The sequence below is a fragment of the Fusarium keratoplasticum genome, chromosome 6 (assembly GCF_025433545.1).
Source record: "Fusarium keratoplasticum isolate Fu6.1 chromosome 6, whole genome shotgun sequence".
Lineage (NCBI taxonomy): Eukaryota > Fungi > Ascomycota > Sordariomycetes > Hypocreales > Nectriaceae > Fusarium > Fusarium keratoplasticum.
The window spans coordinates 3,572,272-3,779,889 of NC_070534.1; the positions used below are offsets into that span (position 1 = coordinate 3,572,272).

The 207,618-nt window shown below is 50.4% G+C and overlaps 54 protein-coding genes and 1 pseudogene across 55 annotated transcripts, besides 1 other annotated feature; 30 read left to right on the forward strand and 25 right to left on the reverse strand.

The window, feature by feature from the left end:
- Window positions 1-1,376: 1,376 nt before the first annotated feature.
- Window positions 1,377-3,162, reverse strand: NCS57_00909200 (uncharacterized protein; the record flags this gene model as incomplete). Its single annotated transcript, XM_053058879.1, has 5 exons — window positions 1,377-1,483; window positions 1,545-2,056; window positions 2,111-2,438; window positions 2,511-3,095; window positions 3,153-3,162. The coding sequence occupies 5 exons, from the start codon at window positions 3,160-3,162 to the stop codon at window positions 1,377-1,379; spliced, it is 1,542 nt and encodes a 513-aa protein (XP_052912710.1).
- Window positions 3,163-4,418: 1,256 nt separating this feature from the next.
- NCS57_00909300 (Urea amidolyase) lies at window positions 4,419-8,415 on the forward strand (the record flags this gene model as incomplete). Its single annotated transcript, XM_053058880.1, has 7 exons — window positions 4,419-4,865; window positions 4,912-5,767; window positions 5,903-5,995; window positions 6,054-7,154; window positions 7,228-7,978; window positions 8,042-8,127; window positions 8,183-8,415. The coding sequence occupies 7 exons, from the start codon at window positions 4,419-4,421 to the stop codon at window positions 8,413-8,415; spliced, it is 3,567 nt and encodes a 1,188-aa protein (XP_052912711.1).
- A 6,720-nt stretch (window positions 8,416-15,135) lies between these two features.
- Window positions 15,136-16,941, reverse strand: NCS57_00909400 (MFS domain-containing protein; the record flags this gene model as incomplete). The annotated part of the gene is made up of 5 exons (XM_053058881.1): window positions 15,136-15,484; window positions 15,535-15,739; window positions 15,797-15,859; window positions 15,916-16,521; window positions 16,572-16,941. The coding sequence occupies 5 exons, from the start codon at window positions 16,939-16,941 to the stop codon at window positions 15,136-15,138; spliced, it is 1,593 nt and encodes a 530-aa protein (XP_052912712.1).
- A 533-nt stretch (window positions 16,942-17,474) lies between these two features.
- On the forward strand, window positions 17,475-19,177 carry NCS57_00909500 (MFS domain-containing protein; the record flags this gene model as incomplete). Its single annotated transcript, XM_053058882.1, has 2 exons — window positions 17,475-18,028; window positions 18,085-19,177. 2 exons carry the CDS (start codon window positions 17,475-17,477, stop codon window positions 19,175-19,177), a joined length of 1,647 nt encoding a protein of 548 aa, XP_052912713.1.
- Window positions 19,178-19,964: 787 nt separating this feature from the next.
- NCS57_00909600 (uncharacterized protein) lies at window positions 19,965-22,370 on the reverse strand (the record flags this gene model as incomplete). The annotated part of the gene is made up of 4 exons (XM_053058883.1): window positions 19,965-21,159; window positions 21,218-21,653; window positions 21,705-21,823; window positions 21,874-22,370. 4 exons carry the CDS (start codon window positions 22,368-22,370, stop codon window positions 19,965-19,967), a joined length of 2,247 nt encoding a protein of 748 aa, XP_052912714.1.
- A 520-nt stretch (window positions 22,371-22,890) lies between these two features.
- NCS57_00909700 (uncharacterized protein) lies at window positions 22,891-23,865 on the forward strand (the record flags this gene model as incomplete). The annotated part of the gene is made up of 2 exons (XM_053058884.1): window positions 22,891-23,574; window positions 23,632-23,865. 2 exons carry the CDS (start codon window positions 22,891-22,893, stop codon window positions 23,863-23,865), a joined length of 918 nt encoding a protein of 305 aa, XP_052912715.1.
- A 2,623-nt stretch (window positions 23,866-26,488) lies between these two features.
- Window positions 26,489-28,957, forward strand: NCS57_00909800 (Glycoside hydrolase, family 31; the record flags this gene model as incomplete). The annotated part of the gene is made up of 1 exon (XM_053058885.1): window positions 26,489-28,957. The coding sequence occupies one exon, from the start codon at window positions 26,489-26,491 to the stop codon at window positions 28,955-28,957; it is 2,469 nt and encodes an 822-aa protein (XP_052912716.1).
- Window positions 28,958-29,397: 440 nt separating this feature from the next.
- Window positions 29,398-29,921, forward strand: NCS57_00909900 (Stress-response A/B barrel domain-containing protein; the record flags this gene model as incomplete). Its single annotated transcript, XM_053058886.1, has 3 exons — window positions 29,398-29,506; window positions 29,565-29,787; window positions 29,849-29,921. Exons 1-3 carry the CDS (start codon window positions 29,488-29,490, stop codon window positions 29,919-29,921), a joined length of 315 nt encoding a protein of 104 aa, XP_052912717.1. The 5' UTR covers window positions 29,398-29,487.
- A 1,198-nt stretch (window positions 29,922-31,119) lies between these two features.
- On the forward strand, window positions 31,120-32,643 carry NCS57_00910000 (uncharacterized protein; the record flags this gene model as incomplete). The annotated part of the gene is made up of 2 exons (XM_053058887.1): window positions 31,120-31,443; window positions 31,504-32,643. 2 exons carry the CDS (start codon window positions 31,120-31,122, stop codon window positions 32,641-32,643), a joined length of 1,464 nt encoding a protein of 487 aa, XP_052912718.1.
- Window positions 32,644-32,672: 29 nt separating this feature from the next.
- NCS57_00910100 (uncharacterized protein) lies at window positions 32,673-34,441 on the reverse strand (the record flags this gene model as incomplete). Its single annotated transcript, XM_053058888.1, has 4 exons — window positions 32,673-33,918; window positions 33,993-34,106; window positions 34,170-34,240; window positions 34,304-34,441. The coding sequence occupies 4 exons, from the start codon at window positions 34,439-34,441 to the stop codon at window positions 32,673-32,675; spliced, it is 1,569 nt and encodes a 522-aa protein (XP_052912719.1).
- A 1,044-nt stretch (window positions 34,442-35,485) lies between these two features.
- Window positions 35,486-36,859, forward strand: NCS57_00910200 (uncharacterized protein; the record flags this gene model as incomplete). The annotated part of the gene is made up of 4 exons (XM_053058889.1): window positions 35,486-35,677; window positions 35,742-35,846; window positions 35,902-36,135; window positions 36,200-36,859. The coding sequence occupies 4 exons, from the start codon at window positions 35,486-35,488 to the stop codon at window positions 36,857-36,859; spliced, it is 1,191 nt and encodes a 396-aa protein (XP_052912720.1).
- Window positions 36,860-37,436: 577 nt separating this feature from the next.
- NCS57_00910300 (N-acetyltransferase domain-containing protein) lies at window positions 37,437-38,203 on the forward strand (the record flags this gene model as incomplete). Its single annotated transcript, XM_053058890.1, has 2 exons — window positions 37,437-37,743; window positions 37,800-38,203. 2 exons carry the CDS (start codon window positions 37,437-37,439, stop codon window positions 38,201-38,203), a joined length of 711 nt encoding a protein of 236 aa, XP_052912721.1.
- Window positions 38,204-39,571: 1,368 nt separating this feature from the next.
- On the reverse strand, window positions 39,572-41,167 carry NCS57_00910400 (uncharacterized protein; the record flags this gene model as incomplete). The annotated part of the gene is made up of 1 exon (XM_053058891.1): window positions 39,572-41,167. The coding sequence occupies one exon, from the start codon at window positions 41,165-41,167 to the stop codon at window positions 39,572-39,574; it is 1,596 nt and encodes a 531-aa protein (XP_052912722.1).
- Window positions 41,168-42,884: 1,717 nt separating this feature from the next.
- NCS57_00910500 (uncharacterized protein) lies at window positions 42,885-43,733 on the forward strand (the record flags this gene model as incomplete). Its single annotated transcript, XM_053058892.1, has 1 exon — window positions 42,885-43,733. One exon carries the CDS (start codon window positions 42,885-42,887, stop codon window positions 43,731-43,733), a length of 849 nt encoding a protein of 282 aa, XP_052912723.1.
- Window positions 43,734-45,144: 1,411 nt separating this feature from the next.
- NCS57_00910600 (uncharacterized protein) lies at window positions 45,145-46,500 on the forward strand (the record flags this gene model as incomplete). Its single annotated transcript, XM_053058893.1, has 4 exons — window positions 45,145-45,429; window positions 45,485-45,596; window positions 45,655-45,756; window positions 45,830-46,500. The coding sequence occupies 4 exons, from the start codon at window positions 45,145-45,147 to the stop codon at window positions 46,498-46,500; spliced, it is 1,170 nt and encodes a 389-aa protein (XP_052912724.1).
- A 132-nt stretch (window positions 46,501-46,632) lies between these two features.
- NCS57_00910700 (Fungal-trans domain-containing protein) lies at window positions 46,633-50,170 on the reverse strand (the record flags this gene model as incomplete). Its single annotated transcript, XM_053058894.1, has 17 exons — window positions 46,633-46,689; window positions 46,780-46,845; window positions 46,898-47,434; window positions 47,488-47,559; window positions 47,612-47,749; window positions 47,799-47,940; window positions 47,994-48,062; window positions 48,119-48,232; window positions 48,296-48,417; window positions 48,470-48,542; window positions 48,590-48,612; window positions 48,666-48,924; window positions 48,972-49,207; window positions 49,256-49,683; window positions 49,806-49,907; window positions 49,978-50,013; window positions 50,077-50,170. 17 exons carry the CDS (start codon window positions 50,168-50,170, stop codon window positions 46,633-46,635), a joined length of 2,568 nt encoding a protein of 855 aa, XP_052912725.1.
- A 360-nt stretch (window positions 50,171-50,530) lies between these two features.
- NCS57_00910800 (uncharacterized protein) lies at window positions 50,531-52,564 on the forward strand (the record flags this gene model as incomplete). The annotated part of the gene is made up of 3 exons (XM_053058895.1): window positions 50,531-50,831; window positions 50,883-51,291; window positions 51,343-52,564. 3 exons carry the CDS (start codon window positions 50,531-50,533, stop codon window positions 52,562-52,564), a joined length of 1,932 nt encoding a protein of 643 aa, XP_052912726.1.
- A 499-nt stretch (window positions 52,565-53,063) lies between these two features.
- On the reverse strand, window positions 53,064-54,342 carry NCS57_00910900 (annotated as a pseudogene). Its single transcript has 5 exons — window positions 54,119-54,342; window positions 53,891-54,056; window positions 53,796-53,825; window positions 53,437-53,734; window positions 53,064-53,353 (listed from the first exon to the last, which is right to left on the reverse strand).
- Window positions 53,064-54,342: a sequence feature.
- Window positions 54,343-54,872: 530 nt separating this feature from the next.
- Window positions 54,873-56,193, forward strand: NCS57_00911000 (uncharacterized protein; the record flags this gene model as incomplete). The annotated part of the gene is made up of 4 exons (XM_053058896.1): window positions 54,873-55,146; window positions 55,197-55,237; window positions 55,291-55,603; window positions 55,667-56,193. The coding sequence occupies 4 exons, from the start codon at window positions 54,873-54,875 to the stop codon at window positions 56,191-56,193; spliced, it is 1,155 nt and encodes a 384-aa protein (XP_052912727.1).
- A 540-nt stretch (window positions 56,194-56,733) lies between these two features.
- Window positions 56,734-58,455, reverse strand: NCS57_00911100 (MFS domain-containing protein; the record flags this gene model as incomplete). The annotated part of the gene is made up of 3 exons (XM_053058897.1): window positions 56,734-57,068; window positions 57,115-57,393; window positions 57,450-58,455. The coding sequence occupies 3 exons, from the start codon at window positions 58,453-58,455 to the stop codon at window positions 56,734-56,736; spliced, it is 1,620 nt and encodes a 539-aa protein (XP_052912728.1).
- Window positions 58,456-59,566: 1,111 nt separating this feature from the next.
- On the reverse strand, window positions 59,567-59,986 carry NCS57_00911200 (uncharacterized protein; the record flags this gene model as incomplete). The annotated part of the gene is made up of 2 exons (XM_053058898.1): window positions 59,567-59,838; window positions 59,941-59,986. 2 exons carry the CDS (start codon window positions 59,984-59,986, stop codon window positions 59,567-59,569), a joined length of 318 nt encoding a protein of 105 aa, XP_052912729.1.
- A 601-nt stretch (window positions 59,987-60,587) lies between these two features.
- Window positions 60,588-62,598, reverse strand: NCS57_00911300 (uncharacterized protein; the record flags this gene model as incomplete). The annotated part of the gene is made up of 7 exons (XM_053058899.1): window positions 60,588-60,875; window positions 60,956-61,169; window positions 61,235-61,381; window positions 61,437-61,676; window positions 61,737-62,196; window positions 62,246-62,256; window positions 62,318-62,598. The coding sequence occupies 7 exons, from the start codon at window positions 62,596-62,598 to the stop codon at window positions 60,588-60,590; spliced, it is 1,641 nt and encodes a 546-aa protein (XP_052912730.1).
- A 695-nt stretch (window positions 62,599-63,293) lies between these two features.
- On the forward strand, window positions 63,294-65,027 carry NCS57_00911400 (uncharacterized protein; the record flags this gene model as incomplete). Its single annotated transcript, XM_053058900.1, has 1 exon — window positions 63,294-65,027. One exon carries the CDS (start codon window positions 63,294-63,296, stop codon window positions 65,025-65,027), a length of 1,734 nt encoding a protein of 577 aa, XP_052912731.1.
- A 549-nt stretch (window positions 65,028-65,576) lies between these two features.
- On the forward strand, window positions 65,577-66,875 carry NCS57_00911500 (GFO-IDH-MocA domain-containing protein; the record flags this gene model as incomplete). Its single annotated transcript, XM_053058901.1, has 3 exons — window positions 65,577-65,638; window positions 65,687-66,308; window positions 66,360-66,875. 3 exons carry the CDS (start codon window positions 65,577-65,579, stop codon window positions 66,873-66,875), a joined length of 1,200 nt encoding a protein of 399 aa, XP_052912732.1.
- Window positions 66,876-66,995: 120 nt separating this feature from the next.
- On the reverse strand, window positions 66,996-68,817 carry NCS57_00911600 (uncharacterized protein; the record flags this gene model as incomplete). Its single annotated transcript, XM_053058902.1, has 3 exons — window positions 66,996-67,290; window positions 67,351-68,474; window positions 68,530-68,817. 3 exons carry the CDS (start codon window positions 68,815-68,817, stop codon window positions 66,996-66,998), a joined length of 1,707 nt encoding a protein of 568 aa, XP_052912733.1.
- Window positions 68,818-70,143: 1,326 nt separating this feature from the next.
- On the forward strand, window positions 70,144-72,333 carry NCS57_00911700 (Zn(2)-C6 fungal-type domain-containing protein; the record flags this gene model as incomplete). Its single annotated transcript, XM_053058903.1, has 2 exons — window positions 70,144-71,520; window positions 71,566-72,333. The coding sequence occupies 2 exons, from the start codon at window positions 70,144-70,146 to the stop codon at window positions 72,331-72,333; spliced, it is 2,145 nt and encodes a 714-aa protein (XP_052912734.1).
- Window positions 72,334-72,613: 280 nt separating this feature from the next.
- Window positions 72,614-73,584, reverse strand: NCS57_00911800 (Abhydrolase-3 domain-containing protein; the record flags this gene model as incomplete). The annotated part of the gene is made up of 2 exons (XM_053058904.1): window positions 72,614-73,186; window positions 73,255-73,584. 2 exons carry the CDS (start codon window positions 73,582-73,584, stop codon window positions 72,614-72,616), a joined length of 903 nt encoding a protein of 300 aa, XP_052912735.1.
- Window positions 73,585-82,763: 9,179 nt separating this feature from the next.
- Window positions 82,764-84,294, forward strand: NCS57_00911900 (Bicyclomycin resistance; the record flags this gene model as incomplete). Its single annotated transcript, XM_053058905.1, has 5 exons — window positions 82,764-83,015; window positions 83,088-83,605; window positions 83,853-83,889; window positions 83,999-84,068; window positions 84,122-84,294. The coding sequence occupies 5 exons, from the start codon at window positions 82,764-82,766 to the stop codon at window positions 84,292-84,294; spliced, it is 1,050 nt and encodes a 349-aa protein (XP_052912736.1).
- A 388-nt stretch (window positions 84,295-84,682) lies between these two features.
- Window positions 84,683-85,774, reverse strand: NCS57_00912000 (PKS-ER domain-containing protein; the record flags this gene model as incomplete). Its single annotated transcript, XM_053058906.1, has 2 exons — window positions 84,683-85,680; window positions 85,729-85,774. The coding sequence occupies 2 exons, from the start codon at window positions 85,772-85,774 to the stop codon at window positions 84,683-84,685; spliced, it is 1,044 nt and encodes a 347-aa protein (XP_052912737.1).
- A 346-nt stretch (window positions 85,775-86,120) lies between these two features.
- On the reverse strand, window positions 86,121-88,235 carry NCS57_00912100 (FAD-binding PCMH-type domain-containing protein; the record flags this gene model as incomplete). The annotated part of the gene is made up of 8 exons (XM_053058907.1): window positions 86,121-86,336; window positions 86,391-86,479; window positions 86,551-86,827; window positions 86,882-87,199; window positions 87,259-87,347; window positions 87,406-87,576; window positions 87,636-87,827; window positions 87,896-88,235. 8 exons carry the CDS (start codon window positions 88,233-88,235, stop codon window positions 86,121-86,123), a joined length of 1,692 nt encoding a protein of 563 aa, XP_052912738.1.
- Window positions 88,236-89,801: 1,566 nt separating this feature from the next.
- Window positions 89,802-93,083, forward strand: NCS57_00912200 (Fungal-trans domain-containing protein; the record flags this gene model as incomplete). Its single annotated transcript, XM_053058908.1, has 7 exons — window positions 89,802-89,845; window positions 90,008-91,156; window positions 91,370-91,460; window positions 91,541-91,660; window positions 91,719-91,769; window positions 91,832-91,953; window positions 92,054-93,083. The coding sequence occupies 7 exons, from the start codon at window positions 89,802-89,804 to the stop codon at window positions 93,081-93,083; spliced, it is 2,607 nt and encodes an 868-aa protein (XP_052912739.1).
- A 1,406-nt stretch (window positions 93,084-94,489) lies between these two features.
- Window positions 94,490-97,660, forward strand: NCS57_00912300 (MaoC-like domain-containing protein; the record flags this gene model as incomplete). Its single annotated transcript, XM_053058909.1, has 9 exons — window positions 94,490-94,499; window positions 94,599-94,636; window positions 94,810-95,040; window positions 95,140-95,212; window positions 95,276-95,365; window positions 95,430-95,778; window positions 95,838-96,246; window positions 96,310-96,714; window positions 96,773-97,660. 9 exons carry the CDS (start codon window positions 94,490-94,492, stop codon window positions 97,658-97,660), a joined length of 2,493 nt encoding a protein of 830 aa, XP_052912740.1.
- A 371-nt stretch (window positions 97,661-98,031) lies between these two features.
- NCS57_00912400 (Aldedh domain-containing protein) lies at window positions 98,032-99,604 on the reverse strand (the record flags this gene model as incomplete). Its single annotated transcript, XM_053058910.1, has 3 exons — window positions 98,032-98,336; window positions 98,399-99,199; window positions 99,259-99,604. The coding sequence occupies 3 exons, from the start codon at window positions 99,602-99,604 to the stop codon at window positions 98,032-98,034; spliced, it is 1,452 nt and encodes a 483-aa protein (XP_052912741.1).
- Window positions 99,605-100,234: 630 nt separating this feature from the next.
- Window positions 100,235-102,508, reverse strand: NCS57_00912500 (Fungal-trans domain-containing protein; the record flags this gene model as incomplete). Its single annotated transcript, XM_053058911.1, has 4 exons — window positions 100,235-100,967; window positions 101,025-101,207; window positions 101,271-102,405; window positions 102,463-102,508. 4 exons carry the CDS (start codon window positions 102,506-102,508, stop codon window positions 100,235-100,237), a joined length of 2,097 nt encoding a protein of 698 aa, XP_052912742.1.
- Window positions 102,509-103,954: 1,446 nt separating this feature from the next.
- On the reverse strand, window positions 103,955-105,693 carry NCS57_00912600 (uncharacterized protein; the record flags this gene model as incomplete). Its single annotated transcript, XM_053058912.1, has 3 exons — window positions 103,955-104,146; window positions 104,205-105,188; window positions 105,247-105,693. 3 exons carry the CDS (start codon window positions 105,691-105,693, stop codon window positions 103,955-103,957), a joined length of 1,623 nt encoding a protein of 540 aa, XP_052912743.1.
- A 1,424-nt stretch (window positions 105,694-107,117) lies between these two features.
- NCS57_00912700 (putative Bifunctional fatty acid transporter/acyl-CoA synthetase) lies at window positions 107,118-108,212 on the reverse strand (the record flags this gene model as incomplete). The annotated part of the gene is made up of 2 exons (XM_053058913.1): window positions 107,118-107,524; window positions 107,735-108,212. The coding sequence occupies 2 exons, from the start codon at window positions 108,210-108,212 to the stop codon at window positions 107,118-107,120; spliced, it is 885 nt and encodes a 294-aa protein (XP_052912744.1).
- A 905-nt stretch (window positions 108,213-109,117) lies between these two features.
- NCS57_00912800 (Acetyl-CoA C-acetyltransferase) lies at window positions 109,118-110,328 on the forward strand (the record flags this gene model as incomplete). Its single annotated transcript, XM_053058914.1, has 7 exons — window positions 109,118-109,133; window positions 109,183-109,241; window positions 109,308-109,743; window positions 109,836-109,924; window positions 109,983-110,047; window positions 110,124-110,235; window positions 110,290-110,328. 7 exons carry the CDS (start codon window positions 109,118-109,120, stop codon window positions 110,326-110,328), a joined length of 816 nt encoding a protein of 271 aa, XP_052912745.1.
- Window positions 110,329-111,503: 1,175 nt separating this feature from the next.
- NCS57_00912900 (SGNH-hydro domain-containing protein) lies at window positions 111,504-118,276 on the forward strand (the record flags this gene model as incomplete). Its single annotated transcript, XM_053058915.1, has 18 exons — window positions 111,504-111,625; window positions 111,676-112,386; window positions 112,463-112,720; window positions 112,780-112,952; window positions 113,036-113,485; window positions 113,539-113,881; window positions 113,950-114,265; window positions 114,328-114,462; window positions 114,524-115,036; window positions 115,081-115,215; window positions 115,275-115,345; window positions 115,408-115,494; window positions 115,545-116,001; window positions 116,060-116,455; window positions 116,527-116,878; window positions 116,941-117,240; window positions 117,295-117,947; window positions 118,007-118,276. The coding sequence occupies 18 exons, from the start codon at window positions 111,504-111,506 to the stop codon at window positions 118,274-118,276; spliced, it is 5,742 nt and encodes a 1,913-aa protein (XP_052912746.1).
- Window positions 118,277-124,484: 6,208 nt separating this feature from the next.
- Window positions 124,485-125,872, forward strand: NCS57_00913000 (Helo-like-N domain-containing protein; the record flags this gene model as incomplete). Its single annotated transcript, XM_053058916.1, has 2 exons — window positions 124,485-124,900; window positions 124,954-125,872. 2 exons carry the CDS (start codon window positions 124,485-124,487, stop codon window positions 125,870-125,872), a joined length of 1,335 nt encoding a protein of 444 aa, XP_052912747.1.
- Window positions 125,873-127,170: 1,298 nt separating this feature from the next.
- On the forward strand, window positions 127,171-128,375 carry NCS57_00913100 (uncharacterized protein; the record flags this gene model as incomplete). The annotated part of the gene is made up of 2 exons (XM_053058917.1): window positions 127,171-127,586; window positions 127,637-128,375. The coding sequence occupies 2 exons, from the start codon at window positions 127,171-127,173 to the stop codon at window positions 128,373-128,375; spliced, it is 1,155 nt and encodes a 384-aa protein (XP_052912748.1).
- Window positions 128,376-129,146: 771 nt separating this feature from the next.
- NCS57_00913200 (Zn(2)-C6 fungal-type domain-containing protein) lies at window positions 129,147-130,741 on the forward strand (the record flags this gene model as incomplete). Its single annotated transcript, XM_053058918.1, has 5 exons — window positions 129,147-129,290; window positions 129,349-129,714; window positions 129,769-130,019; window positions 130,072-130,301; window positions 130,362-130,741. The coding sequence occupies 5 exons, from the start codon at window positions 129,147-129,149 to the stop codon at window positions 130,739-130,741; spliced, it is 1,371 nt and encodes a 456-aa protein (XP_052912749.1).
- Window positions 130,742-132,238: 1,497 nt separating this feature from the next.
- On the reverse strand, window positions 132,239-133,773 carry NCS57_00913300 (Peptidase-S9 domain-containing protein; the record flags this gene model as incomplete). Its single annotated transcript, XM_053058919.1, has 2 exons — window positions 132,239-133,657; window positions 133,726-133,773. The coding sequence occupies 2 exons, from the start codon at window positions 133,771-133,773 to the stop codon at window positions 132,239-132,241; spliced, it is 1,467 nt and encodes a 488-aa protein (XP_052912750.1).
- Window positions 133,774-134,325: 552 nt separating this feature from the next.
- Window positions 134,326-135,780, forward strand: NCS57_00913400 (Magnesium transporter; the record flags this gene model as incomplete). Its single annotated transcript, XM_053058920.1, has 3 exons — window positions 134,326-134,739; window positions 134,794-135,425; window positions 135,492-135,780. The coding sequence occupies 3 exons, from the start codon at window positions 134,326-134,328 to the stop codon at window positions 135,778-135,780; spliced, it is 1,335 nt and encodes a 444-aa protein (XP_052912751.1).
- A 2,866-nt stretch (window positions 135,781-138,646) lies between these two features.
- Window positions 138,647-139,150, reverse strand: NCS57_00913500 (PKS-ER domain-containing protein; the record flags this gene model as incomplete). The annotated part of the gene is made up of 4 exons (XM_053058921.1): window positions 138,647-138,743; window positions 138,851-138,943; window positions 138,999-139,027; window positions 139,076-139,150. 4 exons carry the CDS (start codon window positions 139,148-139,150, stop codon window positions 138,647-138,649), a joined length of 294 nt encoding a protein of 97 aa, XP_052912752.1.
- A 2,934-nt stretch (window positions 139,151-142,084) lies between these two features.
- On the reverse strand, window positions 142,085-145,642 carry NCS57_00913600 (Calcium-transporting ATPase; the record flags this gene model as incomplete). Its single annotated transcript, XM_053058922.1, has 7 exons — window positions 142,085-142,693; window positions 142,745-142,858; window positions 142,914-143,015; window positions 143,066-143,184; window positions 143,258-144,179; window positions 144,227-144,657; window positions 144,709-145,642. 7 exons carry the CDS (start codon window positions 145,640-145,642, stop codon window positions 142,085-142,087), a joined length of 3,231 nt encoding a protein of 1,076 aa, XP_052912753.1.
- A 1,399-nt stretch (window positions 145,643-147,041) lies between these two features.
- NCS57_00913700 (Fungal-trans domain-containing protein) lies at window positions 147,042-149,180 on the forward strand (the record flags this gene model as incomplete). Its single annotated transcript, XM_053058923.1, has 4 exons — window positions 147,042-147,098; window positions 147,169-147,272; window positions 147,344-148,127; window positions 148,188-149,180. 4 exons carry the CDS (start codon window positions 147,042-147,044, stop codon window positions 149,178-149,180), a joined length of 1,938 nt encoding a protein of 645 aa, XP_052912754.1.
- Window positions 149,181-151,363: 2,183 nt separating this feature from the next.
- NCS57_00913800 (Glycos-transf-1 domain-containing protein) lies at window positions 151,364-154,143 on the reverse strand (the record flags this gene model as incomplete). The annotated part of the gene is made up of 6 exons (XM_053058924.1): window positions 151,364-152,138; window positions 152,202-152,545; window positions 152,681-152,883; window positions 152,955-153,235; window positions 153,291-153,676; window positions 153,808-154,143. The coding sequence occupies 6 exons, from the start codon at window positions 154,141-154,143 to the stop codon at window positions 151,364-151,366; spliced, it is 2,325 nt and encodes a 774-aa protein (XP_052912755.1).
- Window positions 154,144-158,561: 4,418 nt separating this feature from the next.
- NCS57_00913900 (uncharacterized protein) lies at window positions 158,562-160,290 on the reverse strand (the record flags this gene model as incomplete). Its single annotated transcript, XM_053058925.1, has 3 exons — window positions 158,562-159,575; window positions 160,122-160,170; window positions 160,226-160,290. The coding sequence occupies 3 exons, from the start codon at window positions 160,288-160,290 to the stop codon at window positions 158,562-158,564; spliced, it is 1,128 nt and encodes a 375-aa protein (XP_052912756.1).
- A 1,901-nt stretch (window positions 160,291-162,191) lies between these two features.
- NCS57_00914000 (uncharacterized protein) lies at window positions 162,192-163,079 on the forward strand (the record flags this gene model as incomplete). The annotated part of the gene is made up of 1 exon (XM_053058926.1): window positions 162,192-163,079. One exon carries the CDS (start codon window positions 162,192-162,194, stop codon window positions 163,077-163,079), a length of 888 nt encoding a protein of 295 aa, XP_052912757.1.
- A 6,686-nt stretch (window positions 163,080-169,765) lies between these two features.
- Window positions 169,766-172,348, reverse strand: NCS57_00914100 (uncharacterized protein; the record flags this gene model as incomplete). Its single annotated transcript, XM_053058927.1, has 5 exons — window positions 169,766-170,615; window positions 170,673-171,285; window positions 171,357-171,631; window positions 171,690-171,858; window positions 171,919-172,348. 5 exons carry the CDS (start codon window positions 172,346-172,348, stop codon window positions 169,766-169,768), a joined length of 2,337 nt encoding a protein of 778 aa, XP_052912758.1.
- Window positions 172,349-173,238: 890 nt separating this feature from the next.
- Window positions 173,239-177,587, forward strand: NCS57_00914200 (Chitinase; the record flags this gene model as incomplete). The annotated part of the gene is made up of 2 exons (XM_053058928.1): window positions 173,239-175,148; window positions 175,205-177,587. The coding sequence occupies 2 exons, from the start codon at window positions 173,239-173,241 to the stop codon at window positions 177,585-177,587; spliced, it is 4,293 nt and encodes a 1,430-aa protein (XP_052912759.1).
- A 1,323-nt stretch (window positions 177,588-178,910) lies between these two features.
- Window positions 178,911-179,858, reverse strand: NCS57_00914300 (uncharacterized protein; the record flags this gene model as incomplete). The annotated part of the gene is made up of 1 exon (XM_053058929.1): window positions 178,911-179,858. The coding sequence occupies exon 1, from the start codon at window positions 179,811-179,813 to the stop codon at window positions 178,911-178,913; it is 903 nt and encodes a 300-aa protein (XP_052912760.1). The 5' UTR covers window positions 179,814-179,858.
- A 5,827-nt stretch (window positions 179,859-185,685) lies between these two features.
- Window positions 185,686-188,335, forward strand: NCS57_00914400 (uncharacterized protein; the record flags this gene model as incomplete). Its single annotated transcript, XM_053058930.1, has 2 exons — window positions 185,686-188,232; window positions 188,327-188,335. The coding sequence occupies 2 exons, from the start codon at window positions 185,686-185,688 to the stop codon at window positions 188,333-188,335; spliced, it is 2,556 nt and encodes an 851-aa protein (XP_052912761.1).
- Window positions 188,336-195,600: 7,265 nt separating this feature from the next.
- Window positions 195,601-195,942, forward strand: NCS57_00914500 (uncharacterized protein; the record flags this gene model as incomplete). Its single annotated transcript, XM_053058931.1, has 1 exon — window positions 195,601-195,942. One exon carries the CDS (start codon window positions 195,601-195,603, stop codon window positions 195,940-195,942), a length of 342 nt encoding a protein of 113 aa, XP_052912762.1.
- Window positions 195,943-201,171: 5,229 nt separating this feature from the next.
- On the forward strand, window positions 201,172-203,700 carry NCS57_00914600 (uncharacterized protein; the record flags this gene model as incomplete). The annotated part of the gene is made up of 3 exons (XM_053058932.1): window positions 201,172-202,254; window positions 202,331-203,240; window positions 203,294-203,700. 3 exons carry the CDS (start codon window positions 201,172-201,174, stop codon window positions 203,698-203,700), a joined length of 2,400 nt encoding a protein of 799 aa, XP_052912763.1.
- Window positions 203,701-207,618: the final 3,918 nt, after the last annotated feature.

The window sequence follows — 207,618 nt, forward strand, 5'->3', positions numbered from 1 at the left end:
TAAGGATTGGCGTTAGATTTTGTATCGAAGACGATGAGGATGGTGGCGACGTCGGTTAGAAAGTGGTTATAGTATACAGCTTGCTGCGGTATGAGGCTTGTTGCTGTGGGGGAAGGCATGGAAAATATGTCGCTGAACGAAGGCGACTGAGGCTCCCAGAGATGGAGCATGTCGTCCAACCAGGCCAGGTTGTCAGGTCCGACAACCAAACTAGAGTCAACTTCTCCTTCGGTATTTGGGGGATCATCGTGTTGCCGAGATGTGCTGACGGGAGTAGTTGGGCCGGACGGAGTCTCGTCGCCGAATCTTGAGGCGCCTTGATCAAGATTATTGTCGGACGAGGCCCTACGAGGGGTTCGCGCATACTGAGATTCTTCAGTGGATGGCAAAGAAGGCCGAGCCACGGGTTGCCTGCAGTCCCTTGGCGGCCCAACAACCCTAAACACGAATTTGCCAAAGCGATTGTCGCTGTCGTAGGCACAGGACAGGGACAAGCGGCTGCAGCTGGCGCAGGAAGGGGTCTGCTCGTCACATCTGACATGCCGCCTACGGCAATTCAAACACCCCGTGAAAACGCGGGAGTGCCACTTCCTTTGCCGTTTCCGCGTTCCTGGCTGTGTCTGCGACGCAGTCTGCGGTGCTTTTACAAGCGGCGATATCGTATCTGGTGGTGCTTCCGGTGGTCTTTCAACCGACAACATGGCTGTAGAGGAAGGGTCGTCACCCATTCTGCCGAGTATAATCGATTGCACGTAGTCAGCGTGGCCCCAGCCCCTGATTGCGCTTAAAGGAAGAGTTGAGCGGGAGGCCTGGAAAGAAAAGGGATGGATGATGGTTGGACGGCTCCCCCGCATTCACCATCATTGGTCCTTTCCAAGGGTCTTATCTCGATTCCTCGCCACGGACGCCGCTAGTTAGTCATCACCTCTTGGACGGGCTCTGGAGCCGAGGTGTGGAGCACAATAAACCACTATGCCAACGGTAAAAGTGAAAGATACCTTTCTACAGGTACCAAGGCAATATAGCTATTTATGCTGCTCAACACGAGGCATTTGGTAATTGTTGAGACTGGCACAGCTGTTCGTGACGATGTGCTCGATATTATTATTTGCTGCAGATCTTCTCTCTTATTCGGAATAACTCTCAAGCCCGATATCCCTGGGCACCTGCCTGGGGAGTTGGCGCTGGTATATCAGGCGATGTTTAGCATTCATTCAGAGAAGGGCTCTTCATCAGATTATCCTCTTTCCCGTATACATAGCTGTAAAAATGATAAATACATGTAGGAAGGGGAAAAGAGCCACACATGAGAGTAAATAGTATAACACAGCTAACAAATGCGTTGCCACCATTCAGTCATCCGCACTTTGCACCGCTCAAAGAGAAAGCTCCACTCTTGGTCCTTGGTAATGTTTTCTTGCGTGCGCAAACCAGTTAATTGCAGCCAAGATGGCAATCACAGCGAGGACAGCCACAGCGTAGTCTACAGTAGTTGGTCAGCCTATAGTTTTGCAAGTTAGGTCTCTCGTCTGGGCCTGTCTTACTCATTGTTCCCGCTGAAACAGGTAAAGCGGTGGGGAAGGAGAAGAAAACAGTCTCGACGGTCGCTGCCACCACGGTGCCAATGTTGCAAAACCACCCCACGGCTTCAGGCACTCTAAATGGTCGATTCCGAGGGAGCAGCCGGGAATCGCGCTTCTGATATATAAGTAGAGCGGCTGGAAGAGCGAACGATATCATCTGCATGAGAAGAAGCGAGTTGACCAGGGCATTGAAGGCGGTGGTTGAGCCCAGGTACAGACAGCCACAGATGAAAACAAGAATCGAGTTGAACATCAGGGCATTTGCTGGGATGCTGCCAAGAGACGGCGATAGTGACGACAGCTGCTTAGACATGAAGACGCCGCGGTCACAGGCAAACGACCAGAGCAGTCTGGATGACGTTTGTTGTACAGCGATGAGGATAAAGACTATGATAATTGTCACTGCAACGAGAAACACCGTGCCGGCGGTATCAGACTTCATGGCAACGCGCCAGAGCGGGTAGATGGGCACGCTTTTAGCCACGTTAAAAACGCCATTTTAGGTCGGGGTTGGGGCTGAAACTTACGTCTCACCGAGGAGGCTGTCCAAGTCAACGATGCAGTATGCCATGACCACTGAGAAGACGAAGCCAGTGAGGAAGCCGATGCCGATGGTAGCCATGAGAGCCCTGGGCACCGCATACGATGCGTTTAGGGTCTCCTCGGCAAGGTGCAGGGCAGCGTCCAGGCCGCCATACATGTAGCACGGCGTTGTAAGCCCGGTCAAGAATGATACGCCGGCGGACCAGCCTGTGTTGGCCTCAAACTTGGTCCAGACCCAGGAAGACGGTTGCTTCTCGCTCCGGGCCAGGCATGTAATGCATGAGACGACAAACGTCACCAAAGTTAATATGACTACGCGGGTTGGTGAGTTAGCAGGGGGCTGCAGGGTCTAACGTAGCACTTGTAAGAAATGCAGATACTTACACGCAGCATCATGAATCCGGTTGGTGCGCTTGAGCAGAAACAAGTTGTACAACAGGGCGAATAGGTTAAGGGCCTGGCTTAGAAGGAATAGATGCCACTGTTTAGCGATATAGCCGTTGTAGAATTGTGGGAAGGCCGTGATGAGCTGGCTGCCGATCAGGGTAATACCTGCTGCGTTGATTGTCCATGAAAGATTGGACAGGATACCGCAGACGTATGCAAGTGGACGATTCGCTTTCTCCGGGGCCAAGATACTGGTAAAATGGTATTGCCCTCCCGCAGTCGGGTAGACACTAGCCAGCTCGGCGAGGGTGACGGCGGCGCAGGCGTAGAAGGCGCAGGAGACAAAAGTGCCGTAGATGAGACTGACCGGGCCTCCAGCAGCGATGGCGATGGAGAAGCTCGCAAGAATGGCCACCCAACTGTTTGGGACATTGAAGCCGATGGCAATGATGCCCAAAAGTCCAATGTCGCGGCGAGCAGTTTGGTGGCCGAGTTGAACGAGCTGTACCTGACCGGTCGCCAAGTCTTTGGAAGATACGTCGTCGACTGGGGCCAGTTTGGCGAGATCGAGTTCGGTCGGCTCTAGAACGGGCGGGACTATGTCAGCACTGCTGGCTGGAGTCTTTGATATCGTCTTACGCTGCGCCATGGCCAAGCAGGTGGGCCTGTGAAGCTGTTCCTCGGTCGCTTGTTGAGAAGAAAGGCTGAGTTTTTGAGACGGCGGTTGTCAAGGTTTTCGTCCTGGGCCAGTTTCGACGAGAGGGACGTTATGAGGGCGGCAAGTTAGAGTCAAGCCGAAAAATAGGTATGCAGAATGTGATGCTACTCTTGCATTATGCGGTCAACCAGGATGTTATATTGTGGCAGGTTGCAAAGAGACTGCGTACAATAGTGACCGGTAGGATGGAGGACTATCATGAATCGCGTCCAATCGTCTAGATGTCTCAATAGGGTCTAGCTTGCTTGAATCATTGCATTATTCACGTCCCTTGCACCGATAACGAAAAAAAAAACCGAGTTAATGATATACTTTCGTAGTAAGACTAGCTCGGTTTAGGGCCTCAGCAAGAGGGCCAGCCCGGGATCAGGGGTGGAGTGAGCTGACGATGAGGTCGTGGAGATTTCCTATTTCGGATAGCCCTGTTCAACCCAAGTTCGGTTTGTTAAAGCCCCACTCGGGACAGTCTATGATTATCAAGACTGGACAGAACCTTCACCAGTCCCGTCACAGGGAAGTAATCGGGAAAGAGGAGGGTGCCCCATGTCCTGGAGAGAGGCGCCAACAAAGCATGGGTGGGCACAGGTTGGACCGTAGACGCGAGAAAGCCCTTTGCATTTCTGCAGCAAGTAGACGGCGGCTGACGAGGTCGCGAAGGGAATTGGAACATTACCTACAAGCCGATGCACTCCAAGCTTCAATGAGAGGGAAGTTGTGGCATACCCCTCCCTATGAATGTCTTCAACGCCCCTTTCCCACTCAGTGGGCCCGGAAGGTCGATTGAGAGACCAAATCCTCGGTCTTCAAGCAGTAAAGCCTCTGGTGCCACCCTCTAAAATGTGCTCGGCTCTGCTGAGATCATTGGGAAACCTGGACCTTACCTCGTGGAATTCATCAAATGGGTCTAAAAGTGGACTCGCTCGTGGAGATTGCCGTACTCGGTTTAATCCAAGTAGAACGTTCCTCTTCCCCATATTCAGGTTACTCCATTGTCAGTGGAGAGGAGTCTGCTATACCCTAGCGGCGTCACCGAGACTTCATATCCCAGTCTCACCCTCTACTTTCCAGCCCCAACAACGTCCCTTGCCTCCTTTTTACCCCCTACTTCTCCTGCTCACTGGCTTCGGAGCGACACGAGCACAGACTGCCAGTCTCGTTTCCCACACAATTAACCTGGTTTGCCCACCATGACTGCCGCAAAGCGCCTCCTCATCGCCAACCGTGGCGAGATTGCATGTCGTATCTTGCGCACGGCACGAAAGATTGGATACTTCATCGTTGCCATTTACACCAGCGAAGATTCCGCAAGTCCTCACGTGTCTGAAGCAGATGCGGCGGCCCTGGTTTCATCATACATCTCCATCAAGGAAATCACGGCTGTCATCGAATCCTTCAAGATACAATACGTCATTCCAGGCTACGGCTTCTTATCGGAGAACGCAGAGTTTGCCTCCCATGTCGAACAGCACGGCGCTCGCTTCGTGGGGCCTTCTGACGAGCATATCCGTGCATTCGGCCTCAAGGACCAGGCAAGGATTCTGGCCGCAAAAGCTGGGGTGCCGATTGTCCCAGGATCGGATCTTGTCGAGTCGATCGAAGAGGCCGAGGCCGAAGCAGACAGAATTGGGTACCCGGTAAGTTCACTATACCTTTGAGTCCAAATACTCGACAAGAGCTCAGCTAACTACCTACCGCGGCCAGATCATGATGAAAGCAACGGCCGGGGGTGGAGGCATGGGTTTGCAAATTTGCCACGACCGCTTGCAGCTACAGTCCGCCTACGACGCAGTGGTCAGCAGAGGGCAGACCCTGTTTTCCAACGCCGGCGTATTTCTCGAGAGATACTTCCCAGTCTCCAGACACATCGAAGCCCAGGTGTTTGGCGACGGCCGAGGCGACTGCGTCGTCTTTGGTGAACGAGAGTGCTCGATTCAGAGAAGACACCAGAAGGTCATCGAGGAGTCGCCGAGCCCTTTTGTCGATGGCAAGCCAGGCCTGAGGGAGAGGTTGCTCAAGACTGCCCACTCGTTAGCGTGCAATGTCAAGTACCGTTCGGCCGGTACAGTCGAGTACCTGGTAGACGACGCCACTGGAGATTTCTTTTTCCTCGAGATGAACACCAGGCTTCAGGTCGAGCACGGCGTCACCGAGCTTCGGTTCGACATTGACCTGGTCAAGATGATGCTCAGGCAGGCCGAAGCTCCACTCGACCTGTCTCTGTACCGCGATATCAGACCTCATGGCGCCGCTATTGAGGCCAGATTGTATTCCGAGAACCCCATCAAGAATTTTACTCCCTCTCCAGGCTTGCTTCAGCAAGTGAGATTTCCCGATGGGGATAATATCAGAGTCGATACATGGGTCATGTCTGGGACAAAGGTATCGCCGCTATATGATCCGCTTCTCGCCAAGGTCATGTCCTACGGTGCCGAAAGGTCCTCGGCAGCCGATGTCCTTACTAAAGCACTTGAGAAGACCCAATTGCAGGGAGTCGCTAGCAATCTTCTCTATTGCAAGGCCATCTTGGACTCGGACGGTAAGTTTGCTTTCCCGTGGTAGGATGAGGGGCTGACAGGGCCACGGCATCAAGACTTTCGAACGGGAAATACCACCACGTCATTTCTCAACTCGTTCTCATTTACCCATCCGGCAATTGAAATCCTCTCGCCAGGCTCTTACACCACTATTCAAGATTACCCAGCGAGAAAGGGTGTTGGGTTCGGTATTCCGCCCTCGGGCCCCGCCGATTCTCTCCATGCCAGACGTGAGCTGCCGCCTCAAACTTGTGCCCAAGGCTGCGGGACTGTACTGACTCTGGATAGTGGCGAATCTTATTGTCGGCAATGAGGAGGGCACTGAAATGCTAGAGCTTGTGTTCAATGGGCCCACTATCAAATTCCACGATGCGGCCGTGGTCGCTATAGCCGGTGCTGACATTGAGATTTCACTCGATCAGAAGGCACAACCTATGTGGACCAGGCTACAGGTCCCATCAGGTTCAGTCTTGAAGCTTGGTGGCGTCACCTCTGGAGCATGTTCATATCTCGCCATCAAGGGCGGATTTCCCGGCATTGCTCCACGACTGGGCTCCAAATCAACGAGCCCTGTCATCGGGATGGGTGGGCAGAACGGCCGACCGCTGGCGATTGGTGACTTTATCGACATTGTGGCCTCAACCAAGCTGTCACGCTTCGTTCCATTCCAGCTTCCTCGCTACCTTGTACCGCAATACGACATGTCTGTTCTTTATTGCCTCCGAGGTCCCCACGGGTCCGCAGACATAATCACCGAGAATGACTGGAGGACTATCACGTCAAGCGAATGGACTGTGTCGCATCAATCTTCCCGTGTCGGCATCCGCCTCATTGGCCCAAAGCTGGAGTGGTCCAGGACGTCTGGTGGTCAAGGTGGCTCCCATCCGTCCAACACGGTCGACTACCCTTACCCGGTTGGCGGCGTCATCTGGACCGGAGACGAGGCCGCCATCCTCCCCGCCGATTGCCCTTCCCTTGGCGGCTTTGTAACGTCTCACGTTGTACCAAAGGGAGAGATATTCAAGCTTGGACAGCTCAAGCCAGGGAGCAAGTTTTGCTTTGTCGAGGTTGACTATCAACAGGCCGTTGAGCTCGACAAGTGTCAAGAGGCCCTATTACAGCACGTTGCTAAAGTTTCTCGCTCAGAATCGGTACAGGGGATGCCAGTGACCGATCTTTCTCTGACGGAAAGTACCAGCAGTGGCTCCACAACAGGGATTCTGGCACGTTTTCAAGATGCCACTATTCGCCAGGGAGGTGACCAGTTCCTCTTGGTGGACTACCCCCAGACCCTCGATCTCGGTGTACGGTGCAAGGTCCAGGCACTAGTCGAAGTGGTGAGCGCTGCCCAGGTGCCGGGTATTGTTTTGGTACAACCCATGGGATGTGGTGAGTCAACCTGGCCCTTGTCGCAGCTAGCCCTAGCAGAAGCGCCCATACTGACACCTCTCCCTCTTATCAGCCTGGCTGGTGCAGTACGACAGCCTCGTCATCCCACAAGCGGAACTGGTCCAGCGACTTCTACGGTTCCTGCAGTTCAACGACAGCGGAAAGCGACTGCTACCCAGCCGTGTTATTCGGCTGCCCATGGTCTTTGATGACCGGGCCAATCGGGAAGCGATTGAAAAGTACATCAAACTACAGCGGCCGTATGCTTCGTATCTCCCAGACCCCATCGAGTTCATTGCCAAGGCCAACGGCCTCGAGTCCCGAGATGATGTCTTGCGCATCGTCCTGGAGACCCGATTCCTGGTAGTTGGCGTCGGCTTCTTCAGCGGCACACCCTTGGCAGTCCCGCTAGACCCTCGCTCGCAGCTTACAGTACCCAAGTTCAACCCCTCGCGTACCTCATCACCGGCCGGCGGCTTGGGATTTGGCGGCTCGTACCTGTGCTGCGACCCAGTTGACGCGCCCGGCGGTTATGTCAACTTTGCCAGAACCATTCCGGGCTGGGACCAGTTCTGCCGGAACAGGGCCAGCTTCGGCGATCAACCTTGGATCTTCCGCAACTTCGACCAGCTGTCCTTCTACCAAGTCACCGAAGACGAGTTCGATGACATGTACGCCAAGTTTCAGGCTGGGCAGTTCGTTTTCGACATCCAAGAAGCCACCTTCGATATCGAGGAATACCAGAAGTTCTGCCTGGATATCAATGACGAGGTTGCAATTTTCAAGTCTAAGCAGCATGAGGCCAGTGAACGCGAGGCGAACAGGTATCCATATACTAGTCCTTCTCATGATGTGAGGAGATGTCGGTGACTAACAATGTGCACTAGAGAAAAGGAACTGGTCAGACAATGGGAAGAAGAACAGCTGGCAAGACGTCAGAATCAGTTAGCCTCGCAAGATGAGGAAGAGCAGGGCAAGTAACAAGACTATTCCAACCTTTGACAACGTTTCTAAGACACTCTTTCTAGGCGACTCAGCAGCTAAACAGGTGGAGTCTCCGATGCATGCAAGCGTGTACAAGGTCCTCGTTGAGAAGGGCCAGATTCTTGTTGAGGGTGAGACATTGCTCATTCTGGAGGCGATGAAGATGGAGGTCAAGATTTGCACTCCGCCAGGCTATGAGGGTCTCAAGGTCAATGCAGCCACCGTTCTGCCTGGCGATATTGTTGCGCCTGGAGATTGTCTAGTCCTTGCCTATTAGGGTTAAGCCACGGCAGACAGTTTAGTCTACACATTGGTCGCACTTCTAATGTCCATCAATTGGGAAGGGAGGTAGTCTTGTTGTGAACGAATGAACGGCACATGTGAGATATGTTCACCCGCTAGGGAGCGGACTTCAGCGATAACAGAGAACACAAAATTAACACATAACAGCATTATATCGCGAGTAAGATACAGGGGGCCACTGCTGTTCGCAAGTGATAAGCCTCTCGATCAATAGTATACTTGAAATGGCTGAATCTCAGTAACTCATTTAGAGAATTTAAGAAACTATCCCGTAACCATCACCTAAACGCACAGTTCCTCATTGAAGGCATCCACAATCTCTCTCGTTGCAGCAGCAACTTCCAACGCCCCCGGAGTATCGCTATGAATGCACAGACTCAACGGCGCGGCGCTCAGTTTTAGATCAACAAAGCCGTCCGTTTCCTTGCACTCGATAGCCCCGGTGCGCAAAGCATAACCCAGCCGCGACCGTAGTGCGGCCAGGTCCGGACGCTCGTGGGAGCGTGAAATGATGCAGTCACCATGCTTGTTGTACTCCAGGTCCCCAATGATCTCCTGCACAAAGGGGATGCCCATCTCGGCGCATGTGCTCTCCATGATGGTGTTGGGTGCTCCAATGATAGGAACTGGCAGTCCAGTCGAGTCAGTAAAATGAATGCTGGCCCGACAAACAGCCTCGCAGATTGACTTGTCCTTGCACATGACACCATAGAGAGAGCCATGAGGCTGCAGAGCGTGAGGGTTAGCTGATGTTCAGAGAATTCATAGCATGTGTATCATCTATACAGACAAGGAACAAGGCCTGGATCAGACCATGATACGTACACTGACGTGCGACAATGGGAGACCTTCGATATCGAGGAATGCTTTCAAGGCGCCAATTTGGTAGATGACCATTTTCTCGCACTCAATGGCATCCATCTTCATCTCTCGGCGGCCGAAGCCTTGCAGGTCGGGGAACGATGGGTGCGCGCCAACTTTGATGTTGTGTTTTTTGGCCGCTTTCACCGTCTTGTACATAACCAGAGGGTCGCCAGCGTGGAAACCACAGGCAATAGAGCAGGCCGAGATGTACGGCATGATTGCCTCGTCATCTCCCTGTCGGATGCGAGAAAATGTTAGCTGATACAGCCCAAATCATGGTGTGTCAAGTATGATGTGAGGGAGACATGCCATTGCCCAGTTTCCAAACGCTTCACCCATATCGCAATGGATTCCAATGGATTTGGAGGCCCATTTTAGGGATGTTTTTGACATGGTGAGGATTGGTTGTGGTATACGGAAAGTAACAGGAGGTGAATAGTTGCCACTTGTTGACCGGGGACACACTGAGGGAAGAGTGGGCTTATCAAGACAAGGAGTACTTGAACAGATGAACTTGATAGCTCGTTCCTTTGCCAGCTTCCGCTATGCCGACTTGCACGTCTGTCGTGTAATTATCCCTTTTGGAATATGGTCGCCTTGATTAACCTGCACACTCCAACAACCTTTGGCTAACCGAATACGGCAATCTCCACGATGAAGTTCCCGTCCGCGTGTTTATGCCTAAATAAGGCAATTTGCCATGTGCGCTTAGGTACTTGTAAAATGTACTAAAAGTCTGCCTACCTCTAAAGTCCGACTTGCACCGGTGTGTTGACAGCTCCAATTACTGAACGGGTGGTTCATTACGAGGTCTCTCCTTCTAAATGCCCATGTCTAATTGTGTCCACCAAACAACTTGAAGTGCCACGGGGAGCGCGTAGACTCATCTGGGACTCGGCTTCTCAACACCATGATAGGTCTTGAACAGTTTTATGAAGAAGATAGATATTTAAAGTCAGTGCGTTAACGAAAGTATACATGTGAAATCCAAATCCCGCCTCCGTGCGGGTTAATGAGCGTGCAATACTGTAGCCTCCAAACAAAGCAACACCATTTCGTTTCCACCGTTTCTAGCTGGTAAATTAACCAAGCCATTGCGGATAGTCTCGGGTATCCCATTTTTTGAAACACAGTACTTTTTTTTTTATTCGTCGAACCTGCGATGGTGTCTTGGAGTCATAGTGACGCATCAATAACACCATGGCGGTAGCATATCAATCTAATAGAGATGCCTATGTTGACCATTGGCAGAACCATAACCTCTGAGATTGGCTACTCATGTCGAATCGAATGAAGAAAAGAGTATCCGAGTGTTTTGGTCAAGACCTCAACGAACATCTCGCTGGATATTCGGCGTCTATGTGCTGGCAACACAACATGGGCTCTCTTCCTATCTCCATTGGCAGTAATGCTTAGAGATAGCAAGGTGAACACATGTGTGTGACAGATCGAAGATTCTTCCATGAAGATTCTTACGTGAGTATTTCCGGTTGCGCGGCGGGGACGCTCTCAGGAGGACTCTTTTTGCAACCATGTTTAGACAGGTTGAGCTCCTTCAAACTTTCAGGATCTAGCTGGCGCAGCTGACCTCGCAATAACTTAAAATCGCTAGGTTCAAAAGGCCCGCGTTCCTCAAGTTCGAAGTAAGTCTGAAAGGGCATTGGGGGGCCTTTGATGATAAGGTCGGGCTGTCTCGGCCTTGGAATGTTCTTTGTGACGAACGGTTTCATCCTTTTCCCCCCAACGTAAGAGAAATGTGTCTTCCTCTCCCCTTGGTTTGGTTTCCCGTATTGTTCTTTAAATTTCTTAAATTTGGGACGACTGGTGCCGAGACGTGCCATAATGAATGGTTCGGCCTGGGTAATGAGATAAGGATGCTCAAGCTGATCCATGCTTGGTTCCGCTTGGAGAATCACCCCCGGAAAGATATAGGATGGCAGCTTAGCCGAAGAAGAAGGCTGTGACTGCGTGTCGGGACTCTCAGTTTCAGAAGCGTTGTGGCTTGCTGAACACCCGGCCTTGGAGTCTCCCGAGCCAGCCGTATCCTCTTGTGATGAAGGGACAACAACGGGGGCGATGATGGAGGCTGTCCTGAGCTTCTCCGGACTCGCCTTAAGTGCGCTGGAATATCCCTCATCGTGGCCAAGGCCATCGTCGTCGACGTCTTCCTCATTCTCAGAGGAGATGTCAGTTGAACCATGACTGTCGCCTGTCGCCAGATCCTTATCTTCGGAGGTGGAAGAAGTGTCGTCAATATCCGCGTCTGCACTTTGTTGCGGGCGGATAACGGCATTGGGGGTGTCCTCCACCTGGTGGCCTTCACCTAGGTCTAGCGGGCTGGCACTGCGACGAGCATCCCAGTTCTCGTCCGATGGGATCGCATCGCCGAGGTCTGTCTTTGCAACTTGCGACAGACTGGGTGAGGCTTGGCAGCCACCCTCTTCCTGGTCCCCAGCCGAGTCGGATGACCAGGACTCGGCATCACTGCTTTCGCCTTGGTCTTGATCCGATGTCTCATCCGAAGAGGAAAGGGTACCATGTTGATCCTCAGGGTAGTCTGAGTCTGAGTCGGCCGTAGTGTCCTTATGGTCCGGGTCCAATATGGCATGCAAGGAGTGTGAAGCATCACAGCGATCCTTGGCGCTGTCCGTGTTTGGAACGGTGGACGTATCCCTCAGGGCTGTGGTCAGAAGCCCTGGCGAACGGGGTCGAGGGTTACGGAGACTCGGGGTCTTCTCTTCGTCCGGATCAGACAGGGTAGCAACGTCAAGGTCCTCATCGCGATCTGTTTCTAGACCGCAGAGGGCTTTGCTGAGATGGCTACCATGGCTTCCGTCTGAGTCAGATGGACTAGAAGAGCCATCTGCGGGGAGGCCATCGTAGTCGTCATCACCGTCATGCAGGGTACCGACATTGATGGCCGTAGGGGGAAGCTCTTGCGAATGGCGTGGAGCGTTGCGGAGACCCGCGGTCAACTCTCCATCCAAATCAGATGGGGTGCCGACGTTGAGGTCCTTATTGTCATCTAGTTCTAGACGAGAGAGGGGTTTGTTGACATGGCTATTGCGACCACCACCTGAGTTAAATGGGGTGGCAATATCGATGTCCTTTTTTTGTTTGATGTCTAAACCCGAGAGGGCTTCACTGACATCTCTCTCATAGCTAGCGCCCAAACTAGATGGGTCATATTTGACGTCTCCGCAGCGGCCATGGTAATCGTCGTCCGAGTAGCCCAGGGTGTCAATATGGTCGGGGCCTGTGTGCCGGACGTGATATGCATCGACTCGATCATCGCAGAGGTCTTCATCGCTCTCGACAGCGGTGTGGGAGCTTGCCAGGGAGCGTGACGACCCGGACCCCGTGGGCCTTAAGGTGCCGAAAGGGTGTGCGTGTGTCCGTGGATCGTTCCGCTCTCGTCGAGATTTATGGGGGCTCTTATGACATCCCTTTGGCGGCGTGTTCGTTTCGCGACGGGCCCGGCGTCTAGCGGATTCAAGACGGTCTTTGCGATCGCGCAAAGGGGATCGTGATCGTGGTGACCAGAGCGGCTCTTGGAGAGCGGCTCTTGGAGAGCGGCTTTTCGGACAAAGTTGAGTGCGAATTGCTCGGCTTTCCTCTTCCACTTTCCTTTACGTGCTTCTGCATTCTGGGTCAGTTATTCCATCAAGAACCGGGCTTCAACTATATAAAAAAAGCGATACCTTCATCCTTCGTAATCCTCCTCGGTTCCCTCCTTTCGCTTGCGATGTGCCCTTTGCCCCGCTCATCCCGTTGCCGACTTGGATGGCAATGACTGTCCGACATGGGGGACTCTTTGGTTGCGGCAGCGAAGGCGAAGGAATGATGTATTGTTGAGATGAAATACAATGAGCGAGTTCATGCCTGGATTCAGTTGACACAAATGCGAAAGAAGCGTGTTGTTTGTCTGTTTCAAGGCGGCACGCCGTTGGGTTTAAATGATCAAACCGCCCGGAAAGAAAGACGATGCCCAGGCTAGAGGGGATGAAAATAGCCCAGAATACGAGTTGCTGCAGCTTCAGCTGAGAGATATTCCAGAGCTTTCCCGGTTACCACACACAGCGGCGGCAGTGCAGTGTGATTCAACCCCCCGGCCATCCGTATCGACTCAACAGATTCGGTGGTGTCAATGGGTCCAGAACCCTTGCTAGCCTCTCTTCTGCAGAACCTGATTCGCCTTCTTTCGCTTGCATTCAATGACAGGGCTCTAAACGTATCCACCAGCACCACCCAATCTATTGAGTCGATACGGTCTGGTATGTGATGTGGCTGGATCGTTTGGTTACCGTTGTGCCAACGGCTTGCAGTCCTGAAGCGAAGCAGAAAGTGGAGGCCGCTGCGACTACTGGAACTGCAGTACTACACAACCCCAGAGCGAACAAGCAACTGGAAACTATGGTACGTACATTATCGCCACGAACGCCTCTGCAAAGGCCTCTGTCTGACATCATTGTTGCTGACGCCGTCAATCTCATGCTCTGTCAAATTCTGAGCCGTAAAGCAGATCCTGGCTTCGCACTCAGGGACGTAGGTGTCTTGACTTCATCATTCTCAGCCTGATGGCTGCTAAAACCCACCCGCTTTCAGCTGGCCACGGAGTGTCGTGAAATTTAAGTTATCTAGTGGTGGACTAACGGCGGCGCTGCCTTCGTTCCCCGAGAAGGAGGGGCGCCGCCAGTTCCCAAAGCCGCTGACATGTTCAGGCTTCCCGAAAAGTTGTGTCTGCCTCCAGGGAAAGCTTAACAGCTTGAAGAGTAGGCATGACCAGGCTGAGAAGGCTACAAATTTGGTAGCGAAAGCTGGCAGTGCATATCTATTAAGGTGATGGAGAGTTGTCGCTTTTTTCTCTCTCTTTGTTAATGTTCATGAAATCACCCAGCTTTCATGGCGAATTCATCGTACTGCACCTCGTATCCAAATATAGGACTGGTTCAAAGACTGGCTATCATCACTCCCTCAATCCCAAGACTCTCCACAAGCTTCTGCCAATACGCCCAGCATTGATGCATGGCTTCGTAATAATATCTGATTTCTTTTTTTTTTTCCTTTTTTTTAAGCAAACTAAACTGTGTCGTCCACGTTTTCCATCCTACAAGCGTCAACTAAGCAGTAGAATGGTAGATAACAGGGACACCCAAATAACAAGAAAAGTCTGCATTTCCTAAGAGACGCCTAGCATTCGAGCATTTCTCTTCACAACCCATGCCGTCAATTGTGTTTCAATCGTCGGACCCCTCTGCGTGGGGAAGCTGAGAGACATCAAGGACAGGCACCCTTTTTACCATGGTTGGAAACTAACTCTACGCCAACGCAGGCACTTGTCACAGAAGATCTGACCCCTGACTTTCAAGAGCGTGCAAAGAATAGCTTGACGACGTATAGAGATCTTGCCTCATTAAGGGAGTGAGTATCGAGTTGGGTAATGTTTAGTCCGACAGTTGATTAGGTTGCATCACCATGACCGCACTAGGGAGGCGAGTACGGTTGTATAATTTAGGGTTAATGAAACATAGTTCTAAGGTTTCGAGATGGGTTTCAGGCCAAAATTAATAGTATTAATGTAACTCAGGTCCAAAGACAGCGCTACTTATGATTATCCCGGATGCAAGCTCAAGTGGCATCACTATTCAGGCCAATAGACTAGCAGGAGGGTCAAGTATAGTAGCTACTGATGCTTTGGTAAATTGCTTTTGAAACCAAAGGTTGGATTCTGCTCCCTCGTTTGATGAAACTATGCAACAGGAGACATGTGGTTATACTTTCCAGATCCAAGCTACACAGAGTGTCTCCAGAACACCATCCGCACCCCCCTTTAGCCATTGTTTCCAGTTGCAATGCCCCAGAAGTAGCCGCACCAACTTCCCAGGATCAAGAGAATAAGGGAAGCAAAACAAAAGAGAGAGATTTTCTTGTTCCTACCTCCATTCTCCTCATAGAACCTCTGCTTTCGGGAGTTGAGAATGTGTCCTCGGGCAATGCGCATCTTCCTTGTCCACTGCAAGTGTCCTAGGTCTACAGATCGCCAGGCCACGATGCCCAGGATCAAGGAAACAGCAACTGAGCATCCAGCAAGAATGACATAGACGATGGTAACTCTATCGTACGAGTTGTTGTCGGCATCCTGGATTCTTCCAGTGATGACTCGCACGATGATGTTCATTCTAAGATACGAGTTAGTAAATTCATATGCCATGACCGTCACTTCTCTTACGCATTGTTCAGTGTGATCTTGATAGAGTAGGCCGAGCCAAATACTGTGCTATCCCACATAGATGTGCGAGTGCTGTCGATGATGGTGGTAGGTCCAAAACAATACGCAAAGGCAAAGACGCCAAAGGATGCTGCGGTTCCTTTGACGGCACCAGAAAAGTTGACGAGAAGCATGGAGGTGAAGACTCCGAGGCCGCAGAAAACCACTTGGCGATTTGGTTAGCAAGGAGTTGTTCATGTAATGATCTCGGCTTAGTACTCACAGATTGAAATTCGGTGTCCATAAAGGTCAATGAAGATACCCAGTAGGGGAACAACAAAGAAGCCTGCAGGGAGAAATTAGCATCCAATGTGATTTGTTGCGACCATTCTCGCCTCTTACCGGCATACTGCAAGACCGAGCTATACCAGCCAGCCGCAATGGAATCAGTTCCAAATCGCTGTTCAGCAAGTTCAGTGGCGTTCTGGAGGAAAACGATAGCAGTGCTTGTTTCGAAGAGAGAAAAGGCCATGACGGCCCAAAAAGACCATGGCAACTCGAGCACCTTGCGGATCTCAAACTTCTTGCTCTTCTCACTCAACTTCTCGCCTGTTGCTGGATCGTTGATGCCATGGAACTTGCGATTGGCCACCTTAGTGAACCAATAGAAAACGACAGTCATGACATTGGTAAAGATGTTCATGAAGACGGCGACCCAGAATACCCAGGCAAAGTTCCCCGTCTTTTTGGCAATGATATTGGCGGATGACTTGCCGGCAAACGCACCCATCTTTCCGACGCCCAGCTCGAAGCCTAGGGTCGATCCAAAGCCATTTCCGGGTGCGAACCAGGATGAGAATACCTTGTACTGGGCGATCTGGGTTGCGATGTCCCCCAAAGCTCGAACAACTCTGCCAGCTATCATGAACTTGTAGGAACGAGTTTGAGCTGCGCCTGCAACCAAAATTGAGCCGACAGAGTAGATCAAGTTTCCATACAGCATAGCACCTAAGATAAGGCATCAAAGAATGTTACTTCAATGCCAAGAGAACTCTTACCGGCGCCTCCAATCCTATCAGTGACGATGCCGCTCACAAGCATGAGGGCTGTAACCATGAAGTCCTCACTAGCCTCCAAGAGTGAGAACTGCGTATTCGTGATGCCCATTTCTTTCTTGATGGTGCTTTTCATGGCAGCAGTGATGCCTGAGCTCCATTGAGACCCGAAGCCGATCGCCGTCACGAGGACAACGGATGCAATCTTCCAAGACAGCGGCACCGGTTGACGGCCATCGGAGCTGGAGTCATCTGACTCCCCAGATGCCTCAACTACTTCTCCTGCGGTCTTCTCTCCAAAGGGTTGCGCCAGGCCATTCTCAGGCTCTATGTTTGAGCTGGAAGACCTGGGAGATGGAGGTTGAGCCATCATGGCCAGAGTGGGAGGAAAAGACAAAGACAAGAGTAGGGATGAGTAACGAAGAGCAATAAGATGGCGAGAATGTGCCCAGTGTCGGGAGCGGTGTTGTTCAGAGGCAGAATGTCGATCATGTCGAGGAAAAAACACTGCTTTTGAACCAAACGAAGAAATCCTAACTAACAAGTTTTGATCCACTAAGTCAGAGGTGGATAAGGCTAATCAGATGAGATTGATAAGAGCCAACGGGGCAATACCACCGACACTAGCCCTATACGAGGCACACAGCGAACCTAAGCCTCCACCAGAGAGATCTGATAAGTTTGCAAAGACAGGGATTCTGACTAGGGGTCATTCTCTCACTGTGAGAAGCCTGCCTCCCCTGCATGTCCGATGTCGCTAGTGGTTGCCGGTCCGATGGGCCCAGGGCGATCCTGTCAGCTCGAGCTTTGCGAAAAGTTTGGTTCGTGGCTTAGTCCTTCTTGCATCTTCATCGCCGCTTCTCTCCTTAACATCACCAGAGCCTATCGTTTCTACCTTACATCACAATGCATGGCAATCAGCCATCCAGATCCATGCCTGACGAAGAGACGCCACTCATTCTCAATGAAGGGCGATCAGATTCCGAGCATGGAATTACCCAGCAGCCGACGACACAGTCTACGGATGAGGCAAAAGTGTCATCATCTGGTTCCTGGGTATCCATGCCTAACAAAGGCCAGCTAGCTGTCATAATGCTTGTCCGCCTCGCAGAGCCAATCAGCGAACGGTCTCTTACGGCATACCTTTTCTACCAGCTACAATGGTTCGACAAGTCCCTAGATGCGTCGTCGATCGCGAAGCAGGCCGGGCATCTGACTGCAGCCTTTGCCGCTTCTCAATGCGTAACATCGATGTGGTGGGGACGGGCAGCCGATAGCCCGGTGCTCGGTAGGAAGGGCGTTCTCGTCATTGGCCTCCTAGGTTCAGCGGTTTCAGCACTTGGCATGGGGTTCTCAACTACATATCGGTCTGCCATGTTATTTAGGATGCTAGCCGGTGCACTGAATGGCAACGTTGCCGTTCTCAGGACAATGGTGTCAGAGGTTGTTGTCGACAACAGGTAAGCCAGTTCCCACGAGCTCAGTTCCTTGAGATTCACATTTTTTAACTCCGCAGATACCGCTCTCGTGCATTCCTTCTTCTACCAATGTGTTTTAACGTTGGCAACATTGTAGGACCACTGATGAGCGGCGTCTTAGCCAACCCTATCGACTCGCTGCCAAGCTTATTCGGGCCAGGCTCCTTTTTCGGCGGCCGTGACGGCGTTCAGTGGATGAGCAGATTCCCCTATGCACTCCCCAACGTTGTCTGCGCTCTTCTCTTGGTCACATCAGCATTTGGTGTTATCTTTGCTTTGGGCGAGACTCATCCTCTGCTTCGGCACGACAAGCCAGGCCAGCGACGACGGCTTGGAGAGGGTCTCCTTGGGGGCATTCTCAAGAGACGCAACGCCAAGCCCTCCTACCAATCTATTGCTACAGATGATGACCCTGAACAGATCCGTGAGACAACGGCTATGGATTCGGAATCAGCCAGTACAAAGCCAGCCCGATTTACCTCGATTTTGTCCAGGAACGTTTGCTTGACACTGTTACAACATTTTCTTCAAGCTCTTCACGTCGCGACTTTCAACTCGGCCTTGATTGTTCTCCTGCCAACTCCTAGGGGAGATCCTTCCAAAATCCACTTACCCTTTCAATTTGCTGGAGGCCTTGGGTTATCTACCAAGAAAGTAGCCATGGCGACGAGCACAATCGGAACTATCGGTATTCCCCTGCAGCTATTCTTATTTCCAAAACTGAGTGTCCGACTTGGCCTTTTGAGGTCGTACCGGATCTTCCTGCCACTCAGCATTGTGGTTTACTGCATATTGCCCTACCTGACTCTACTACCGGATGACTATGTCATTGTCTGGGCTTGCATGACGGCTGTACTATCGTTGCATGTGGTATCTCGAGTCTTTGTTACACCAGCAACAATGATGCTGGTTGACGGGTCATGCCCCGACCCATCTTTATTGGGCACAATCCATGGTTTTGCTTCAAGCACATCAAGTGCTGCGCGCATTCTGGGCCCAACGGTCGGGGGCACTGTTTTGGGATGGGGTTTGGCAAACAATCTCGTTGGAATTCCGTTCTGGGGAATGGCTTTCATTGCTTCGATAAACTTTGGGCTTCTGTTGTTGGTGAAGGATTCGAATGCCTCATGAGTGGGTTGTTAGGTATTCTAGTCAACACTCAATAGATCCTATGAAGCTTTTTGCTCTATGTCCTCCTCTAAGCTCTATCTACCTGTATTCTTGGTTTCAATTCTTAATGCCGAAATCACCACCCACTCTAAACTCCGACATCGCCGAAGCCTGTTATTGATATGGTCCGATCAAAGCTCGTTACTCGATGACTCGCAACACATGGCTTGCAAGTCCACGTGCGTGGAGAGAAAAAGCACCGGCGTGAGTTCATGCCCAGCCACCAAAGCAAGCTAGCCGAAAGCCATCCTGCTGACAGGGATCTGAGGCACATTTGTTTTCTCACGGTGAGAAGCTAACCCCTCCGGGCCCACTCTTCGCTCGTTCATCCTACCAGTCACGATGCTTTGTGGAATGGGGGCATCGGGGGTCAGGTGGGAAGATGAGGAACTCTGGACTTCATTGCCGCGTAATCCACACCGACGGGAAGAGAATCATGTCATGTTTACACCCTTGAAGATCAATAATGACTAGTGTGGATCGCATGAGGTTAATTTTGGGAATTCTAGAATATCATACTACAGATCGGCATGACTGGAAAATCACATTCAAGTTATGGCCTTTTTGGATACCTAACCTCTTGAGTGAATGCTTCGAACGAGATACAAGCTGCAGAATTTCTTTTTCGTTGTCAAAATTCCATCAATACTTCACATTAGATATTCACTATATGTCTATCGCAATGAGCTAGTTCCTAGGTAGTTCATTGCTTCTCAAACGAAGCAGTCTGGTGTGCTCCCTTACTACCCTACACCCATGTGAGATCAGGTTTGTTGCCAGGCAGCATCACCCTCAACGGCCATCCCTTTAATTGGTGGATTGCTCCAGCAACGTTCTTCAGCCAACTCGTAGCCACTATGGGAATCCCGTATTCACACCGCTGGCTTTTGAGCATGTCTGCCGCGATATCCCATGACCTCTTGCCATCTTCCACCTCACCCAACTCGATTTGGGCATGGGCGATAGAAAGATGGATTACCACCGCGATGAAGCCGTACTTGGCATAGAATGCGGTGAACTGTTCCATTTCCTGCAGCGTGGATTTCCATAGATGAAGAGCGTCTTGGAAATGACCCTTTTGGTGAGCCACGCGAGAGGTGGCCATAAGTCTTCGCATACGCAGCAACTGGTCGTTCATTTCTTCTAGCCCCGCTGGTTCGATGACAGCTAGGTCTTGGATAGTCGACTCAGCAATGTCTGTTCTGCCTTGTCCAATGTTGGCTTCCACTGATGCCAACAGCAGTCTTCGGCAGGGCCGGCTTTTTTTGTCAGGTTCTCGCATATTCTCCAACTCTGCTTCGAGAAGTTCATTTGCTTTGTCGTACCAGCCGATCTCACAATAAATGTCTGCTAGCCTGGCGACTATGAGACGCCGTGTCGTCATTCGGATGGGCTGGACAGTGCCAAGATTTAAATACTGCTCCAGTGATTCTCTTGCATTGTCAAAATCACCCATGGACTGAAAGAAACTCGCCGCGACACCCTGGAGGCGACGTGTGACCTCAAGCTCAAGGCTGGAAGGCGGGTGTTCCGCCTTCCATTCGTAGATGCGTAAAGCTGTATCGCTGTCGTGGCGTTGGATCTTATTCTCGATCACAACGAGGTGAAGTCTGCCTTTCAATGCGTGGTCCCTGCGGGTTGTAAGGCGGCGAGTTTGGCAGAGGAAATGGCGTATGTGAGCATCTGACTCTATAAAATCCCCTTCAAGGCGGTACAAGATACTCTGGAACAATGTCACCGAAGCATGCAAGTAATACGGCATCGAGGGCCGCAAAAAGGCCCTGCTAACATGGGTAGCTAGGCAACGGATCGAGAAAGAGTCCCGCTCGGAGAAGTAGAGTAGGGCATCGACAAATTGATCTTTGAGTGAGATGGCGATCTTGTTGTTTTCTTGGATCAGTGTATGCATCAAGTCCCATACTAGACTCTTGGTTTGTGGGGACCTACGCAGCAGGTGTTAGTAACTGAGGGTTAATGTTCTTATTGATAAGGGTCTCTTACCAAGCGGTATTGCCTTCGTAGCAAGGTGGACAAGCAAAGCACAAGAGTTTAAGGGCAACACTCCTCAAAGCTTCCGCTACCTCGGTTAGAAGAGTGGAAAAGAGCCGGGGGTTAGACACAGGGTCAATGGACCATGTTACAGTCCCATCGTCGAGTGTGTGCTTGATGTATACAGAAGTGAGAGACTGGGCAAGCCGGGCATTATCCGACAACACATCTACCAACTCAGATGGTAGACCAAATTGATTGGCATCGGTAGTTTGTATCTCGCCGGCTGCATTCCACCGCCTTTGAGGAGAAGTCACGCTCCGTAGAAGAGTATCGGGGACGTTGTGACCACCAAGAGCTTCTAGAAGAAGGAGCAGTATGTCCGTGTCCGCCAGAAAGTCGGCATAGTTGACAAAGAGATTGTGATATGATAATGGCAGAGAGGGATCTATTCTTGGATATGAGTTAGAGGACCAGTGAAGGGGATCAGCGAGCATACCCTTGAGTTGGCCGAGAATCAGGTTCCGCACAAATTCATCACGGTTTGGAGCCCCTGAGCAGATAGACTTGAGGTGGGAAAAGATCTCTTCGTCGTTGATATTGACGTATCTCTCGTATCTAAGTTTGTTAACTAGGCTCCCAACCTCGGACGGTGGTTGTTTACTCACGTAGAAAACGGGACATCCAGGGGCAACCACAAGACCGATCCGATATTGCCAAGTCGACGTGCCATCTTGATATACTTCCTCCCGGCATGCCGGAGTTCTGAATCTTTCTGGCCCTCGAAGAAGCGAGCGATGCGCCGTGGCACCAAGACTGGAGCGTTCAACTCGGATCTGAGGAATATGACGATGCAAGCCAGCCGACGATGTAATTCGGCGTGGGCCAAGGTATCGGAGGGCGTCCAGAAGCCTTCCAAGTCGAACCTGAATCTTTCATAGACATCATTGACACAGTCCGAGTTGAACGATTGTATGGACAGAATCTTGGCTGTTCGTTGATTTGTGGGTGTGACGTGATAGTGAGTGGTACGAGCAAGCAATTTCGACTTGGATAAGATCGATCGAACGGCTGATAAATGGTGATTGAGTTCAGAAGCTATGCTTTCGGCTTTGGTCTCGTCATATTCTCTTGCCAGTTGGCGGACCGTATTACAGAGACACATGGTTCAAGCCCCAAGGTGATGTTGGAATAAAGCTCATGGGCCGATTCTCGGAATTGCATCCCAGGCCAAGGAAAAATTATGTGAGGTCCATGCAGAGCGCTAAGCTCGCTTCGGATCGGAGGTGTTGCCCCCATTGCTCGGTCTGTTGTAAAGGTGCCATAAAGCTCAAGCTGGAAAATCTACAATTCTTGACAGCTGGATATTTTCTCTTCAAGATATGCGTCTAGTTGTTCCATCCTTATTATTTCCTGACGATTATGATAATCAAGGGACCGGAGCCAACTTTTGTTCTTGTGCTCTTGTTCTTCCAAGAGGTTAGCCCATCTTGGCAGGCCAAGACTGAAGTGTCTCACAGACGTGGTATACCCCTGTCAGCTAACCATCCAATTTCCCACTTAACGCGCTTGAAAAGGGGCTGATATTTCGTGATTTTCTGGCTGAGGCGTCATTTACCTTTTTACGCGACCCATCGACTATACTTTGTTGCTCACCCCATGACTAGAAATAGGGCTCTGTCAACATGCCCTCACCGACAGGCCTCGTCGCCCCACTGCTCGGCTTCATACTAGCCTCTCAGGTGCTTTCTCAGGAACTAGACGATATCATTGTCGGCTGCGACGCGGTCCAATGCCCTGTGGTCAATGATGAACATCAGTGCCAGGTTGGGAACGACACATTCCTCGACATCGGGCTGACCCGCATTCCGGATGTCCCAGATGGCCTAGAGGATTTCTCCATCGTCAAAGGAGTCAATATTTCCACCACCAAGAAGGGCGATGAGTTGTTCACTAGCGTCTACTATCTCGGGTACCCCCAGAACGTCTCGCTGGATGAAGTCCACGGTTGCGCTGTCTTCTTCGACCCTCCTGGGAAAACATTTCCAGAGAACACCACAGGCACCTGCTCTGATATTATCGATCCGGAATGCATTGACGGCATCCAAGAGGTCGCGGCGTCCGCACTTACTTACAAATACGTTGATGGTATCTGTCGAGATTTACAGAGGGAGCTTGAGGACAGCAATATCAGCGCATGCAATAACTACACTGGCACGGGCGAAGGCATCAGAAGGAGCGTCTTTGCCATAAGCCTCTCTAACCTCACCAATATTGAGGGCGAGAAAAATGCCACGAGCGACTGCTGGCCTATGCTGCCCAAATCTGCCAACCTGGCACCACTTTTCTATTCATTCAAATCTTGGGATGTGAGAAATATCTGCCTTGGCTCGAAGTGCACCTACTAACTCTTGATCTTGCAATAGGGGGGTCCGTTTCCTCAATCCGCGTACGATGAAGTGCACAAGATTACCCCGGTACTCACCCTCTTCATGGCCAAATCCAACAGCAAAAATGTAGTCAACAAAACCGTTGGACGAATGAGCTGTATTCAGATCGAAAGTACTTGGACTCCCGAGTCCAGTGTTGCTGCGCCACGAAGCCTTGTTAGTATGTTGGCGATTGTTTGGGCACTTGTTGCGTGGGCTGTGATGTTGTAAGAAAGCTAGATGAAACAAAGGAATGTCACTGGGGTGCACGTTTACCAACCGAATGCCTAAGGCCCCTGGACCTCTAATTGAGAACTTGCGCGCGGTACTAAGCCGCTCCTATAAAGAAGTAGGATGGGCCTGAAACCATAATTTGCGCGAAAGGCAACCTGGCCAGCCCTTTGGTAGTTACATAGGTGCCCCGTTGGACACACACCTGCTGTGTAACCAACATGTATGGGGAGTTGGCCAGTAAGCAACCACTTGGCATCTATTCTGTGAGACTTCCAATAGCTGTGAACATCATACCGATGGCTCCAAGCCCGAACTCTGCATCCCTAGAGATGTATACTTCTGCGTAATGATCTTCCTTTGGATATGATCGATCCGACCAAATGAGAATAGGAAATGAACCAAGAACTCAAAGTCTTGACGTAACTGACTCCCGACTTGCTTGCTTCCGAATTCCACATCTCCACTACTTGGCCCAGTCTCGTTTCCGTGGTAAAACCAATCCAACTGGTCTCTGGGCACCAATAGCAGGACGTCAGCTATGGAGTTGGTAATCTCGAATAATTTGTCCAGGATGCCGGAACCATGGGGACTGAAGCTAGTCTTGCTCCCCAATCGATCAACATGATCCCGCAGCTGGATGACCACGTCTCGTGCAGGAAATGTCAAAGACATGGCCTGGTGGGCTGTTGAGAGCAGGCTGCTGCTCAGGAGCATGCGTGAAGCAGCCAATTGCCATAGGAGTGTGCGGATCCATAGTCTTGTTACCTGCAGATCAATATTTTGCAACTCAGAAACGCTTGTGGACCAGCTGGGCCCGGTGTCTTCAGGACTTGCGCTGCTATAACTGTCTCGGTCATTCTCGACGCTATGCAAGATGTCGACATCATTTAGATGCTGGCTGCGCTCATGTGCATCAAGCTCTTGGTGCTTCCGCTCAATCCATGACGCCGTTATCTCGCCATGGCGGGGCTCAGGGTTCCAGAACATGATGCCCATCTTCTCGGAGCTGCCTTGGTACTGTGTCCAGTAGTGCATGAAGTCGTTATCCAGGATGCTGAACAGCCGACATAGCGATCCAAATCCCGTCTGAATATATGTCGGAAGGGTCACGTCAGGCTGTGGATATCCACATGTCGTGAGTACAGGAGGTAAACCAAGGGCAATAGCAGCAAAACGCTCGTGGATGAACAGTTGCCAGTACAGTCGCTGCTTTCGTGGGAGATCTTGGCCTCCTTCTTCATAGGGCAAGAGCTGCATCATGTTGATTGCCTCTCGAAGGGATGTAAAGGCCTGTTCTTTGCGCCGAAGACCCATCAGGCACACAGCCAAGAAGACGCAGGTCATGATTTTGCGTACTGTCACATCTTGCGCAGCAAGATGATCCATAGCATCCTTGCTCTGGCCTTGAAAGCGTGCAGCAAAGCTCTTATTAACCATGTCCCTTAGCTGGTTATACCTGCTAGCTTCCGTACGGCACTCAAAGGCACAACGACCAGGTGACGTTTGCGGGGAGTCTTGATCCGATGTAAGCGGTGTAGAATGTATGGTAACAGCCGCGGCAGCGTATACGAAAGCTCCATGTTCTTCAGGCTCAACATGTATCCGATCAATGGACTCGCGCAACTCGGCACATGTTATGACTGGGTTCATAACATATACCAATTGTTCGTACAAGGGCAGTAGCGACAGAAGCCATATTCTCTCTCTGGCCCTATCCTGAATCACTGTTCCAGGTGACAGATCAGATGCTCCCACCTTAGAGCCAGCCAAGGATGGAACCACAATAGAAGCACGCAAATCGCGAAGCCTTGGTCGGCCACCTGCTTGTGTACTCCTCAGGTGCGCGAGAACCCGATTTCGCCTAGGCGCCGGTCGTGCCTTGCTGCCGCCACCGCTGTCTCGTTGCCCCGAGAACTTGCAATGCAAGTTCAAATGTTCGCACGGTGGACAAGGCTGCTGACCGTTGCACTTGACCTTGCGAGCTCGGCAAGCATCGCAGGCCTGTTGAACTCGGATCGGCATCTTGGGTTGCATGGGGCTTATGCGGGGCATTTGTGTTCGGCCCGCAGTTGAGGGGTATCACCGAAGAAAGAGAGGAGTTGATGGTGAATTGCCAAAGGCTCATTGGGCTTTAGTCGATCCGAAATTGAAACGTCCCAAGAACTGATGGGGAAGTTTGAGATTGACTGCCACGAGCGTCAGATGTAGGATGCTGCACGTGCAGTAAGAGACGAGACCAGACACTTAAATAAATCCGCATGCGCAACATCTGAGTTTCCGATCCGACAACGAACCAATGAAGTGTCTGCCGGCACCACCATGTGCACAGACGATCCGACAGCAGTCCAATGAAGCTTCTTGCCGGCCAGCGGCCAACACAAGCGGGTCCAGTTGGAGAAATCATGCATCGCTAGTTCATTGTCTCTTTGATCCCAAGTAAGAACGCTCATCGACAACTCTGCGGATTATGCCAAAATGTAAAGCGAGATGATCACGTCACTCGGGCCGGCCAGGCGTTTTCAGTCATGATGGCAAGGTATAATAGAATGGCGGCTATCGTTCCCTAGGCCTCTCGCAAAGTCGCAACATCTTGGTCTTAAAAATAGGCCTTCACTTCATCATGAGCCCAAGCCAGACAGACTACAACCCGGTCGCGCGCCCCGAGTCGATTGTCCAAGGGCCACAATGGCGATTCACGGTCATCAGTGATGGTGTTCTGCGATACGAGTGGGCGGCAGACGGCGTCTTCGAAGACCGCGCTTCGACGTTGGCTGTCAACCGTAACCTGCCCACCCCCAAGTTCCGCGTCGTCGAGTCCGACAATAAGCTCGACATCATCTCCTCCGCTTTCCATCTCTCCTACGACAAGAAAAAGTTCAGCACAAATGGTCTCAGCGCCAGCATTGTGGGCAAAGTAACCCTGTGGGGTTCTTACTGGCGCTATGGACAAGACCAGGGAGGCAACCTCGGCGGTACGTCCAGAACCTTGGATCTTGTTGACGGACGATGCGACATGGGCCGTGGCATTTTGTCGCGTCAGGGTTACTCGGCACTTGATGACAGCGACTCCATGCTCTTTGAGAATGATGGCTTTGTGAGCCCCCGTCGTGAAGGAGACCGCGTCGACGGCTACCTGTTCTGCTACGGCCCAGACTATCGCGGTGCGATGGCTTCCTTCTACGCCATTTCTGGTCGTCAACCGCTCGTGCCTCGCTACTCCCTGGGCTGCTGGTTTAGTCGATACTATGCATACACCGCATCGGAATATCTCGGACTCATGGACCGGTTCCAGCAGGAAGAAATCCCGCTGTCAGTCGCCGTCATCGACATGGATTGGCACTTGGTCCATGGCGACGAGGTCCCTCATGCTGGCTGGACCGGCTACACATGGGACAAGAAGCTATTTCCCGACCCTGTTGGCTTCGCTGCCGAGCTGCGCAAGAGGGGTCTGCGCATGACCCTCAACGACCATCCCCACGAAGGCATTCATCACCACGAGGAAATCTACTGTCAGATGGCCGCTGTTTTGGGCCACGATACCTCTGAGAACGCCCCCATTCTCTTCGACCCCACAGACCCTGACTTCATGCGCGCATTCCTCCAAGTGCTTCACCGTAACCTTGAGGACATGGGTTGTGACTTCTGGTGGATTGATTGGCAACAAGGTCCACACTCCAAGGTGCCAGGTCTCGACCCTCTGTGGCTGCTCAACCACTTCAACTATGTCGATCACCTAAAGACCACCAAGGAAACTCAGCCGTTGATTTTCTCACGATACGCTGGCCCGGGTAGTCACAGATATCCCGTGGGCTTCTCCGGCGACACTATCATCACCTGGAACTCCCTCCGCTTCCAGCCCGAATTTACAGCAACTGCCTCCAACATTGGCTACGGGTGGTGGAGTCATGATATCGGCGGTCATATGTTCGGCTATCGCGATGACGAGCTGTCTGCGAGATGGGTTCAGTTGGGAGTCTGGTCCCCGTTGCTCCGCCTTCACTCTTCTGACAGTAGGTGGTCGGGCAAGGAGCCGTGGAAGTATCGTGGAGAAGCTCGTGAGGCCATGCGTTCGGCAATGCAGCTGCGTCATAGGCTTGTTCCTTATATTTATTCTCACAATGTGGCCAATTCGCTCCTCGACCCGCAGCCCCTCGTCCAGCCTATGTACTGGGACCACCCGATGGAAGATGAGGCTTATCAGCATTTGAACCAGTACAAGTTCGGCTCTGAGCTGATTGTATGCCCTATCGTGGATCCCGTTGACCCTAAAACGAATCTTGCCAAGGTCACAGCTTGGTTGCCTGAGAAACACGGCCGTTTCGTCGACATCTTTTCTGGCAGAGTTTACAGCTCAGGACGTGTCATTGATCTGTACCGAGCCCTCACCACTTACCCTGTCCTGGCTAAAGAAGGAGCTATTATCCCCCTCGACCACGCTCGGGTACCCGAGAACGGCTGCAAGAACCCGGAGAGCCTCGAAGTCCTTGTCGTGGTTGGTGCTGATGGGAAGTTCGACATTTGGGAGGATCCTCGAGATGATGCCGCTAGTATTATGAAGAAAGTGGAAGATTCTGAAAGCCTTGTTCTTGGGCATCGTCAAATGCATGTTCAGTACGAGCAAGCCGCTGGGCGAGTTACTACCAAGGGCTGGGGTAAGCTGTGGGCATTTCGCTTCCCTGGTATATACGATATTCGACCGGAGGACGTTCGCGTCTTCGTCAACAATGCTCCCTACGAGAGTGCCTCTGTTCGCGTTGAAAGAAACACTGGTGCTGCCGCCTCATCTCAAGATGGCTCATTCAAGAGTGGTCTACTGGTTCAGCTCGCTGACACATCCCAATATGATGATGATATTAGGATCGAGCTGGGATCTGATCCCCAAATTAGCGTGGTCTCGCCTCATGATGAGATCGAAGCACTTCTTCTAGACTCGCAAGTCGAGTTCGCTGTCAAGGATGCGGTATGGAAGGTTGTTACGTCCAAGCAGAGCAACACGTCCAAGCTAGCACACTTGCAAAGCATGGCTTTGGACAAGAGTCTGGCTGGGCCCTTGTTCGAGCTTTTGTCTGCCGACACTAGACTAGCATAAGGGTTAAATTCAAGGACAATCATTATCTTTGCTTTTCAGGTCTTGGGGTTCGTTCTGTTAATTTGCCTCTCACACCATGTAGCACCAGACCTCAGAAGTAATATTCCATTCTCCTTGTTATCAATGACTTCTCTAAAACGAGCCTATCAACTACAACCACAAAGAACACAGCTGCCAACATATGACGACAACAGGACATAATGTCACACACATTTGGACAGATTAGTGTCGGGACATCAGTAGAGGTTCAACTCGCCTGCAAGTATGAGACCCCCCGATTGTGATACTCGAACCTCGAGATGGCCCAATGAATCACCAGTCTCCCCAATAGAATTCCGGGAAGATGGCGGAATCAGTCGGGGACGTGGACCCCTCACTCGGCCTCCCTCTGACCAATGATAGATGCGTTATTTTTCCTCTACCCATCACAAACCATCCTCACATTGTCTACCTCGGTACCTCCCTATCAAACCGTCAATGCGCACGAGACCTCTCTAATACTACCAAGATCAAAATTATTGTTCAGAAACATGGCCATTTATCACGTTGGTAGGTTTCTTTCCTCGCGGCCACCCATAACCCCAAAGTCCAGTGTTGACTCTCGCAGTCCTCTTCAAGCTGAAGCCCAATGTGCCTCAGCAAAGCATCGACGAGATGCGCGCTGCCGGCAAAGCCATGCTTGGCGTCGTGCCAGGTCTGAGGTCCTTCGAGTTCGGTCCTCCGCTCGCGAGCACTGCGCACCGCGCTCAGGGCTTCGATCTCGGCTTGATCGCTGTGTTGGATACCGAAGCGGATGTCCTCGCTTACGGTCCACACCCAGCTCATCAGGTGTAAGTTCTCCTTATCTTCTTGTAATTCTTGACTAGGTAGGCACTGATCCTGGGTAAATAGGGTCAACAAGATTCGGGAAGCTATCGCTGCAGAGACGTTGGCCTATGACTTGGAGGTACCTGATGTCGCTTAGGTTGGTAGGCGGATGGCACGTATTGAATATGTGGAAATGGGATAAACGGAGTGTAAAATTTGCATATGCAGTCTAACCAAAGCATTGCATCCCGATATTGTATACTTCCATGCGTAATGCTCGTGCTCAAAGAAATTCCCTGTGCCGCATCATGTTGGATTTCAGACATGAGTGACATCATGATTCCTTACACTGACTTTAGTGTCGTCATGCCGCTTACTTCTATGGCAGCAACCTTTGCGGCAAGAACATGACGTGCAAAATTCTCTCTAGAGATGCAAGGTGAAGGTTTCTCAGGCCAAGATTTGAGGCCGTTTAGAGGCCACCGGAGTTGATTGAGTCTATAATAGGACTAATATCTTGGGATCCAGCTAAATGGGTATTCTTACTGAGGTTGCAGTAGGGACTCAATCGTAGTAAAACTTGTTGTCTGGTGGCACCAGATTGCGCCGCTGTCTTGGGTTTCAAGTCGGCCCCCTTGACCACAGCATATGGCCTAGCGAGGATTTCTGGTTTTTGTCGACTTTACTCCCATAGGTTAGGATTGTCACCTGTCAGTTTGTGTTTGTTGCATCCTGTGGTTCATTGGCGTTACCCTGTCTCCTTGTCACCCGTCACCTGACAGGAAAGTCCAGTGAGACCTACAGGCTACAGGTTATGACAAGCCTGGTTAACATCTCATGCAAGCTCAATAGGAATAAGAGGTGGTATTGTAGAGGAGGGGAAGTGTCCAATTGTCGATTTTACGGAAGCCTGCAAGCCCTTTCCCGAGGCTAGTGTCAGCTGATGGATGTGTTTGAGATTCATTAGGCTAAATCTACTACCAATACTGATTGTTTCTCGGATGTCTGCCTTGGCTAAAACAAGCAAGAATAGCCCTGGCGCTATACGCGGACTTGTGACAAGGTTTTGGTACCTTAGAGGAGGAGCTGAGTTCAGAAAATAGTAGCCTCAGACGTTCAAGAGAAGAACATACTACCAGTTTCCATATGAGGTAAATCTAAGCGAGTTTGTATCCCCGCACTGATGAAGGGGAATAGGATCAAACTGCATTTCATTACGTGTCCTTGCTCGTGTCATGCCTGCAGAACTTAAAAGGGTCCTCCTCAGCCTGCTTTGTATCTCCACATCCCGCTTCATTCTCCTATGGAAAATACCTCTCAGGCTTGACCAATTCTCTTTGCCAACTCTTCGCATAATGGCGGCAACAAACAGTACTGGCACCATGGCCGCCGAACCAGCGTTCTATAAACCGCGAACCTTTATGATTTCCGACATTCTGAATGAACCAGATGATGAGATGTCACTCGTCCGATTCCTTCTTTACTCTAACCACTTTGACGTCCGTGGGCTCTGTGCTAGCACCTCGATCAGCCTGCAGAATGAAACTCATCCCGAGGCCATGGAAAGAATCATTCGAGCATACGGCAAAGTTGCTGATAACTTGAATTCCCATGTCAGTCCCAACTGCCAGTTTCCCCCGGCTGATAAGCTGCTGGCGATGGTGTCTTCCGGCCCAAAAGTGAGTATCTGCCCCGATGTGACTACGCTAGGAAGTCTTGATCCCTGACATTTGAAATAGGTTTATGGCAGGAAGTTTCTCTCAGAACCACTGAGCGAGGGTGCTAGAAGGCTTATTCAGAGTCTCGAGGAGTCTGAGGAGCCACTATACGTTGGCCTTTGGGGTGGCGCGAATGTCGTTGCGCAAGCTATGCACCACATCGATCAGATAAAGCCAAAAGCTGAGGCTGCTCGGCTACGAGCAAGACTTCGGGTTTATTCCATCTCTGATCAAGATGACACCGGGCTCTGGATCCGCCAACGTTGGCCCAACATTGCATACATTGTCAGCATACATGGGTTTGGAGAGTTTCTCGCTGCGACGTGGGTCGGAATCAACGCAGAAGACAATGGCATACCCGACATGACCAAGGTCCAGGACGACTGGCTTACGCCCAACATCCGTGTTGGCCCTCTTGGGGCTGAGTACCCCGTCATCAAGTTTGGCATGGAGGGCGACTCGCCTAGCTTCATGGGGCTCATTCCTAATGGTCTATCAAATCCCGAGAAACCCGAATGGGGTGGCTGGGGTGGTCGATATAACCGGATTACTTGGGCCTATGACCTGAGTGCTGAGTATGGAGTCTCTCCCGACACGGTGGTAGCTCCCAACGGGAAGCCATACATGAGTGTGCAATCAACCGTCTGGCGCTGGAGAGACGCCTCGCAGGACGATTTTGCAGCTCGAATGCAATGGACGCTTCATCAGGACTTCAGTGCAGCGACACATCCACCCGTGATCGACGTTAACGGGTCTGTTGGTCCAGAGGCACTGCACATCTTGGTCCCTCCCAAGGCATCCATCACTCTCGATGCAAGCAACACTGTGGACTTGGATCATCCTGGGGATATTGGGCAACTTGAATTCGAGTGGTTTTTCTATCTTGAGCCAGGATTCCCACAGGCCACTGGAGACAAGAAGATGGGTGAATACATCAGTCTTGAGCCGTTGTCACCCCCGACAGGAACAGATGGAAGGCTTTCCAGAAACGAAGCTGGCTTTGGCAAGGTGATCCTGGGCCCAAGAGTTTCTGTCATGAATCTTGTGCCGGAAGAACGGGATTTACGCTCGCGAGAGTGGCACATCATCCTGCAGGTTAAGACTAAGAAGGGCCCGTATCTGATCACGAGGTACAAGAGAGTGGTCTTTAAGTCAGAGTAAATATATTGTCACGACTCTATTATAAGTAATTACTGAAGTTTTCTCACGTAAGCAACCGGACCCTCATAACGTTCGGTTCCACGGAAGAAGTAGTAGATCAAAGAGAAAACAACAACAGCGCCGTAAATCAGGATGTTCCAGTTCATCTCTGCAGGCGTTGGGTTAGGGTTGCCAGGCATGAAGGCCAAGACAAAAATAACTACCAGGAAGGCCTCAGAGGCGATGTTGATGGCCAGACCCCATTGACCGAGGGAGAACTTTCCGCGGAGAAGGGGGTTGTTGGTCCATCGTCGCCAGATCATGCAGCCAATGGAGACGATGTAGCTGGAGAGAAGTGATGTTGTCGCCAAGGATGTGATTGAGTTCAGTGCGACAGCTGAGCCGATGTTGATGAGGGAAAGAAGACTCGAGATGAGGAAGGTCGTCAGGATGGCATTGAGAGGCACGTCCCATCCTGGTTGGACCTTGGAGAACCAGGGGCTGAATGGAACAGCATGGTCTCGTGCGAATGCGAAGAGCTGGCGTGACGACGTGGCCACCATGGTCAGGTTGGAGAAGCCGGTCATGGCAACGATGAAGGATGACATGGCGGTAGCACTGCTCGCCGACTTGGTCGAGTTGTAGAAGACCTGCATGAAGGGATAGCCGGTCGGTGACATGATGACCTCCTCGAGGTTGCCAATGCAAAAGCAATAGGTGATGACCATGATCCATCCGAAAGCTCCATTGAAGACTGTGGTCATGATCATGGAACGCGGCAGTGTGCGACTGGCATCGCGCAGCTCTTCAGACATGTGGACGGCAGCATCTGCGCCCAGCAGTGGCAGAATGCCCGCAAGAATACCAACGAGGGTCGATCCTCCCAGGCTGCCCCAGCCTCCGCCATCAGTGAACTCAGTGAATACAGCTTTGGCATCGGCTGTCGGGGAAAGGACCCAGAGAGTGACAAGGATGCCAAAGAAGGCAAAGATGTGAATGATGAGGACCAGGGCCTCGATCAAGGGTAGCTTCCTGGCCAGGAAAGTATTGAAGAGGACCGAGAAGGCAGCAACAGCAATGGTGAGGAGGGTGCCGTGCCAGGGCTCGGGGACGTAGTTCAGGTAGTTCAGGACGACAAGGCCTTGGATCTGGGTGCCAGCGATGAAGGACGAAGAGGCACACGAAGTCTGCCAGCCGAGCACACACATCCATCCCATGAGATAGCTAATGAACTTTTGGTGTTGGGGCGGCGCGAATTCTGAGATCCAATGATACTGTCCTCCGGTCGTTGGGGCCCTGCAGGAAGGTTTGCGTCAGTAATGCCGCCATGGGTGTGTCGAGGGGTGTCTCAGAGATTGGGCGCGACTCACATTGAAGCCATCTCGGCCATGGACGTGTTCACCAGCAGGAAGCCTACCCAGCAGACGAAGAACATCCAGATCAATCCAGCGGTGCCACCGTTGACAAGTCCGATGGTAGAAACACTTTGAGCAGCAAGCTTGGTCAGTTGACGAACGGCCCATAGCGCCTTTGGGAGTACGGCTTACCTCAGAGAAAACTCCCACGACGCCATCAGAATCATGGAAAAGCCAAAGATGGACAAGAAGCGAAAGTTTCTCTATGCAATGTCGCGTCAACTCAGTTACAGCGGAAAGAAACACCAAGAGCTGCGTGTACGAACCCTCATTTCTTGGACCTTGCCCATACGGTACATGTCGGCGCGATCGGCCGCGTTTCCTCTTTTCTCGTCAACATGGTCTTCGTTGAGGCCAATGGCAGCATCGTGGGCGCCTGGGGATTCTTTGTCGCCAATTGACATCTTGGAGATGTTTCCCAGTGACTTGTGACAGCACCAAGTTTTACCAGAAAAAACTGAAGAAAAGAAAGAAAAGGAAGAGAACGAACGAGGTGAATATGAAGCTGCAACCGGCTTTGCGCGGGAAAATCATGCAAGAACGGGGGATCGCACGGTAGTCATGCATGACCAGACAGCCACAACGAGAGTAACTGCAATGATCAGGTAGGGATCACGGCACCTTCACCCGGACGCGAATCTGACCCATCAGCTCGAGTCCTCCCACATTGCCTGGTGCACGGCGTGTTCATCCTGGTCCCTGTGCTGTGCCACAGGCAGTTGTGGGACCATGGTGTAGCATCATGCAGGTGGTAAGGGGGCATCCTTCAGGGTAAAAAAGCAAGTCAAAGCTGTCGGGAGAGTTCCAGATGCCGGTGGTTGGGTCGCCCTGGACGGCCCGGAGCTATGACCAGATGGGGGATCGCCATGCCCTCAGTGATTAGCACGGCTATTCCCCACGACTTTCGGGTGTCCTGTACGGGGTATCTAAGCGAAGGAACACTCGGAGGTGTTGGTTCATGTCTTATTAAAGTTCCGTAAGGACTCGGGCGAATCCATGCAGCAGGACAGCCGACACGATGGATCTTGTTGCTTTTGTTTGGCGCAGCATGGTGCAACGCACCCACGCACCCCCGTTTCCATCACGAACTAGAAAATCCTTCACACCCTGGACTCGTATGAAAAAGGCAAACTCTGCATTTTACCAGGACGAGGACAGGCCGCTGTCTGACCTGATTCCAGGGGCCTGGATACCAGTGGCGTCGTCCTGCAGCATTAGTTCGAACCTTTGAACATTCGTTAACGGGCGTCGGAGTTTTCACGACCTGTCAAGCCGGTGTTGTTTGTACCGGCCTGCCTGGATGAGCCACGTCGCAATGATGAAAGTAAAAAAACAAATTAAGACTCTTGCGTTGTTGCTTGAGGAGGTCTGCTCCACGTCTTTCTCGATTGTGAAATGCCGTCAACTCGTCGCCTCTCTCCAACCCGACCAACAGCTCTCCCCCAGCCATGAATCCAGAAATAGGAATACCGGAGGACGGCTCGCATCGGTTCTCGCCTGTTACGTTCAACGACCATGCCGGACAGCTGTGGATCGTGACGATCTTGTCGCTGATCTACAGCGCGCTTGTGGCGACTGCAAGGGCATACATCAAGTACCAGATGTTCGGGTTCGATGACATTTTGATTGCTTTAGCAACGGTAAGGGACTGACTCCATCTGGAGCGCATTTGATGACGATACTAAACAAATGGTGGTCACCTAGGTCTTACAATTAGCTCAATCGATTGCCATATTTGTTGGCTTGAGTCATGGCCTTGCCAAGTACAACTCCATCACCTCGCCGGAACAATGGGCGACATCTTCAAAAGTGAGGCTCTCCGTGCCTTGCTACTACTCTCGCCAGCTAACCCATCCACCACCAGTCCACTCTCGCATCCGTTATTCTCTGCGTTTTATCTCTGAGCCTCGCCAAATGCTCTGTCCTCGCCCTCGTCCTTCGCATCATCGGCACCAAGACTGGGAAGAATAGAATATTTTGTATCGGACTGATGGTGACCAGTGCAGTATGGGGCGTAGGGTCCTCTGTGGCATTTCTAGTCAACTGCCGCGCCGATACTTTGTTGACTCCTGACAACGTCAAGCAATGCCCCAACCAGGTACGCAAGATACATGTTGTAACTCACCTCGATATCAGACACCTAACCACAGTATCAACTTTAGGTTACGCGTTGGGCCGTGGTCACTACGATCGATATCTTGACCGAGATCTTTACCTGGCTCCTCGTTGTGCAACTGTCTTGGTCTGTCAGCATGTCGTTTGCCCGCAAGTGTCAGGTCGCCATGGCCTTCTCATTCCGCATACCGCTTATCGCCCTTTCAGCAATTCATTTGGCATATTTCAGCAAGTACCCAGATGCGACTGAGCCTCAATTCGCCGTCACGAACAGTCTACTATTCCAGCAAACGATGATCGCTTGGTCCCTAATTTCTGCTACTGTGCCGAACTTGAAGAACTTCTTGAAATCATTCTCTATAGGTATGGGCTTTCCACTCGCCTTCGACCTCAGCATATACGGATCAAGCAATGTGTACGCACTTCAGTCACTGGGAAACGATCATTCCCAGGCTACCACGTCTGCAGCGGCAGCCGGGGTTACATCGACCTCCGTTAGGGTCCACCACTCCGATGGCGAGCCCCGTGGTCGACCGCACAACTGGAGGCCGGACCAAGTCTCGACGCAAACAACGGCGACGAATAACTATGGGAATGCTATTCGAGACAACGTATCAGAAGAAGAGGAAATCTCCAGGACTGGTAGTCAGGAGATGATTATCAACAAGGAGGTTGCGTGGCAGGTCACGTATGAGGGTCACACATAAATCGTAAAGTATTGCTGGTCAACAGGTAACGCACTGGATGGGACGAAGGTTTACAGGGACTGGAAAAGCATGTGTTCATAGAAGAGATTTCCATTTCATCACCTTCCATGTCACCAGCTGCAGCGTCTTCTAGCGCCAACAGCCATTGTCGAAGGGCTCCGCTAACTAGCATGGGAGAAAAGTAAAAGTCGATGGATGAGCCGGGCCATGGGCGTGGCCAGACTCGCGGAAACACCTCCGACGTTGGCAACTTCGCTTGCAGGATCTATCACCAGGGTCGGCAGCGGCCGGGTGACCAGGGCATAAACGCCCCGGTCCAGTCAGATGCAGTGACACGACGGGTGATCCCTGAAATCGCGCACTGCCACCACTTCAGGTCAGGGGAGTGGAATTTTGTCAAGTAACTGGCCAATTCTTGAAGAGGGTATAAATCCCCTAAAACTTATATTGCGGTGGATTTTCAAGATGCATGTGAAAATAAAAGGTCATCATCAGGAGAACGACACGCTCCCCAGCCGCACCATTCCACCATCGATCCTTCAACAACACTCACCTGGTACGGATACTCGTGCAAGACATGTCTGAGATTGTTTTACGCGATGCACGCTACTCGGAACTTCCGGAGATTGCCCACGTGATGGCACAGGCATTTTGGGAGGATAACCTGTTTGGCGAGCTTATACATCCTCATCGCAACGAGCATCCTGACGATGTAGACCTATACTGGCTGCGGCGGGCACGCGTCAACTTTTGGGACTACCGATGGCGATGGCTCGTCGCCGTGACTAAAGACGATAGTGGTCGGGACGTTATTGCTGGGATTGCGCAATGGGCGAGATTGGGAGACGGTGGCCGGAAGCTGGAATGTTGGGCTTTGGATCCTCGTGAGTTCTTGTTTCCCATGGTGCATTTAGTTAATCCAAGCTAAGTCATTGTCCAGGAAACTTGCTCAAGCCTCTGTCTTCTGCTGCCATGAAGCTTCATGCTTGGATCTGGCCTAACCGTGCAAGCGACCCCAAGGAAGAGGACATCATAGAGCGGGCGTACCCTTACTTCGAAGATATATGGAGCGGCAAGCGCGCTGAAACGTGGTACCTCGAAGGATTAGCAGTGCGCCCAGACTTGCAGGGGAAGAAAGTAGGACAGAAGCTTGTGCAGTGGGGACTCGAACAGGCCGAGGCCGAAGGGATCTGCGCTTCCGTGGTTAGCGCCTTGGGCAAGGACGAATTCTACACCAAGTGTGGGTTTAACGAGCAATATGGCTGCGCTAGACAGGGCGAGGGAAATCCTCTAGCAGACACCGAAGGTGCTAATATGTTCTGGAAATGGCCCAAGTCTAAATAGGAAGTCTACGAAGACATTCTTTTCAGACCCTTGAAGAGGCTCAAAACCATGAACGGAGCGCCTTGCGACAGGTTTGGATGAAACATGTGAGGTCTGGAGACGAGGCCCAGCTTACGCAATGGGCAGCCCGTGTTAACCGACCTTCCATTTCGGTTTTAACTCGTCTTAGGTAGACACTAATGACAGATTTTGAAAGATCTAATAATTATATAATAACCAGCTTCATGATTGGCTCTGGTTGTCGCTTCAGGATTCACCTCACACCAACTAACCTGTTTGGCAATGTCGCCTGCGGCTTCATACTTGCGGCCCCTGGGCTTCAGCCAGCCACAAGTTAGATATGCATCGATCATATGTATTTTGAAATAATCTACGGTAACTTTTGACTTGTTTAGAAAAACTCCAAAGCTCAAGTACCTCAACCATAGCTATCATCCCCTGTACTACCCTACTACATGTCATCTGTCTCATCTCGGTTTGTGGTTATATGATTTGTTACCAGCGAAGCGACCTTATGCCAGGGGTACTGTTGCTGTCAAGGTACGGCTAGCCTCAGACTATCCGGTCGCTTGCTGTCATCGGATGGACACTCGACGGCGAACTGGAAGCATGTTGAGTTCACCATTAACTCCCGCATCAGGGATTTCGATCCCTTAACGCAAGCCTTTATCAAATCAGGGATTCTCTCTTCGCCACCGGAAACGCCTCTTCCGCCGTTGTTCCCGTCAAAGTGGTAGCGGCACCTGGCATAGCCCCTGATGAGGACACTACGTCATCTGAGAAGACTGCGATTCCGTTCGAGTTGACACCCCCAAGCTAACGCACCACTTCTGTCGCTTAGTACGCGAGGTAACACTGATGGAGACGCTTCCAGGAATGACAGTGCAACCGCTATCTCGTCCCTGGCCGGGAAGCAAAACGTTAACTGTGCCGTTCAAGCTGCCCGAAGAGGATATTGTCCGAGGTCATACATCAGATTCTTTTTAATACCCTTATCTGGATCCCTGAATTCGTAATTAGGATAATGAGGCGTTAGATGCGACTCTGTGAACTCTGCAGCGTACAGAGCTATATGCGTAAAGCAGGTACATGTGTTTTGGGATAGACATACAAAGTAATGAAGTATTGGTGTTTTCGGAGGCCGTGGTGTCCTGCTGTAACGCTGTATGAAGTAGGCCAGTAACTCTGCTGCGACTTCACTATCTACTGGCGCAGTTATCCCATCAAGGGCTGGGCTTTGACTATACCAAAGAACCCAATAGCTGCGCCTTCACAATGTTTGACATTGTTTTATTTCTCAGAATCTCCCTTGGCTACATCCAATAGTTCCATGCTCGACTTTATAACCCTGGAGCCAACCACCAGTCATCAAAAAGGCTGAACACTAGAGCCCTCATCGCCGACATCATTCCCTTCGGAGTCCGAGTCTTCGCCAGACTCAGAAACCTCTTCGGGCGTAGAGACTTTGGTTTCATTGTCAGTAAGGGTTTGTTGTACCCAACCATCTACAGCGGCAATAGCCCCATGGGGATCTTCTTGATGGGTCAAGAGGAATCCTTGAATAGCAGCAGGGCTAAGAGCAAGATCGGGAATCTTCTTTCCAAACTCCTGTGCCTGGGATCTCAAAGACGTGCTCGCAGCCATTTCGTCTCCGCTGATAGCCTTCTTCTCTGCCCCGGGATCGTCACCTTCCAAGTCCGGGGCATCGTACATTTGAGTGAAGAGAGTGATAGCCGTCTCCGAAGTAGCAAGCCCAAACCTGATGGTAAAGTCAATTCTCCCCGGACGGAGAAGCGCCGGATCGATATTCTCGGTGTGGTTCGAAGTCATGACCAATATGCGGCCCTCTTGAGCCGCGACACCATCAATGGTGTTGAGCAGGCCCGAAAGTGAGATGCGTTCTCGATCCCGCTTCTTCCGCCTTTGGAAACCCGTGTTCGTCGTCTCCACGCCGCGTTTCTGAGCCAATCCCGTGGCATCAATATCCTCCAGTAACACGACACATGAGTAGGGTAGCGACTGAAAGAGCGAGGCGAGGTTGTCTTCATCCAGGCGGGGGGAGTTCAAATTAACCATGTAAATATCCAAGCCCATTAGTCCAGCCGCAGCAAGAGTGAGACTTGTCTTGCCGGTACCCGGAGGGCCAGAGAAGAGATAGCCGCGGCGATAAGGGATGCCCCTATTGGCATACCAATGCTTCGTCTGGGGGTCGAGGTATCGGCGAAGGTCCTTGATGAGACCCTGTTTGAGAGATTCTTCAAGTGCGATGGTAGACATCGGCCTTGTCGCTTTCGACATGCACCGCGTCCATGTCATCTCATCGTCGTCGCTGAACTTGGTCGCTCTGAAAATACTCGTTCTACCCTTTTGCTTCTCCAGAAAGTCAATGCGGGCATTATAGAGCAGTCGCTTGAGCACCGTGGCGTCTCGCCCAAGACACGATATGGCAAGCTTTTCAGGCTGTCGCGGCATTGACGTATAGTTTCCGCTCTCGAGAGACCTCGTGAAAGCCAAGATGCGGTTCTCATAGCGGAAGAAGTGCGTCCCAAATGCCGGCGTCCAGTGCAGTGGCTTGGCATTATACATCGATACCTTGGGTCGCAGGTCACTGACTTGTCTCGCCACAGGGTCGCCCTCATCGTCATTGTCAACATCCCGCTTTTCTTGCCCCTCATCACCCCAGTTGAAACATTCGTTGGTGAGGGTGGTGGAGGCATGCAGGCGGTAGTTGTTTTGCGAGAGGCTGTTTCGGGAAACCCAGTTCATGAGGAAGTTGTAGGTCTCGTCTTGGGCGCGTATCTCAATGGTTGAGATGAAACGGGCGGTAATGGATTCGGACCAGGACTCGAGGATGTACTTGATGAGGAAGCTGAAGGCGGCAAGGTACGGAAGGTATGTCAGGCCTGGGAAGAGCATCTCCAACAGCCCGATAAAGAGGCTCTGGCCCATGACGCCGTCTTCCATGTTGGGTGAGGAATGAGAGTCCATCATGTCAAACTTAGTAGGTTGAAGAAGGCGAAAAAGAGAGGAGATGAACATGAGCCTGGGAGCTTGTTTTATACCTTCCACGCAGACCACTTAAGCCATCGCTGCCTGGTTGCACGGCTGACATGAAGCACGATTGCATTACCGACGATCTTGTGAAAAGCCCGATTAGGAAATCCTCGTAAGCCCCTGGCCAATGGGGCGCAGGGCACATGAGTCAGGCCGGGGCGGTGAATACGAAAAAGCCAATCACATGGCGTCTTCAGAGCCGCGGATTAGAGCTCCAAGATTGAAAGGGGTTCCATGGATTGGCTTGTGTGGTTTTGCTTCTAAGTTGTGGTAGTTTTTGGTATTGGGTTTAAGCGCCAACGGGTATCAATAAGCCCCGTTCTTTATCGTTGTGGCTAATGGGTTCTCTTGGAAGCCTTACCATTGACGTTTACGAGTTCACAAATTCGCAAAAAAGAAAAGTTGGTTTTGTGAATTAGCAAGAGCGACTAATAAGTGAAATTTTGTTATCAACTACAAGAAATCTACCTAACTTTCAATCCGCTTATATAGCTATCTCAGCGATCTATCCAACAAGCCTCCGGCACACACCCCTGCTTCCTGAGCAAATGAGGCAAGGGTAACAAGGCTGTTCATTAAACAGTTCATCTTTCAGTGTCACAGCCAGAAATCTTGTGACGAATATCGCGCCAAGATACTTGACTAACGATGGTGGTGTAGCTCTGTTTCAGCTGGTGGATAGGCATTCTTATCTGCTGGCCTGCCGTGCAGCCATTCCGACAATGGAGTAGACTGACGATAATGCGTCGACTGCCACCATCATTATAACTTGGACTAGGAAGAGTCACTCAAGGTCTACAGACTATCAAGTACCTTGTCCTGGGTTCCACAGCGACATGCCCTGTTGACATTCCGAAAATAGGTGGCCGCATCTGGTGGTACTTAGGCTATGATCTGTTACAAAACTTTCGACGTGATGTAGAAGTAATCCAACTGCGACCACAGCCTGAGAAAGACTAGACCATCACATTGTATTAAGTGATACCTGGACAGTTACTTGGTTAGCGGAATGGAGGTTTAGATAACTGGCAAGCTCAGCAGTAAGGTCTGATCTAGTCTGAATATGCCTACCCAAGGAAAGGTGGATCTAGCGAACGTGGTATCTTTTACTGCAAGATTCATCACGTCTGCTTTTGAATTCTTATAGCAACAGTCATACGGAGCCGATATATCCAGGTTACGTTTGATACAGTCACATATTGGCAGTAGAGCCCTTTGCTATTGCGACCGATGCCCTCTTCCGCACCTGCCATTGGCGATGCCTAAGCAGAAGTGTTCTTTTTAGAGAATGCTCAATCGTACGTAGTTGACCGTTTTGTGAGACAGTGCCAGGTTGAAGCGAGGAGAGCTTGAGGTGGAAACTAGAAACGAAACAGCACTTCACAACCCCGCTCAGATTCCTCCGACGTCACCGGTCTTCTGCATCGGACTTAAAACCACCCCCGCCAACATCTTTCTTCGGCCGAGTAGCCGTACTAGTCCGGCTCGAATGGGAGGGGATGGGTTCATAAAAGCCTGTTTTGAACCTCGTTCATTAAACGTGCATGTTGGCTTTCTAGCACACTTTGACAAGCCGCTATCACGGTCAATTCAGGCCGTGTCTCATGCCACAACCCTCGAACGCAAGATGACAGACCATCAGAGCCCGCCATCTCTTGATCAACGGCAAGATCTCGCAGGGAAAGTGGCTATTGTTACAGGAGCGAGTAGAGGCATCGGCTATGCAATTGCGTTGCATCTTGCCAAACGCGGTGCAGGGATCCTGGCCACATCTACAAGTGCCAGTAAGCATATCGATGAATTGCGTGCTGAGATCGAGTCTGGCTATGCCCACTTGAACATCCAACCTCCAAATATCGCTCACCAAATCGTCTCCTTGGAAGATCCGGAAGCGCACACCAAGGTGGCCGACGCAATCAAGAGGGAATTTCATGGCAACTTGGACATCTTAATCAACAATGCCGCGATAACGGACCGCACGTTCCCTGGCGAGCTGGAGCCTACGACACTGGACAAACTGTTGACCTGCAACATTCGGACGCCGGCACTGGTGGTAGATGAGTTGGTCAAGAGACGGTACTTCAGAAAAGAGAGCAGAATCATCTTCCTCAGTAGCGCCGAGAGCGTCAACTGCGAGCCAGCCGTTGCCATCTACGCCTCAACCAAAGCAGCCAACGAGGCTATGGCTCGCTCATATGCCAATGCCTTTGGCGGAAAGAATGCCGCCTTCGACTTCATGGCTGGCACCACGGCCAACAGCGTGCTCACGGGTTTGACAGAGACGGGAGGAGTCCAGCAGTATGGACAACAAGTGTGGGAAGAATTGCAAGAGTTTTGGGTAGGAAAGCAAGTCATACCACGCCTGGGCAAGCCCGAGGATGTGGCTGACGTGGTGGGATTTCTTTGCAGTATAGAAGGTAGATGGGTTACTGGAAGTAAGATCAGCGCGAATGGAGGAAGTATCGCGGTCATTTAACATAGGTAGTTGGTCCACCAGACGTGTATTAGACTTGAATTACTACCGCCTCATGTCTTTTTGTGCTAATGCAGTATTGTCCGGACCCGATTCAAAACATCTTTGCAGACCGTTGCCGGGTCTCTTTGCACATCAAACGTGATTGCATCAACTTCGTCGCCGGCAGGCTCTTCGAGATCCTCCAACTGACTGCGTATCATGGTCTCCTTCATATAGTGGCCTCCACGTGCTCTGACCCTTGCTTGTAGATGTTCCTCGCCAACTTTAAGGTAGATGAAACATAGTTGCACTGCTGGGTCATGATAAGGTACCACTCTGAAGACATCACGATATTTGCGTCGCAACGAAGAGCAGGTCAAAATCACAGCGTTTGAACTTTTTAGCTGTTCAGTAGCCGCGTTGCGTAATGTGACTAGCCAGTCCCATCGGTCGCCATCAGTCAATGGTATCCCGCTGCCCATCTTAGCGATGTTGGCCGGGGGGTGGAACTGCATAAGGTACGTCAGTGCAATTCTTGAGAAATAGACGTCTAGTCAAGAGAGAAGGGAAGGTGTACATCATCCCCTTCAAGATACGGGATTACGGATTGCTGAGAGACGTAGGTTGCGACTGTCGACTTGCCGGAGCCAGCTGGGCCGCTGACAACGAATATTGTTTTGTTTGGGATCGTTTGCACCGTCATGGCTTGTTGTAGAATTCTGTTGCAATTCACGGAGTTTGGCTCAGAGAGTGACAGAGGGGCAGGAAAACAGTGTGCCATAGTTGCGCGTATCATGAAAGTCTGGACACCACTGGACTGCGATAGATCCGAGATACAAGCCAACACACTCTTGCAACCAAGCTCCCGCTCTTGGTCATTCAAGTAGTCTTGAAAGCCAGCTTCTGGACAATGCAAGTCCTCCGCATAGTAGATCGGACATAACAATCTTCAGGTGGATTTGATGTGGTTGTCTTGTGTTCAACAAGGTTAGTGCGAGTGGATTTAGTGTGGGTGCCAAGATCGGACATAGCAGACTCCAGCTTCAGCCGTCGGATGAAACCCGATGGAAAGGAGGAGTCGGACATCCATGATTGAGGGGAATATGAGGGGTAAAGATGTTCTAGATGCTCCGGCTGACCTCCAGAGGCCCAAGATGGTTGGATACTCCCCACAAACGAGCGGAGATGCCGCTCGCCTTTCGCCGGGATTAGGAAACAGACCGGGGGAAACAGACCGGGGGAAACAGAGCGGAACCCCGGATTTGTTTGATCTACCCGATGGCTTTGTCGACAGAGAACATCGACCGACAATAATAAAAGAGATTCTGGGGTATTTGAATCGTTCGAGAATTTGCCTGAATCATACCATAAGCACCCTCCCTCTATCCCTTTTCTCGTGCTTCCCTCACTTACGTACACACACATACGCAAGATGACCTCGCAACCTCGTCTCAAGATTGCATTGATTGGTCTCGGCCGTCTCGGTGCCATACGCGCTCGTATTCTGGCCTTCCAACAACCTCGCATTGAGCTAGTTGCGGCCTGTGACACAAAGCCGGGTAGCGACAAGTGGGTGGCTGAGAACTTACCTCCCACTGTCAAGTACTATGCCGATCCTGAGGATTGTATGAAGAACAGCGGTGCTCAGGCTGTCCTCATCTCTACAGCAACCGCTACACACGCTCCCTTGATCATTTTGGGTCTTGATCTCGGTCTAGTCAGTATTTCTTTTTTAAACGATTGAGTTCAATGGAAACCTAACAGTCTCCTAGCATGTCATGTGCGAGAAACCCATCTCTGTCGATGTCATCACTACCGAAGAGGTCCTTTCCAAGGCAAAGTCCAAGCCTGAGCTCAAGTTCCTTGTTCCTTTCTGCCGACGATGTGAGTTGTATCAATATCTATGATCGGGTGTCAACTCGTGTTGCTAACTTGCATCGAGATGATGATTCATACCGTGCCGCCAAAGAGTTGGTCGAAAGTGGCTCACTAGGCGAGATTCACGCCGTCGAAACCAATTGCCTCGACCAGCAGGATCCTACAGGTAAGCTTTCTAGCAAGCCCTGCTTCACATTTTCCTTCCTTTCATGCAACAGCCAGACTGACAGTGCTTTCAGGATTCTTTGTCACCTTCTCCGCTCAATCTGGAGGCATCTTTGTCGACATGGGTGTCCATGATGTAAGTCTTCTCAACTACATAGCTTTTGGCTGGGACAGCATTGCTGACGGCGACGTGACTCAACAGATCGATATCGGCCGGTACTACCTCGACGTCAAGTCAGGACTCTCAAACCCCAAGAAACAGGTCAACCGCGTCGTTGCGATGGGACAACAGGCTGTGTATGGCAAGCTTGCTGAGTATGGAGACTGTGATAACGGGTGGGCGTTGGTTGAATTCGCCAACGGCAAAGTTCTCACCTCCCACTTGGGGCGCACCCTCACGAACGGTTTCGAAAGCACCACTCGCGTGTGCGGTACAAAGGCACACTCTGTCATCAACGGAAACTCGACCATTAACCGCGTCGAGGTTCGTGATGCCCACGGTGTACGAACAGCCACTACTCCCGATGCGTTTGTTCTCTACGACAAGTCCTTCTTGAACGATCTTGCCGAGTTCGCAACTGCTGTCCTCGACGACAAACCTCTTACTTGCACACCCGAAGACGCATACGAGGCTGCTAAGATCGCAACTGCTCTGCAGTATTCTTTCCGAAATGGTGTCCCCGTTTACTTTGACGACGAAGGCCGACCCATCTTGGAGACACCCAAGGTGAATGGGGCACATTAGGATAGGTAATGAACAGTGTTGGACCATTGGCCAGTTTCGACCCTGGATTTTTTTATCATCAAAAGCAGAATTCCAAGGCAAATGAATATTATTTTTGCACCCTTTCATATCGATATCATCTTCGGTCTATGATTATCCCCGTGATTGAGATGGATTGGGCATATTGTCCCACCATGTATTCATCAAGGACTGCAAAGCGTGTAAGCGACCTGAGAAACCAGTGTCCAAAGCAGATTGGAACAAATGACAAGTGTCATAAGCGGAAAGGGCTTGACTTACGGTTTGGTGATCTTGAGAAGGGCCAAAGACATCTTGCAAAAGCACGGGATCCCAAAAGTCGTGTAGCTGTGAAGCATGTTAGCCCGGGACGCTTGAAGCCTCAAAGGATTGATCTTACAAGTTCATTTGTCGAATCAAGATTCACTGCAGGCAGAGATGGGTTCGAGTTGGCCATATCGGAGATTCCCATCTGACCTTGAGGATTGAAACTATTCACAGACGTACTCGTGACGTTCATGTTTGGTGACACGGATGGGGTCTCAGAAAGGCGAATGGTCCTGATCGTCTTTTGGTGTCCTTGACCCATACGCTCAATGAGCCTGGTACGCCAACCGAGCAACTCGACATCCTCATCGTCCTCTCTATCACGGTCGCCGTCCTCACCATCATTCTGTCCAGCCGCATTGGTGTCTCGCCGCGAATTGCCCCTCTGCAAAGCGGATACGGACGAGATTTTTGATAAAGCACGAGTGCGCAAATTCAAAAGCCACTGCAAATTACGCTTGTAGCGCAGAGGGTGGGCGCCATGCTGGAGGAGTGAGGTGAATAGGCTAATGGCGGCATCGATTTGCGTAAGAGCGAAACTAGCCATGACGTTGGCCGGGTCGCGCAGGACCAACGTACCAAGGCATAAGGCTGAACCAAAGACATGATACTGGTGTAAATGTAAGCATTATTAGCACATGGCAAAGATATACAATTTCTCACCCAGAAGTTCCACTGCCTAGTGGTGACCGCCGGGAAGCGGGTGTGGATGTCGGTGACAATACTGATAATTATCTGCTCATTATTAGCTCGTCATCGGTAGACGGTGCTTGACACATGTTCTTACGGCACAGCGCTCTATTACAATGTAGAACGACGGTTTGTATACTGACTCGCCGTGGTTGGCGTCGTGGAGAACTCTCGCATAGTAGGGTCGGTGAAGGTTGATGATGGTCTCGGAGACATTCAAAGCGAGGTTTGTTTGCTATTTATGTCAGGTGAGTGCTGCATCTTTTATGGAAAAAGCTACTGACCTGGAAAGAAATGGTAAGCGACATGCGAGATGGTTCTGGAGAGGCGCTGATCGCGGTTTCAAGTTGAGGGTAGCGGGACGGAGTAGCCAAGAGTGCTGCTCTACAGCGGAGAGAATAGGGGATGTTGTGCTCAAACTCGGAACTGCGGTCATTCAGCTTTAGGAAACATGTCATTGTAGAGCACCTAGTACTTACAGTCTGAGGTCTAGATCGGTAACTTCGGAATATGCTGGCCTCCGCACCTTCATGGCCATATTGAGAATCCTGAGGTCTAGTGAGCTTCCGTTGTAACCCAAGGATGATCCAAGATGCAGACTCACTCTGAGGAAATTTGAGACAGTTCAAACCGGAGGATCGAGTAGCTCTTTTCTCCGTTGGGTCTGACTGGCTCGGATGGGAAAGCTGTATCGCAATGCTCGGGATTGATGGCGGACCTGTATCTAGTCTTAGCCTTGGAACAGGTTTGAAGTATAGATATACAGATATTATAGACATACGGTCGTGAGAAGCAGTGCGCCTGAAATATGTCGGCAGAATTACACTCCCAGAATACTTTACGTCTTTCCTCGACAACGTCTTGAGGCAGATTCCAGCGATCACCGTCCCTATGCATACCCATCTGTCCAATCTTGTCAGTTTTAGGCAGGGCCCGAAGTGAAAGCAATGCATACCGCTTGGATCAAACGCATGACCAAACCCCATAGCGGCCAAGCACTATCACCGCGTCGGCCTTCATCAAGTTGCCTGCTCACAAGTCAGTACTGTAAGAGTGATCAGAGGATTCTACGCACAATCGTAGGTGCGCCATTAGATGCTACACCATTAGCCGTGGATCAAAAGCCAGCCATAGGTTCAACACAAGCTTACCAGAGTTTGCAGTCCAGCGACGGTATTATTTGATAGAAACTCTCCTTTCACTAACGATCTTTCCGAAAGGTGTAGCCATTCTTCAGCAGACGAATCACAATTGGGCATCTCGATGTTGAACATGGTTCCTTGGGCCATGATGATGAAGACAAGTGCGATCTCCTGGGCATTAATGGGTGGAGAAGAGCAGCCGCTTTCTGCACGCTTAAAGACTCGATCGAATGTCTTCTCGAACGATGGTTTGGGAGCTACATTGTGACTGCGCTTGTTAGCCACGAACTAGGTCTTCGATTCTGCAACACTCACTGCCAGGCGCAATAGCGATAGTATGACTCTACCAGGGTCCATGCCTCGTCTCTCGACGGCAGGCAAGCTAACAGCTCCCGAGTACTGATATGAGCCGGCGACGCGTTGAAGGGAAATCCAACGGTAGTAGTGCCAATACTTAAGACGCTGGGCTGGGTGGCAAGCAAGCCTTGGGGGAGCGCCGGGGAAGGGGCACGCGTCATGCATGGTGTGTCTGGTACATCTTGTGTTTCCGACTACGACAAGTAAGCTTGCTTGAACTAATCAAACAGAAGGGATATTACCTCTTTCAACCACTCACTCCCTGCTGTTGGGCCAAGATACTTTGATCGCCCTCTCTTTCCCAGCATCAAAGTGCCGTAAGAGCCGTTTTCCCGGTCATCCTCGACAGCATAGCGGGCAGGGTTGCTGGAAGCACTGGTTCCAGTATTGATGCTATGTGCAGATTTCTCCAGCCTACCAGAAGGCGCCGAAGCCGGAGTGTGAGGAGAGGGAGCCTGAACAGAGTATGGTTCGAGCGCGTGGGCAAGAAGAGTAAGAGGGTTGACTTGGTTGGGAACGCCGGCGTTGGAGTGCGAAGGGACGTGATGCGAACGGTTTATGGTATGTTGATTTAAGTTCGGGTCAAACGGCTGAGCATTTTCGTGGCGAGTTGTGTTCGTCTCGGGAGGCCCTTGGTAGCCTTGCTGCTGATCCTGGAGACCAGCGCGACCTTGAGGTTCGGGTTATTGGGCCTCCTGGAATTGATCATTCTGAGAATCCTTCTGGTGCCCCGGCTGTGCGGCAGGATCTTGGCTACTGTACTTTCATTTAGCTCAATGACATCTGATTTACACAAGAGGATGGAGGGTAGAGCTGACTTGGAGGTCCCTGGGTTATTCGTAGCGGCAACGCAAAATTCAACTCGGTGTCGACGAAGGCAATTGGAGCACGGCACTGTAGCACGATTCTAGCCTCTGGATAATCTCACAAAATGCACGGTACAGTGATAGGCAATGTTCCTCACCTTGTCGATCACACTTCATCTTGAGTCTCCGACATTCTAGGTTCCCCAGATTAGCCAGCCTCCCATGCCCGGCCCGGACACCACCAAAGCTCGTCTCACCTGCGCAACTGAAACACGGGCGCTGTTTGCGCTGCTTCCGGGCTCTGAATCCCTCTTCGGACCTATCGTCATCGTCTTCGCGGAGGCGTCGCATGTTGCGTCCGATGCAATGGGCTGATTCACAGTTTCTCCGGTCGTCGGTGTCGGCCGTGTTGAGATGATGAGTTGCTAAAATGGACGGACCGGAGATGATGGGCGGGGGTAAACGAATTGGGTCACGGGTCTGGGCTGGGGCAAATCAACGCCATGGCCACCAGTTGTGGGCGCTTTTCCAAATTCGATTATGTCCGGTGGTACCTCTACGCCATCGGATTTGACAAGACTTGGGCATGTCAAGTGGCCATCAAGCAATCCAATGGATTTGAACATGAAGAGAAGATTGGGATTTATTATAGGTATGCTCAGTCCAGTTTGAATTCTCTGAACCATCATCTTCTTTCGCAAAGTATCAGCCATGGCACCCTACATCAACACCCCCCAGTCTGGCATTGACACCAAGACCGACATCGCCAACCTCAAGGACAAGGTTGGCGTTGCCGGGGTCAAGCTTGAGGTCAATGACAAGCCCCCTGTCGCCGATGATTACATGTACGATTTTAAGTACAACCATGCGCTCCCCACTACCGATGTCCTCGGCATCGACATCCCCGCCGATGCCGATCCGCAGAAGGAAGCCCAAGGCATTGTTGACAGCCTTTCCAGTGTCCTGGCCAAGGGTGATGCTCAAGGCTTTGCCGAATTGTTCCTAGACTATGGTATGTTATGAGACCGCAATAATTTGATCACTGGTTAACTTGGCTGTGTAGGTGTTTGGCGAGACAAGCTTTCCTTCACTTGGGATTATCGCACCTTCAACTTTAAGCCCGCCATCCTCAAGGCCGCCACCGACCTTTTCCCTACAACTAAAGCAAGCAACTTCAAGTTCCTTGCGCCTGCTCCCAAGGTCGACCGACCGTACCCCGATTACGCACAGTTGCAGTTTATCGTCTCCTTCGAGACCGAGGTTGTCAATGCTTCGGCTGTTGCTAACGCCGTTCTGACAAAGGATGGCTGGAAGCTCTACACTTTGCACACCGTCGCGGAGAAGCTCAAGCAATTCCCCGAGATTCCTCCCGCTGACGGACACATGACTGGAGCCATCAGCTGGGAGAATCAGAGGGCTCAGGATGTCGACTCCGTCGAGCCTGAAGTGTTGATCATTGGAGGTGGTCAGAAGTATGTACCCCCATTACGCAAGCCCGTCCTACATCACTAACGCTTGCTCAGTGGACTGGCTTTGGCAGCTCGACTCAACGCCGTGGGGATGAAGAACCTCATTATTGACCACGCCGAAGAGATTGGCGATGTCTGGAAGAAGCGATACGAATACCTGTCTCTTCACTTTCCTCACTGGGCTGACGACTTGCCCTACTTCCCTTACCCAAAGCACTGGCCCACCTACACCCCTTCCCAGAAGCAGGGCATCTATATGCAGTGGTACGCTTCGGCTCTGGAACTCAACGTCTGGACCAAGTCATCAGTCGCCAAGGCAGAACAGGATGAACAGGGCAACTGGACTGTTGTGATCGACAAGGAGGGCAAAGAGGCTCGCACACTGCATCCCAGACAGGTCGTCATGGCCACCTCGCTCTGCGGAACTCCCATGCTTCCTGATGTCCCTGGCATGTCCGACTTCAAGGGCACTATCCGACACTCGACTGCCCACGACAGCTCTCGCGATTTCGTCGGCAAGAAGGTCTGCGTCGTTGGAACCTCCTCTTCGGGCTTTGACACCGCCTATGATTGCGCTCGACGGGGTATCGACGTCACTCTTCTTCAGCGGTCCCCCACTTACATCATGTCGTTGACTCACTCTGTCCCACGTATCATTGGCAACTACGGCCCTGACGCTGAGCAAAACCGTCCTGATCTAGAGGAGCAGGATCGTCTGTTCTTTGCCACACCCACTGGTCCAGGTGAGGAGTTTTCTAGGCGCAACGCAAAGATTCTTGAAGACCTTGACCGCCCCCTGCTCGATGCTTTGCATGCTCGTGGCTTGCGCACATGGCGTGGCCAACGCAATACTGGCAATTCCACCCTGGGCCAGACTCGAAACGGTGGTTTCTACTTCGATGCTGGCGCATGCGAGCACATCATCAACGGCAACATCAAGGTTGAGCCTGGATACATCGAGCGCTTCACTGAGAACAAGGTTGTCCTGAGCGGCGGACGTGAGCGCGACTTTGACCTGGTCGTCTTTGCAACTGGCTTCACCAACACAATTGACTCGGTCCGTTCCACACTGGGCGATAAGATTGCTGATCAAGTCACCCCTATCTGGGGCATTGACGATGAGGGCGAGTTCAAGACCGCGTACAGGGAGACAGGCGTGCCTAATCTCTGGATCTTTGTGGGCTACCTTCCCTACACTCGATTCCATTCCAAGTTGCTTGCGATGCGGTTGAAGGCTCTGAAGGAAGGCATTACTCAAGCTCCTTATACTGCATAGATATGCTTTGCTCCATGGTTCTGAGTATCTAGTCAAAAGCGATAATGATAAGAAGACGCTAGCTATCTAGCATGTTGTGATTACGAACTTGCATATATCTTGCCTTGTCTCAAGTGAACTTTGTTTGGTTCCCTACCCTCAGATACTCCTGACCGCTGATAACTCCTCTGGAGCGATCATCAGGTATAGCATTGCGGAAGTGTTCTATTCAGTTATTTATAACTTTATGCTAGCTGTAATTAATGAATTTTCCTGATACGCGTTCCAAAAGATGTTTCAATCTTACTAATAATTACACTTACAGTGACCACCTTCACGTGAGAACAGCATATCTTGTCTCAAGATGGGTGAATGAAAGACACATACATCATAAAGTTCAATCAAATATTAAATTATAGTTACAGATGATATCGCATTTCACAAAAGTACGGTAAATGAGTTGAAGCATAGGTAGTCGATTCTCTTTTTATGTTCCTATTGCTACGCCTCCACGCCCAGTTCATTCTGACTTCACAGGGCCATACCAGTCAGCGAAGCCCAGGTCGAATCCCCAGAGAGGAGTGTTAATACGCTTGGCCTTGCTTTTACTGGCCAAGCTGTCGAGCGCAGCCAAATCCTCCTCCGACAGTGAGATGACCTCCTTGTTAGAAGAGATGCGCTTCTCCGTTACCGACTTGGGAAGAACCACAACACCCTTATTGACATGGTAGCTGATGAGAATTGTGGCAGCTGATACACCGTTCTTGTCCGCGATCTTTTGGATTTCGTCATCCAACATGATAGGTGCACCTACAAAGTTCAGTCCATTAGTCTCGGTCAACAATGTATAATCACTAGTGTCATCAGTTGTGCCGCAAAATTAGGGGACTCACCAGTGGAGCCAAGAGGAGAGTAAGCCTCAAGAAGGATGCCCAGCTTCTCGCAATATTCTCGGAGTTCGTGCTGGGGGAGAAAGGGGTGTAGCTCAACCTGGTTCACGGCTGGAACAACCTTCCACGTCTTGCGAAGCTCCTCAAGATAAGGAATGGACCAGTTAGCAACACCGATGGCCTTGACCTTGCCGGACTTGTAGACTTCTTCCATTTGGCGCCAGGTCTCGCTCTGGTTCCAGGATCGATCAACTGATCGAGTGCCATCGGGGTTCACGGGGAGGAGGTCGCTTGTCTCGTTCTATCGATGTCGTTACAATTAGAGCCTAGGTAGCTTGAAAGCCGGAAGATAAGGTGCTTACGGGGACCAGTCGAACAGGCCAGTGGATGAGCTTGTGAGCAAGTTGTTAGCCTGGTTTGGAGCAATCTGACGGTTTCCAGGAACAATCCAACTTACGTAGAGATCGAGGTAGTCCACACCCAGAGCATCAAGGGATTTTTGTAGTCCTTCAGCAACGTTGGGCTGGTGGGTGTTCCAAAGCTTGCTGGTAAGGAAAATCTCCTCACGTGGCACTCCACTATCCTTGATGCCCTGGCCGACTTCGTTCTCGTTACCATAGATGCTGTATCGTGTCAACTTGAGTGAAGTGGATTGACCTGGCCATTAGAGGAAATTTGAACGTACAGTGCTGCGTCGATATGACGGTACCCATCCTTGAGGGCGTAAGCCACAGCTTTACGAACCTCACCAGGCTTCGATTGCCATGTTCCTATCAACGCGCGCGAAATGTCAGGGGCTGAAGAAAGTGCATCATTGTTGAGACAAGCGTGAACTACCACATACCGAGACCAACAGCGGGAATCTTGGCGCCCGTGTTGAGCGTGAAATGAGTAGAAGGGGCCATTGTACTAGGTGTGATTGTTGTTTCTCTGCCGTGGTCAACCGAAGCTGGAAACAGAGCCAATATGAAAGATGTGGAAGTCTCGACCTTGGTTGTTTCGTCAAAGAGGGTGTCGTTTTAGGTAAAAACGACATGGGTAAACCCAATTGTCGGACATATGTCATCGGGCATGCGCCGGGTGAACAGGTGGACTCGATCGGACATCTGCTTCCTTGTCGGCCGATTTCTGGGGCCCAAGAATTATGTCCGATGTGGGTACTCCGTACTGTGGGCAGCATTGCCTTGGTGCTAGAATTGTCATTCCGCAGGTGGGTCTAGACACTGGTTTGGTCCGGTAGGGGACGGTGTGTGATGTCCATGACATTCAGCTAGTTAAACTGGTTTCAACAAGAGGCATGAATATGATTGACTCCGGGCCACTTTCACATCTATTTTGCTGATTCGGTTAGTTCAGCTTTGACACGCACCACTTCTTACCCTAGACTCCGACAGACACCACTTAGCCCAGTTCTCTGTAAGCGAACCGCTTTGTTCACCATGAAGCCCATGCTTCTGCTCTCGGGCGACAGGGCCAACTTTACCACAGTTGCCGTTGACTTTGAGAAGGACGAGTTGAAGGTTCTCGCCAATTATCCAGCACCGTACAATGTTTCCTGGGCAGAGCCTGTATCTTCACACGGAAACATTGATCGTTTGGTTGGGCTGTCAGAAGGCGAAGAATCTGGTCTCTTGTTTACTTTCGAAGTCGACCATGCAAAAGAAACTTGTCGTATCACGAGTCAACAGCCGACCCTAGGTGCACCTGCACACAGTAAGTGAACTTGAGTCTGTTGCGTTTGGCTAGCCATGCTCATTCTTTAGTTATTACGCTGCAAGACAAGTCCGCCCTGGCGATAGGCACTGTGAGTAATGACTAGAGATCATTTCTTTTGCCTTTCATGCTTATACTCTATAGTATCTTGGAGGGTCTGCTGCTCTCTATCCCGTATCCATCACCGAAAGCGACGGACTTAGGCTTAAGGATGTATCTCGAACGGAGCTCCTACTCAACTTTCCCTATAAAGCGGCTGGGCACGGCCCTAAAGGTCGCCAACGGCAATGCCATTTACATCAAGTGCTTGAAGACAAGAGAGGACTGCTGTATGCACCTGATTTAGGTGCTGATCGCGTATGGATTTTGGCTCGGAACAACCTGGAACTGGAAGTATGCGGCTGGCTCCAATGCCCCCCTGGAACGGGTGCTCGACACGCTGTTTTCACACCTGATGGTACGTCAACAGATTCTCTTCTATTTGACTTACCAAAGGATACAACCAACTAACGTCTGATAGAGAAAATCATGTATGTCCTGGGCGAGCTCTCACATAACGTTGTCGCCTTCGATTTGTCGACCTGCCCTGCCAACGACGTCCAGCCTATCGACGGCTTTTCAGTTAACATCATCCCGCCGACTGTTCACAGCGATCATCAGTTCATGATGGACTCCGCTGAACTCTCTCACCATCCCAAGATCCCAAATGTCTTGTATGCAAGCAACAGATGGGAAAGACATATCGCGAAGCGCGAACCGCATCTGAAAAACGTCCCCATAGAACTGCCGCAAGGTGATACGATTGCCATAATTCTTCTCTCGGGCGATGGCAAAAGAGTCCAAGAGACCAAACACGTACGGACCAATCTCGATACGATCCGCGGGTTCCGGCTTAGTGATGATGGGAATTACGTTGTAGTAGCGGGACAAGAGGGAGGTGGGATTGAGATGTACCGTATCGGAGGCTTACGAGGCGACGAATGGGCTCTTACAGCCAGTCTGAGGGAGGGGCTAGACAGCGGTATCAAGCACGTAGTGTGGATTTAATTAAGATTCATGATTCCATCACTGGAACATACATGATCTACGCCTACCTCAGTTTGACTGATTATCATGGTTTCAGGTCAATCCCCCTTTGCCCTCTGCTACGTAGGATTGCGCCAAGTGACAAAATGTCTGCTGGACTTGACTGGCTCCGAAAGGCCTGCCGAACTGTTTCGACGCCTGGTTGTATTGGCCTTGATGTTGGTATTGTGAGCGCAAAAGGACGCAAAATGTTTCTTACGTAGGTAGAAGGGAATAAGGATGTTGAATGGCTCCATGACCGAAGAATGGCTAACAGGATTCTACCCCCCGCCATTCGAACCATGCCCAGCGGCTCTTGGTTACTCACGCCACATCTTCCATGTGACCGCCTGGGGACTGCTTTCTCGACAGAAAACACATCTAGGGTTGGAATATTCAAGCTAGCTACACTACTCGTACAAAAGGGTTTGGTATCCTTCTAACTTCGCCAGCTGAAGCACTTGTCTTATTTGCACGTTGCAATGAGCACACCCCGAAAAGGTCCTCCGTACATCAACAACTCTAGTGAGCCCGTGATTCCAACTCGCCTTCCTCATCCTCGAGTCTATCGCCAAAAGCACCCGCAATCTGCTCCAGACTCTTGCCCGCAGTCTCGGGAACGAGGAAGAAAGAGAAGACAGAAGCCGCAAAACAAAAGCAGCCAAAGAAAAGGTAAGTTCCCCAACCAAGCTTGATCTGCATCTCGGGGACGACCACGCCGATGATGAAATTTGCAAGCCACACCATGGCCGTGGCAGCTCCGACACCCTTTGCTCGCTTGGAGCTGGGGAAAACTTCTGCAGGCAGAGTCCACGCCAGAGGTCCATAAGACGAAGCGTAAGCAAGAACATAGATATCTAGATGATCAGTAAAGAGTAAAAACAATATGTGAGATGTACTTACAGATGAGAGCTACGCCAAACCAGCCCATACCTGGGTGGTCGACCCACTTGTTGTTGTACTTGTTGACGATGCCGGCCATGATGATGTGCGGGATACCCATCGCGATGCCTCCAAAGATGGCAAGCTTGCGACGGCCAACCTTGTCAAGGAACAGAAAAGTAGGAATACCCGCCACAAATTGACAAATATTGACCATACCGCTCAGGATGAGAGACATTTCGTAATCCTGCCCGAGCGCAGCGAAGAAGATGGGTGCGTAGTATACAAAAGCGTTGATACCTATGCATAAGTTAGCCAAAGGACAAAAGAGAAACTCTAGGGCTGTTCATAATTACCAGAAAACTGTTGGAAGAACGGAATTGCAAGCGCAACAGTCGTACGTCGAATGTATTTGGGCTTGAAGAGATCACCCCACTGCTGGAACTCGAGCAAGACAGGGTTAGTCCCGGCACCATGCTCACGCTCCAGCAGGAGTTCGTGTATTTCAACCTCACGGATAATACCCTTCCATTCTTGTTGAATACGAGCATCAGTTCCAGGGAGGCGACGAAGCTTGGACAGGGAATCCAAGGCGTCCTGGTTGCGGTGACGCATGGCCAGCCATCTCGGAGAAAAAGGGAAGAACTGAATGCCGATGCCAACCGCGAGTGCTGGGGCCATCTGCAGAAGGAAAGGCAATCTGAAAGCCCAGTCGCCCGAGATATCACGGCTGCCGTATGTAATCCAATAGGCAATGATAGCCCCAATGACGATCGAGATGGCTTCGAGTACAAGGAGAGAGCCTCTCAGGTTGGGAGGTGCAATCTCAGAGATATACAAAGGTGCTCCCATGGCGAGTGTACCAACACCAACGCCACCAATAGTACGCCCAGCCACAAGGGTGCCATAGTTGTTCGCAGCCGTCTGGATGATAGCACCGACGCAGAAGAATGCCGTAGCTACAGCAAGACCCAGTTTGCGGGAGTATCGATCGGCAAGAATAGGGAAGAACAGACAGCCAACGAATGCCCCGAATTCCAACATCCCCGTCATAAAACCAGTGTTGAATCCGTATCGAGAGTGGCCTGGGGCGATTTCGGGGAAGGTTTGTTGGAATTGAGGCATCGTGAGGATAATGGAGATGACCCCCTGATCGTACCCAAAGGAGAAACCACCGAAGGAGGCGAGAAGGGCAGCGCCAAAAACATAGGGAGATTGAATGATCCCGGCTATTCCGTTGTTGTCATAGCTGATTTGGGCGTTGGAGAAGCCATCTTCGACGTGTTCGGGAGTATCGGACGTGGTTGTTTTGCCATTGCTGTCATCAATGCCAGCTTGGTTGAGACTCTTGTCATCCGACATGGTGACCACTGTCAAACAGACTTGAAAGATATGAGGATAGCAATAGAAGTGCTTTCGAATAAGAGTCCTTGATGGAGGTCAATGAGAATGATGGCAAGAAAAGCAAGTAGATGATAGGGGGTTTCAGCCAGACTTATCTACGCACCCAGATTGATAAATCGCGTGAGCATGGCCCCCCCACGGGGAATGCTGTCGAATCTTGTTGTTTGACTGATTAGTCCCCCATGGGGTTGTTCGGCAAGGCTGGGGAAATTGGAGTACGTCGTACAGAGGCGCCAGATCGGACATAAACAAGCGGATCCGCTAACAGATCGGCTTTATGACAAGTCAGAGCGTCGGACATAATGTAGTACTCCCTTGGCGAACTGGTTTGTGACGTGCGCCTGCATTGGCGTTGAACCATTTTCGGGCCATGGACCAGAGGCCATCCGCCCTCGCTTCCTCGAGCTGGCCAATGAGCCAATGGTAGCTCCAGAAAGTACCCCAACTCAGACCAGCCCGGATCACCCAATCCGACAATCGGCTCTGGTCCGTCGGTCTGATGCTTTAGCGTCGCCGGTCGGCCGGTCTGCAAGTTGAACATGGCCTGTTAGTCGGTCTGACAAAGGACAACCTCGGGAGCCCGCTCCACTACATGTCTTCTGGGATCATTGGTAATTCCCTTGACACAAAGTACCTCTATTAAGATCTAGGCCAGCAGGGTGCCATGAGTCATGAGATGGTCGATCATCTCAGCCTCAGACTCTGTAATAGGTGTTCTGGGAGAGCTGCCCGGTAACGGTCGACATTCTATTAACCATCTGAGTCTTTTTGATGGCTCTGGAAGCCTTCATATCTCGCTCCAGACCATCCGATTCAGAACTCGATGCGGAATCCCTTCATCATAGCTTGGTTGGCATATCACTTGTTACATAGTTGGAGAAAGGGACTGCTTATGGAATTAACTGTTGGCGCCCCCGTAGACTCGACTCCAGCAAAGGATTGTGGTATTACGCCTATCACTCACTTAGCTACTGGGTCATCAGAGAATATTGACCGAACGTCTTATTCGCCTTTGGCCTTTAAATCTCTCCTTGACATGCCATACTCATGTTCTGTGGAACTCAATTCTTCAGTCCATATTTCCAGCAGCAATTACTCCCTGGATAACCACTGGCTTCTCGGTGCTAAAGTTTTTAAGATCGCCCATGAGCTCGGCGCCCGCCTCCTGCATTGCCTTGCTGAGGCTTTGCGGGCTATCCCAAAGCATGATGGTCTGTAGCGCATAGCCGGTATCGGGGGTCAGCTTTACGACCGACCATTTTGTCAAGCCGTACTTGGACCATGCGTCTCGGGCAAGAGGTATGTGTTTGTTGAGGTAGTAGTCGACGTCAAATGCGGTAGCTAGAGACTGCTCAGTCAAACTCTCCTCGTGCATATGTCGGTGAAGGTTGGAAAGTCCCAAAAGCACCAAGCTTCACGGTGACTGGGGAATGCGAGACGTACCACCAGCGGCCGGGAGTGGGTAGAGAAGCGTGAGCAAGGTTGCCATTTTAAGGGGTTTATAGAAGTGACTGGAAAGATTCCGACTCTGTTTTCAGGACTGTCTTAGAGAATGTACATAGCAAGAGAGAAAGATAGATTTCGTGTTCTATATTAATGAGAGACCGGAAACTTTTCATATGAGTGCGACGCATTTCAATTTCCAGGCGGGATAACATCATACCGATAATATCTAACAAAGAGCTTCCGATATCTCTCCGATATGTCGCGTGTCAGCGCGAACTAAATTGGCGTTTGTGATTGGCCAGAGCCCGGGGGCTTGCGCATAAGCCTCCCAATTGACCGAAAGCGAGGGCCGGGAGTTGCACTGGGCAAGATTTTGAGAAGGAGGGACTAGAATGGCAGCTTGGAGTCGATCAATCGGTTCTCATCACGGGAAAGGAGAGAGCTTGAGGCATTCGAGGCCTAGCCATTGAATATTCATGTTTCCATCTTCAGGGACATCGAAAGTGAAGCAAAGACGCCCCCACATCGGAATCATGCCACAAGAACCGCGTGCTAACCCGGACATTAAAGGCACTACTAATTAGCTAACCACTTAATTCAAGCCGAGATCAAGGCAATATTCCAGATACCAGTGATTAAACCTCTTATCTTAGCTCCTTGTCCTTCTCCTTCTCTTCAAGGTGGGTGGATTCTGCCTGAACCTGTTCGACCTTCTCATTGAGAATCTCCTCGTTCTCCTCCTCTTCGATGGCATGCTTGTACAGGCCCCTCTTGATATCACGCTGCCACAGCACGTAGCCAGTCAGAAACAAGGAGACCCAGATGACGCAAAGACAGATGCTAGCAGTAAAACCCCTCGTCCACTGGGGCCCCTCAGTGACAGGGAACACGACGACGTTGTACCAGGTGAAGAAAGACCAGCCGACAGTCATCTATTGAAAAAAAAAAGTCGGATGGTTAGCTTACGAGTTCCCACTTCCCCCGGGGATGTAAAGCAAAGAGGCCAACTCACCATGGCGCCAGTCGTAAAGCTCTTAGCTTCATTATCGTCCTTCATGATAAGATGGACGAACGGGAAGAGCATCGGAGTGACGCAAGAATTGAACCCCATAAGAAACCAGGCAGCGAACTTCATACCAACGGGAATATACCAGATCCTGAGGCAGATATTTGAAAAGATGAGGACGGTGCCGGTGAAGAGGACCGGCATCCAAATGGGGTACACCCTGCAGGAGTCGGGGTTAGCACTGTCTCCCAGAACCCAGCACAGGTAAGTTGAACTGGAACTCACATGACGAACTGTGGAACAAGAATGCCAACAACAATGGCCATAAGTTGGGTGCCGGTGGGCAGGATGTTAATCAACTCGATCGAGTATTGACCAGTAGACTTGACCCAAATACCCATCTGACCAGCAACCCAGGTCGTGAGCTGGTAGCTGCCAGTCAATATGATTAGCAGTGCATCTCCATGACGCATGGATGGCAACTTACCAGACGTAGGTAACTACAGCGAAGTAGAAGTGCCAGTGAGTGAAGACACGCTTGAGCATGCGCTTACCAATCTTGGAACTCTTCCTGACACCGTCGTCCTGCATGCGTGCTTGGGCGAGCTTCTGCTCCTCCTCCTTGAGCCACCAGATGCGAGGGCTAGTAGGCAGACCAGGGAAGAGAAAGAAGCCAGCGATGGCAATGGGGAGACTGATGACTCCATCCACGATGAAGACCCAGCGCCTACGAGAAGGGGAAAACATTAGATTGGTACGCATGAGCAGAAGGGGAACGGGTACCGACCATCCTTGCATTCCAAGCTTTCCGTCAAGTCCAGCATGCGCAGCAGCTTGCATATATCCAGCAAAGGCGGCGCCAATGTTGCTAGACACATACCAGACGCCTGCGCGCTTAAATACCTCGTCTGAGCGATACCACGACGCCAGAAGGTAGAGCGAGCCAGTGGCGGCGGGCGTCTCGAAAAGACCCATGAGGAACCGCATGCCATAAATCATCTCGACGCTGTTGTTGCGGGATTGTATGAAGGTGACGATAGACCAGAGTGTCTCGCAGATAGGGAGGTACCACCGTGCTAGCTTAGGACGGGAGATGATCATCATGGAGGGGATTTCGAGGACAAGGTAGCCGATGTTGTAGAAGGTGCTGAACAGGTTGTACTGGATTCCCTGGATGTTGAGGTCCTCCTTCATTCCCGAATTGTAAGCATTAGTGATGTTGGATTGGTCAAGCCACTTGATGAAGACTAGAACTGGTTAGATTGTGAGGTTGAGAATATTGTTGGGAAAGCCTACATAGCAAGCAACTACTGCGGTTAGCATGCTGGGTCCAAGTGGAGCGGGCTGGCGTGCACAACGTAGACTTACATGAGAGGAAGAATGATGCGGTCCTGCTTCTTGACAAGAGCAATCTCCTCCTTGCTGTAGTGGCTAGGGTACCAGTCAAAGATGTAGAGCCAGGCAAGTCGGAGATCCCTCTTTGGAGGCTTTGTGGCGGAGCTCACCACAACGCCGTTCTTGATCACCTGCTTCGGGCCGACATTCGCATCGTCCGCCGGAGGAGGTGGCTGCTGGTGGTTCTCCTGCTCTGGCGCCGGGGCAGGCTGGATGGCGATGTCATCGTTGGCCTTGTGCGGTTGAGTCGCCATCTTTGACGAGCCGTGTTACTTTCTTGTTCTGAGGTGAACAGGGGAGCTGAATAGAAAGGAGGCCCAGGGTTTTGGGCTGCGGGATGCTGGTGATCGTCCAAGAATCTGTGGCAGTAGTGGGACTAGATGGAGTTTTAATATCCCATCACCAAGACCCCTCTACTCGCGCCTGCGGGGCCCCGCTGTTGTCGTCCGGGGTTATGGGGCAGCGACGGCGGTCACACGGCGACCTTCCCCGGCTTCCCCGCAGAGTCCAACCCTTGCCTTGCCCGGTGCAGAGCTGGACCACCATCCCAGAGATGCGAATACCACCCTGAACTGCAGGTGGGTGCTTCTCAGGGTAATGACCACGGAGGAATTGTCGCGGAGAAATCGTCGTAGGATGCTTGGCGTCGGCGGTTGGACCATGGATGGCGGAGCAATGGCGCCGGACCCCGGAGCATGTCGATTCCGGAGGAGTGGGGGCATAGGGGGCGGGGAGACTCGATAGGGAAGCCGAATTGCTCTTGTTTTGAATAAGAGCCACTGGACAGGAAGCATCAAGTAGCCGGCCCCCCAGCTTCCGCGTGCTCCTTTATTTCGCCGGCTTCGTTGACTTGGCAAGCCCCAAATATCTTCCCCCAAAGCTATTATAGCTATCTCCTTTCTAGTTGCATTATTTTCTTACAAGCTTAATCTCTGCAGAAGACAGCAAGATGTCCGAAGGGGAGAGTAACGGTGTTGCCCAGGAGCCTCCGTTGCCAGAGGTTGCGCTGCAACAAGAGCCGGCTCAACAAGTCGCTATTGTCCATCAAGAATCATTTGAGGATCCTATTCCCTTCTCATCTCAAGTGCCCCCAATATTACAGCCTGAGACACCACAGCTTCCCCAGCTTCCACATGAGAAGCCTCCTGGAGAGCAATCTCCTTTGATCCAATCCCCGCAAACGCAACCAGCCAGCGACGAGGACTCCTTGGTAGGGAATTCTACTCCGATCAGCTCTCCAACGGAACCAGATGGACCAATCCAGGACGGTCCTACGTTGACCGAAGGCGCAAGCATCGGCGATGAACTTGCCGGTCTCTATGACGAGAATATCCTCGCCAAGGTCTACCGGACGGCGACGAAGTCTCTGATCGGGGAAAAGCGCTTCCCGGACTACTTCCCCGAGTACGTGCCGCAGGAGGGAGAAGATTCCGGCAACTACACGCTACGCGAGGCCGAATTTTGGACCTGCGGCTTCTTCCCAGGCACGCTATTCCTACTGCTCGAGCGCACCATCAGGTTTCCTCGCAAGATCTGCATCTCCAACGAGGGCGCATCAAAGGCGGATAATATCAGTATCAAGACAATCCGGCTGCAACTCCAAACCCTCTGTGACACCTGGACTAGGCCACTCCACTGCATGGCTAGCCGTACCGACACCCATGACATCGGGTTTATCGTCATGCCGTCCTTGAGGCTGGACTGGGAGATCAACGGGAATGTCCAGAGTCTCAGCTCCATTATCCGCGCTGCACGGAGCCTAGCCACGAGATACGTCCCTACCGCGGGGGCGATCCGTAGTTGGGACTTGCTGCTAAAGAAAAATCTTGAGATTCGCGACCGCACAGAGAATATGATCATCATCATTGATAGCCTATGCAATCTGGATCTGCTCTATTATGCTGCTGAACATTGTCCTGACGGGCAGGAACTCTACGATATAGCCACTTCGCATGCATACGTTCTGCTCCGGTCGCATCTTCGCGAAGAGAAGCCTGTTCCTTTGTCTAAGAGATGCTACACCGGGCCATGGTACTCTACCTGTCACGTCGCCAACATCGACCCTCGAACCGGCGAACTAAAGGCTCGCCTCACGCACCAGGGCTACGACAACGAATCTACATGGGCACGAGGCCAGGCATGGGCCATCCTAGGCTATGCACAGACGTTCATATCAACCAAGGATAGGATATTCTTACGAGCAGCATGCGGTCTCGCCGAGTACTTCCTATACCGGTTAGAGACGGCCCCCGAATGCCTGCCCATGGGAAGTCGCTACGTGCCACTTTGGGACTTTGACGCGCCCATTGACGACAGCGAGAGTCCCCTTCGCGACTCTTCGGCCGGTTCCATCGCTGCCAACGGGTTGTTAGTGCTCTCTCAGGCGATGGCGTCACTGGGCCAGGACGACCTCGCCGGGCGGTACCGCCGGGCGGCTATTGACATCGTCAGGGAGTTGCTAGGCTTTGCACAGGCACCCGAGAAGGCGCGTTTGGTCAAGGGATCCGTCAATGCCATCGAGGTGGAAGACGAGACCCTCCGGACATTTGATGGCATCTTGAAATATGGCACGGCTAATAACAATCAGTACTCTAAGAGGCGGTATGCCAACCATGGATTGGTATATGGGGACTATTATCTAGTTGCGTTTGGGAACCGGCTGCTGCAAATGGGGCTTGCGTGACAAAGGAATGGCCTTAGTTCGTAGCTAGAAATATGTAGGTGAATGGCGTTCACGGCTAGAGTTTAGATTTAGATCCTGGAAGAGAAGAGATTTCGATGATTTATTAACCATGAGTCACACCGAACTCTTATCTTTCCCTAAATTCGCCCAGGCTTTCTCTGCTTTGGATGGTTGAATTTAGCCGGCCGGTTACAATGAGCTGTTGACGTCATCGGGAATTGAGGTTCCCTCGCACCATTGTTCGCGGAGTGTCGGAGATACTGGCATTAGTTCTCGCGGACTCTCGGCCGGTTACTCTATCCCCACAACTCTATGCAAACTGATTTGACAACGGCAAAATCGGTTCAATCTCGGGAGTGAGGGGCTGGTCAGCGGGCTCGACGAAGCGATGGGGGGCTTCCAAGCAACCTTGGGAGTGAGGGGCTTCGTCTTTTAAAAAGGGCGACAACGCGCCTTTTCAGAAGAAAGATCCTTTGACAACAGAATGTCCCCTGACACTGTTTAGCTACTGCTCCTCTGTCGTCCCATATATCTGAAAACTTAGACAAAATGGCAGCTCCACGTGAAATCCGCTGGGGAATCCTTGCCACCGGTGCAATCTCAATTACATTGTATACTCACCTCAACTAAAAATGAAGCCATTTACTAACAAGCCCTAGCACAAAGGATCTCCTAGTTGATCCCAAGACTCGAGACGTCAGCAACATCAAGCACACCGTCGTCGCAGCAGCTTCATCCAGCTCAGCCGCACGCGCCGAATCCTTCCTCGAAGATGTTGGAGCCCCTTCGACTGCAAAGGCCTACGGCTCGTACGATGAACTCGTCAAGGACCCCAACGTTGAAATCATCTACGTTGCTACCCCCCACTCACACCACTACCAGAATGTCAGGCTTTGCTTAGAAGCCGGCAAGCATGTGCTGTGCGAAAAGGCTTTCACAGTGAATGCCAAGCAGGCGCGTATTCTGGTAGAGATCGCAAAGGAGAAGGGCCTATTGCTTATGGAAGCGTTCTGGACGAGATACTTTCCCTTGACGAACTATGTCAGAGAGGCTATCAGCTCGGGCAAGCTGGGGACGATCTACAGGGTATTTTCAGATGCCAGTGCCAGGCTATCGCCCGAGGCCAACTTTAGCGATGGAAAGCACAGAATGGTGAATGCGGATCTTGCCGGCGGTGCGTTGTTGGATCTTGGAGTTTACAGCCTTACTTGGCCGTTCCTGGTGTTCTGGCAGACCCAGGCTAAGAAGACTCCCCCAACGGTCGCTGCTGCTATTACCAAGGTAAGTTCTTGAGCCATATACCTTCAAGGCCTCGCGTTCTAATAGCAATAGTATGAGCAAACATCTGCGGACGAGAGCACCACCATTCTTCTGACTTTTCCCCGAGACGTTGTCTCTGGTGGCGACGCCCACGCCATCGCTACAACGTCCATCCGGATTGGAAGTGTTCGTAGCGATCCCAAGCCCCAACCCTGCGTGCGGATCCAAGGAGAGCTAGGCGAGCTGCAGCTCTTCGACGTCCCACAGTGCCCCAACACTACAAGGATCGTACTCAACGATGGGAGTGTCGAAGAAAAGAAGTGGACGCAGCCCGGTCCCGGCAAGGGCAGTGGCTGGTTCAATGGATTCTTGACTTTCATGAACCCGGAGGGTGAGGGCCAGGGTATGTTCTGGGAGGCTGATGAGGCGGCGTTTGCCATTGTTGAAGGGAGGAAGGAGGGAAGGCAGATGGATTTGAGTGAAACTATTGCTGTCATGGATGTCATGGATGAGGTGCGTCGTCAGGGTGGTTTGGTCTACCCGGAGAAGATTGAGACGACAGACTACCCTGTGTCTATCGGTCGATGAGAGTCGGGAGTAGAGTTACTGGGGTTCTGGCTATAGAACTGCCTCCGCAGTAGAATGTCCACATTCGCAACCATGCATCAAGAGCATAACTCCCAAGTTTCACTATACGTAACGTTCTTTCTACTTGACATAAAACCCGAGATGCTCCCCCTTCTCTTCAAGGACTGTGAGTCCATTGCCCATGAACCTGAATCTGTTCCGGCTGTTGTACTCGAAGTGGAAGTCCTCGGTCCTGAAGCTCTCCAAAATTTCCTTGTAGTGAATGATGCTCCCTGCATACATGGCGGTTACCTTGCCGTCTACCTTGTTGTTCTTGTACCAGGATCTGCAGCCACTTGTCCAGACGGTTCGCTTCAAGAACTCGTGGGTGTAGGTGTTGTAGTCAGCCGTTGCATCAGTATCGACTGTGACAGACCTATTTGAAACTTAGTATGAGCATCGCCGTATGAGTAGAGGTAAGAGTGAGGGTACATACTTGATATCGCCCGTTGAGATCTTCTTGATCCACCTCATAATGTAGTCGGCTGTCCAATCCATAACCGACAGCAAACTCCCATGGCCGATCGGGCAGTTGGGCCCGTTGAAAATGAAGTAGTTTGGCATGTTGGGAGCGCAGATACCAAAGTAGGCTGCTGGGTCGTCCCGCCACTGGTCTGCAAGCTTAACACCATTCTTACCAACGACTTCCCAGAATGGGGTGAAGCTGACATCGAAGCCGGTAGCGCAAACAATGATATCAAACTCCTCCTCGGAACCATTTGCCGCCAAAATTCCAGTCTCGGTGACCTTCTTGATACCCGAGAACTCTATGGCCACATTTGGCTCCTGGAGTGCTTCAAGATAGCCTTCGCCAGGAGTAAGTCGGCGGCAGCCCACCTTCCAGTCAGGGATCAGCTTGGCGCAGAGGTCGGAGTCGTGGTTGAGTCTTCTTTCCATTTCGTCCTGAAACACCTTGGCCGCGGCTTTCTGCTGAGGAGTATCGACGACAAGGGCGTAGAAAAACTGGTTGAAGTGATGCTCGATGAGCTTGCGCATCTCGCGCAGCTCTTCGGGATTCTCCCGGAACTCCTTCTTCTGCTCTTCAGTGTACTGAAAGTTCTTTCCTTCAGGAGTGAGCTCTGCCGCGAAGTTGGACGAAATCCAAGTGGGCGATCTGATATAGTTGACAATCTTGGCCGCCGCTGGTTGCATCTTGGGCAAGATCTGGATTGCCGAGGAACCATTGCCGATAATGGCGACACGCTTGCCGGTCCAATCAAGAGATGTGTCCCAGGCAGCACTGTGTAGCCGTCTGCCCTTGAAAGAGTCCAGCCCTTTGATCTCCGGCCAACGCCATTTATGGAGGATGCCGGATCCATTGACCAACACATCCGCCTCATCCTTGATGACGGTTCCGTTCTGGTTGACCTCAATCTTCCACTTCCCCGAAGCCTCATCCCAGATGGTTGAAGTAACCTTGCTGTTCAGCTGGACACGCTCATCAAGTTGATATTTGTCCGTAGTCCTCTTGATGTACTCCCAAATTTCTGGGCCCGCGGCATAAAAGCTGGTCCAATCGGGATTCGGTTCGAAGGGGAAGGTGTAAATGTGAGCTGGAACCTGGATGGTATGTCAATTGGCATGATCCAGTTTTGATTTGCTGGGTAGCACCTACGTCGCACGCCACACCTGGGTATCTGTTTTCCAGCCATGTTCCACCTATGTCGGAGTTCTTTTCGTAAATAACCAGATCCATGTGCTCTTTCATTTCCAGTTGGTGCTTGTACTTGTACGCCATCATCAAGCCAGAGTAGCCAGCCCCGACACAAACAACTCGGAGCTTGCGAGGTTTGTAAACCGGCTTTTCCAAGACGGGAACCCAGTTGGAGGGATTATCAAGACCTGATTCCCGTTGCGTGCCAGCGGCAGTGGCTTCGTAAGTCGCTTCAAGGCTCGGAGTCATCTTTGAGAATGGGGTTCTGAATTGAGAATTTCGAGCGCAGCAGTGAAGTGACGATTGAATGAAGGTTTGGTTGGAGGTTGGGAAGAAGAGCAATTCGAAGAAACCACATTACATATATACATGTAAACTGTCATGTAGACGTGTGTCCGAGACCATGATTCTAGCACGCCGATTCATCGGCTCAGCAGTCTCAGCTGCATCACTGGAGAAGGTCGAAACTAACACGCCGAGTCTAGATTTCACTGCAGTTATGGCCTCGCTGAACTGGATCCGAAACGCTTTTTGGGGGGGGGTGTTTGCTTGTTCGGGCCAGCCCGCAAAGTACGTCGACATTCTTCCCGATGCACTTTTCGGAAATGTAAACCCACAAAGGAGACAGATCCAAAGCAGGGAAAGGACGAGCAAGTCGACAATAAACGCAGGGCAACACACAAACCCAATGGTCATGGCGGTGCTGCCCTTCGGAGCGATGCACTTGCCAGAACCCCGGATCGGAAGCCGGGTCTCGTCGGGACCCCTTCATTGGTGAATCCGGGATCGGAATACCCCTCAGCTTCTCATCTGCGAGACCAAGGGCCTCCCTAGGTACTTGACTTTACCGGCTTGGGCGTGCTGGCCAAGAACCCCGCCCCCAGAGGGCGGTCCCCAGACCCCAGACCCCAGACTGGAGAGGATCCTAGCCATTTCCGGGGTAGCGTACCAGAAAGTTGAGTGGTCCAGCCAGTGGCGATAAAGGTGATTGATTTCTTGATTTCTTCAAGTTCACTACAGTACCCGCCCCCTCATCTCTCATGTGGCTCAGTCAACTACATCACCCGTGGTGTCTACAGTAGCCCGCAGAGTATGCCATAGCATTTCGTGGCATTGTGTCGTCCAGACGCATGTGTCCTACTTGATCGCGGGAAATCAGTCAGATCTCATCGTAAAATGCAGCTCCCACGATGCTTGGTAATGCCAAGCAAGAGAGTGCAGCGCAGGAGTGTTACCAGGACTCAGGGCTTGTGGGACTGAATCCCTGTCGAGTTACTTGCGCGGGGACTTCCATCTCACTGCTAGAATGCTATCAAAAGGTCAGCATACTGTTATGGCAAGCAGTTTGTGCACTATTGCTACTACAGAGGGCTGGTCGAGAGACTAACAGTAATTGGCTTAGATCCATGCCAGTAAGTGAGTGCTAGTGAGCCCCATGTCCCCCACAAGCTCCTTGAACCGATTCCTTCGGCTCTCGGGCGTCCCATAAACGCCACGCTGGACTCGCCTTTGCCCCGTCTCCAGCATCCAACAGTTGTTACGCTGTTTCCCATCGCAAACGTCAATATCCGAACTATGAACACTGCCATGCCCACGCGGAAAGTCAAAAGAAGCGAGCGTCGCCGGTGCGCAAAGGCCTGTGACAACTGCAAACGCCGCAAGGAACGCTGTGATGGCTGCCACCCGTGCGGACGCTGTCGCAGTCGCCATGTCTCCGATGACTGCACATTCACTTCTTCGCCGCGGCTTTCAAGCATCAACCCGATCATCAGCAGACCGGAGGCTCTTCCCGAAGGCCATGACATCCCCGCTCAGGACAATTTGTCTGGTTTGGGGTGGACAGCCAGCCACGAGGAGCCTTCTGCTGCAGCCCACTCAAGTAGCAGTCCTCTTTTGCACGGCTTCAACGGCCTCGACATCACCCACATCCCACAGGTATCAAGGCTGATCCAAGATGACCATGGAAAAGTCATGTTCATCGGTGATTCCGCCAATCTTGCCTTCCTACAAATCATCCGTCGCTTGGTCCGCGAGTCCCTAGGGCCCTGCCAATTTGCAGAGGATCCATTGGGCCACCTCTTGATTGAGACGACACCCCCCAACCAGTCAGACTGGATCCTAGAGATGGTGAGCCGGCCACCAACCACACCTGAGCCAGCCGACGCCCAGTATCTCATCACCTGGTATTTACGCGCCACCAACTGTTTGCTCAATCTATATGACGAACGGGAACTGTACCAAGTCTGGTCTCGATGGATACAAGCCATAGATGACGGACGGGAGCCAAAGGCAGTGAGCGCCATCTTATTCCTCATATTCGCCATCGGAGCCCAGGCCTGTCCAGACGATCGAGACGACGATGCCGAGCGATACTTCAACTACGGGCGATTCTTGACTATCTCGGGCATCATGGAAGAACCAGGTCTCTCGACTGTTCGGGCCAATATCCTCATAACCATGTACCTTCTGGCGGCCTCGCGGAGGAACGCAGCTTTTATGTACTTGGGGACTGCGGTGCGTGCTGCTTACGCACTGGGTATCCATCGACGTGACATCAACGCCCTTTTCGACCTGGCCGATTATACGGCACGCGAGAGGCTTTGGAAAGCCTTACGCACACTTGACTTGTTCATGAGTGCGTCTCTTGGTCGCCCGCCCTCGACGCACGAGACACGAGATACGTCTGCCAAGGCCAACTACTCTGCCAGCAATGACCTATGCGCCATCTTCGAGGAGATTCTCACCGATGTATACTCGAAGCGCATGGTCTCTACGGATATCCTAGAGAGGATAACCGAACACCACCGGCAATGGACCAACAAATTTCTTACAGGCTTGGCGGTTGATGATATCCAACCGACTCAATTTATCGAGGTGGACGGAGGGAAGACGATTCCCAACATTGGCCTCTTTCACCTAAAAGAGGCTTACTACTGGACGATAATGCTCCTCGCATGACCTTTCTTGATTGAGAACGTATCTAGACACCTGTCAAAGGTGGCTGCAGACGATCCACTCGAAGCTGAGAATGGAGTAGCCGACTCTTCCTCCGACTTGGTTGTGACCCGCGCCTGCGTTGACTCCGCCATCCGCACCGTAGACCTTCTTCGAGTGCTCCAGACGAGTGAGGAAGTTCCAAAACGGTTGCCAGTTGTGGTCAACTCGCTGTTCATGGCAGCCTTGGTTATTGGGTTAGCGCAGCTCGGCGACATGAGCCGCCTGTTCCCCCTTGAGAAGAGCCTATCATGCGCAAGGGCATTGCTCGCCATTTTCGGCCGCCATGATGCTGTGGCGAGCAGGAACTTGGCCATCGTCGATAATCTCCAGACAGCATGCAGCCTGTATCTCGAGAAGATGGAATCTCGCAGGATGGAACGGCAGAGCATCCTCGTTGGAGGGCTTTTCGGTGTTGTCCATGATGATACAAAGACGGACTGCCCCGTCGCGGTAGAAAGGGAGGAGGCCCACGAGGAGCAGCAGGACTGTACCAGGCTACCCGAACTGGACCATGCGTCCTTCATAAACCCGGTAGGGTTGCCTAGTTGCAGTAACGGCAACTCTCTATCGTCCATCGGCTCCGGAACCGAGCCGATGATTGGCTTGAGCACCGATCTCCAAGGCATGGATGATCTGATACTGCCCATGTACCCGAGGACACTGATGTTTGAGACATTCGATAAAGATATTCCTCTCTTCCCCACCGTAGATGCGAGACACCCTGCATGGGATTTAGGGCAGGAAAATGAAGGAGAACTTCTTATTTAATCTAAGAAGTCAACTTCAATTATCTACTCGACATCCGGTCCCAAGACGATTCCCTGCCCCAAAGCTAGAGTTAGAGCCATGCACCTTGATTATCGGAAGTGGCGACGTTTGGGTGTTTGAGACCCAGAGACATCGTATCTCAGGGTTGAAATTTCCCAGAATCACGTTATGCGAGACGGATGGTCAGTAGCAGAGACATCACACATTTTCAAAGAGATCTTGAAATGCAAGATGAAAACGATGTTTGTTCCAGTCTCGCTCTTGTCCGCTATTCTTATGATCACATCAGTCTCTTACATGTTCTCAATAACCCACTTAACACCGAAAAGACTTTTCGCAGGAACTCTCTAGTCTCAGGTAGGGTAGGGAACATCCAAAAACAATGCGGCAGACCGTCATAATGGTCAGTTCTGACATGGACGCCTTGGCTCTTCATTGAACCGGCCACGATCTTCCCATCGTCTCTCAAAGGGTCCAAACCACACGTCACTATATACGTCGTGGGTAAAAGGCCGTGACTGGCTTGATCGAGGCCAACAAAGTAGTCGGCGTCATCTGCTTTCGCATTGCATGTATTGAAGAAGGACATCAGGGATGCCACGTCGATGATCGGGGTGTCTTTCTCGTTATCCTTGAATGCTGTATGCTGTGAGTGATATCTCTCCGGCACATTATCAGGGTGGAACATGACCGGGCTGAAGGCAGCGATGCCTTTCACGGCGTCCTTGGGCAGTTCCGTAGAGCCAAGTGCGACTTTGCGTGCCACTGCAAAGGCAAGGGCGCCACCAGCCGAGGTACCAATGGTATAGAGTTTGTTTGGTTCACCACCCAAAGCCGTCGCATTGTGGTATGCCTTTTTGGTGTTGGTGTTGTTAGCGTTTACATTTCGGCCGCTCATGGGATAAGATCAGAGCAACACACCCATTGGAACATTTTGAGAGCGTCCTGCAGCTGTGCTGGTGATTTGTGGGCTGGCGCTTTTCTGTAGTTCACGCTGATGATCAAAGTGTTTGCATTCTGAGCAATTGCTCGGCAAAGCGCATCCTCAGTCTCAAGATCTCCCAAGACGAAGCCACCGCCATGGAAGAAAACGCCAATGGGAAGCCAGTCTTGGGCGTTGGTTTCGCGGTGTGGGGTATAGATGCGATACTTGGTGCCTTCGTAAGTGTTGTCTTGAGTCGATACTGTGCTGTACGGCTGGGGATCGGCTGGGGCCAGGAGAGCCTGGAGACCGGCGAACTGAGAAGTCATCTCCTCCGCGTCTCCTCTAAGCACGGGACGGGTGCCGCCCAGCCCTTCCTCCACCTTCAAACTGTTAGACCCATGCTGACTACTCTTTCCGGGGCGAAAAAACTTGCCTTGAGCCACGAAGGAGAGAAGTTCATGTTGACGTAAGGTAACGGTAATTGAGGTGGAATATTAAAGGCGTAGTTTTAGACTGAGTAGGCTGTAATTTCGAGTAGGCTAATATGGGACTTTGCCTGCTCTTGAGAAGGAATAGAAAGTTGAATATGTATGGCACGAGGAAGGACCAAGACTATCTCTTCTAACGCTAGGACAGGGCCAAGAGACCTCTTAATTGCAGCTTTTCGGGAAGCCCTTAGCCGAAGTTGAAACTCTTTATGTCTTCGGGTATCACGCAGCCATGGTGTGGTACAAGGGTAGCAACGGGCCGCGCTGCTTCAAGAGGATCGCCAACTCCACCCAGTATGCAAATGTCACCGTTAGAAGTGGTATCCTCGCTAATAAGGCATAGTAAAAGATTAACCAGTAACAAGAGATACAAAGAGAGCTACGATATATCGGCATATTAATATTAGTCTATTTCCTTTTGAAGCCCATGTTATCTAAAGAAATCTGCGAGGCTTCGCTCCATGCTTCTGTGCTGTAGGAAATCTCCAAATAGCTTCAGGGAGTTAATAACCAAAGAGATTTGAGTCAAAGTATCACAGGTACCGTAAGGGATTAACGGCTACGGTAAATTTTTGGAAAGCTGCCTCCGTGACTAATGAATTGCGCACCCGAGCTACAAGACTTGAAACTTCAATCCGGGAGGCCGGATCGAAACCGGCGTTGGCTTCAGACTAGTTCCATAAATCAAGACGGATCGGATCGGCTTCTCCCCCGGCTTCCGATCCGATACACCCCCACTTCGGAATCATAGAGCGCCATTTCAGCATCATGCAACGCCATCACGCCGGAATATCCCATTATAATGGGTATAAATAGTATTGAATGTTCAGAGCGTACTTATGTTTTCCGGAATGTTGTGTTTTTCATTTTTCTATCAATTTTTGGCATTGTCTAATGCACATTCATCTATTTATGGTTCCGTAGGTAACTAACGGTCCATATGACAAGGAACACGATATTCAGGAACGATATTTACTCAGACAAAACGCGTTACATCCGATTCCCATCCTGAAAGCTCTATAATAATACACAAAAAGAACATGTATCTCAAGCTCTTGATCGCCACTGATACTCAGGCTAGAAGCAAGGCGCTCAGCAGCGACGTCCACCCATACGTCGCCCTCCTCCCATCATTCCTCCACCCATGTGAGGGCCGCCCATCCGTGGACCTCCCATACCCATACGTCCTCCGCCCATGCCCATATGGCCTCCGTGATGATGGTGGTGAACCACAGTGACTGGACGAGGGCCCACCATGACGCCGCGGGGCTGTCTTCGTGGAACGGGGAGGCACATTGTGAATATTGAAGTGGTTTTCAGCGTTTGTTTTGTGTGGTTGATTGAGAGTTGCTTGTCGGGATTGGGTAGAAGTGGATCTTTATGGTTGTTCTGGCAGAATATCCTGTTGAAGAGGTCTAATTGTAATGAATTGTTTCAGGTTGTATTTCGGGGGTGATTGGTGGTTGTGATGATTATGAAAGAATGAAGAGGGGGGATTGTAGATCATATATAGTTTTCCAGATATCTTGCTTTGTCCATAACAAGCAGGACGAATGACGCCAAAGCAGAATGAACCAGCTTCGGAAAGCGTTCGATAATGACGCCACACAATCGCGCAACGCCGATGTCCCTCAACCGCATCTTCCAGGCTCAGCTTTGGCTGGATAGAAATAGAGTTGTGGCTGGCGTTAGATGGAAACTTTGTCTCAGCGCTGAGGCTCAGCTCATCATGCATTCCTCTGGGTAACAAAAAAACAGGAGACAGACGCTACCAAATCACCGCTATTGTGTTGACATTGGTCACTGATTTAACCAATTTTCCACAAAGAATATTACTTGAAATCTAAATATTTACCAAGAATAGATCTTAAAGTATTATCTGGTCAATATTCAAATGAATTCAGACATTGTTAAAGGTCTTTTGGCTATCCTGAAGCTGATGGGCCAGTTTCGTGTTTTTTGTTACCCCTAGGCATTGCAACGTCACTGAGCCGGTAGCTCCGACTACAAGGTTGCCAAGCACATCCAAGACGGCTCAGCTCTGGCTTGGCACACCATTATGACGACGATCCCAAACTTAGACGGACGTTCCGTATTCTTTGTCCTCGGCTAAATCACCTCACTCAATATCCACTTTTTGCCTCTCCTGAATTGAGATAGTAATGCCAGTGCTAAGAAGAAGTGCCCTCCTGGAGTTACGCCTGTGTTATTTCCTCTGGGTTGCTCGGAAGCCCACCCCCCACCGCTTGTTCGAGCCCTTGACCTGTCTTCTGTCTTCTAGCTCAGTTATTCCATCAAGGGTCGGACTTCAACTATAATAAAGAACACATTCAGCAGAAACTACGTTGGCTCCAACGATATCGTGTACGCTGTCGAGCCAGCCCCCCTGGCTTACCGTGAGACGCGTTACCTCTGAGTCAAACTCGGTTCTTTGCCAGAATGTCTGCAGCTGCCTATGATGCTATGATGTGTTGATAGTGTGTTTTTATATAGCTGGAGCCCAGCTCTTTATGGGATAACTGCGCCAGAAGATAGATAGATAGTGGCCATCTGGCCGGTAGACCTAGATCTCGTTGTTACCAGACCGACCCAACACGGATACAATCGACACCCACACCAATACTTTGGTACCCTATCCTCAGTCGAATTACAGAACGACCTTCATACCTATAGATCTGACGGGACTGTAGACTTGCCCAAGGATGGCATTCTCGTGAGCGAGGAATTTATAAAGGCACTCCTCATTTTCGCTAGTCCCATAACTCTAGACGACCTCATCCCGCCAAAGATATCGCTAGACACACAGGTGATAAGATCCAGTAGCCGAACATAATAGAGCCTTAACTAAAAGCCTACACTACACTTAGAGACTAAAATCTACTGGATAGAGAAGGATGGCATCCTCGGCAAGGACCACATCAAGCCTCACCCAAATAGAATTATGTCTACTTCGAGCCTAGATCATATATCAAAGCCGTTTTTAGATACGCTACTCACTAAAAAAAGAGGGGTAAAAGCATTAAGGGGGAGTACGCGGGATGTTTTTTATTAATTTTAAAAATGATTTCTTATATAAAATTTTTATTATCTCTTAAGAAATAAGACATTATTTCTTAATATATATCCGGCGCCAGTTATGACAACCGCCGAGGCCACGTGCGACCTATAAGAGCCCCCTAATCAACTATTGACTTATGGTTCGGACGAGTACATACCGTGAGCCTCACGATAGGACTCACGATACGTCTCACGACTCACCATGAGCCCGCTCAAGTATATAGAACACGCTTACTTATACTTTCTTATGTACCAGCTACCTCAGCTATTAATACAACTTAGTTATACTTAATGCCTTTGAGCATATCACCAGACGTGACTTACACCCTTTGCCTTAGAATACGCAATCTGATCTTCTGCTAATATAAACCCGACATGACCGGTTTATCTCTTGGGAATACCACGATCGTCACAAGCTGGTTACAGTAAATAATATTTGATCTTTGACATGCGTTGCGAGCCAGCTTGACGATGTGATGCTTATCGAAGAACCGGCAGATTCGCCGCGCACCTTGAAAGCTAAGATTATAGTATAGTACACACAACTTGCAATAGTTGGATCAGCTCAACAACTCCAGTACCTAAGCTTTAAACATTCTTGGCATAAGGTAGTCAAATATGACCTGGTGCAGCCTTGACGAGGTTCCCTGGTGGCAGTGCGTGCTTCCACCCTCGACTCTTGTAATTTGGGCCAGGGTTTTTTCACACCTCAACTTGTCGAACAGGATCTGTGGTTGCCCCTTTAGAAAATGGTCATCTGGGGCATCCAAAATCAGCATCGGAGTCGTAATGTTCTCGACCAGGCCCTTCACGGTGTACTTGGTGACCTCACGGAACACCTCGGCAGCCGAGTCCACCCCCAGGGTCCATTTTGCATTCAGGATCCCCCATCTCAAGCCTGTCGAGAGGCTCATCATGATTTTTACCAGAAGCTCGATCGGGAAGTCCCAGTGCCGGTTGAGCATCCAGCGGGCCGGGCCCGGCAGTTCTTGGTGGAAGGCGCTTCCGAAATCGAAAACGCCGTCGTCGAGAACGATGGCGGCCGCGCGGTGCTCAGCGGCAGCGGCTCGCGCAACAAGGTAGCCGCCCATGCTCCAGCCGAAGATGACGATCTTGTCCGGTGCCGTCTCGGGCCGGCTGAGAGCGTAGTCCACGACGGGGGACAACACGCATTCCCAGTCTGGCAGGAAAACCAAGCCCTGACGTCTCAAGGCTTCGCCTTGCCCTGGACCGTCAAACGCGAGGACATTGAACCCGCGCTCCAAAGCCGGCGCTGCGAGGGCGAACCATGCTTCCTCTTTGACCGAGTCGAACCCGCCGTTGAAGATGATGGTGGGGCGCGGGACGGGAGGTCCAGGCGGACTGACGAAAAAGCCAGGCAGTGTCGTCTTCTCGTATGGTATCCGGATCTCGTCAAAGTTGTGCGCTGTCAGCTTCATGGCTGAGGTGAAACTCTCGGTGGACAGCCGGGTCAGCTCTTCGGCTACCTCGTCGTTCTTCGGATCCCGTCGTCGGTAGAACTCGGCCGTCCGGTAGTAGTTAGAGGCGCGTAGGAAGGCCTCCTGCGCGCTCATGTTGTTGCCCGCGGACAGACTCGCCTCGGCACCGCGAACGGCGCGGTCGGCTGCCACTCTCCATTCGCGCATCCAGCTCTCTTCGTCGCCGGGAGAGATGAGAGAGCATATGGCGATGACCTCTGCCACGTCGGCGCCTCCGTAGTTGCTGTAGGCGGCTGCCCTCAGGGCTTCGTAACCAAAGGAGCTATCACGCGGAAAGAAATGTTTCATCAGGAAGGCCATGGCGGGCAAACACTGCCAAGTGTCGAGTATGGAGATGAAAGGGGTGAGTGAGATAAGTGAAGAGGAGACGTGCGTGTCGAGTCAGGATCGCGAGCCAAGACCAAGTGTGGAGGTGACGTGAATGTGGAGGAGAGCTCACGCGAACAACCCATTTATATCCAACTTTTGCGTGTCGAGTCAAGACCGTTCGGAACAGCGATGTACTAGCAAACGCTCTCTATTTCGGGCCGAGCACCATTCGGTCGGGGTTAGAGCTCGGGATTTTGGGTTGGAGATGGGGTTAATTACCATAGCGGGAAAATATCGGACATGGCACGTCTTGTTGGGCCTCACATGCCAACGCTCCACCCCTTCGCGACAACTTCGTCGTTTCCCAAGATATCAACAAGCCAGAGGAAAGAACAAGCAGTTAGACTTCCAAATGTAGATAGCCAAGTAGTTAGTACGAATGATTCTTCTTTCGCGCGTGCCCTGTTCAATTCGTGACCGCGCAATGATTTTCTCTGCCGCCCTCGCCTTCTAAGCCTAGCAATTGGACTCAAGTAATAGGCGCTGAACCTGGGGAGCTTCGGGGGCCCTTCAGGGCCATCCTCTTTTCACAGGCCTTGTGTATACACAGTACTACTAGCATTGTATTGTACTGTAAATCCTAACCAACCAGTGCAACGATTAGCTACTAAAGTGGATACAAAATGGCAATGTGTGTTGAAATGGCAAGGCATGTTGCAGGGGCATGCAAGACGTCGTTTGCACCGAATATCAACGCCAACATCGCATGCCACCCACTGCGGTACAGTCGGTATTTGGGTCAAAGCCGGGTCTGCTATGGAATTGTGCCTTCACCGCCCCAAAAAAAACCACTCAAGGGCTCCAGCCCTTCGAAATGCACAAATCCAGCCTCTGCGAAAGTCAAGTTCCACCACTCCAGTCCCTGTTGGTCCAGATTCAGGTCCTCCATTGAATCTTTAGGTTGATCGATATCTTGCCCCCTGAGATCGGTTGAGATCGGAGTAAAGCCTGCAAGGCCTTCTTGGGCCCCGACTCCCGCCCTATCAATCGTTGCCAAAGGCTGCAGCGGCATTCCACCTTGGTGAAGTACGGAAAGATCGGATCCGACCAGGGCTTGATTCCTGACATGATCCGTGACAATATTTTCTGGTATGTTTGTTGCCCCAGCCATCGGCGCGCTTTGACATGCGGCTTCAGTTGGGATTTGTGCCAGAGCTGCACGAAGCCTTTCCCTCTAGATGCAACGTAGAAATCAGAATTAGCATAAAGGTCGAGCGAGGACAGACATTAGACAAGTTGATAGACTTACAGGACTTTGCAAAACTCTCCAATACACATAGAGCGCGCCCAAAAGGTCAAGAATGGCTCGCACAGTCGATAGACCATCCCCCCCTGAAGTTGCAGAGCACCGGAATGAATCTCCGCTAGAACAGCTGTTCCGAATTGCCATCCCGTGAGCGATGATGACCCCTCCTGTAATAAATGCACCATAGTTAACGAGAGGGCTGATGTAGGAAACATCAAGTGGAGCTCGGAGATAGGAGTCGAGCAATCTCGCGAATCGTTGTGCGTAGGTGAGAACCTTCCTTGCACTGTTTCGCACTTCCTCAGGCCTTGCCCCTAGATCGAGGGATGAGCCAGAAAACAGAGGGACAACAGTGGAGTGCAAAGCCATTTGGCACATGTAGCACAGTGCGTCCAACATGTGGAAAAGGTGGGTGTCTGTGAAGGTGGTGTTTGCCGACGTTGGGTGATCCTGGCGAGGCAACTCCTGGTAGATAGCCGAGGCAAGTGACAACAGATCGGACAATCTCCCTAACTTCGTTGCGGCTGTCAGTCTTTTGGATTCGACAACGAATCGCTGGATCTTTGCCCTAAACTCAAAGTTAGCCTGGGTACTTGACCGGCTATAACCAGAGCCTACCACACTCCCACCACCTTCACCAAGGACGTAGAGAATGGTAGGCACCTTGTGGCGTCTTAGCTCTAGCCCAACACAAAGGGCCTCCACTCCGTGGTCATGACTACGCCGAGAACAACTCTCCAATCGACTGACGTGTTGTCAATCCGTCCTGGCAGTGGGATTCCTTCCGTCTCCAGCCAGGCCGATCTGAGATACGGCTCTGGCTGTGCAATAATGCACATGGAGGCCCAGCATGACCAGAAGCACCGTCGTTCCAGCTCTGCATGTAGCGGAGGCGAAGAGTTGGCGCTGCGATCCTTATTTCTCTGGCCGTATGCTAAAGCGCGGCAGCTGCGATACGCCAGGGCTAGGAAACAAGACGATTAGCTAGTGTGTGTGCCAAGAAGGCTCGAGGGGATCATACCGTGACACATATCCCCCTTCCACGCGTCTCCACGCCCGAACCAGTACAGAGTGAGACATTCCAGCGCTTGAACCATGTGCAATGTCGGTTCATGCATGATCAGTCCCATAACATCCCTCATGGAGTCCTCTGCCCATGGCATGCTGCACACGTGGAAAACACTCAGGGCTCTGAGCTCGGAAAACTCGGTCATGTCACCTCGAGCATCGCCGGCATTTTGGGGGCTAGGAATCTATCCCAGTCGTTGAGTTAGCCTCCTGGTCATGTCAAGTAGCAAGGAGGACCTACAGCGAAGCCAGCGCAAATATCCCCTTCAGCAGGTAGTTTGGCAATTTCCCTTCAATGTATTCTTGGAAGAGCATCGGCTTGCAAAAGAGAAGTAGATTCTGGCGAAGTAGATTTCGAGCAAAGAAAGCCCCACAGCCCGTGAAGGGAGCGGCGAACAGTCTCTTTGGAAACCAGACGAGACAGCTTACCGATTATTCTCCTCCATCGAATAGCTCATCCAGATAAGCGTCTATTTGAAGGAAGACTTCTTGGGGACGCCAAGCTCCATGTTCGAGAGCCTTGATGGAGACGGAATGTTGTTGATTGAACGGTGCGTGCAAGCGTAGGGCACGATGGGTTCGGTCTCAAGTTGATGGAGTTGTGGTTTTTTTGTTTTGGTTGATTCAACCGGTCTTGCAGGGAGCCCCTACTTCTGGGCACCCCTCCAAACCTTTCAGCTGACCCCACTGCCTTTTCCTCCCACCAGAACTGGCTGAACCTCGCTGGAACTAACCCACTTCGCCGGCTTGGCGGTCCGAAGCCATCATAAACCTGAGGAGGAATCCGCCGTTCAAATAATTCACAAAGGAACATTGACAAAGGCTATATCGTACAGAGGCGTAAATGGTATTAGCGTCCTACATTGTACAGACATGCCTTCCTCCGAGGTCTGCAACCCCCTTTTCGAATTGGGCTCGAGCCGCCCCGTCTCACATACTGGAGATTCATAGGCGACCGAACAACGAAAACCTACTTTTAAATCTACCCTTGACTTCCTATGACAATAAAGAACGGTTTCCCCGCTCCCTTCTTTCGGTGTGCTGGGAGCGGTACCCTGTCATCGATCGATACCTCAGTAACTCCGAAACGTGGTCCTTCGATGTCAAGTTCGGGCCGAGTCCCACGTTCGTTCGGCGCCACAGGCCGGACCACAAGCGAAGCCCGGAAATTTGCAGGGTCGTCGGCGGAGCGAGCACCAAGCACAGTATCCCGTACCTCAGTGGTAAATGAACAGCTGAACAGGTATGAATTGTCTGGAGCACACGACCTGAGAGGCTTTCGGTTTGTTCGGACCGATAAATTATGCGGGTCCATCAAAAAGCAATGAACTTCGCAGCCCTTATAAGATCGGTATCTGTAGGAAGATTATTCGAGCTTGAGGGCCACAAACCACAACACTTGGGTCACCACCTCGTGGCCAAGCCTGATTTCTCTTTCCTCCTTGCTTTCCCTTGTTTTCAGTATCGTTGAGAAGAACACTCATCACTTGGTTCTAAGCACAAAGCCCATGACCCAAACCTGGGCTTGAACACCTTGATATTACATCATGACGGCAGCCGAGGCCGATGGCGAAAGGGGGTCAAGCGACAGGGCACCACCGAGACCGACGCTAGTTCCAATACGGAGCAGAAACCGGAGGACCTTGCCTTCGAGCTTACCAGGGCCCCGAAAAAGCGCCCATATCGGGCCCTCCACGGCTCCCGCCGTCTTTTACCCAGTGTCCTAGAACGGATACCGATGCGACAGTTACCCCGGTGAGAACAACAACATCGCCACCATGGTCGTCGCCCGCCTCTTCGACGGGCTGGCAGGCAGCGCCTTCCTCGCCGTTTCCGGCGGCACCGTCAGCGACCTCTTCCACCGCGATGAACTACAGGCCCCCATGCTGTTCTACTCCTTGGTCCAGTTTCTCGGGCCCGCCCTAGGCCCGGTCTTGGGTGGCTTCATCAACTCTCACGTCAACTGGCGGTGGACGTACTACATCCTACTCATCTGGGCGTTTATCCAGCTCGTTCTGGTCGTCTTCCTGGTGCCAGAGACGTATCAGGAGTGCCAATTAATCCTTCAGTTGCTGCTGGATTGCTGATATCAATGGCCGCAGACCCCGTCATTCTCCGTGACATGGCTAGGGCGAGGAGAAAGAAAACTGGTGACGACCCGTTGGAAAGCCCCTATGGAAAAAGTCAACAAGTCCATTGCCAGGACTATCAGCCTCTCTCTCTTTCGGCCCTTCTTTGAGTTCATGGTCCTCAACTTGTGCGTCTTCTCCGCCATCCTCCTCGGCATTCTCTACCTCTTCTTCGGCGCCTTCCCCCTCGTCTTCCGCAACGCCCACGACTTCAACCTGTGGCAGTTCAGCCTCAGCTTCCTGGGTATCCTAGTTGGCACGCTCATGGCCGGGGCTGCGGACCCGATGTTTCATGGCATTCGCTGCTGCCTTGTCGCTCGCCTCGAGAAAAAGACGGGTATTCAGGTGTCCAGCGAGCCCGAATTTCGGCTCCCACCCGCCATCTGCGGCTCATTCCTTGTTCCCATTGGGTTATTCACCTTCGGATGGACAACTTTCCCTCATGTTCACTGGATCGTGCCCATCATCGGGTCAAGCATATTTGGTGCAGTGTGAGTGCTGGCACCCACTCCAATTGCCCTCTGTCGTTCAATTACACGCCAGTCCGCCAGCATGGCAGCGATGGGGATATAGGGTGGGCGCCTATTTCCCGGTCTAACAAAGACGTCTGTACACTGAATTTGACGGCAGCTCGCCACAACTCGGTTATCAGCACCGATGGGGTTCGGAAGGGTGGTGATCTTGGACTTCTACCATGGACACTGCACGAGTTATGCCACTAACTGTGCATTCTTGCAGAAATCTGCTGGTTTGTACCGGTATCTTTACCTTCCTGGTAAGCAGTGTCGTCGAGCCAAGAGCTTTACAACAGCCCAGTGCCTTGAGTTGTGCTGTGCGGACCGTGTGGGGGCGGACGAAGGGTTGGGGGTGACGACGAGGCACAGGTCGACGCGTATCCCCTCTATGCGGCGAGCGCACTTGCGGCCAATGCTTTTGTGCGCTGTCTGTTCGCAGGTGAGTCCATCGCAGACACCGGCCAGTCGGCTGAGAACCTATTAACCAGGAAGTCGCCGCTTTAGCCACATTCCCCTTGTTCGGGAACCAGATGTCCGACAAGCTTGGATATCAGTGGGCCTCATCTCTCCTTGGCTTCCTGACGCTTGCCATGCTGCCGTTCCTATATCTGTTCTTTAGGTACGGCAAGAGGATCAGGGGCAACAGCAGATTTGCCACGGATTGAGATGGATGGCATGCCATAGATAAAATTACATAATGAGATTGCTTTTCACGCAACGGGTCGATGCAGGTGGTGTGATAATCGTGGGATTCCCGAGGGATAAACCGGTGGTGCTGGGTTTATATTAGTAGAGGGGATAGTCGTGTATATATATATATTACTTCCTAACAGTCATAGCTTAAACAAGACCTATGTGGTCGTAGCAGTTGTACAGTACACCACATTATGGCATGTTTCCGCCTGACACAACCTCTCGATGCAGGCGGTTAACGTTCGCAGGGACTAGAAGAGTTTTCAAATTTAATAACCGCTTTACCATTATACTGAAAAGAAAATTGTTAGCCAGAGTTGCTTCAAGCTTAATTTTGCAAAATGGACACGAGTTAGAACCTCAACTCACCTCTCCAAACCGTGAGGCCAGCCCAGGCAGGTCTTCTAGGCGTTGAATATTCACAACGGGCTTGACTAGACCCCTCTGAACAAACCCAATGGCTTCCAGGATGTCCTCCTTTGTTCCGACCGCAGATCCCACAATTTTGATGCCCATGTCGATAAGAAGCAGTGGATGGAAAGAAACCAGTTGGTCAGGGGGCGGTATTCCAACACTAACCAGGGTGCCAAAGGCCGCGACAATGCCCAGCGCTGCATTATATGCGCCGCCTGAAGCTGCACAGACGAGCACCAGGTCAGCACCCGTCTGTCCCATGGCAGCTTTAACGTCCCGCCGTAAATCCTGGCTCTGGGCCGCATCGACAAAGCAATCTGCCCCGCACGAGAGGCACATATCCCGCTTTGCATCGCCCACATCGATCCCCAGGACGCGATAGCCCATGGCCTTGGCGTACTGAACCGCCAGCGCGCCCACGCCGCCGCCAGCCCCTGAGACAGCAACCCACTTTCCGCCAACAACGCCGGCATTCTTGATCGCGGCGTAGGCAGTGACGCCGCCGCACAGGATCGGGGCGATCACCTCGTCGGGCACGGTGATGTGGGCGGGGATGCGCAACAGGTAGCGGCTCGGCACAAGGGCGTACTCGGCGAAGGTGCCATCCCTCTTGCGGCCCGAGTTGAGCTGCTCCTTGCATCGCGTCTCGCCGCCCGCGTGGAGGCAGAACTCGCATACGTCGCAGACGTCGCGGAGCCAGGCGATGCCGATCCTGTCGCCGACCTTGACCTGCGCCGGCAGCACGGTGCTTCCCAGCTGCACGACGTAGCCGACGCCCTCGTGGCCCAGGATGTCTCGCGTGGGGCCCAGCTCGCCGGTCGCCAGACCCATATCTGTGCCGCAGACACCGCTGACGGAGAGGCGGACGAGCACATCCGTCGGACCCGGCTCCGGCCGTTGTACATTGGTGATCTCGAACTTGAAGCTGCCCTTGGAGCGCTGTTCTTGCTCGAGTCAGATTGGAGTGGATATAATCCCGGGAGGGGGGAAACTTGCCACAACCACTGCAGCTCGCATTGACGTCGGGAGAGAAGACATCTTCACGACGGATTGTTTCACTTTTCCTTGCTCTGCAGACTAAGAAGATCAAGGCTAAGACGGGAACTTGAATTCGCACAGGAAAAGACAGAGCTGAGCTAACTTGAGGAGATGGAGGAGAGCCTTTGGATAGCCCAGGTACTTAAGGCTGGGTCATGCTCTAGGTAGATGTATTTGTCAACGAGTCTAGCACAATGTACCTTGCCTGCTCTGTGGGCGACCCCACGATATCTGATTTCCCCACATCCCTAAGTAGGTCCCACATCCCACACCTCATCTCGCCCAGCGGCACTCATGATCCCGAGTCGGGTGTCCGAATCTGGGTCTCCACCGCGGCAGCCCAAAGCTATAGCCTGCCAGGCTCGATACTCCTCTTCAGCTCGAATCCCCTCCCCCGCAGGCGGGCTGGCCAGATGCCGCTCTTCCCTGGAGCCAGGATGCCATTGGGGTCCAACGTGTCCTTGAGCTGCTGGTTGAATTTGAGTGCGGCATTTCCGTTCCAATTGTACACGCTAGCGATCTGATCCATGTAGCAGAGATGAGTTCGATACTCGCCGTAGCCCTGCGGGCCTGTGTCAGCTGGTGCTCAGTCCGGCCACGTCTCAAAGAAGCTCACCTCAGCTGCAGCGTCGTCGATCAGGAGCTCAATGCATCGGTGAGCCTTCTTGCGCTGCTTGGGGTCGGTCTTGTCAAATGTCAGGCAGACTTTTTTCATTTTTGACGCGTTAGCTCCGATCCAACTTCAATGGTAGAGATGGTGACCCTGTCAAACATACCAATGTGGTGTAGCTCTCGCCACCCAACGACGAATGTTCCAATATAGTCGAAACCAAACTCCTTGAACCGACGCTTGACCATCTCGCACTGCTTGTTTGCGTCAAAGCCCGTCGCGGGCGAGATGGGAGAGAAGCCAAGCAGAGACCCCCTCTCGCACGACCAATTGAGCCAGCCCAGCTCGTAAGTGTTGGGCAAACCCCTGAGGGTTTCCTCCCGCATGTGGAGAACGGTCCGTTTTTCGCCCTCTGCCCTGGGCTTGGGGAACTCGTATCTGGCCTAAAGCAAGGTTCAGAGGGTGAAGTTGTGAAGCAGAATGTCAAGAACACGTACCCCGGGAATCTGCATAAAGGACGCCTTCAAAGCTTCCCACTGCACATCTCGCATAGGCTTCGGTCCATACATGGCGCCGTAGATGTTCCACCGGCCTACGTTGATCTTCCTGGCAATTTCGTCGATCTCAGAGCTGGAAAGCACGTCCATGTTGCTGGTGTAGTCACTCTTCGGACCATACACGGCAGCGTCGATGAGGGTGTTTCTGATGGTAGGAGCATTCTGGATGACACCAGAGATGCGAAGAGCACGAACACGCTCTACGATCTCAGGCAGGTCTGTCTCTTTGGGGAACGAGAAGAGGTATGCTTGATAGCCCTGGACGATGCCGTCAGCACGTGCTGTGTTTGAGAAATCGGGCACAAGTGACAACTCACACCAGGATCAGGCATGAGCCAGACACCCATCTTGGTAACAATTCCAAAGTTAGACTGAGTGAAGATGCCGTCCGGGTAGGGACCGTAACCTGCGATTCTCTCATGTGAGTGACACGAATGTGAAGAAGAGATGAGAAAAATACTGACCGTACTGGAACGTTTGCCAGGTGTTGTTGCCAGGCAGGGCGCCCATGCCTGTACGCATCACCTCGCCAGAGGGCAGGACAACCTCCATGCCACAGTGAAAGGAGAAGTGCTCCCCGTAAGGCGTGTATCCGGCGCCGCGCTCGAGGGCGTTACCAACGACGGAGCCCCCACCTGCACACTCGGTCAGCGGATTGTGGGGAAGCCGAAGGGGTTTGTCTCAAATAGCTCACCGAGATCGGGATTGTCAATCCACAGATTTTGAAACCCATTCTTCTGGAGATGTTCATACAAGGCAAAATACGTGACACCGGGCTCAAGGAGGCAGGTACAATCTCGGCTGCTGACGTCAATGACCTTGTTCATGCGGGCTCCGAGATCAAGGACAATGCTCCCGCGAAGGCGAGGGGCTGCACCGCCGTATCCTTGCCACAGATATGTCAGTATCCACTGCTGAGTTGAGGCTAGCCATGGGAGCCAATGGCTGACTTACCGAGATTGCGGCCTATCGACACTGGCCACAGTGGCGCGAGGTACTTGTTGGCGAGCTTGACAACAGCACTCACTTCCTCGGTGCTTCCAGGGCACACAACGGCTCCAGCGAGAAAATGTTCCTTCTCCAAGATGTAGAACAAGTCATGTTCCTTGGGAAGGTTGTAGTAGTGACCCTCCTCGTCCGGCTTCATGGACTGGCGTGTGTGAACGGTCACATTGTCGTTCCCGACAACTTTGGCCATCTCCAGCAGCACCTCACGGAAAGCACTGGCTGACACATCCGGTGGCAGGACCAGGACGCTGTCCTCAATGGAGCCAATGTCGTTGATGGAGGCCATCGAAACTAGTGTGGTAGGTTTTTTGATATAGTTGAAGTCCAGCCCTTGATGGGACAACTGAGCCAGAAGACCGAAACTGGTGTGGTAGAAAGTGATGCGTAGACAAGACGGGAATGATTCAGTGTCTATTTGAGACAGATGGCAAAAAAAGAGACGGGTCCTGAGGGTCTTTGAGTCTGCCATTTGCCTCCTGGCAGAGCCGTCATGCCCCATATCCTGGCCCGAGCACGAAGCCGAATCCTCTCGGGAGTCCGGTGGTGAATGTGGGTCCGTGGGACCCTCCAGACTAGGCCCCACAAAGCCACCAACCCCAGACTTGAACCCCCACCGAATTAAAAGGGGCTAGCCTGAAGTGGAACTTCCCCACGATTTGACACTGTCAGCTTCAAGATGGTCAGGCAACGGGGCAGAGGTCAAATATCAGGGGTGATGAGGCTCCCACGTCGGGCCTTGGTGTTCGTCACCTTGGCTTCAACTACACAGTCTGAGCCTTCCGCCTCGAACCACTCGAGAACTTCTTTTCGATCGGAACTTCTGACCCTTCACCTCTCAAAGGCAAAATAACTCTCTGCATCTTTCCAAATGGGTTTCCTAGGTAGTCTTCTGGCTCAGTTATTACATCAACAGCCGGGCTTCAATTAATATCAACAGAACACAATGTCAACGCATCATAGCATCATATACCAAGGCTAACAGGGTGATTTCTCGGGTAGATCGCCATCGTTGACACACAATGTGCCCCGTGTACCTACCCTAGAGATCATCATCGTTGGCTTCGTGAGCGCATGCCGTTTAGGGTGACAACGCCGACAGGACTCCGCAGTGCAGGTGAGATTGCAAACTTGTCGAGCGGATGACCAAATAGATGCTGGACCTTCCAGGCGTCGGTGGCTTGGCCGCGACAGTTACTCTTAGGTTATTAGGACACAAAATCACGGGAGAACTCATTCATCACTAGACGGAGACGCGACCAACTGCTCGGTACAACAGCGAATCAGAAATGCGCGTGAGTGGAGTGCTAGCGAGACGCTGATTGGAAGCAGATGGGGACTCGACAGCCAATCGCAGGTTGTTCTAGTTTTGGGCGCGTTGAGCTAGACCAAAACGGGATAGTCAGTAGGTGACTTGATCCAACAACGGTGCCTCAGATTCAGCTCCGCTCTACCCCGCACTTCCCCAGAAAAAGTAGGAAACGGATAGCGCGGGGGGAGCACTTGACCTACCTTAGTCAGTGGTGCAGATGGTCGTGTTTATGAACGTCAGTTCTGGGCTTTCCCCTCTTCACTGCTTCCTTTTCTTCTTGCTTCTTGTTCTTCATACAAAATAAAACAAAAACAAAAATAGGACCCTTGTGTTCTATAGTCATCATCTTGAGGTCTCTCGCTGCCACTTATCCTCCCCCCCCCTGTTTTCCCCGTTCGCTCTTCTTCATCCCTCATCTCGTGTGAAAGAGTCGATTCAGCTGGGTCTTCTCAAAACACAGACGGACTGCCGCTGTATCCATGCCACCCAGAACTTGTTCCTACTGTGACAGCAGCTTTTCAAAGATTGAACATCTCAAGCGTCATGAGCGCTCGCGTGAGTAGCATGTGTCTTGCTCAACCCTCCCGGTCCGTGGCTGCATTTGCAGCAAGTCGCTGATGAGTCTGCCAGACACGGGTGAGAAGCCCTTTGAATGTCGGAAATGCCACAAGAGATTCTCGCGAGGGTATGTTGTGACAACCTGACCTTGCCTGCGGGCGCCGACGCTGACTGCTGTGGGCGACGTGTAGAGACGTTCTGAGTCGGCATCTGAAAGGACACGGCGACAACGACAAGGGCCACAAGAACATCTCCAAATCAACCCGGGTGCGGTTGCAAGAGAGGCAACACGACCCCGAATCTCCAACTGGCAACACTGTCGTTGTGTGGCCCTTGGGCTCCGCGTCTTCGCCCTCACGCTCGTCCCGTCACAGCCCTCAGCAGCCCGGGGTAGATGAGGCCCCCAGTGGCACCAACAGTGCCCCGAACAATGCCACCGTCTCCAGCATCGGCGCTTTGGACCCCGACATCGTCATCCCGAATGCCCGGGAGATCCCTGTTGCTCCGAATCCCGAACCTTCCGCCCAGGCTGAGCTCGGCTCGCTGGACCAACAGACCGCGTCTCCGACTCCCTCCCACGGTGCCCGGCGATCCGAGAAGCACCCCTTGAGCCATGAGATTCAGAACCGGATCACGCTTGGTCGCTCCAAGCCGACCCCGAGAGTTGGCCAGGAAGATGACGAGATGCAAGCTCTCTTCTCTTTTTCATACAGCATGCCACCCATCTCGGAAAATTCCATCGCCGATCATGAGCTCTCCAATACCATGGCTCACAGCCAAGCCGAACCCGATCTGCTCATGAGAAACAGTGTAGATTCCACGGCCCACCTGAGCATCCCCGACGAGACGCAACCCGCAACCACTTTTCGACGTGACAGTCTGCACGGCCACGACACCAGTGCTCTATCAGATCAGGACCTGGGTCATCTCCTGGGGCAGTATGCCGACAGATCATGGCCGCCCGCTGAACCAGACTGGCTCCCCGGCTTGGACACAGAGTTGACGATTCCGGATCTCGACTGGCGTAGCTGGGGAAACAACCCTTTACTCAGCTTCGATGTCACTGCCCCTTTGGATCATCCCATAAAGAGGAGGAGGAAGACCGCGAGCTTCACATCTGAGATTCCCGACGAGCGCTTTGCTGAGATGGCCCAGCTGTGGCCCAAGAGGGGTGACCAGCCCTGGCAGCTTATGCAGACGTTGTGGTCAGATTCTGTCACTCACAGAGGCAGCAATCTCTTCTCTGATACCAAGCATGCCGACGACTCTTATGTTGCGACTGGTCCCAAGTCAGCTGAAGGTAGGCTCGACGACCAGCGACGGATGAGCATGAGTCAAGAGTACGGGGTGGAGTGTCCTTCAGTGGTAATACCTGCACAGAAACATGAGTGATTTGTTGCGGTGTGCTGATACTTCTCACAACAGGCACGATTATCTCAAGAGATACGTTTTCCCACGCTCGACATGTTGGAAATCTGCATCGAAATCTACTTTCACAGGTTCCACCCGCTCATGCCGTTTGTCCATAAACCGACCTTTTCCCCTAAACACAGCCCCAATATGATCGTGTTTCCTATATGCCTGATTGGCCTTTTTCACTTGGACCCGGCAAGGACTCGTGGCTTCGTTGCTAGACACTTATCAGTGAGTTCATGACCAAGACTGCTCTTTCCATCTCGCCCACTCGACACCCGAGACTGCAGCACATTAACACTCTGCCTCAGAAAGTGATGGGAAACTGTAGCACTCTTCTCTCCAAGCCATGGTCGAGATCCGATTCTAGGTCATTGCTTGTCGTCCTGGCATCATCTACGTTGGCGCTGTCATGCGCAGCTGCCATGGAGGTCTGTACACGATCGCGGTGGCCGACTTGGGGCGCAGAGTGCGCTAACATAGGAGTAGGAACGTGTCCATTCTGAGCAGACTCACGCGCTTTACTCCAAAGTTCTCTCGGTACGTTGGTTTTGCTCGCCTGTCCAGTGCGCTGCTGTCTAATCATGGACGACTTGAAACAGGTTGCACAGCAGAACGGTCTCTTTGAGGCTGGCAAAGGACAGCCGCTTGCTTCGGTGCTCCCCCAAGGAAGGTCAGACGACTCAGCCTGGAAGGCTTGGGCAAGAGTTGAGTCAACAAAGAGGTAAGCCCACTTGCCGGGCTAACGCAGAGACTGCCCTATCATGTACTGTGATGTGATGGAGGTGTTCAATCAGAGCAGTGCTGATATGGTGATCTCTCAGACTGATCGCCTGCCTCATCATGGTGGACTCGTTCTTCTCCTCTGGTATGAGAATCCACCCCATAATCCGCCTAGACACGATGCGCTTCTACACCCCGTGCTCGACAGCGCTCTTCGAAGCCCCAGACGCGACTCGGTGGGCGCAGCTAGACTCGGCCGGCCAGTGCATGAAGCCCAGCATGCTGAACCTTCGACCCAACCAGACCTTCCTACCGGCAGACGTCCCGTCGAGCTCGATCGGGCTGTACTCACTCCTGTCGGCCGTGTGGCTGCGGCTTACTGACGTGAAATATCGACTTTTCCTGCAGGACCCAACACCGACCCCTCTCATTCCAGGAGAGCTGTACCAGAAAGATGAAGCCGGGGCGTTGCTGGTGCCACTGCTGAGAGACATCTACACAACATACAAGGCTGACCTGGTGCGGAGCAATCCAAACAACGTCTCGTTTTGGCATGTCATGTGCATCAGCATTACGACCAACATGGACATTTTGGAGATTGCTGCTGGGCGCGAGGGTATCCATGCTGGGAAAGAGGCACTCGAGGGTATCGCAGGCTGGGCGCAGAGTCCCTCGGCAAGGCGGGCGTGTTTGCACGCAGCCCACATATACGCAGCCATGTCAAGGAGAAAAGTCAGCGATGGGACCACGTTCCTGTCAGAGGATGCAATCTTCAACGCCGCGCTCGTGCTTGGCCTCTACCTCCTGGTAGGTCCGGACTCGCTGCAGGAGGGCGGCGAAACAGAGTCGTTTGAACTGCTGGACGACGTCGACTGGAGCGAGCTTGCCGAGGAGGGCTTTGCTGGCTACGTGTCCTCGCCCTCCAACGCAGCCAAGAGCTCGCCCGCTGTCCGGTTCGTGTCTATGGGCGGGCCGGTTTCTTTCAGCAGCATGGTGCTTCCGGGAGGCCTTAACTCAGCCAGGAGAGTGTTGGTCGACTTCGTGAGTCTTCTAGAGGAGGTGGGGAAGTGGAAGGCGGGAAAGTTGTGTCACATACTCCGCCTCATGAGCGACAGCGTGACTGATCTCTGATTTTGAAAACCACCTGGATCCAGCTGCTCGTTTATACACCCAGAGAATCATAGGGCCGGACCCTGGGCCTGTTGATTCAATCCAACTTAAAAAATGACAACGGTGCGAATTCTGCCATTTGTTTATAAGACACTTCAGATTTCTAGGAATGGCCATCAGCCGGGACGGGTCTCTTCCTTTGTTATATTCTTCGCTTCTCGGAAGGGTGGCAGTGGCTCCTCAGTCCGCGTCTCTGAAGCCTCGTTGTTATGGTCATTGGCATGGCTTCTAGCACTCATGTCAAGACTGTGGTAATAGTCCAATCTGTCGCTGTCTGCCTCCTTTTCCTCGCTCAGGTGCTGCAGGAGAGCAGGGACCTTAGGGAGAATCGATCCTGAATGCACCCAGTTAGGAGATTTGAAGTGATAGCTCCAGTGATTCATGCGTGCGTCATGTACACTGACCGATAGCTTGTTCACACAATCAGCCCGTTCTGACTGTGCAGTTGCCCATACGCAAGGAGCAGACCCAAGGTGCGGGACAAGAAAGTCCTGCTGGCCTCGACTTCGTAGCTGTCGGCACCGGGGTAGAAGTCATCGGAGCGGCCAAGTCCACTGCCGTAGAGGTAGGCTCGGAACTCGGAGGCTGAGTTATGGTGGAAGTAGGGCAGACGGAAGGAGCAAAACGTTATATCCTAGTGAGGTCCAAATCAGAGGATGTCTGCAAAGGGCACATTAGAGTCTCTCAACTTAGCCATCAAGACGTTATCAATAGAGGGGTCGATGTGCTCCACTAACAGGTTCTGCGAAGCGAACTTGGTCAAGTTATATCATCTTGCGGATCAGTCGTTAGGGCGCGTCCTTGGGTTATCTTGAGGGCAGACAGAGCACGCAGTGGTCCTGGATGCTGGTTTTATGTGCATGAGACTATGGATCGGCCGAGATAGAGAGGGTGGAGCACATTTGAGGTTCCGCAGCAAAGAATATGGACGTGAAAATCAGGGCAGGTCATGTTTCTTTCTCAAGACGTTTGGACACGGGGCCGCCATCTTTTAATCTTAATAGAGCATGTACAGACACAGCTACTCTACACGGTTCGCCCTCAACTAGCAGTCCCAGCTCCCCAGGCAACGACCGGTGGACCACTTCAACACTCCGTACATGCCGGAGGGGCAAAGTTACGGGGCGTCGTACCCAAGGCAGCATCTAGCGTCAACTTTGACTTTGCGGGGCAGGTCAAGCTCCCCTGAGAACGGCCCCACGTCCGTACCACATGCACGTGGGGCCCCTTTTCTTCTCCCACAAACACCGCCACAGAAACACCATAACTACTTCCAGCTGGGGCTCGTGTTTTACTCCAGACGTATATTTTTATGCCGAGCAAGTGTGTATACTAAGATATACTGAAATAATAAAATATTCTGCAACATGTCTCGTCGTGAGTTTCAGGGAAAAGTTGCCGTCGTTACAGGAGGAGGCAGCGGGTAAGGCCCATCGTCGTCCTTTCACCTTTGCCCTGATTATTGACGAGATGTAGGCTTGGTAAAGCTTGTGCAGAGCTCCTGGGTTCACAGGGTAAGGTCCAGACATATGTTAGGCATCTAACCCCTCCAACTAACCGGAGATCTTGATAGGAGCCTCGGTTTTTGTAAACGATGAACGCAATGGGGGCAAGGTAGGAACCGTTCCTAGCCTTTTATTCTTTATTTTTTCGCGGTTACTACTATAGTCGCTAACAGTATGGATAGGATGCTCTGGCGGTCGTCGAGTCGATTCGAAGCCGTGGTGGCACTGCGGTAGCGAACGGGAACAGTGTCCTGGCTGGTGATGCCATCATCGAAACTGCCATTGCCGCCTTTGGGTCGATTGACATCTTGATCAACGCAACCGTTTATACTCCACCAACGGGAAGCATTGTCGATGTAAACAGCCTTGACTGGGAGGTGTCAAAAGACGTTCAAATCAAGGGAAGCTACAAGGTAATCAAGAGATCGGCATCATCAAACAAGAAGGTTCCGGGGAGCTGACTGTAAGACACGAAGACCACCAACGCAGCCTGGAAGTACTTTCGAGCGCAGGGATATGGCCGCGTTGTAAACATGTCGTCCCTTGCTGCTCTTCATGGCCTCCCACAACAGACTGTTGAATGTAGTGAGTTGACCCCTCACATTCACTTGGTCGGTTCAAACAGCCTCTAACCTCAAGGGTCAAAAGCGGCCAACCATTCGCAAATTGGCTATAGTTTCACTCTCGCCAAAGAAGGCGCCAAAAAGAACATCTTTGCCAACGTCGTGTTCCCTGTCGGTATGAAACGTCCTGTGCTTTTCCCAGAGCCGAGAAAAAAGATGACTGACATACCATCTCCCAGGTGGAACTACTGACAACGAGGCATCTGCTGCTGCCTTCGTCTCGTTCCTGGTCCACGAGCGAAACAAGACAGAGAACGGAGGCGCTTATGAACTTGGGGGCGGTCGGGTTGCTAAGCTGTGCTGGCAGAGATCAGGCGGTCTGTTGCTGCGCGCAGACGATTCCCTAGGACCTGAGGCTGTCATCAAGGGGTGGTCGAGAGTGGTTGATTTTGAGAGACCAGAGTATCCATCGGGTCCAAACAAGTTTCTGGATCTTCTCAACGTTGGTCTGAAACTGCCCGTCGAAAAGTATCCAGCATCCATTTCTTTCAAGGACAGAGCCGTCCTGATAACAGGTGCTGGCTCAGGGTGAGCTCTCCACCCCCCAACGTCTCCTAGCTCCCCAGATTGTCTAATGAACTACTCAGCCTCGGACGTGCGTATGCACTACATTTTGCTCGACTTGGCGCGTCCGTCATGGTCAACGATATCGCGGACCCCTCGAGCGTCGTCGACGAAATCCACCAAATGGGCGGCATCGCCGCTGGGACGGTGGGCTCTGCAGAAGAGGGCCAGAAGCACGTCCAGGCTACCATCGAAGCCTTTAGGAGAATCGATGTGGTCGTCAACAACGCTGGCATCTTGCGGGATAAGGCGTTCCACAACATGAGTGAATCCATGTGGGACCCCGTTCTCTCTGTCCATCTTCAAGGAACCTACAACACGTGTCGCGCTGCGTGGCCGTACTTTGTCAAGCAGAAACATGGGCGCATCGTAAACACCACCAGCGTGACCGGCATCTACGGCTCGTTTGGCCAAGCTAACTACGCTGCGGCTGTAAGTACCAGCCGGCCCTATACATCTCTGCAGGAGGCACTGTTGACACGTTTGACCTCTTAGAAATCAGCCATCATAGGCCTCACACGGGCACTGGCTCGTGAGGGCGCTCAGTACAATATTCTAGCAAACGTTATTGCCCCTAACGCTGGGACAAACATGACCAAGAGCATCCTCAGTGACGAAGTGTCCAAGGCACTCAAGCCGGACCATGTGGCACCTCTTGTGTCTGCTCTCTCTGGCGACGCAGCCCCTTCTGACCTAACAGGGGGAGTCTACGAGGTGGGCAGCGGCTGGTTCGGCAAGACGCGGTGGGAGAGACAACCTGGCTGGTCTCTTGTGACCGATGGCACAAGTCTCGATGACATTCTGGCCAAGTTGTCAAGCTTTGCCGCCTCTCAGCCTACGTATCCTACCAGTGTAGAAGAGCATATGCGTATTCTATCCCGTGAGGCGTCTAATTCCCAGGTAAGTCTATATCTCTACCCCTTTTCGGAGCACAAGGAGCTCAACTGAAGCGTGACAGTCCGCCTCTGCCGAGAAGGTCCTTGCCAACATCCGACGAGCTAAAGAAGCAAAGCCCCAAGGATCCATTTACACTTACACTGAACGCGACCTGATCCTTTATGCCCTTTCTATTGGTGCCCATCACAGCAACCTCCCGCTCGTCTGGGAAGGCCACAAGGACTTCACGGCTCTGCCAGTGTTCGGACTCATCCCCTTCTTCAACGCAAAGCTCCCATACAAGATGGAAGACCTCATGCTCGGCTACGACCAACGCATGCTCCTCCACGTGGATCAGTACCTGGAGATTCGCTCGCCCATCCCCCCCTCGGGAGAGCTGCGCACGTTCCCCAAGCTCATCCAAGTCGTCGATAAGGGCAGAGATGCCATGGTGGTCCAGGGCTTCACGACCGTTACGGACAAGAACCAAGAAGTCTTCTTCAACGAGACTACTGTGCTTGTCCGTGGGTCAGGCGGATTCGGCGGCGACAGTGTGCTCGCAGACCGCGGAGCCGCAACGGCAAGGAACAACCCGCCCTCGCGAGCGCCGGATGTCATGGTTGAGGAGAAGACTCGTGAAGGACAGGCCGCGCTGTACCGGCTCAACGGAGATCTGAATCCCTTGCATATTGATCCCGAGTTCAGTCAGAAGGGTGGCTTCAAGATGCCCATTCTGCATGGGCTCTGCTCCCTCGGCATTGCTGGGAAGCATATCTTCCAGGCCTACGGGTCATACAGGAGTGTGAAGGCCAGATTTACAAGCGTAGTTCTTCCTGGGCAGACCCTACAGACCGAAATGTGGAAGGAGAATAACAAGGTCGTCTTTCAAGTCCTGGTGAAGGAGACGGGTAAGAAGGCTATTAGTGGAGGCGCAGTAGAGCTTGATTTGCGAGGGGCTTCCTTTTTGTAGATTTGAACGGCAATTAGAAAGGGCTCCTGGTGATTTTGATACTGCAAAGTTGGGATGAATAGATTTTTAGAGTCATATCTGGAGTTTCTACTATACTCGATGATGGATCCAAGTAATGGGACTACAAAGAGAGAGAGGTTTAGTCTTGCTATCTTGACTTAGTTAAGACTTTTGCCACTCCTAACGGCCTGGACTATTGTCATGCCCATGATGCTGATCATGCCACACGGTGACTTTAGTCTGAGACCTCTAACGAAGAGTACAGATGAGGACAGGGATAGCTACAGCCTGACATTGGCTTGCAAAAATTGGTTGCATAAATGCTCTAAGGGGTACTATTTGTAACTCTCCTAGATTTACAATGGCCAGTGTTACAGCTTAGATGCCACAGGACTTTTGTAGTAGTGAAAGATTTGGGGGTTGCAAAAAGACAGGAGGCCGTGCCTCCCCCATTCACCACCGACGCCCGACTCCTTGTGGCCCGCCAGATAAGCTTGAGGAAGAGGTTTTTCAAAACTGTTGATCCAAACAGTCCCGGCGTGGATGCGAGAGGCGATTCGGCGTGCTCGGTCAATGTCGGACGACCAGACAGCTCCTCCAAGGCCGGTCGTCGTGTCATTCACTCGAGAGAGCAACTCGTCTTCGTCTGACCAGGACAGAACCGGAACGATAGGTCCTGAGAAAGGGCAATTAGAACTTCTGAGTGGCCGAGTTTCAACATAGATGTATCAAACGTACCAAATGCCTCGGCTTTGACAACGAGAGAATCGTCCGGGGGGTTGTCAACGATGGATGGGGAGATAATGAAGCTTGAAGCGTCGGCTGGGAGCTGCCCGCCTAGAGCAAACCTGTATCCCTTGTCTATAGAATCTCTCAGAATGGATCTCACCACGTTGTATTGCATCTCATTCTGCACAGGCCCCAGCATCACGCCACCAGGCGTAGATGGAGACCCTACTTTCCACGACTTAACCACCTCAACCATCTTTCTGAGGAAAGCATCATATATATCCTTATGGACATAGACCCGCTTACTAGCAACGCATAGCTGGCCAGAGTTAAAGAATGACCCAAGAGCCACCTGGGGCGCGACAATATCTATATCGACATCTGGAAAAATGATACTTGCGCTGTTACCTCCTAGCTCAAGAGTGATGTTCTTTAGGCCAGAGCTCGCGCTAGCCATAATCTTCTTACCGGTGGCTGTTGACCCAGTGAAGCTGATCTTCTGGATGGCCGGATGGTTACACATCCTCGGCCCCAGATCATCGCCTCCGTGCATGGCCTGGATCACGCCCGCGGGGAAAATGTGGCGGATTATCTCGGTAAACTTGATGATGCTGTAGGGGGTATATGGCGACGGCTTCGTGATGACGCAGTTGCCCGCGAGCAAGGCGGGGACAATCTTGCCGACTGCGAGAACGAGAGGGTAGTTCCATGGGCAGATAGCTCCCACGACGCCGATGGGGCCATAGGTCAACGTGAGGCGAAGATCAGCGTCGTCCTGGATGATTTCTGGCTGCGGTTGCGGCAACGTGGCTACCAGATGAACTCATGTTAAGATACGGCGTACGGCAAATTCATTCAGGAGTTCATACAGTAAAAGTTGAAAAAGTCGAGAGCGTGCTGGACTTCGAGATCTCCAAATTGCGGTGGTTTTCCGCCTTCAAGAGACAGCAACTGAGCAATGCTCGCCCTATGCTGCTCGAGCAAGACTTTTGCCCGGCCTAGACAATCCTGTCTCTTTTCCCACGGAGTCGAAGACCACTTTGTCGAGGCCTCTTGGGCTGCAGAGACAGCATCCTCCAGGTCCTGGGCTGTAGCGATGGGGACGTTCCAGAGGGGCTCGCGGGTTGAGGGATTGATCCCGTGGCCTAGGTGGGCAGACGATCGGAGAGCTCCCGCAATCACATTGCTGAAGGCGTGGAAGTCGACGGTACTCATCTTGAAGGGAGACGGTGGGTAGCGTTGCGCGTGGGTGGCGTTGCTCGTGGGTGATCAGTGTATCGCCCTGATGAGGCTCATCTACGATTAATGAAGTGCTCGCCCAGGCTCTGGTGGGAAGATGCCAAGTCAACAGACTACGCCCCACGGATCCTGGGGGTGAGCTTGAGAAGTGGGACTTGGGAGAGGTCTTGGTGTGGGGAGCTGGGAGTCCCACATTGAAATGTGGACTGAACATGAAATCCTTCTACGATTTTTAAGCATGGGTTTTACGTCCTGTCAGCCTCTACCCTTGAACGGAATACGAGTCCCGGGTTTGTCAAGGGTGCTAGTCAGAATTCGTACTACTTCTCAATCTTCCCACGTCCTCTGAGTATTGCACGCAGTAGCTGGGTGACCTAGGATAAGCAAAGCGTTGTTGATTAAAGCAAGCAATCGTAAAATCTCTCATTGATTCAAAGGCAAGGTTAGTCTGACCTTTGAAATGACACCAAGTGCTGCTGGTGTCAACACCCTGATATCATCTCGCTTATGGGGTGTCAGGGACTTGCTCGACAATAACTACGCGTGATAGCCCATACCAAGAGCATAATAGCAAGAGTTTAATACAAGAAGAATGATGCCAAGCATTCAAAACCAATCAGACTTATCCAACATCTCGGCACTCAATGTCTCGTCGCCCACGTTCTCCATTAGTCCTTCATTGGCATGAGGAATTAAGAAGGGATCCAGCGCCATCTCGTCACATGTGGACAAACACATGTCTGGAAAATCGAGACTCTGCTCCATCACTACATCCGCCCCCTCTAGGTTCAGTAGATCATCCATAGAGTCACCCTCATTCGGCGCCTTCGTAAGATCGCTCTCCGGGACTAGGTCAAGGGGGCTCGCCAACGTAGTCTCTAGCGTGGCGGTTTTAGCAGCTAGAGGGTCTCGGGCTGGACATTCTGGTTGAAAAGATGTGACTGCCAAATTTCCTTTCAACAAAGTCGCTGGAATTGGCTTCTCCTCGACATCTCGAAGTCTGGCGGGGAAGTCCTTCTCTTCAGGTAAGCGGCCTTGACTAAAGCTGAGGTCCATCGTCACAGCGACTCTGAGATAGCCCGTCGGATTCGAAGCAAGGAAGCTGTCCCAAGATTCACTGACCAAGGAAGTTCTTGATAGTGCAGACTCCAGCAGGTGGGCCAGTTGCTTTTGTCCCATGATCAGCTTGATGGTCTCGGCAACCCACTCCACGCCGTCGTATAGGTACTCGTACGTCCGCATGGCCTGAAACAGGACGGCTAGCCTGGAGTCTTGGAACGATCCGTTGAGCTTGCCGTTGATCATGTGGAGGGCGAGTGGCAAGGCGGAGCAAGCGATTCTGTGGTGGATGTGAGCTGCGCAGTAGTTACGGTGGCCATTTTGTGAAATGACTTACGCGCTTACCGGGAGAAACCTTATGAGCTGCTGATCAGCCAGTGTCTTTATGCACCAGCTGATTCCAGTTTGTGCGTCCTGGATATCTTCTCTATGCGTGTGGGTATCAGGAAGTTTGCCATGAGGAGTTTGTGTATCTGCAAAAGCCAGCAGCTGGCGGTTGGCCAACGCAATTCTCAGGGAGCTTTTCGACAAAGTCAGCTGTCAGGGTCTGTCTGCACTTTCCCGAGCTGTAGGATCAACATACTAATAGTAAATGTACATCAAGTTGGTAAAGAGTGCGACTGAAGAATGCGACAACTCACTATTCACCAGCTTGGGATTATCACCCGGATCGGGGCACTGAAGCCACAACTTGGCCGTGTCGCACCACCCCGACAAAAAATATTTGAACGTTCCTATTGTTTGATTATCATCCGTCGTAGCGGCGAGAATGGTGTCTTCAGGAGCGCCATTCTCAAATGGGAACAGCAGCTTGGAAACATGCGCCATCCTGCGGCACAACTCGGCTAGGTGGAGGAAGGCCATGATAAGATACTTCTTGGTGGGCGCATCGTACACTTCAGACCGGGACAATTCCCCCTCAAGATCCGCATACTTGAGGACGAACTTGACCTCGGCGTTGCGGTCTGCTGCTGTGATCTGGCAGCTTCGCCTCAGCGCGATGGACAAGGTACTGTCTCGAACGATGCAGCAACCCCAGAGACGCTTCAGTGAGCAGCACCTCTGCTCCTGGGACTCATCATTTACGACGGCAGACTCGAGCCCGGACAGGTGGGCCTTGACAGACTTTGCGTTTTCGATGGCAATGCTGAGCCACGTGGTGTTTGGCCTGCTGGCTGCCTTTGCGAACGATGGAGACCAGTAGGATATGAGCAGTGCTGCCTGCGCGATGTGGAGACGTGATGACTCGGTCTCGAGATCGTAGAGGGCCTTAGCTCGCTGGTACATGATACGCCGGGCGATACGGATGCTCGAGAAGCCCAGGCTCTCGAGGGTCTCGGAGGAAACGTGGGCGCTGGCCGCGAATATCATGGACTGGAGAACCAGCAGTGGCATCTTGGGGCTCAATCCTTGGCTGGATCCGGAGTACATCTTCCAAAAGACGGCCTCGTTGATGAGGGGCAGGAAAGGGTGGACGTATCGAAAGTACTGCTTGACGAATTCGTCAAGATGCTTCCGCGCAGGGATCCGTAGACATCCCTTGAGTTCGAGGTAGTTGATATCTTCTGGCAGCATGTCTGGTAGGTTCGATGCAACCACGAAGGAGTATGCTGAGTACGGAACTTCGGCGGCAAATACCCTCCTTTGAAGGGTACTCTGTCCAAATGAATCAGGGCCGTCAAATTGACGTGGAGGTGGTGTGTAGACGTACGAATCGCCTGCGTGACATGTTGGATACCGTAACAGAGCGATGAGTATATCTGAGCGGGTCCTACCTTGAATGGGCGCCTTACGCTTGACATTGTCTTCGTAGGAAGCCATGATCGAGCTGTCATCCCTATCCTGGGACGTGCTTGCAGCCTGAGGATCGCGATTTGAGTTGGCTTCACAGTCATGTGGATGACCATTACTTGACTGACTTCCAAGGTCCTTGTGTTCTTGAATAATCTTGAAGGTTGCGCGTTCGCTCGTCTTAGGAACATGCCTTTTTGGGGGGTGCAAAACGGTCCATCAGCTTTCAGCCCGACAGCATGCCTGTGAAACATACCGGTAAGGTTCCTTTTCTGGAATATGGCAGGTCTCGTTGTCTAAGGCACAATTCAGGCAGGGCTTTCCGACGATCGAGACGTTGCATCTGACTTTGCGTCGTCGACAGACGAGACATGCCTTGGAGGCTCGACTGCGTGTCTTTCTCCCACGGGTGGACTTTTCTGATTGGTCTTGGTCTTGACAAGACATGTTGATAAACCTCATGGTGTACATGTGAGAAGCAAGACCGAGTGATTCTCTTCGGTGGTGAGGAGGGTTGATATCAAAGCCTCTAATCACACCTTCCTGTCCTGCCTGACCAGGTGCATCGTACATGAAACTGCACCGAGCTAACTTATCTGGTTAGTTAATAGGCGCTGTTTGGAAACTGTCCCACATCCACGGCGCACTCGGACAAGATCCATCTTGCGGGGCCCCACGATTCCCCACACGCATGACTACATCCATTGCCCATGTGCCGGCACGAGCACAGCGCTTGCCAAGCTCGACACTAGGCGCAGCCAGGTGTTGTTGAGGCGATGCGTGCTGTGTCTTGTGGGGTTCCCCTCGGTGCCAGACATGCCAAAGGCCATCAGCTTGGACCGCTTGGTGCCCCCCACGGCGAGACCAGCTGCATCTTTCTGCCAGCTGTCTCTATTCGACGCCTCTGTCAAGGCTGGTCAAGAGAAACAAGCAACGCTGGCAGCGTCGTCGAGTAGGAGTCCTCCTCACAATTCCATCTGAAGGGATGACAGGGAGCGAAACAGCCGTCAAGGAGTTACCAGAAAATTTGGACTCCCTCAATGTGTTCTTTGTGATAGTTGAAGTCCGACCCTCCATGGGATAACTGAACCAGAAGACCGTCTGGCAAATAGCCTACACGGGTGGTGCAAAGTTTATATATGGTACTCATTGAAGGGTTTTTCATCTCTTCCCAAGCCTTTATCTACCTATACAGCCAATACGGATGCAACTTCTGTAAGTATGCAAGATTCCAAGACTTCAGGCCGTAAGATTACATTACATCCTCAGCATCGAATGTTGATCATTGTAATCTGGAAATAGTTCTCTACCATGCTATTGGGGCCTGGGTTCTGTGGATCTAGGCTTGACTGAGAAAGTAGGAGAATCAAAACCGAAAATCCCGGCATTCCATCAACCATCATCTCGTCTCATGGCATCCCTCTCAGCGTCACTCCTGTCAAGGAAGCGAAGCACGTTTGAAACAACCCACACCTCTCAGGCAACGCTCGCCATGGTTATTGCTGTCTCGCCATCAAGCGGCCTCAACAGCTCTCGTGCTTCAGCAGCCTCGCGAAGGATCAAGTCCTTGATTTGTTGCGTTCTCGGGGTGAAGCGGGCCTTGAACTTCTCAGGGCGCATATTCTCACAGTCCGAGTAGGCAAAGATGTCGAGCTTCGCTGGTCGATTCTGAAACCTCGTTAGTGTGGCTATAGACCCATGAGCGATATTTCTTGAGCAAACTTGCGTTCTCGTCCAAGCCAGGTTGCATATTGAATGCCCAAATCATGCGGGCAATGGTAATGAACAGTCCCTGCTCGGCCAGCGGCTGGCCGCTGCACTGGCGCCGTCCCCACCCAAAGGCATTGTGTCCCTTCTTGTTAGGATATGGCCTCTCTAGCCCATCGAGGAACCTCTCTGGTCTGAAGACGTCTGGCTCTGGGAACTCCCGCGGGTTTCTGTGTATAGCCCACAGGTTGCCAGTGATGGCGGTGTCCTTTGGAATGAAGTAGCCGTTGTATTCATCATCGCGGATGGGCGCGTGGGGGATGCCGCCGAGAATGGTGACAGTACGCCAGCGGAGCGTCTCGCTCACCACAGCACGGATATAAGGTAGGTGCTCCTCATCCGCCCATTCGGGGTAGCGGTCTTGGCCCACGACGCGATCTAGCTCCTCTTGCGCTTTGCGCTGCACTTCGGGAAACACACACATGGCCAGAATCAGGGTTAGCGTGGAGCTTGTAGTGGTATCAACGCCACCGCCGATCATGTTGGCTGTGAGAGAGCTGATGTCCTCGTCGGTGATGCCATGCTCCCGTTGAGCATCCAGCAGACTCTTTGAGAAGTTGTTCTGGGTGGAGTTGGCAGCTGCCTCCTTGGCTAAGGCTGCAAAGTACCTCTGCATATGCTTGGAGTTCTTGAGGATGATGGAAGGCAGAGGGTACAGCCACCCTGGCAGCTTGGCGAGCCAGGGAACTGCTTCCATGATGTAGAGGCCGGGGACGACAAAGTTTACGCCCTCCATGAAGCTCAGAGCTACCTGTGCAACCGCGTCGTTCATGCGATCGATGCGACGACCCCATCCGAGGATGGAAACGACTGAGCACGAGTATCGCTCGATGGACATGTCAAAGTCGTCTGGGCTGAGAAGTAGGTCTCGAAGCAACACCTTGGACTCGTTGGACTGATGGGAGCGATAGTTTCGCACTGATTGGGACCCGACAATGGTATGCTATACGAGGCTTAGAAGGCAAAGAGGAGGCATGAGGGCGATCGAGGGAGAAACGTACCATGAGGCGTCTGTGAAGCCTCCATGCATCACCGTATTTCTGGCAGACCTGGTTCGTCTCCGACATGTTCATCATGTCACCCATGACGACATGATGTGGCCTGGAAGAGTAGATGGCCGCACGCTTGTCCAGCAACTCTGAGATTGACCAGATGTCATTGCAGATGATGACAGGTCGACGGCCGTTCCAGATTGTGATCATGGAGCTCTTGTAGGTATCCGACCATGCCTCCCACTCGATCCATGGTTGGCGCTTTGGAAGCTGGAAGAAGTTGCCTACCAGAGGCAGCGGAAAGGGTCCCGGTGGCATCTTCCGCCTCAGACGAAGAATGCGTACATAGTCTGCTGCGAGCCAGATGAGAAGGGATGCCAGTAGGGCTAGCAGACCATAGAGATAAAGAGAATCTCTGGATACGTCGGTCTGCTTCAGGTAGCTGGAGAGGGCCATTGTGAGCCGTAGATGATAAGGGCAAAAAAAAAAAAGGAAACGATGTGAACGTGACTGGACTGGTTTGTCTGGGTTTGTACGAGAACGAGAACATAAGTCAGTCTTATATCTCATTCTACATCCCGCCAAGCAAACAACGGCCGACTCACGTCAATCCCAAATGCTGCTTGCGGGGCCCTGCGGGGAGATCCCACGGAGGGCGTCGAGCAACTCTAGTCTATTAACGAGGCTGTGGGGACCGCTACATCGGGGATTTTCTCACTAGCCAGTTAGCCATCGTTGATTAGCAGTAGGTGATGTGGGAGTCTGGGGAATGATGGAGGGAGCCAGTGGCGGTTCTGGGTGGTGGATTGCTTGGTTGGGCATCAAAGTGGCGGGCACAGCGAGTACCTACGTACAGGCCACAAGGGCAGTGTTATGAATGTTAAGAGAGGAGAATTCTTCGCCACCACTTGCGTGGAATAACCTGATCGGTTGAGAGCTCTCTTCATGTGAGATGATGCGATGAAATGAATGATGTGTTGAGTAGATCCAAGCGCATGCTCGTGTCCTATAATAATCTATAGGTTAGATATATAAATGTAACATTTATCGACCGTTCAAATTTTACAGTATTAGCATTGAGGGCGGTAAGCACTTTTGTCCTGCTGTTGGGTGTTCTTGTTGCGAGACATTGGTAACTATTAAATAGCCAGTGTCAAGGAAATCAAGATTAACATTGGAGCCAGACATTTGACGAAATGACGGCAACATCTAAATCTAAACAAGCAGAAATAAGTACACTAGACAATGCAGTGACACATCTCCTCTTCGCCAAGCATCAACTACAGCCGTGCCTTGCCTGACTTAATCTGCGTCCAAGAATCCGTATCGATTCTCTTGTTCTGCTCGCCGTTGAGCCAAAAAAGGCTATCCTGCTAATTATCGGCGTCGGGGCTCCAAGGGAGGCTTTACAGGATTACCTTTGACTGCTTGAAGGTGGCAGTGGTCTCGATACTTTTGGGAAACAGTTAGCGACCATCATATAACGGAGGGGGAGGCAGCAACTTGACTTACGCTGGTCTGAAGCAAACCAGCTTGCGTAGTTGGTGCAAAGCCAAACCGCTGGAACGGAGAGATGGATAGAGCTGCTGAGCAAACTCCGTCTCAGGCTGGAAATCCGCGAGCGTGATGGTAGCAGCGCCTGCTTGGCCGTCGTATCCAAGATTCCATTGGTCTTGTCCAAGATGTGAGAAAACGGAGGAATGACGTCGGCATCTTACGCTGGGAGTATGACAGCATAGACAGAACAGTCCAGCACGCCTGGAAGCTTGCTGATGCGGTCTTGAACCTCGCTGACACTGACGTTCTCTCCGCGCCACCTGAAAGTATCTCCAGACCGATCATGAAAGCGAATCCATGCCGACTTTTAGCGCACCAACAAATCACCAGTTCGCTGAAAATAAATCTCCCTTCTCAAAGAGGTCAGATACCAGCTTGAGCTGCGTAGCAGCAGGATCGTTATAGTACTCGTTGTAAAAATCCATGGACCGAACACGGCCGATTGCCTCTCCTGGTCCTCCGGCCTTGGAGAGCACGCAGAATTCAGTCTTAGGGTTCTGGTATAGCGACTGCGTCGAAGGATCGTACTTGACCAGGAAGACATCTTTCTCGGAGTAGAGCTTGACCGGTCTAGCAAAGCCGACCATGTCTGCTCCCACTTTGCGGTGGGTGAAGTTGTCGAACTTGGCGACGCCCTCGGTGGAGCGGTAGACCTCGCGGATCTCAGGGATACGGGACCTCTTCTGGAACTTGATCCACACGTCGCGGTGAAGACCGTTCCCGAGCGCCACTACGCATCGATGGGTTTGGTCGTATGGCGACGAGATATCTGCACAGCTCTCCTACGTAGAGCATTCGCGTGACATCGCTATCAACCAGCTGCGCGGTGAAGCGCGAAGCAGAGAACTTAGGGGCTAGGCAGAATGAGCCCGAAAGACCTGTGGAGCAGTACAGGCCGGTGAACAGACAAGTGGCGCGGAAGAGAGGCAGGAGAATGTACGAAGGGGCAGATATCTCGCTGCATTCTCCGCGTCGACAGTAAATGGCGTTGAGACGACAACCAGGAGGAAATTCTTGACCGCGACAGCTTTTGGTTTCCCGCTGGTCCCCGAGGTGAATATCAGAGTTCCGACGTCTTTGAGGAGACGAGAAGCCCGAGGCCCTGCGTCGTAGGCAGCAGCGTAGAGATCTTCACGGCGTAGCTGAACGTTTGGGCTGCGAGGGGTCAGTTGTGCAGTCGTGGCGTGGCGTCTCAAGGTGAGGAAGGATGCGGAGGTGGAGGGAGGTGGGTGCGTGAACGTGGGGATGTGGAGATGTGGGACTGTCTTCTTGTCTTGAGTCTTGGGAAACTTGGGAACAATGGGAAAGCGGGACAGGGTCAGCGGCCGTGCCTGTGGTTGATACTTAACTCGAAGTGCCGAGTTGATGAGCGCCGGTACAGCCCCGAGCTTGGAGGTGGCGGCAATGGCAATCACCATCCCGGGGGAGTTGACGGCAAAGACGGCCACAGCATCTCCAGCGACCACTCCTTTCTGACGGACTATCGTAGCGAGCTTGTTGGATTCTTTGCATCATCCATGTCAACATATCCGTCTCGTCGGTACCGTCATGGCTTCTCAGATATGCACACACTCACCGAGGATAAACTCAGAATACCTCCATCTTCGTCTTCGATTCTATCCTGCAGTCGCTTGCCAAACTCCTCCTCCTGGTGGAGCTGGTTGAGATCAATTGAGATTCCATAGCGTTTGTCAGCAAAGAAAGCTCCAGCGAGTGCAGCGGTTGCAGCGAGGGCCACTTTGCTTGCTGTCACGGGACCTGGACGGGCAGGTTGGATGGCATGATGATGGGTTTCCTATCCTTTCCTTTTTGAGACTTGTTTCTCTCTGTAAAATAATCGGACAAAAAAAGTGTCTTGGTCGAAGGGTGGGAGTAAAATGCAATACGTGTAGCCTATTAGAGAGCGAGTAAGGTCATTTTCAATATTAAGACCTCACCTACTAAAAGGCGGGCTGGATTCCATGTGGGGCTGTTGTTCTTTTGAAAAAAAAAAAATAAAAAAAAAATAAAAAAAATCTCCGCCTCCCCCAAGTAAATAGACTGCTAGGACCCTTAGACTAGCCCTGGTTCACTATCGCTCGGACATCCTTCTCGTTTACTTCAAGGGAAGTTTCAACGCTGATCAACGTCCTCAGTCTCGTTTACCGTGGCCGCAAAAATGTCTTCCGCAAACCAACGACTCAGCCTGATATTTCACTAACTCCATGCCGAAGATGGTGGCAAGTCTTTGCCAGCTCACATCTTTGACAAGGGCCCAAATGATGTGGTTAGTATTGGTGACACTGCCACCTTGTGCTCATGAACTATTCATGCGCTTCTAAACATGGGTGCTGACACTTGTGCGCCGCAAGGTGATAACATAAGCGATCCGTACACCCTTGACCAAAGCCAAGAAAGGGTTCCTTAAAGACACCCAACTCGAGGGGCTTTTGGTTCCCTTGCTACAGGTGAGATATCTTTCGACAAGACATTCAGATTGTCGTTTGCATTTAGGCGCTAACTAACCAAAAAAGCATGTCCGACAAGCTTCCGCAATCAAGCCCAATCTGGTGGAGGAGATCGTCGTGGGCAACGTCCTTCACAAAGACGCAGCTTTCGTCACGCGCGCATCTGTCCTGGCAGCCGGCTACCCTACCACTACCATAATCTCAACTGTCAGCCGCTGGTGCTCCTCGGGTCTCTTAGCCGTCGAGGCTGTGGCGCAGAAAGTCGCGGTAGGCAGCATCGACATTGGCATCGCCGTCGGCGCCGAAAGTATGAGCTGCAACCCAGATAACGGGGCCCCTGTCTTTCCATGGAGGTTCATGGAAGACCCTACCATACAAGACGTCACGCAGCCCATGCCCTGGACGGCTGAAAACGTTGCGCGGGACTTTGACATCACGCGTGAGAGACAGGACGAGCAGGCTGCGGCATCCTTCTGCAAGGCAGAGGCGACGCAGAAGGCAGGTTTTTTTTGCAGATGAGATCGTGCCTATCGCCACGAGTTGGATAGATCCTAAGAGCGGCAACGTGCGCAACGTGCTCGCTGAATATACCAGTCCATGCTACCCCTAAGCTCTTGGCAAAGGTGGGAATCCGAAAGGATGATGTTGATATCTTTGAGATTAATGAAGCTTTCGCGTCCATGGTAGGACACTTGACCCCGTCCCCCCTTTTCCCCATCTGTGAGCTGATTGAAACTCCAGCTGGTCTACTGCATGGACACGCTTGAACTGGACCCACGCAAAGTCAACCCGCGAGGCGGGGCCATGTAAGCCATGTAAGCCACTATTGTTGGAGCTGCTGCAGATCACGATGTTGGGATGCTAATATGTTCCCATTGCCAGAGCATTCGGGCATCTGCTGGGCTGCACAGGCGCGCGTCAGATTGTCACAGCCTTGGCTAAGTTGAAGCGCACTGAGGGCAGGGTTGCGGCGACGTCTATGTGTGTGGGAACAGTAAGTCTTGTATTATTAACCGAATTAATCGAGATGTTAATCTCGCTTTTCTAGACCATGGGAATGGCTAGCTTGATTGTGTCAGAGCAGTGAATCTTATTATTAGTGACGAGAAAAATGGGATATGAAGGAGCCGGGGGATATAATGCGGTTGTAAGATGCGCAGAGGGCTCAACCTTCGTTTCAAGCAGTTGAGCCAGCGACGGAGGACCGCCGAGTTAATATTGAGAGCATTATACCCGTCGATCCTAGCAATTTAAGTCAAGGTGACGTCTTTGCTAGAGACATAGGTATTGTCGGATTGGACCCTGTACAATAGCTCTGAGGGTGGTCACGTGCCTTCAATGTCCGGCCGAGTGATATCCGGCTCGTCGGATAGACGAGGCCCAATTAGGAAGGCCTTGTCACGGTCCGAAAAGGGAAAGAGGGAATCGGAGCAAAAGAGCTGTCCGACAAAGAAGACGAGGGGTGAGAATCCTCAAGAAAGGATCCCAGACGGTGAGAAACCGACAGCCTGGGGAACCGGGATCCTGTTAGATGCCGACGATAAGCCTACCAGGCAAACCAAAAACAACCCTAACATTCCGAAACGGGTATGGAGAGCGAGAAATCCCACGAAGGCCGGCCAGGGGGTTGCTGAAATGATGCTGATTTGACCAGAGTTGAGGGTCTTCCCCACCATGATGCCACAAGTTGTGAGGTTGCAGTGCATTAGACCCTAGGGGGCCCTGGGATAGTCTAAATTAGCTGTATAGACCCAGAACCAACACAAACCTTGAGCGAGTCCTTATTTTTTAGTAAAAATACATAGGATCGAAGCTGAGTGGAGGATTAACATGTGCTCATGATCTGACCGAGGCTGAACACTCTGTACCGGCCCGCTTTCAGGGGCGCGTTGTCCCATCCATAACGGTTAGCATGCTCCGAAGGTCCCGGAAGCGCCTTCAAAAATGGGAAGTGACTTGAAAAGGCCTGCAGAAAGCCCTGCCAAAAGGATCCGGCTCATGTTATACTACAGCTGCTGAGGAACGGGCCGTTGTGACCTGCCGGCGTAAAGGCCCCTGCTGTCAGCCGACGTCTGAGCAGTTGCTTGGCCCGTGGATAATAAAAGGGGATGTCTCACCTGTGCCAAGTATCGTGAACTTGAAGCCAGAAACTCCAAGATTGATAGCGTTCTAGTGCAGTCGCAGAACATGGCGCTGACTACGCTTGGTCAACTCCACGCTGCCCATCGGCGGCGGGATGCGTGGATATCTTTGACAACCCTCATGCTGGTTCTATCCAGCTTTTGGATACCCATTTCAGATGCAGCCCCTCCAACCGCACGAGACTTACAGCCCAGGGCACAAATCGCGAACGGTGCTGAGTTGAGGGTTCTTCCTATAGGAGAGTATGAATCCCCTCGAATTACCAACTGGTGCTGCGCTGACTGTTGAAAAGTTCCATCACCTGGGGCGCCCAGAGTTCAGATGAGAATGGATATCGCAAGAGACTCTTCGGCTTGCTGGAAGGTCGGGGAAACGCAGTCGACTTTGTAGGGAACGTCACTTCTGGAGACATGGCTGATGATGAACACGAGGGACATCGCGGCTATGTCATCAATGACATTCACCTCTACAGTCAGCTCGGCATTCACTCAGGTGCGAACGTTGTCCTGCTTCACGCTGGAACCAACGACTTCGTACACGTCAAGATCTATGGCAACCCTGAAGGCGCCCCAAAACGCCTCGAATACCTGATCGATGACATTATTAAGTACTCACCCGAGACGGTCGTCATTGTCTGCCAGATCATCAATGCGGATCCGAAAAGATATGCGACGGCGGCGCCGCTCATTGAGACGTTCAACAAGGCCATTCCTGACTTGGTGGACAAATATGTCGCAGCTGGGAAGAAGATGCTCATGGTCGAGATGAACAAAGTGCTTTCCCTCTCTGACTTGGCTGATGGTCTTCATCCCAATGACGGCGGGTATCGTAAAATGGCTGATGCGTACTACGACGCGATTCTGTTAGCGGACAAGAAGGGTTGGATCAAGGAGCCTGGAGAGCGTACCAATGTCCCTCACCTGCCAGATGCAACAGGCCCGGAGAACTGCAAGTCCACGCCGTCTTGGTACCGAGTTGGCGAGATCGCCACCGGTGCAAAAGTGTAAGTCGCTGCCTTCCTTGACCCCCCTCGATGATTCTCCTTGATGAGGGAACCCACTGACACGAAATTCTCCCAGGGCAACCTCTGATGGCCCCTTCAACCCCGTATGGGTTAAGCGTGGCGTGGTCGCCGAGGGTGCTTGTCCCCGTGCTCGTCTTCACTTTATGGATCTGGACGGCGACGGGCTGAAGGATTATGCCTGCGTCGACCCCAAGACGGGTGGTGTTAAGGTTCATATCAACATTCCTGACGCCGACGGCAAGACTTCTGGATACTGGAAGACGCCAAAGACTGTTGTGACGCCGATGGAAGCCCGTGATGGATATGGAGTTATGTTTGCCGAGGAAGTATTTCTCCCAACGCTGAGTTCCTTTTCTGCTAACACTCACCTAGTCTGAATGGAGATGGCAGAGATGACTATATCTATCTTGATCCCAAAACAGGAGACGTCTCTGGCTGGATTAACCGACTTGAGAAAGATGGCGTTTGGCAGTGGCAGGCACTTGGTCGAATTGCCGGAGGAGTCGGCGCCACGAACGATACCCTTCAGATGGTTGACATTGACGGTAAGCATCCAGAAGATGATCATCCTAATTTCTTCCAGACATGTCCCATCATGTTGAATTATTCACTGACGTGCAACGGGTAGGTGATGGACGAGATGACTTCTGTCTCGTCAGCAAAAAGACAGGTGAGGTGACGGCTTGGTTGAACACGGGTGCATCCATCATGCCAGACTATCATAAGATCGGCATTATCGCTACCGGAGCTTCTCAGTCCGATGGTGATACAGTTATCTTGGGTGATCTGACAGGCGAGGGTCGAGCCGATTACATGATGGTCGGCGTTGGCGGCAAGGTGAATGGACTCATCAACCGTCGGCAAGAGACATCGATGGTTCCCCGATGGTCGCAACTCTTCAACGTCGCCGAGGGCCCTGATGGCGCAAGATCAGACCAAGTAAGGTTAGTCGATATGACAGGCGACGGCAAGGTGGACTACCTACTTGTTGATGAGAAGACCGGCAAAGTCACGCTCTGGGAAAACCGTGGCACCGGAGGAAAGTATCAACCAGGAGACGGCGTGTTTCTTTGCGACTGTAAGTTGTCTTCTTGCTGTGTGCTTTGGCGTCTCCTAATTCTTCGTACTCAGTGGATGGTGATGGCACCAGCGACTACTTCTGGATCGACCACACCGGCAAGGGCTGGGGCTATCTGAACACGGGAAAGGGTGAGAATAAATGGAACGACCTAGGCCTCACGGCCAAGGGGGATCACCCGAGGGACCAAATCCGGATGGCAGTGTTGACTAAGAGCGGCCGTGCCGACTATGTTGTCGTGGATGAAGACACGGGAAGAGCCGACTGGTTCGAGAACCTGGGTAAAGAGGGTGGTTGGGCATGGAGGGCTCGTGGAGAGTTTGCTGCAGGACCTAAGAACACCGTTGAGACCAAGTTCGGCATGACTTTCAAAGGGAAGAATGTCCGGTTTGCAGAGTAAGTTGAGCCTCTCCTTGAGTCTTGAACTGCTTGAGTCTTGAACCGACTGACAAAGTATTGCACAGCCTGGACGGCGATGGCTTGGACGACTACCTCTACGTCAGCGACACGGGATCTGTTGTCATGTGGCGACATCTAGGAACTAACCCTCCATCCTGGGGTATCCCCTATCTGGTCGCTGATGGAGTGGATGTCCTAGCTCAGGATGTTCAGTTTGCTGACACTAACGGTGACGGTCGCTTGGACTACGTGGTTGTCGGCCGCACGACCGGCCGCACCCGGTCCTGGCACCATCTCGGCTTTCGAGACGACGGATCCATTCGCTGGAACACTCCCCTAAGCTTTGCCGATGGAGTGGGTTCTGTTGGGTCTGCTATCAGAGTCACTGAGGCAAGTCAAGCTTGTTTCATATTCTCTTGGATCTGTGTCTGACTTGACTGCAGATGACTGGCGATCGCCGTGCAGACTATGTTTCTATCGACCCTGACACCGGAAGACTGAACCTCTGGCATAATCGCTGCTGGCCAAATGGTTCGGGTGGTGGCGGTGATGACAATGATGATGGGGACAGTGAGCCTGTAAGTAAAAAGCCCCCTTTCCCCCAGCACGAGCCGACATATGCTGATCCTTCTCTTCAAGGGCAGCACCACTGTCAAGTCAGCAACCGCTGTGTACCTCGACCCCAAGGTCTGGCAGACTCCACAGGTCAAGTGCGAGCCGCCATGCATCCTAGTGTTCCCTCCCAGCTCCTTATCTTCGGCGACGACCATCAGCATCGGGGAGTACACCACCTCATTAGAGTACGGAGCCATGGGCAAGACGACCGTCAGTGGCAAAGAAGTGACTGCATTCATCAGGACGACAACCAAGATCACCGTCACCATCCCACCCATCACTGTCAGCTCCATGACATACTCAAACATCGAAATTACCAGAACCCAGCAAACCTCCAAGCTTACAGTCAACCCCAGCATAACCCTCAAGCCTATTCCAGTCAAGGTTCCGGATGGCAATGGGAAGACGACGACACGTACGATTACGCCTCCGCCGTGGCCTGCCATCACAGGAAAGGGCTCATCAGATTATGATGATGACGATGACTTACCTAGCTTACCTCCTGATGAGTATACCACGACTGAGAAGGCGCGTTTCGTTCAGATTTTGACATTCACTGGAAGGCTAATAGTTGGGACAAGCAGACCACAAAGACAGACCTGCCTACGTGGACGACGTGGCCGCCGCGTGTTATTACACCCATTCCTGAGCACGTCGACAAGATGGAGCCCGGCGACAAGGGGACAAAGACGCCCTGCAACCTCTGGTTCTTCTCCGTGAGTTTCCTTTGTGGTTAAATACCGCTAGCGAGCTGCATATTAACTCATCACCACAGATTTGTATCAACCGGGGCAACACCAAGATCGGAGGTCTCCGCTGGGTCCTCCCCCCTGGGGTCTATCCACCGTAAGTTATGCCACCTTAAATCCTGTTGTTCTTATATGGCTGATCCGTCCTCTCGTGTCAAGTGGCCCGCCTCCTCGGCACATCATTGAACAGCTGCCTGACCCAGGATGGAAGATCAAGCCCCCATTGCCACCTTGGCCGCCGATCACGTAAGTCAACAACTGAGGTGTCATGGAAACTGTCTTACGGTGCGATATAGTGTTAGTCACGACGGCAAGATCACTTACCCGGAAGAGCCTGAATGCGAAGCAGAGTCGGCCTCACTGTGCTCGACCACGACGTTCCGCTCCGAGACCATACAAGGACCCTCCACTTCAACAGTCACTAGGGTGTCTTCGGACTGCGAGACCATCTACGGCTGTTCCGCAACCGACTGGGAGACGGTCACGCAGACATACGCCTCGGTCTGTCCGCTGCCGACCAAGAAATCCAAGCGTGACCCGGATGAACCCAAACTGCAAGCGCGCGATTCAAGGTCTCCAGGCTGCCCTGACAATGCCATCGTCTATCCCAAAGATCCCAAGAATGTTGGCGAAGTCCCTAAACTGTTGAAAGAGTATGATTACAAAACTATCAAGTCGACTACGCACAACTTTGTGGCCTTTTACTGGGTGCCCATGCTCGACAACGTCACTATGGCTGCTCTTGAAGACTCGGTGAGTGCCGCTACAGATAGCAACTTTGTTCTTGAAGCGATATTAACAGGTGAAAAAGGATGACGTGGCGGATGCTTTCTACTATAAAGATTGGATTGACGAGGTCGGATCCTTGGACGATGATCAAGCATCCCTTGAAGCTCACGAATCTGATGATGATGTTATTGAGGATGATGATTTTGATTCCACATCAGATGGCAATGATTCAACTTCAGAGCAGGGTTTTGTGACCAGGGGACAGCTGGAAAAGAGAGCACGAATTAAGCAGAGGTCCAGGTACAGCTGGCACCTATCCCAGGACTCTCTCCCGTACGGCATGACGTGGAAGTCCCCTGAGAGCGACTCTTTCGATGGATCCCGAAACGAACCCTTCAACTACCACTACGACGACTTTCTCGCATTCGATCGATATGTTTACATCATCTTCGAGGTCGGATACTGGGAAAGACACCCCGTAAGTCCCCCCATCTCGTGTCCCCAAGACCCGGCTTCTCCTTGCGCACTTATCGCTCACACGTTGAACAGGAATTCACCAACGCACAAACTATCGTCGAGCACATCGATAAACGCGAGATCATCGAAGACGGCATTACCCCCGAAGGAATTATCAGGGTTGACCATGGCACTTCAGTCGGTGCTATGGTTATGGGCGAAGAACTTGGTGTTTGCAAGAGCTGCACTCCTGTCTTTGTCACCTCGGTCGTCCCCGGCGCAAGCATAGACGACCAGACGTTTCTGTTAGCAGAAAAGGTCATAGTTCAGTTGACGAGATCATTAGATGACATTACCGACAAAGGCCGGGAGGGTAAGGCTTCCATCAACATGAGCTTCCGTTTCCAGCCGCACAAGATCAGACCAGCCCAGAGACAAAGAATGTGTAAGTGGACCGACACCATGTGGATTGCACAGTGTTACCTCTAACCATTCCTGCCAAATTAGTCAAGATTCTGGAATTACTCGAGACTGAAGGAAAGGCTCTCCTGGTCGCCGGGGCTGGTAATGATGGTTCCAATACCCCCATCGACGGCTACCCCACTTCGTTCGCAGGGACTGACACCACCTACGGACTTTTGAACAACATGATTGTGGTCGGGGCAAGCGATAAAAACAACCAGCACGCCGTGTTCAGTCAGAGAGCCGACTTTGTGCGTGTCTATGCGCCAGGACAAAAAGTCGTCGTCACAAAGCACCCTGACTCGAAAAGATCAGGGTATAAATATGGTAACGGGACTTCGTTCGGTGAGTGACCAAGTACATGACTTTAATCGAGCACCACGACTGATTCGAGCCCAGCCGCTCCTCAGGTGGCAGCATTGGCGGCGTACTTCAGAGCCCTGCCTTCGCCCTGGCAGGATCAGCTGAGGGAGCCTGCCAATGTCAAGAAGCTGATCATGATCTTCCAGCGGACTATTGCCGTCCCCGATCAAGAAAATTCAGGCCAGTTGTTGACGATTTGGAATGGCCAGGTCGGTCCAAAGTCATGCTTGCGTGACTACGACACCAGAAAGGAATGGGATACGGACGGGAGATGCCCGACCATCAGCGAGAACCTCGACCAGATCACCGAAGACCCATGTAGGGATGACGCTGGAGGGGTCACATGGTGGGGAAGACTATGTGCCATTCTGGGGCCAGACTCAGGAGATGGCAATGGTGATAGTGATGGGTTCAGCAAGGCCGTTGACTGGACCCCTGGGGAGGATTCGCCCAAGTGTCCTAGCGGCACCTGTGGTGGCAAGCTGTGCAAGGGATACTACTGCACGCCCGAGCCAAAGGGGAACCCGCCAGACTTTTACGATCCCAAGAATCCAGACGCCCCGAATCCCGGCACGTTGGATCCCAATAACCCCAGCCCAGAGCCCGGGTGGGACAATGACGACGATGACGATGATGAAGAACCAGCCGAGCCATCTTCAGTCAAATACAAATTTATGTGGTCCGCAAATGTAAGTACGCGACGGACATGTCAACCCACCTATCTCGAATGAAATCTAACGTATCCAAGGGCTGCAAACAAGAAGCCAGCTCGGTTTCTGGCTTCACAACAAGTTCATGCAAACGCCCGGAAACAGGATCCTTTGTCCCCACAAGTGTCCAAGGCTTCACCCGAGACGGCATGAAGGCATGCTTCTACGCCAACAGTGGATGCACCACTGAGTCCACGTCCGACTACGTCATGTTCGCCGGCGGTGATCGGGTCAGTGACGGGTCGTGCTTGGTCATTCAAGACGGTATGCAGATACAGTCATGGCAGGTCACCAAGGGCAACTGCTAGCGGCCAGTCGCGCATCGACACCTGTTACTTCTCACATTGATTATGTTCTTTTTGTCTATGTCTTCTTCGTAGCCATAGCTAATAGCTCTTTCTTTCACCGGTGGTAACATAGCATTCGCTGTTGAGGTGTTTCTGCTTGTGTCAGCGTACTGTGCGCTGTGCAGAGGTGTCATTCACGAGCAGATGAGCATATCAAGTTGTAGTATCCTCAGCCTAGACGGTCTTTTACATGGTCAGGCAAGGAAATTGACAATGATACCACTCATAATATAGCATTTTGGTTGGAGTGCTCTTATGAATGTTCAAGCATGCTTTTAGGTTCTTTGTTCAAGGAGCTGACTAAACGAGGCATCCTAAAGTCACAAGTTGACAAGTCCTACGACGGACACAGCATTGCTTCGGTTATTGAAATGGTCGGTAGCTTCCCCGAACCAAGGTGGTATGTGAACTCGGGGTATCGTTGCTCTTACCATCAACGACACTCCTGCAGCATGTCGGGTAAGATGAGGCCGATACTAGACAAGGCTGAGGACAGCTTGTCACATCGTATCACCAAGGTCGCTCTCACACACGGGCTATATGACCAGGAAGGTTCAAAACTTGGATAAAACAGATCGTGAGAAACCCTTCGTCATAACTGATGAAGACGACCCGATCCAGGGGAGGATACAACAGACTAACTTCAGTTACTCATTCAGTTAGAAATCAAGAGCTTCGACACACAGTCAAAATCCCTCGCCATATGTGACATCCTGGCATCCACGTGCAAACGGCTGCTTCATATTTCCTGGATGACAGCCATAATGATCCTCAGCGCATCTAACCATCGTGCTTCTCGTCTGAATTTCTCTGCAATGCTTGCACTTCTACATGTAGTCCGATCATTAGACGCCAGCGGTCGTGGGCCGTGTTCGTTCTGGGTGGGTTATCGGTCTTCATTCGCGCGCTGCTCCGATGATCCATCCATGATGCGTGGGACTGATGTCATGGCGAGGATCGATTTCGAAAAATGGATATTTGCATCGCAAATGTGTGTTTTAAAGCTCCGCCACAAACCAATTATGCAACATCTTTATCAACATGCGAGTTGTTGAATTGACAGTATAGTAGGCGATGAGGGAAGCACCACTAACTAAAGTGGCCCGCTACGCTTTTTGGCTCAGCGGTGACTCTCCGATACGAGATCTCGGTCAGAGTTGTCAGAAACGTATTTAATAGTCGAGTGTGCTGGCCGATCCTGCTCGGCGTAATAAATCTCACTCATTCGCATTGGGTTCCACGAGTCAGTGATAGTAGGCGAAAACAACTGTTGAGCTCGTAACCTGGTCTATCCTGGTAATTTTACAGTTATCCTTCTCGCTTCATAGCACTTTTGTTGTTTTTATTTTACTTCATTTTGCTTTTAGGTTACTCAAGGCCCGAACCTGAAAGCGACAGAAGATACCTCCTCGCCTGCTAACAAGAGCTACGACAAGCTCATTGAGTTCATACCCTCACTTCCAGTACAGGAGAGGCTAAGGATGGGACCCATTCCGCTTCCCAAGAAGGTATTGCAATCCTAAAACAGTATGCTCTACTAATACATGTAACTAATATATCATAGAGCTTGACATTATTAAGGAATATATGAGTGAGACAAGATTTCATGTGATTAATAATAAAAATAACGAGGAGAGTCTCATCGTCTTAGGCAGGCTAATATAGATCTAGAAATAACTGCCAGAGCTACCGAAGAGCTATATCAGACGCCTCATCTACAATTAAGCTCATATATCCATCGCCACTATAAAAAAGCCACTCGTATAATAAGTAGCATTGCATACCGGCCATTTAAAGGCCAAAAGTTCGCTAATATCATCTTTTACAGGGTCTTATCAGACGAGCAGGCCAAGAGATACGAGGCGCACCTCATATCGCATCTCAAGGACTACATTAAGCATCATCAGATACGGCCCAATCCGATAATATCACTCGCAAGAGGGCCGCCTCAAACCGAGTCAAGAGGCGACTTCGGCCATACCTCCCAGTCCACCACATCCTCCCAGCGAAGAAAGTCATCATCGCTACTATTAGACTGCTGGAAATAGCCCTCCTCTCCACCGTCATCATTTCCTGCCGTGCGTGGTGCTTTCGCTGCCAGCCTTGGGCAACGCTTTCTGTTTCTTCTTTCAGAATAGAATGACAACCGCGCCTTCCCGCCCCCCCACTGCTGCAACTCGACCGAATGCCAAAGACATCATAAAGCTAGCTCCCGTGCCGCCATGGTGTCCTCCAATTCATTATGAACCCCAGATCCCTGGCAAACTCATATATACAGCAGATCCTTACACAGCAATTCAAGACCTAATCTACGGCTTATACTTTTCCACCTACCGAAAGCAATTTCAGTAGAAACAGTGGCAATGTCGATAACCCTGGCGTGTACCACTCATAGAGCCTTCATATCGTTTTATAGACTATTCCACAAGCACGGTATACTCATTGACGTGCTTCCAGAGTTCTTCGCGCGCTGCCTCCCAGCCGTCAAGAGCCTGCGGAAGAGTGACGGCTATCGACATAATTGAGGGTATTAGACCATTTGTATGGCTGCGCCATTTAAGAATAGAATCCCATGGCTTAATGAGGAAATTTATCAATACTTCTCCGGTGAAGAGGTCAACAGCGCAGGTTAATACCGCTTCACTTCTCCCACCCTCAACTCCTGCCATCTCTCAATGAACAACGACTGCCTTTCTTTTTAGGTATAAGGATTCACAAACAGGTATAGGAAGATATTGCCTCAAGATCCTAGCTTACTTCTTTCCACTCCGAGACACCTTGCTCAGGTCATCTAGCAGAACACACCCCTCCCTTCTGGGGCGGTCTTGCGAACGGCAAGTGACGAGGAGCAGATGGTAAACGGCGTTCATGTCCAGTGGTCACGAGCGTTTGTATTCTCGGTATCCGGAAGCATATAACCCAGGTATGGGGCGGGATAAAAGTGTGCCAGCACTTATGTCCGGTACCGAAGAGAGGTTAGGTGATGGCACGAGTGCGAGGGGCTCAGTGTTGATCGATTCTATTCTGCGCCAGATATTCTTTCCTCCTAAACCATTCGAGGCATTGTTGACAGCACTGATCGGCTTGATGCCCAGTTTCTAAACAATGCTCAACAAGATTGGAGGGGCTTTTGAAAAAGGCTGGACATATTACACGCCGTCGCTGTTTGTTCGGCTGCTTCTTCGCCATTTGATTTGTGTCTTCTCCAGTGTATGAACGAGGAGAATTAATGGCGGTGGAAAATTGCTTAGCCCTACTTGAATCTCGGATCATTGGTTTCAAGTAGGCAGCCGGATGGGAGGGCTAGGGCAATAATTGGCTCGATGGGCCGCATGTGCATTGTAAATGTTAGAGCGAACCGTGAGGGAATCTTGCAGCCACGGCGGCTATTTGGTGTGCCATGATACCCTGCAGGATGTGCATCCATTTTTAGAGCGGAATAGACCGTTGGTGTGACGGAACGACATGAAACTCGGTGCCAAGAGACACATCAGGCTCTGACCTTCCTCCGCGTTTACTTGAAATGTGTTCCCCTCTTCCTTTCTTTCCTACTGCGATCCTCTCGCAAAGCAAATCCAATGAGTTCGGAAACAAGGTCTAGAGTCTGCCTCGATGTGGCTATCGACCACCGAATTCGACGACTCTTCGAGCCCATTAATCACTATCAAACAGGGCACTCCAATCATGTCTCCCGCATCGAGGCTTTGGGACAGTCCCTCGGGCGATCTAGCGACGAGATAAAAACAACTGCAAAGCTTGCAGGCCCAGCAGTCAAGGGCGGCATCGCCATCACCCTACAGCAACCCCGGCATAATCACCCATTTGAGAAGGGCCTCGACGCCGTGATCGAAGATTGCGAGTCCCTTTATGCCCTGTACGACGTTTTCAGGACGGTGTCCTGTGGGACCCTCGATATTCGGACCAACATAACCATCGTCGACATGCTGCCGTATGTATCTGAAGACATTGCAAGAATCCGATATGACGAGCTTAAAGAGTCATTCCGCGCGTCAACGCAGATCATCTGCGACAAGGAGCCCGCTGTCCTGCTCTGTGCTGGCAAGATATGGTTGCCGGGGGCGGGCAAGTCCGATAACCGCAAGGGAGACGCCTGGAAATTTGAGAGTCTCAGGCTCGGGGAGAGATTTGGTAGTACACCGAAGTTGCCCGTTAAAGTGAGGGTCCGTCCTCCAGAAGGGCGTGGATTCATTACCATTCCAAGAGTCAATGGCTTCCATCCAAGCCACGCGATGAATTACCACTCCCATGCCAGTCTTCTGAGGCAGCTGCAGATTTTGATCGGAGCTGAAACTTGCGGCACGTTGAGGGGTGATTGGGAAGACGAGCCATGGATGACTGAAATGAGACATCGGTGCATGGGGATTTCTAAATCACTCTCAGGTGAGTGACAATTTTCACTTATACCCCAAGCCGTCCTAATATTCGTCGCAACGCATCATATCCGTACTAATAATATACCATAATAGGGTCATCGCCTATTTCTCCTTCACCAGAAAGTCCCGACCAACGCTCAACCAAACGCAGTTGCACCAAATATCTACCAGAGTACCAACAGCTTTATTCTGACGCACTGCTTGATCTGTGCGACTGTGCCAAGCGGGTCATTTTGAGCCAAAGGTCAGGCAGCTCACCTGGAACGTGTTATAACACTCTACTTTCTAGTGGTTTGAGCGAGATTTGTAACGACGTATCGCTGATCCTGCGGCAAATGTTGCGTCTCCAGCGCAGAGGCTGGCCCGACATCGTATCTTGGAAGAACGAGAAAGCTCTAAGGGATGCCGCAACTGACACAAACCACTTTGCCGTGGATTTACTCAAAGCTACGAAGTACGAGGTCGAGGCGCAGCTCTTAAAGACCGTTCAGCAAGGAGCCTGGTCTATTCTCAAATGTGTCACAAGTGCTGGTGGCAACGGACTCGAGTATACCCTTAACTTGAACAGAGCATGCGACGCCTTTCTTGACTTGGCTGTCAATATCGAGACACTACTTTGGAATCTCCTGCTGGACGAGGAGGATGCTATTAGGGCGATGGGTCAAGAAGAGGTGCTGTCGAGTCTGATGAGCAGAATGACGCTGACATCGACAGCGGTCAGCGTGGCACCATGCACTTTACCTGTTGAATAGCTTAAAGGGGGGGGCTACTAATTGCAAATATCTCATATCTTGGTAAATTAGTGGTGCATTTCGGACTCGGGTGAGCACGCACATGCAGCAGCCACCGTTATTCGGCGTTGTTCGGGCCCGCGCACCAACGGGCTCATATGCCCCAGGCCTTTCAGCGTGGTACCTCAAATGAATCCTTTATCCTTCGTTATAGCTATTGTTACTATAATTTTAGTAAGCTTTGATATAATATAACTATTTTACCGACTTAGCTTTTTATAACCTAAGAAATTATAATTATAACAATTTTAAAGCTTTTCTTATAAATTACCTGAGGCAAACGCGGTACTGTCTCCCTGAAGCGCACGGAAGCCGCACGGACATGCTATGATGGCCGAGTGGGTCGGTCACCTGGCGCGGCGGGCGTCACAATGCGCTGGGGTTTCGTTTAGGAAGGTAGGCCAAGACGCTGATCGCAAGCTGTGCTCCAAGAAAGCTCTGCGAGCAGCGCGTTCTGCATTGGATGTAGACAGAATATTGAAGAGGAGTTGAGTGACTGAAGGGGAGAGAAAGACTGCGACGTAGATCTCGTTGTGCATCTCAACGGAGACTGCTGGGTGATAGAACAACCAAACTTGAGTGCGTGAGCATGAGTACGCCTGTGGTGCGACATTTTCTCAACATGGCTGGTTGGGGTGGGGGTGCTGTGATACGGACTGCAGACAGCCTTCCGGAACCAAGTTCAACCACTGTCTTTGCCCAACATGGATCCACAAGCTCTTGTCACAGGTGATAGCAGAACGTAACCGCGCGGCAAGACTGACCACTAAGCCCTCTCTAACAGCTGAGTCCTGGATACGGGGCCCACAATCTTGTGCATAAATATTATTGGTGGCCTCCATGATGAGGCAAATCCTTCATACTATCAAAATTTGCACCGATACCCTTATCCTCCTCTTTAGTTCGGGAATCCACATAGTGGTTTCCATAGTCACTTGTCACCTTACGCACCCTTTTCCAAATATTCACTAGACGACCAACAAGATGGCAGAGCCAGTGGGCCTCGCTTCCGCGATCTTAGCACTCACCACCTTTGCGTTGAAGGCTACCGTCTCACTCTACGATGATGTCAGCACTTTCCGCACCCATCCCAAAAGAGTCCGTGATCTCCTTGAAGAACTGCATGCTCTGAGAGGGGTCTTGGAAATGCTCATGAAAACCGCTGGCGCTGCTACCGACGTGGATTTCTCAGCACTCGGTGTCCCTTTGCAACGATGTGGCGAAGCCTGCGAGGAGTTTGGCCAAGAGCTAACCAAGTGCTGCGCACGGTCCAATGCGGATCGAACAAGTTTCCGCGACTGGGCTAAGATGAAGTACATGGGTAACGATATTGATGGCTTCCGGCAGCAGCTGGCTAGCTATAAATCTACGATCAATATCGCCCTGACAGATGCAAGCCTGTGAGTTTTTGCTTATCTACTTGGATACCTGGAGCTTTCTAACAGTTTATTAGTCGCGTGTCATCTATCACGACGAAGACTCTCGAGGATCACAAAGAGCTAATCAGGAACGCTACTGATGATTTGGAGGCTCATCTCGAGAGCATCAATGAGAAACTCGAGGCAATGATCGAACGCACTGTGTCAGCTTCTGATACCGATGCAGCCGATTTACGTCGTATACAGAATGAGCGAGTTAGCACAGAGAAGGGCCTTCAAATCTGTCGCCAGCTCTCAGATCATATCAAGGAGTTACAGCTCAGCTATGCTGGGACAGGCACGGACTCACTAAGGATCCTAGATTCCGACCGTCTACCGAATAGAATCGTCAACGAATCCTTGCAGGAGTGCACGGGAAGCCTCAGAGTTGCTACTGAACAATTAGAAGGATACGAGCGGAAGGTGATGGACCGGTTGATGGCCAAGTCAAAATTGGCGATGACTGATGAGGATGGAGCTGATCTCGAAAGACTCCGAAGTGAGTTGGAAACCACTCGCCAATCGATAAATATCTGCAACCGGGCCGAAATGCGCTTGCAACAAAACATCAGCGTAATCGAAAATTACGCCACTGGAGATCAGACCGTTCAATTCTTAGCCTCGGCGAACGAAAAGACCATAAATGGAAAAAACACCGGATTTGGGTGGGCCCAGCGGCAGATCGGTGGGCATTTCGACAACGAGACTATACGGCAGCTTTCCCAGGACGCCTTCAAACCGGTCACACGACACGGCAGGAACGATGAATCTCAGAGTCAGGACCACACTCCTTCACGTCCTAGACCTATCCCTAATGATCAAGACGTATCCAAGTTCAGCGATCGTTGGGGGGGAGGTCACAAGCTCAGTTCCACGTCTTACTCTGACCGTACAGTACAGATTAACCCTTTCCCAAACCAGGACCTGCCATCTGGTTCATCTACAGGTAGTTAGACATCACTTGGTAGATAGTCGTACATAGCCGTCACGGGGTCTTGGAGTCTTCTTTCAGCTTCCATTTTCTCCACCCTTAAAGCAAGGGCTACCTATGCGTCCCAGAATGATTACAGCACAGAATGGATTTAAAATCATCAAGATTGTGTGATACAAGAGATAGCTCGAGGCGGGTACCGATTCAGTGGTGTTATTGATGCCGCCCTTAACCAATAAATCATCACCCTCTCCAATTCTCTCGTTCAATTCCCCTCTCAGTTCTCTCGGTCAGCGATTTTGGCTTCTGGTGGAGCCTCCTTCTCCTACTTATCCCTCCGTCCCGCTCTTCTTTGCCATCAGCGTCAGAATGATACGCAGGCTTAATATCCGGCGGCCTCTGACTGCTAATAAGTAGCAGATCCTCGATATGAGTCTATCTCTTAACTACGAGTTCTAGCATATCCATATCCTCTTTCGCGGTACTATGCCCCATTAGTGCGGCATAACCGCCCTCGTACGCTAGACATGAACTCCCGTAAATGGTCTGCATTTTACGAACCACTATACTGGGCCTCTAGTGGGCGGGAGTTAGGTGATAGCGGCTCATTATGATGCCAATTCGGGTGAGTCTATGGCCAGTGGCAATGACAATAAGATGGGCAATAGCAAGCTGGTTTTATTGATGCTAGAGGGCATAGTAAGGAAGGAGCATATGGGTGAAGGGAAACTGGAATAGGCGTAAAACCTCGACGATCTCCTACAACACATGTGGAAGATTAAGGTCATATGGGATTAACTTGACGATGGTCCCAATGGAAATGTGGTGGAAAGGCTAATCTTAATAGGAGTTCCATGACATTTCCCCGATCTCAGAAGATGAAAAGGGATATGGCTTGCACTAAAGGGAAGCGTCTAGACGAGGCCTCTGGCTACCCTGTTGTTCAATATTGTCACGGGTTGGCTTTATCGGCCTCTTGTTCAGCCAGCCACACATAATTTTCGAATTTTAGGACAATACGTGGTTTAGGTTAGTGGCTGCTTGGTCTGGATACCTGCGAGACAGCCAATCGGCGTTTACCAAAAGTGAGAAAGCGTGAGCGAAAGCGGAATGATCATGACGCGTGGGCAACAGGATTGGGCTTTGATATGGCCAGGCAAGATCCACCGAGTCACAGCTGACCAATACAGATTAGAGTGATAGGTGTCGCCTCAAACCCACATGGACAAGGAGTGGCCGCACCAACAGTGAGGGGTGACCACCATGCGGGAGGCCGACCAACTCTTTATTCCCTCACGTTCTTGACACATGATAACTGGTGATGGCGGACCCGCTAAGTGTCGTTTCTGGGCTTCTAGCCATTGTTACCGCCACCATCCAGTCTAGCAAAGTGCTTTACCAGACGGTCCAGAGTTTCAGGGACCACCCCCGGTCTGTGCGGCAGCTGGTAGACGAGCTCGACGCCCTCGCCGGTGTCCTCCATTGCCTGGAAGGTTCTGCGGGACGTGAACCTTCCATTCTCGTCCCGCTGAAGCTTCCACTTGAGCGATGTACTGAAGCCTGCGTGGATTTTCGCAACTTGATAGACAGATGCACTAAACACTCTGGGGGGCAGGGAAACACCAGCTTCAGAGACTGGGCAAGGCTCAGATACATGGACAATGACATCAATGGTTTTACGGCGATGTTGGCTGGGTATAAAGCCACCATTGCTATCGCTCTCGCCGATGCAAACCTGTAAGATAGCCATTTCCCTGTGCCAGCTACTTGGCTGACCAGACGATCAGACGATCAAGCACGGTTACCCTCCAAGTTCTCAACGAATATAAAGACATGATTCGTAACACAAAGCAAGATCTTGAGGACCATCTCGAAGAGATCACCGTCAAATTGCAGTCTTTGGCCAGACAAAACGACATCCCCACCAGAGCGGAACCCGTCGACATAGAGCGCTTTCGAAATGAACGCAAGACAACCGAGCAGTGTCTCGAAATTTGCTCACAGGTGTTATCACATATCAACGGACTAAGGCTCTTGCCAGTGGGGACAGGGGAGGCAACGCGTGGTACTACGTCCGCAGGGTTATCTATCCAGGATCTAACCCATGCGCGCATCATGACCTTCTCGACGCTGAAAGATTGTTGCGACAAACTCAGTGACACGTTGGGCCGACTTCGAGCCCTCGAAGAAGACACCAAGGCTAGGCTACAGGCGGTTGAGGTGACGCCTGAGCAGAGCAACACGATAAGCTCGGGCAAGGAGGCCCAAAGCCTCGCGAGGGAGTTTGACAGTGCACGGCAGTGCCTCACTATCTGCTCTGACGCATCCGCTAGGGTCAACTCTGGAAAGGTGCACATCCTGGAGAACATCACTATAGACAAAGATGGAAAGCAGATGCTGATTGCTACGCTCGGGGAGCTTTTTGACGCGAGACGAGTACAGCTGGGCGAGGGAGCGATGCAGATCGTTGCATCGTCTTCCGACACGTCGTTGCAAGAGTTGTTCAGGGCGCAGAGCAGAAGATAAGTCGATTGAAGCTTCAGCTACAAGCGATGGCCAAAACTAGCCCAATGCAACCAATCCTTGACGCTTAACTGTTTGCATGCCTTCCTCCAGTCCCGAGTGGCCGCTCGAAGCCTTGAAAGGAACGCGGTGCAGGTTCAGGTTTGTCACTGGTGCGCGATTGTGAACCTGTTCGTCGATTCCTGACAGCCTCTATAAGCCCCTGAATTGACGCATCGTTCATTGTTCCCTTGCATTGCCAAGCGGAATCTTCGAGTTCCACGCGACGTGTATCATAGAGGTGACTTTCCGTCGACACCAATAGCTGTACCGCGTCTGTGTGAAGCTTCACGTCGTGGGTATGGTGGGTCGGAGTGGCGGTTTGGTCGGGTGGTGTTTGAGGTTCGCGCTGAGATGGGGGGCCACCACCCGACAGATTGGGTGAGCTCGGTGAGCCTGGAGGATCGAGGCCGAGGTCCTGATTCATACTGCAAAGTGGTTGCTAAGGGAGGCACGAAGCTGGCATGATTCTAGCGTTTTGTCGTTGGTAATTGAGGGATTTTGAGTTGTTGGCAGGACACCAGAGATACCTGCAGGGCGTAGCGTGGCCAGCACCCATTTTCTCCACACCCCTGCTATTCAGGAACCCTGCGATTCTTGGTTAGTGTGACTAGGGACGCACTTATTTTATTCCGACGTCACAAAGACCTAGAAGCCTTCTTCCCCACCTTTCAAGGATCTCGCATTGTTCCTCCTCTATGTGTTATCTATTGACAACCCACAATCAACTCTGCAATGGAACTGAATGGATCCAATGCTCCCATCAATACCAACCGACGGCTAGATAGCTGGCGATCCGCAATGAATGACACAACGACTGACACAAATGGAGTCCTTCAAATATCAAGCACTGCTTGCCAGCGATGCCGAGGTCAAAAGGTTCGGGTCGTCACTTAGCAGAAACATATCAGCTGCTGAATATCTCTGTTTTCTCTAGCTCAAATGCACTCGCCAGCGACCTACGTGTTTGCGATGCAGAAGGCTCCAAGCCAACTGTGTCTACCCAGCTCCAGCCAGTCGAAAAGGGCCACGCAAAAGCCAAACCTCACAACAAGAGACTTTTGCAACCACCAAGAGTCATGGCAGCAGCACGATGGCCACAGCCGTTGGGCCAAGTACCACAGTTGTCCCCGAACTTGGTCAACGGGTCTTGACTGAAGATTCTTTGTCTTCCGTCGTTCCATGCACTAATGCAGCATCTGTCGAAGAGCCCGTACATGATGGCAGTGCGACACTCTTGCCTTCACCACCACAAGGGAGCTGGCAAACCCCTGAAGAGATACCGGGCACCTCGCTGCAGAATGTGTGTCAACCCTTGTTTAACATAGGCTCAATGTTGTACTGATGTTGCGGATAGCGCCCCTGCTATGAATCATACCGCCTCTACCTTGAGACTCCAGTGTCCGAATTGGGAACGAACAACACAATGCAGCAAAGGCCAACGTTCGCCCTGCCCCCAAGGGCCGTCGGCCTCTCCCTTCTCGAAATTTACTTTGCACGGGTTTACAATGCGCACCTACTCTTCTTAAAGTCATTTCTTTTCCAGGAATACATAGAAGACAGGCTACCGGCTTACCTCCTGAAGGCGGTTTTTGCGCTTGCCTCCTTGTATACTTTCCAGTCCCGAAAATCCCTAGATAGCGCCAACTAACTCTCGCAGGTTTCTTGTCCCCAAGGGTGAAGAAGACACCCCAGTGTCCAATGGGGTTTCTGAACTTGACATACTTCGCAATTATCATGTCTATAGCCTTCCTTGGGCAGAAGCCGCCACAAAGGAAGTGCTACTGCTTACCATGGACCAAGTATCTCTTCCAATGCTACAAGCATTTGAGTGTCTGACAATATACTGGTTTGGGATCGGAAATCCCAAGAACGGTAATCTATGCCTAGGTACGGCCCCTTATTTTTGCATGTCCCACAGTGGCCATAGAGATTTACCTACCTGACTAGCATTGGCCTATCGCTTTTGCCGCATGGATGGATATGGCCAGCAGCTCACCGATGGCGGTGTCCAAGACCTTTCGTTGGAAGGGGAATTGCGACGCCGATGCTTTTGGGCCTGTTGGGTTTCTGCTTGCATATCTGCGCAGTCAGAACCGCATCTTAAGTCAGCGTGGTCAGAGGTTGCCGACGTTCCATTGCCCGCAGCCACACGCAGCACTGCCACAGGATGGAAAATTTCCCTTGTTGGTCATATGGACTCGGACTGGCACCCTGTTCCCGAGGCTGAACACGATTCTGAAAGTGATCACCCCGTCGCAGCATCATTGGTTGTCCTGATCGGGGTATGGTATGCTATTCTTCACCTGACGGCCAACCTCATTTTCTGATACGTTATAGGGCTAAAATCCAGGTTTTTAGCGGCCAGAGCTCATCTATGGCGCCGGACCAGCGGGTAGAACGGCTCAGATACCTCTCTGGCCTCGCAAGGTCAGTTCAAGAGAGCGGTCCAGCTCCAATAGCTCGATCGACCCTGCGACTCAATGCCGATTCTGCAACCCTCCATCGACTCCTCTTAATCGACGCCCTTTACCACATGTGCCAAATGGCCCTGCATTCAAGTATGGTGCCGTATTTTTCGCCATCGTCTGATAACTCGTCCATCAATGTCAACTTGGTTCGTACGAGCATTCAGTCGGTGCTCCTTCATGCGGATTCATTCGCCACAGTCTTGAAGTCTTATATGGACAATTTCGATGCCAGCTATATATGCCCTCTTGTTGGGTATGGGGCATACATGGCTGGTGCAATATTAATAGCTGTCGAGAGATCGATACATCAGGGGCTCTTACACAGATTTGGGCTTGCTCCGACCATCATGGCAGCCCAAGACCGAATCGGGACTGCCAAGGCATTGGCTGGTATCCTACGTACTCTCTGCAGATATTGGACAGTCTTGAGAATTCCTGCAAGTACAAATTTCATGTTCTGGCTATGCCAGCAGCCCAGTGTCACTCCCAGTCTAATATCTGCTAGTCGGAAAAATTGCTCGCCGCTATTACAACTCTATCATCAATGCCTGCTGCAACTCGAAAACCCTCGTCAATTCCCTTCGAAAACGACACGCAAGTGGCAAAGGCATCCGAACCATCATGTCTGGACCAAGATCTCTACACAGATGCCGCCTCCTTTTCGGTTCCGCTGGCAAATATTACGGATGCTGTTCTCCCTGTGGATCTTGACCATGTCCAATCGACAACACGGCCGCTGGCACAACCAACTAGTCAAAGCACCGCTGGTAGTGGGCAACGGTCAAGAAATTGGACACCAGATACTGGGCTCCTGAACGATGACATTTCCTTGACTTCTGACCGCACTAGGGACATGTCGAATCTAGGACCGCTTGAGTCCCTGGAGTGGGATTGTTGGAACCTGACATTTGGTAGTAGTGGACTTGGCTAAGTAGCAAATCCTTAACCTCTTAGCCTCTACCAAAGTTTGCTGCCTGAGCGGTTTGTGGATTTGCCTAAATGCTTCCTTTTTGGATGTGGGGCTATTCCAGGGTGCACCTATAACTATCCCTACACATACAGGCTCCAGTTCAGTATGATATGCTCGACCTATAGAGTGGCGTATCTTGCTCTCCAAAGGGGTTGCTATCACATATGTTCGCTGTTGGCGTCACCTGGCCTCAGCGGTGTAAGAAAAGTCACTTCGGCATCGCTCCTGGAAGATGGTTATGAAAACGAAAATACGGGGGGGTTTAAAATCTGAAAGTCAATGATCACTTGAAGAAAGTATTTAAGAGACAAAGGTCACAAAGACAGACGCATAAAGAGTACAGAGAGCTCTGCTTTTCCAGTATAGATGTCGTGGTGCTTAATTTATTACACCACAGGATAGAACATTGTACCATTTGACTCTTCCTCTGTAGAGGATTCGTTGGGGACAGCATCTTGCTCAGCGACGCCTCGGATATCCATTCGCGAAGCAGTCACGTTAGCAAATACATCACCCAGCCACCCAAGAATCTCCATCGCTTGCTGCGACTCAGCTCCAAGTCCGACATGCTCTCCAGCACCTAGGTCTGTTTTAAGCAAGACGTAGCTGCCCTTCTCCCCCAGGATCTTGTCCATCTGCTCCGGCTGCCCTGGTGCCATGAAGTCGTTTTCGCCCGAGACCACGAGAACCGGGCTCGAGATATTGTGCAGCATCTCTTCGCTTATGTCAAAGTCTCTGACACTGTGGAACCATTCATAAGGATCCGTCATAGCCCACGCGAACATCCCATGCTCCACGGCCCAGCGGAATATTGTCGGGGTATCCGGAGACGCGAGCGCAGCGTTGACGTAGGTATTGAAGGCAGCTTTATTTCCGGAAGCATAGTAACCTTCCAGCTCTCCCGTCAATTTCGATCGAATACTGCGGTGCAAGCTAAGCATCCCGTTACAAGCAACAACAGCTGCGAGGCGGTGCTCATGCGAAGCTGCACGTGGAGCAAGGAGACCGCCAAAGGAAACACCGATCAAGGCAACCTTGTCAACATCAACATCGTCTCTTGAGTGCAGGTAGTCGACAATCGGCCTGAGGACCTCCCACCAGTCTGGTCTGAAGCCTAGACCCTGCTGTCGGCGTACAGTAGGCTGTCCGGGGCCCTCAAAAGTAACGCAGTTCCAGCCACGCTCAATGACGTCTCGACATGTCATGTGATAGAGCGCTTCATGAGCTCCGTCATACCCTTGCCCAACAATGACCGTGGGTTTTTTTTCTGTGTGACCTTTTCCTTTAGGGTGTTGGCTTTTCGGAAGTCGGCCATCCGCAGGATAAAAGTAAACCGGAATGGTGAAGGTAGAGGTAGCGATCTCGACATACGACGCAGGGTTTGGAAGCAGACCAGCTGCTTTCCTAAAGGTAGCATTCTGCTTCTCCCAGAGTGACCTCAGTCGTGGGTCATCTTGGTTTCCATGCAAGAAGAAGTCTGCAGCCCGGTAGTATGTGGATGATCGAAAAAAAGCATCTCTAGCAGAGACAAGCTGCTCCTTTTTCTCAGCTTCGATAGCAGTTGCGTATATCCCATCTGCAAGGAACTTGAACTCGCGATACCAGCTCTCAAAATCTCCAGGCTTAATCACGGCAGCAGCTCTCAGAATTTCGCCCGTGTTCGCGCCGCTCCGGTTGGAGAAGGATAAGAACTCCCCAAGGATGAAGGCAAATTCCGGGTCACTACTCAGCTGATGCATGGAAGTTAAATGATCTGTGATGGATGACGACAGTCCCAGGGGCAGCTGGTAAAACCTCGGCGCCCACTGCCTATTTGCGGCATTAGCGACATGGCCGTTTCGGCAAGAGAACAACGAAAGAGTGAAAAACTTACGGCAACGAATGCGGCGCCTAGAAAGGCTGGTACTTGAGAAAGGAGCATCTTTGGCGTATAGAATCTAGTGATTGGTTGTATCAGGAAATTTATTCGTTTGACGCAGGAGAAAAACAAGAATTCTGTGGCATTTGTTTCTTCACTCCAACCGTGGCGATCGAGATCAATAGTTATAGACGGAGCCGGGGATAGACAGGCCGTTCCCCGAATCGGTCGGGGTTAGGTTGACACGCATTCCCGAATACTCGCACGTGCAAGTCGGGCCGAGTTTTGGACCTCCGACTCTTAACAGAAGGGCCACGGAGGGGAAAATAGCTAAGGCGCGAGGCGCGAGGCCGAGGGACCCGGTGATCGTGGGCCACGTCTCGGTACTGAATAGCCGGCTTGAACCTCTCTTTGATAACATCAGGCCTCCGTCTCCGCCCGCCATCTCTTTGACACAAGTTCTCCCTCAGAGTAAGCACGCAACCAATCATTTGGCATTTGACACTGCACGCTAAGTTCGGATAAATTTCACGGATCAATCGCAGTGCACCTTGCAGTCCTGTGACATCTCGACAGTGTGATTGAAAGCCTCCGTCGATACGGCCAATGCCTTCGATGCTTGTCAAACGCTGTTGCCCCTGGCAAGGCCTAGGGCCGCCCCGGTCAGTCGGCGTTGCCCGGATGTACCAGCGCCTCATACGGCTGCATCAAACATCACGGCGCTCCCTCAGTATCTCAACTGTTCCACGAAAGTCGTCCCGCAAACCGCTGTTCAACGGCTGTAGGTCACCTGGTTGGCTGTCAAGGCTCTGGTTTGGTCCGGTAGAGAAAGATGGGACGCCAGGCCGGACGAGTGTGGCCTACCACCACGGTGATGATTTCATCGATGGCAGCACAATTTCCGGTCCCCGGCGCATCCTAAAGTCCAGAATGGCAGCCCAGAAGAGTGTGCGATGCACAGAGGTCGATGACAGAGGAGAGGTTGCATTTGTTGATGGAGAACTCCAGAAGACAGATCTCATCGCCAAGGTACGAACACGCGAATAACGTTTGTCATATATAGTGCTGACAGGCAGATTACAGTATGGCCTGCTGCCTCGAGATCTACGCAAAGTTGACTCTTCAACATTGCCTCATGTTTCTGTTCGGCCATCCTCTATCCTCCTCAATATGCTTCATCTCAAAGTTCTGATTAAACATGACCGTGTCCTCATGTTTGATGTTTTCGGATCTCAAACATCACATTCTCAATCAGCGTTTATGTACGATTTGCAAGGAAGGCTGAGGCAGAAGGGACTTTCTAGAAACTCCAACACCCTCCCTTTTGAGTTTCGCGCTTTGGAGGCTGTCTTGGCTTCGGTGATTTCTCAACTCGAGGTTGAGCTCGAGACAGTCAGACAACCTATTGTCGAGCTATTAAGCGACTTGGAAGACACGATCAACCGAGAGAAGTTTCGTGAGCTACTGGTTCTCTCAAAAAGAGTGGGCTCATTTGAGCAGCGAGGAAGATTGGTTCGTGGCGCTCTGAATGAGCTCTTGGACACGGACGAAGACTTGGCTGCTATGTATCTAACAGAACGGGCTGATGGTATCTATCGTCAAAAAGACGATCACGCAGATATTGAGCTACTGTTAGAGTCTTACCACAAGCTGTGCGACGAATTGGTCCAGGACGCTGCTGATCTCATCGCAAGTATTCGAAATACGGAAGATATGTAAGCTCAATAGAGCGCCACTTTCCACTCTACAGCCTGGGGACTGATTTGCTAAATCTTCTACAGTATCCGTGCAATTCTAGACGCCAACCGCAACTCTCTGATGCTGCTCGGCCTGAAATTGAATGTGGGTGGACTTGGGCTGGCCGTTGGTACATTCTTCGCAGGCCTCTGGGGCATGAACCTGGTCAATTATTTCGAGGAAGCACCTTGGGGATTTGCAGTAGTTACTGGCGCTTCAGTTGCTGGATCCCTTTTGATAGCTCTGTATGGATTGTTTAAGATACGGAAGATCCAACAAGGAGGGATAGGAATGATGGACTCGTTAGGATACGGAAGAAAGAAGGCAATGTAGTACGAGATGGGTATCATTCATATATAATAATATAATAACATGCTGATTAATGACAGGTCGAAAACAAAAGGATGGTATAATTATCAGAATCTTTTACGTCGTAGTGAATACAAGTGGTTGTAGAAGTATAGCTTCGAATGGCTTATAAAGTATCATCAATTTCTATGGTGACAGCCAAAGAAGCTTATTTATTGACGTTGCAGTGCTTCACAACATTGGACGTTAAAGCTGTCATGTGTTCATCAGTGTGCTTTTCGATATTGTGCCCGACAACTCCTCTTGGAGGCGTCAGTGAAACCGACAATAAAGTTTCATAATCTAATCTCATCCAATACGTTGCAGAGAGGCTAGCTTGAGCCTCAGACGATGCCCGGGTGTACCAGACAAGCTGCTAGACCAGCCTCAGTTGAGAGGAGCACGTGCACTTAGGAGGTTTGAGTGACGTGTATATACAAGCGAGAAGAAGAGAAATGGAAAGGCAAAAAAGTTGGAACCGCTGCGAGCAGCATGGCAAAGTTTGCTACCAACACAATTGAGGCCACATCTACTTACTAATCTCTGGAATGAGTAGAAAACTACCATACTTTGCCCCAGCATGAACAACGCACAGTCCGGGACCTGTGATAGCCTTCTTATAATAAGGTGGAGTCCCTATGATCTCTTTGCTGGAGATAACCAGACGAATTGACTCACCAGCAGAGAAGAAGGTACTGCTCGGATATAGCGCAATGTCAACCGGGACGACTTCTCCTGGCGTTAACGGATGGACAGATGTCCCCAGGTAGACGGGCAGCCACGGCTTTGAATGCACCGGGTCGAGCTCTCGACGTGAAACTCGGCAGAACCCGCGTGTGACCCAATCATCAGTATGGCCGATGGATCCATAAAAGCGAACGGGCTGCCCTTTCGCATCGACCTTATCAACGGCAACGAAAAGTGTGAGATCATCGGGTACAGAACTCTGACCTGGTCTACTGCGCGCTTCGACCCAAAGCCTAAGCTTCATCTCGCCAATAACCTCAGTGTCTTTCTCAAAGAGGTAATCCAAAGTAATTCGGCCGGACTCGCAGTCATAGCTTAGCTCGGTTGATTCCGCAGGGGCGCTGCGAACGAGGCTCGACGGTCCCAGGAGTAGCTGATTCCAGGAAACCCCGGGCAGCGGCCATGCACTCTCATCACGCCGCTTGTAAACTACATCACGACTGGAGCGGACTTCGAGCATGACAGAGGGACGCGACAAGAAGCCGTTATCATGCTCGCCCTTGACAAAACAATCCATGAACTGCTTAGTGAGGTTCTGGACTTCAGGAGAGTAGAAGACGTCCCATTTGCCGGCGCGGTGTGTATAAATCCATTTGTGAGTTGACCGGGCGCGGCTGTAGGCACGAAAAGAGCCCTGCGTGTGTAGGCCATGATCCGAGAATGAGCCACAGACTAGCATAGGGATTGTGATTTCGTCGACCGGGGCTGCCTTCTCCTGCCAGAAAGAATCAAACAACGGGTGCTTGTCCAGCATGTCGGCGACGAGTCCATCGTTGTGCTGGGCGAACTCAGTTTCTGAGGTAGTCAGTGCAGGCTTGACTTCGGTCGTCCACCAGAATGTGAGGAAGCCAGCATCATCCACTCCACCGGGACAGACTGTATCCCGGTAGGCGTCACTGAGCCCTTCCCACGGAACAATGCATTTGAGAGCTGGCGGTGGACCCCCATACTTCCTACAGGCTGCGACGTGGAATTGGGTGATAGCTAGGTAACTGACTCCGTTCAGCCCGACAGCGCCGCTGCACCACGTCTGGCGTGCCACCCATTCGATCGCTTCATAGTAACATTTCGACTGGTGATCAGACATGACGGTTGCCATTCCTTGACTGCCACCATATCCTGGCAAGTTGAGATTGACGACGGCATAACCTGCCTTCACCCAGAAGTTAGGATCAGGGGATTCCCAGCTGGTGATGTCTGAGAACGTTGGCCTTCCTCCACTCTGGGGAATCAGCCGATATTGCTGGGGTGCCCCGCCCAGAGGGGTCTGTCCCAAGGCTGGCAGCTTATGGTTATCATAAGGATGGGCGCACATGACCACTGGTAGCTTTCGTCCTTCAGCCTGCGCCTTGCGAGATCTGAAGACGTGAGCTTTGAGAATAATGCCGTCCGGCAGCAATATCTCAACGTCATATTCGCACAGGACGTCAGGGTCTGCGGGGACAAGGGTGCACTGTGGCCACAAGATCTGCCCAGAGGTAATAGCCCTGGTGACCAAGGGGCGAAGGGAGTGCCACAGATTATTAACACTTTCAGATGCCTTCATGATCTTCGCCTATAGGGCAGATTAGCAAAGCGTTTTAACAACAAGGGCCCTAAATATCAATACCTCGAAAACATATATCGGCACAGGTCTAAGGCAAATATATCCCGAAGAAGGCTCAGGCGTCTAAAAAATGGCTAAGTGTACATATAGAGTAGCAAAGGAAAGCTCAAATAGACGAGATGCTCTAGGTATTGAATAGTGCCACGGTCCTCGTCAATCCGCTCTGTGCCGAAGCCCGAAGACTCCGCACAGTGTGCAGCCATCATATCTGAGGCCAAGATTCGGTATTCAAGTTTGCGTTTCTATCCAACCATATCTCCTTGCCTCGACAATGACCCGACTCACCGTGACCGACACCCTCGCCCTGTGTTGTCGTCGGTCGCTTAGGAGTCTACTTTTTGCTAGGTCTTGATAAAACCACAGTTCGGCTGTATTAGGACCGACTCCGACCCCGATTCGGCTAATATCTCAGGCTAAATGTGATTCGTGTATGCATAGCACACCGCCTCTCTACATAAAGGCTAGAGCCACCGCTGTAGACTATCGTCAGCCATGTAATCATGGCTGGGATATCACCTTCTGCACTTTCGACTGGTCAAAGAGCCTGTAGCCTTGAGACGTCTGAGACAATGGCATGACGTGTTCGAACATGAAACTGCTTACGAGATTAGTTTGAATTACCCTAGATATCCGAGGGAGATGAAGAAAAGCAACCACAGGATCCATGTAATTAACAAGACGAGGAGGGATTGGGCCACAAACTTTAAGAGGTGCTGCTTTTGCTCCAGCAAGGCAATGGCGTCAGAGAAGACGCTGCGGACGGGATAGCGGCCCATTTGTAGGCGAATATTTTTGCTTCATCGTATATGGTTAGTTTAACTTGTTGAGAGAGATAGAATGAGTGGCTTACCCGTACGTTTCACTACCAGTCCAGGAGATCTGCAATATGGTCAGGGCCCATGCAAGTGATTATATGGCAGATCTTACGTCAGTATTATACACACCAATGCTGCTGATAACACCAAACGGCCTGACCAAGTCGAATACCGTAATCCTCGACATTCTGCCCTTGAAAGAGGTTTGATCTTATGGCTTAGTTAACCTGTTGAGGGCTAGGCTTTAATTATCACAAAGAATATATTATTACTATATTATAATGTTATATCTTAATATTATTCTATGACTTTATGCCACCCAAAATGGGGATCAAAGTATCTTAATCAATATCTCAGTAATTTCAACGATAAAGGCTCTATACCCAAAGCCTGAGGTCTCAATGGGCTCAAATCAATAATGTTTATCTACACAATCATTGATATATCTTAATATTAATTTAAGTTAAAAGGCTGCCACTTAATAACTTTCTTATACAGATACTTATTAGATCTAATAATCCCTAGTAAACTAGGTGATGCAAGAGGTATAGGTACGTATTAGGTAGCGGGAAATAATATTATAAATCCCTACAGGCTGTACTGTAGTACTTGGCAAGGTGTGACTCCATGGAATCACGCCGGGACCGGCCTGCGATTCCCAGTCCGGTGAGTTGGATCCATAGGCATACTGCGTCATCTCATTCGGGGGGGCATATTGCCTCTACCAGCCCCAGTTCGGGCTTCACAATTGACATATGTGCTGTTACTCCACCATCGTGGTTCGGCCCGAACGCCCACGTCGGCCCTAACGCGTAAAAATCAACCGAACAGAGTTGAGTTATACACCGGCCCGAGGTATAGACAACGATTGAAGGCTCAAGGCCTTACCAATATTGCGAACAGAGTCACAAAAACATGCCGTGTATATGTGTATATATATGTATGTGTTTGATAATCATGAAGACTTGTTACCTCTTACTCCTTACCAATCACCCACGTCTCAGGCATCAAAGTCAAGACACCTTTACATATTTTCACAACATTGAATCCTTAAATCATCAATCAACATGGAGACCAAGGTCGAATTCATGAGCGATGGAGTGACGCTGGTGGGCATAATGTTCCGCCCTGATGGCGCCACCGGAAGGCTGCCAACGATTGTTGCAGCCGGCGGTTGGTGCTATACCAAGGAGATTGTCCTTCCCCACGTTGCCCGAATTGTCAATGAGAAGGGCGTCCAGGTTCTGGCCTTTGACTACGCCGGATTTGGAGAGAGCCACGGAACTCGGCGCCAGCACCTGGATCCCTGGCAGCAAATCTCGGACTACAAGAACGCTCTGACATACGTCGAAGGCCGTGACGATGTGGACCCAGATCAACTCGGCGTCTTTGGAATTTCGTACAGCGGAGGCCATGTCTTGATTCTTGCCGCTATTGACCCTCGAGTCAAGGCCGCGGTCAGCGTGGTTCCCGTCATCGACGGCCATGCCAACATGCGCCGCGTTCACGGTGAAGCGCGATTTGAGGATTACCAGAAAGCTGTTCTGGAGGATCACCGAGAGCGAGCTAGAGGAGAAGCCGGGAACAAAATCGCCTTCGCGACCGAAACACCCAATACGGAGCTGTCGGTCTGGCCTTTCCCGCGTATCTACAAGGTGTTCCACCAGCTCAAGGCCACCGAAGCACCCCTCCACGAACACTGGAGCACTATGCAGTCAGCAGAGCTGCTGTTGAACTACTCTGTCTATCCCTACCTGGTTCGGATTTTGGACAAGAAGGTGTTGATGATTGTCGCGGAGGGGGATAACATCACCGCATGGGACTTGGAACTTGACGCGTTCAATAAGATCCCGTCACCCCATAAGCGCATTGAGATTCTGCCATCGGTTAGCCACATGAGCTTGTACTCTGAGAAGACCGATACTAACGTTGCGGGTCGTCATGCACGCGACTGGTATGCCTCAGCCTTTGGATTGTTTTAATTCAGTTAACTCGAAAGTATATTATACTTATCACATGAACATTTATATTAAACTAAACCATCATGGCCGTTCCTTTGCACCCCATATATCAAGGGCTGAGCCATGTCGAGTGGGCCCGCCGTGTAGGAAGCGCTTTGCTTTTCATAACAGCAAACTGCCATCTTGGATACCGTCAATATGATTCAATCCAGGAGCCCTGGGTGACCATCAGCCCCCTGCTGGAGGTTTTGGGGTAACAACCATGTTTCAAATAAGAGCCTCTCTACGATAGTCTATGTAGCCTTGTATTACAAGAGCTATAATTATCATCAGCACAATATCAGGACGCGAACGGTATGACAATCGCCGATAAACGAAGCAACCTCAATGTCCACCTCATGAACCAACAACTCGAACCAACCATTGACCAATCGCTGAACCGGTCTCAAGGACGTCACAACTGTTATGTCCTTTGACCCTCTGGCTTGCAGGTTCACGTTGGCAAACCTAGACGCACACGCGACGGAAAGTCGGGCATCTGGGGGTAACAATGGACCTGAGCGATATGATTTCTACGTCTCGAGCCAACCTTGGACATGGTGGCTGCTAGGTAGAGACTTGTATCGATCACAGGATCTTGGCCCTTAATGAGAAGGTTGCCAAAGGCATTAAGTCATCCGAGAACCATGTTGAATGGCCGGCTCAACGCGTCTCCATCCACGAGCAAGAGGCGCGAAGGTAGAGGAGACTCAACCCGCAAGTTGTAGGACGACGGGGTATTAAAGTGGAAACAGGACACATCCAAAGCCTTGCATTCATAAGAAAAAAGGTTCCAAGGGATTTAAGTCACTATTGGTCCAGCTGCATCGAGTTTTTTGTATATGGCAATTACCTAACCTTAACAACTCTAAACTTAACGTTCATGGAAATCCAAACCCGAATTTCATACCATATATATAAGATAACTCCGATTACTGATGGGGTTTTACATGGTTCCCTCTTCTCGTCCTTCACGCTTGCCTTTCTAGACTCTGCGAAGTCACCCCCCCAGCTCCCCGTTTTGTCGTTGCCCCTACCCCTGATCTGTATCAATCGGTTCTCTTCCCTCTAATTGCGACAAGGCCTTTCTGTTTCGCTGACATGTTCCCAAGGCAGGTGTACTAAGCCTGTTCAACGATGATTGGCCCAACTGTAGATGGCTTCTCCATGTCTTGTGTTTTTGCCTCCGAGGAATCGCTGTCTTCTCCACGACCCAATTTCTTAGATCGTTTAAAAAGCCTGGCAAATTTGGAGCAACCTCTCGCAAGAAACCTATACGAGATGACAAAAGGTGGTGCCACAAAGTAGACAACCTTTGCAAACCACTCATCAGGGAAAATGCGCACGACCACACCCCATGGCAGACTGAATGCCGCGACGAGGATTGAAATAGCCCACTGAGGACCGTCGAGACCATCAGGATCGATATCGAAGACTCGATTACCCACGAAGACAATGGCAACTTGTAGGCCGATCATGATGAGGTTGATAATAATAAAAAACCAGTTTCGGTGGACTCCCACGAAAATATTAAACTTGTTGTCGAGCCGACGGCAGTTTAGCTCGTTGAAGATTTGCATCCAAACGAACATATTGAAGATGATAGTATCAAGCTGAAGCTTCTCACTTTCAATGCTGACATCGTAGTTGAGAATGGCGCCGCCGGCGAAATAAAGGACGAGGACAACAACGAGCTGGAAAATAGATTGACCGATGATCATTTTCCACATCTTCGGTTGTTAATATTGTCATAAATTAGGTGGAGGTGATGATGGACTTACGTTCATGGTGATGAGCGGTGCAGACTTGGGTTGAGGAGGCCTATCGAGGATGGCATCTGTGGGGGGGTCTGTGGCCAGAGCCAGGGCAGCCATTGTATCCATAATCAAGTTAATCTGTTGAAAGTCAATATTCAACCTGGGTATGCGCCGAACTTGATTGCCGACTTACCCATAGCAGCTGCACGGCTTTGAGAACTGGCTCGTAGTCATCATTGTACATGGAAGTAACAAACGACAGGATGACCGCAGTGATATTGACAGTGATTTGAAACTGTTGATATGTCAGCCATGTATATGGTTTCTCAGATATTAGTAAAATACCTGCAAAAACTTCTGTACAGCGTCATTAACAGCCCGGCCCCATTTTAGAGCAGTGATGATAGAGGCAAAGTTATCATCCATAAGGATAATCTCGGAAGCCTCTTTCGCTACTTCGGTACCTGAAATATCGTTTGATTAGCCAGCTTCCGTAAGCCCATTCAACAACCGGCCAATAGAGTCGACTCAACATACCTGAAATCCCCATAGAGAAGCCAATGTCGGCAGCCTTAAGAGCAGGTGCGTCATTAGTGCCATCGCCTGTCACAGCCACGGTTTCTCCCAAGGCCTTGAGACGTGTAACCAAGACGCGTTTATCGTCTGGCGATGAGCGGGCTAGAATCTGTAGCCGGGGGATGATATTGTCGAGTTCCTCCTCGGACAGTTTGCGGAATTCAGGACCTTCCATGATAATGCCACCATCAGTAAAGATGCCGCATTCCGTGCCAATAGCTCGGGCAGTGACCAAGTTATCTCCTGTAACCATCCGAGTCACAACGCCAGCACGCTTGGCATTTTGTACAGCCTGAGGAACGCCGGGGCGGACCGGATCCTGGATGCCAACGACACCAAGAAGAGTCAAGTCGCTCAGGCTTTCAAGATCAGGTACTTCCTCAAAGTCCTTGTACGCCATTCCAATGGTACGGAGAGACTTGCTTGCGAATGCAAGGATGGATTCCTCCGCGGATTTGCGGTCCAGGGGTTCAAGGTCACTGGTGATTGGGTTTACCTGCTGTGTGCAAAACCCGACGATGATCTCCGAGGCTCCCTTGATGAGTAATCTGTAGCCAGATGGAACCTTGATGACAGCGGTCATATACTTCTTGACAGAGTCGAAGGGCTCGATGATGACGATTTGTTCGTTTGCCCTGATTTCCGAAAGGGACTGCATGCCAAGATGGTCCCTGGCAAGCTGTAGTAGCGCAGTCTCCGTCTTGGAGCCGATGAATGTTGTCTCTCCTTCATGTGTTCCTTCAAAAGCCGTGGAGTTGATGGCTACTGACTGAGTGATGAGCTTTCTGGTGTCCTGAGACAAGCTCGAGGCCCACGAAGAAGTATCATCGGTGAAGCTGGAATCACCAAAGCGGCCGGCGGTGACGGTCATTTTGTTCGTAGTCTGAAAATCATTAGCAAGGTTTGTTCCTCTTGTCCAAGGTGACTTACCAGAGTTCCTGTCTTGTCTGAACAGATGCAAGTAGCATTACCCATAGTCTCGCATGCCCTAAGCACTCTGACGAGATTTTTCTCCTTCAAAAGGCGCGTCGTAGCAAAGGCTAGCGCAAGGGTGACAGCAAGAGGTAGACCTTCAGGCACAGCCACAGCAATGATAGCAATGGCCACGACCAAAAGGTCAACAAAGGTCGATGCTTTCTCCTCCGCCGGCCTGTCATCCCCAGGGAGATGTGCACAGAAGCGGAAAAGGAGGATGAAGAACATGAGCACTGAAGCACCACCACCGAGCTTAGCAATAGCCACAGCTAATCCCTCTAGTTTCTTTTGCAGGGGCGTCGACTCAATATCCGTCCGAACTGACATCATGATTTTGCCAAAGCTGCTGTTGGTCCCGACCGAAGTACAGAGGAATGTCCCCATGCCTAGTCACAAATTAGTAATATTTCATGGTCCCTAGTGTACGTGTGTCTTACCTTCAAGAACCCTTGACCCGGAAATGATGAATGGGTCAGGATCTTTGCTGCTGTTCCAATCTGGTGCAAAGACCTTTGCGCCGGGCGTCTTTTTCAGGGAGTCTGACTCGCCGGTTGCAGTTGATTCATCACATTTGACATTGTGCCCATCGATAAAGATGCCATCAACAGGGATCAAGTCACCCGGCTCAAGGTAAAGAACATCTCCGACGACCACGTCGACAACGTTGACAAGCATAGACTTGCCGGACCGAAGCACCTTGACTTCTCTGTCATCCTTCTTGGTGTTCAGCTTGACGAAAGCCTTTTCTTTTTGCCAGTCATTGTGCGAGGCGACTACCACGACAATGACAACAGCGGACAAAATAGCAACGCCTTCAACCCAATCAACGGGCGTAGGGTCGCCAGGCTTGTGGGCTACCCCAAAGGTCTCGTAGAGACCGAGCGCAAGGGATATGACGCCAGCCACCAATAACATGATCAGAACTGCTTCTTGAAGAGTGATCCATGCCAACCTCCAGATTGACTTGGGCTTTTTCGCTGGAAGCTGGTTGCGCCCATAGGTGCGAACTCTTTCAGTGGATGGGCCGTGCGAGGAAGTATGCGGTTCGAGCTCATCCACGCTAAGACCAGCTTTGAGGTCTACACGGAGACTGCGAGCGAGGCCCTCGAGACCACCAAAACACTTGAGGGCATCGAGTGATTTGGGGTCTAGTAATTGGCCGAGTTGATCGGGGCTATGAGGGAATGGCCTGTTGGGGTCTCCGAGGTCGACACCTTTAGGCTGGTCCGGGTCGTAATACTGCGGTACATCTGACAGGTAGCTGCTAGGCGCAACAGTTGTCCCGTCAGTGAAGGAGATGGTGTCCGCGTTGCTCGTCGACCGTTGGCGTGGATCCAACAGTGCCTTTGGATCGAGTAGATTGTTTGACATGTTTCAAAGTGTAAGGGAAGCCTTCCGACCTTATCTAAGGCCCTGGATAAACGGAATGAATCGTTGTGAAGGGAGTCGGCTCAAGAACCAGTGAGCTATGGTGGGGAAGGCATCTTGGTCAATACGTGGGACGGTTTACATTATTATGTACCTATGTCTACCTGCCTGTCTCTGCAATCGCAGATCGGGGTAAAGCTGCATCGCGACCACGTTCGAAAGCTTAGCTCAAGTCTCAGCAGGGGAGCTGTTGTCGAGATCAACAAAGGGGGGGTCACGGGGCTTCTTTTCCCAACCAATGACTGCACTTGGAGGGATCTGATAAGTGCTGGCGGTTTTGACAATGCTGGAGAAAATCTGCGTTACATAAGCGGACACGGAAATCCGTCTCTTCTTGATCGAGGGAAGATCAGCGATCACGGCACGGACCAGAGCATCCATGTCACTAGCACATCCAATGACGGAGCAAGTTTGATATTGGTAATCGGCGACGGAAAGGAAGAGCTTGGGCCATATCTTGTTTGTGTTGCATGCACTGCCTCTCCTCGATGATGTGACGCCGTTAACCGAGCCTAATAAGTACCGAGGATTGGTTGTAGTATCATATTTCCACCCATCATTTCGCCTACAATTAAGCCTTGGGCATCAGAATGGCATTGTGTTAGCGTGAATATACGTCAAGGCAAAGGGACAGATGGAGATTGAGATGTGAGAAAAGAAAGAACCAGGTCCGATAGCGCGGCAGGCAAGGGCTAACAAAGAAGGCTCCCTGCGCCTTTCTTCCCCCTCCCTCGGCCCAAGACTGACTTGTCACATACAAGGTTTGGTAAAGAATACCCATACACTGAGACGCCTTGTATTATCTATACTACACTTGCCTGCCCTCTACTTCTGCTTCCTGCTGTCAAACATCCCATTCCGCAAAATGCATTTACTTCTGTGCTACGAGCTCAATGATCTCTTGTCTATGTCGAGACTTGCGAAAAGGTGAAACGCCGTCCCATGTTCAGCAGCAATAAGAGGGTGAGGAGTACTGTGTTGGTTACACTGTAGAAAACGGGAGTGTGGGTGCTGAGTTGCCATGCGCCATGACACTGTAGCCTCTCAGCTGTACCCGTCATTTGATGACGATGTTTGTTGCACCCCTTTTTTTGCACGAATCCAGTCAACATGTCCGTCCATCATATTGATTGAGTCCGTCGGTGCTGGCTCACAACTCCACGCGCAAGCTGTTCCAGCCGGGGCCACTCCATCCATACCCTGGCTCCTGCGCGCTCGGACATTATGCACCGATACGGTGTGTCATCGGACTTCCGGGTCTCCGATACATTCATCCCGGTCAAATTTCTCCATCCTTTCGTTTCCGTCGGCGCTCCGTCTTTCCGATTACCTCAACTTCTTTATGCGGGGTGATGCAATGCCTCCTCGGCGCGCCTGCGATGTCTGCTACAAGCGAAAGGTAATTAATCACATGTTCCATCGTCCAAGTGACACTGGCAGAGATTGTTCGAATAACGCCGACTTGTTAGATTCAATGTATAATCAATACTCAGGGCGATCCCTGCGACTGGTGCGGGAGCCAGGGCGTGGCCTGTACCTTTGACAGAGTCATTCAAAAAGACCCAAACAAGAGGTAAACTTTCTTCGAATGACTTTGCTTATTGCCGAGATAGCACAGTTTGGGAGCCTGACACAAGACCCCAGAACCACATCCGATGTTGTCCAAGAACTGTCCCGACGAGTAGAAACGCTCGAAGAAGCCCTCCAGTCTGCACTATGCACGAATAGGCCTGTTGGAGGCGCTTCGCCTTGGCCAGAAAGGCCATTTCCCGAGAGGCCATTTGCCGAACCATCGAACAACCGCCTGAGGGCATCTCCCGTCGCTACAATCCTCGGCCAACCGTCCCCCATAAGCCCTGCCGACCTTGCTGCGAATACCAGACTGGCCCAGACAACTCCGCCCAAGTCTACTTCCAAATTGTCGCGATGTCAAATCGGTAACAATTGGTACTTCAAAGGGATAGGGATTTTGTCTGAGCGTGGTCGGCAGTGGATCTCAGATGGTGCAGGAGAGCGTGTGTTTCTGGAGAAGTTTGACCTATTCTCCAACCCGTTGGGAACTGCACCACCGTTTGGCCTTGCTACATTTCCCGAACGGCCGAGAATGCTGCCCTCAAAAGTTACCTGTAGGCACCTTGTTGAGTGCTTCTTCAAATCCATGACCTCTATCGTCTTTGCTATCCTGGAGAGAAGCCTCTTTGAAGGAACAATTGCCAGAGCGTACGGTGATGAAGGGGCTGATCTGGGACGCCGGACATCAGCTGAGGCCTGTCTCTGGGCCATGATTGGACTCGTCGTACGCACGACAGACGCTCGGCAATTGGGTCTCAACGTCGAACCAAACGATTGCGTTCATGAGGCCAACCGCTTGTTGACCATCATCAATGGCAATACGAACTTGGACATCTTGCAGGGTACCCTTCTTCTGGTAAGGAAACGTAGAACCACCAAGTATTGTCACTGAGGCTCACAGCTAACTTCCAAATAGTGGGCATGTCAAAAAATGAAGGGACAATGCCGAGAGGCTTCTGTCACCTTTAGAAGCGCATGTCGCATGGTATGTGACCTTGGCGGCCATTTCCCGCTGTCACGACTGGCTATCCTTCCGCAACATATTCCCACATTCGACGACCAAACAAAGCTACATATCCGGAGGTTGTTCTGGATGTGCTACTGCTATGACAAGGATATCTCGTTGCGTACCGACGAGCCGCCACTACTTACGTCGGATCACTGCGATGTGACCGAGTCCGAGGAATTTAGCAACCAGTCACGGGATACAAACCTCGCAAAGATTAAAGAAAACGCAAGTCGACTGCTCTGCTCGCCCCGAGCTTTTAAATACACCGAGAGTGAGCTTCTTGCGCACGTTCGACAACTTGACGACGAGCTTGAGGAATGGCGATTGTCAGTTGAACCACCCTATCGTCCTAGATTATCTATCCTATCAGACTCGTCTTTCTCATTGCCCTCAAACATGAGCCTAGAGAACCGCACGTATTTCATCAATCTGCAGCTCGACTACCTTTTTACTATCATCAATATCCACACGTTGGTCCGAAAGTGTGGAGACCTGGAAGAGAATCTGCCCGATGACCTACACAGCGTCGTACACTCGAGCGCCGATCTATCGATAGAGGCCAGTCGCTCCATTTTCCGCATCTTGGACACTGTCGTCGACTTCTGGAAAGAGGATTCAGCATGGGTCGTGTCCCATTATGCCCCGATGGCTGCCATGCCACTCTTTATGAACATTCTTATACACCCTCTTGGCCATACAGCGGATAGCGACTTGCACATCTTGTCATCGATAAGCAGCATCACGCGCAAAATTCCAGCAGAGAGGTTTTCGATAGAGGAGATAGAGCATATCCGAGAGATAAGCGAGTTCGTGATGGAGCTTGTCCGACTTAGTCATAGTGCAGCCTGGAAAGTCAAAAGGGGAGAGAGGAAGCATGACCTTGACATTATCCATGAATAGGGAAACTATAGGCCACTGGGTCTGCGTGTAGATACCACACTTTCTAGTTCTAGAGGCATTTGACTCACTTGAAGAGAAAGTCAAACATCCGGGACGTTTTGATAACGTTTCAGAATCAAACACGAACGACGCGATCTGTCTTTGGCGTGATATTACGTGAATATTTATGTTTAAGGTTTTGCTAGAGCCTCGCTTCCTTAACCCGTCAAATCTTTCTTATCAGCGAGCATTTAGTCAGTCCCATCTATGACTTATGCAGCAGTAGTTATGATTCTGGGGCCCTCCACTCTTAGATGTAAATAAAAATACGCGTTCTTATAATATGCTGCGGCGCTAGGTAAAGAGACGTAAGAGAAAGGACCACCAAGCCCATCTCACTGGCAAGCGTCCTGGCACCACAAACGGGCAGCTACGGGCGCAGCGCCTTGAATTCGGGCCTATTTGAAGACGTGGTTATCTTCGGCCTGGTCGACCTCAACAGCCATATTATCCATCTTTTCCCCGTTGCCAACTTCCTTAAGCTTAACCCTTTGATAACGTCGTCTCCGAAGGCACCGGCAACCTCCTCAACAATAAGCTAATTTGTCTAGGGAAGCCAGATCCAGTAAATGCAGGCGGCGTTCATACCGAGGGCGGTGAAGACAGAGTAGAACTTTCTATGCGAGTGAATCTAACAGGACGGGCGTGATCTGAGCGAGCCAACTGTTAGTAACGGATATGGAGAATAGGGCTAACGAGTTATGATTGACTCGCAGGTGCTGGGATAATATCTCGAAAACGATGGCCCTGACGGTGCTATTGAAGAACATAGCGTCACAGCCTGAGTAGAGGAAGATGAAGGCTACGACGGCCGCGGCTCCAGAAGTGTTACCGTTGTCTCCGAAGAAGCGGAACATGACGGCGAGTAATACTGAAAACACTGTGAGAACCCCCGAGCCAATGTCTATGTTTCTTCCGTGTCAGAAAATTAGGATGGTCGAAGTAGAGCGACCTCGTGGGCACTCCGAGGTGTAGGATTTACACATTGTCCGCACGCGTGGCCACTTATCCGACACCCATAGAATGTTGGCAATCTGTCCAATGATACCTATCATGGGCTGATCAGTAATACCGTTTTGCCCTCGAAACTGAGACCAGCAAAAAATAGTGACTGTTAGTTCTGAACGATGCCGCCTATGTAGAAACAAGACTATTAGAATCTCAATTCTCCAATCCTGTAAAGGCGAATTAGAAGGGGTTCCCACCCAGCCTACCCCCGGAGTCCTTTGTCATATTGAGAATAGAGCGTGCCAGCAAGAGACGACGAGAATATTGGAGAGAAAGAGCTCGGCCCAGCTGGACCGATTGCCTTTAGCTGCTTCGGGTGCTAGTTGCTCCCTAATCCCAGATATTCCCCCGGTAATAAACTCTTCGCCTGTATTTACATGAAGCTTCGATAGGGTCTTTCAAGTTCACTGGCGTCATTGTCAATACAAGTTGGATTCAATATGCAGCAAGAAAAGTCGTAATTTACGCCAGCAACGGGAGTTGGGAAGGCAAAAGGCCAAATAAGGAGCGCCACGGCCAGCGGGCCTTGCATCGCGGATGGAACTCTTCATTGCGTGTCTGTAGCAGCAAAAGAGGTGGAATATCCAATCCGGCTTGCGATCAAGTAGCCAATGGCTGTCAACAAGCCCTTCAGAGCGAGGAAGTAGGCTCGGTCCTCTGCAGGCGCTAGCTCGGCGATGTAAATGGGCACGATGGTCAGCGGAGCGCCGGTAGCCAAGCCGGTAATAGCACGTCCTATTGGAGATCACAAGTGTGAGGCGACCAAGGCGGTGGCAAGGTGTGGAGGAAGGAGGAACGTTCTACAAGAGATCGTGTCTGTACATAAACAGTGGTTCCCCTACTGCACCTTTAGGGTGAACCAAGCAATTAGCATCTTCTCATTTCAACAGATAAAAAAGATCGTGAAGAACACTCCTTCATAGCTGACGAATACGAGGGATCTAAGGAAGCATAACACAGACTAACTTCAGTCACTCATTCAGTTAGAAGTCAAGAACTTCAACGCACAGTCAAAATCCCCCGTAAAATCTGCCGGATTTAATCAAATCGCATTGCTGGTTTCCTTCTGGGCGTTTTCGCCACCCCCAAGCATCAGCAGAGCCCCCTTAGACCTCCGCTGCTTGTGTGTCCGGTACTCACTCGGCAGCCTTGGCATCGAAAACCTTCTTTTCGGTGAACTGTCGCGGTAGGCGGTTTTCACTCTCAGAATACGGGCAGCCAGCCTCCTCCCGGGCCATGTCATTGACCCATCTCTCGTTGCCCGGCAGGCCGCCTTTGCCCCTTTCTACGACGCCGTCTTCGGCCCATCTGGCAGCCAGGTAGAACCAGCCGAGGGCATTGCCGACGGTGCCGACCTCGTCCGAGACACCGGTCCTGGCGGCATGGCTCATCTTCTTATGCAGGTCGTCATTGGTGAAGAGATCCATGAGATGGCCAGCAACAGCCTTCCAATCGCTCGGGTCCACAAGGAAGCCGTTCGTCTTGTCCTTGACCTGGAGAGGGATACCGCCAACCTTGGTGGCGATAACAGGTCGGCCAGCATGTAGGGCCTCTGAGACCTTGACCTCAAAGCCCTCGCGAATCGAGAGCTGGAGGACAACATGGGCTTTGGCGATAAGGGTGTTGAGTAGCTGGTCATTTGGGCTTAGGCGCATGATGCTAATATCTCTGATGAGGTGAGGGTAGTATGTCTCTAGCTGGTCTATTGCCTGGTCGTAGACCATATTGGCGTCGGGATCATCGATCGATCCATTACCACAGACGATGAGCTGAGGGACATCTGTAATACCGGCGGTCTCACATTGGCGGCGGAACTCAGCATAGGAATCGATGACGGTTGGAATACCCTTTGAGGGATCGAAGCGGGCCACCTGGGTGATGTACTTGCGGGCTGGCCAGTCCAACTCGGTCCTCCAGAACGGTCAATCAGAGATCTTCTCCATCATGGCATTTGACCAGTGTCCGAATACTCACATGCGCTGGGAGTGGCAAGCATTGTTGTACATGTGGCCATAAAAACCAGAATCCCAATCGTTCAGTTCCTTATTGAGGCCATCAAGCCAATCGGTAGTAGCAGGGAAGTAGACGACCTTCTCCCTCGGAACAGTATGAGGAACAAAGCTAGGAACTGGGTGACTAATAAACATGTCTGCCAGCTGGATATGGCTCCACAGAAAGTCCCAGATATCAGCCTGGGATGAGCCAGCCTTGGCAACCAGATCACTTCGGATCTGGATGTGGGAACGGTAGAGGACTGGACGGTCAGGGGTGATCTTCTTAATCAGGGGGATCAAGCCCGGCATCTGTGGGTCATCGATCTGTCCATATAGTCAGCGTTAAGAGCAGCGACGAAGAGTGCAGCGGAGTTGGCTGGGTCAAAAGCAGGAAGGAAACAACAGCAGCCCGATTCATGATCAAATGTAAAGGCTGGAATCAGAATGTAAAATACTGACAATAACGATGTGAGCGCCGCCCTCCTCTACTGGGCGAAGTGGACCGCCATCAGCGAGCCAATATCGGTGAGCATTCTCGGTAATCCAATCAATGATGGCATCCTTTTCCTCGGTAGTGATACGCTGGTCAGGAGGGCTGACACCCTGGAGGACATTGTGGATATTCTTGGTGATTCTGAAGACTCTAGGAAGCGGTTTAGGAACTACATCGGGTATAAGCAATCTAGGGACGAAGTCTGTGGCGATATGTTGGCTGCGGAACAGGTCTGCTTACCGTACCAGGCCAGATGAACACCCGTAAGGCGAGCGAAGCGGACTAGCGCGTGGCGCATAAGAGCGACACCGCCGCCTTGCGGAGTAGAGCTGAAGAAGGCAATGCGTATATCATTATGGCGCAGCTTCTCAGCATAGGTCATCATGGCCTTCCAGGTGGCAGCGCCACAGGTATCCTTATAGTTCTGCAGAGTAACCATCTTGGCACGGAATCCAGCATCAGTCTGAACAAGGCCGCGGAATCCAACTTGCAGATGAGGAGCAAGGGACGGACCGAAATGCCTAGGTCAAAATGTCAACTCAAGTTGTCTTTTCCCATCAGAGCCTGAATACTCACATGACGCACTTGCGAGCCATAGAATCGGCCTGCTCATCAACGCGCTTGACATCCCAGAAACTCTTCTCTCTTTCCTCGCCGTCAGGACGCAATACAATTGGGATAATGTCCAGATCCAGCCACAAACGAGAACACAGGCTGGGGCTCATATACCTGAGCGTGGTCGGAAGACCAGCTCCAACGAACTTGGCAAAGTTTTCTTGCTCGTACTTCTCAACCTCTTCAAGGACGTAGTCGGCAATAAGATCCTGGTCCACCCTTAGAACGTCGTCAAGCACAATATGCTTGACCGAGAAGTCAAGTAAGTAGATACTGTCGTTGATAGCTAAGGAGACAATTGCAGTTTGATCATCCGAGAACACGCCGGATATGCCGAGATAGAGTGTCTTATATGAGGCATAAGGTCAGCATGGTGAAGAGGGCTGAGTTGGACAAATACTGAAACCCCTACCGTGAGAGCTGGACCAAATTGACCTTCCGCTTCCGCAATTGTACTCATCTGCCTTTTACGATGTACCGAAGTGGGCCTAGAGAACTTGCGGCTGTTCTTGAAAGCCATGACGGAGAGTATGAAGGGACGAAGGCTCTTCGGCCGTGATGGTTTTTGCCGAGGTGTCAAAGGCCCCGGCTGAGGCTGAGGGTCAGTGGCGGGAAGAGCATGAGCCGAGGAAGACGAAGCATTGGAGGGATCTGCCGGAGGAGCAGGCTGAGATGAAGCAATGTTAGGGGCGGAAGACGCAAGTGAAGCCGGAGGAGGAGAACTAGAATTGGAACGAGTATCCGGGCGGTGATGTAGATCGGTTGGGTGGCCGTGCGGCTCTTCCCGTTGTAGCTCCCGACATGGCTCGGACATTATGGAGTCAACCCTTGACAATACCTGATACTAGGAGGCTCAACTTTCTCATAATATTTGCAGGTGTAGGGGCTTGTCAGATAATTATGGGGAGAGTAGTAAGATATATTCGAGTCGGATAATAAGAGCCTAGAGGCATAAGACTGGCTGACATGGACTACTATGACAAGAGTATGAGGTAAATTTTTTCTATGCATCATTAGATTCTCTTCTTTTAAATTCCCCATTTTGATCTTGTATTGTAGCTTAAGCCCATGGCTGCAGCCAGTCGTTAAGGCTTATACCATGCGCTGTAGCAAGCTAATCAAACCTTGACCGTTGGTGGCTTATTGCTGTGAATGAATCTGCCGTCATTTAAATCCAACAGATCCGCCAGTCGACCAGAGGGGTTTTTATTAAGCAGTCGGGCAAATACATCATTGCATGCCTAAAATCACGTTGTTGAGATGTACTCGGGTTGTGACGTGGACTCTTTGGCCGCCATGTAGTCAACCACGATCAGCTATGATTCAGCATTCGCGACAGGGCTGCCTTGATCGGCGGGCAAGTCATTGTGCTGTCATGGTGATGTATGGAGGAATCCAGATCCACGGAAGAAACAAGATGCGGTGGTTCAAACCTTGCGTTGATTGCTCACAAATTCCCATAGGATGAAAGATAATGCGGCGGCCAAATCAATGGCACACCAAGCGGACTCTGGCCGATATTCCTGAGCCAGTCACGTTGCCTGAATCGCCTCTGAAGTCACGATGCTTGGGCATCAGCACTCCCTCTGGAGCTGCTGGCCCGCCCCCACAGGAAATCACCAGACTAGACGAACTGGAGGCCCCACCAGTAGTACCGGTACCTCTCAGACGATGGGGTTCCTTTTTTCAGGACCTTTGCCCAGGGAGAGGGCAGAACTTGATCTCTGGTGCTATTTATAGTAGACTCCCTTCGGCCATGTGCAATAATACTAAGCAGTCAGGTGGTTTTCAAATGATATTCAGTGGGGGGGGTGGAAATCAAACGCCATGCGGATACAGAGACTTGCAAAACTAATCTTCAATCAAGTACCAAGAAGTCAGCGAAGTCCAGAAACGGGCCAACATTCGTGGTGGGGAGAGCAATGCTAGTCGCACTTCACCAGATGAAGGGATCCTCTGTGGCTGATATCGTACCCATGAGCTAGCCACAGTGAGTATGACAGTGCCACACAGGAGACCGGTCCCTACGGACCCGCCAAGGCCTTTCGGAACGAAGCTTACGGCATGGCTTGAGGGCATTGGGCGTCAGGTGACCCGAGTGTTGGGGAAGACCTGGTGTTTGAACCCACCCTAACGTCTCATAACTCCAACATCTTTAATAACCTCTCACTCGGACCGAATGAAGTATTGATTCCATAGCGCCTATAGATTACTCGAAATAGGACAACATAGACACGGATTCCGAGCCAGAGATGTTGTCTCCGCAGGTGCCGCTAGTCCTCTACCGAATAGGCACTTAGTCCGCCAACCGTGTCGACCTGGACAACCAGATCGCCACGTACCTCAATATTAACCCCGACTCGGCCTTCGCGCCTCCAGCGTAGCAGTCACAAGTCGGCACCATCTTTGTCACGCGTAAGGATAAGAAGCCGTTATTGCCGTAGTATCTGGAGGGCGTATGGATATACTGTGGCCACATTCTGGACCTCTTCGGTGAGGGAGAAGGTGCGCCGAGATGGCTGTATAATCGGCAGGCCGTTGAAAAGTGGTGGGTACGTTACTGCGAGGAACAAAGGGAGTTTCGACCTGGAAAAGGCGGGGAGAAGGATCCGGACGATTGGCTGGCGGTAAGGTCGTCGTATGAGATCTAAGACTCTTAACACAGGGTATGGCGTGCATTCTGAATCAGAAAACTGTTGTGTCTAGCTCTTGCTTGGCGCCCTTAAGTTGCGTTGAAAATTCGCCGGGTCGGAGCTTCAAATCATGAGCCCCTTCATGGGCAAGGGGGGTCGGTTCTGGATACTACAAGGCCGGTGGCGTCGGAGTGATTTCAAACTTCAGGATGAGGCAAAAGGTTAAATCATCTTCAGAATGATCCCGCATGCATGTTATTCCTAGGCACCGCGACTCCGACCCCCATATATCCGTCGAGTTTCTACGGCTAGGTTCCTGAGTGTCTGTATGCCATCAACTATGGCCTGAGCTAGCTTGTTACCGATGAAATCCTGGTGTCGTATAGGACTGAGAAGCTTGACCCCTTGAAGCGTCGTGCGCCTGGATAACTATAGGTAGAGACTAGTAAAATCGCATTTAAATGGTTCTCTATTGACTCTATGATGTCTACGCAGCTCTAAGAGCACTTCCTTGAACGTTTTGCCTTGGCTTTGAAGTCAATAAGGGCAAATGCCGGAGCAATGGGCAATCTGCGCCGAGTGTATTTGGCCGATAAGAACTTGAAGCGCCGGTTGGCTGGATCGAGGTTCTGTGAGATTGGCCGGATGAGCACTGTTCCCGCTGGGAGGATTGGGACGGCGAAGCGTTCTGTGTCTCTCGACCGTAAGAGTATGCCGTGTGGAGGGCCGAAGTGTATGGTGACGTCGTCGGCAAGGTGATGTCCTGGGTATTTGTGGTCGGGAATAACATCTGCAGCGGTAAACTCCGCTCCATTCACAATTTTCAGGCCGGTGTAGATGTTCTTGTTCACGACTACGGGCATCCCTTGGGCATAAAAAATGACACCACCTTGCAGTGGGAATCGTCTCCTTGTTCAATGCTCTGGGCCATCTCGTCTTGGGATAGCGTACCCCTCCGCCAGGTGTGGGTCGAGACGACGGAGATTGTTGAGATCCGTTGTTTTGACGGATCACTGAGCATTCCGATCCATTGGGGGCTAGGATGTGGATGTCTTCTTGTCTATAGCTTCCGCTGGTTAGCGCTAGTCTTTCTTCTTCTTCAATCAACACAACATGCTCATTTCAACAGAGATGGGTCTTGTCAACCTAGCACTGATACACGAATGCAGACATTGAAATAAAAGATCAGTGTCAATTGTATTGCCCCCCATATCTAAGGAGCGATGAAGGTTGGTCTCTTATACTCGTGTTCAATCTGTTGATCTCATAGGCAGCAGGCTGCTGCCTGATGCTAGTTGTGGTTGTTCACGTTGATCGTAATCCTTGCCTAATTTTGGCCTCATTCCAACCTGATATTGACAAGTTTTGTCCAACAGTGGAGCTTGACAAGAATTTATTCCTTCAATTTTAAGCCTCATTCTTCTTATGCCTCCATCCCGTCAATATCGACGATATCTAAGCTCCTGTTGAGGGGCATTCAACAGCCTCTTAACAAGAAGACCACCCAGAGTCGACTTTGCCAAGGTTCGCTTGCTATGTCTGTCTGGATGCCCATCATGCGTCGCGTCTAGAACTGCCGCACCCACTGCTACCGTTGCCACTCTCGTTCCCTTGGCCCCAGTCCACTCGCCAGGCTCTTTTCTTAGCCGGAATGCCTCCAGGGTAGCGGCGTCGATGGTCGCGTTGATGGCATGTTCTAGTTTCCGCTGAGACTGCGGCTCACTTTCGCCGTGTCTCTTTCGACCATTGTGACGGGCTCTGCGGGATGACTCTGGGCGGCTATGGCGATGGTAGTGATGTATTCGATCGAGGGACTGAGCACGCCTCGTCTTGGAATGAGAAGTCGAGCGATGACCTCGTGCTGGACCCCCAAGATCAAAACTGTGGCGACTTAGAGACCAGGCTCTTGCCCTGCCTCTGTGTAAGAAGATGGGCCTTTTAGGCACGATCAGGGTGAAATCAGAGATAACGGTTATATCCGTATTGCCAGGGAGACTTCAACTTGCCGAGTCCTCATCGAGGCTTCGGCCGAATTAGGTTGTGTGGCCTCATGAGTCACGTGACCTCAGCGGGTTATCGCCGGATAAGAACAAAGTTCAGTCCCTTGCTTAGTCAGGTTATTCTACTACCATGTCATGGCCTTGACAAGAGCCTTGTGACACGATCCAGTGGATCAGCTTGAAATTGGCGAGGCGAAGCTTTAAGACTAAGTGGGCTCCAAGACCCAAAGACCGGGGTAATCGTCTTGGATGGGGCTTAGACTGTTTGGAAAAGGCTTAGAGTTAAGGATAGACGAGCAGAGTGGCGCCTTTAAGGGGCGTCTCCAAGCGCCTCGTCTGCAGGGGCATGACGCTTACGTGTAATCCCGCGGGTTGTCGGTTTAATATTCAGTTATTGGGCGGAGACAATCTCACTCCTTGCACATGAGGTATGTTTGCCTTGATTAATCTGATGTAACTAGTGAGTCGCATCAGTGTTACATTTGTATGTACTGGGTTGTGCGATCAGCTCTTATCAAGCTAACCCTAGGCTGGTGTTTCTGCGCGGGGACTCATCAACATCCACATGACAGCAAAAATTGGAGCGGCAGGTGGATACTTTATCCGAGACTGGGAAGCCCAGCCACTGTCTCCGGTATTAGCGCATGCTCTATCCACGAGTGCCAGTGCGAAGGATCTCGCCATGCATCCTGACTGGTCTCTGATTCCCCGGCTCGCAACATGCCACCAATATCTTTGCATTTGGTCAATCGAACCTCGGCAACCTGATAGCTACTCTGCTGAGTTGTGCGCTCCTTCTTGTTGTGCGGGAGCTTTTGGTCCAGGAAGCGAACCACCCAGCATGTATGAATTCTCTTCCCTTCCGAAATGCTCCAAGTTCCATCTAGTGAAGAGTTTTCAACAGGAAGAGAGCCGCATAGGGGGTCATTGACCAGCCTTTCCTCTGCCTTTACTACAGTTGTGAGAACCGAGGCTTCCGTTGCTCCACACCATGGGCCTTCCCTTCCGGCTCGTTGCAGGAGGTCAATAGCCTTTCGACGCCAAAAAGGGTGCCGGTACTTCAGCCCTGTCAGAAAAATAGGATGAATGATGCCCATCTCGGGCGTAAAAGGCTCCAAAGCATTCCGAGAAAGATCGTTGGGACTATCGTGTCCGGATTGGCGGAGGACTTGTTCAGCCAAGATGAGAATTTCTTGGAAGCAGTGACTGTAGTTATCGTAGCCTGCCTCGTATGGCTCAAGGATGGTTCCAGTGTAGATGAATGCTGCCAGGCATTGAGCCCGAAGAACCAGAGTGTGCTCGTTTTCGTTGGGGTGGGGAGAGAGGGACGAAGATGGTGGTTGTGATAGGGAAAGCCATTGCCGCAAAGTAGCTAGGTGGCGGCCTTGCTCGATGAGTAAAGCCCGTGGGATGAATCGGTGGTTGACGTATCTATACTCAACCGCGGTTGAGATGAAGTGATAGCAGCAATGTAGGATGTTGAAGAACACATCATCCAACTGCGTTGAAGTAAAGATGCCAGGCGAGTTGCCGATTGAAAGTGGAAGACCTGGCGACCTACCGAAGGAGAAGGTCGCGATATGGAGGTCAAGTTTCTTAAACACCAATGGCATCTGGCTGGTGTCAGAGTTAGAAGCCGATTTCTCACTGAAACGACTTTTTATCAGCGTAAAAGCGCCGTGTAGGTGAATAAGAGCATTATTGGTATTTTGTCGTAGAACCTCAGTGAAGGCGAGCAATAGACACGCAATGATGCAGGGAACATCCCCATGGGGTCGGCCTTGAAGATCAAGCTGCACGAACCGAAGAGCTTGAAGGTACTGTTTCGTGGCGTCCAAACCCAAAGGAGAATGGTTGTTTCTCAAGACGCATTCATGATAGGACGCACCAAATGCAGTGGCGGCCGCCCTAACCGAGGGGATTGCATGAGAGAGCTGGGGGACAATGTATGCCCAAAAGGCTATTTCAAGGCGACCTTTCCCCCTACGCGGGCATTGGTTGAGTATAGCACATGCGAGAGAGTGAAAACGGCCCGAGGCTTGGCTTGGGTTGAGCCTGACGCAAGACGTAGATGAGACAGCGGATTGGCAAGATGTGCCTGACCGAGGCCCCAGAGGTGCTCCACGTGGATAGCCAGGACAGGCAAGTTGGGACCTTACACAGCGATAACAAGACGGCTTCAATTCGTCACACTTGATCCTTCTCTCTCTAGGACGTTTTTGTCAGCGTGACCTTATGGCTGTCATGGGTGAATGTTCCTTACTTGCACTTGAAACAACCAAACTTGGACTGCTTGACATTGGTACGGGCTCGTTTGCCATTCTTCATAATGAAGGCTGGCACGTGGTTTATCGCGAGGGGAGCGAATCAAGAACGACATTCGAAGAAGGCCAAGCCAAAGACCGAGAGGTCCAAATTATATCGTGACCTTGAATGTGAAAAATGCGCGCTGGATAGTCCCCACAAATATCCGATTTCAAGGCTGAAACCGGTTATTCGCGCAAAGTCAAAGACCGAAAAAAACACTGGGGCGCAGAAAAACTGGCCAACGATATGAAGCAGCGACAGGACGCTAACTTGATTGCCAGCAAGGATGTGGGATATCTTCGTCCTAGCGCGTTGGGTGGATAAGGAAGGATGAGGCAGCAGAATGGCCTGCCACAAAAGGGCCAGAATGCCCCATAGAAGGGTGGGGTGCTCCATGTTTAACTAACTTAACGCTCCTTGGGGGTCGCCACTACCAGTCGTCCTGAAACTTTACTGCTCATAAAACATTCCGAAACGGGCTCTGCGTGTAAGGACTTCAGTCTATTCTTAGTAGCGGAATGTGCTTGCCTTGTCACTACGAGGGCCCTGAAACGTTTTTCGCGTCACTAGAAATGCCTCGTACCCGTCAAGACCTTAATCCCACTGGCTGGCAGGTCTCGGTTAATAGGTATGGGAGGGCTGCTTACATTCTGCGAGAGATTCGGTAATGAACTGCCGCGTAATGAGTTTACTTGTGTAAGTGAGACCAACTTAACGACGCAGAACGCTGCCACATACGTAGGATTCTTTCCTTGGATCCAGATTTAGCGAGAAAGTTGGGGTCTGGTTCTCGAATCGCCTTACGCCTCAGTGACTGAAGGTACGGGACTCGCTGAAGTGGTAGCCTAGCCAAAACGTTGGCATGATCCAAAAAAGTTCAGCTACCCTCGCCTGGCAACTTTAGCACAGCCCACTTGAACATCGGTAAGGTACTTCTCAAAAGGCGGACAACTGAAACACTAAACGAAGCTTCTAGTTAGTTCCTCTTGCGCCAATTTGCTCGCCCCGTTTAGCCCTCGTGGATGCTTGCAGTTACTGCCAGCCGGACGATCAGCCCACACAGGATCCTGGTTTGGCAGGCTATCATACGTAAAGTATTGCTGTTCTGGGATCCAGCACCTCGGCCGCATCTGAAAGCCTGGTACTGAAATAGCCCTTACGTTGAATGATTTCGAACCATTTCTTCGTGGTGATTTAACCTGACCACGGGTTCGGGTATCATCATGATAAGTACTATTTGATCTTCTTAAGCACAAGGTATATCATTTACTCCTTTCATTAACATCATCGAGTATTTGTGATCGACATGTCTCGTTCTTTTCGCTGAGTGGGAGGTCCCAATACCGATCCATAAGCGGATCAAGGCTGCTCTGCTGTCCAACTGGGCTATCACCTCAAGTTCAGATTATCAGCCCCACAAAGAGAGGCATGCGTCATCACATCCAGGAGGTATTCGTCATCAGACATGAATTACAATTATTAATTGTGCTTCTCGTATAATATTTGGTGACACGTTACTGCTATAAAGAATCCCTTTTCCCCCAATATATATCATTCTACAATCCAATCAATCCGAAGCGGGAGTACACGCCAAACAGTATATCATCATGATTTCTTTTCAAAATGACCTCAATAACCTGTACCCCTGGGGGCTGGCGTATTGTCTTGCCTTGTCCACAATCCACGTTGTGGTGGGATCTATTGTCTTTGACCTGGTTCACTGGACAGCCCATCAATCTGGTCGATCTTCAAACCCAATCCTCCGCAGACTAGCACGAATCCATGTTGTCCACCATCAATATTTTGATCGACGACTGAACTTCAATGAAGCCTTCTCTACTTGGAACCTGCTACTGCACCTGCCACTAGAGTTGCTCTGTCAGGTGATTGGCAGTTTGGTGAGCTGGCAGTTAACTCGCGTCATGGCTCTAAGGACGCCTCTGCTTGCGAATCAGGATATCCTTCTCGTCTTGATATTCCTCATCATCCGCTCATTTGTGGTCGCTTGGAACGAAGGGCGCGATTCGAACCATATCCGATACACTCGATTACCTAAAGACCCCTACGCCTTTATTGTCGGCCCTCAGTACCATGCCCTCCATCACATAGACCCTCAAGGTTATTTTGGATCAATGGTTCGCCTGGTGGATTGGTTGTTTGGTACAGCTACAACATTGCAAGGCCGACGTATCGCCATGACAGGAGCACGTGGAGCGCTTGGACAGGCCTTATTGAAAGAACTCAGTCAGGAAAAAGGCACGTCGATCCAGACGTTACAGTTCGGACGTGACTGGAATTACAACGATTACTGCGGACTGGAAGAGAAACTTCGAAACACCGACATCCTCGTTCTTGCTCATGGGTCAAAGCAGGCTGACGACGCGTTCAATGCCAACTGTGAAAGCGCCATTGCTATCATCGACAGTTTCATGCGCGTCCGCGAGCAACCGAGATCTCTTTTACTCCCGGAGATATGGTATATCGGCAGCGAGGCAGAGCTTCACGGCGCATGGACGGATGATATGCGCCATTACACTGACTCGAAGCGTGCTTTCGTTCCATTTGCTCGAGCTTGTTACGACGACGAAAACTTCATATACCGGCACATTGTTCCGGCGGCGTTCTCATCCGGAATGGGCCAGGCGCTCGTCAGCTCGCGGTGGGCAGCTAAAATATCATTGTGGTGGATTCGGCGTGGAGCGAGATATGTGCCTGTTACGTATACTGGGATGGCGCTTCTGAACTTTTTCCGTTTCCAGTACTGGGTGAAGCCAAACAAGCTGTCGGTGGTGCATAGGGAAAGTGAGTAGAACTTGTTTGAATGACTTGTAGATCTGTCTTCTAATGCATTCTTTGGGGATGACGCATAGAGAGATAATAGTAAGAATTACTAAATATAAACCCTAGTAAGATATAGACCTTTACCTAGTTAAGTATCTTTATGCCCTGAGTTTTAAAAAGATAAAATAGTAATTAAAAATACTATTAATATCTAGTAATATATATATATATAGCAAGTATCTTAATTAAGTAAGTATCTTAAAAATCTTAATTTTTTTTATAAAAATTATAATAAAAATATAATAAATTATTTAATTAATTAAAATTACTTATTTTATTTTTCCTTAGATATCTTAATTATTACCTAATAGGTCTTTATATTATAGCTAGTTATTTAGGGATTATAAATATATAATATATAAACTACTTATAGCTAATTAGAGGCCGCGAGGGCTGCTTAATAAGTAAAAGAAAAAGGGGGTTAAATTTAAAGTAAGGATATAAAGGATAACTAGCTAAGAGCTATGGTAAAAGATGCCTCTTTTAATTAGTTAATTATATAACTAAGTATATAATTTCCCTAGCTAGCCCGAGCCCTAACTTACTAGGCTTATTATAAATATTATAATACTAAATACCTAGTCGCGCTAACCTCTCTTAATTATTACTTTATAATAATTTAGCTAATATACTTAATAAGTAAATATCTTAGATAAATAAGTATCTTAAGAAATCTTAACCCTTATAATAGAAATTATTAAAAAACTATTATTAATTATTTAATTAATTAAAACTACTTATTATATTTTTCCCTAGATATCTTAATTACTACCTAATAGGTCCTTATATTATAGCTAGGCTAGCTATAGATATTATAATACTAAACTCTTAGTCGCGCTAATCTTCCTTAATTATTATATCTTAATAATTTAGCTATTACCTATATATTAATATCTATTTAATTAATTACTTATCTTCTTTCCTCTATTATTATAACCTCTTTTTTTTATAGTTAGGTTCTTTTTGCCTTCTAGTATTAATTAAGTATTTTATTTACCCCCTAAAGGTCTTTATTTTTAATAGCTAATAAAGTAACCCGATATATAATTATTTTTATCTCTTTTTTAAAAGACCTTAGGGCTTTAAAGATTAACTCTAGGGAGCTACTTTAATACCTTTTAATTTATCTTTTAAGGTATTTAGATTAAGATTTAGCCTTAAGTATAATCCTTAGGGTCCTTAAGACCTAAGAGGTTAAGGGCTTAGATCCCTCCTTAGTAGGTATTAAAGTCTATAGTTATATATTAAGCTTTAAGATTATAATTTCTAGGTTAAAGGGAATAAAGCTAGCTCTTTTAAAAGCCCCCTTAATATTTCTTTTTATTATAATAGCCTTATATATAATATAAAAGGCTAAAAAGAACTTAGTTTTTAAAATATAAGTTATAAAATATTTAATTAGATATTTTATTTCTTAATTATAGGCCTTTTTTAATAGCCTAAAATATTTAATATTAAGAGGCTAAAGTAAATAAGAGAAATAAAATAATATATAAAATTAAATAATCTTTTTTTTCTTATAATATCTCTTAAATTTAATTAATTAGTAATTTTTATAATTATTAAAAATTAAGAGATAATAAGAATTAGTTAATTAATTAGTTATATCTTAATTAAAATATTTTAATTACTTAAGGCTAATCTTATTATTAATCTAGCTATTTTAAGTTATTATAATTACTTAATTACTTAGAAGGTTATTTTCTTAGTATTAATTAATAAGATAATATTAATTTATATTAATAATAAATAGCTAAATTACCTAGCTTTTTATATTAATTACTTAAATAATTATAATCTATTTTTAGTTTTTAAGTTATATTAATTTTAGCTTTAAATACCTTTCTAAGCCTATAATAATTATTTTACTTATAATTATATTTATAAAAAAGCCTATCTTATTAAAGTTATAGATATTATTTAATTAAATATTATACTTTGCGATTATATTTACTATAAGCTTAAATTAGTTATAAATAATAACTAGATCTTTATACTTAGCTCTTTAGTAGTTATATTTCTAAAAAAAATATATTTTAAGCTCTAAGTATTACTTAATAAAGTTATAAGCCTAATATATATTAATTAGTAATATATTATAATTAATAAGTAATTAATTAGTTATTTCTTTAATATTATAAAGCTAAGGGGGAAATCCTTATAAATCTAGGTTAAGAATAAAGTAAATAAGGATCTATTTCTCTAGATCTAATAGCTTATATAATTTTATAGTAGTTTCTTATATAGAAAGAATGCTCTTTTATTAATAACCTAGGGTCTTCTAAGAGACTATATATATTAATGCAGCGCATCAGAGACTTAACCTTAAGTTATTCTAAAGGGCCTAAAGGGCAAGAAGTATTCTAGCCTTATAATTTATTTATAATATATTAGGTAGTTATAAATTAATTAATTAAGTAGGAATAATATAGGTTAAGGGATTTTTAAGATACTTACTTATCTAAGATACTCGCTTATTAAGTATATTACTTAATTTAATAATAGCTAAATGCTTTTTAAAAAGGGGATAACTAGATATAGTTAATAAGAGAATAATTATAGGTTTAAGTTAGAATATATTAATAATAAAACTAGGATTATAAGTATAGCCTTAAGGATAAGACTAATAGAGGAGAGATATTATATTATAGCTAAATATATTTTAAGAGTATATAATTAAAATAGGGACCCACTATACTAGCTAATTATTATAGGATTAGCTTAGATTATACTAAGCTAATATAATCCCTCTATAATCCTTAGTAGGCTTATAACTAGATAATAACTAATACCTTATAAGCTATTATAATCTAATCTAACTACCCTTAATATATAAAATATACTTATTAGTACTTTCCTATATAATAGCTACCTTAGCTATTAATATAACTTAGTTATACTTAATACCTTAAGTATATTACTAGACGTAACTTATATACCCTATTTAAGATAATACTAATAATCCCCTGCTAATATAAACCTAGTATAACTAATTTATCCCTTAGAAAAGATATAATTATTATAACTAGCCTCTATTAATTTACTTAGTTTTTAAATAAACCCTATTACTTAGAGATAAAATAACTAAGGTAAAGATACTTCTGCGCTCTATATCCTAAGTAGGGGCTAAAAATTACTTATAGACTCTGCCCTAGCTATTAAAGACCTTATACCGCATAGTAGCCCTAGCTAGAGTTGCTCGCTACTGGACTTACTATCTAATAATGCTCGTGCTTAGGAGTGTCACGGCTAACACATTCTGCCGGCACGTGACCAAGGACCCTACCCACTACGCCGACCAATCACCAAAGGATCAACCTAGATCATGCCAAGCCGTCGTGATCTATCTATAATCCTCTACAGGATCACAACCGGATCATAGCTAATGCTCCGTGAGCCATTATGATCTAACTAGACTAGCCTAGTATATAAAACATACTTATTGCACTTTTATATATACTAGCTACCTCAGTTATTAATATAACTTAGTTACACTTAATACCTTAAGCATATTACTAGACATAACTTACGCCCCCTTGTTCAAGATAACGCCAATAACCCTCTGCCAATATAAACCTAGCACGACCGGTTTATCCCTTAGGAAACAATACGATCGTCACAAGGAGGCCTTAGCGTCTAAGCTAAACTCTATACCCCTCGCTTAGAGCACCGGAGACCTATGCTTCTTAGTATCTGCTATAACTACCGAGCTAGAGGGGATAGGGGGAATTAACTCAGCTAAGAGTACTTAGATACTAAATATAGGGACCTTTCGGCCAAAGCGGCCACTTCTTAAAAGAGATATATCTAATAGGACTAAGGAGCGCGATTTAAAGTATAATTTATTACTAAAATAAGTAAAGTGATCTAGCTTTGATATATAGTATTATTCACGACTTATATCTAATGGCACTTACTCTACTCCTGCCTATAGGAGTATAAGCCCGCCGGGCCGAGTCCCAGTAGAAGCTAGCCTATAGCTCCTATAGATTTCTGCCTCCTAAGCCATCCCATCCCTAGCCCCTCTAGGCAGCGGCATTTCCCTCCCTAATATCAGGCAGCTCCTTGAGGATCAGACCAAGCAGCTACTCGAAAGGCGGGCCGAATAGCCACTCGAAAGCTTAGCCAGGCAACTTGATAGCCAGAGTAAGCAGATTAGCCTCCTAACTGCTGAGGTGGAGTCTCTTAAGCATAAGGCGAGCTCTAACTCGTAAGTTATCGAGTGGCCCAGCGTCGATAATAATAATAGCGACGACGCTAGCGATAACGATAGCGGCAGTAATAGAAATGACGAGAGCACCGAGCTTAAAAGCGCTTAACGCCGTAAGTGGATAGCATCTGATGAGGCACTTCTTAGCCGACTTAAACTCGTCTAGAGCAACTATAACGGCTCACTATCTGACCAAGTCATTGCTGAGAAACTGAAGCGCTTAGTAGATGCGGTAAAATAATATTAGACCATTATGCAAAAGATAGGGAGGCGGAGCGGCAAGGGACATAAGGAAAAGGCGCGACGAAACAGGAGGAAGGCTCGATTAGGCCTCTAGATGTGGCCTTGTTCGGCGGGCGGCACTGTTACGCTCTGGGAGTGACTGGCGCTGCTCCCCGTCAGTCTGCGGCAGCGACAGGCTTAGTAGCGATGCCTTCGAGCTATTCCTTCTTGCTGTTATACCTACCATCGCGTCTACTACGGTCGCCGTCTAGCGATACGACATCGCCCAGCAGGCCTTCAACGACGATTCCGTGCCTTTCACGGCTTGATTGCTTGGCATATATCTCTGGGTCAGAGTAAACCCCCTCGTGTTATAGAAGAACTATGTTTACGCAGTAGATGTCTTTCTATATACAAAAACAAAAAAAAAAAAGCCCGTCTGTTAACTATCTTGCGCACCTGACTGATCTTTCCATTTCTTTGGAGCAGTGTGACAATCTCTTGATAGCCTCTAAATGCGGCAGCCTGGAGAGCGTTGCCGTAGCCGCCGCCCTGCGCGTTGACGTCTGCCCCCTCGCCGATAAGATCTCGCACAGGCGCTACAAGCCCAACGAAGCAAGCATAGTAGAGCCTGGAACCTCGTGGAGGACCTGGGTTATCATCCCAATCCCTATCAGGCTGATACCGGTGGCCCCCATTCGGGCAAATGAGAGTGACAGAGGTTGAGCTCGAAATCCGAGACCACCTTACCTGTTCCCACAACTGGATCTATTCACACTGGACTTGGTCTTTGAGTGACGCTGGTTCTCAGTTGATGCCAGGGATACTTGCCGACTATCCAAAGAAACCTTGCTTAGCTCTGCTCCGGTACATAACGTTAAGATCAAGAGGCACGAAGCTATCCGCAAAATCTCGGAGACGGCCACTAAGGCTGTGTTCTGGTGGTGTTGCACCCAGGTAGAGGAGGGGTTCGGTCAAACCATCATTCCTCGTCGCTTTGGACCCGATGAACCGTTGGAGATTAAAGAGGGGAGCGACCCGAAGGAACCCCAGTTCATTCATGCCTGGCTCGAGACCATAACTACTTGATTAATTAATTACAATGCGATTATCCGGTGTATTAGTTTGTGTCGCAGGGTAGGCATAATCTTCACGGCCTCATGAAACAACTGCGTTAGTAATCTAGCCGTATGCTTTAAGTAAATCTGCGGGATGGAATACCCCGCACAAGAAACAACTTCAGACAACAATCAATCAACACACTGCTGCTGCCAATTATCGTTTACCTGACCCTTGATCTTTTTAGCACGCTCAGTGCGACAGTTTGACTACCAGTCGAGCCAGCATAGCCCAGTGGGCAAGCCCCACGTTTCAGCCGTCGATGTGGCTGTGTGGATTAGCCCGCTCATAATGACATGGTTCTCTGGAGAGGTGTTCTGTTGTCCCGATGTTTTTCCCTTATCCACCGCCTCACGACAAACCAGTTCTCGACGCCGATCACCCGCTCCCTTTTGCGCAAATCCATCAGCCTCAATGTGAGAACTTGAGAGGCTGCAAGAGCAGCTACGGGAAGCGCACCGCCTGCGCGAAGAGGAGCAACGACGACGTGAAGCTGCTGAAGGCCGCGCCCTCAGGGAACAACACCAACGAGAAGAAGAACAACGCCGACGCGACGAAGCCGAAGAACGTGCAGACGCATCGCGACCATTGACACTCCAACAATATCTCGAAACATGCCATTCCCTCAGCCTTGGTGTCGAAATAGTAACCGACCGTTCCTTGACGACACAAGGGGACACGACGAACCCGGCCGGCCGAATTTATCCTCGACGAATCATTCCGTGGGCCACATTCGCAAGGGAACAAGAAAAAGTCTGGGATAGGCTTTCCTTCAGTGCCTCCTTTTCTTCCCAAGCCGCCTTTCCATCTCGACATCAGTTGGACTATGTGAGGTCCTTGCTTCGCCCGGTTAGCAGCGAGATTGGACTCCGAAATAGCGAGCGAGACGTTGAATATAAAGTAATATATTAACCGCTGTGTCAGTATTGGGATATGATGCTATGATGTGTTGGAAATGTGTTCATTGTTATAGTTGAAGCCCGGCCCTCAATGGGATAACTGAGCCCGAAGATCGTAATATATTAAAGTCATCTATAAAGATAGCCCTACTCTCCAATAGTATTTACTTCAATGCAGCAGGCATTATGCATTACTATTAACTACTTAAGGTCCAGCAACACATGCATACGTGTCAGTCCAAAGGTTGCTACAATCACTCTTCACCGCAGGGTTCCACTTGTAAAACTGCGCCAGTGTAATCTTGTTATAGTCCAAGATACCCTGGCAAGTTGTTGTAGACCTGACCGGATGGAACTTGGTGCATCCCTGAATCATACCTGCCTGTGTGGGCGTTGGCGTCACCACGCCGCCATTAGTCTTGGTAGTCGTCGGTTCTGGGGTGGTTATGATGACCCCCACACAGATGTAGTTGCCCAGCACAATGTTGGTGCACCCTGAGTTAATGCCGGTATTCCACTTGAGGAGGTTGGCCATTGTGATTTTGTTATAGTCAACAATTCCTTGGCATGTCGTTGTCTTGCCCACGACATGGAACTTGTTGCAGTTAGATACCATGCCGGGCTGAGTAGGCGTGGGCGTGGAGATGCCATTGTCAGTAGTCGTTGGCTTCGGCGTTGTTACAGGCTGTGATATCGATGCGATGACACCAGCACAGGCATAAGCGCCTAGCTCCAAGTTGGAACAATCGGACTTGATCCCGGCGTTCCACTTGTAAAAATCGGAGATAGAAATCTTGTTGTAGTCCGCAATGCCTTGGCAGGTTGTCGTCTTGCCTATGATATGGAACTTGTTGCAGTTGGATACCATACCAGACTGAATAGGGGTAGGTGTGGAAACTCCATTGCCAGTAGTGGTGGCTGTTGTCGTTGTCGTCCCTGGTTCAGGCTCATCGGATTCAGTCTTGTAAGTGGGCACAAGTTTATACGCAGCCATGCAGTAGCTCTTCTCCTCTGCGAAAGCACAGTCGGGGGAGCTTGTGTCAAGAGAAGGGTTCCTGAAGATGTGTCAGTAGCTGGGCTATATTAGACGTCAATAATTAACAGGCTCTTACCAGTTTCCCAACTCCTCGAGGGAAATACCCCACACCTTGGCCAGTGCTACGCACGCCGAGAATGAAAAGCTCCAGCTCATGTCGTACTGTAAATCCTTGCCGTCCATGAAGATGTGACAGTCACTTCGCGTACCACTAGCTCTAGGGAGGTAAGTGATCACATCAGTGATAGCGGGCGCGGAGAAGGTCGCGTTGGGCAAGTCGTTGAAGTTTATATCAGCAACAACGGTGGTGGGATCAACGTAGTCTGGATGGCCAGGATACATGTTGATGGGCCCCACAGGAGAAACACAGTAGGATTCTTTGGCGTAGAGATTGGTACAGTCTTTGTTGACTCCTTGGTTCAGGAAGAGAAAGTCTTCGAGTAAGATGCTGAACTTCATGATGATCTGGTTGCAGTAGTCGCCAATCTCGACAGAGTAGAACTGAGCACAGTTCTTGTTTGTACCGCTGGCGATGTTGGAGGGCACCGGAGCCGGTGTGGCTACTGGTACCTTGGTAGTGGCTGGGCGAGTGATTGCGGCGTAGTCTTCGTCGTCATGAGGCTCAAGACAGATGGTATGGCCTACAGATAAGGACAAGCGGCTACAGGACTCTCCGAGCACAGGATTCCCTTGCAGAAGGACATGAAAGGTCAGCCATTTTGTCCTCTTAACGCGAGCAGGAAGGGAAAATACTACTCACATGTGTACAGCTGCACCTGAGTGATATTAGCAGCGGCGGCGATACTCTGACATGTGTCTTTGGCTTGAACAGTGTACGTCTTGCACTTGTTCACAATGCAGATACTCCCACCTGCCGCTGGGAAGTCCTTGCAGAAAGCCTTCAACCCGTTGTCGTACAGCATCCAGGACGTGGAAACACCATTAGCCTTGGAGATGGAGCGACAATCATCCCCGGCCTTGACAGTGTACATAACACCCGAGCAAGGCGCCGTTGGGACTGTGGTGGTTGGTGTCCTATTGATCAGGTTGACTCAGCACAAGTTCTGGTAATATTTCGGCGAGATGGGCTTACTTTTCGGTTACCGTAGTTGCTAATGGGAAGCCGGATTTAGAGCAGCTCTTGGTTAGGCTGGCGTAAGCCCCTTGCAAATCATAACCATTTGAATAAGAGGTGCCGGCCTGGAACTGAAAGGGCTTGATAACGCAGTTGTCACACTTGTTGACGGAGGCTGTGACGCTAGCTGTGTTGCATGTCAGAACAATGACACAACCGCATCTGATCACGGGAGTTGTCTTCTTACCTTGACCAGAGGTCTTATCAGGAGAGTTCTCAAAAGCCCAGACATTGCACCATCTGTTCCCATCCTTGATACAAGTCCTGGTGAAGTGATAGTAGATATCCGTCGCTATGACCGAGACATGAACAGGATCACTGCCAAGCTCATATTCAATAACATCTTCCTCGCTGCACTCTGTCTTCAACTTGGCCTCAAAATTGGCTAGCGAAGTGCGGCAAGCATCAGTACATGCCTCCTCCAAAGAGGCAAGCGGAACAGGCTCCCTCTCAAAGAAGCTAGCTACTTGTGAAGGACAGGCAAGGTCGACCACCAAAGCAGCTTTGCAGCTATCCGAGAGATCGTAAGAAGGGAGTGCATCTGGAGAAATATACTGCCAGGCGCCAGCTGGCCTGGCTATGATGGCCAGATTTGAAAGAAAGAGTAGCCAATTCATGACTTGAAGTCAGTAAGACGAGAGACGAGAATGACAAGAAGTTAGGGAAGAGAGAAAGAGAGAGAGGGGAGGGAACGCTCTTCAGGCAAAATATCATAGGGAAATGGAGAGATGGTTAAGATACGGACGGTGGTGAGAACCTAAGCGGAGCATTTCCATCCGTTCAGCTCGACAAGGTGATTTTGGGACTTTAGCGTCGGCGCTTGGAAATTGCAGGATGGAGCAGAGTTCTCACAGAGTTAAAATTCACGCAGGTACGACTCTGTAGTGCAAGTGCATGGTCTGATTGACGGTGCTGCCGGTTGAAGTCTGTCTTGGCGGTTGTTGGTTGAAGGGTCTTTTTGTAAACCCTGTTAGTTTGTGGGAACGAACCTCGGTTGCTGGTCAACAAAGGGTTAACCTCTCCGTAGCGGTGTAGGCATTGCGTGGATTCAGATCATATATCTATTATCTATAGCTCTTGGTGTAAACGTTACAGTGTTGTTATTTCATATTAACAGTAAGATCTATGGTGAGATTTATGGTTAAAGATAAACTATTTCTGCTACAAGATAAGGCAGGTATACCACGGGTTAAAAAAGTGATTTTATAGACCCACTTGTTTAAGTATGAAATGCAATTTTGTTTTTTATTGCGGCCCGCTCCTGGCATGCAGGCACCCTTGCATCGGTTGGAACCGTGATCCACGATATCCGATGTCCCCGGTCTTCTTCTCAGCCGCGGAGGTACCCTTAGCAACTGGACTAGTCTCGTTTATGTTGTCTCTCGTCTCTTGACCATGCCATCCATATGCCTTATAAACTGTGCCCTCAGACCCGGGACAGCACCTGGTCCAGAGACAGACTCTCTTTACACCAATTTGAGTACCCCAGGGCTGCGGCCAGTTAGCCATGGGACTCAAGACCCTTCTTCTTTCCCTGCTGGCGATCCAGGCTGTGCCAGGCCGGGGCCACCCCCACCACAGTCACAGGCACATTCACAAGCACAATCACCTCCATGAAGCCCATCTCAAGGCCCGAGATGGCGGCGGACAACTCGTCTGCCCTCCCATTCCCGACAAGCTCACCACGGGCGCAGACCTCATCGCAAAAGTGAGGTATACGGACCGCGATACATGTTCCGCCAAGCTCGAGGCCAGATCAACCCTCACCACAAGAGCAGACCCTGTCATCGTTGCGGACCCCAACGATCCTTACTCGTGCTCTGAGGAGAAGCCCTGCAGCAACGGTGCTTGTTGTTCCAAGACTGGCGTTTGTAACTATGGCCCTGAGGCCTGTGGTACAAACGGCAAGTCGCCCAACGACAAGTGCTGGAGCAATTGCGATGCCCATGCTGAGTGCGGTCGCTATGCCAAGACTCCAGGCCAGAAATGCCCTCTCAATGTTTGCTGTAGTCGATATGGCTTCTGCGGCATGACCGCGGACTACTGCAAGGTCACCGACAAGAAGGAAGAGAGCTGCCAGAGCAACTGTGCCCAGCCCGGCTCAGGGGGCTCTGGCGGTAACGTCCAGAAGCGTGTCATTGGATATTATGAGGCGTGGAACTGGAAAAAGAAGTGCATCGGCATGAGCATGGAAGACATTCCTGTTGACGGCCTCACACACATCTACTACTCCTTTGCCTACATCCAGCCCAACACGTATAAGATCGTTCCCATGCAGGACGAAAAGGATGGGTCTCTCACTACTGAAACCTTCACCGAGTTCACTGCCCTCAAGCGCAAGAACCCTTCGCTCAGGGCTGTCGTTGCTCTCGGTGGTTGGACGTTCAATGACAACCACACCGTCTGGCAGCCTGTCTTCAGCGACCTCGCTTCCACCAGTGCCAAACGAGCCACCTTTGTCAGCGAACTTGTCAAGTTCATGGATCGCTATGGCTTTGATGGCGTCGATATTGACTGGGAGTATCCTGGCGCTGGCGACCGAGGTGGTAAGCCAGATGATGGCGAGAACCTGACCAAGCTGTTCAAGGACATCCGCGCAGGATTCGACAAGATGTCTGGAAAACACAAGGAGATTTCCTTTACTGCTCCGACAAGTTACTGGTACATGCGTCACTTCGATCTTACCGCATCGGCAAAGGCTGTTGACTATATCAATGTCATGTCTTACGATCTTCACGGAATCTGGGACGCTGATAACCCAATTGGTTCCCAGGTTTTGGCACATACCAACCTGACCGAGATCGACCTTGCCCTGGACCTCTTCTGGAGAAACAAAGTCGACCCGTCCAAGATCAACATGGGCATCGGCTTTTATGGACGGTCATTCCAGCTGGCTGATCCCTCTTGTCACAAGCCTGGTTGTCTCTTCCTGGGTGGTGCCAAACCGGGACCTTGTACCGACAACTCGGGTACCTTGTCATACTTTGAGATTATGGATATCATCGAGAAGTACGACCTGACACCATACTGGGACAAGAAGGACGCCGTCAAGTATGTCACCTGGGGCGGTGATCAGTGGGTATCCTACGACGACAAGGACACCATCGCGCAGAAGATCGAGTTTGCCAACGCGCTCGGCTTGGGAGGTCTGCTCATCTGGGCTATCGACCTCGACAACACGCGGCTTGACGCTCTGGCGGCTGTCTTGGCTCCCAAAAGCTTCACCGCACACAAGGATCGCTCGAAAAAGACCCCGTGGGTGGACCTTGGGACAGGCCATTGCACTGTCAACGATTGTGGCACGACTGGCTGCAAGTCTGGATGGATTGAGGTTGATCAGTCCCTTTGCGACCGTCTAGCTGGCAAGAAGACAAGTGTCTGTTGTCCTTTTGCCTCGGCTCCTGACCCCGAGAAGTGGTGAGTGTCCCTGACCTGTGATCAAGTGGCTACATTACTGACTGGCTATGCTATAGTACCTGGAGAGGTAACGGCGTTCTCTGCAACGGCCAGTGTCACGCGGGAGAGGTCGCGCTCGCGTCCAGTCAGCACGCTGGAGGCGGCGATGTATGCACCGACGGCCGCAGATTCCTGTGCTGTGAAGCAGAAGCTCAAGTGCCAGACTGTCGATGGACGGGCTGTAACGAGAAGTGCGATTCTTCCACCGAGAAGGAGTTGACGTGGAAGAATGGAAACTGCAAGGGCAAAGACGAGAAGAAGTTCTGCTGCAACAAGGAGCAGGAGTGGAGGAACTGCAAGTGGCACGGAAAGCCAGGCAACTGCTTTGACAACCATTGCGATACCGGTTGGCAGGTGGCCTTGACTACATCCCACGGAGGAGAGGGCCATGACTGCGGTTGGGCCTCGAAGCGGCATAGGACCTATTGCTGTGATCCCCCCAAGGGCGAATCGCCCTTCCTCCCTGTTCCTCTCGAGTACCTGTTCCCCGATCCTCCCAATGAGGAAGAGGCAGAGTCAGACTACCAACTCAAGGTAGACAACACTTGGGGTGGTGCTGAGGATCTTCCCTTTGCTGAAACACCCGAGCACTCTGCTTTTGGCTTCATCATCATGACGAGTCCCGACGAGCTTCAGACCACCCTCGACAAGCGTGACGGATCTCACTGGGAAGTCTTTGACTGCCATGATTCCGTTTCACAGGAAGAGCAGACTGTTCGTATGGTGTGTACCGATCGCAGTGAGAACTCCAACTGCGGCAAGATCTATCTCGGCCACGGAGCTCCCGGTACGATCGTCGAGATGCCCGAGGGATGCGGTCCAGGCAGGTACGCCGTCGTCAAGGAGCTGTCGCCTAGCAAGAACCAGAGTCTTCCACAGCATCTCTACAAACGCGGCATTGAAGAGACTGAGCCTGTGTTTGACTTGACCTTCGACTACGACTTCAGACGCGTGCCGCGCGACCTTGGCGATACTCAGATCCGTATCGACTACAGCAACGAGAACACGTACTGGAACACCATCGTCGACAAGGCAGCTGACAGCAAGAAGCGGTCTTTAAAGAGATCTGTCAAGAGAAGTCTCAAGGATGTTGGCGGCAGCCACAAGCGTTGGCTCGAAGAAGAGTGGCGAGAAGACTTGCACGAAGGAGCCCTTTCCAAGGGCGATCTTCACAAGCGTTGGTTTGGTGAGACCGCCCTCGACTGGCTGAAGGCCATCTTCACGGGCGTCACAAACAAGATGGAGCTCCAACACTCCTACAAGGAGGACTTTATTCTCAGCATCATCGACCAGGACTTTACATGTCCCAATGTGGACGGCAAGCTCAAGGTCTACGCCGAGATGTCGGTCGAGGCCAACGTCAACTACGGCTTCACCCTGATCGGCAAGCTTGGCGGCTCATATGGCATCGACATCTCCGACTCGTACCTCTACTACCGCACTGGCGGTAACGTCGACTCCAAGTTCGTCATCGACGCCGCTGTCACGGCTCACTTTGACACTGGCGATGTGCTCATGTTCAGCGCTGATACCTTTGGTGCGGCCTTCACGGTCCCAGGTATTGTGACGATTGGCCCCAACTTCAAGCTTTATGGACAGTTGGAAGGCAAGGCAACGCTGGGCGTCAACTTTGAGACCAAGGTCAAGCTCGCCGAGTGGGACGTCTACCAGACCTTCCCTGTCGTTAACAAAGACTGGGAGCCCGATGTCTTCGACCCTTCCGATAAGTCTGGCAAGCAGACGCTCGAGCCTGAATTCGAGTACGGCGTCTCGGTGAGCGGTCACATATCCGCCCACGTGAAGCCCACCATCACCTTTGGCATTGACTGGAATAAGAAGTTCACCTCACTCGAACCCTGCGCCGTGAACCTCGTTGCCGATGGGCACGTCACCTTTCATGCTGAAGCCGAGGCGGGCAGCAGCGGGAACAGCTTTTGTTACGGTATCGACGTCGGTGCAGATCTGTATGCTACCCTCGAGGCGCCCAAGATGTTCTCGTGGGCACTTCCCGAGTCTCCCTTCATGATCATGCCGGCCCAAGACGTGACCATCTTCCCGAGTGGCTCCAAAGAAGCTTGCACTACTCCCAGTAGCACGAAGCAACGCCGCCGAGATGCCAGCTTCGGCCAAGGCCACATCAACACCACGTCCGCACTATCGAAACGTGCCACGAGATATGGGCCTCTGGTACCGCGGATCGAAGGCCTCGTGTGTCCTGGCGATGTCGACGTAGGGGAGATTCCTTCCTGCTCGGCATGCTCAGGTGGTGACGACACTCTGCAGAAAAGGGAAGAGACATGCTGGCTGGACCCATATGCCTCAAGGAGGAGACGTGTCCTGCTGATCATGATGAATCCAATGTCCGCCGGTCTTCTGGTACTCTCCATCGACGCGAGGTAAAAACAGTCGATTGGACCGACCATACCGGTACTGTAATCAAGTTACCGTTCCCCGATTATCCACCTTGCTCCAAGGCCGGCGGTTCAGTTATTCGTTGGTTTGGATATCCAGTAGAGACTAACCGAGTGTGTAACGTGGTGCTGGAAAAGTACACCAGGAAGGATATCGATCCCGCCAAATTCGTTAGTAAGTCTGCTTCGAAGGAACCCACAGACATCATAATCGAAAGATACACTAACTAGCATGGATATACAGCTGAGCATGTTTACGAAGCGCAGTTCCTCTCTCGCTTCTTCGAATGGTTGCGGGATGGGAACCTTCCGATTGGATATGGAAACCCGGACCACGCATGGATAGACGAAGTTCTTTTCGGCCTCGTCGGATCAACCAGAATATACGTAGGTCCTGGATGGAAGCTACAACAGAACATGTGGAATGAATTGGCCATATGCATTGGCGGATATCACCAGCCCGGAAGATTGGTTCTCGCTGACAAGGGGATGAATGGAAGGAAAGCAGCACTCTTTGGGGGTTCGACGCCTGGGACACACAACGACAAAGTGAACACAATTACACGCAGAATGCATCGCAATGCAAGTACTCACCCTCGATTGCATCCCCTCAAGACTAACTGACCTTGCTTGTCATAGTTCGCTGGCGTCTTTTACTACATGCGCCGGTCTGAAATTTGGTCCAGATTCGTCGAGACGTCTCAGGCTATCGAGAATATATTCGACGACTTTGACATCCTGTTCGAATGGGATGAGGACGATCCCATGAATGACGGTCAACTGACAAGACCTACCAATCGAGTTCAGGGGCAGCCCACGCCCGGTTTACGTGACCTTTACTGCTACTGGATTGACTCCGCCTTGGCTAGCATGGAGAGCGAAGCTGCCGCTTGGCTAACGGCCGCAACAGCCAACTATAAAGCAGATTTTGGGAGTTCTCCGGACGGTAAGAAATGGCTGGATAATGTGTTGAACCCGAAAGGGTACATCTCAGCATCAAAGCTCGTGTTCTCTCATGCCTCGGTGCAACACAGGCGCCCAAACCCTGCAGACCCACGCATCTGGACACAGAGTAACTATCAAGGCTTGTGGCATCCCGAATTGGGTCCGGCAGGGCCGTTTTAGGTAAGGTGTCTGGGAAGCAAGAAAGCGAGTTTAGTTTGACTAGAGTTCATGGACACTATGGTGATACAGGATACATAACCTTATTGGACTTAAGCTACTGAGCTACTTAGATCCCTTCACGGGTGTTTGTTATCAAGTTTGTTTTGTCATGCGAATAAGTCCAGCCCATTCATTGTTCTGTCTGACATTACCAAGACTTCCAGCCTAGCTTCATCGCGTCATCCGTGGCTTCGTCAGCCTTTTGCTCCCAGTGTGAACGCAATCTCCAGTACATCCAATCCATAACCCCCAGTTCACAGTCTTCTCTGGCTTTCTTCCGTGTTACGTGAACAGGGTGTTCCATCGGATCAAACCTACGAACCTCATCTTCTTCCCATTCCTGCTCGATGGGGTCAAACGTGACGATATCTATCTCACGCTTCGCACCATCAGCACCTCGGCAATCGATATTTATATGTGGATATATAAAAAACCAGCCGCGATAAGAGAGAAGATCATCATCGTGATCGTGTTTGGGCCAGACTAAGCCAGGAAGTTGTTGATTGTTGGTAGCGGCTTCTTCATCAGAAGAGGACTCGGATGTCGTGGAGCCCGGACCAGAACTGGACTCCTCTACCAGGTCATCCTCCACTGGTTGGGGGTTTTTCTGCTTCTCGAGGTCCATAGCTCTCTTGACCTTGCGGATTTGGCGCCAAATGGTGCCTCGAGCCTTCAGCTCCCCGAGGTAGTGCGTATGGCATTCTTCAACCGTGGCACCTGGAAGGAAGAAGAACTCGTACCGAAAGCTGCCACCTCTTACCTGGGGACGACCATCCTCAAGACCACGCTGGAATTTATAGCCGTCAAAGTCACGCGGCACATCTGGATGGACCATATAGAAGACCCAGGAGGCGAGGGGAGGCAAGGGATTCTTGACCCCCGTGCTCTCCCATGACATCAAGGCTGGTCTGCCGGTGTGATCGTTGAAGATGCGGTTGTTGGATACGCATGGGAGTGCGGGTGGGAGGTTATACGTGGGTGGGCCGTTGGGGTACTTGTCCTTGGGGTACCTCTCTTCTAGGGTCCTGGCGTGCGTCTTTGTTCGGACCATGCTGGGCTCGAGAGATGATGTCAAGGCTTGACTGAGATTTTGTAAATTGGATGGTGTAGACGTGGTCGAGTGAAAAGGATGGAGGGCAAGATGAAAGGAGGTGAGTTGAGGAGAAGTTGCTATTCCCCGCTGTGTGCACAACGAGCGGTCACGAGGGGCAAAATTTAACCTGCGGGGGGCCATCGCCCCACATGAGCCAACGGGTAGATAGCCCAACTGGCAAAGTTGAGATACTTGGGAGGTGCTGCCGAGTCCTCGTTCTTGTCCTCATCTTCTTCCTTATTCTCATCCCAACCGCTCTTCCATATAGTCTTAGCAGTGACATGCCGATGATCCATAGTCCTCAAAATCCAGGAGTTAACGGGGAAGCACTTTCTGCCCGGCCCTCCTGCTGGCGAGTGTCTCGACCCCTCCGTGCCTCAGCATCCCGTTGGTGACCACCACTGCAGTCCTGTCGAGGATCTGAGTGAAGACCCTACTCAAGAATGTACGCCAGAAACGCATTGCGTTTCCCCTTTCTGACCAATCACCGTCTAAAGCTTCCGCCCCATATTTCCCGCTCTAGAAACGCACTGCGTTTCTTACGCAGCGCCAATAAAATTAGAAAACCTAAAACGCGAAATGCATCGCGTTTCCGTCTTCTAACCCCTACTGTACGCAGTCATGCTAGTAATTCATTCAATTACATAGAAACGGGCCCGTGTATGTTGCTAGGTCGTCCGCGTATGCGCCGCGTATTCTTTTATTTCATCAAATTCCATAGCATGTATTTATCGCATCTCTAAAGTCCCTCTACTACTGCCGCGTGTTTGGATATTCCTCTATCATTGTTCAACCCTACCTGCCCTAATGATCTTTGACAGTGGTTAGATAAGCCCGGCTTGCGCTATAGTCGGCCAGAGCATGCTAGATCCCGAGGCTTGTCAAGTTGAGGGATTTCTGTTGATAACCTCTTGTTGCTAATTTCACGTAAGTATTCCCCGACTTCCATTAAAAGCATCGCTAGTATTGGCCCCATTGTCACACGTATCTCTCAACACTCATTCCCCTTCCACCTGCCTTGGCAGATACGCAGCTGAACTGTACGGCAAAACAGCGCCTTATAGTAAGTGACTTTGCCCGGCCCTGTTTTCGACCCCAACTTCGGGGAGATTGGCAGATGCGGCACTCGCACATACAAACGCCTATCGAACCTCTGGATTCGCTGGTAGGTTTGCGAACGTCATTGGTTTGATCGAAGTTTCTTGGGAACTGTGATGTCAGGCTAAAGAGACTAACTTATCTCTATCCTCTTTAGCAAGTCTCATTCTGCTCTGCCGCTTTGCATGCTTTGCACCGGTGTCGATTCCCCACTGAATGATCTTTTCCTTCTACTACGCATTTCACTCTACCCTTCTTAAAAGTTACGTGGTCTCTCTTTAGGTGCCCGTGTCTCCTCCTTCTATGTGCATATAGGTTTTTAGAGTATTCTCCACAGTCAGGGCAATGGCCCGGTGCGTTAAAATGGGCTTTAGTTTTTCCCATCGTTGAGTTGTTGGAGTGCATTCTCGTCCTTTTTGAGTGGTTGACAGGCGGTTGGGCAACATATTCATGCTTTTGGATGAGGTGAACGTCGAGGTCCTGCTTGGGGTACTTTATGCCGCAAATGATGCATTCGGTGAGATCATGCTCCTCTATGTGCTGATTTAGTTGGGTCGCTATTAGGAATTCAGCATCGCAAAAGGGACATTTAACCCAACTATGCCTTTCTCGAAGGTGAATGGGGAGCCCAGCTTCTGTCTGTAGCTCAGAGCATTCTGGGCACCTCCTGGTTTCCCGATGACTCTCCGAAATATGAGCCCTGAGATCGTGGGCGGGAAGGGGTTGAACGTCACAAAACGGACAGTCCATCATTTCGTATCTACTACGCAAATGATCATAGAACTTCTCCTCGATTGTCCTCTCTGAACATTCCACACATTATTTGAGTCGGTGTGCTATCATATGATCTTCAATGAGCTAGGGCGTGCTCTCGAGGTGATGACAGTGTTGGCACTTAAGCCAGCCATGGTCGATCAGAAGATGTATATAGAGGGAGTCCTTTTGCTTCATCTCTCTGCATTCGGGACACCTCTTCCATAGATAATGGTTCTTAAGGTAGTCCATATCATTGCCAGACCATGAACATCCAGCACATCTCTGGAAGTCATAGTTCTTGCATAGGTGGGCCATAAGCTCAGTCTTTATAATGTTACAGCAGCATGCTGGGCAAGGCTATGCTTTGTAATGAAGCATAAGGTGTATCGCAAAATCTTCGGCAAAAGGATCACAATCTTCGCAAGCCCAGCATATATAATCGTCTTCGAGATAATACCCTATCTGGTAGAGGGACAAAGTCTCGCTGCAAAAAACACAGGCAAGTACTTTATATTCAAGCGATTATTATAAGTGTCCAATAAGCTGTGCGTGGGAAGCTAAATCGACTAGCTCTAGACATTCCTCACACCGTTCGCCACGATGTTTTGTTTCGAAATGATAGATTAAAGATCCCTTTGCGAGTCAAGTCTCGCAAAAAGGGCAGCGGTGAAAGTCGGCGTGATACCGCGCGTCTTGGTCCGAAAGCCAATCCCCATATGTGACACAGGTTGTCACCTGGTGAGCGTTCCGTACATAGTCGGCGAAAGCTTCTCTCGGGAAGCACTTTCTACAAGATAGGCAAAGCTCCTAGTCATATATGGAAATATAGGCAGCAAGGGACTAGTCACCTATTACCATGGAACATATAGAGCATCGCATAAAGCCACTAGGTAGCTATAGTATCTTATAGGGATAGGAGGTATCCTGCGGGAAGAATGTTCGGGGCCACTCCCTGAACCTTTGAACAAGTATTCTAAGGCTTCCAGCCTGTAAGGCTTCCAAGAGACAGCTTCTCGCGGCATAAACGTGATCAGGGATCGGAAATCGTTCCGAAAGCTCAGGGGCCCGATGATCAGGATGGCTAAGCTTGATTGCATCCCTCCAATACGAACGAATCTCAAGCATGGTGATCATCTGTGCATCCACGCCCAGGGCGTCAAATGGGTTGAACTCTATTCCGAAGATTATTTATAGCGATGAATTAAGTGGTGTTGGATTGAGGTGTTGGATCGAGGTGTTGGATTGAGGAGGATCGAGGAGTAATTATGGGTGCCTTACACGTGACGAGATGTGCCGCACCCTTACCATACTACAGTGATTACTGCGAACATTGCGACATAATACAAGAGTCTATTTAAGATATTGGTGCTTATATAGGTATTTCTTATTCTGTAATGCTCTCGATTAGAGAGTAGCTATGGTTTATTGATATGATAATAACTCTACGCTTAGTCTTATTACTTTGGAGTGCTTAATTCTAGCCTAATATTGCCGCACCCTTAACTCTCGGTTAGCGAGCCTAACTCATTAAAGAGCTTCTGCGCTTCTTAAAATTTGGGGCGTCTACGAGGTTAGGGCTACTCGTTGTGTCTAGCTCATTATACGCATAGGTCGAGATAGGTATGGTCTAGTACGATTGATCGCCTGAGAACTTAGGCTTCGAGGTACTAGACGAATGATAAGGGATAAATGAGCTACCGACATAGTGGCGATAGCCACGTTGATCAATAGTCGAGGGCTTCGGCGTAAGAATCTGTCATAGATAGAGCTAACAAGCAAGATGGGGGGCAATAGGCGGCAAGAATAGTGGCACCGCATGAGGCTAGTTGGCCCGCATTTATGCATGCTGATCAGACAGAAACGAAGACGCGAATGGGCTATTTCTTGAGCAGCTGAGGGTATAAACAAGCCCTACTGGCCCGCGAAGTGTGACAAGATGTTAGACATGGAAACCCCATGATCGCGGCCAGGGACACCCGTTCAATGGTAAATACGTCAAGCTTCAGACAGGCCAGCTATGGGATTACTCTGTGACAATTATGCTATGACAGTTAAGGCAAGGTCCAAGAACGGCTCCCGCCGTGCTTCGTGATCAATCTAGATTGGATTGGATCCGTCTTTCAATGGTTCGGCCAATCCAAGGCCAGATCGCCAGCGGCGCGAATAGCGATACGAGACCTGCTAACCGGGCACCAATATTATGCTCCCAATGTGTCCAGCCGATTGTTATTCGAGTTTCTTAATCTTAATGCATTGAACAACGATTGAAGAAGCAGAAACATTCGTAGCATCGCTCGAGCGCCTTGTTGCCAGCTTCCAAGCTCTCAGGCCTTTAGCTTCGACGCGAACCGGCGAACCAGGGACCCTGAGATGATCGACGTTATCTCTCTCGGAGGAAAGAGAAAACGGCGTCGATCCATTGCCGTTCTTGGTTTAATAGAAATTCTTGTCGAAGACCCTATTGCTAGCTTGTTTAACCAGCTGCAGCCATAACAGCCCTGTCGCAGTAGTCGAATCTTACTACGTATAAGCAGGGCGGACATGAGCACACGCCAGACAGGGGCCAAATTACAGGCAGCTGATCAAGCCACACATGGGTATCGAACTTCGGTTACGCTTGATCGGCGGGCGGCAGGTGGGCGGCAGGTGGGCTCAGCCGCAAGTGCGACCAGATTCGAAATTATTGGCTCGTCTTTATCTTGCCTCAGTTTAAGGTGACACTAAAAGTTGCACCAGTGGGTAGCTAACGCCATCGCTTACCCCGCACACCTTGTCAGATCAAATCGTGGGCTTAGAGCCTGCTGGATGGTCTGCGTTATCTAGTCGCCCTGAAAGCAAAAACCTTGCTTCTACGTTGCAGGTGCTGGTCATAACCAAGCTCCCTATCCTACCTCACACAATACGAAGACCCATGAGTTGCTTATCTACCGGCAGCAGCCAAGGCGGACAAAACCGGCAAGATGCGGTGTTTTCCCAGCCATTGTTGCCTGATGCCCAAACATGCAGCAACACCAAAACAGTCATGCACTCTGCCGTCTGAACTGGGCATCGCTTTGGTCAAGCTGAGGTGGCTTACTGAGGGGTTGCGAGGGCGCGTGATCGGCCATGCCACATTTGAGGGAGGCCCGAGCGGTGGTCGGTGATCAAATGACCCTCTCTGAGTCGATCAAAGTATATACCCTAATGAGGCATTATATTTGGGAGGGGAGGCTCTTCCGTCGTAATCGTAGCCTGATAGTTCTTGGTGTTGTGGATTAGTATTGCGTGCGGGGACGTAGTAATAAGGCCAGACGGCAAGTGGGGCACGGGTAAGTAGCGAGTCCGCGATTACTTAATTAAATTTAAGAGATATTATAAAAAGAATAAAATTATTAAACTTTATATATTACTTTATTTATCTTATATATTTTAGCCTCTTAATATTCGGTATTTTAATATACTTAAAAATACTTATAAATAAGAAATAAAATATTTAATTAAATATTTTATAACTTATATTTCTAAGACTAAGTTTTTTTAATCTTTTATATTATATTTTAAGCTATTATAATAAAAAAATATATTAAACTAGCCTTAAAAATAACTAGGCTTATATACTCTTAATATTAATAGTAAAGCCGGGAGGGATAAAGAGATAACGCGTTAGAGGGAGGGGGCGAGAATAAATGTCTAGCGCAGGATCCTATCCAGTTAGGTCTGGCCGAATCGCGGACAAGCGACTGTCTGCTAAGGCATCAGATTTGCTTCCGCGATCAAGACCACCTGACACGTCGTGGACTCGAAGCGATCTTATCGTTGTGGCGGATTCGATTGGATCTCGATTCTTGGATAAGCCGCCTCACCTTTCCCCTCATCCACCGAACATATTATAGGGCTGTCACCACCTCATGTGATTTCCGCCCATTCCTCCAATCTTAACGCTGTGGCCACGTAGCACCATCCACTACATCACATTGCAGCTATCTATTTCGACGATATGAGCTTAGACCTCGCAGCCAAGACGTTAGACCTCACGGCCAGGGGAATCGACCTCCTGGCGGTCCTCGCCAGAATCTCCAACGAGACAGAAAGCGCTTCCAAGCTCGTCAAGGAAGTAGGGCGCTGGCTCGGAAAGGAGGGACTTGATGAGGTTGAACTGAAATTCTTCCTTCAGTCAACTCGAGCTCTTGTCCACCCAAACAATCACAAGGAGGCCATCGTCTTTTTCCAGGCCGTCACAGACCGAAGACCTAAACCATCGGTTGTACCGCTTTGGGCGCAGCCGTCCGGTGCACTCGGGCGACTAGTCGCTAGCGATCCCCTTCAAAGATGGCTCACATCGACTGTCTGCTGTTTATTCCGCTACCACGACGAGAGATTCATCAAACTGGCCATCTCTTCCTTCATAATGCTCGCCTCTCGATCCGGACAGAAGCCCCTCTCCGAGTATCAACTAGCCTACCTCCCTGAAATGCTCCAACTTGAGCAGGTCGTTTCTAAGGTTATTCATAGCAATTGGATCCACATTGCTAACTCGGGAATCATTGGGTCTGATTCCGAGTGCCCTCGCCTCCCAAGCGAACTCAACTGGGCTTGCAAGCGAGGGCACAACATCGGAAGCCATAAACTAGCAGTCGTTCTCAGCAGGCTCCGCGATCCTCCTAAGGAAATCATATTCCAGAGCGAACGCCTTTTGACAAATCTTGTGCTGTGGCTCACTTGGCATTTCAGCGGCCGACTCCGCATCGTCGTGAGCGGCAGCATTGTCTACGACAAGGCTCTCGGACCAGCAGATAGCAGCGTCGAGTGCCGCGTCAGCAAGTTTTGTCACACAGAAGGGGATGAGCGGGAATGTACTTCATTTGAGAACGGTGGCGCCCCTTCATTCGAAATGTTCGAAAGGGTGGAGGGAGATCTGAAATCACTCTTCAGGGGCAGGTATGACAACCAACAGACCTTAATGTCAGAGCCCCAGGTCCGCCAAAAGCTGTATCAGAGCCCCTTCCGCTACCCCAAAGGGCTCCAGAAGAGTACAAGGATCTGGACCCAACGAACTGGTCAGGAGCTCCTCAGGTGGTTTTGCGCACTTCCCGTTGAGAAAGACACCATGGGATCGAGACTCAGTTTTCGCGTCCTACTTGGTGGTGCAGGTAACCTAGGCTCTCATCAGTTGCGGGTGTCGGACCTGCTGGGGAGAACGCCAGAGTTACTGAACACATATTGCGGTGAGCTCGGAGGGCCCTTTATCGTGTTTTCTCCACCACGACAATCAACTCCGCCTACTGTTGACAACTTAATGGATATCAGTGACTACGATGAGGACATGGAAGATGAGCAAGACGATGAAGACTTGGACTTCGAGTCCCGACCCCCGGTGCTGCTCAAATACTTCCCCATTCTCCAAGACCTCGTGGATCAGGTGAGGGTGTCATGCCAGTGCTTCAATTGCGCTAGAGCAACGACCAAGGTGTTCATGATGGATGAAAATTGCCTTCAACACAAAGCTTTCATGGAGGTTATGTTCTATTTCAGCCATGGGATTGCTGACGCTTTTGGGGCGCCGGATGTTTCGGCCTGTGGCGAGGCGAGAGCCGGGGATTCCGGGGCCATGGCGATTCTTTTCGATGCAATCGACACGGTCCGTTTCAACCCCAGCAATCTCGAGGGGAAGATTGAATGGCATACCCTCCTAAGCACGGTCTGCCAAACCTTACTCGGCTGCCCGCCTATCGATACGATGACGGATGCCACCTACAACGACTCTCCTGTCGATACTCCCCTTCCATTTACCCAACACCTTGGAACGACCGTCATCGCCATTCAGCACGGCGACTTGGCCGTTGTGGCACCCTGGTTAGACCTCACCCAGCGAATTGAATTGCGTGGATGCTTTCGCTTGGAACTTGTGCAAGGGCGGCTCTGTCTTCCTGTCGACGACGAGGTGGCAGGAAGAGTCCTCCTCCAGGAAGTGACGCGAGATACTTCTGTTGTTGAGACACAACATACCGAGGACGTGAGCGACTATGCCGAAATGTTCAAGATGCCGGTCCACCATGCCGGGGCCGAGATACAGCTCATCAATGATGAGTCTATCGAATCACGCGACTTTATCCTCGTGTCTGTCGAGCAGAACAGATACAAGCTCTTGATGAGAGTCACGTCAGAAGCTCATTCGAGAATGGTTGATCCAAGTCGGGCTATCATCAAGATTGCTCGTGGGATCCATGACTTAAAATGCAAACACAACCCTGCAAGGTGTGGGTTTGTGCCTGAGGGTCAGGGTGTTGAGTTATCTCGGTTCAACGAACTTCTTGGAAGTTGGGGAGGACAAGAACAGAAGGAGAAGGATCCTGAAGAGGACGGGTCATCATCTGGAGAGGCATTGCCTAATCAGGCCACATCAGTGGCCGATCAAATAACGTTCGACGACAAGTCCAAGCACTCAAAGCCCTTGCGCGTTACGCACATCCTCGACACCACATTCAAGTATAATACGGCCCTTGCTCTTAGTGCTGACAACCCTACATTTGTCTCCAGCGGCAATGTTTGTGTTGACTGTGCCTTGGATAAGGTTATTAAATGTGAATTACAGGATTGGAACAGGGACTATGGGCGTTGGGTTATTAATCGTCATCAAGATCTGTTAAATCGGGCGCCTAATAACCGACCCCGGCTCACAGGGACAAAATTAAAGCGCATTACTTAAGATTAGGATCATGTAGTAAAGCGGGGCTAGGTAGATTATTCCATGGGTTTAACACTAAAGGGCTATATCAAGGGAGGTCCCTAGGTCGGGTTTACCCGTTGGCTCATGTGGGGCTAGCGCTCCAGGCGATCCAACTTAGCAAGCTAAGTTGGTCCCCAAAATGCGTGACATTCCCAAAAATCCGTGACATCGGCGGGCCCGATTTTGGGTGTGTTTTGCCGCTTTTTTCATCCTGTGACTTTCTCATGCTGTCGAAAGTGATCGTAAAGCCTACCAAGTATTCAAGTCGGGAACGCGCCCCATTCCCGCTTCTGCGCCAATCACCTATCCCCAACCATCCTGACAATTATGGCTTGCGTCGGCTGGCAACCGACGATTAATTTTATATGGGAAATTCTTAGGGTTATGGTTGGGGTTAGTATTTACTATCTAAGCTATTTTGGGTTAGGGTTATGGTTGGGGTTAGTATTTACTATCTAAGCTATTTTGCCCAGAGGGTTTCTTCTAGCTAAAGATATAGCTTATAGACTAAAGAGAGGAGATTTTTCTAAGATATAAAGAAATAAGAAAAAAAAGAAAAATAAGAGTAACATACATAATAAGTAAGTATCACAGTCATGCAAGTGTCATAAAAATCCTAACCTCTAAGCTAGAGATTATAATAAAAACACCATAAACCATTTGATTAATTAAAACTACTCGCTATACTCTTCCCCAGATATCTTAATTACTACCTAATAGGTCCTTGCATTATGACTAGGCTTACCGTAGATATTATAACGCCGAATACCCGGTCGCGCCGACCTCCCTTGACTACTACTCCGCGACGATTCAGCTACTACCTGCGCATCGGTATCCATTTGATTAATTACTTGCCTTCCCTCCTCTACCGTCATAACCCCTCTTTTCTATAGTCTAGTCCTTTTTGCCCTCCGGCGCCGACTAAGTATCTTATTTACCTCCCGAAGGTCTTTATTCTTAGTAGTTAGTAAGGCAACCCGATGCATAACTACCTTTATCCCCTTCTTAAGAGACCTTAGGGCTTTAAGGATTGACTCTGGGGAGCTACTTTGATGCCTCCTAATTTATCTTTCTAGGTATTTAGACTGAGATTAGGCCTCGAGCATAGTCTTTAGGGTCCTTAACGCCTAAGAGGTCAATTAATTAGAAGCCTCCTTAACCGGCGTTAGCGTCTATAGCTACATATTAAGCTTTGAGACTATACTTTCTGGGTTAAGGGGAATAAGGCTAGCTCCTTTAAAAGCCCCCCTAATATTTCTTTCTATTATCATAGCCTTATATACTACGTAGAAGGCCGGAAAGAACTTAGTCTTTAAAACGTAGGTAATAAAGCATTTAATTAAATGCTTTATTTCTCGACTATAAGCCTTCTTAAGTAGCCTAAAGTACCTAATATTAAGAGGCTAGAGTAGATAAGACGAATGAGGTAGTATATAAAGCTAGATAATCTTCTTCTCCTTATAATATCTCTCGAATTTAATAAAGTAGTAGCTTTTATAGCTATTAAGGATTAAAAGATAATAGCGACTATTTAATTACTTAGCTATGCATCGGTTAAAGTGCTTAAGCCACTTGAGACTAGTCTTATTATTAGTCTAGCTATTTTAGGTCATTATAATAGCCTAATCGCCCGGGAGGTTATTATCTTAGTACTAATTAGCGAGGTAATATTAGCCCGCGCTAATAATAAACGGCTAGATCGCCTGGCCTTCTATATTAATCGCTTAGATAACTATAATCCATTCCCGGTTGCCAGGCTGCACTAATTTCGGCTTTAAATGCCTTTCTAAGCCCGTGACGACTATTCCGCTTATAATTATACCCATAAGGAAGCTAGTCTCATTAAAGTTATAGATATTATCTAATTAGATACTATACTTCGCGATTATATTCGCTATAAGCCGAAACTAATCGCGGATAATAATTAGATCTTTACATTTAGCTCTCTAGTAATCGTATTTCCGAAAAAAACGCGTCTTAAGCTCTTAGTATCGTTTAACGAAGTTTAAAGCCTAACGCGTGCCAATAAGTGGCGCGTCGCGGTCGGTAAGCAATTAATCAGCCATTTCCTTTACACCACGAAGCCGAGGGGGAAATCCTCGCGAATCTAGGTCGAGAATAAAGTAAATAAGGATCTATTCCTCTAGATCAGATAGCCGACGTGATTTCTAGATAATATCACATCAAGATTAAATACTATATTATCTATGATATAAGGTATAATAATAAACCTTATAGATAGTTGCAGCTCGTCGGATGCTTAACTTAGGGTCATTTTGCATAGCCTAAAGGGCAAGAAGCATTCTAGACTTAATAAAAGCCTATGATATACTAGGTGGTTAAGAAATAATTAATCAAATAAAGAAGATATAAGTTGAGGGATTTTTGTGACACTTGCATGACTGTGATACTTGCTTATTATATATGTTATAAAAGAGATATAAGAGATATAATAAAAAAGAGAGAGATAATAAAAGAAGAGAGAGATAATAAAAAGAGAGAGGTAATTAAGAAAGAGAGATATAGCTAATAAGAAAAGGTAAAGAGATAAGAGATAAGAGATAAGAGATAAGAGATAAGATATAAGGGATAAATAAGAGAAGAGATTAGCCTTAGGAAGACCTTCTAGGGGAATTCTAAAGAGACCTAGCTAGGCCACTAGGGGGATCTCGGGCTATAGAAGCCGCTGAGGTAGCCCTAGTCCTCATAAGGGCAAGGCTTATAGAGGAATCTAGCTGGCTAGCCGCAAAGGGGCCTATAAGGTCTTGGAGCTTCTGATAGGTCTTAGCGGTCTCTAGGTCCATAAGGCCACCTGCGGAGAAGATAAGAGGCTGAAAGAAAGCCCCGAGGGACTTATATTTTCTGCGTTTTTCTTCCGCAGCCTCTCTCAAGGTGCTATAAGGGTCTTCCTTAGCAGAATCCTTTGAAATAGCTACGATTTGAATATCATAGTAATAGCGGCTATTTCCAAGGGTAACTGCGAAGTCGGCCCTTAGGCTGGTTTCTAGGTGGACTAGGGGCTCTTTCTCGACCTCTAGGGTAGGCTGGCTACTTAGGGCTTTAAAAAAAGCCCTAGTTATAGCGTCATGCCTTGCTATCCACCTTCTATTAGCACCCTTGCAGGTATCCTGATGGCCTAGGGTAGCTATAGCTCCGCAAGAGCTATAGGGTAGGCTAATTGGCTTGATTGGGTAGAAAAGCCGGCTTCGGAGGGCCTCAGTAATCTCAGAGTCTGTAAAAGATAGGGCTTTTTGGGTAGGCAAGACTCCGAGCCACTTGCGGCCGAGATAGCTAGCATTTTCTAGCCTAGCGTGCCTATAGCTAGCTGGAAGGTCCTCTAGAAAGCCTGCTAGCCTAGCCTTGTTAACTTCCCTTAGCACTTGTTGTGCTGTTTTTCCTAGCCTAGGCTGGCTAAGGTCTAGGGTAGGCTGGGGGTCTAGGGTAGGCTGTGGGGCTAGGGGCCTTCTGATGAGGTCTAGGGTAGGCTGCGAGGCCTCCCTAGCTGCTAGGAATAGCTCGTGGGCTAGGTCCTTGTGTAAAGGTATTCCTAGGCCTCCCTCCCTGACTGGAAGGGCTATGAGGCTAAGGTTGGGCTCCTTAGGGCACTCACTAGGGCTTCTAGCTACTAAGGCTATAATAGCTTCCTTTATAAGGGTATCAGCTTCTTCCCAAAGGTCTTCTAGCCCAGTCGGGTCTAGCTGCCTCTGAAGGTGTCTTAGAAGAAGCTGAATACTGCCCCGGAGTAGAAGTAAGGCATGCTGCTTAGGAAGGTCTTGTAGGGCCTCGAGGGCTTCCTGTAGGGTAGCTAGCTTATCTTGTAAGAAGGCTCTTCTAGGCCGGATAGGGCCTATATAGGTGCCTAAGGCTTTGAGGCCTTCTAGCTTAAGGTCTTCTATAGCCTTTTCCTTGCTTTTAGCTAGGTTAAGGCTAAAGGGAGAGCCTTCTAAGACCTCCTTAGCTGCTTCTAGAGAGCCTTGCGGAGCCTATCATCTATGAAAAACGTCGGCTGAGCTACCGACGTTTTTTTTATATGGGGGAATTTTTTTACGCTAGCAGACCATGGGGCAGCCGACGTTTTTTTTCTCGACCAGCCGACGTTTTTTAAAAAACAGGGTTCTAATAGGGCTAAGGCTCTAAGAAAGAGATATATATAACTCTAAGCTATAAGGATTTTAGAAATTAAGTCTTTTTTCTTATATCTTATCCCCTTATTTTTCTAGAATTATTTAAAGATAAAAAAGAGGAATTTTAATGGGGTGGTCAGTGCAACTAGCGTTACGCTAAAAATCCCCAACCACCGCCGCAACCTAGCTACCTAGCCACACCAACCACTATGCCAGCCACAACTAAGGCAATTTCTTAGCCAATAAGCTTTAACCTTTATTTTCCTTCTTTCTTTTAATTCTTCTATAAAGACTCTATTTTTTCCTAGCTATATATTTCTAATCTCTATCTCTATCTCTATCTTAATTACCTATAAGCCTTATAATTATGGATTATTTTACTTATATCTCTATTTTTTCCCTTCTTATTTGCAAGACTTGTAAAACCGCAGTTCTTTTTAACCAAATTCAACAACACCTCCGCCAACAGCCTCATCAGCTTTCCCTTGAAGAGATCAAGCCCGCCCTAGAGCAGGCTGCTAAGCTTGATCTTCTTCAAGGCCAGAAAGACCTTGCCAAGGCTACCTAAGCCTATTCCCCTAGGCCCTCCCTATCTCACAACTTGGAGAGCCTATGCAACAGGGCTTCCGCTGTACCTTTGAGCCTAGCTGCTTCTATATTGGCTCTGAGCTACGCCGAATTAGAGAGCACCTACGGGTCTTTCACAAGGTCCAGCAGAAAGGTCAAAAGGGCCGGCCTTCCAAGGCAATAGCCTCGCAGCCTTCTATAGCTACTGAAAGCTATTGGCGAGCCGGCGTAGCTTATCAGCAACTCTTTAAGCAAGGGGCCTCGCAGTGAATACTTTGAGGTCTTGCTAGAAGGCAATAGCTCTGAAGCTCTCTCTCTTCCAGAAGCTAAGGCTGCCTTTGAGGCCCAAGCCCTAGCTATCAGAAGCAAGGAGGCCGAGGCTATAGAGCAGCTAAATGACTTTACTGCTCCTAATCCTTGGCTTCGAAGGCTAGGATCAGCAAGGCACCTAGCTAACTTTAGTGGGGGAAAAGGATTTCCTAAGAGACCTACTTTCTCTTAACCTTACCTTAACTAAAGAGTCACTAGAAGAGACCTCTGAGCTTGCCTGCTTTTTTTCTCTTGCGGGCCTTTGGGGAGCTTATTCAAGAAGCTATAAGCCTTATAGCTTCTAATGAGATTCCTCTGAATGCTCTCTTTGAGGTTAACCGGCAAGATGCCTCCGCAGCCAGCAAAGAAGCCCTTTAGCTATAGGTATAAGAAAGCTACGCAAGACCGCTATGCCATAGTGGCAAAGCAGCTTCTAGTCTATACCTTCCGCTGCCTCAACCTAGAGCCCACAGAGAGGCCACCTTTCAAAGCAAGCCAGCAGCAGCTAGCTAGCTATAAGGCTCTATCTGATAACCTAGATGACCTAGAAGAGGCCTGGCTCTTAGCTAAAGGCAACTTCTCTAGCTATAAGGTTATAGAGCTTTATAAGGGGGGCAAAGGAAAAGACCTTGGCGCTATTTATCTCGATCCTAGATCATCAGACTAAGGATAGTGAATTTAATAGCGTTATGGTCTCTTTTCTTACTGTGCTTAGTATATCTCTAATGGCTCTTGGCTTAGCTTTGAGACTTTTACCCCTTTTCTCTCTGCCTTAGTCTCTATTTCTAGGCTCCTTATCTTTGCAGAAGTAGCTAGAAAAAAGAGATAAGGCTATCCAGCAGCATATCGAGCTTGGAAGGAGCCTTCTAGAAGCTCGAGAAGCTAGCCCTGGCTATTTTGAGCTTGTGCAACAGCTCGTAACTAGGTGTATGCTGAATAGCCCGGCTGGGGCTGATACGACCCCTATGCAGTTTATCCTTCGGCTGCGTAGCTATGGAATAGCTGCCAAGGCCAATACAGCCCAGCCCGGCTATATCAGCTGGGAAGGAGAGACTATCCTCTATAGAGGCAACCGGCTTAGCCTTCCTAGCCTGCAGCATATACTGCAGGCTGCCTTGGATGAAGCCCGGCTTCTTCTCTTCCAGGGGCTTCTTATGCAAGAGAGCTATACCTTGGAGGAGAGCCAGCCGGCCCTAGTGCCTTCTATCCCCTGGGATTCTATCCAGGATAACCCCTACTGATGATTCAGTGGGTTATTCCTTTTTAGATAGCCTCTATGAGGTAGCTAGGGGGAGGGACTAAGAGCTGGCTTTTTTTCCTTTCTCTGGGAAGACCCTATTCTCAAGGCCCGCTGGTTTGGAAGCTCTAGTAGCTCTTCTATAGCCCCAGAGGCTAGGGCTATGTCTTCTTATAGCCAAAGCATTGAGAAGTTGCTTGAGCTGCTAGCCTTTTTGATTCACTTGAGCAGTGGTCTTCCGGCTCGGTCAAATGAGCTCCTAACCCTTCGGCACCGCAATACCGCCGCAGGGGGCATCCGCAATATCTTCCTAGACCAAGGGCTAGTTATGCTAGTTACTGGTATTCATAAGGGCTTTTCTAGGTCAGAGAGACTCAAAGTTATCCACCGCTTCCTTCCTCAGGAGGTTGGAACCCTTTTAGTCTATTATCTCTGGCTTATCTTGCCCTTCTGGGAAGCTATGCAGGCTAATTTTGACCCTAGCTCTCAGGGCTCTTTTTCCCCCTTTCTCTGGAAGACCTCTAGCCTAGATGGCGATGAGGCTTATGGCAAGAAGGTAGAGGCCCTAGGGGATAACCCCCCAGCTACAGCAGCTGCAGGCCGAGCTAGGCTTCTATAGCCCTAGAAGCTCTCCCTTTGTGGCCCTGAGGAGGTAGCCAGGCTGATAGCCCTAGGCTGCATATGGGGCTTGCAGCAGGCTCTTGGAATTCAGCTAGGCTTAGCCGGGTCCTTAAGCGCTGGGGGCAAGTTGGCTGGCATTGAGTCTCTTACTATTAGTAGCTGGCGGCATATAGCTATTGCCCTAGGCCGCCGCTATATCCGGGATGCAGCTATTACTAGCCAGGGGCTATATAGCGAAGTCGACCACGGAGATAGTGAAAGCAGCTCTGATGAAGGGGCCCTGGAGAAAGAGATACTATTCTCCATAGGCAGACCGGCCATAGCAGTATGACTTCCAACCTAGTCTACGGCCGGCAGCTTACAGAAGCCCATTTTGAGACCTATCAGCGCAGGCAAAGCTTCCGGCTTCTTAGTGAAGAGTGGCACTTCTTGCTTGGTTTCCCCTCTGCCCCTGGCTTCTCAAGGGCAACTATCCCCTCGGGCTCAAGAGAGAGCCTAGCTGCCGTTGACCTTGAGCATTTCCAGGAGCTTCAAGTAGCCCGCTGGAAGCAGCTACGCAAGGTTAACCTTGACCTTGAGCTGCAGAGGCTGCTCGGCTCTAACGCCACCTTCCGGCAAGGCCAGAAGCCGATTCTAGAGGCCATCATGAGTAATAGGAATCAATCCTAGCCATCATGCCCACTAGCGGCGGCAAGAGCCTTCTATTTCAGTTGCCGGCTGCTAGCTGCCCAGATAGCATAACTATAGTAGTTGTGCCGCTGGTCTCGCTGCTAGGCAACCTCCTAGACCGCTGCCAAGCTATGGATATCCCTGCTGCTCAGTGGCAGGCTGATAGGGCACCAAGGGGGGCTTCTATTATCTTTGTGACGCCCGAGTCAGCTATGACAAAGCGGTTCCAGGCCTATCTAGATGGCCTCCAAGCCCTAGCCCGCCTTGACCGCATAGTTATAGATGAGTGCCACACGATTCTAGAAGGCAGCCCCCGGTTCAGGCCTAAGCTAAGGCAGCTAGGCCTATTGGCCTTGCGAGGCGTGCAGATAGTATACCTAACTGCAACGTTGCCTATAGCTGAAGAGCGTGAATTCCTAGGCCTAGTTTACACCAAGGCCAAAGATGCCACTATCTTCCGGGCTCCCACAACCCGGCCTAATATCAGCTACAGGGTAGTTGATTTCCCTCTGCTTCCCAAAAGAGGGCTATCTGCAGTCTGCTGAGAATGCCCTGAGGCAGCTGCTTGATAGCAAGCTTACCCTATACCCTCGCCCAGCCAAAGCTATAGTCTATTGCAAGACTATAGCTATAACTGAAGCCCTAGCCCAGGCTCTAGGGGTGTGATGCCTACTATAACGAGGTTGATACTCGCGATGGCAAGGCAGAACGCCTGCAGGCCTGGATGGAAGGGTCTCGGGAGACCCTCTATGGCAATGGCAGGGTTATAGTTGCAACTAATGCTCTTGGCCTCGGTATTGATATCCCCTAATATCAGGGTTATCATACACCTTGAGATGCCAAAGAGGCTTGCAGACTATGGGCAGCAGAGCGGCCGTGCCGGTCGAGATGGGCTTCCTAGCGAGGCTATTACCCTCAGGCCTTTGCAAAGCTCGGCCCAAGAAGCCCAATCTTCTAGGTTCCTAAGCATAGGCAGCAGAGAATTCCTCTCTACTAGCCAATGCCGTAGGATAGCCTTAGATAGGGCTCTAGATGGCCGAGCTAGCCGGCAAGTATGCGAGGCAGGGGGAGGAAAAAGTGTGACTTTGCCTAGAGAACCTGCCTTTAACCGCAGAAGAAGGCTATGCCCTAGAGAGCCCTGAAGAGAGGGATCTTAGGCTTAGAGCTATGCAAGTACAGCAGATGCGTACTGCAGCAGCTACCCGGGCCGAGAGGGAAAGGGCAGACTTTGAGACCTTTCAGAGGCTGCTTTCTCAGCAGCTTCTTCAGGGCTGCCTTTTCTGCAAGCTTGATGGGCTAGATAGGCGAGACCATCTGCCATTAAGCTGCACCCGGGCCACTTCTTCCAGCCGCCAGGATATACGCCTTGGCTTTGAGCTAACTAAGTCTATTACCCGCTACCTAAGGCAGCGGGATAGGCTAGGAAGCTTTGGAGCCTGTGCCTATTGCCTTGTGCCCCAGGAGCTTTGCAGCCGCTGGGAGGAAGACCCGCAGCATGGCGGCTGGCAGCTAATCCAGGGGGGTAGTTGCCAGTTTCCTGGGCTTATTGCTGCCCTCTGGAGCTCTGCTGTATTACAGCAGCCACAACTAACTAGCCGGCTTTATAAAGAGCTTGGGTTTGAGGGGGAAATTAACCCCCTAACTGCGCTCCTAAGCACCATCGGGTCTTATGGTCCTGGCTGGGGAGAGGATCTCTTGGGCTAGCTATGATGCTATCCGGATCTGCCGTATCTATAAGGAGCTGGCAGAAGCCTTGAATATGCCTTAGCATAGCTAAAGAGATACTCTAGGATAGTTACTAGGTATTTATTTTAGGTAGTATTATAATAATAGTACCCTTTGCACTTAATAAAATAGCCCTATCCTCTTAGCCCTCTTAGTTATTTCCCTTAGTAGCCTATAATAAATAGGATAAGAAAAATAATACCTGCCTCTTACCCCTATAGCCGCCTCTTATAGCGCAAATAGCCCCCTATAGCCCAAGTACCCGCCCCTTACCCTTATAGCCGCCCCCTGTAGCGCAAATAGCCCCCTGTAGCCTAAGTACCCGCCCCTTACCCTTATAGCCGCCCCCTGTAGCCTAAATAGCCCCCTGAAAGTTAAATGCAGTTTCCTCTAAGCCCACTATAATAGAAGCTTGAGCCTTAAGTTATCTATTATATATAGGGGCATAGAAACTGGTTTGAACCATTGCGGCGCGCCCCAGTCGCTATGTGACTCCCCTGTTGTCCCCCTATAGCTATAAATAGCATATAGAGTTAATAGGCCCATCTAGCAGCTAGAAAGAAGGTCCTTTAGCTAGCTATAGCTAGGCATCCCTAGTAGCTGTGCACCCGGAGGAGCCAGGTTCGTAGGGGCCGATTACAGCTATAATCCCCCCCGGCCGCAGGCACAGAGCCTACAAGCATATATATAAGGGATACATAAAGGTAATCTAATAAGATAAGGTACAGTGGGGCTAGTTTAGTCACATAGCCCAGGTGAATTATAAGCTATTTTTTACTTTACTTTAGCTATAGGGTAGCTCAGACCTATAGGTTAGGCTATTAGCTTGCTTATAAGCCTTTTTTAGCCTTATTGCCCCCAGCTGCCTTGGGGCCTTTTCAGGCCGCCTTGGCTCCCTCTTATATACCCACCGAGGACCTTTTAGCTAGCCGCACGCCAGACCGGGCTCGCGGGCCACTTTTCCTTTTTGCGGGCTAGATTTACTATATAAAAACAAAAAAATCAACTCACGGCCTTAAGGCTTAAAAGGCTAGCTTTTAAAGCTATAGGGTAGCTTAATCTATTAGTTATTCTTATATGCCTTAGCTTCTTTTTAAGCTATATTAGCTAATATAATATAAGGTAGCTTAGTCTTATTATATTATAGCTAGCTAGTAACTATAGGGTAATAAGACTACTTATTACCTAGACCTACTAGGGTTATAGCTGCCTAACGCGTTATATTATAGCTACCCTATACCTCTAAGGAATTATATATTAAGATAATAAAATAAGTATTTTATTTACTATAGGGTAGCTTAATTTATTAATTATTTTAATATATCTTAGCTTCTTTTTTAGCTATATTAAGTATTAAAATATAAAGTAAATTAGTCCTTTATTTATTATAAGGTATTTAATTTTTATAATTACCTTATATAATATTATAAATAATTATATTTAAAAAATAATAATATAATAATAATAATAATAAAATATTAAATTAAAAATAATAATATAATAATAATATTAATTAAAATATTAAATTAAAAATAATAATATAATAATAATAATAATTAAAATATTAAATTAAAAATAATAATATAATAATAATAAAATAGCAAAACTAATTAGTGCGGCTAGCACCTATTAGAACCTGTCTTATGATTATAAGGTTCAATGCCACAAGGCCTATTCCCAGATAACTGCGCGGTTTTTTACTTAGGAAGCCCATATATGTTAACGGCGAGCGCACCGTACTCTTCCTAAGGCAAAGCAGCGCAAGCTGCTTCTAGCCTGAATTGAACCCTAGGCCCTCGGGAAAAGGTTGCTAAGCTTAACCGTTGAGCTATCGGGCCGCTCTTCAAGACCGGCTGTGGTTGCTGTATGTGTTCTAACCCAGCTGCATGGCGAATACAGGTCTGATTCCAATGGCAATCCCATAGTAAAAAAAACCGCGCTAGTGAAATCGTCGACCTGATACGATTGCCCCCAACGGAAACAGGTCGACATTTTTTAAAAATAGATAAAAAATGGATTTCAAGTACATGCATCAATCCATTACGTTAAGGGCATATCGCATTTCAATTATCAGCATCAGATCCAATATTGCGGCGTTGCGGCGAGGTTAAAGTTAACCCAAGTATTGACCCGAGTGCAGCAAGATTCCATTTTTTGATCAAACCCAGATTCCCAGAATTATTAGTCAGCATAGCCAAGGTAGAAAAGGACTACATGCAAGAGAGTATATGAGGAATAAGGCAGTTAGGTTAAGGGTCATATAATGCCAGGTTAAATAAGTGATTTATATTATTGCCATAAGATAACCCGTGGCATTCACCCGCCAAGAAGTCCAGCCATAAAGCCGCCAACCATCCGGTGAGAGAGTATCAGAGCAGGTATAAGTCAAGAAGAGCAGTAGTTAATCAAGAGAGATTAGTTAAAGCAGGTTTATTATATAGAAGGGTTTTTCATCGAGATATCTAATGAAGTGCAATGGTTAATTAATAATCCATATATAAAAAACGTCAACGGAGCGCCCCCCGCAACCGCAGAAGCAAGTTCAAGCACCAAGCCACAAACAATGAAAAGCAACAAATATCATAATAGATAAACATCAATTCATTGCACACCACCAATTCCCGTACAACAGATAGAGCAATCAGCACACAGCCAGTCAGACCATCGAAGCCAGCACGATATATGTGAGTGTAAGCCACCAATGAGAGATAATAGCATAATATAAATCCAAAGAGAGAAAAGAGCCATTCGTTCCAGCCAGATTTAGATCATATTACTCATCAAGGATGCCCGTTAACACACATCGCAGTTCAGAATAGCAGTGGCCGAGATGGAGCCATTTATCAAGTTGCCCGAGTTTCCATTAATTATCTGCAAAACATGCCATTATGCATACATCGGTAAGCATATTGAGCAGCACATGAAGCAATATCACAGGTCCATCCGGGTAGCAGAAAGGAACGAGATCACAAAAAGCGATCCAGTCAGACCCAGATGTCATCCAGACCCCGGCCGAGTTGGCAACATGGCCAACGCCGCCACCCACAACCGACCCCATCCCATTTATCCACCACCACAGAGCGACAAATTGGGTTGCGGCGAGGAGGGTTGTTTATACGTGGTCGGTTCAGAACGAGCCATGCAGAACCATTACCGCAGTGACCATGGATGGACGAATCCCCGAGGCAGGGGGCGGAAGTGTCCAGCAGCGAGCCATGGAGACACAGCAGGTCCCGTGGCGTAGCGGTGTCCAGTGTCAACGTTTTTTCAGCAATGGGCCGGGCAGCCGTTGGTTCGAGGTCGGGTTCGGTGCACCGATCAGCCAGGACCCGGACGAGGCAGCCGTTGCAGACCGTTTAATGCAAACATTAGACCAGCAGGAGCGCCGGTTTCATTTGGAGGACAAAGAACGGATCAAGGCCGCCGATTCCAAGTTGGACGCCAACGCGTGGTTAGAGCACGTCGGATGGGCCACCCCATTTGCAGGGGTTCGATCCGGAAGCCATGCAGCGGTTGGTCGACCCAGTGGGCGAGCAGGAGCATGAGTTGCAGTTGATCCATGACAGCTTGGTGCGAGTGATGGACCGAGCACGCACCATAGCCACGCCCACCCACGTTGGAAGCCATGCATTGTTCGAGGTACAGCGAAAAGAGGTGGACAAGAAGCCACGGCGACCGTTCGACAACCGGGTCGAGGACGATACGTGGACGCGTTACACGGCCGTGTGGACCAAGTTGGTGTGTTACATATACCGTGCCGAGAAAATGCCAGATGCAGATAGGCCCAAGTTTCGGTTATCCAAGCGGCAAGGCGATTTCATGGATGATTTGGCGGATTTAGTCGAGGCGCACGTTAACGATCCGGAGGCACAGCCATTGGACGAGGACCGAGTGGACGGGTTGACATTGCAGGTCGTCATAGCGTTGTTGGACCACCGTTTGACCGCGGGGGAGTACCGCAGCGCCATCATCAGCGGTTTAGCCGTGATGGGTATCCGAAAGGACGGCGGTTGGATGGATGTGTTGGATTATACGCCCATATATTCCGCCGTCATCAAGGTCGCCCGTGCCATGGTCGTGTACCAGTCATACCAGGAGAGGCAGGCCGAGGTGATGCGTTTGAAGCAGGATAAGATGGACGAGTGGATGGTGCGGCGGCGGCAGGAGGGAAATCAGACGTGGGAAGAGCAGCATGCCCGAAAGGAGGCGGAAGATGAGGCGGAAGAGGAGGCAGAAGAGGAGGCCACCAGCATATTCCGCATCGTGCGTGGGAAAGTGCAGCGGTTCATGACGGTCACGCCCAAGGATCCCCACGCCGAGGCAACGCCGATGGATTGGATTTACGAAGCACGCACGTACGGGATGCACATCCGGTTCAACACGCCGGCCGGCGGGACCATCGATTGGGTTGGGGACCGCATCAAGCACCGGCGGGTGCAGTTCCGCATGGGCGAGTTGACAGAGATGTTGCATGCGTTGAAGAGGGAAGCCCGAGAGTTGTTGGCGACGTTGACGATGGTGGACGACATCAGCCAGTTGCCGCGGATCCCGTGGTCGTCGATGGAAGACGACCATAGCGAAGACAAGGTGGGATATTCATTTTTTGGATGACGACCGTAACCACACGTGGTTGGCAGCCGGCAAGAGTTGGAATGCGCGACAGATCATCAAGACGCAAGGGCGGCGTAAGAGTTGGTTCGACCACGGAAGGGAGGACGGGAAGCCGTTCCAGGCCAGAGCGGTGCAGTCATATGGGAAGACATTCGACGAGTTCATGGAAAAGATGTTTTTATTGATGCATATGGTAGGTGGCCAGCCGGCGCGATCCACCGAGATTTTAGGCATTCGATATAAGAATACCATGAACGGCGGCGTACGCAACATATTCGCGCACGACGGGTTGATGTGTTTCGTCACGTCGTACCACAAGTCGTTCCGGGCCACGGGGCAGGCCAAGGTCATCCACCGATATTTGCCACGCGAGGTGGGCGAGTTATTGGTGTGGTATTTGTGGTTAGTGTTGCCGTGGTGGCAGCAGGTACAGGGCGTCGTCAAAGATGCCGGCATACGCAGCCCATATTTATGGCCAGACGAGGTGGTTCGCAGGGACGAAGTCAGCGAGACGGAGCAGAGGGAGAGGAGACAGGCCGAAATGGAGAGCCAGGGCAGCCAGGATGGCATTGGCGGCGGCGGCGATGATCGTGGTGATGAGGATGGTACCGATGAGCCCGGTTCCAGTGCGAGGTTCGACAGTTGGGTACAGGAGCGCAATTGGACGCCAGACCGCGTCCGCCGCATCATCCAACGAGACAGCAAACGATTATTGGGCACCATATTGAACATTAGTTCGTGGCGGCAGATTGCCATCGCCATATCCCGTCGATATTTGGACAAGGCATTCAAGGAGTCAACGATAGATGGGGTCGAAGAAGACGACGACGGTGTGGACGATAACCCGATCGATTTACAAGCCGGCCATGGAACGCACGTGGCCGGCATGGTATACGCACGAGAGTTGCAGCAAGGGTTATTCAGCACGGCCACGATGCGCGATAAGTTTCGGTCCGTCAGTCGTCAGTGGCATCGGTTTTTTTGGAGTTCCGCGAGGGCGATAGTTTAGCCGTAGCGATACGCCGAAAGCGGGAGCCATTCGAGACGGAGCGGGAGTACCACCAGTTGCAGCGTTTCAGGCGATTACAGCAGGTCGACATTGCCGCCCGGTTGAGGGAGATGATAGGACCAGACGCCGCGTTCCGTGGCCAGCAAGAGACGGTGATCCGGGCCATCATGCGGGGAGAGAGCCCGATTGTGCAGATCGCAGGCACGGGAGAAGGCAAGAGCATGTCGTTCATGTTACCGGCGTATTGTTCCAGCGACGACGGAGGGACAACCATCGTCATCGTGCCGTTGGTAGCATTGCGAGATGATTTGCACGGCCGTTGTGCCAAGAGCCGGATCGCGACATACGTTTGGAACAGTCGCGGCGGGCACCAGATCACCCCATCGTGTTCGTCACGCCCGAGTCGGCAGTGACAAAAAGGGTTCGGCGATTTTGTGAACCGGTTGCAGGCACGGAAAGCGTTGGATCGTGTCGTTGTGGATGAGTGCCACGCCATTTTGGACAGTACCAGCCAATTCCGGCCGCAGTTGATGGAGTTGGGCCGGGTGTTAAACGAATGGGGCGTCCAAAAGGTATTTTTTGACGGCCACGTTGCCACCAGATGAGATTGGGAGGTTTTTCGAGGTCGTGGGGTTATCAGCCAGCCGTGTAAAGGTATTCCGATCACGAACGACGAGGCCGAATATCGGGTATAGGGTAGTGGTTGTTCGATCAGCCAAGCGCAGAGATCACCACAAGAAGCAGCAGCAGCAGCAGCAGCAGAATACCAGTCAGACCGGTAGCGGCGAGGTTGGGGCAGACCAAGAGGCGGAAGACAGCCGCGTGGTCAAGATCGTGCAGGATTGGTTACACAGAAACAGCCAAGGTCGCGTCATCGTTTACGCCAACACCATCGACCGGGTTGAACGATTGGGGCGATTATTGGAGTGCAGCGTGTTTCATTCCAAGGTCGACACAGCAGCGGGCAAGACGCAGCGATTGAGGTCGTGGATCGATCAAGGTCATTTAATCGTGGCCACGAACGCGTTAGGGTTAGGGGTCGACGTGCCAGATGTGCGGTTAGTGGTCCACGCCGGGATGCCGAACCGATTGCGAGATTACGTGCAGGAAAGCGGACGGGCCGGGCGGGACGGTGGCCATAAGCGAGGCCGTCGTCGTCATATGCCAGCAGGGGGAGGAAGCAGGAGGTCCACGGTCATCAACCAAGGCAGGAGAAGAAGAAGGAAGGCGGTAGCATCAGATAAGGCCAAGTGGCCAGCAAAGGAAGTAGCCGTTGAGCGGTTTATCAGTGCGAAGTGGTGCCGCCGTGTGGTGTTGGACCAGGTGATGGATGGCCAATACGATCGAGCAGGTTGTCATCCAGAGTCGGAGGTGGCATGTGATGTGTGTCAGCGGCAACAGGACCAATTGCATTAGAGGAGGATATGTTATGGTTTTGAAAAGAAACGACTATGGCGGTAGAGGTGGAAGCCAAAGGGTGTAGGAGTGCCAAGAGACGGAGAGTTGAGGAGCGTTTCAGGAGGGCACAACAGAACAGCCGATACGAGCAGTTCAGGGCCAGACAGGACGCACAATGCAGGTAAACGAGGAGGCCAAGATGTTAGAGGAGGAGTTGGCATTGATGGCGGTCGATGTATGGGTTGTTCATGGCGACGGGCACGGTAGAGGACGACCAATTTCATCCGAGGGAAGAGTGCCCGGGTACGAGGTGCGAGGTGGTGGCGATAGGTAAGACGTCGAGGAGAAATAGCGGCAGGGGCATGTTCAAGAAGGGCGTGATGCGGGATTTTTCCGGTTGTTCTTGGTGCGGTTACCGCAATATATTTACACGCATTGGGAGGCAGTGGGCGATGATCAGGGGACGTATAGGTTGCGGAGAGATAGGGGTGCCAGTACGCCGGGTTATTGGTGAGCGTATGGGGGCAACCAGTGGCATGGTATGAGACCGATGTCAACGAGGTGATGGGGAAGATGGATGTGGAGCGACAGTATGATTGGCAAGATACGGACGATCAAGAGATTTACGGGGAGGGGTTAATGAAGTGGTTAGGGGATAAAGTTCAAATGGGTTCATTAGAGACGAGCAGGTTTTGTTAGGGGTTTTATGATATTATCTAGTTAATGATGAAGCAGGGGGGAGGAGGAGAGTGAGGGGTGCGCAGGGAGGAGAACGATGACGAGGAAGCGTTTCCGCCATTACCGCAATATGCGAGCGTTGGGAGGCAACGAGCAAACATATGTGGTTATTCAGGAGAGGTCAGAGGAGGAAGCGTCAGTACAAGGGGTATTATTCCGGATTATGGTGGCAAGTAAGCGGGGCGGGGGAGATGTGGTAGTGGTACACTATCACATAGGAGCAGATGATGGGGGAGAAGGTCGAGTTTTCAGATAAAAAGCAGATAGCTAAGATATATAGATGGTTAGGGGGAATTAGTAGAGTGGGGTGGAAAGGCAGGGAGGGATATAGTTATGCCGGTTATGCCAGGTAGATTAGATAGGTTATGGATATAGCAGGGGGTAGATAGATAATGGGAGCAATTAGGTCCGTTGCGCAAAGAGTCAAGGCAAGGGAACAAAAGGATTTATAATGTAGAAGTTCACGGCGGGGCAGTTGCATGCCACGAGGAGGAATGATTAGTGCAGGTCAAGAGGATTATAGTAGCATTAAGGTGCATTATATATTGGAAGAGATGAGAAGAAATGGATAGAATGACGTAGGGTAGAATAGAAACAGGATAAGCAGTTGAGCAGTTGGAGGTTAAGTAGAAATGATATATGAATGTATATTACGCAGGGATACATAAGGTTATGGTTTTAGCAGGGAGTGAGACGTAGGGGGGGAGAAAAAAGCGAGTTAATTATTGGGTATAGATATAGATAGATATGAGGGCAGTATATTATATGGATAAAGGAAGAGATAAAGGGAGAATAGGTAATAATAGGGATAATAGGGTTAAGGAAAAGAGAAGGAGAAAAGAGAGAGAGAGAGAGAGAGAGAGAGAGAATTAAAATGTATATATAGAATTAAGCAAGAGTAAATCTAAATAAAATGTAAATACATAAGAAAAATAAAAATAAAAAAGTAAAAATAAATATAAAAAAAAATAAAATAAAATATAAAAGATATATAAAAAATAAAAAAAAAAAAAAATAAAAAATAAAAGGAAAGATATAAAGTAAAATGAAGAAATAAGTAAAAAAAGATAAAAAAGGAATATAAGGGAATTATAAAAAGTAAATAAAAAAGATAAATATATAGATATAATAACAAATTAAATAAAAGTAATTATAAATATAAAGTAGAGAATAAATTTAAGAAGATATTTAAGAAGAAGGTTAGGTAAGGGAGTAATTTATAGTAAGAGGGTTAGGGTAGTTTAAAGCAGGTTAGGTGAGTAGTTTATTAATATGGTTAGGGGAGGATTTGAAAGGTTAGAAGGTTGGGGTGAAGTAGTTTATAAATATGGTTAGGGGAGGAGAGTGTTTAGGGTGAGGCCTATAAACATGTTAGAGGATTTGAAGAAAAAGTTAGGTTGAGTAGTTTATGAATATGGTTAGGGGGAGGGATTTAAGAAGAAGGTTGGGGGGTAAAGGTCCATATACAGCCGCAAGAGCCGAGGCAAGGGATAGCATATATAATTCATCACAGAATAGTCACGCAGGAGGGTCAAAGCAAATGGTTACAGGCGTTGATTGTGTGACAGAGTGAGTCCATCAACGCCCACAAGACCAATGACCATTTTTGCTTTGAATTCGCACGTCAAATTCACAGGGGACATCGGATCATCTAGAAAAAAGCTCGGCAATGAAAAGGGTCTACGGCAACCAGGGGGGCAAACTTGTTGTTTCTTGAAAAGAAAAGAAGGACTGATAATAGCAGTGGAAGCGCCTGGAAAAAGGATCAAAGTAAATAAATTGATGATATCAACGCTCAATTTGATGTGTGATATTGGTGGTGTGTGTATTGATGATGATGGTGGTGGTGGTGTGTGGTGACATTATTGATGTGGCGACAGATATGATGATGATGACATTGTGTAGCGTATGGTGTGAACATAATGTGTGGTGGTGGTGGTAGCGCGTGATGGTATGGTGGTGGTGGTATGCATCGAAAAGAAAAATAAAATAGGGGAAATCATCTAAAAAAGGGTCGGAGTCAAAAGGGAAGAAATATAAAGATAAAAAAGAAAAAAAAAGAAATAGTCGAGAAAACTCCATCTCCGTCTCTCGTCTCTCTCACTAGAAATGAAGAGATGCAAGATTTCATCAAGTCATCAAAGTAAAATAAATAAAGGGTTAATTATTTGCTTCATCCCTCAAAACTCTAAAAT